This window comes from Coregonus lavaretus (assembly GCF_964263955.1).
Source record: "Coregonus lavaretus genome assembly, chromosome: 27".
In the NCBI taxonomy this organism is placed as follows: Eukaryota; Metazoa; Chordata; class Actinopteri; order Salmoniformes; family Salmonidae; genus Coregonus; species Coregonus lavaretus.
This window is the reverse complement of record NC_140014.1, coordinates 37,685,313-37,973,670: the sequence shown is the minus strand read 5'-3', so window position 1 is coordinate 37,973,670 and position 288,358 is coordinate 37,685,313. Positions and strand designations below refer to the sequence as shown.

The 288,358-nt window shown below is 44.6% G+C and overlaps 7 protein-coding genes and 1 pseudogene across 15 annotated transcripts in view; 2 read left to right on the top strand and 6 right to left on the bottom strand.

Moving 5' to 3' along the window:
• Positions 1–14,889, top strand: part of LOC311103075 (SAM and SH3 domain-containing protein 1-like) — a 90,183-nt gene extending 75,294 nt beyond the window's left edge. Inside the window, exons 9-19 of one of the 2 annotated variants that reach the window (XM_084144603.1) lie at positions 6,539–6,674; positions 8,091–8,375; positions 8,602–8,816; positions 9,254–9,328; positions 9,423–9,569; positions 9,771–9,909; positions 10,283–10,452; positions 10,534–10,740; positions 11,441–11,591; positions 11,682–11,813; positions 13,524–14,889. In XM_084144603.1, coding sequence (XP_084000729.1) covers positions 6,539–6,674; positions 8,091–8,375; positions 8,602–8,816; positions 9,254–9,328; positions 9,423–9,569; positions 9,771–9,909; positions 10,283–10,452; positions 10,534–10,740; positions 11,441–11,591; positions 11,682–11,813; positions 13,524–13,963 — 2,097 coding nt within the window. In that variant the 3' untranslated portion in view covers positions 13,964–14,889. Of the gene's footprint in view, positions 1–6,538; positions 6,675–8,090; positions 8,376–8,601; positions 8,817–9,253; positions 9,329–9,422; positions 9,570–9,770; positions 9,910–10,282; positions 10,453–10,533; positions 10,741–11,440; positions 11,592–11,681; positions 11,814–13,520 lie in introns of both variants that reach the window. The other variant, XM_084144602.1, reaches the window with a different exon arrangement.
• A 95-nt stretch (positions 14,890–14,984) lies between these two features.
• On the bottom strand, positions 14,985–26,652 carry ddo (D-aspartate oxidase). 5 transcript variants are annotated; one of them, XM_084144607.1, is made up of 9 exons: positions 26,472–26,652; positions 25,966–26,028; positions 21,905–21,917; positions 18,951–19,137; positions 16,947–17,055; positions 16,547–16,723; positions 16,209–16,368; positions 15,998–16,096; positions 14,985–15,767 (listed from the first exon to the last, which is right to left on the bottom strand). In XM_084144607.1, the coding sequence occupies exons 4-9, from the start codon at positions 19,120–19,122 to the stop codon at positions 15,465–15,467; spliced, it is 1,020 nt and encodes a 339-aa protein (XP_084000733.1). In that variant the 5' UTR covers positions 19,123–19,137; positions 21,905–21,917; positions 25,966–26,028; positions 26,472–26,652; the 3' UTR covers positions 14,985–15,464. The 5 variants fall into 5 exon arrangements, with proteins under 5 accessions (XP_084000733.1, XP_084000734.1, XP_084000731.1 ...); XM_084144608.1 differs by lacking the exon at positions 26,472–26,652 and adding an exon at positions 26,180–26,452; XM_084144605.1 differs by lacking the exons at positions 21,905–21,917; positions 25,966–26,028 and adding an exon at positions 24,632–24,765.
• Positions 26,653–42,234: 15,582 nt separating this feature from the next.
• LOC311102838 (syntaxin-11-like) lies at positions 42,235–45,467 on the bottom strand. Of its 3 annotated transcripts, none has more exons than XR_014610046.1 (3): positions 45,321–45,433; positions 43,250–44,202; positions 42,235–43,143 (listed from the first exon to the last, which is right to left on the bottom strand). XR_014610046.1 is itself a non-coding variant. In XM_084144282.1 (2 exons), the coding sequence occupies exon 2, from the start codon at positions 44,195–44,197 to the stop codon at positions 43,322–43,324; it is 876 nt and encodes a 291-aa protein (XP_084000408.1). In that variant the 5' UTR covers positions 44,198–44,202; positions 45,321–45,467; the 3' UTR covers positions 42,235–43,321. The 3 variants fall into 3 exon arrangements, 1 of the variants encoding a protein (XP_084000408.1); XR_014610047.1 differs by having other exon boundaries at positions 43,261–44,202; XM_084144282.1 differs by having other exon boundaries at positions 42,235–44,202; positions 45,321–45,467.
• Positions 45,468–46,060: 593 nt separating this feature from the next.
• Positions 46,061–47,494, bottom strand: LOC311102839 (syntaxin-11-like; annotated as a pseudogene). Its single transcript, XR_014615787.1, has 2 exons — positions 47,395–47,494; positions 46,061–46,949 (listed from the first exon to the last, which is right to left on the bottom strand). The product of XR_014615787.1 is annotated as a syntaxin-11-like (transcript).
• Positions 47,495–50,871: 3,377 nt separating this feature from the next.
• Positions 50,872–53,670, bottom strand: LOC311102837 (E3 ubiquitin-protein ligase TRIM39-like). Its single transcript, XM_084144281.1, has 2 exons — positions 53,125–53,670; positions 50,872–52,674 (listed from the first exon to the last, which is right to left on the bottom strand). The coding sequence occupies exon 2, from the start codon at positions 52,670–52,672 to the stop codon at positions 51,023–51,025; it is 1,650 nt and encodes a 549-aa protein (XP_084000407.1). The 5' UTR covers positions 52,673–52,674; positions 53,125–53,670; the 3' UTR covers positions 50,872–51,022.
• A 27,238-nt stretch (positions 53,671–80,908) lies between these two features.
• LOC311102736 (uncharacterized protein) lies at positions 80,909–94,128 on the top strand (the record flags this gene model as incomplete). The annotated part of the gene is made up of 4 exons (XM_084144111.1): positions 80,909–81,025; positions 87,575–87,674; positions 87,938–93,529; positions 93,824–94,128. 4 exons carry the CDS (start codon positions 80,909–80,911, stop codon positions 94,126–94,128), a joined length of 6,114 nt encoding a protein of 2,037 aa, XP_084000237.1.
• A 3,072-nt stretch (positions 94,129–97,200) lies between these two features.
• Positions 97,201–107,536, bottom strand: LOC311102544 (required for meiotic nuclear division protein 1 homolog). The gene is made up of 12 exons (XM_084143916.1): positions 107,369–107,536; positions 106,389–106,882; positions 105,987–106,092; positions 105,794–105,869; positions 105,659–105,698; positions 105,326–105,426; positions 104,999–105,105; positions 104,804–104,868; positions 104,578–104,654; positions 99,110–99,230; positions 98,459–98,575; positions 97,201–98,254 (listed from the first exon to the last, which is right to left on the bottom strand). The coding sequence occupies exons 2-12, from the start codon at positions 106,857–106,859 to the stop codon at positions 98,222–98,224; spliced, it is 1,314 nt and encodes a 437-aa protein (XP_084000042.1). The 5' UTR covers positions 106,860–106,882; positions 107,369–107,536; the 3' UTR covers positions 97,201–98,221.
• Positions 107,537–123,958: 16,422 nt separating this feature from the next.
• Positions 123,959–272,744, bottom strand: LOC311102693 (nesprin-1-like; the record flags this gene model as incomplete). Its single annotated transcript, XM_084144065.1, is given in 156 exon segments — positions 123,959–125,119; positions 126,884–126,954; positions 128,985–129,080; positions 129,331–129,543; positions 131,301–131,429; positions 131,765–131,965; positions 132,271–132,482; positions 138,959–139,085; positions 139,300–139,473; positions 140,786–141,142; positions 141,620–141,811; positions 142,073–142,210; positions 142,580–142,762; positions 143,265–143,415; positions 143,604–143,791; positions 144,432–144,594; positions 144,935–145,101; positions 150,928–151,086; positions 152,540–152,695; positions 153,605–153,730; positions 154,611–154,805; positions 155,499–155,733; positions 156,117–156,211; positions 156,854–157,001; positions 157,302–157,456; positions 157,760–157,906; positions 158,144–158,326; positions 158,622–158,826; positions 159,074–159,207; positions 159,390–159,560; positions 159,886–160,041; positions 160,288–160,443; positions 160,890–161,066; positions 162,792–162,941; positions 164,100–164,282; positions 164,524–164,656; positions 164,835–165,034; positions 165,276–165,407; positions 165,765–165,938; positions 166,226–166,426; positions 166,743–166,862; positions 167,018–167,119; positions 167,447–167,656; positions 167,943–168,098; positions 168,488–168,622; positions 168,823–168,976; positions 169,107–169,207; positions 169,427–169,648; positions 170,018–170,062; positions 170,066–170,077; positions 170,322–170,525; positions 172,041–172,214; positions 172,609–172,803; positions 173,113–173,274; positions 173,450–173,563; positions 175,218–175,343; positions 175,654–175,833; positions 176,052–176,195; positions 177,203–177,385; positions 177,520–177,642; positions 179,604–179,789; positions 180,288–180,425; positions 180,708–180,890; positions 181,005–181,157; positions 181,837–181,992; positions 182,274–182,439; positions 182,718–182,992; positions 183,342–183,560; positions 183,891–184,035; positions 184,642–184,805; positions 185,088–185,261; positions 185,457–187,094; positions 187,226–187,501; positions 187,614–187,863; positions 188,410–188,675; positions 189,430–189,606; positions 190,243–190,368; positions 190,642–190,788; positions 190,912–191,091; positions 191,270–191,437; positions 191,727–191,879; positions 192,094–192,420; positions 192,701–192,871; positions 193,058–193,213; positions 194,288–194,605; positions 194,868–195,032; positions 195,170–195,313; positions 201,247–201,400; positions 201,630–201,802; positions 202,074–202,238; positions 202,571–202,726; positions 203,235–203,378; positions 203,592–203,774; positions 204,008–204,185; positions 204,472–204,608; positions 207,772–208,128; positions 208,450–208,614; positions 210,513–210,734; positions 210,924–211,011; positions 211,245–211,417; positions 211,764–212,205; positions 212,493–212,698; positions 212,915–213,027; positions 213,263–213,470; positions 213,708–213,911; positions 214,167–214,268; positions 214,506–214,688; positions 215,163–215,321; positions 215,530–215,680; positions 224,101–224,280; positions 224,542–224,800; positions 224,890–225,061; positions 225,488–225,691; positions 225,878–226,031; positions 227,186–227,352; positions 227,528–227,651; positions 227,882–228,069; positions 228,867–228,965; positions 229,135–229,231; positions 229,548–229,678; positions 229,940–230,090; positions 230,720–230,880; positions 231,598–231,738; positions 232,199–232,375; positions 232,669–232,836; positions 235,489–235,653; positions 236,490–236,598; positions 236,853–237,061; positions 237,891–238,049; positions 238,320–238,454; positions 238,677–238,841; positions 239,085–239,243; positions 239,843–240,010; positions 240,240–240,383; positions 243,731–243,883; positions 244,173–244,337; positions 244,889–245,091; positions 245,510–245,530; positions 245,640–245,736; positions 245,973–246,141; positions 246,584–246,696; positions 246,926–247,090; positions 249,816–249,953; positions 254,025–254,132; positions 254,318–254,350; positions 254,508–254,528; positions 254,531–254,560; positions 255,721–255,827; positions 256,582–256,778; positions 257,065–257,249; positions 257,683–257,775; positions 258,662–258,682; positions 260,790–260,873; positions 261,236–261,331; positions 270,719–270,780; positions 272,666–272,744. Coding segments are annotated over 156 exon segments (26,646 nt in total). The 3' UTR covers positions 123,959–124,878.
• Positions 272,745–288,358: the final 15,614 nt, after the last annotated feature.

Here is a 288,358-nt window from a genome sequence, read left to right as displayed (position 1 = left end):
CCTCTCCTCCCCCTCTACCTCTAACTGGGTCTCCTCTCCTCCCCCTCTACCTCTAACTGGGTCTCCTCTCCTCCCCATCTACCTCTAACTGGGTCTCCTCTCCTCCCCCTCTAACTGGGTCTCTTCTCCTCTACCTCTAACTGGGTCTCCTCTCCTCTACCTCCAACTGGGTCTCCTCTCCTCTACCTCTAACTGGGTCTCCTCTCCTCTACCTCTAACTGGGTCTCTTCTCCTCTACCTCTAACTGGGTCTCCTCTCCTCTACCTCTAACTGGGTCTCCTCTCCTCTACCTCTAACTGGGTCTCCTCTCCTCCCCCTCTAACTGGGTCTCCTCTCCTCTCCCTCTAACTGGGTCTCCTCTCCTCCCCCTCTAACTGGGTCTCCTCTCCTCCCCCTCTAACTGGGTCTCCTCTCCTCCCCCTCTAACTGGGTCTCCTCTTCTCCCCCTCTACCTCTAACTGGGTCTCCTCTCCTCCCCCTCTACCTCTAACTGGGTCTCCTCTCCTCCCCCTCTACCTCTAACTGGGTCTCCTCTCCTCCCCCTCTACCTCTAACTGGGTCTCCTCGCCTCCCCCTCCCCCTCTAACTGGGTCTCCTCTCCTCCCCCTCTAACTGGGTCTCTTCTCCTCTACCTCTAACTGGGTCTCTTCTCCTCTACCTCTAACTGGGTCTCCTCTCCTCTACCTCTAACTGGGTCTCCTCTCCTCTACCTCTAACTGGGTCTCCTCTCCTCTCCTCTACCTCTAACTGGGTCTCCTCTCCTCCCCCTCTAACTGGGTCTCCTCTCCTCCCCCTCTAACTGGGTCTCCTCTCCTCCCCCTCTAACTGGGTCTGCTCTCCTCTACCTCTAACTGGGTCTCCTCTCCTCTACCTCTAACTGGGTCTCCTCTCCTCTACCTCTAACTGGGTCTCCTCTCCTCCCCCTCTAACTGGGTCTCCTCTCCTCCCCCTCTAACTGGGTCTCCTCTCCTCCCCCTCTAACTGGGTCTCCTCTCCTCCCCCTCTAACTGGGCCTCCTCTCCTCCCCCTCTAACTGGGTCTCCTCTCCTCCCCCTCTAACTGGGTCTCCTCTCCTCCCCCTCTAACTGGGTCTCCTCTCCTCCCCCTCTAACTGGGTCTCCTCTCCTCCCCCTCTACCTCTAACTGGGTCTCCTCTCCTCCCCCTCCCCCTCTAACTGGGTCTCCTCTCCTCCCCCTCTACCTCTAACTGGGTCTCCTCTCCTCCCCCTCCCCCTCTAACTGGGTCTCCTCTCCTCCCCCTCCCCCTCTAACTGGGTCTCCTCTCCTCCCCCTCTAACTGGGTCTCTTCTCCTCTACCTCTAACTGGGTCTCCTCTCCTCCCCCTCTAACTGGGTCTCCTCTCCTCCCCCTCTACCTCTAACTGGGTCTCCTCGCCTCCCCCTCCCCCTCTAACTGGGTCTCCTCTCCTCCCCCTCTAACTGGGTCTCTTCTCCTCTACCTCTAACTGGGTCTCTTCTCCTCTACCTCTAACTGGGTCTCCTCTCCTCCCCCTCTAACTGGGTCTCTTCTCCTCTACCTCTAACTGGGTCTCTTCTCCTCTACCTCTAACTGGGTCTCTTCTCCTCTACCTCTAACTGGGTCTCCTCCCCCTCTACCTCTAACTGGGTCTCCTCTCCTCCCCCTCTACCTCTAACTGGGTCTCCTCTCCTCCCCCTCTACCTCTAACTGGGTCTCCTCTCCTCCCCCTCTACCTCTAACTGGGTCTCCTCTCCTCCCCCTCTACCTCTAACTGGGTCTCCTCTCCTCCCCCTCTACCTCTAACTGGGTCTCCTCTCCTCCCCCTCTACCTCTAACTGGGTCTCCTCTCCTCCCCCTCTACCTCTAACTGGGTCTCCTCTCCTCCCCCTCTACCTCTAACTGGGTCTCCTCTCCTCCCCCTCTACCTCTAACTGGGTCTGCTCTCCTCCCCCTCTAACTGGGTCTCCTCTCCTCTACCTCTAACTGGGTCTCCTCTCCTCCCCCTCTAACTGGGTCTCCTCTCCTCCCCCTCCCCCTCTAACTGGGTCTCCTCTCCTCCCCCTCTAACTGGGTCTCCTCTCCTCCCCCTCTAACTGGGTCTCCTCTCCTCCCCCTCTACCTCTAACTGGGTCTCCTCTCCTCCCCCTCTACCTCTAACTGGGTCTCCTCTCCTCCCCCTCTAACTGGATCTCCTCTCCTCCCCCTCTAACTGGGTCTCCTCTCCTCCCCCTCTAACTGGGTCTCCTCTCCTCCCCCTCTAACTGGATCTCCTCTCCTCCCCCTCTAACTGGGTCTCCTCTCCTCCCCCTCTACCTCTAACTGGGTCTCCTCTTCTCCCCCTCTACCTCTAACTGGGTCTCCTCTCCTCCCCCTCTACCTCTAACTGGGTCTCCTCTCCTCCCCCTCTACCTCTAACTGGGTCTCCTCTCCTCCCCCTCTACCTCTAACTGGGTCTCCTCGCCTCCCCCTCCCCCTCTAACTGGGTCTCCTCTCCTCCCCCTCTAACTGGGTCTCTTCTCCTCTACCTCTAACTGGGTCTCTTCTCCTCTACCTCTAACTGGGTCTCCTCTCCTCCCCCTCTAACTGGGTCTCTTCTCCTCTACCTCTAACTGGGTCTCTTCTCCTCTACCTCTAACTGGGTCTCCTCTCCTCTACCTCTAACTGGGTCTCCTCTCCTCTACCTCTAACTGGGTCTCCTCTCCTCTCCTCTACCTCTAACTGGGTCTCCTCTCCTCTACCTCTAACTGGGTCTCTTCTCCTCTACCTCTAACTGGGTCTCCTCTCCTCTCCTCCCCCTCTAACTGGGTCTCCTCTCCTCCCCCTCTAACTGGGTCTCTTCTCCTCTACCTCTAACTGGGTCTCTTCTCCTCTACCTCTAACTGGGTCTCCTCTCCTCTACCTCTAACTGGGTCTCCTCTCCTCTACCTCTAACTGGGTCTCCTCTCCTCTCCTCTACCTCTAACTGGGTCTCCTCTCCTCTACCTCTAACTGGGTCTCTTCTCCTCTACCTCTAACTGGGTCTCCTCCCCCTCTACCTCTAACTGGGTCTCCTCTCCTCTACCTCTAACTGGGTCTCCTCTCCTCCCCCTCTAACTGGGTCTCCTCTCCTCCCCCTCTACCTCTAACTGGGTCTCCTCTCCTCCCCCTCTACCTCTAACTGGGTCTCCTCTCCTCCCCCTCTACCTCTAACTGGGTCTCTTCTCCTCTACCTCTAACTGGGTCTCTTCTCCTCCCCCTCTACCTCCAACTGGGTCTCCTCTCCTCTACCTCTACCTCTAACTGGGTCTCCTCTCCTCTACCTCTAACTGGGTCTCCTCTCCTCCCCCTCTACCTCTAACTGGGTCTCATCCCCCTCTACCTCTAACTGGATCTCCTCTCCTCCCCCTCTACCTCTAACTGGGTCTCCTCTCCTCCCCCTCTACCTCTAACTGGGTCTCCTCTCCTCCCCCTCTACCTCTAACTGGGTCTCCTCTCCTCCCCCTCTACCTCTAACTGGGTCTCCTCTCCTCCCCATCTACCTCTAACTGGGTCTCCTCTCCTCCCCCTCTAACTGGGTCTCTTCTCCTCTACCTCTAACTGGGTCTCCTCTCCTCTACCTCCAACTGGGTCTCCTCTCCTCTACCTCTAACTGGGTCTCCTCTCCTCTACCTCTAACTGGGTCTCTTCTCCTCTACCTCTAACTGGGTCTCCTCTCCTCTACCTCTAACTGGGTCTCCTCTCCTCTACCTCTAACTGGGTCTCCTCTCCTCCCCCTCTAACTGGGTCTCCTCTCCTCTCCCTCTAACTGGGTCTCCTCTCCTCCCCCTCTAACTGGGTCTCCTCTCCTCCCCCTCTAACTGGGTCTCCTCTCCTCCCCCTCTAACTGGGTCTCCTCTTCTCCCCCTCTACCTCTAACTGGGTCTCCTCTCCTCCCCCTCTACCTCTAACTGGGTCTCCTCTCCTCCCCCTCTACCTCTAACTGGGTCTCCTCTCCTCCCCCTCTACCTCTAACTGGGTCTCCTCGCCTCCCCCTCCCCCTCTAACTGGGTCTCCTCTCCTCCCCCTCTAACTGGGTCTCTTCTCCTCTACCTCTAACTGGGTCTCCTCTCCTCCCCCTCTAACTGGGTCTCTTCTCCTCTACCTCTAACTGGGTCTCTTCTCCTCTACCTCTAACTGGGTCTCCTCTCCTCTACCTCTAACTGGGTCTCCTCTCCTCTCCTCTACCTCTAACTGGGTCTCTTCTCCTCTACCTCTAACTGTGTCTCTTCTCCTCTACCTCTAACTGGGTCTCCTCTCCTCTACCTCTAACTGGGTCTCCTCTCCTCTACCTCTAACTGGGTCTCCTCTCCTCCCCCTCTAACTGGGTCTCCTCTCCTCCCCCTCTAACTGGGTCTCCTCTTCTCCCCCTCTACCTCTAACTGGGTCTCCTCTCCTCCCCCTCTACCTCTAACTGGGTCTCCTCTCCTCCCCCTCTACCTCTAACTGGGTCTCCTCGCCTCCCCCTCCCCCTCTAACTGGGTCTCCTCTCCTCCCCCTCTAACTGGGTCTCCTCTCCTCCCCCTCTAACTGGGTCTCTTCTCCTCTACCTCTAACTGGGTCTCCTCTCCTCTCCTCTACCTCTAACTGGGTCTCTTCTCCTCTACCTCTAACTGGGTCTCTTCTCCTCTACCTCTAACTGGGTCTCTTCTCCTCTACCTCTAACTGGGTCTCTTCTCCTCTACCTCTAACTGGGTCTCCTCTCCTCTACCTCTAACTGGGTCTCCTCTCCTCCCCCTCTAACTGGGTCTCTTCTCCTCTACCTCTAACTGGGTCTCTTCTCCTCTACCTCTAACTGGGTCTCCTCTCCTCCCCCTCTAACTGGGTCTCTTCTCCTCTACCTCTAACTGGGTCTCTTCTCCTCTACCTCTAACTGGGTCTCTTCTCCTCCCCCTCTAACTGGGTCTCCTCTCCTCCCCCTCTAACTGGGTCTCCTCCCCCTCTACCTCTAACTGGGTCTCCTCTCCCTCTACCTCTAACTGGGTCTCCTCTCCTCCCCCTCTACCTCTAACTGGGTCTCCTCTCCTCCCCCTCTACCTCTAACTGGGTCTCCTCTCCTCCCCCTCTACCTCTAACTGGGTCTCCTCTCCTCCCCCTCTACCTCTAACTGGGTCTCCTCTCCTCCCCCTCTACCTCTAACTGGGTCTCCTCTCCTCCCCCTCTACCTCTAACTGGGTCTCCTCTCCTCCCCCTCTACCTCTAACTGGGTCTCCTCTCCTCCCCCTCTACCTCTAACTGGGTCTCCTCTCCTCTCCTCTACCTCTAACTGGGTCTCTTCTCCTCTACCTCTAACTGGGTCTCCTCTCCTCCCCCTCTAACTGGGTCTCTTCTCCTCTACCTCTAACTGGGTCTCTTCTCCTCTACCTCTAACTGGGTCTCTTCTCCTCCCCCTCTAACTGGGTCTCCTCTCCTCCCCCTCTAACTGGGTCTCCTCCCCCTCTACCTCTAACTGGGTCTCCTCTCCCTCTACCTCTAACTGGGTCTCCTCTCCTCCCCCTCTACCTCTAACTGGGTCTCCTCTCCTCCCCCTCTACCTCTAACTGGGTCTCCTCTCCTCCCCCTCTACCTCTAACTGGGTCTCCTCTCCTCTACCTCTACCTCTAACTGGGTCTCTTCTCCTCTACCTCTAACTGGGTCTCTTCTCCTCTACCTCTAACTGGGTCTCCTCTCCTCCCCCTCTACCTCTAACTGGGTCTCCTCTCCTCCCCCTCTACCTCTAACTGGGTCTCCTCTCCTCTACCTCTAACTGGGTCTCTTCTCCTCTACCTCTAACTGGGTCTCTTCTCCTCTACCTCTAACTGGGTCTCTTCTCCTCTACCTCTAACTGGGTCTCCTCTCCTCCCCCTCTACCTCTAACTGGGTCTCCTCTCCTCCCCCTCTACCTCTACCTCTAACTGGGTCTCCTCTCCTCCCCCTCTACCTCTAACTGGGTCTCCTCTCCTCCCCCTCCCCCTCTAACTGGGTCTCCTCTCCTCCCCCTCCCCCTCTAACTGGGTCTCCTCTCCTCCCCCTCTACCTCTAACTGGGTCTCCTCTCCTCCCCCTCTACCTCTAACTGGGTCTCCTCTCCTCCCCCTCTACCTCTAACTGGGTCTCCTCTCCTCTACCTCTAACTGGGTCTCTTCTCCTCTACCTCTAACTGGGTCTCTTCTCCTCTACCTCTAACTGGGTCTCTTCTCCTCTACCTCTAACTGGGTCTCCTCTCCTCCCCCTCTACCTCTAACTGGGTCTCCTCTCCTCCCCCTCTACCTCTACCTCTAACTGGGTCTCCTCTCCTCCCCCTCTACCTCTAACTGGGTCTCCTCTCCTCCCCCTCCCCCTCTAACTGGGTCTCCTCTCCTCCCCCTCCCCCTCTAACTGGGTCTCCTCTCCTCCCCCTCTACCTCTAACTGGGTCTCCTCTCCTCTACCTCTAACTGGGTCTCCTCTCCTCCCCCTCTAACTGGGTCTCCTCTCCTCTAACTGGGTCTCCTCTCCTCCCCCTCTACCTCTAACTGGGTCTCCTCTCCTTCCCCACTGCTAACCTGGTTCGTCTCTCTTCTTCAGCAGTTGTGTGAGCAGTCAGATGGTGAACAGGAGGAGTCTGGGACGTTCAGACGCCTCCATAAGCTGGTCAGCTCAAGTCGCAGGGTGCGCAAGAAGCTCATCAGGATCGACGAGTCCAAGAACCCTGGGTCTGAGGGTGAGACGGGTCACTGCAGTAGTCTTACGACAAGCCCATAGGGTGAAGATTAGGACCATTAGTGCACCAGACGGAATAATGATGATTAAAAATAATTTATTAAACTACAGTGCTATTCATTACATAAAGAATCTCAAAGCGCTTTAAAGCAGCACAAAATAGTCAAGCAATTTAGAAAGATATCATTAATGAGATGTGATTAGGACCATTAGGGCATACAGCGAGGGGAAAAAAGTATTTGATCCCCTGCTGATTTTGTATGTTTGCCCACTGACAAAGAAATGATCAGTCTATCATTTTAATGGTAGGTTTATTTGAACAGTGAGAGACAGAATAAAAATCCAGAAAAACACATGTCAAAAATGTTATAAATTGATTAGGATTTTAATGAGGGAAATAAGTATTTGACCCCTCTGCAAAACATGACTTAGTACTTGGTGGCAAAACCCTTGTTGGCAATCAGAGGTCAGATGTTTCTTGTAGTTGGACACCAGGTTTGCACACATCTCAGGAGGGATTTTGTTCCACTCCTCTTTGCAGATCTTCTCCAAGTCAAAGGTTTCGAGGCTGACGTTTGGCAAGTCTAACCTTCAGCTCCCTCCACATATTTTCTATGGTATTAAGGTCTGGAGACTGGCTAGGCCACTCCAGGACCTTAATGTGCTTCTTCTTGAGCCACTCCTTTGTTGCCTTGGCTGTGTGTTTTGGGTCATTGTCATACCCATCCATGACCCATTTTCAATGCTCTGGCTGAGGGAAGGAGGTTCTCACCCAAGATTTGACGGTACATGGCCCCGTCCATCGTCCCTTTGATGCGGTGAAGTTGTCCTGTCCCCTTAGCAGAAAAAACTCTTTGGTCTTGACGATGGTGGAGAGTTTGGAGATTGATTGATTGCTTCTGTGGACAGGTGTCTTTTATACAGATAACAAGCTGAGATTAGGAGCACTCCCTTTAAGAGTGTGCTCCTAATCTCAGCTCGTTACCTGTATAAAAGACACCTGGGAGCCAGAAATCTTTCTGATTGAGAGGGGGTCAAATACTTATTTCCCTCATTAAAATGCAAATCAATTTATAACATTTTTGACATGTGATTTTTTTGTTGTTATTCTGTCTCTCACTGTTCAAATAAACCTACCATTAAAATTATAGACTGATCATTTCTTTGTCAGTGGGCAAACGTACAAAATCAGCAGGGGATCAAACTTTTTTCCCTCACTGTAGATGTGATGATGCCTTTACGTAGTCTGCAGTCTATTCCAAGCAAACCGTTTTGTTGGTCACTTGTTTGTACAAAAACATGACCTATTACTAATCCAAGTTGAGTTGTCATCCATTACACATCACATTGTCTTGACATTCCCTGATTTCCACAAACCTGTCCTTACTACTCCTGCCACCTCCCCTGTCTCTCCCAGAATCTCTGAGCATGGACGGGCCTATCCTGGGTGATGCCATGTCCTCTCTGCCCCTGTACTCTGGGGTTCAGAAGAAGCAGCCTGGGTCTGGGGGGTGTCACCACGTTGACTCCCTGGCCTCCTCCCTGCACAACCAGCTGACCTACGACCTTCAAGACTCGGACAGCCTGACCACCTCCCCCTCCTCCTCCTCCTTGGACACCTGCAGCAGCGCCACACACACCCACAGCCTGGATACAGTCTCCAGCACCACCCAGCGGCTGTTCAGAGCCTTCAGTAAGACAGGTGAAGCGAGTCACACAATTTTTCTTCAGGAAAATTACCCTTTCTATTAAGACATGGTGTTGCTATGAGAAAATTAAAACAATGCTTTTAATTGCTACTTATATCCCAGTGCTGGCCTTTTTTTTTCATTTTTGATGTGATCTATTTATTTGGGTTTCAAACACACTACATTTGTATAAGCAAGAGGATAAGAGTTGAGCACGTTCTCTCCCTGTACCTAATGTAGCAGGATCCATCCCCAGGAGCTCGAGTCCTGTCTGTAGCCCAGGGAGCCACCCGGACACTGGCCCCAGCGGGGAGGTGAGAGCGGCGGGGGCCGGCGGTAGTGGTTCCTCCCGGTCAGAGATAGAGGTTGGTGGTAGAGGGGATGGACCCAGGATGGCCCGGTCGGTCACGGATGGAGAGATCAGGAGAGTACTCAGCCCACTCAGCTACCATGGCGTGAGTAGTCTTTGGCTGCTTCGGAAATGGCAACCTATTCCCTAAATATAGTGCACTTCCCATAGGGCTCTGGTCAAAAGTAGTGCACTATATAGGGAATAGGGTGCCGTTTGGGACGCAACCTTTGTGTGTGGACTGTGTAGTCTCTATAGCTTTAGTCAGGGTCAGTTTAGCCTGGGTGCCAGTCTGTTTCTGCTCCCTTCCCAACTCCTTATGGAATTGTAATGTTTGGCTCAACAATGACAGCAACTGAGTTAGCATAAGCACAAACAGATCTGGGACCAGGCTAGGAGCGGTTGGATGTTCACTCGGTCCAAAACTATCTTCACAATGAACCACAAAGTCCTATATGCTTGATTAATGAACCTGTCAATATGTCCATCATTTGAAAGTGATATTTATAGGGTAATTTATTGATTTCGTCCTTTGTTTCAAAGAGAACCTGTAGCTTTGGCGGGTTTGATCTGACCAACCGGTCCCTGCACATGGTCAACAGTGACCCTGACCTCACTGTAAGTAGTTTAACATTCATCTGATTCATTGAGGTTTTCAATGCCTTCGTTTCATGTAGGTTTTCTGTCTCCCCACACTGCGTACTAACTTTAGATTCAAGATGGGGATGCCAGTGTGAAAGGCGTAGTCAAGTCTCCACTGACAAACCCTCGAATCTCTTTGGGGAAGAAAGTGAAGTCGGTAAAAGAGACCATGAGAAAACACATCTCCAAGAGATACCACTGCTCTCTCTCTGAGCAGGTATGTCAGACTCCATGCAATTCAATTATCTATGTATGCAAAATGATCCAGTGGTCAAACCGTACTTACTCTCTAGCTAATGTCCCTGGTAGCAATTCATTGGACTTGGTTCATGGTGATGATCAAGAGGTTAAGCTGGAGTAAACATCTAGTAAATATTTAGTAAACATGTATTAACCATGTTCCTATACCCCCCTCCAGTCAAGCCCAGACTGTATTTCCAGTGGGCCCCAGGCCCCTCACAACCTCACAGACACAGACTCACTGGAGAAACCCAAGCTGAACGCTGGAGGGTCAGTGGAGAGCCTGAGGAGCTCCCTCAGCGGACAGAGCTCCATGAGTAAGTACTGTGTGTGTGTAGGGGGGGGGCTATAGGTCTGTGAGTCGGGTTATAAGTCTGTGAGGGGAGGGGGAGGTGTGTGGGGGTATGGGTCTGTTGAGTGGGGGTGTGTGTGTGGGGGTATGGGTCTGTTGAGTGTGTGTGGGGGTATGGGTCTGTTGAGTGGGGGTGTGTGTGTGGGGGTATGGGTCTGTTGAGTGGGGGTGTCTGTGTCCACATTTTTGTCTTATATGTCCTATATTCCAAAGTGAAACTGTTATTTGCAGAACAGAAAACTCTAGCCCCCTACCAACCTTCCATGTTCATTTACCATAGATCTCGATATGGTTTAGAGATCCTTTGAATGGCTCCTCTCATCTCTTGTTGTTTACAGGTGGTCAGACGGTGGGCACCACAGACTCCTCCAACAGCAACAGAGAGAGTGTGAAGTCTGAGGATGGAGAGGAGGATGAGCTTCCCTACAGAGGACCCTTCTGTGGTCGAGCCACGGTGCACACTGACTTCACCCCCAGCCCCTACGACACTGACTCTCTCAAACTGAAGGTAAAATGCACGCATGCATGCACGTACACACACACACATTATCCAAACGAACGAATCACAGTGACTGTTCCTGTTTTGCAGAGAGGTGATGTCATTGACATCATCAGCAAGCCTCCAATGGGGACATGGATGGGCCAGCTGAACAGTAAGGTGGGAACCTTTAAGTTCATCTACGTGGACGTTCTGACTGAGGAGGAAGACAAACCTAAACACACCCGACTGAGGAGGAAGGGAGGGCAGCCCAAACCCACCTCTGTGGAGGAACTCCTGGAGCGCATCAACCTCACAGTAATGACTTTACTAGTACTAGACTAAATCACAGTAATGACTTTACTAGTACTAGACTAAATCACAGTAATGACTTTACTAGTACTAGACTAAATCACAGTAATGACTTTACTAGTACTAGACTAAATCACAGTAATGACTTTACTAGTACTAGACTAAATCATAGTAATTACTTTAGTTGTACTAGACTAACTCATAGCAATGACTTTAGTTGTACTAGACTAACTAGCTATGGCAGGTAGCTTAGTGGTTAAGAGCGTTGTGCCAGTAACCGAAAGGTCACTGGTTCTAATCCCCGAGCTGACTAGGTGAAAAATCTGTCGATGTGCCCTTGAGCAAGGCACTTAACCCTAATTGCTCCTGTAAGTCGCTCTGGATAAGAGCGTCTGCTAAATTACTAAAAATGTAAAAAATGTAAATGTAACTCCTGGAGCGCATCAACCTCACAGTAATGACTTTACTTGTACTAGACTAATTCATAGTAATTACTTTACTTATACTAGACTAACCTATAGTGAAATCATAGTCTAGTATAAGTAAAGTCATCACTATGTATATACAGACGCTCACACTTGAATGCTGTTAATCTTCCTCCTTTTGTGATGTGATATTTATTTTCAAGTTGGAGTTTAAGTTGGCTACGTGACCAAAGCCTACACTGTCACCCCTCTCTCGTTCTCACCTCTCACCCCTCTCCCAGGAGCACCTGCCTACCTTCCTGTTTAACGGCTATGAGGACCTTGACACCTTGAAGCTTCTAGAAGAGGAGGATCTAGATGAGCTCAACATCAGAGACCCTCAACACAGAGCTGTGTTGCTCACCGCCGTGGCGCTAATACAGGAGGATGACGGTTAGTACACACACTGACACACACACGCACACACACACAATTCATGTTGTATGACGGACGTCCCTCTGCTGGGGGTGTTGTATCCTACAGGTAGCAGCGACCTGGACCGTAGCGGCCAGTCAGGGGGTTCTCAGGAGAAGCTGTTACTGGACCGGAGCGGCCTACTGGGGGACTCCCCACGAGACTCTGGCTGTTATGAGAGCAATGACAACCTGGAGAACGGTAACGACAGCCTGACTTGATTCTCCTCTTTCCCATCTTCATCCACTTCTTGCTGCCATGGTTCTTCTCCAACCTCTTCATCCTCTAAGGGCTGCCATGGGCTCCATTCTTCTTCACGCATAGCTTGAGCATTCCAAACCAAACCGAGTTCTTAGGCCCCTGGGAGAGAGAGAGAGAGAGAGAGACTCTTGGCTGTAGCTCGTCACTGCATTGACGCTTATCTTTCATCTTTTTTTATTTCAATGTGACTTTCTTCTGTTTTTCTGCATCGTGGGAGTAAAGGACTCTTACCACCTGACAGTCCTCTTACCATCAACTCTGCTCCATCTGCAGGCATCTATAGTCATCTGGGCCTGTATTCAGTGTCTCCGGATAGGACTGCTGATATTGGATCAGTTTTGCCTCTTTAGATCTGATTTAATAAGATTATATAGACAGCAGGGGGGGGGGGGGGGACCTGATCCTAGATCAGCACTCCTACTCTGAGACACTTTTTAAATACGGCCCTGATCTTCTGGCTCTTTTTTTTCTTTGCAAGAATTCATTTTCCATTCATCCAGAACGGAGGAGAACTGATGAGAGGGTGTCGCTTACTCACTCAGTAACCTGTGTAGAAGAGGAGAGCTAACTCTTACTCACTCAGTAACCTGTGGAGAAGAGGAGAAGAGGAGAGCTAACTCATGCTCCTACACTCACTAACTACAGTATTTCCAGAGACCTGTACAATGTGTTCTGTAGAACTGTTTCTAGGCCTACACAGGAATAGATCTGTCTTTGCATTGGCTGAAAATGGTGACTGCTGTAGTAAAAAAAAAAAAAAAAAAAAAAACTTCAGTACTACTTACATATTTACGGTGGAAGCTTTCTTTATTTGGTAACTAACTTTATTATTGTGGTTATTTGCTTTGGTTTATTCTTTAAAATAACAGTGATGATATTTGAAGGCTGTTGTGAATGTCAACAGCCCTAGTGGAGAGTTTGACAAGGATTTTCCACACCTGTATATTTCAAGATTTTTGCTGTTTGTGTGTTTATTTTTCTAGTTCAGAACCATATAATGTAGCACAATATTTTATGATGTGCCTAAAGACAGACCTGCTTCATGCAAGATTCAGATTTAGTAAATGGTTCAATTATACTTGTTAAAATGGTGGCGCAACATTTTTGTACAATTGTGGGTGCATCAAAATGCATAGCTGTGACTGAAAGAAAATATACAAAAAAGCTGTGTGTTATAGCTGAGGATACCTTAAAATCAGTGTTAAATACAGCTCATGGCAATCTTCCCATAGCACTTCTGATGCTAGGGGTCATACTGGTCTAGATATCTCAGGCTGCGTCCCAAATGGCACCCTATTCCTTATGTAAGTACACTACTTTTGACCAAGACCAATTGTGCACTACATGGAGAATAGGGTGCCATTTGGGACATAAGCACAGTCTTTGAGCCACTGTCATAGTGAGAGCCCGAGGATGGAATAAACTACTCTGTGGTTTACTAGACCGGCCTGTCTGCCTGCTTATTTCACTCACCAGTCATCTACTGCACATCATGCTTTATATTCCAGTCAGCTTTCACGATAAAACAAATACCTTTTTTTTTGCGTCTTTCTGCAGTTCCGTTTTCTGCCATGTATTTCTGTTCCTCTGAAAAGAACATCCTATTAATCAATTAACAATGCCTGTGTTATTACCTGTTTGTTTCAGAAGGGCGGGGCAGAAAGACGTCTTCCATGAGCAGGTCCTCGTCAGGTTTTGAGTCCAGTCACCTCCCTTCACCAGAGAACCCCAGCCTCCCCTTCAACCTCCCCCTGACCCACCCCAGTAAGACCACCCTACAGTCCAGACCAGAGCACCAGTCCTCTACCTTACCATCTCCAATAGTCCCCATGACCAGCTACAACCTTCTGAGGCCAGAGAGGGGCCAGAGCCATCACAGAGACACCCAGCTGCTGAGGAGCTGGAGCTGTGAGGAGCTGGGAGGTAGGCCTACTCCCACAGCTCTGGGGCTGCTGCGGCCTTGCCTCTCCCTGGGGGAGCTCCACTCAGACCTGGGCCTCCACAGCACTGAGCTCCACACCCTGGAAGACCTAGAGCCAGCTCATACAAACATGTCCAAGGCTGGGGTGCAGGGACAGCCTACACAATAGGCTCTACCGCAACTACGAAGACACTCAGAAGGACCCTACCCACCCTCACAGCTACTGCTCACCACACCTTGTAGTGTTCTGTCTTGTATGTTAGTTGAACATGGGAGTTCCCAGGTCAACAGACCTTCCACGCACACACCTCAATATCCCCTCCATCACCGGGATGTAGGTCCAAGCCTTCCCTGTCAAACCCAAACCGATGTGTACCATCACCCCCAGCAATGACAAGTGACTATGATAGTGCCTCTAAACACTTCTCTTTAGAGGATGTATATAGTTATTACAGAAGCAGTAACCCAACCCTGCACCTCAGACTGACCATGCAGACTCTCCTCCCTAGTCTGAAGCCCACAGGACTCAGTCTGCTGTGGGAAGGACATTTACACCTGTCAGGTCAGTCAACCCTGGGATCCCTCCAGGAGGAAAGACTGGAGTCAGAGGAGATAGATCTGACAACAGAGCCCTTCTCTGACAAGATAAATGGGCTCTCACCACATATACAGTACTAGTAAGTAGTACTACGCTCATGTAGGACTAAGAAGTACCAGATGTGTCGAAGGCCACAGGCCCCAGCTGGAGGTTCGACTGAGGTGTGTCAAAGGCCACAGATCCTAGCGTATGGACCGACAACTGACAAAAATAGCTTACTAGATTTCCAATCAAGGTTTCGGATTGTATTTCACCTTTAACCCTGTTTGATTCAAATCAAATCAAATTTGCCACATGCGCCGAATACAACAGGTGTAGACATTACAGTGAAATGCTTACTTACAAGCCCTTAACCAAAAATTCAGTTTTAAGAAAATAAAAAGTGTTAAGTAAAAAATAAAAATAATTAAAGAGCAGCAGTAAAATAAAATAACAGTAGGGAGGCTATATACAGGGGGGTACCGGTACAGAGTCACTAGTATGAACATTGCCAAGCTGTAAGTTATGTTAATACTGGACGTGAAATACTGTGACTGAGGAATACAGAATTTGTTTTATTAAGATTTGAGTGTGATTAAAGCAATAAAAAAAACAAGGTCTTTGATTTTATTTTTCTGCAAAGTTAGAATTGATTAAATCTGAGACATCTGAACATGAAACATCAGACAAAATTTACAACAATCACTTACTGAAATGTCAAGCCCCTGTACCTTTTTAACTATTCTACCGCAGCCATTATCAATTGCTTGTCTGAAATATCCTTCTCCCTGAGGGGTTTTGCCACGTCTAAAAGTACTGTTCAGTAGAATCCATAAGTGCATTAATTCGATGTCTTGGTAGCTTCTATAACATTCAAATGACTAAATTCAAATAACTTTTCACAGTGGAGATTTCATTCATAAAATAATTTGCATCTTATATCAAGTGAGCAAAATCGTATCTCTCGCTTTCATTTAATTCAAGTGCAATGGCAGCAGGTATCACTAATTGTGACCCAAAACGGTGCAGATCAAGTAATTATATCATGAAGATATTCTATCAGGATTTCTATGACCGAGAATCTGCGTAGTGTTCACAGCCTGGCCCTGGGGCGCATCTCATGGAGACACTTCCTGACCAGCCCCAATGCGTCCAGGGCCGTGCCCCAGCTCAGAGTGACCCCCCAGCCCCCATGGCCGTAGTTATGCACCACCGGTACCTGTCGGCTCCCCAGAAGGACCATCTCTCTCTCCACCCGGACATTCTTCCTACTGGGTCTCAGCCCCACAGACACCCCCAGGATCCTGGCCCTGCTCAGGGATGGCTCCAGCCTGCTACAGCGCTCCAGTATGTCCTGGCTGTCCTCTGGGTCCACCTCCAGGCGCCAGTCGTCCACCTGCCTACAGAGCCAATCAGCCACACAAAAAGACAACTATGTCTCTTCTCGAGAGCATACAGACTGAACTTCTAGTGGACAACAGGTATAGAAATGTTGTGTAGTTCTTAGTGGTAGAACCAAGGCATCCCCCTTTCTAAATTATCATTATGTAATGTTGTGTATATTTCAGAGTATTCCTCATGTAAAGAGCATCTCATTTCATGATGAAATTATGTTTTGTAATAAACTTGCCTGGTGCCGCCCACTGTCACGCTGTGCATCCCTGGGTAGATATAGGACAGTCCTTCCCCGTCCCGGATGAAGTGTTGGAGCCAGGGGGCCTGGGTCTTCAAAATAAAATGGAAGTTTACGGTCATGTACACAGCACAATGAAATGCTTATTTACAAGCTCTCCTCTCAGGTAGGTAGGTAGGTATGTATGTATGTATGTATACACACCCTGAGGACCTGCCCCCTGACAGGGTAGACCTGAGAGTCTCCTACTAGAGACTTGGCACCCAGACCGGAGCAGTTGACGATGACGTCATAGCCCTGGCTGCTTAGTTCCTGGAGATCGTTTACTTTCTGCTTCACAACCTGGCCTCCTGCTTTTCTAAACCTGAAACAACGTTGTTTTTTAAAAGTCCGTCATAAAAGATTTGAAAGAAAAAAAGTCATCCATATTTTACTTTGAAGTACATAGAGTAGCCCTTACAGTGTTTTTGATACAGTAGCTGTTAATAGATTAACACATGACTATAGTATAGAAGTAAAACAAGCTAAGACCAAGAATTTACCTCTTCTCCATCCATGGCAGGTAGTAGGAACATTCGCATTTCACCGTGGTGAACGCCTGGCCAAACTTGTGATCGGGAAACCGTTTCAGTTCACGGTCTGTCATGATTCGGAAACCCAGCACAAACGCAGACCAGAATGGCACCTTATCCGCAGGGACCTCCTTGTGTATTTGCCATCTAAAAAAATTATCAATACCAGTTATAACCAAACCACAGTGGTGAGCGTTTTCAACCAGTAGGACTTTCAAATGAATTAATGCATGTCAGAGAACTATTGAACTGGCTGACTCGTTGTGTGCTTCTGAAATGGCACCCTATTCCGTATAGTACACTACTCTTCTGACTGGTCAAAGGTAGTGCACTATATAGCATCCATTCCTTTATGGTTGAGGATCCTTACCCTGAGCTGAGCAGCACCCCAGCCTCTGATGCCTGTTCTGATTGGGCGATAGCCAGCAGGTGATCAATCGTCTCCTTGAACCACCTCTGCTGCCGTTCCAGAGGGATATCTGGGAATGTAGGGAGAGAGAGAGGAATGTCGGGAGTGAGAGAGGAATGGAGGGAGGTTGAGAGGAATGTAGGAATGTAGGGAGAGGAAGGGAGAGAGGAATGAGGGAGGGAGAGAGGAATGTAGGTAGGGAGGGAGAGAGGAATGTAGGGAGAGGGAGGGAGAGAGGAATGTAGGGAGGGGGAGGGAGAGAGGAATGGAGGGAGGGAGGGAGAGAGGAATGTAGGGAGAGGAATGTAGAGAGAGGGAGAGAGGAATGTAGGGAGAGGGAGGGAGAGGTAGGGAAGGAGGGAGAGAGGAATGTAGGGAAGGAGGGAGAGAGGAATGTAGAGAGGGAGGGAGGAAGAGAGGAATGGGGAAGGAGGGAGAGAGGAATGTAGGGAAGGAGGGAGAGAGGAATGTAGGGAGGGAGGAATGAGGGAGAGAGGAATGTGGAGAGAGAGGAATGTAGGGAGAGAGGAATGTAGGGAGGGAGAGAGAGAGAGGGATGTAGGGAGAGAGGAATGTACGCTCTAAAAATTAGGGGTTCAACAAGGGTTCTTCTAAGATCCTCAAAGTTTTTCAAAGAACCTTAGGGTTGCCCCCCTAAAGAAATTGCCCCCAAAAGGTTGTTCCAAGAACCCCATAGGAGGTGGGGTTCATCGAGGAACCTCCTTAGGTTCCCGCAAGAACCCCTACCAACTAACTGCCCAACTGAAACATTTGGATTTGAAAGGACTGCAGGTGCAGGAACTTACCTTAAATTGAGGAGGTCTTTACATTTTTCAGTTAAGGTTTGTCCCTTGTATGATCTAAATGTATATTGTTTTATGATGATACCATCTATCTTTTCATATTTGTGCAAATCTTTCTAAAACAGAAAATGGACACAATTCAATGGATATCAAGCAACAGGTACGAATATGTATGCTATAAGAATATGTTGAAGGATAGCTGTATTGGGTGCAGATGACTGAACTGCTCACTTTTGTGTCTGTCTGCAGGTATACAGACGTGGAGGCATACGAAGGTATGTCAATTGGTATTGGTATGTTATGCAGATCACATGTACCATCCTCCTCCCTTACCTCTACAATGAATATCCCATAGGCCTCTACATTATGGACATGGTATGTGTATGAAAACCATTATCAAAAGTTTTCTTCATTCACGTTTATCACAAAAACCAAGGTATGAATACTGTTGTGTGCATGTTTTGTTAAACATCTGTATAATTACTATTTTTTGGATTCACAGACTTCACCCTCCCTACACCTCTGATGAATATAACAGGAAACCTGTTTGATTACCATACACTTCAAAGTCATTCTGGCTATGGATACGGAGAACATCAACACATTAACATCAACACACCAGAGGATATACCCATTGGACTTCGGGCTCTGCTAGGAGTTTACCTCATATTTTGATTTTTTTATTCTGCTTTGCCACTAAAATAGTGTTTTTTTTGTGTATTATTATTATTTAATAATAAAATAAGAGGGGGGGGTAGTTCAAAAATTAACCCCAAAAGGTTATTCGAGGATCCATTAAAAGGGGTTCTTTAAAGAACCCTTTTAAAGGGTTCTTCGGAGAACCTATAGGGGTTCCCCCACAGTTTCAATTTAAAGAACCCCTAAAGGATCCTCCAGGAACCTTTACTTTTTAGAGTGTAGAGTAAAATTCACATCAACTGGGGATGATATTTTCTGATGAATTTACTTCATGGTAAAATTAATTATTTCATAATTTACTTTAATTAACACAATGCGGTAACACATAGGCCTAGTACAGCTAAGAGCATATATAGTTCCACACCAATTCACATGAAGTGGTCAGAAACCAATAGAAAGTAATGACTGTTAATGAACTTAATAAACTATTAATAAATTGGGTAAAGAGATGCCCATACCTCACCTGGGAACGGTGAGCAAATCAGGATCCCAGCAGCCATGTCGCTGGTGGTGTCTGGGGTAAACCTGTCAGCTATGAGGGTCACAGCGCAGTAGGGGAGGGCCTCAGCGATGCACACAGCCGTGGAGAAGCCCACCACACCTCCACCCACCACCACGACCTTCACACTCCTCATCACAGGATGACTCTGCTGTGAGAAAAACAACATAAGTGAAAGTTGTATTACTTACTTGTACTGCGTTATACTGTGTATACCTTGTTAAAGCACCTGTAGGTGATGCATGAAGGTGAGTATGATCAAATGCAAAATTAATATCAAAACAAATCCTACATGTTTATTTTACATCCCAGCCCCCGTCCCCACAGCTTGCCTTCTGCCTCTTGGTAGGCCATCATTGGAAATAAGAATTTGTTCTTAAATTGACTTGCCTAGTTAAATAAAAGGTTAAATAAAAAAGATATACAGTACCAGTGAAAAGTTTGGACTCACCTGCTCATTCAACGGTTTCTTTATTTTTACTATTTTCTATATTGTAGAATAACAGTGAAGACATCAAAACTATGAAATAACTCATATGGAATCATGTAGTAACCAAAAAAAAGTGTTAAACAAATCAAAATACATTTTAGATTCTTCAAATAGCCACCCTTTGCCTTGATTACATCTTTGCACACTCTTGGCATTCTCTCAACCAGCGTCACCTGGAATGCTTTTCCAACAGTCTTGAAGGAGTTCCCACATATGCTGAGCACTTGTTGGCTGCTTTTCCTTCACTCTGCGGTCAAACTAATCCCAAACCATCTCAATTGGTTTGAGGTAGGGGGATTATGGAGGCCAGGTCATCTGATGCAGCACTCATCACTCTCCTTATTGGTCAAATAGCCCTTACACAGCCTGGAGGTGTGTTGGGTCATTGTCCTATTGAAAAACAAATGATAGTCCCACTAAGCTCAAACCAGATGGGATGGTGTATCGCTGCAGAATACTGTGGTAGCCATGCTGGTTAAGTGTGCCTTGAATTCTAAATAAATCACTGACAGTGTCACCAGCAAAGCACACCACCTCCTCCATGCTTCACGGTGGGAACCACACATGCGGAGATCATCCATTCACTTACTCTGCATCTCACAAAGACACCGCGGTTGGAACCAAAAATATCAAATTTGGGCTCATCAGACTAAAGGACAGATTTCCACCGGTCTAGTGTCCATTGCTCTTGTTTCTTGGCCCAAGCAAGTCACTTCTTATTATTGATGTCCTTTAGTAGTGGTTTCTTTTCAGCAATTCGACCATGAAGGCCTGATTCACAGTCTCCCCTGAACAGTTGATGTTGAAATGTGTCTGTTACTTGAACTCTGTGAAGCATTTATTTGGGCTGCAATTTCTGAGGCTGGTAACTCTAATGAACTTATCCTCTGCAGCAGAGGTAACTCTGGGTCTTCCTTTCCTGTGGTGGTCCTCATGAGAGCCAGTTTCATCATAGCGCTTGATGGTTTTTGCGACTGCACTTGAAGAAACGTTCAAAGTTCTTGAAATGTTCCTGATTGACTGACCTTCATGTCTTAAAGTAATGATGGACTGTCGTTTCTCTTTGCTTATTTGAGCTGTTCTTGCCATAATATGGACTTGGTGTTTTACCAAATAGGGCTATCTTCTGTATACCAACCCTACCTTGCCACAACACAACTGATTGGGTCAAACGCATTAAGAAGGAAAGAAATCCCACAAATTAACTCTTAACAAGGCACACCTGTTAATTGAAACGCATTCCAGGTGACTACCTCATGAAGCTGGTGAGAGAATGCCAAGCATGTGCAAAGCTGTCATCAAGGCAAAGGGTGGCTACTTTGAAGAATCTCAAATATAAAATATATTTAGATTTGTTTAACACTTTTTTGCTTACTACATGATTCCATATGTGTTATTTCATAGTTTTAATGTCTTCACTATTATTATACAATGTAGAAAATAGTAAAAATAAAGAAAAATCCTTGATTGAGTAGGTGTGTCCAAACTTTTGACTGGTAGTGTATATAATAAATAAAATAAATAACACTGGGCTAAAGGTTAAGGATAAGTGGGTTGGTTAATGTCGATTAAACAACAATGACAATGGGCTATTTGTACAAACACTAACCACTCCACTTGACTCAATTAAGTATTCAACGTTCAACCTTTTTCTTAATCAACATTTTCATTTGTTATAATCTGGATTAAACATATCCAACATTGCTTGAGATTTTGAAATTAAATAGAGATAAAGTTGTAAAAAAAATATAGATAATAATCACCCTTACAAAAAAGATTGCAGTTTTGAAACTGCAGTAAAGGTTCAGTAACCAGTCGACTGTGGTATTTTGGATGCAGTATTTGCAGGATACTGCAGTTATACTGCACTTTGACTGCAATATTTTTTCTTAAGGGCATTTACAGATAAAACACTGCTATTTGCCCATATTCTATTATGATGCATAACAGAACTTCTCCAACTATTGTTTGACCTACCTGCAGGCTGTGCGAGGTTAAAATGTATCAAACTAATTTACTACTCTGCATAATGGACAGCCAAATCATTATGTAATTGAATTCCTGCTCCATCGGACTTGTTTGTCTGTGGGATGCACAGATCTAGGATCAACTCCCCCTCCCCCAATCCTAACCTTAACAAATAGCGGGGGAAATGCAAAACAATCCTAACCTTAACAAATAGCGGGGGAAATGCGAAACTGACCCAAGACCAGAGACTAGAGGCAGGAGGGGAAAAGTCCTGAAACGAACCAAAATAAATTATGTGTGCCTTTACGAGTTTGTATCCAGCCAAATATTCATGCGCCATGAAGACCGTGAATATATTTTTTTTTTTTATTGATCCAAAGAATCTGTTAATAACCATGTGTTCAAAGCGTACTGTAGGAGAACTACAAACATAGTTATGACATAGAAAAAGGCTACTAACCTACTACATGTCTCTTTTATTTTATTTTTTATTTAACCTTTATTTAACCAGGTAAACCAGTTGAGAACAAGTTCTCATTTACAACTGTGACCTGGCCAAGATAAAGCAAAGCAGTGCGATAAAAACAACAACACAGAGTTACATATGGGGTAAAACAAAACAAAGTAAAAAATACAACAGAAATACATATAATATACAGTGTGCAAATTTAGCAAGTTATGGAGGTAAGGCAATAAAATAGGCTATAGTGCAAAATAATTACAATTAGTATTAACACTGGAATGATAGATGTGCAAGAGATGACGTGCAAATAGAGATACTGGGGTACAAATGAGCAAAATAAATAACAATATAGGGATGAGGTAGTTGGGCGGGCTAATTTCAGATGGGCTGTGTACAGGTGCAGTGATCGGTAAGGTGCTCTGACAACTGATGCTTAAAGTTAGTGAGGGAGATAAGTGTCTCCAGCTTCAGAGATTTTTGCAATTTGTTCCAGTCATTGGCAGCAGAGAACTGGAAGGAATTGCGGCCAAAGGAGGTGTTGGCTTTGGGGATGACCAGTGAGATATACCCGCTGGAGCGCAGACTACGGGTGGGTGTTGCTATGGTGACCAATGAGCTAAGATAAGGCGGCGATTTGCCTAGCAGTGATTTATAGATGGCCTGGAGCCAGTGGGTTTGGCGACGAATATGTAGTGAGGACCAGCCAACAAGAGCGTACAGGTCACAGTGGTGGGTATTATATGGGGCTTTGGAGACAAAACGGATGGCACTGTGATAGACAACATCCAATTTGCTGAGTAGAGTGTTGGAGGCTATTTTGTAAATGACATCGCCGAAGTCAAGGATCGGTAGGATAGTCAGTTTTACGAGGGCATGTTTGGCAGCATGAGTGAAGGAGGCTTTGTTGCGAAATAGGAAACCGATTCTAGATTTAACTTTGGATTGGAGATTCTTAATGTGAGTCTGGAAGGAGAGTTTACAGTCTAACCAGACACCTAGATATTTGTAGTTGTCCACATACTCTAGGTCAGACCCGTCGAGAGTAGTGATTCTAGTCGGGTGGGCGGGTGCAAGCAGCGTTCGGTTGAAGAGCATGCATTTAGTTTTACTAGTGTTTAAGAGCAGTTGGAGGCTACTGAAGGAGTGTTGTATGGAATTGAAGCTCGTTTGGAGGTTTGTTAACACAGTGTCCAATGAAGGGCCAGATGTATACAAAATGGTGTCGTCTACGTAGAGGTGGATCTGAGAGTCACCAGCAGCAAGAGCGACGTCATTGATATACACAGAGAAAAGAGTCGGCCCAAGAATTGAACCCTGTGGCACCCCCATAGAGACTGCCATAGGTCCAGACAACAGGCCCTCCGATTTGACACATTGAACTCTATCTGAGAAGTAGTTGGTGAACCAGGCGAGGCAGTCATTTGAGAAACCAAGGCTATTTAGTCTGCCAATAAGAATGCGGTGGTTGACAGAGTCGAAAGCCTTGGCCAGGTCAATGAAAACGGCTGCACAGTACTGTCTATTATCGATCGCGGTTATAATATCGTTTAGGACCTTGAGCGTGGCTGAAGTGCACCCATGACCAGCTCGGAAACCGGATTGCATAGCGGAGAAGGTACGGTGGGATTCGAAATGGTCGGTGATCTGTTTGTTGACTTGGCTTTCAAAAACTTTTGAAAGGCAGGGCAGGATGGATATGGGTCTGTAACAGTTTGGATCTAGAGTGTCACCCCCTTTGAAGAGGGGGATGACCGTGGCAGCTTTCCAATCTCTGGGGATCTCAGACGTTACGAAAGAGAGGTTGAACAGGCTAGTAATAGGGGTTGCGACAATTTCGGCAGCTAGTTTTAGAAAGAAAGGGTCCAGATTGTCTAGCCCAGATGATTTGTAGGGGTCCAGATTTTGCAGCTCTTTTAGAACATCAGCTGTCTGGATTTGTGTGAAGGAGAAGCGGGGGGGGCATGGGCAAGTTGCAGCGGAGGGTGCAGAGCTGGTGGCCGGGGTAGTGGTAGCCAGGTGGAAAGCATGGCCAGCCGTAGCAAAATGCTTGTTGAAATTCTCGATTATTGTAGATTTATCGGTGGTGATAGTGTTTCCTAGCCTCAGTGCAGTGGGCAGCTGGGAGGAAGTGCTCTTATTTTCCATGGACTTTACAGTGTCCCAAAACTTTTTGGAGTTAGTGCTACAGGATGCAAATTTCTGTTTGAAAAAGTTAGCCTTTGCTTTCCTAACTGCTTGTGTATATTGGTTCCCAGTGGCGGCTCCTGAAAAAATTCTCAGGGGGGGGCAATTTTTCTGATGATTTAGGTGACCTACACACATTTTAAAAAAGATATGTCCAGCAACAACATGAAGACAGGGGCAGCATATAAGTCAATACCAGAAGCATTTATTGACTGATCTCAAAAGTGTTGGCTTACCAGGGTTGGTGGAGCCCTCAGTTTCATCTTTGCCTCGCAAAGCTAACTCAAACACTCCGCAAAACTTCACACACTGGATTAGCCGGCTGAGGATGTGGCGGTTCTTGCTAATGTCGTAGTAAATATATTTGTTATAGTGAATATGGAATATGATATGTTGAGTAAAATGTTGTGCTAAGATCTATTTAGGTCAGGAGCTGGTTATAAGTTCTGTTCCTATCCAATAACAATGGACAAAAGGGTCCTATCTTGTCAGCCTTGTCAGTTTCAGTTCTCCAGTAAACTTGTGATTATCAACACTAACCTCATCGTTGTGGCGGCGGACAGCTAGCCTGTATCCCTCATCCAGTTGAGTGGGAATGTTCACTCTCCCCAAAGCAGACAATCTCAAACAGCTATCCATGTGGGTCTTTGACAGCTCATGTTTCTTAATCTTTCCTGAAAGATGGTGCATGTCCGTTACACACCAGTCGCTGTCCAAGCGGTGCTGTCTGCCGTGCCGCCTTCAGGGTGAAAGAGTAAGCAGGGGGTAGCAGAAGACTGCATTAGCTACATCGCAGCCTGCTAGCCAGGTTTTTCGTTCGTACCAATTTTTGGAAAATCCTCGGGTGTAGGACTTCCCCCCTTTAGTAGAAACCTGTTGAATTATTAAATTTGGTCTGGGAGGTCCTAATTGTTTCGTTGCCAATTTATCTTCATTTGTTCGCCGACAAAAAGGAACTTCTTTCAAAGACACAATCGAGTTGCACTGAAGCCTAGCCATTTTGATAGAAGTAGTGAATTGATTGACGCTGCTACCCGCTCTTTTCTTAGTTACGTTCATGGTTATATGTTACGTATGACGAAAGCGCGTAAGTGCAAGCCCTCAGAAACCCATAGAGATTGTATTGAAAGCTCTGATATTTGAAAAAAATAGATTTTACATGGGAGTCTATGACAGACTTCTGGGCGATTTTCAACCTGACTGAAATCGCCCCAAAAGGGGGGGGGGGCCATTTGAAGCACGACTTTAGCCTGATTGGACATTTAGTGGCACTGTGGCAGATCAGACGTCTAGATTACAACACTGATAACTACTGTTGCCGTGATATAATTGATTAGAAAAAAAATCCCTTCCTTTTCCCGTTTGGCAGTGTGTCGCCCATATCGCCCTATTGAACACACCGCCCCTGTTGGTTCCTAACTTCCCTGAAAAGTTGCATATCGCGGGGGCTATTTGATGCTAATGCAGTACGCCACAGGATGTTTTTGTGCTGGTCAAGGGCAGTCAAGTCTGAGGAGAACCAGGGGCTATATCTGTTCTTAGTTCTGTATTTTTTGAATGGGGCATGTCTATTTAAGATTGAGAGGAAATTACTTTTAAAGAACAACCAGGCATCCTCTACTGACGGAATGAGATCTATATCCATCCAGGATACCTGGGCCAGGTCAATTAGGAAGGCCTGCTCGCTGAAGTGTTTTTGGGAGCGTTTGACAGTGATGAGGGGTGGTCGTTTGACCGCGGACCCGTTACGGACGCAGGCAATAAGGCAGTGATCGCTGAGATCCTGGTTGAAGACAGCGGAGGTGTATTTAGAGGGTAAGTTAGTCAGGATGATATCTATGAGGGTACCCATGTTTACGGATTTAGGGTTGTACCTTGTAAAAGGTTGTCCAAAATTCTTCTTTCTGTTTACCTTAGAGTGGTACACGTCATATCGCCTATAATAAAGATTCGCCTATAATTAAACTAGAACCTAAACTAAATTTCAAATAATAATGTGAAAGAGTGGACTACAATAAACGAACAGTTGGTTGCTAGATAACACAGATGATAAATAAATGCAGTGGGAAATAGGCAAATTGTACCAACCAGAGTATATAAAGATCAGTGGTTCACTGCTGCGCATGTCTTAGATTTTAAGTGTAAATCATTTATCATCCACAGACACAAACGCGATAGTCCGGCGTCCCATTGACACATGCTGCGTTCACATACTAGTCGGAACTAGGAAACTCGGACATTTCTGACTTGCTAACTGGTTGTAGTTCTACACGTACAGCGAGTAGAACCGGTTAGCAAGCCGAAATGTCCGAGTACCGACTAGCACCTGAATGCGACAATAGCTGGCTCTGAGACCACAATCCGCAGGCCTAACACGCACCTCACCACAATGCCCAACCAACGCGTCTCTGGTACAAGTCCTCTATTCCTTTGAATGTGTTGACAGTTGAAGAAATTGCTTGAGCTGCGCTGAAAATTCGAAAAGTATGAAAGCCAACAGTCCAATATTCTAGAACCCTGCTGTGCGTGTGCGTACACTTTTTGGACTATGATACCCCCAGGCGTCGGCATGCCGGTCGTCAAAAGTTACTACAGCCACAAAGTCACAAACCCCGCCCATTTATACAATTTATCTTCTTAAAATCTGATTTTAAATCTAACCTTAACCACACTGCTAACCTTATGCCTAATCTTAAATTAAGACCATAAAGGTTTTATTGTTTTCATTAATTATTACAATATAGCCAATTTTGACTTTGTGGCAGTAGTAACTGCTAGAAACCCACATGCTTCCCATTTAAAACAGTTCGGAAAAGTTAGTGTATATTTATGAGGACATTTTGTGACGTTTTTGTTCGTTGGTCTTCTGGTACTTTCAACACAACTGGGAACTCGAATAAAAAAAAATCAAACCGGGATCTAGTTTTTTTCCGACTTCCCAGTTGTCTTGAACGCACTAAAATAGGAGATTTCCGAGTTCCCAGTTGTTTTGAACACGGCATTCGGCAAGGTTTTTCTTTCCGCTGTTCATGCACACGAAATTGTTTCCGTGATTGGTCAACAGTAGGGATTCTTCAATTAAGTGTTTGTTGTCATTCAACGTTTTCATGCAATTTTTTTCCGATTGAGAAATACTGCCCCAAGCATCTCAGATGTAAAATTGCGCGACTAAGCTCTTCTCGACAAAAACGTCAAAATGAATGACAGATTATTTTTGGTTTTCTTAGATTAATTCTGACAATTTGAGAAAATATATACTAGCTAAGGCGTCTCAAGATGGACAAACAGTCTGCCGCTTCTCGTTTTTCTTTTAAAGGAGTATGCGAGCACACTCGTTCGGTTCCAGCATGCGGATGGTTTTACCAAAGATTTGTAAAACTAACCCAAGATACACCAGAGCCTGTCGTTTCCAATGGAAGCAAATTAATCATAGTGGGCAGAACGAGCGAGGACGTAGACAGAGCCAAGCACGAGCTAGTGAGTCCTATTGGCGCATTTGAGCATTTATTTACATATTTCCGTTAGGGAACGCCTACTCTGAAGTGCCCTTGCACTCCTTAACAACACCATTTTTTTTTTTACTTTGGCAGAGGGTAAAGTCTAAAAACGCAGTCCACTCTGTTTGTTACAGATTCTAGTTTTGGAAACAGATCAAATGTTCCATCGATGAGAAAATTAGCGGAATGTCGGTCAAACTCCATCTGGCTCCATGTTCTCCACACTGCTGGCCACTGGGCTTCCTCTCATGACCATTTTTGATAGTGGGTGGAAACGCCAACCGGATGCTTCACATTTATACATCAGGTGAAATATCTGGCTCATTGTTCTATCTGTGAACAACCTCCATCTCGCGATAATCTGAACGACGGCGAGAGAAGGGTCGTCACTAGTTACCACAGCCACAAAGTCATAAGGCCCGCGTACTCGACCAATTAGATGAGGGAGTGTGATGACGCTTATAGCGGTTTACGGTTCTCGGGAGGGTCGTCACTAGTTATGTATTGGTCGCGGGTTGCAGGTTTTTGGGCTATATCTAAGTTGCACCGCGGTCGCCATGGCATTTCTCTTAAAAAATATATATTTCACTGACCTGCTGCTGACTGTCAGGCAGTGAGGCAGGCTGTGAGTTGTGGGGAGGGTCGGAGGGGTGTGTGTGTTTGTTGAGAGAGCACTACAGCTATTGGTTGAGTCGCTTGAGCGAGAGGCGAAATGATAAGTTTGCCTCTGTTGGCCATCAAGTTGCCTATTAATGTATATGCCATTGTAGGCTACCATTTGATACGATAAATATATTGAAATGACGATATCACTGGAGTCTTTGCAAATCAATTTGTGCCACTTGTGTAGCCTACCTGGAGCTGGCAAACCAATTTAATAAATAGCCTATAACTTCAGTTTATTGTTGTAGCCTTGTGTTATTATGCAATTATTAATGGACATGTTTAGTTAATTAAATTGGGTATTATCAAAGCGCCATCGCAATTGCCGATCAGTTGTTAGATTGATTGCCAATCAGGCATTATATTGACGGTAACAGTAGTCAGATTAGGCTACAAAAAAAAAAAAACACTGGCTGTTGTTGACAAGCATATTCAGTTCATATACATATTATTAATATTTAATTCAGTGATTGAAATTATGACCCCATCCTCAGTAGCCTATTCCAGCAGGCTATTTGGAAACACAAGCACTTTTTACCTCGAAATCGCTAAATCGTTCAGGTTACATCTTGTCTAGGCTACTGTAGACTATCTGAAATTAGATGTAGGCCTATCAGGGGCTATAGGCTACTTGCCTTTATCCAAGCAAACCACGGTAAAATTGAATTAAAATCATAAACCCCGATTTTTGTCGGTAGCCTATGCCTATTGAAAAGACAAGTCAGTCTCGCAAATGGGCCATTTATAACGGTTTATAGTCTTAACTGTAAGGGTTGGTGTGAAGTGTGACCCAGGTGCGGTGCAGGATAGACAGTAGGCAGTAGGCAGAGATGGTGAAACAAGGATCTTTACTGATGGTCCCGAAGCCAGGATACAAAATAACGGACTATACACGAAAAAGAAATGAGGAGCACATAGGTCTCCAAAAAACAGGCTGACAGCAAACAATACGAAATACTACCTCTGACTGGAAAAACACAATGACACAGGGAGAACACTTCTCGAGTACCTGTAACTCCGTCACGTGATCCGACACTGATACGTACTGCTTGACATCAAGAAACTAGCAGAGAAAACTGAGCAAGGGAACACAGGGAAGTGTGGGCATAAATACACAGGTGAATCAGATAGACACAGGTGACACCAATAGGAAGATGAATATGTCCCGACTGTGAGTGAGGAGGCGGAATGTTGTTATCAGCCCTGGGCCCAGAATGTCCCTCCTGGACACCCAGGACCGCTCCTCCGGCCCATAACCCTCCCAGTCTACCAGAAATTGGAGACACCTCCCCACCAGCCGGCAGCCAAGGATCCGGTCCACAGTAAAAGCCGGCTGCCCTCCAATGAGGCGCAGCGGGGGAACAGGACGAGGAGGGGGAGCCACGGGACAGGTGGCGACAGGCTAGAGGAGGGACATATGGAATGTGGGATGCACCTGCATTGTGGGGGGAGGTTACAGGCGGTAGGTCACTGGGATGACTTGCCGGACCACTCTGAATGCGCGGAGCCTTAGGTACATACATCCTCCCCGATGGACCTCCGCCCGGATCGGGCTCCCGCCATAGCGCTGCTCTGACCAGCCTATCAATTCCCCACGAAACTAGGGCAGCCATCAGGGCGTTGGGGACAATGGGGTCGTCCCTCATGGCCAGCGTCTCAGGCCGGAACAAGGAAAGCCATCGCCTTCGTGTGGGCATGGCGCCCGGCAGGAGATCAATAGGCAGTCATAAGGCCTGTGAGGAGGTAGGCTCTTGGCACGCCTCTTACTAAACCCCTCCCCAAATCCCAATACTCCCGGGGAATGCCTGCCAGGTCTGGGCCAGTGACGGAGTCTGTAGCCGCCGTCCTCCCGGTGGCAACCACCACTAGGGCGGTAGGCGATTCGGAGTGCGGGACCTGGGGAAGAGGTGAGGACTGGTAGGTGGTCTGGGACGGTGGTTTGGGATGATGAGTGGTCGGTGGTGACCGGAACAGGATGGGGGTGGAGCCTCCCTCCAGGATGAGCCGCCCTGTGGACCAGTCTATCCGGGGGTTGTGGGCGACCAGCCAGGGGTGCCCAAGGATGAGGGGACACTCCGGAGAGTCCACAATGAAAAACTGGATATACTCCCATAGCCCCCCACCCCGCCACCCGGACACGCACGGGGACAGTGCGCCGGGTGATGCAGCCCCCGACCCCAACGGCCAGCCGTCCAGGCCCATGACCGGAAACGGCTCAGAGAGAGAGAGAGAGAGAGTAATGGAACTCTCCACGCTTGGGCCAGCCCCTCATCCATCAGGTTTCCCGCGGTCCAAGAATCCACCAGTGTATGCGCCCAACACGCAGCGCGGACCCTCTGAACCCTGACTGGGAGAACAGTCTGGGCGTCTCTGGAGTTGGGGTTACGGTTCTGGCTCGCTAGCACCCCTCCCGATACCAGCGAGCCCTCCCGTTTTCCTGGGGCAGACGCCTCTGCCTCTCCATCCGGGACCAGCGCGCCGCACCCAGCTGCATAGCCTCCTCCTGAGGCGACTCCTCCCTGAATCTACGGAAAGCCTCCGGGCTGATAGGGAGACGCGGAGGCGAGCCTTGCGTCATGCCTCTCTCGTACGCCCTCTCATGACGCCAATTGTCCACCCAGGTCGACGAGGCCGTCCAGTTGCTCAGGCAGCGCCCTGAAGGAGAGTTCGTCCTTCATCCTCTCTGATAGCCCCTGCGAGTACAGGACGACCAGGGCAGCCTCCTCCCTTCCTGCCTCTCGAGCCCGGGTCCGGAACTCCACGGAGTAGTCCGCCACCCAACGGTCACCCTGCCGACAAGCCGTGAGCCGCCTCCCGGCCTCGTGCCCCGACACCACCCGAGAGGTGTCGAAAACTTTGCGTAACTCCCGGGTGAATTGGTGAGTCGGAGCACGCCAGAGTTTGGCTCTCCCACTCCATGGTAGCCCAGGAAAGGGCCAGATCGTCAACAGAGTGATAATGGCCGCCCTGCTCCATCGGGAAGGAGGAGGATTGTAGGCTGAACACCAGGGAACACTAATGGCGAAAACCAAACACTGCATTCTACAGTAAGAACCTCATACCAACGGTCAAGCATGGTGGTGGTAGTGTGATGGTTTGGGGATGCTTTCCGGCCTCAGGACCTGGACGACTTGCCTTAACAGAAGGAACAATGAATTCTGCTCTGTATCAGAGAATTATACAGGAGAATGTCAGGCCATCAGTCTGTGAGCTGAAGCTGAAGCAAAGCTGGGTCATGCAGCAAGACAATGATCCAAAACACACAATCAAGTCTACATGAAAGTGGTTAAAAAGCAACATATTTGAAGTTTTGGAATGGCCTAGTCAAAGTCCAGACCTACTTCCAATTAAGATGTTGTGGCAGGACTTGAAAGGAGCAGTTCATGCTTGAAAACCCACAAATGTTGCTGAGTTAAAGCAGTTCTGCATGCAAGAGTGGGCCAAAATTCCTCCACAGCGATTTGAGAGACTGATCAGCAACTACAGGAAGCATTTGGTTGCAGTCATTGCAGCTAAAGGTTGCACAACCAGTTATTGAGTGTAAGGGGGCAATTACTTTTTCACACAAGGGAATGGGGTATTGCGTAACTTTGTTAATTAAATAAATAAAATAAGCATATTTTTGTTGTTATTTGTAAACTCAGGTTCCCTTTATCTAATATGAGGTTTTGGTTGCAAAAATAGAGAAAATCCGAAAGGGGGCAAATACTTTTTCATGGCACAGTAGCTACATGTGTGCACTGCGTGAATAATTATCATGCACAATCAGTGGCGATTTTAGTATGTAAATCTTGGTGGGGCAAAACTATAACAGTGACAAACGGTGCCCACAAACTGTTAGGGCCTACATAAAGCTGTCCCAACAGCAGAGCTTTCTTTTCAGCACCATGGAGTGAATCCTTACCACCGCTACACCTGGCTATCAGCGGAGCCTTGTCTGGTAGCAAAACAGTTAATTCAGCCTAATTTACTGCCTTTTTAAAAACCATAGCTGATATGGCTGACTTGCTTAAACAAATGTGGTTTCTACTGACAATTGAGATGTACAAACTATGGCATAAGAGGCAATCCCTAATTTCGATGAAGACATTAATGAGCTAGCCAGGACGGACGTAGTCAATATAACTATTTGTTCAGCACTTTTGAAATGTACAGCGACAGAATTCAGAACATGGGCTGTTCTTACAGTGTTCTCCCTGTACACCAAGTCAGAACCGTAGGATAAATAAAGGGGGCATATAAGCAGACAATGAAAGCTCTTACAATATTCAATGATTACATTTCTTTAAAACAGGCTATAGGCTACATGTGCACCACCAAGTAAGAATGCTAGTGCTAAGTTATGAGGGGGAAATTGACCAAATGATTAGGGTGAGGCACATGGGCTCCTAACAGCTTTCTACACAACATACACTTAGTATTACTTTCTTAGCTACAGTATACATATCTCCCTGGCATATTACATAATTTATGCAGCAGCATACAATACATTTTTTAACTCAATTTGCTGTGCTGTGCTCACTTGACAGGAAGATGGCGCGGCGGTCCTTCTTGTGGGCAAATTTTGTCATCAAACTTTGTCATCAAAGTCTGGCATTCTCTGGATTTATGTTGCTTTCAAGACAACTGGGAACTCTGAAAAAAACAAGGTTGAATCATGACGTCAGTGATCTTCAGCTCGGAGTTCTAGAAAGAGACCTGAGTTCCCGACTTGGAATTCCGAGTTGAATGACCGTTCAAAACATATTTTCCCAGTCGGAGCTCGTTTTTTTCAGAGTTCCCAGTTGTCTTGAACTCACTGAAGTCTGAGATTTCCCAGTTCCAAGTTTCCAGTTATTTTGAACGTGGCAGAAGTCATGCTGGATTGACAGCATGGCCAATATATTCAACCTTTTCTGGCCTATGGAATGTGAATGTTTATCCTTTTAAGCTTGGAAAAGAGACCCTTAAACCGATACTTGGACCACACAGCCACGCCACTGAAAAGCAGGCTAGTGATTGCTTTGCAGTGCTTTCAGTTACACACTGATTCCTTCCAAACCACTCTGTTGAATTTGCGATTTCCAACTTGTTGTGTAATGTTTATGTCCAATGGCCGATGAGCACCGATACGTTTTATCTATAATTTCTCGTCATATGACAAGGATTGAAAAGGATTTGCCAGTATATTGTTGACTTGATTCATGATGATGAAGGCTTGCTAGCTAAGATTTTGAAAGTATGATGTTGACATGATCAGCCCAATCAAAGTTACCATAGATATAACGTGATTTGACGTCATTTTATCTGTGGCCAATGACCTTGAGCCTTCTTGGATGGGCACTTCTAATGTAAATATATGGTAGGATGCAAGGGGCTTGAATTTTCTAGCTTTCCCGTAAATTTTGTGGCGAAGTAGTGTGAGTGACAGAACACTAAGCCAATCACGGCCCAACTAGAGAACATTACCAACCCCTTCGCTCCGTATTTTCCGCTGGCTGCCCCACCACCACAGAAAGCTCTGAGCTAGGCTGAAACACCTGCATTTTGGAGCTGCCTTCTTCAAGAAAGCAAAAAAGAGACCGTGTTTGTTTGCGGCTTTATTAACTCAATGATTTTTTTAAATTATTGTTCGCAAACTGATATGTGACACGTATTAATGCCGAAATAACATGCAAAACAGGCAACAACAAAAAATGAATGAGGGGTCGCCACTGTTCACGATTGACAGTGATGATGGCCTATTTTGAAATTAGGTTGCTTGGTGTTTGAGGGTATTAAAAATATAAATTTTTCTTGAGACAATATATGTGGGCATAGACAGACGTTGCAATTGGAGGATGCATTTCATGCATATTCTATAATGATAGGCTATTCAAAATTTGATTGAAGGATTTATGACGTCATAAAAAAAAATGTGAGCACCTAAAAAAAATAGCACTACAACACTTGTTGGCATGGAGCCTAGGGCGGAAGGGAGGAGGACAGTGTGCGGGTCGTTCCAACAAGTAGTGTACCTTTTATTTCACCTAATTAACATTACAAACATGTTTTCTCAACTCAAGATGTTAAATACATTTAATTACTATAGTACGTGCCAGTAAGAGTAGCTGATGCTTTTGCCTCAGCTAATGGGGATCCTAATAAATACCAAATACCAAATAAAGTAACAGAGTTTAAGTTTAATCTTAAATCTGGCCAAAATCTACCAATTTCAAAACTTGACATTTTTGTGAAAATGAACGTTTTACTTGTGGATTTCGAAAATTAAAATCTAAAATCAAGACGTGTCAATTTGTCTACAAGCCATTTTAAAAAACAATGCAGCTATTGGAGTGAACCTATTTTGGTTTAAGACAAGTAACTATGAGTAAGGCAAACATGATAAGCTTGCAAGCTGAGTTTGAATAAGACATCTGATTGCCATTGCCACTTCTTCGCATTTAGAACGTTTGGTTTTATAAATGGCATATTATTATTATTATTATTATTATTATAGCTGACATCGTCTGGCTCACCTATTATTTCAGGCTACAATAAAATGGCTATTTAGAAGATAAAGGGAATAATTCACATGTCAAGTCACATGAAAAGAAATGAATAAACATATTCTGGGGTCTAATAAATGCATTGTTCAGCTTTGTGCGTTTGTTTTACTGTGTCATATATATATTATATATACTGTATATCACCTAATAAAATAACAAGTCAAACTCAATTCCTCTTACATCAGTACACATGAATAAGAATAATTGTATGGTACTGTTTTTAGCGATTTCTTTCAGTCGAGGGGCGTGGCTTGATCTACTGTCCGACCGTGTCATCCAAATGCTGTAGCGAATGTAACTTTCAAGTCGTTGATACATGTTCCGCACATGAACTAGTAGTTAGTGTGACATCAGGAAGATTAAATATTTTATCAAAATGTATGCACTGTACCAGGAGTGGGGTTCGAACCCACGCGGACATACGTCCATTGGATCTTAAGTCCAACGCCTTAACCACTCGGCCATCCTGGTTGGCGTAGTAAGTTGTTAGAATAACACAATAAAGTCTTAGAATAAGACGATATGGATGTTATATTACATAATCTTATTGTCTTGTTTTATGTTCTGTTACTCGCAACAATGTAATAATCCGACGTAACAACAACAATCAAACGGCATCACATGTCTATGCTGCGGCTACTACTGTGATCATCAAAGCAGTAGCTTCTCTGACGTTGCATTATTGTAACAATGTTGCAAGTCAACTGTCAATTTGATTGACCATAATGGTTACGTTGTAGCCTGACATTTATGTTGACAAAAATTATTGACAGACGCAAATAAAACGTTTGACAATGTGTTCTATCAAATTAATACAGTCAATTGTACAGTCATTTGAATGATGCGCTTTGTCTTATTTTCCCTTGAGCTAAAGTAAACATATAAGACATTACACATACAATCCTTTTTTTTTACGTCTACACAGGGCCATTACATATCTATGGGGAAGGGGCAGTGGTTGATTTAGGACTGGGTGATTGTCACAGAGAGATAGGCCTGCCCGACTTGCTGGTGGGGTTATGGAACACAGATGTTAAAAGTTACATGTCACTGCAATCTGCTGAGGATTCTATTACTCTGTTTTTGACTCATTCTGGACACTGTAAAAATAGCAATGGCCTCTTGGATAATATACAGTGCCTTCAGAAAGTATTCATACCCCTTGACTTATTCCACATTTGGTTGTGTTACAGCCCAAATTCAAATTAGATTAAATAGATGTTTTTCTCTCACCCATTTTGCTTTATTGAGTAAGGCAGCTCCAAAATGCAGGTGTTTCAGCCTAGCTCAGTGCTTTCTGTGGTGGTGGGGCAGCCAGCGGAAAATACGGAGCGTAGGTGTTGGTAATGTTCTCTAGTTGCGCCGTGATTGGCTCAGTGTTCTGTCACTCATGGGGACACTATGTCACCGCCAGGCCTAAGAGTAGAGCTCGAAAATTCAAGCCCCTTGGGTGCTGCCATAGAGTTACATTAGAAGTGCCCATCCAAGAAGGCTCAAGGTCATTGGCCACAGATAAAATGACGTCAAATCATGTTATATCTACAGTAGCATTGATTGGACTGATCATGTCAACATCATACTTTCAAAATCTTAGCTAGCAGTCATCATCATGAATCAAGTCGACACTCTACTGGCAAATCCTTTTCAATATGAAGAAAAAGAATGAAGAGAAATTATAGATAAAACGTATCGGTGCTCATCGGCCATTCGACATAAACATTACACAACAAGTTGGAAATCGCAAATTCAACAATGAGTGGTTTGGAAGGAATCGGTGGCTAACTGCAAGCATTGCAAAGCAATCACTAGCCTGCTATTCAGTGTAGTGGCTGTGTGGTCCCAAGTCTGGGATTAAGAGTCTCTTTTCCAAACTTAAAATGATAAACATTCAACATTGGCCATGCTGTCAATGAAGCATGATTTGTGCCGCGCTCAAAACAACAACTCGGAACTGCGAAATCTGACTTCAGTGAGTTCAAGACAACTGGGAACTTGGGAAAAATTAGCTCAGACTGGGAAAATAAGTTTTGAACAGTCATCCAACTTGGAATTGTAAATCTGGAACTCGGGCCTCTTTCTAGAGCTACGACCTGAAGATCACTGACGTCATCATGATTCGACCATGTTTTTTTCTGAGTTCCCAGTTGTGTTGAAAGCACCATAAATCCAGAGAATGCCAGACTTTGATGACAAAATTTACCCACGAAGGACCGCTGCGCCACCTTCCTGTTCAAGTGAGCAGAGCACAACAAGGTGAGTCCAAAAATGTATTGTATGCTGCTACATAAATGATGTAATATGCCAGGGATATATGTATACCGTAGCTAAGAAAGAAATACTAAGTGTATGTTGTGTAGTAAGCTGTTAGTAGCCCATGTGCCTCACCCTAATAATTTGGTCTATTTTCCCCTCTTAATTTTGCCTACTGTTCTGACTTGGTGGTGCACATGTAGCCTATAACCTGTTTTAGAGAAATGTAATCATCAAATATTTTAAGAGCTTTCATTGTCTGCTTACAGTGGCTTGCGAAAGTATTCACCCCCCTTGGCATTTTTCCTATTTTGTTGCCTTAAAACCTGGAATTAAAATGGATTTTTGGGGGGGTTTGTATCATTTGATTTACACAACATGCCTACCACTTTGAAGATGCAAAATATTTTTTATTGTGAAACAAACAAAAAAATACAACAAAAAAAAATGGAAAACTTGAGCGTGCATAACTATTCACCCCCCCCCCCCCCCCAAAGTCAATACTTTGTAGAGCCACCCTTTGCAGCAATTACAGCTGCATGTCTCTTGGGGTATGTCTCTATAAGCTTGGCACATCTAGCCACTGGGATTTTTGCCAATTCTTCAAGGCAAAACTTCTCCAGCTCCTTCAAGTTGGATGGGTTCCGCTGGTGTACAGCAATCTTTAAGTCATACCACAGATTCTCAATTGGATTGAGGTCTGGGCTTTGACTAGGCCATTCCAATACATTTAAATGTTTCCCCCTTAAACCACTCAAGTGTTGCTTTAGCAGTATACTTAGGGTCATTGTCCTGCTGGAAGGTAAACCTCCGTCCCAGTCTCAAATCTCTGGAAGAATGAAATAGGTTTCACTCAAGAATTTCCCTGTATTTATCGCCATCCATCATTCCTTCAATTCTGACCAGTTTCCCAGTCCCTGCCGATGAAAAACATCCCCACAGCATGATGCTGCCACCACCATGCTTCACTGTGGGGATGGTGTTCTCGGGGTGGTGGGAGGTGTTGGTTTTGCGCCAGACATAGCGTTTTCCTTGATTGCCAAAAAGTTCAATTTTAGTCTCATCTGACCAGAGTACCTTCTTTCATATGTTTGGGGAGTCTCCCACATGCCTTTTGGCGAACACCAAACGTGTTTGCTTATTTTTTTCTTTATGCAATGTCTTTTTTCTGGCCACTCTTCTGTAAAGCCCAGCTCTGTGGAGTGTACGGCTTAAAGTGGTCCTATGGACAGATACTCCAATCTCCGCTGTGGAGCTTTGCAGCTCCTTCAGGGTTATCTTTGGTCTCTTTGTTGCCTCTCTGATTAATGCCCTCCTTGCCTGGTCCGTGAGTTTTGGTGGGCGGCCCGCTCTTGGCAGGTTTGTTGTGGTGCCATATTCTTTCAATTTTTTAATAATGGATTTAATGGTGCTCTGTGGGATGTTCAAAGTTTCTGATATTTTCTTATAACCCAACCCTGATCTGTACTTCTCCACAACTTTGTCCCTGACCTGTTTGGAGAGCTCCTTGGTCTTCATGGTGCGGCTTGCTTGGTGGTGCCCCTTGCTTAGTGGTGTTGCAGACTCTGGGGCCTTTCAGAACAGGTGTATATATACTGAGATCATGTGACAGATCATGTGACACTTGCACACAGGTGGACTTTATTTAACTAATAATGTGACTTCTGAAGGTAATTGGTTGCACCAGATCTTATTTAGGGGCTTCATAGCAAAGGGGGTGAATACATATGCACGCACCACTTTTCCGTTATTTATTTTTTGAAATAAGTTATTTTATTCATTTCACTTCACAAATTTGGATTATTTTGTGTATGTCCATTACATGAAATCCAAATAAAAATCCATTTAAATTACAGGATGTAATGCAACAAAATAGGAAAAACGCCAAGGGGGATGAATACTTTGGCAAGGCACTGTATATGTCCCCTTTATTTATCCTACGGTTCTGACTTGGTGTACAGGGAGAACACTGTAAGAACGGCCCATGTTCTGAATTCTGTCGCTGTACATTTCAAAAGTGCTGAACAAATAGTTATATTGACTACATCCGTCCTAGCTCGCTCATTATAATAATAATAATAATAATAATAATAGCTCGCTCATTAATGTCTTAATCAAAATTACGGATTGCCTCTTATCCGCTTGTCGTCCCCTTATAACATAGTTTGTACATCTCAATTGTTTAAGCAAGTCAGCCATATCAGCTATGTTTTTTTAAAAGGCAGTAAATGAGGCTGAATTAACTGTTTTGCTGCCAGACAAGGCTCCGCTGATAGCCAGGTGTAGCAGTGGTAAGGTGTTGGGACTGCTGTTGGGACTCTGCTGTTGGGACAGCTTTATGTAGGCCCTAACAGATTGTGGGCACCGTTTGTCACCGTTATAGTGTAATTAATGTATTGTTTAGTGTTGTGGCATGCATCCCACATATTTTTTGTTGTTGTTGCCCCACCAAGATTTACATGCTAAAATTGCCACTGATAAGGTCCCACAGTTGACAGTGGATGTCAGAGCAGAAACTATACCATGAAGTCCAAGGAACTGTCTGTAGATCTCTGAGATAGAATTGTGATGAGGCATACAGTTGAAGTCAGAAGTTTACATGCACCTTAGCCAAATACATTTAAACTCAGTTTTTCACTATTCTTGACATTTAATCCTACTAAATATTCCCTGTTTTAGGTCAGTTAGGATCACCACTTCATTTTAAGAATGTGAAATGTCAGAATAACAGTAGAGAGAATGATTTATTTCAGCTTTTATTTCTTTCATCACATTCCCAGTGGGTCAGAAGTTTACATACACTCAATTAGTATTTGGTAGCATTGCCTTTAAAATTGTTTAACTTAGGTCAAACGTTTCTGGTGGCCTTCCACAAGCTTCCCACAGCAAGTTGTGTGAATTTTGGCCCATTCCTCCTGACAGAGCTGGTGTAACTGAGTCAGGTTTGTAGGCCTCCTTGCTCACACATGCTTTTTCAGTTCTGCCCACACATTTTCTATAGGATTGAGGTCAGGGCTTTGTGATGGCCACTCCAATACCTTGACTTTGTTGTCCATAAGCCATTTTGCCACAACTTTGGAAGTATGCTTGGGGTCATTGTCCATTTGGAAGACCCATTTGTGACCAAGCTTTATCTTCCTGACTGATGTCTTGAGATGTTGCTTCAATATATCCACATAATTTCCCTTCCTCATGATGCCATCTATTTTGTGAAGTGCACCAGTCCCTCCTGAAGCAAAGCACCCCCACAGTATGATGCTGCCACCCCCGTGCTTCACGGTTGGGATGGTGTTCTTCGGCTTGCAAGCCAACCCCTTTTTCCTCCAAACATAACGATGGTTATTATGGCCAAACAGTTCTATTTTTGTTTCATCAGACCAGAGGACATTTCTCCAAAAAGTACAATATTTGTCCCCATGTGCAGTTGCAAACCGTATTCTGGCTTTTTTATGGCAGTTTTGGAGCAGTGGCTTCTTCCTTGCTGAGCGGCCTTTCAGATTATGTCGATATAGGACTCGTTTTACTGTGGATATAGATACTTTTGTACCTGTTTCCTCCAGCATCTTCACAAGGTCCTTTGCTGTTGTTCTGGGATTGATTTGCACATTTCGCACCAAAGTACGTTCATCTCTAGGAGACAGAACGCGTCTCCTTCCTGAGCGGTATGACGGCTGCATGGTCCCATGGTGTTTATACTTGCGTACTATTGTTTGTACAGATGAACATGGTACCTTCAGGCGTTTGGAAATTGCTCCCAAGGATGAACCAGACTTGTGGAGGTCTACAATTTATTTGGCTGATTTCTTTTGATTTTCCCATGATGTCAAGCAAAGAGGCACTGAGTTTGAAGATAGGCCTTGAAATACATCCACAGGTACACCTCCAATTGACTCAAATGATGTCAATTAGCCTATCAGAAGCTTCTAAAGCTATGACATTTTCTGGAATTTTCCAAGCTGTTTAAAGGCACAGTGAACTTAGTGTATGTAAACTTCTGACCCACTGGAATTGTGACACAGTGAATTATAAGTGAAATAATCTGTCTGTAAACAATTGTTGGAAAAATGACTTGTGTCATGCACAAAGTAGATGTCCTAACCGACTTGCCAAAACTATAGTTTGTTAACAAGTAATTTGTGGAGTGGTTGAAAAATGAGTTTTAATGACTCCAACCTAAGTGTATGTAAACTTCCGACTTCAACTGGATATCTGGGGAAGGGTATAAAACAGTTTCTAGAGTGTTGAAAGGTTCCAAGAGCACATTGGTCTCCATCATTGGGAAAATTAGAAAATATGGTAGGAAGGCATCTCCTGAGAAAAAGGCACATGACAGCACAGCTGGCGTATGCAAAAAGTCACGTAAAAGACTCTGAGATCATAAGGCAAAAGATGCTGTGGTCTGATGAGACAAACATTTTACTCTCTGGCCTGAATGCAAAGCATTATGTCTAGAGAAAACCAGGCACAGCTCATCACCCGTCTAACACCATCCCTACTGTGAAGCATGGTGGTGGCAGCATCATGTTATTGGGATGCTTTTCAGCGGCAGGTACTGGGAGACAGGTGAGGATAGAGGGAACAATGAATAGAGCCAAATACAAATCCTTGATGAGAACCTGCTTCAGAGTGCAAACGACCTTAGACTGGTGAGAAGATTTACGTTCCACAGCACAATGACGCCAAGCATACAGCCAAAGCAACGCTGGAATGGATTCAGAACAATAATGTTAAAGTTCTTGAGAGGCCCAGCCAAAGCCCAGACTTGAATCCCATTAAACATCTTTGGAAAGACGAAGATTGCTGTTCACCACCACTCCCCATGCTTCTACAAAGTATTGACTCAGGGGTGTGAATACATATGTTAACAATATATTTCTGCATTTAATTTTCAATACATTTGCTCAAATTTCTAAAAACATATTTTGACTTTGTCATTATGGGGCAGTGTGTAGATGGCGGGGGGAAACTTTTTTTTTTTTCATCAATTTTGAATTCAGGCTGTAACACAACAAAATGTGGAATAAGTCAGGGGGTATGAATACTTTCTGAAGTCACTGTACATGACAATATAATACAAAATTAGGAGGCATATTCTTGTTTCCTCAACAATGTAAAATACAGTTGAGTCATTTTGAGGTTGCAGTCTGTTGTCTCAAATTCCAAGAAAGGAACTCAAATGTAACAATAATAAAACAAATGTAAAAGGGCCATTTTACAGCATTTATTTTTATATCACAATATCCTCTCATAAAACATTAATAATAACAATTTGTAAAATCCAAAATTCAATACAGCTGAAAGTTATAGGACATGTAAGTGGGAGTAACAAACATTGGAACTGCACTCAATTATTATTTTAACTTAAAGCCTGTAGCGTCATACAGATTGTTTCCTTTTTACAACAGAGAAATTGAACACCCCATATCACACTATTCATTTGCATGTTAGCGTCTGTAGTTTGACATCAAGATACTGGGTCTTTTCTCCTAACACCAGCTAGGCAAGGGCGTTAATATAAACTGTGTCTTCTACAGTGAGAGGAAGCAAAAGCTGCATGACATACAAAATGGCATATTCAAACTGCATAAATCATTTGTTTAAACACACACACACACACACACACACACACACACACACTGAGTGCGTAAAACATTAGGAACACCTTCCTAATATTTAGATGCACCCCTCTTGACTTCAGAACAGCCTTAATTCGTCGGGGCATGGACTCTACAAGGTGTCGAAAGCGTTCCACAGGGATGCTGGCCAATATTGACTCCAATGCTGCCCACAGTTGTGTCAAGTCGGCTGGATGTCCTTTGGGTGAAGGACCATTCTTGATACACGCGTGAAAAACCCAGCAGTGTTGCAGTTCTTGACACACTCAAACCGGTGTGCCTGGCACCTACTACCATACCCTTTTCAAAGGCACTTTAATATTTTGTCTTGCCCATTGTGTAAACAAGTGCAAATTGTTTACATAAACTTTTTCAAGTACATTTTCATGGCCATGAAAACACTTGATAGGAAAAGGTAGCCTACACTTAGAAAAAAAGGTGCCATCTAGAACCTAAAAGGGTTATTCAGCTGTACCCATAGGTAAACCCTTTAAAGAACCCTTTTTGGTTCCAGGTAGAACCCGTTTGGGTTCCATGCAGAACCCTTTTCACAGAGGGTTCTACCTGGAACCAAAAAGGGTTCTCCTATGGGGACAGCCGAAGAACCCTTTGGGAACCCCCTTTTTTCTAAGAGAGTAGGATCTTGACTTGAAATACAACAATAACACTCTGTCGGTCTCACTTGTTGCAGCAAGGGAAACAACAACAGAACATTTTCCTACAGAGGTTCTTCTTCTGGTACTTCACAGCCCTCTTGATCTGAGCCTGGGCCTTGCCCACAAAGTCTGTAGTGGCGACCACGTTGGCCTCTATGTTGTCCACCATGGCCCCCTGTTCCTCCACCAGCAGAGCCATCTGAAAGAACAGCTCATGGATGTCCTTGATCCGACTCTCCAGCTCCACCAGCTCCTTGTGCCGCTTTTCGATCTCCGTGAGCGCCGAGCGTGCCGTCCGCCCGTCTGTCAGGAGGTTGTCGGAGAACACGTTCCACTTCCCTGTCTCGACCATCTCCTCGATCTGCTCGCCTGTCACCTCCTTGCCCATGATCTCTGCCTGGCGCTGGATCCGGGTCTTGCAGTTCTCCCTCTGGCTCATCTCTGCTTGGTTGTACTCAGACATGGCCTCGTGGAAAGCCCCGGTGAGAGAAACATACTGAGAACGCACCAAGCGGACCAGGGCAGAATTGGCCCCATGCTCTTCTTCCAGCTGTTTGTGCTGCACGCCGATTTTCTCCAGCCGTGTGTAGATGCCCTCCCCCCGGGTCTTGATGCCCCTGGCCAGGGTGTTGGAGTCTCGTTTGATGGAGCTGATCCGCCGGACAGAGGTGAGGAATCGGGTGTTCTGCTTGCTCAGCCGCTTCACGTCCATCCGGAGCAGAGCGATCTCCTTCCTCACGGACTGGGCTTCTCTGAAGATGCTGTCCATCCGATCTTCGTTTTCGAACACCACCGACTGCTGCTCCAGCTCTCCCTCATCATCGCTGCCCTGACCCCTTTCGTCCGTGTCTGGAGGAGCGGGGGCCACCCCCTGCAGGTCAAGTAGTCTGTCTCTCATCCTACCTGGAATGGGAGGAAAAGGTTTGAGGGTTACTGTATGTTCATGAGGTCATCTCCTGATCACCATCCTATTTATATTGTAGTGCAGGGTTCTTCAATTCCGGTCCTGGAGGGCCGAAACACCTGTTTTTCATCCTTTCCTTCTAATCAGGGGCTAATTCAGACCTGGGACACCAGGTGAGTGCAATTAACTACCAGGTAGAAATAAAAAACAGAAGTGTTTCGGCCCTTCAGGACCGGAATTGAAGAACCCTGTCGTAATGCAAAATCCTACCCGAGCAGTCCAGTTAATTCTTTATGGTCATACAAGAAACTTCAGCAAAAGTTGATATTTTGTTGCCTCAAAAAGCTAGCTACATAAACTGTAAGTGCAGTATATTTCTGATTCAAACAGAGAAAACATGGACCATTTCTATTGAGGCTATTAACACCATTCTATAAGAGGAAATGAAATGACACCCATTTCCTCCGAGCAGACAGTAAGGATCTCATCCCTAAAACCAATAGAACACTGCCAACATACACTGGGCGGTGATGACGATTCCTATTACACACATCAGTTAGTTATTATTAGATTCCAGGCCAATGACTCACAGGATATCTATACCAAAAGTTACGATTTTCACAACAATTTGATCACTGAAAGACATGGATGATCAAATGTGTGGTGTTTCTTTACCTCCCTTTAACCCTTTACAGGCATTTAATTATAGGCGTAGGTTATGACTAATCAGCTCTCTATAACCTCTTTCATGTTGCTACATGTGTTTTACTGTTACAGTACAACAGAGAATGTAAAATTACTGTATGTAGTTTCTGTAAATGTAAAGTTTATGTCTGTGCCCAAACAGAACAACATGGCAAAAGTGTCTGGCCAAAGCACATGGGGAGGTAGCTTACACACCAATATTGGCGACATTATTTATTGTAACAGAGAGACATTACATGTAAGGAATAATTAACATTGAAATTAAATAAATCAGCCCACAATTTCACTCGCTCACAACAACCCAAACTCAACTCGCTGAGCAAAACGCATCTCATCACAAACGTGCGTACTTCTATGATAACATTACAACAGGCCTGAATCAACGTCAAACTTAATTAGAAAAAAACATTACCTGATATTTGCTCCGTAGACTGCCCAATAAGAACAAAATCATTCAAACAGAACAGACAAACGCTCGGAGAATCATTTCCCCTTTATGCTCCGTGTAGTCTTCTAGCTCTGTCTGCCAGGAACCAGCCCGCTACCTAATTTATGGGGTATATTCATTAGTGCAAACTGTAGCAAACCGTAGCAAACCGTTTCTTATTGGACAAATTCAGGTAGCTCCCTCCCCGTTCCGGCCCGTTTGGTTACGTTTGATTCCTAGTGAATGCACCCCTTGGAGGGAGTTCCCCACCGATGCTCATTCATGGCAACAAGCGGAAGGACATGAACACGTTTTAATATTGAAAACTCTCGAAACATTATTGACGTTTGTCACTTCACCTCGTGGTTGTTTTATGTCACCGGAAACAGCGATTTAATTATTGTTTTTGTACTTTATACCTCTCTTATATAGAGCTTGGTGGAACAAACTGTGCGCTATAGGTAGTGCTTGCACATTTTCAATGAAGGCAGGCTTACTATTTCTACGCACCACAGTGTGATTTCCAGAGCCACTTCCAGTCTCAGAATTATTATGTTTGTTTCCAATAACTGCTTGTACTATGGGTAAATATCTTGAGACAGATCATGAGCTGATTTTTGATGCTTTGGAATGGTTCTGTATGTTGTTTATGTGTACCTGGCCTTATTTGAAGACCTACAGTCCCTCCCAGTCCCATTGCAGACAGTGCAAAACTGTTAAGTGTGCTTTCTTAAATAAATGTATTATTTACGTTCAAATCAAGATACTCAATGTATCACATACACAATGTATCAGATATACAATCATTTGTAACATGGAAAGCAGCCACAGAACAGTTTCTTGATGGGATTGTTCTTGTCATGTCTCTTGGCTTTGTCCAGTTGAACCCTGGCGCCCTCCATAGTTGCCTCTGTCTTTTGTACGTTGGTCTTGGTGTTGTTGAGCACCGCTCCCTGTTCCTCTTTCAGCACAGCCACATTCAGAAACAACTCCTGAACTCCCTGGATCCTCTTTTCCAGGTCCAGCAGCTCTTTGTGTCTATTAGCGATCTGCGTCAGCGCCGTCTGGGCCGTTTTCCCATCAGCCAGGGCATTGAAGATATTCAATATTCATCTGTCTCTTACAGTTCTCCCTGTGCCCCAGCTCCATCTGGTTGTAACTGAACATCACCTCCCTGAAGGCTGTGCTCAGGTTGGTATACTGTGTCCGGGCGAAGCTTACCACGTGGTCACTGCTACCTCGCTGAACCCTGTTTATCCTGTGTAGTCTCTCTAAGAAGGCCTCTCTTCTGGCTTTGATGTCTGCTGCGATGCCGTTTGCGTCCCTGTTCACGGGTGTCGTCCGACAATGTGTTGTTCAAGGCATGGTAGTTCTGGTCCGGGAGCTGGCCATGGTCTTCCTGGATCTGTTGGACCTCCTGTCGGACGTGCTGGGCCTCCTGGAGCATGCTGTTCAGGTCAGGGGTCAGGGGTCAGGGGTCGCTGCTGCCTGGTCAAAGCCCGTATGGGCAGACAGATCGTCCAGGTCCACGTCGGTGAAGGTCTCGTTGGTATAGCATCCTCCTCCTCCGGGCTCATCCAACACATCCTGCAGTTGGCAGAATGTGTCCTTCATCTGGAGAGAGAGAAATAGAGAGTGAGGTGGGAGACAAAGGGAGAGAGAGAGGTGGGAGCCAGAGAGAGTGAAGTGGGAGACAGAGGGAGAGAGAGAGGAGATAGTGAAGTGTGAGTCAGAGGGAGATGGAGAGTGAGGTGGGAGAGAGAGAGGTGGGGGGAGAGAGAGAGAAATAGAGAGTGAGGTGGGAGGGAGAGGGGGAGAGAGAGAGGAGGGAGACAGAGGGAGAGAGTGAGGGAGTGAGAGAGTGAGGTGGAAGACAGACAGAGAGCGAGAGGTGGGAGACAGAGGGAGCAGGAGAGAGAGGTGGTAGACAGAGAGAGCGAGAGAGAGAATAGAGTGAGGTGGGAGACAGAGGGAGAGGGCGAGAGAGAGGAGAGTGAGAGAATTTTTTTACATTTACATTTTAGTCATTTAGCAGAGGCTCTTATCCAGATCGACTTACAGTTAGTGAGTGCATACATTTTTCATACTGGCCCCCCGTGGGAAACGAACCCACAACCCTGGCGTTGCAAGCGCCATGCTCTACCAACTGAGCTACAGGAGGCCTATGAGAGAATGACAGAGTGAGTCACCATACCCAGTGATCTACCCAGTAATCCAGTCTCCTACCTGTGTTGTCCCACCTGCCTTGCTGGTTCCCTCACTGCCCATCTTTCTACATGCTCAGCCTGCTGTCTTGAATCCCATGCCTTGCTGGTGTTTTACCCTGTTTTGCCCTTTCCTGTAACTTTACCTACATATTTACCTACTGATATCTGAGATCTGCAACCAGTTCATCCCTAAAATGTTTTACTTCTCAAAGTCAAATGTAAATGCAAAGATGTGATCATAACGAGAATTTTCTAAAGCATACTTGAGCTTGTCTTACTTACTACAGGCAAAACTGTTGCTTTGATTGAATGAAAGTGATTTACAACATGGCAAATTAACCACAAAATTAACACATTTATACACTCTTTAACACACACTTAACTATTTAACACATTATGAGCATGCAAAGTACTATAAACAAGACATGAGAAGTTATTTGTCAAAGATTATGATCAAATACCGTTCACACAGTAGCCTAATATGTAGAGGAAGGAAAGAGACCACAAGTAATAATTGAATGAAAGCAATGATTATGCTCATGTAACTCTAGGACTCAACATTTGACTTGCTTTGAATAGTCAAAATAATATTCAAAATCTACATACAGTGGGGAGAAGTATATGATACCCTGCCGATTTTGCAGGTTTTCCTACTTACAAAGCATGTAGAGGTCTGTAATTTGTATCATAGGTACACTTCAACTGTGAGAGACGGAATCTAAAACAAAAATCCAGAAAATCACATTGTATGATTTTTAAGTAATTAATTTGCATTTTATTGCATGACATAAGTATTTGATCACCTACCAACCAGTAAGAATTCCGGCTCTCACAGACCTGTTAGTTTTTCTTTAAGAAGCCCTCCTGTTCTCCACTCATTACCTGTATTAACTGCACCTGTTTGAACTCGTTACCTGTATAAAAGACACCTGTCCACACACTCAATCAAACAGACTCCAACCTCTCCACAATGGCCAAGACCAGAGAGCTGTGTAAGGACATCAGGGATACAATTGTAGACCTGCACAAGGCTGGGATGGGCTACAGGACAATAGGCAAGCAGCTTGGTGAGAAGGCAACAACTGTTGGCGCAATTATTAGAAAATGGAAGAAGTTCAAGATGACGGTCAATCACCCTCGGTCTGGGGCTCCATGCAAGATCTCACCTCGTGGGGCATCAATGATCATGAGGAAGGTGAGGGATCAGCCCAGAACTACACGGCAGGACCTGGTCAATGACCTGAAGAGAGCTGGGACCACAGTCTCAAAGAAAACCATTAGTAACACACTACGCCGTCATGGATTAAAATCCTGCAGCGCACGCAAGGTCCTGCTCAAGCCAGCGCATGTCCAGGCCCGTCTGAAGTTTGCCAATGACCATCTGGATGATCCAGAGGAGGAATGGGAGAAGGTCATGTGGTCTGATGAGACAAAAATAGAGCTTTTTGGTCTAAACTCCACTCGCCGTGTTTGGAGGAAGAAGAAGGATGAGTACAACCCCAAGAACACCATCCCAACCGTGAAGCATGGAGGTGGAAACATCATTCTTTGGGGATGCTTTTCTGCAAAGGGGACAGGACGACTGCACCGTATTGAGGGGAGGATGGATGGGGCCATGTATCGCGAGATCTTGGCCAACAACCTCCTTCCCTCAGTAAGAGCATTGAAGATGGGTCGTGGTTGGGTCTTCCAGCATGACAACGACCCGAAACACACAGCCAGGGCAACTAAGGAGTGGCTCCGTAAGAAGCATCTCAAGGTCCTGGAGTGGCCTAGCCAGTCTCCAGATCTGAACCCAATAGAAAATCTTTGGAGGGAGCTGAAAGTCCGTATTGCCCAGCGACAGCCCCGAAACCTGAAGGATGTGGAGAAGGTCTGTGTGGAGGAGTGGGCCAAAATCCCTGCTGCAGTGTGTGCAAACCTGGTCAAGACCTACAGGAAACGAATGTTCTCTGTAATTGCAAACACAGTTTTCTGTACCAAATATTAAGTTCTGCTTTTCTGATGTATCAAATACTTATGTCATGCAATAAAATGCAAATTAGATTATATTTCAACACTCAACATTCCAGTCATGTCACTGTCTCACGTCACATGGTTCCATGGTTTCAGGCCAAGCCTACATGCTGTCTGTAAGCTATGGTTTTGAAAGACGTCTATTACATTATGTTTAGTGGCTTTTATACTTTTTACTGTTAACCTCAGACCTTTAGATTGACTTCAGTCTGCCCGTATCACCCTGATTTCAACCAGGTCTTAATAAACAAAACACTGTTTTATAGCCCTATTCCAGTAGGTCTCCTTCCTCAGGTCAATAGCACTAATAACTCTTCCTGTAATACCACCATGGCAGCTTTCATACTGTTTTCACTCAAATACTAGGCATACAAATGTTTTGTTATAAGTGTTGTGGCAGATAGTTGTTTGGGTAATCATCCCAATGAAGTCTAAGGCCAACTAAGAATCATGAGACAGAGAGTTATCCTTTTATGGATTACTGTACGGGACTTTATAGGTTATCCTAGAGCACAGGAGGTTGGTGGCACCTTAATTGGGGAGAAGGGGCTTCTGGAATGGTATCAAATACATCAAACACATGGTTTCCATGGTTTCCAGGTGGAATGGTATCAAATACATCAAACACATGGTTTCCAGGTGGAATGGTATCAAATACATCAAACACATGGTTTCCATGGTTTCCAGGTGGAATGGTATCAAATACATCAAACACATGGTTTCCAGGTGGAATGGTATCAAATATATCAAACACATGGTTTCCATGGTTTCCATGGTTTCCAGGTGGAATGGTATCAAATACATCAAACACATGGTTTCCATGGTTTCCAGGTGGAATGGTATCAAATACATCAAACACATGGTTTCCATGGTTTCCAGGTGGAATGGTATCAAATACATCAAACACATGGTTTCCATGGTTTCCAGGTGGAATGGTATCAAATACATCAAACACATGGTTTCCATGGTTTCCAGGTGGAATGGTATCAAATACATCAAACACATGGTTTCCATGGTTTCCAGGTGTTTGATGCCGTTCCATTTGTTCCGCTCTAGACATTATTATGAGCCGTCCTCCCCACAGCAGCCTCCAGCGTTCTAGAGGTTGGACGGGTTCAATCCAAGAAGCTTTCATCTTGGTGGCTGCTCATCATTATCAGTAGCACTACACCATCTGAAACTATCTTTGTACGCTGTGTGTTTGAAATGGGATACACCTTAAAGTGAGAGGAGAAATAAAGGGGCTGTAGGAGTAGTCATAAATAACGCAAGAGAAAAAAAAAACTCACAGACTAACAGGTAAAACTTGTTTTGATTGACATTGTAATATGCAGTATTAGGACAAGAGAATCATTCTTCATTATAAAAACTGATCGACTGATACTAACACTAACATTCTCTATCGCAAATATCAACACTAATTAAGGCACATTTAGTGCTTGCTTGAGACTGATTTCCTGTTAACTAAACTCCCTCTGACTTGATGGGAGAGATAATAAGTGGAGCTGAGTTATCACCAGAAGGATCATAGGCTGCAGAGAAGAGTGGATAGAGTCTCTCAGTGAAGGTGCAGCCAGTGAAAGTGTAGATATGAGTCCTGGCCTCCACATTGTAAAAGGAGACCTCACCCTCCTCATAATCCACAAACACCCCCACCCTCTGGGGCTTCTCTCTCAGGGAGAGGGGAACTCCAGACTCTGTGCGAGCTCCATAGTTATTTCCTTCTGACAGACCCACAGTCCAGTATCCATTTACAGGACTCAGTGGATTATCTCCCTTCCTGTTGATGGACTCTCTAGCCACTCCTAAAGCCCAACAAGTCTTCCCTTTCACCTGCACCTCATAGTAGAAACTCCCTGAGGAGAACCCCTCCTTTCCTAAAATACGATGATTGTAATTAAACCTCTCTGGGTTAGCAGGTAGATTATGCCATGTATCAACACCCCAGACTTGTTTCCTGTCCTCAGACAGGTCGAGAATTGGATTTGCTGTATCAGGGTCCAGAGTCACATCCACTGCACACTGCTGCATCCCCTTCCACTTGATTTCAGAAAACTTCTCCATCTCTTTATTCAGTGTCTCCTCCAGCTGAGACACAGCTCTTCTTACAGCCCCCGCGCTCAGACCGCTGTGAAAAATGATCTCAGACCAGTTCTTGGTAGGTGGAACAGTGGTACAGAGGGATGGAGAGCTCTGGAGGAGGTGGTCTTCAATATCTGAGAGCTGCTCCAGCTCAGTGCTTCTTCTCTGTAACTCAGTGATTTCCTTCTCCAGCTCTTCAATGAGCCCTTCAGCCTGTTTCTCAGCTGCTTTCTGCTTCTCCTCAACCACCTCAATAAGCTCAGCCTGGCTTCTCACAATGGAATGCACAAGAGCAGTGAAGACCTGCACACTATCTGCTACCGCTCTCTCTGCATCTCTCTTGTTGAGCTCTACTGCCTGTTTGATCTCCTTAACCTTCTTTAGTCTCTCCTGGATCATTTTATGAACTTTACTGCTAGTCTTCCCCATCTGAGCCTTCCTCTCTCCAATCTCTTCCTCTATAGTGATAATATTGTGGGTCTTGTGGTCTGTCTCAGTGCAGAACTGACACACACACATCTGGTCTCTCCTACAGAACAGCTCCAGGGGTCTATCATGCTTTTTACACACCCGGTCTTCCAGGTTCTCCACAGGGTCGATCAGCTTGTGTTTCTTGAAAGAAGCCACTCTCTGATGAGGCTCCAGGTGAGTCTCACAGTAAGAGGCCAGACACACAAGACAGGACTTCAGGGCCATGTGCTCCCCCTTAGTGCAGATGTCACATGGCACTGCTTCAGGTTTGGAGAGGGTTTGGGTTTGTCCTGGGGTGATAGGTGTGGCTTCAACTGGAGCTAACTTCTTGAGCTGAGCAGCCATTTCAGAAATGAAAGTATTGACAAAGAGATCTGGTCTCTTATCAAATGTATTTTTACACAGTGGACACTGGCACAGGTCAGTGCTTTCCCAGTATCCTCTGATACAGGACTTGCAGTAGTTGTGTCCACATGGGGTGGAGACGGGCTCAGTGAACACATCCAGACAGATAGAGCAGTAGAACTGCTCTTCAGACAGGATAATGCTGGAGGAAGCCATTGCTGGGAACAGACCAAAGATAATTTTTAAACATTTATTTTTATAATTCTATATATTTTTTTTTTTTCAAATAAGTGTCAGTATGAGTTCATGTATTATTTCAAAACGCTGTTTATCAAGCTTTAGGTTTAGAAAAAGTTATCTCCTTTCAACTTGTAACTCTAGGCCAGGGCTCTCCAACCCTGTTCCTGGGGAGCTACAGTCCAAGCTAACCCGATTCAGTTGATCAACCAGCTAATTATTACACTCGGATGTGTAATCTAGGTGTGCTATATTTGGGTTGGCGTGAACACCAGTGCTATACATTTTCACTCCAATCCTTATCTAGCACGCCTAAATTACACACCTGATACTAATAATTAGCTGGTTGATAAACAGAATCGGGTAAGATACAACTGGGGTTGGAACGAAAACCTACAGGAGGGTAGCTCTCCAAGTACAGGGTTACTCACTTCATCCAGTGTTGAATGTTCCTTTTCTTCCACTGATCTGAAAAAGGGTCCCGTGACTGGAGAGTACAGTTAGGTGCAGCTGTGTGAATAGATTATTTCCCGTGCAAAAACGCGATCCTGTTTATAACCAAAGATAATTAAAATAAACTTTAAACTCGGTTTGAAAACTATGTTAGAAAATTCTAAGTGTCCGGTGTGGTTTCACTTTAGCAAAGTCACATTTCTAAACCAATGAGGTTTAACTGAGATACTAGAGAAAGGGGAGGAGTTAGGAATTACATTAGACGTTTAACAGATATACTAGAGAAAGGAGATAGGAATCCCATTGGCAACGAGTGGACAAAAGTCATGCTGCGTCACGTATTCCCTTCTCAAAGTCAGGGTATTAGTCAAGAAACCTGTCTATTTTCCTCGAAAGTACGCAATGTCACGACTCCAAAGCTATACGATATTACATAGAACAAGTTAATTATCTCGCAAAATATTTGTAATGTACTTCTTGTTCACGAAATTCCTACCGTTTGGTTTTCGAGCTAGCGCCCAATTGACTCCTCCTTGTCCCAGAACCATCCAGAATGCATTTCACAGTCCCTTGACTACGCATGGGCAACATACACAATTACATTTACATTTTAGTCATTTAGCAGACGCTCTTATCCAGAGCGACTTACAGGAGCATTTAGGGTTAAGTGCCTTGCTTAAGGGCACATCGACAGATTTTTCACCTAGTCGACCCGGGGATTAGAACCAGCGACCTTTCGGTTACTGGCACAACGCTCTTACCCACTAAGCTACCTGCCACCCTTGAGTTAATACGGTTCCAATGGAGTTTCGCCATCTCTTTTTTTGTTTTGGGATTTTTTTATTTTATTTTTATTAACAACAATAAATCAATACAAAAGGTACACGGGAAACACAAGTATACATAAATAATATTTTTTATTTTATTTTATTTCACCTTTATTTAACCAGGTAAGCCAGTTGAGAACAAGTTCTCATTTACAACTGCGACCTGGCCAAGATAAAGCAAAGCAGTGCGATAAAAACAACACAGAGTTACATATGGGGTAAAAAACATAAAGTCAAAAATACAACAGAAAATATATATACAGTGTGTGCAAATGTAGCAAGTTATGGAGGTAAGGCAATAAATAGGCTATAGTGCAAAATAATTACAATAGTATTAACACTGGAATGCTAGATGTGCAAGAGATTATGTGCAAATAGAGATACTGGGGTGCAAAAGAGCAAAATAAATAACAATATAGGGATGAGGTAGTTGGGTGGGCTAATTTCAGATGGGCTGTGTACAGGTGCAGTGATCGGTAAGGTGCTCTCAACTCTGACAACTGATGCTTAAAGTTAGTGAGGGAGATAAGAGTCTCCAGCTTCAGAGATTTTTGCAATTCGTTCCAGTCATTGGCAGCAGAGAACTGGAAGGAATGGCGGCCAAAGGAGGTGTTGGCTTTGGGAATGACCAGTGAGATATACCTGCTGGAGCGCAGACTACGGGTGGGTGCTGCTATGGTGACCAATGAGCTAAGATAAGGCGGGGATTTGCCTAGCAGTGATTTATAGATGGCCTGGAGCCAGTGGGTTTGACAACGAACATGTAGTGAGGACCAGCCAACAAGAGCGTACAGGTCACAGTGTTGAGTAGCGTATGGGGCTTTGGAGACAAAACGGATGGCACTGTGATAGACTACATCCAATTTGCTGAGTAGAGTGTTGGAGGCTATTTTGTAAATGACATCGCCGAAGTCAAGGATCGGTAGGATAGTCAGTTTTACGAGGGCATGTTTGGCAGCATGAGTGAAGGAGGCTTTGTTGCGAAATAGGAAGCCGATTCTAGATTTAACTTTGGATTGGAGATTCTTTATGTGAGTCTGGAAGGAGAGTTTACAGTCTAACCAGACACCTAGGTATTTGTAGTTGTCCACATACTCTAGGTCAGACCCGTCAAGAGTGGTGATTCTAGTCGGGTGGGCGGGTGCCAGCAGCGTTCGATTGAAAAGCATGCATTTAGTTTTACTAGTGTTTAAGAGCAGTTGGAGGCTACTGAAGTAGTGTTGTATGGCATTGAAGCTCGTTTGGAGGTTTGTTAACACAGTGTCCAATGAAGGGCCAGATGTATACAAAATGGTGTCGTCTGCGTAGAGGTGGATCTGAGAGTCACCAGCAGCAAGAGCGACATCATTGATATACACGGAGAAAAGTGTCGGCCCAAGAATTGAACCCTGTGGCACCCCCATAGAGACTGCCATAGGTCCAGACAACAGGCCCTCCGATTTGACACACTGAACTCTATCTGAGAAGTAGTTGGTGAACCAGGCGAGGCAGTCATTTGAGAAACCAAGGCTATTTAGTCTGCCAATAAGAATGCGGTGGTTGACAGAGTCGAAAGCCTTGGCCAGGTCGATGAAGACGGCTGCACAGTACTGTCTATTATCAATCGCGGTTATAATATAGTTTAGGACCTTGAGCGTGGCTGAAGTGCACCCATGACCAGCTCGGAAACCGGATTGCATAGCGGAGAAGGTACGGTGGTATTCGAAATGGTCGGTGATCTGTTTGTTAACTTGGCTTTCAAATACTTTCGAAAGGCAGGGCAGGATGGATATAGGTCTGTAGCAGTTTGGATCTAGAGTGTCACCCCCTTTGAAGAGGACAGTTGGGCAAAGGACAAGTTGGGCTAGGGGCGGGGCTAGGGGGGTACAATAACACATTCCACAAACACCTTAAGGAACATTCACACATTTATAATTCTAACAGCTTTTTTGTTGGTAGAGTATTTAATTGTCTTAAAATATTGTTACATTTCTTTTTGTAAGGTAAGACGAAGGGGTGTTTTGTTGGTAGATTTACATGTGTGAATATTACATGTGGCCAAAAAAACTAATGAAATGAATTACATAATTTTTTTCTAAATTATTTCTATTGTAGGTAAAGAATCCAAGCAGTACAGTGCCTTGCAAAGTATTCATCCCCCTTCGCATTTTTCCTATTTTGTTGCATTACAACCTGTAATTTAAATTGATTTTTATTTGGATTTCATGTAATGGACATACACAAAATAGTCCAAATTGGTGAAGTGAAATGAAAAAAATAACTTGTTTCAAAATATTCGAAAATATAAATAACGGAAAAGTGGTGTGTGCATATGTATTCACCCCCTTTGCTATGAAGCCCCTAAATACGATCTGGTGCAACCAATTACCTTCAGAAGTCACATAATTAGTTAAATAAAGTCCACCTGTGTGCAATCTAAGTGTCACATGATCTGTCATATGATCTCAGTATATATACCTGTTCTGAAAGGCCCCAGAGTCTGCAACACCACTAAGCAAGCGGCACCATGAAGACCAAGGAGCTCTCCAAACAGGTCAGGGACAAAGTTGTGGAGAAGTACAGATAAGGGTTGGGTTATAAAAAAATATCAGAAACTTTGAACATCCCACAGAGCACCATTAAATCCATTATTAAAAAATTGAAAGAATATGGCACCACAACAAACCTGCCAAGAGAGGGCCACCCACCAAAACTCACGGACCAGGCAAGGAGGGCATTAATCAGAGAGGCAACAAAGAGACCAAAGATAACCCCGAAGGAGCTGCAAAGCTCCACAGCGGAGATTGGAGTATCTGTCCATAGGACCACTTTAAGCCGTACACTCCACAGAGCTGGGCTTTACAGAAGAGTGTATCGTATCTGAAGATTATGCCTTTGTTAAATGTTTTTCATGAAGAAATGGAATGTTGGTTGTGTTAGTATCAAGAGGGAATGTTTTGGGTGTGACGCCACATCCAGCAGACCGGAAGTGTCTTGGAGACTGGGGATTGGCCAGAAGAGGTCAGCTTCGTTGTTTATAAATAGGGGGGTTAAACGAAGAAGAAGTCAGAACGGCCATGGCAATCGGGGGAGCCGTTCTCCGGGTGTCATGTCACCTGTCATTTGTGCTGTAACCTCGTGATTTTAATAAAAGCCTCTAACACGATGCAGCATAAAACGGACTCTTTGTTGACAGCAATAATGGCCACCATTCATCCGATACGACAAGTGGCCAGAAAAAAGCAATTGCTTAAAGAAAAAAATAAGCAAACACGTTTGGTGTTCGCCAAAAGGCATGTGGGAGACTCCCCAAACATTTGGAAGAAGGTACTCTGGTCAGATGAGACTAAAATTGAGCTTTTTGGCAATCAAGGAAAACGCTATGTCTGGCGCAAACCCAACACCTCTCATCACCCAGAGAATGTTTTTCATCGGCAGGGACTGGGAAACTGGTCAGAATTGAAGGCATGGCGCTAAATACAGGGAAATTCTTGAGGGAAACCTGTTTCAGTCTTCCAGAGATTTGAGACTGGGACGGAGGTTCACCTTCCAGCAGGACAATGACCCTAAGCATACTGCTAAAGCAACACTTGAGTGATTTAAAGGGAAACACTTAAATGTCTTGGAATGGCCTGGTCAAAGCCCAGACCTCAATCCAATTGAGAATCTGTGGTATGACTTAAAGATTGCTGTACACCAGCAGAACCCATCCAACTTGAAGGAGTTGGAGCAGTTTTGCCTTGAAGAATGGGCAAAAATCCCAGTGGCTAGATGTGCCAAGCTTATAGAGACATACCCCAAGAGACTTGCAGCTGTAATTGCTGCAAAAGTTGGCTCTTCAAAGTATTGACTTTGGGGGGTGAATAGTTTTGCAAGCTCAAGTTTTCAGTTTTTTTTTCTTATTATTTCTTGTTTGTTTCACAATAAAAATATTTTGCATCTTCAAAGTGGTAGGCGTGTTGTGTAAATCAAATGATACAACCCCCCCCAAAATCCATTTTAATTCCAGGTTGTAAGGCAACAAAATAGGAAAAATGCCAAGGGGGTGAATACTTTCGCAAGCCACATCTCTCCATAATAGGGTAAAATCTTCATAAATATGTTCAATTATAAATCTACTGATGTGTTACAGAGATTCTTTACATGAATACAATGCCCAGAAAGATGCAACACCGTCTCTGGGGGGTCATTAGAAAAGGTGCAATTTGAATTTAAACTTCTTCATATAGTGGTTGGCAGGATAATATTTATGAATAATTTAAAAATAAACGTCCTTAATTTTTTTAATAAGTAGGTATGTGTGAGGCAACATCCAAACTTTTCCCCAACAGATATTATCAATAAAACGATTCCAATAAGGTATAGATAGATACAACATCCTTTTGAAACAAGGCACGTATAGCTAGCTCTATTGTGCTGAATGGACCAAAAGAAAAACAAATATTTCCCTACTGACGAGTCAACAGGGGTAATCGAAGGTAGGTTCTGAGGGTCTTAATACGTTCCTGAATAATAAAGCAACACCTGAGGGAATGGCATCTTAAACAATTGCAAAATCTTTAGGTGTTACAAGGATCTTGTAAAGTGATAAGAATCCCTCATAATTAACTTTCCCATCTCCTCAAAATATTATCTTGGGATAATAAGAACGTTTTAAAGGGGAATGGAAACACTTTAGGAAGTAAATCTAAGCAAAGAGATGTATTCAATCCACTAATACTAAACATGTGCATTTAACATAAAAACATCTCTATATTTAGTATTTTGTTCGTCGACAAGGTTTATTTGAGCTATGGTCAGCGCCATTTTAAATTGCCATAGTAACGACTAACGCAAGGAAGCAGCAAATTGTTTGTGGTATTGAGTTTTCGCGTGGAGAGTGGATCGAAGCGAGTGAGGTTAGGTGCGGACAACGAAGATGGCAACAACAAGTAGTAATTAAAACATGAACTGTATAGCGTCAGGCTGTATGAATTGGCTCCAAAAAAATCCCTCGGTAAGCTGCCATCGGCTGCCCAAGGACCCACAACGTTTGAAGAAGTGGATCCATGTCCTGAAGAGGAAGGAAGTGCCAGCTCGAGCTAGCAGGGTCTGCAGACAGCACTTCGTGGAGACAGACTTCGCGATGAAGGGCACTTTCGATGCGGCAAACGGGAGTTTCCGAATGGAAAGGAGTCATAGCTCATTGGTCACCATAGCAACACCCACCCGTAGTATGCGCTCCAGCAGGTATATCTCACTGGTCATTCCCAAAGCCAACACCTCCTTTGGCCGCCATTCCTTCCAGTTCTCTGCTGCCAATGACTGGAACGAACTGCACAAATCTCTGAAGCTGGAGACTCTTATCTCCCTCACTAACTTTAAGCATCAGTTGTCAGAGCACCTTACCGATCACTGCACCTGTACACAGCCCATCTGAAATTAGCCCACACAACTACCTCATCCCCATATTGTTATTTATTTTTGCTCATTTGCACCCCAGTATCTCTATTTGCACATAATCTCTTGCACATCTATCATTCCAGTGTTAATACTAATTGTAATTATTTTGCACTATGGCCTATTTACTCCATAACTTGCTACATTTGCACACACTGTATATATATTTTCTGTTGTATTTTTGACTTTATGTTTGTTTTACCCCATATGTAACTCTGTGTTGTTGTTTTTATCGCACTGCTTTGCTTTATCTTGGCCAGATCGCAGTTGTAAATGAGAACTTGTTCTCAACTGGCCTACCTGGTTAAATAAAGGTAAAATAAAATAAATAAATAGGCCTACATAGAAGTCCTCTGCTTGCGCCTCCATTTTACATTTAGACGGTTATGGTGTAGGGGTTACCGACCGACCATCCTCAACATTGCTGACTTCGGAGTCCAGCAAAAGCCAGAATGAACGGAGGAGGCGACGCGAGTCAATGGATCCTGAGGTAACGTTAACCGGTCATTAGTCATGACTGTTGTTGGACGAGGCTAGCATTAGACACTGGACAACTTTGTTGCAACTCTAGTTGAAGGTAACTTGCTAACTGCGTCTGAAGTGTTTTGTGTAACACCCCCCAGCAACTAACGTTAGCAAGGAACTCAACTGCAACTAAAATTGCAACACAGTTTCTCCGTGTAGCTCTGTTATAAGGTAGCTTCCACCTCAGATAGTCAAGTACTGTAATACATTTTGTTGACAGATTTTTTTTTGGAATGTTTTGTTAGTTCCACCTCATTTAGCTAGGCTGAAGTTGACATAGCTAAAGTTTGCTGAAAAATAAATGTCCCTGTATTTGCTTTGTGTGTGTGTGTGTGTGTGTGTGTGTGTGTGTGTGTGGCAAAGCATACAAGACAGGTAGCTTGTTAATGCCAACTGATATATTTGGGTTCAGTTGTCTTAACAAAACGTTTGTTTGTTTTCAGGATGACATCTTCATCCCTGAAAAGGTTTTCATCCTGGAGGAGACTGTGCAGGAGGAGGCAGAGGAGGTACATGCAAATCCATGTTAGTTCTAAGGCTATTGTTTATTTCAAGACATAATCTGTCATCCCTGAGGCCATTTTGGATATAAAATGGACAATATACAGTATATGCAGTGATTGTTGAATATAACTATAGCCTAATAGATGCCTTAATTGTTTTCTACCAACAGGAAATAACGGTTAGTACAGCATGCCAAACTGACCCCTGGGTGCCAGAGTGTTCCTGTGCTGCGGTGGAGAAGAGGTCCACCAGGACCATCACTAAAGAGCTCGAGGCCCGGCTAGATTGCGCTCACGACCATCAGTATACAACCGAGTCCTGCCCCTATCCACCACAGATGGGAGAGTGAGATCAGTGAAGACCCTAACTCGCTGTATGAACCTGAGAGCTCAGAATCACAATCATCACAGTGCGAGCCAAGATATACTATCGATCACTTTGGGGGAGCGGGCTGGTGTTCCAAAAATGGAGAAGGAGCAGGCCATTCAACAGTGAATTCAAAGATACACCCATCCATAAAGGGAATCGGATTGGAATTGTTTTTCCACTGATAAAAAACAACAACAGTTTCAACAGATGTGCTACCTTGTCCCGGTCCTACTGTTTCGACTCTCTCTCTCAACCTATGAAAAGCCAGCTGACATTTGCTTCTGAGGTGTTGAACTGTTGCACCCTCTATAACCACTGTGGTTATTATTTTGATGTAAAAAGAGCTTTTGTAAAATACATTTAATTGATTGTTTGCTGTGCTGCATATTCACTAACTGTCAGAGTGATGGGACATTTTTATAGTATCTGTAACATATTTTGGTGTGTATTTAATCTGCATCTTAACTTATTAATGTGGCAATCAGCAGTAGAAACAATAACGTCTCCCAGCTCCTCTTTCAGTAAAAAGCTGAGGGATGGGGCTGGAGAAATGTAACCACTTAAATTCATAGACAGAGCTATAGGTGCAAAGACTGACCAGCCATGATATCAATGTTATAGTTTTAACCATGTTTTGAGGCTATATTGTGTTTGTTGACATTTTATTTGTTTACAAACGTTGAAGCAAAACAGTTTATATTTTGGGTTCTGATGGGGAATGACAGTTGAACTAAGCTCAGGCATTTATCAGTTAGATTCTTCAAGAATCAATGGTTCCATATCATTAATGTATAAGTGCAAAAATGGATGTAGCAACTGCTGATTGCCCCTTTAAAGTATGCTACTGTTGTTTGTCTATTGATCCTGTGCATGAGGCAAAGACTTGCAATCACAAGCCATTCATGTGAATCCTCTTCTTGTTTATAATATGCCATTTAGCAGACGCTTTTATCCAAAGCGACTTACAGTCATGTGTGCATACATTTTTACGTATGGGTGGTCCCGGGGATCGAACCCACTATCTTGGCGTTACAAGCGCCATGCTCTACCAATTGAGCTACAGAGGACCACGTTGTTTCATTGGAACTTGTAGAAACACTTTAATAACCCTGTAATTGACTATGTATTTTTGTAGTCCTGTTTCTATGATCTGTTTCCACTACTATGTACCCAGTTCGCTTTGGATAAAGGCGTCTGCTAAATGGCATATATTATTAAAGTCTCCTTTGACTCTGCCAACTAGCTGCCCAGTGTAGTTACCATTCCTTTCCAATAGATGGCAGCCAAAGCTAGTTGAAGTCACTACTGTGCTGTTCATTGACTATAGCTCAGCATTCAACACCATAGCACCCTCCAAGCTCATCATTAAGCTTAAGGCCCTGGGTCTGAACTCCGCCCTGTGCAACTGGGTCATGTACTTCCTGATGGGCTGCCCCCAGGTGGTGAAGGTAGGAAACAACACCACTTCGCTGATCCTTAACACAGGGGCCCCACAAGGGTGCGTGCTCAGCCCACTCCTGTACTCCCTGTTCACCCATGACTGTGTGGCCACACACGCCTCCAACTCAATCATCAAGTTTGCAGACGACACAACTGTAGTATGCTTGATTACCAACAATGACGAGACAGCCTACAGGGAGTAGGTGAGGGCTCTGGGAGTGTGGTGCCAGGGAAAATAACCTCTCACTCAACGTCAACAAAACAAAGGAGATGATTGTGGACTTCAGGAAACAGTAGAGGGTGCACCCCCCTATCCACATCGACGGGACCGCAGTGGAGAAGGTTGAAAGCTTCAAGTTCCTTGGCGTACACATCACTGACAAACTGAAATGGACCACCCACACAGACAGTGTGGTGAAGAAGGTGCAACAGGGCCTCTTCAACCTCAGGAGGCTAAAGACATGTGGCTTGGCACCTAAAACCCTCACAAATTTTACAGATGCACAATTGAGAGCATCCTGTCAGGCTGGTACCGCCCGGCAACTGTACCGCCCGCAACTGCAAGGCTCTCCAGAGGGTGGTGCGGTCTGCACAACGCATTACTGGGTGCAAACTACCCGATGTCACAGGAAGGCTTAAAAGATCATCAAGGACATCAACCACCCGAGCCACTGCCTGTTCACCCCGCTATCATCCAGAAGGCGAGGTCAGTACAGGTGCATCAAAACTGGGACCGAGAGACTGAAAAACAGCTTCTATCTCAAGGCCATCAGACTGTTAAACAGCCATCACTAGCACATTAGAGGCTGCTGCCTATAGACATAGACTAGAAATCACTGGCCACTTTAAGAAATGGTACACTAGCCACTTTAATAATGTTTACATATCTTGCATTACTCATCTCATATGTATATACTGTATTCTATACTATTCTACTGTATCTTAGTCCATGCCGCTCTGACATCGCTCGTCCTTATATGTATTCTTAATTAATTCCTTAGATTTGTGTGTATTGGGTATATGTTGTGAAATTGTTAGATATGACTTGTTAGATATTACTGCACTGTCGGAGCTAGAAGCACAAGCATTTCGCTACACCCGCAATAACATCTGCTAAACACGTGTATGTGACCAATAACATTTGATTTGATTTGATTTACTCTAGCAACAGGGACACAGGGGTTAGTGCGCGTTGAAAGTAGTTTTGTCTTCTAAGCAAGTTTATCTGGTTACGCTTGAACCTGTTGTTATAGTGGACAAACTAACTAATACTATTTTTACATAAGGCGCAGGCATTAGGTCTTTGTCTTGAAAAAAATTACAACAGGCTAGATTTACTAAATGAACTGGTTTTATTCAAACTCAAACCCTATGTAAATGCCTCTTGCTTCTGGGTATGCACCCCTTATGGCTGAAACGACACACGCAGGGATGACACGCCAGCATGACCTTCTTGATCCAAACCAGTCAGGTTTCAAGACTGGTCATTCAACTGAGACTGCTCTTCTCTGTGTCACGGAGGCTCTCCGCACTGCTAAAGCTAACTCTCTCTCCTCTGCTCTTATCCTTCTAGACCTATCTGCTGCCTTTGATACCGTGAACCATCAGATCCTCCTCTCCACCCTCTCCGAGTTGGGCATCTACGGCGCTGCTGACTCTTGGATTGCGTCCTACCTGACAGGTCGCTCCTACCAGGTGGCGTGGTGAGAATCTGTCTCCGCACCATGTGCTCTCACCACTGGTGTCCCCCAGGGCTCAGTTCTAGGCCCTCTCCTATTCTCTCTATACACCAAGTCACTTGGCTCTGTCATATCCTCACATGGTCTCTCCTATCATTGCTACGCAGACGACACACAATTAATTTTCTCCTTTCCCCGCTCCATGATCTCGCCATCACGGTTGACAACTCCATTGTGTCCTCCTCCCAGAGTGCAAAGAACCTTGGCGTGACCCTGGACAACACCCTGTAGTTCTCCGCTAACATCAAAGCGGTGACCCGATCCTGCAGGTTCATGGTCTACAACATTCGCAGAGTATGACCCTACCTTACACAGAAAGCGGCACAGGTCCTAATCCAGGCACTTGTCATCTCCCGTCTGGATTACTGCAACTCGCTGTTGGCTGGGCTCCCTGCCTGTGCCATTAAACCCCTACAACTTATCCAGAACGCTGCAGCCTGTCTGGTGTTCAACCTTCCCAAGTTCTCTCATGTCACCCCGCTCCTCCGCACACTCCACTGGCTTCCAGTTGAGGCTCGAATCTGCAGGATGCAGGATCGGGTCACCGCTTTGATGTTAGCGGAGAACGACAGGGTGTTGTCCAGGGTCGTGCCAAGGTTCTTTGCACTCTGGGAGGAGGACACAATGGAGTTGTCAACCGTGATGGCGAGATCATGGAGCGGGCAGTCCTTCCCCGGGAGGAAGAGCAGCTCTGTCTTGCAGAGGTTCAGCTTGAGGTGGTGATCCGACATCCACACTGATATGTCTGCCAGACATGCAGAGATGCGATTCGCCACCTGGTTATCAGAAGGGGTTGCTATGCAAACTCTTGCTAGCTTATTAGCATAACAAATGACTAGCTAAACATTTTACGGGCGCGTTCGTAAATTCCCTCTGGCTATCTACTCCGATTTCAGAGCACTCTCGTCTGAGTGTGCCAGAGGGCAGAATATCTGATGAATTTACGAACGCTCAACACCGGTTGAATATGACCGGTGTCAGTAAACATCGGCAAAAAAGCTTAATTAAATTGTTGCCTGCAGTACAGTTAGTCACCAAAGCTCTGGATAACATGAAAACAGCCTAACCAGCTCTGCTAGGGCAAGTAAAATGGTCAGAGTGAGATGTTCTCTCATTTTTGTCTGGAAGTAGCTAGCAAGCTAACCAACTTTAACCAGTTAGCTTGGGTGCTTGACTGCCATTATGAGGTCAGAACGCTCGGCTCAACCCTACTCCTCTGCCAGAACGCCTCACTCTGACCATTTTACTCGCCCTAGCAGAGCTAGTTAGGCTGTTTTCATGTTATCCAGAGCGTTGGTGAATGTAACTGTGCTGCTGTCAACAATTTAATTACGCTTTTTTTTGCCGACGTTTACTGACACCGGCCATATTCAACGGGTGTTGAGCGTTCGTAAATTCATCAGTTATTCTGCTCGAGAGTGCTCTGAAATCGGAGAAGATAGCCAGAATTAACAATGTCCATTGAAACGCACAACGACTATACCACTTAGCTAAGAACGATGTGAATAATCAAGTCAATAAACGTTGGGTAGTTAGTTAGATAGCAGATAGTTAATATACTGCCTGGCAAGTTCAATGTATTAGTAGCCAACTAACGTTAGGTAACTAGCTAACATACTGCTGTAAGGATAGCGTAGTTGACAAATTGCCAGCCAACATAACGTGCAACGTAACTTATTTGAAAAGTCATTACTTTATTACATTGCTCAACAATTTCTTAACATTTGTCATAGTTAGTTAAAGCGATGAATTTGTAGCCACTCTCGTCGGACTTCGGCTGCATATTTTCTGCCATTTTCTTCTAATCTGAAAATGTTGTGAAGCCACGTCCAATTTCTGAAGAATTGCATTATGGGCCCTAAAAATACGGAAATAGTGTCCACTGCATATATACTTCGTATTTTGGCGAATTTAGTACATCCGGGAACTTTTGGCATACTAACTATATACAAACTATGACCAATAAGCATACTATATACTCAATTCACGTCACAAATAGTGAGGTTAGTATGAGTATTCGAACACAGATCTAGCGTTTCCATTCCCCTTTAAGCCCCTCCCTAACCAGTGCTCTTAAAGGAATAGAGTCATGTTTTTACAGATTGGCTCTCCCATTCAAACAAGAACTATTAACAAAATGCGTAAAATAATTGAATAAACATAGGTGGTATGAAATATAAATACAGTCATTTTGAGTGCAACAGTCATTTGAGTATCAATCAAAAAGGTAGGCCTACAGTTACTGTAAAGACCTACACAAACCACAGGAGGTTGGTGGCACCTTCATTGGGGAGGACGAGCTCGTGGTAATGGCTGGAGCAGAATAGGTGGAATGGTATCAAATACATCAAACACATGGTTTCAATGAGTTTGATGCCATTCCATCCGCTCCATTCCAGCCATTATTATGAGCCGTTCTCCCCTCAGCAGCCTCCACCGAAAACAGCTCCCAGTTAATAAAACATTGTTTCTATTTGGTCCTCTTGAACACAATCCTGGACCAACTGAACACAATCCTGGTCCAACTGAACACAATCCTGGTCCAAATGAACACAAATAAACACAGGCATTAGTGAGTAAAGATACTGTCTTACCAAGTACAGTAGGCCTACAGTGTTACCTATTGTTTAGACAATCATACAGTGTAAATATTAGCCTTTGTTCAGTACAGAGACATATTGTGTGAGATCCCAATCTGTGGAATAAACGCTTTCTCTCATGCAAGAGGCCAACACAAGTCTGTTTGATCGAGTACACGCAACTGCTTTTGAAACGTTAAAATCTTAACTATTGTTGATATGTGTAAAGTCATTTGCATGTCATTTGCATTTGTGATACTGTTTGTATGTTTTATGGGCTGGTGCATTATTGCCATGTAGCTCTCTCTCTCTCTTTCTCTCTCAATCTCTCTCTCTCACTCTGACTAAAAGGTATTTGTTTCAAATGTTAACATTTCACCTTAGTTTTATGGCATGAACTGTGATTGTGGGCCAATATTTAGTGAAATCAATAATATGAGGTTAAATTCATAAAAACTGAATGACTATTCTCATTTTATAATAGAATGACTATTCTAATTATATTTATATGATTCAAACCTCATGAATCATTACAGATGTAGGATCTTAATTCGATCACTCTTTTGTTGCTGAGAAACTCGTAGTATATTTGAGTTTTAAAAATGCTTCCAAAAAGTTTGTAATTTCCACGTTGAAATTTCAGACCTGATTTGCCCTAACAAAAAATACATCAACCCCTACAAATATGTCCATTAATTATAATCCATATAATAGATCAAATTTCCTGTTGCTGCAGGAGTATTTTACTGCTTTAGTAAACTGGCTCAAATTAAGATCCTACATCTGTATATTGAGCGACAGCTCTGCTGACAGTCAGTCAGCTGGTCAGTAAAACAGTTCCAAAGGTAAGCTAACAAGGTAGTGAGACAACTAGGCTATGACCGAGCATCTTCAGTCAGCTCATCAACGCATGATGATACAGTCATTTCCAGGCAGCAGATAGAATAGGTCATGCAGCCTTCATTGCTCAGAACGGCTGTTGTTCAAAAAGGTTCAATGTCATCAATGAGTGTCCCATCTGAATTCTGCCACGAGATGGCGATAGAGCTATGAGTGCAAAGACCAGGGCTGCGTTCAGTATGTTTTTACGTTCTGGAATGTTCAATTGAACGGAAACGGTGCTGTACTGAACGACCAGTTGAAAAACAGTAAGGGGTTATGGGTTGGGGAAGGTCTGTCAGCATGGTCATTGCCCTTTAAATACGTCACTCATTGATTCAAGCCACACCTCGCCACACCCACCAAATGGGAGCAAAGGTACGTCACAATCTGTTCAAGAACGTGCAAGAACATTTTGGGGAAACGTATCGTTCAGTATAAACTATTCCGCAACGTAGTAAACATTCAAGCGAACTGGGCTGCGTTCAGTATGTTTTTACGTTCTGGAACGTTCAGTTGAACGTAAACTGTGCTGTACTGAACGACTAGTTGCAAAACGGGGAGGGGTTGGGTTGTGGGTTGGGGAACGCTGTCAGCATGGCCATTGTACTTTAAATACGTCACTCATTGCTTCAAGCCACACCTTGCCACACCCACCAAATGGGAGCAAAGGTCTGTTCAAGAACGTACAAGAACGTTTTGGGAAACGTGTCGTTTAGTACAAACCGTTCCGCAACGTAGCAAACGTTCAAGCGAACTGAATGCACCTCAGGTGACCTAACTTGTGGCCCACAATGACCCTGACTTTAATTAATAAATTACAGTATTTGTTTTGGGAAGACAGATTACCATCGCAACAGTATTTTGTCTATGTAATTATTGGCCTACCAAAAGTGACTGTTCTTAAAGATGCAATATGCAGAAATCGCTCCACCATTTCCTGGTTTACATTTTTTTACAGTTTGCCTAATTTCAGTTTATGTGACAAAACAAGCAATCTACAGTCGTGGTCAAAAGTTTTGAGAATGACACAAATACTAATTTTCACAAAGTCTGCTGCCTCAGTTTTGATGATGGCAATTTGCATGTACTCCAAAATGTCTTGAAGAGTGATCAGATGAATTGCAATTAATTGCAAAGTCCCTCTTTGCCATGAAAATTAACTTAATCCCACCAAAACATTTCCACTGCATTTCAGCCCTGCCACAAAAGGACCAGCTGCCATCATGTCAGTGATTCTCTCATTAACACAGGTGAGAGTGTTGACGAGGACAAGGCTGGAGATCACTCTGTCATGCTGATTGAGTTAGAATAACAGACTGGAAGCTTTAAAAGGAGGGTGGTGCTTGAAATCATTGTTCTTCCTCTATTAACCATGGTTACCTGCAAGGAAACACGTGCCGTCATTTTACATTTACGTCATTTAGCAGACGCTCTTATCCAGAGCGACTTACAGTTAGTGAGTGCATATATATTCATACTGGCCCCCCATGGGAAACGAACCCACAACCCTGGCGTTGCAAGCACCATGCTCTACCAACTGAGCTACACAGGACTGTCATCATTGCTTTGCACAAAAAGGGCTTCACAGGCAAGGATATTGCTGCTAGTAAGATTGCCCTAAATCAACCATTTATCGGATCATCAAGAACTTCAAGGAGAGAGGTTCAATTGTTGTGAAAAAGGCGTCAGGGCGCCCAAGAAAGTCCAGCAAGCGCCAGGACCGTCTCCTAAAGTTGATTCAGCTGCGGGATCGGGGCACCACCAGTGCAGAGCTTGCTCAGGAATAGCAGCAGGCAGGTGTGAGTGCATCTGCACGCACAGTGAGGCGAAGACTTTTGGAGGATGGCCTGGTGTCAAGAAGGGCAGCAAAGAAGCCACTTCTCTCCAGGAAAAACATCAGGGACAGACTGATATTCTGCAAAAGGTACAGGGATTGGACTGCTGAGGACTGGGGTAAAGTCATTTTCTCTGATGAATCCCCTTTCCGATTGTTTGGGGCATCCGGAAAACACGTTGTCCGGAGAAGACAAGGTGAGCGCTACCATCAGTCCTGTGTCATGCCAACATTAAAGCATCCTGAGACCATTCATGTGTGGGGTTGCTTCTCAGCCAAGGGAGTGGGCTCACTCACAATTTTGCCTAAGAACACAGCCATGAATAAAGAATGGTACCAACACATCCTCCGAGAGCAACTTCTCCCAACCATCCAAGAACAGTTTAGTGACGAACAATGCCTTTTCCAGCATGATGGAGCACCTTGCCATAAGGCAAAAGTGATAACTAAGTGGCTCGGGGAACAAAACATCAACATTTTGGGTCCATGGCCAGGAAACTCCCCAGACCTTAATCCAATTGAGAACTTGTGGTCGATCCTCAAGAGGCAGGTGGACAAACAAAAACCCACAAATTCTGACAAACTCCAAGCATTGATTATGCAAGAATGGGATGCCATCAGTCAGGATGTGACCCAGAAGTGAATTGACAGCATGCCAGGGCGGATTGCAGAGGTCTTGAAAAAGAAGAGTCAACACTGCAAATATTGACTCTTTGCATAAACTTAATGTAATTGTCAATAAAAGCCTTTGACACTTATGGAATGCTTGTAATTATACTTCAGTATACCAAATTAACATCTGACAAAAATATCTCATAACACTGAAGCAGTGAACTTTGTGAAGACCAATACTTGTGTCATTCTCAAAACTTTTGACCACGACTGTAGAGTGTAGAGAATCATTGTACCATCTAAACAAAGGTTCCCCAACTGGCAGTGATTTTCTTTGGCCCCCAAGTTTTCACCTTTATTTAACCAGGTAAGCCAGTTGAGAACAAGTTCTCATTTACAACTGCGACCTGGCCAAGATAAAGCAAAGCAGTGCGATAAAAACAACAACAACACAGAGTTACACATGGGATAAACAAAACATACAGTCAATAACACAATAGAAAATCTATATACAGTGTGTGCAAATGTAGTAAGTTATGGAGGTAAGGTAATAAATAGGCCATAGTGCAAAATAATTACAATTTAGTATTAACACTGGAGTGATAGATGTGCAGAAGATGATGTACAAATAGAGATACTGGGGTGCAAATGAGCAAAATAAATAACAATATGGGGATGAGGTAGTTGGGTGGGCTAATTACATTTTTGTCATTTAGCAGACGCTCTTATCCAGAGCGACATACAGTTAGTGAGTGCATACATTATTTAATTTTTTTATAATGTTTTTTTTTCTCCATACTGGCCCCCCATGGGAATCAAACCCACAACCCTGGCGTTGCAAACGCCATGCTCTACCAACTGAGCTACATCCTTGCCGGCCATACCCTCCCCTACCCTACCCTGGATGACGCTGGGCCAATTGTGCGCTGCCCCATGGGTCTCCCGGTCACGGCCGGCTACGACAGAGCCTGGATTCGAACCAGGATCTCTAATGGCACAGCTAGCACTGCAATACAGTGCCTTAGACCACTGCACCACTCGGTTGGGCTGTGTACAGGTGCAGTGATCTGTAAGCTGCTCTGACAACTGATGCTTAAAGTTAGTGAGGGAGATAAGTGTCTCCAGCTTCAGAGATTTTTGCAATTCGTTCCACTCATTTGCAGCAGAGAACTGGAAGGAATGGCGGCCAAAGGAGGTGTTGGCTTTGGGGATGACCAGTGAGATATACAGTGAGGGAAAAAAGTATTTCATCCCCTGCTGATTTTGTACGTTTGCCCACTGACAAAGAAATGATCAGTCTATGGGGATCAGTGAGAGCGCATACTACGGGTGGGTGTTGCTATGGTGACCAATGAGCTAAGATAAGGCTGGGATTGTTTGACGTAAAATACTGTAAGATCACCAGCAAATCAGCTCCAAGTGATTTTAATATGGAAATCTGTTTCAAAGTATTCCCACGCATAATAGAGAAATACACTGTGAATACAAAACATGAAGAACACCTGCTCTTTCCATGACATAGACTGACCAGGTGAATCCAAGTGAAAGCTATGATGCCTTATTGATGTCACTTGCTAAATCCATTTCAAACGATGAAGGGGAGGAGACAGGTTAAAGAAGGATTTTTTAGACAATTGAGACATGGATTGTGTATGTGTGCCATTCAGAGGGTGAATGGGCAAGACAAAATATTTAAGTGCCTTTGAACGGGGTATGGTAGTAGGTGTTGTTCTGAGGGCAAAAGGGTGGGTGCGACGCAATATTAGGAAAGTGTTCCTGCTGATGTTTGGTATATGTATGCAAGGTTTGAAATGATTATGTTTCAGTCAAATATTGAACGGGAAGCATAGAAATAGCGTACATAGAACAGATCTACCTCTTCTTAGACTTGCTTTCAATGAGAATGACAGATCTATAACTCACATTTCTATGGGAATTTGGTCGTGGCCCAAAAAGTTACATAATGCAGCTTTAATGTTAGATTTATTTGGCAAGATTGTTAACATAAACTTCAAACTTCATTACCATTCATTCAATTACCATTAATATAATCATCCACACAATGTGTCCATAGCTCAATAGATAAATGTACCCAAAACACAGAGGTAGTTGTTAAAACGGCCAGCTTCTGTCAGCTGATTCTAACCATCCCTTCTGGTTAGTTCTAGTCAGGAAGCTTAGTCTCCCATTCAGAGGACCTCCACTTTTCTTTGTGTCTTATTGGTCAAGGTCACGCCAAATAATTATCACCACATCTTCTTCAGCCTATCAGTGGCCTTGATTCCCGGGACTTCAGTTTCAGTTAGTCTATGACCTCAGCACGCTGTGTGGTCAGAAACATGCTTTCCCCATCCTGATGAGCACTTCCACATTTTTCCCTCCTGTGGACTGAATCCCTGTATGTCTGATGTTTAATTGTGCGTGCATCTAAATGACCTAATGAAATTAGTTAATGTCAGTCCTCACTGGACATGATTCTCAGTTATCTGAACCATGCAGTGGTCAGATGTGTGTGTGATGTGTGTGTGAATATGGACATCTTCTTCCATTAAACTCCCCTTGACCTGGACGTCCGCCTCATCCTTGTTCTGACTGGACATTCTGGAGTGGCTGCTACCGGCCTTAAGCCTCAAGCCTTAAACCTTATTATATTCATGGTCCTTCGATTCTCTACAACCCTACCCCCTGTTTTTCAGTAGTTTTGTGGATAATGTAAACTGTTCAAACCCCAAAATTGGGTAGTAAACTAAGGTCGGGATTCAATCCGATCGCGCTTTGTCATCAATGCACCTTTTTAAAGACAATGTTTCCCGCGTTCGCGGAGAACGCATCCGAAATACAGTTCACAGTTTCAAAACAACATTTAAAAATCTAAATCACTTTTTCCCCACACTAAAATACATTTTCAACTGTAATTTCAAAACAAAGTTAATCTTGCTATATTTTCCAGGACTATCTTCTCATTGCTGACAATTGATATAAGCAGGTTTGACTGAAACATTCCTAGACCCCATGTAGGTACTCACGGCCCACAGGGCAAAAACTTGTTGAATCAACGTTGTTTCCACATCATTTCAACCCAAAAAATCTATGTGATGATGTGGAATCAACTTGAAAAAATGATAGGATTTGCAAAAGTCATGAATGTAAGGGCATTTCATATTTTTTACCCAACTTTTAACCTAGATCCATTTACATGGTGATTTTTTGTTTTTTATTTCACATTGAATTCACGTCAGTTGACAACTCAACCAAATGTAAATCAAAACTAGATGTTGAACTGACGTCTGTGCACAGTGGGTGATGAGGTGCATCTGCACTGTCACAATATTGCAAGGAGGATAAACTAAACTAATTGCTTGAATCAACTGACATGCAACGCAATACTCTGGTGGTCTGGTCCAAATCAGATGATACTGATGATGTTGTTCCCAAAACGTTATTGATTGATGGAAACTGTGTTCCTGAGTCCTGCACCACGAGTGTTAGATATCCAGTCCCTTTCCCCTGGGATATCAGTCATTTCTTCTCTGGTCATGTGAAATCTGTTACCTGCTGTGTTTCTCAGTGATACTTTCCCCAACCATCTCCTATAGTAAGAAGGTTATTTTGGAATCAATGTTTACTGAGGGGTCCCATGGGCTTGTTTACCATTAGATCATGAGAAATGACTATACTCATTTGTGCTTTTCCATTCAAATAAGGTTGTCTATGTGAGAGATGACTTTACTACAGTACTGAGTACCACTGACCAACGGACACAATTGGCCTGCTGTGCAGTGGTACACATTATGTTGTATTACAGTTTAAATAGTTACATTGTTTCAGCGAGTGAATGTGTCATTTTGTGCCCACAGCCATGATGTGTGGAACCGTGTCCCAGCTGTTGGTTGTCTAGTTGGTGAGATAGACAGTCGATATCACTGTCTCCTTTTCAGGTAATTTTCATCTCTTCTCTGGGTGAATCTCAATTGTATTTTCTTGATTCCTTGTGTCCTCTCTCCTCACATCCTATTCAAAATCCAAGATTCCTCCCGTCTGACCTTCTCCTTCAAGGCCTTTTCAGAAGAAGGTGAGTAGAGAGGACACAAGGAATCAAGGAAACACATGGAAATACAATTGCGATTCGCCCTCTGTATCAGAGGCCACCATCATCCCCCCTCACAAGAGGTCAATAGTTCAGGCTGTAGTTGTACTGCTTTAGCTGCTTTAGGTGGGACAGCCACCTTCCTACTTTCCAGTTTCATGGCTTCCGCTGACCATTATCTGACCTTGAATCATCTCACCCTTGTGATTACAAAATGCAATTTATAGTAAAAAAAAAAATGATTCGATTTACTCTCAGTAAACTGATACAATTATAGATTATAGAACGTATCACTGGTCCTGAGGTGATTTAGCCTATTATTTGCTTACTCTTGTAATGTCATTTCCTTGTCTGATGTACGTACCACTGTCCGTCTGGAGCAGAAGTCTGTTGTGTCAGAAGAGACAATAATCATATTGATATCATCTAAATATTCACAAGTGTCTGTCTTAGGATAATAAAATATATCTTTGGAGATTAGCTGACAGAGAATAGGCCCTCTTCGGACCAGGAGCGAACGCCCAAATCTTGTTCATACAGTACAAACCCTCTACATGTTCATTAATTATCTCCAGCATACAGAGTCCTACATAGCACCTCTACATACTAGCCCGTTTTCTTTTATTGATAAACGTGTTCAGTCATGTTATCCCACGGAAACGTTGACTATGTCCCAAATGGCACCCTATTCCCTATATAGGGCACTAAATTTGATTCAAAAGTAGTGCACTTGAGTAGGGAATAGGTTTGCCATTTGGAACACACAATACAGCTTTAGAGACTTTGGCAGATCTACTTCATGTAGAAAGCAGGAGAGGACATTCAGATTAATTGGATTACAGTAACCGGTCAGTGAGTACAATTACTTGTGGAAGTGAACCACAGCTGGTCGGTCGGTCCAGTAAGAGTTTATGGATGACTCAGTTATAGATGATCATGTTCTGATCATGTGTTTTTATGGATGATGTCACAAACAAAATATTCAAGCTAAGGAAACGGTATGGCCCATAGGCTCTGCCTCCTCCAAGACATAAATATATTAAAGCCAATCACAAATGCTTTTACTAGCTACCACAGTAAAGCGATGAAGCCAAATCACCATCCACTGATGTTGTGAAAGTATGTGCCACCATAATCTTAATCCAAATATGCAACGGATAGATAGATGTGTTTAGGTACTGTATATTGCGGGCCGGGTGGTTTGAGTATTTTTTTAAATTCTAAATTATTTTTTTTTGGGTGGGGGGGGGTAGAAAACGAATTAAATCTACATTTAAAAGACTAAAACCAAATTGAAACTGTGTAGAAATGATAATAGACCTACATTTATACAGTCTCTTCACTCTGTCCAGCTCGCTAGAAATCACCAAAACGAAAGCTAGACAGACAGCATAGAAAATTTAAAAAACGATGGAAAGAGGGCAGTTTCTTGCACGTTTTGATGGTTACAAAATATAACACATTTTCAGTGTGGCCCTCCGGACTTCGGCGAAGACGGAATGCGGCCTGCAGGGCAAAAGGAGTTTGACACCCCTGGGCAAGTTGGTTATAACTCTGTAATCAGTGGGGAAAACATCAGCTGTTTTCAGTTAGCTTTGACCTAGCTATGAGCAAATTAACTAATCCCATTAGCTTAGCATGCGGATTTACAGCACGGCAACACAACAGCAACACCAGTGTGTTTCAGGGACCTTCTATTGAATTAACGTTTAGGTTTGTCATATGTTCAGAGAAATCTCTGCGCTCAACTACTTTCCAAAGGCTTCTGTGCTGCTTTATAAAAGGGTATTTGTTGCTTTTTTTGTTGTTTGTTTTTTGTTGTTGTTGTTGTTGCTTTTGTTAATGAAGCTTCCCATTGTTAGTCAGTGTAATAAAGCCCAATGGCTCAAGAGGAGATGACTACTGCTTTTATGCTGCATTCAACACATGGCTCTTGGTTATAACTTTGTTTCATGGTTATTACATGATTATTACTTCCTTGATTAGCAGCTGTCTAAAAATGGTTTTAGGTTATTGTCGTGCTGAAAGGTGAGTTTGTCTCCCAGTGTCTGTTGGATAGCAGACTGAACCAGGTTTTCCTCTAGGAATTAGCCTGTGCTTAGCTCTATTCTGTTTCTTCTTATCCTAAAAAACTCCCTAGTCCTTGCAGATGACAAGCATACCCATAACATATGAAGAGTGGCACTCAGTGATGTGTTGTGTTGTATTTGCCCCAAACATAACGCTTTGTACTCAGGACATAAAGTCTTTTGCCACATTTTTTTACAGTTTTCTTTAGTGCCTTATTGCAAACAGGATGCATGTTTTGAAATATGTTTATTCTGTACAGGCTTCCTTCTTTTTACTCTGACTTGTAGATTAGTATTGTGGGGTACCTGCCATGTTTTTGATCCATCCTCAGTTTTCTCCTATCACAGCCATTAAACTGTTTTACAAAGTGTGATGAATAACTTCACCATGCTCAAAGGGATATTCAATGTCTGCTTTTTTACCGATCTACCAATATTATATATTATATAATATTTGTATTGTATAATATAGTATTGTGGTAACTACTCATACCACTATTGATAACTACTTTATTGAGAAAAAAATATACTTACTATAACTGTGATACTGTATGTGGTTGTCCCTCCTAGCTATCTTAAGAGCGTCTGCTAAATGACTAAAATGTACACTACCGTTCAAAAGTTTGGGGTCACTTAGACATTTCCTTGTTTTCGAAAGAAAAGCAAATTTTTTGTCCATTAAAATAACATCAAATTGATCAGAAATACAGTGTAGACATTGTTAATGTTGTAAATGGCTATTGTAGCTGGAAACGGCTGATCTTTAATGGAATATCTACATAGGTGTACAGAGGCCCATTATCAGCAACCATCAGTCCTGTGTTCCAATGGCACGTTGTGTTTGCTAATCCAAGTTTATCATTTTAAAAGGCTAATTGATCATTAGAAAACCCTTTTGCAATTATGTTAGCACAGTTGAAAACTGTTGTGTTGATTAAAGAAGCAATAAAACTGGCCTTCTTGAGACTAGTTGAGTATCTGGAGCATCAGCAATTGTGGGTTCGATTACAGGCTCAAAATGGCCAGAAACAAATAACTTTCTTCTGAAAATCGTCGGTCTATTCTTGTTCTGAGAAATGAAGGCTATTCCATGCGAGAAATTGCCAAGAAACTGAAGATCTCGTACAACGCTGTGTACTACTCCCTTCACCGAACAGCGCAAACTGGCTCTAACCAGAATAGAAAGAGGAGTGGGAGGCCCCGGTGCACAACGGAGCAAGAGGACAAATACATTAGAGTGTCTAGGGCCTCACAGGTCCTCAACTAGCAGCTAATTAAATAGTACCCACAAAACACCAGTCTCAACGTCAAGTGTAAGGTTCTGTATTTATTTTCTTAGTTCACCTTGTGTTCTTGAACGTAGCCCTGTTTCTTTGTGTTCTTGAATGTAGCCCTGTCTTTCATTTTTGTTCATTGATTTCACCTGTGTTAGTTACTCACCTGGTCTCATCAGCTCCTTATTTAGTTCAGCTCTTTCTGTTTGTGCCTTGTGAGGTATTGTTCATTTTGACTCTACTAAGCCTTTTCCTAGCTTGTTTGTGAGAACCAGTTTTAGCCTTCAGTCCTAGTTTTGTTTCACCTGCCTGTTCGCCTACCTGTGTATGACCATTGCCTGCCTGTGACCACGATTCCTGCCTTCTGCGAAGGTGCAATAAACACCTGCCGCGCTCTGCGCGTGAATCTACACCTTTTTCTCCCTGAGTATTCATTACAAACAGTGAAGAGGCGACTCCGGGATGCTGACCTTCTAAGCAGAGTTGCAAAGAGAAAGCCATATCTCAGACTGGCCAATATAAATAAAAGATTAAGATGGGCAAAAGAACAGACACTGGACAGAGGAAGATTGGAAAAAAGTGTTATGGACAGACATATCGAAGTTTGAGGTGTTCGGATCACAAAGAAGAACATTTCTGAGACGCAGACCAAATGAAAAGATGCTGGAGGAGTGCTTGATGCCATCTGTCAAGCATGGTGGAGGCAATGTGATGATCTGGGGGTGCTTTGGTGGTGGTAAAGTGGGAGATTTGTACAGGGTAAAAGGGATCTTGAAGAAGGAAGGCTATCACTCCATTTTGCAACACCATGCCATACCCTGTGGACGGTGCTTGATTGGAGCCAATTTCCTCCTATAACAGGACAATGACCCAAAGCAGAGCTCCAAACTATGCAATAACTATTTAGGGAAGAAGCAGTCAGCTGGTATTATGTCTATAATGGAGTGGCCAGCACAGTCACCGGATCTCAACCCAATTGAGCTGTTGTGGGAGCAGCTTGACCGTATGGTACGTAAGAAGTGCCCATCAAGCCAATCCAACTTGTGGGAGGTGGTTCAGGAAGCATGGGGTGAAATCTCTTCTGATTACCTCAACAAATTGACAACTAGAATGCCAAAGGTCTGCAAGGCTGCAAATGGAGGATTCTTTGACGAAAGCAAAGTTTGAAGGACACAATTACTATTTCAATGTCCTATTCATTTTGCTATATTTCCTATTCAAACTCATTTCATGTATGTTTTCATGGAAAACAAGGACATTTCTAAGTGACCCCAAACTTTTGAACGGTAGTGGATGTTGATCCATCCTCAGTTTTCTCCTATCACAGCCATTAAACTCTGTAACTGTTTTAAAGTCACCATTGGCCTCATGGTGAAATCCCTGAGCGGTTTCCTTCCTCTCAGGCAACTGAGTTAGGAAGGACGCCTGTATCTTTGTAATGACTGGGTTTATTGATACACCATCCAAAGTGTAATTAATAACTTCACCATGCTCCAAGGGATATTCAATGTCTGCTTTTTTTTTTTTTTTACCCATATACCAATAGGTGCCCTTCTTTGCGAGACATTGGAAACCCTCCTTGATCTTTGTGGTTGAATCTGTGTATGAAATTAACTGCTCGGCAAGTCAGACTCATGAAAGTTGAATTATCTGAGAAATCCTTTGAAGGCAGGCAACATGAGAGAACCGTTTCAAACTTGTTCTTCTGTGGGGTTGGGTTGTTTACCCTGCATGCTCGTGGTGCTCCGTTCACATGCCCCCGTTTAATCCTCAAATCTCATTATGAAGTTCGTCTCCTCCGTCTCCAGAATAACATTTGACCAGTCAGTTGATTTGGATTACATATATTTTTCAGAGGAGCAAAGTTCTTACTCTTTTTAAAACTCTATGACTGTAGTCCCGTGTAGCTCAGTTGGTAGAGCATGGCGCTTGCAACGCCAGGGTTGTGGGTTCGTTTTCCCACGGGGGGGCCAGTATGAAAAATGTATGCACTCACTAACTGTAAGTCGCTCTGGATAAGAGCGTCTGCTAAAATGACTAAAATGTAATGTAAAATGTGTCCAAATGGCACCCTTTTCCCTATGTAGTGCATCCATAGGGCTCTGGTTAAAAGAAGTGGCCTATAAAGTGAATAGGGTGCCATTGGGAGGCACCAATGTCTTTACACATGGCCCTTTGCTGTTGAAGCTTTGTCCAAGTGCATCATCATGGCTGTGTTAGCTAATGAGCAGAGAGGATTTAAATATGTTCATTTGGGATTAAACTAAAAGGAGAGTATGATCCTAGAACTGTCAGCTTCCCTCGACATTGAAGATAAACCATCCACGGTTTCATGAGGGCAGAAAGAACTGTCAATTTCAACATGGAAATGTAATGGTTTGTTGTCAATTACAGTACTGGTATATATCACACTTTCCATTTCTACGAACAAGCTAGTTTTTCTAAACAATTTATAATTTGTTACGATGAGTTTATGTTCAAGAAAGAAAAAAACACCGATCTGTTTTTAAACCTTTATTTAACTAGGCAAGTCAGTTAAGAACAAATTCTTATTTACAATGAAGGCCTACACCGGCCAAACCCGGACGACGCTGGGCCAATTGTGCACCGCCCTATGGGACTCCCAATCACGGCCGGTTGTGATAAAGTCTGGAATCGAACCAGGGGGTCTGTAGTGACGCCTCAAGCACTGAGATGCAGTGCCTTAGACCGCTGCACCACTCGGGAGCCCCAGGGTATGATCATTGTGCCTCTGTAACTTTCTCACTCATTATTATTCACGATTAATTCATGACTATCCGCAATCATGGTAGCATCACCATTAATGTAGAAGTGTTCAGAAACATATTATATTCTTATTTACAATAAAAGTGACTCCAAAATGACACAAAACATTATTGACCATTCATTTCCATTGGGCACAACATCATCTGAAACACAACCAAAACAAACTGCAAATGCATCCAAGTTTGTAGAGTCAAAAGCTTAATGCAGTCATTGCATGCTAGGAGTATGGGACCAAATATGTTGCCTCATATAAAACATTGGATTTCAAATCCAAAATGCTGGAGTATAGAGCCAAATTAAAAGTTTTAGCTTAACTGTCCAAATAAATACATGGGGAGTGTATGTAGGCCTAGTTTATAATGATTACCTATTTGTATGAATCAGGTTCAGATATTCACCTTAAAAAGGAGCTCTTGATTTGATTTATTTTAGTATTAGTGCCTAACTTAAATGGAAGATAGCTGCGTGCGACTGGCCCTCTCTGCCAGTGCCTGATATGCTTGTTGCAATAGTCATCCCAGGACAGGTTCTCAGTCTCTCCGCACTCATAAGACTTGATGCAGCAAGGCAAGGCGTGCCGTAGTGAGTCGTAGGCTACATGTGATAGCGGGGAGGGTGTTTTTCTAAAATAGTTTGCAGGAGGGCCGGACTGCACCATTTGAAAGCCACAGCGTCAGAGCTATCATACCCAACAGCTTTTGCTGCTGTTTTCATTTTGGGGGATATTCTGTGTCATTGACGTCGGCATCGACTCACACAGGTCAGGACAGGACAGGACAGGACAGGACAGGAGCGGGAGCCGCTACGGTTTTGATCATGGGGGCGAATGAATCTGCGCAGCCGGAGGATAGCAGCAAGCTCCAGGACCGGGACGCAGTGGCGGATGAGGAAAGTGCGAACGATGTCCAGGATGGCGAGCGTACTGATGCCAAGGTAAAAAATAAATTATAGCAGATTGATGTATTAATAACTAACCGAACGGGAAATATATTTCTATATCTACAGCATCAGTGTGTAGCCTTTACATCCCTAAATAGCTACAGTGGAATTTATGGAGTGTTTTAAATGAGTGGACAAAGGAGTGCATAAAGAATCAACACACTGTTACATTAATGATGAATGTTTTTGTTGTTGTTTTTTTGTATTCTTATCAAATGGTAGGCCATTATTAGCCTATTTTAATCAGATAATGTATTTATGTCTCCTGGCATTTAGTGAAAGGCTTCTATCGCTAATTAAACCCACAATAATAAAGAGGAGATGCTTCTCAACTGTCTGAACTGTTATTCTTGTCGGGCTGTAGTGATAAGGCTTGTCATTCAGTTGATTGAAGCGTGAGCCCCAGTGCCAAATACCTAGTTTAACAAAAAACACAACCACTTGCAGTTGATACAGTATCGGTTTTATCTGCTAAGTATACCACTGCATACCAAATTATTATAGGCTATAACCTATATCAAATTAAAAGGGTTACATGGTTCACTATTGGAAACTATCCAACTATTATCTTTCCAGGATACATATTAGCCATATCTATTACTAAAAAGAGAAGACATTTTACAATCATAGATTATACAATATACACTATATATACAAAAGTATGTGGACACCCCGTCAAATTAGTGGATTCGGCTATTTCAGCCACACCTGTTGCTGACAGGTGCATAAAATCGAGCGCACAGCCATGCAATCTCCATAGACAAACATTGGTGGTACACTCTAAAAAGCAAAGGTTCCTGGAGGATCCTTTAGGGGTTCTTCAAATTGAAACTGTGGGGGAACCCCTATAAGTTCTTCAAAGAACCCCTTTTAATGGATCCTTAAATAACCTTTTGAAGAACCTTTAGGGGTTAATTTTTGAACCACCCCCCCTCCCCTATTATTATTATTATTATTAATTAATAATAATATGCATAACAATAACAACAATAACACTATGTTTTAGTTGTCAGTGTTTATTATGATTTTAGTGGCAAAGCAGAATAAAAAAATCAAAATATGAGGTAAACTCCCAGCAGAGCCCCAAGTCCAATGTGTATTTCCTCTGGCGTGTTGATGTTAATGTGTTGATGTTCTCTGTATCCATAGCTAGAATGATTTTGCAGTGTATGGTAATCAAACAGGTTTCCTGTTATATTCATCAGAGGTGTAGGGAGGGTGAAGTCTGTGAATCCAAAAAATAGTAATTATACAGATGTTTAACAAAACATGCACACAACAGTATTCATTCCTTGGTTTTTGTGGTAAATGTGAATGAAAACTTTTGATAATGGTTTTCATACACATACCTTGTCCATAATGTAGAGGCCTATGGGATATTCATTGAAGAGGTAAGGGGGAGGATGGTACATGTGATCTTCATAACATACCAATACCAATTGACATACTTTCGTATGCCTCCACGTCTGTATACCTGCAGACACAGACACAAAAGTGAGCAGTTCATTCATCTGCACCCAATACAGCTAGCCGTCAACATTTTCTTATAGCATACATATTCTTACCTCTTTGTTGATTGATATACACTGAATTATGTCCATTTTCTGTTTTAGAAAGATTTGCACAAATATGAAAAGATAGATGGTATCATCATAAAACAATATAAATGTAGATCATACAAGGGACAAACCTTAGCTTCAATTAAGGAGATGTTAAAACATGTAGTTTAGTGCCTGCACCTGCTGTCCTTTCAAATCCAAATGTTTCAGTTGGGCAGTTAGGTTCCTGCAAGAACCCCCACCAACTAAGGAGGTTCCTCGATGAACCCCACCTCCTATGGGGTTCTTGGAATTTTCAGTGCCAAGAACCCTAAGGTTCTTCAAAGAACTTTAAGGATCTTAGAAGAACCCTTGTTGAACCCCTAATTTTTAGAGTGTAGAATGACCTTACTGTAGAGCTCAGCAACTTTCAACGTGGCACCGTCATAGGATGCCACCTTTACAACAAGTCAGTTTGTCAAATTTCTGCCCTGCTAGAGGTGCCCCGGTCAACTGTAAGTGCCGTTATTGTGAAGTGGGAACATCTAAGAACAACAACGGCTCAGCCGCAAAGTGGTAGGCCACACAAGCTCACAGAACGGGACCGCCGAGTGCTGAAGCGCGTAGTGCGTAAACATTGTCTGTCCTCGGTTGCAACACTCACTACTGAGTTCCAAACTGTCTCTGGAAGCAACGTCAGCACAAGAACTGTTCGTCGGGAGCTTCATGAAATGGGTTACCATGGCCAAGCAGCCGCACACAAGCCTAAGATCACCATGCGCAATGCCAAGCGTCGGCTGGAGTGGTGTAAAGCTCACCGCCATTGGACTCAGTGGAAACGTGTTCTCTGCAGTGATGAATCACGCTTCACCATCTGGCAGTCCGACGGACGAATCTGGGTTTGGCGGATGCCAGGAGAACGCTACCTGCCCCAATGCATAGTGCAAACTGTAAAGTTTGGTGGAGGAGGAATAATGGTCTGGGGCTGTTTTTCATGGTCGGGCTAGGCCCCTTAGTTCCAGTGAAGGGAAATCTTAATGCTACAGCATACAATGACATTCTAGACAATTCTGTCATTCCAACTTTGAGGCAACAGTTTGGGGAAGGCCCTTTCCTGTTTCAGTATGACAATGCCCCTGTGCAAAAAGCGAGGTCCATACAGAAATGGTTTGTCGAGATCGGTGTGGAAGAACTTGACTGGCCTGCACAGAGCCCTGACCTCAACCCCATCGAACACCTTTGGGATTAATTGGAACGCCGACTGTGAGCCAGGCCTAATCGCCCAACATCCGTGCCCGACCTCACTAATGCTCTTGTGGCTGAATGGAAGCAAGTCCCCGCAGCAATGTTCCAACATCTAGTGGAAAGCTTTCCCAGAAGAGTGGAGGCTGTTATAGCAGGGGGAGGGGGAGGGGGAGGGGGGGGGGGGGGGGGGGGGGGGGGACCAACTCCATATTAATGCCCATGATTTTGGAATGAGATGTTCGACGAGCAGGTGTCCACATACCTTTAGTCATGTAGTGTATCTCCATTGTAAAACGTGTTCTCTTTTTGGTCATGGATATGACTAGATACAGTACATGTAGGCTATTCTATTGTTTATTTCTATTGACTTTCTTAATTCCTAGGCTACCTCCAATAACATGGAGTCAATATAATTTTCACAATACATAGGCTATCATAGCCATGGAGATCCTATTAAATACTAGCGATTTGACCCAGTGTATGGCTGTGGATTGCCTGCATGGTTTGAATGGAATGTTGCCATATTGGCAGTTAATTTGAAACACTTATGGAATCATTCCTCTAAAACTGTATGAAGAGCTAGCTAACAAACATACAGTTCAAATTCATTATTTTACACAATATCTTATCACAGCACTGGCAAACCATGGCAAACCATGGTTGACCAACTCCCTGACCAACATGGCTGACCTTTATACCATCATAAGAAGGTTCATGTCCATTCTAATATTCTAATTCCTAATTCTATGACCATAGCTTACTTTTACTTATTTCATTAGGCTACATACAGTATGACTTCAAGTTAATAGGCATGGTGAAAGAGAGGGAAACACATCTACAGCTCTGTAGGGGACCTGACTGTTCATATTCAATCACACATTGTGCCACTGTCCTTTTTGACACTTCTCTGCAAGTCAATGTTTGGCTTTTGATTGTGTGTTGATATGTTTATGCTGCCTCTTAGCCAGGTCTTCCCTGGGATAAATATGTAATCCTCAATGGGACAAACCTGGTAAAGAGTTACACCATCTTCTGTGTCATTTTATTATTTGCACAATCATGGGCCAGTTTTTTACTTTCTACCATATTGTTCCAGTTGTTGGAGACCATATAATAGAATACCAGTGGAAAATGCTACTAGTGGAATGATGACCTTTCATTCTTAGATGTATCTAAGTTAAGCTTGGGTCCCTGAAGGGAGAGAGATAGAATTTCACCTTATCTGCACTCTGTATAGAGCTACATTGTTTATCTACGTACTGTAACAAGACATGATGAACTCCACTGTGGACATGCAGGAAGTCTGTTAGCTGTGTCTTTGGGGACTCAAATTCCTAAATAAATACTTTTGTTACACCTTATAATAACTTTCATGACTAAGCCATTATAAATGATAAATTATAAATGTGTAAATGTGCATGCTTATAAATGCTTAACAAACCTTGACAAATAAAATAATGTTTTTTGTTGTTGTATGTAAACACTGATAAATAGTTAATTCATGCACATTCACGATAAGTTATTACCAAATGTTCTCACCTCTACTCTCTTTTGTTCTGATTTGATGACCAACTTCGATATTCTTTAAGGAATGATACATAAACAACAACAATGGCTTTGTTGCTGATAGAAGATTTTGTCCTAAGAGCATTAAAGTGGGTCTCTCTCTCTGTGTGTGTGTGTGGGAGTGTATGCTGTTTTAGAGGTCCAGGGATGGATAGAATCATGAGTCAGCAGCAGCTATGGTCCAGCCAACTGAGCCAAATGTCTCTATATATAGACAATGTTAGCATCCCAAATGGCACCCTATTCCCTATTTAGTGCACTTCTTTTGACCAAGGCCCATAAGGCTCTGGTCAAAAGTAGTGCACTAAATAGGGAACAGGGTGCCATTTGGGACACAGACTATAGAGGTACTTAGTCTGTAGAATGCTTCACTTTGCTTTACTAAGTGAAGACAGACAGCAAAACAGGGAAAGTAGCTGTGGGTTGTTCAGTCTGTCACTAAAAGTCACAAGATTATGTCACAATGTAAAAGTGATGTCATGAAATGAGGAACCAATGTGCAATGTTTATTTTGCACCTTGTCTCATGCATATTGGTTCAAAAACAGTGTAGCAAGCATCAAACATTACCATATTATAGAAATAAATGAAGACGTGCACCTTGCTGTGTGTTTGTCAGCATTTTCTTTTTACTGCAACGTTATATTTTCTTATTACAATGTTATTCTAATGTTATCGGTCAGCAGGTCAATAAGGTCAAAACAATGCATGAATTGATTGACTGGAACCACAAACAGTGATGCAACATGGCGACAAACATTTAATTGTTTAATATGAGACATACTGACACCCCCCAATGCCCATTTGCTTTCTTCATTGTTGTCTAGCAGTCATAGAATGGCAAGCATCATAAATGTAGGTGTCTCCTCGTAATACATTTCAACACAGCACAGACCTTGCTGTTAATCACCTGTGCCTGTGGTTCCTTTTAGTAACCAAGTTCTCCAAATTTTCCAAGATCACTTGTCTGAGGTTTTCCGGATGCAAAATTATCATAACTTCATAGACATCCTGGTTCCGGAGTTGAAAGCAATAAATAATTTTTGTAGATAACATGCTGTCCCCCCTTTCTCCCAAGGGAAAATATGACTGAAGAAAGTGACTTCTCATACATTTAAGCTATGCAGTGCATTGGGAAGTATTCAGACCCCTTTACTTTTTCCACATTTTGTTATGTTACAGCCTTATTCTAAAATGGATTTAAAAAATAATAATAATCCCCTCATCAATGACCTCCCGAGTGGCGCAGTGGTCTAAGGCACTGCATCGCAGTGCTAGCTGTGCCACTAGAGATCCTGGTTCGAATCCAGGCTCTGTCGTAGCCGGCCGCGAACGGGAGACCCATGGGGCGGCGTGCAATTGGCCCAGCGTCGTCCAGGGTAGGGGAGGGAATGGCCGGCAGGGATGTAGCTCAGTTGATAGAGCATGGCGTTTGCAACGCCAGGGTTGTGGGTTCGATTCCCACAGGGGGTATGAAAAAAGTTGTTATAATAATGTGACTAACTGTAAGTCGCTCTGGATAAGAGCGTCTGCTAAATGACTAAAAATTTAAAAAATGTAAAATCAATCTACAGACAATACCCCATAATGACAGAAGCAAAAACAGTTTAGAAATGTTTGCTAATTTATAAAATAAAAAATTCTGAAATATCACATTTACATAAATATTCAGACCCTTTACTCAGTACTTTGTTGAAGCACCTTTGGCAGCGATTACAGACTTGAGTCTGCTTGGGTATGATGCTACAAGCTTGGCACACCTGTATTTGGGGAGTTTCTCCCATTCTTCTCTGCAAATTCTCTCAAGCTCTGTCAGGTTAGATGGGGAGCGTCGCTGCACAGCTATTTTCAGGTCTCTCCAGAAATGTAAGATCGGGTTCAAGTCCGTGCTCTGGGTGGGCCACTCAAGGACATTCAGGGACTAGTCCTGAAGCCCCTCCTGCGTTGAGCTCAATTTCGAGTCTCATAGCAAAGGGTCTGAATACCTATGTAAATACGGTATCTGTTTTTTTTATTTTTATAAATTAGCTAAAATTTCTAAAAACCAGTTTTCACTTTGTCATTATGGGGTATTGTGCGTAGATTGGAGGGGATTATTATAAGGTAACAAAATGTGGAAAAGGGGAAGGGGTCTGAATACTTTCCGAATGCACTCTATATTAGGTATATTTAAAATGTTCCCTTGTCCCTTGTAGTTACTCCAAAAGAATGGACAGATCTCTGGACTGAGTGAAAAAGCAGAGGACCAGACTGAGGAAGTCAATGGCCTGTGTGAAGACGGAGTCATTGCAGAGAGTGAGTCATCACAGTTTGGAAGAGCGTTAGTTTGTGTGTGTCCGTATGAGAAAGGATTTACTTTTAGTTTCTTGATAAAGAGTTCAGTTGTTTCCTGAAGTTCTTAAAATGTTATGATATTGGTTTACACTTCACATTAAGCTTTTATAGGGGGGCTGTAAAGAGTTTATAAGTAGTTTATAATGATTAGTTATTCAAATGAATCAGGCAATTAGCCCACCATTGAACAGTTTTGAGTAATGCATATTTGTTTGTCATTGCAGTTGTTGAGACAAATTCATCTATCGTTTCTCAGAAAGAGGACATTCCAGAGACTATAGAGACTCTCACAGAGGAGTTACCTCCTCTGGAAAAGGCAGACAGTGACGGGAAGGAATCACCGGATGCAGACGACGAAGCATCAACAAATGAGACTGAAACAGAAGTTAAATTGAATGAAGTCAATGATAGTTTTAAAAAGTTATTCAGTTCAATTGGTTTAAAATTCACATTGAAAAAAGACTCCGTCACAACACCAGAAGTGAGCCCTAAGAAAGAAGAGGGCGAAGCACGTACCCCTGAGGACAGCAAGGAGACAGAGACCACTATAGATAATGCTGAGGAGAATACTGAGCAGAGCACACCGGAGGATCTTACTGATGATACGATAAAAGAATGTGTTGGCGATACACCAGAGCTTGTAGATGATACACTAGAAGCGTATATTGATGAAGCACCGAACAAGGTTGTTGCTGATTCACCAGTGGAACCGGCTGATGATTCTACCTCTCACCCTGTGATGACGGACCTCACATTTGTGGAATTCCTTAATGAAACCACCAAGGAACAGACCACTGAAATGATAGAATCAAAGGAGGAAGTCACACCTGAAGAAGTAGCACAGGCAGAGGGAGAGGCACCAGCAACACCCGTTCCTGTAGTTGAAGAAATGTCTCCATTTAAACGTTTTTTCCTGACAGGAAAAATACACAAGCAGGTCAAGCAAGAACCCAAGAAACAACCCAAGGAGGAACCTAAGGAGGAAGTAATGGAAGAACACAAGGAAGAACCCAAGACAGAACCCAAGGAAGAAGTCAATGAGGAACCCAAGGACGAAGTCAAGGAGGAAGTCACCCCTACTGAAGAGACAGACACACCAGCACCAACCATTGCGGATGTTGAAGAAGAAATTGTATCCCCGATTAAGAAGTTTTTCACCACAGGAATCTTTGCCGGTTTAAAGAAAAATAAAAATATTTTAGGAGAGGAAACGCCCAAAGGTGAGACAGTTGAGAAAGAACAGGAACTGCAAAGCATTGAAAAACTGGAGGATGTAAACACACCAGAGGAAGCTGGACTTGAGCAAGAACAAACGAAAGACGAGATCAGTCCAGATGTTGAGACAATACCGGTCATTGAGGGGAAACAAAATGAGAATGAAGTTCAACTTGAAATTGCGGCCTCAACGTCAGAGATAGTAACAGATTCCCTGACGGCTGAGACATCCAATGTCCCTGAACTGATGAGTAATGTCCCTAAAACTAGTGACAACAGAGAGGATGTTCTTGAAGAGCAGCCAGCTACTGAGGGATTACAGACAATTATCTCAAATGAAGCTGAACTTCTTAGCTTTCAAGAGGAAGCTAAAAGTCAAGGAAGTTCAGTCCAGGATATTCTTGAAGAGCAGTCTCCTTCTTGGGGATGTGTAACAGTTATAACAAATGAAGCTGAAACAAATGAAGCCGAACTTCTTAGCTCTCAAGAGAAAGCGAAAAGCCAGGAAAGTCTTGAAGAACAGTTTCATCCTTGGGGATTCATCACAGTCACAGCGGATGTTCCTGAAGAGGAGTCAGCTCCTGAGGTATTAATGACAGTTACCTCAAATGAAGCTGAAACAAATAAAGCCGAACTTCTTAACTCGCAAGAGAGAGCTAAAAGCCAAGGAAGTCCAGTCCAGGGTATTCTTGAAGAGCAGTCTCCTTCTTTGGGATTCCACACAGTTATCTCAAATGAAGCTGAACTTCTTAGCTCACAAGAGAAAGCTAAAATCCAAGGAAGTCCACTCAGGAAGCTCTTATATGGGGCTGGTTTGAATAAGCTTTCTAGGAAGCGGAGAGGTAGGAAATCAGATGAGTTGACCGGGTCTGGTGAGCATGTTGCTGAGGATTTACTGTCATCCACAGAGTCAGAGGAGTACCAGAGAGGAGAACGTCCTGACTCTCCACCAGAACAATTAGCAGCAGAGCAGGTAAACATGTCTGCGCCGTTAGGGTCAAGCCACGAATCAGATGGTGATGTAACCTCTGACGGTGAAAGGAAAAAGGATGGCACCTGGACTTCTTTCAAAAAACTAATGACGCCCACAAGACGTCCCAAAAGATCTTCTGAGAGTGAGGATGAGTTAGCACTTGTAGGCTCACATGAGGAGCCAAAGCAAAGTGAAGGAGAGCAGGTACTAGAACGTTTCACAGAAGAGCCCAAAAAGAAAGTAGAAATATCTGTTTCTTGGGAGGCCTTCCTATGTGGATCTGCAAAGAGGAGGGGCAGAAAAACGTCTGACTCAGAGGAGGAGGCACCCATGAATGAAGGTGAAACACTAAGTGAACCTGCAAACACTGCAGAGTCTCCACTGGACAGTTCTCAGGAGGGAGGTTATGAACATTTGACCTCTTCCCCTGAGCAAGCTGTAAGTCCCTTAGGGAGTGAAGGGGGGTCAACATGGAAATCCCTTAAAAAGCTGGTCACCTCAAATAGGAAGGCAAAAACCGAGGAGGTCAGCAAAGCTAACTCACCAGAGCAGATGCCATCTGACAGCGAAAGCACCAAAGAGGAGTCTTCATTTTCTCTAAAGAAACTCATCCCTGGACGCAAAAAGCGAAAGCATGGAGGAAAGCAGGAACCAATATCTTCTGACGAGGCAGATAAGGGTGTTGGATCAGATGATGAGGAGGACTCTGAAACGCCAGCAGTGGTCCCCATGTCTGAGTTTGATGCAGAAGAGCTAGGAGAGAAACACATAATATCAACTGAGGCTGTTATAGAAACTCTATTACACATTACAGAAGAAACCCAGCCAGACGTCTCTAGGCTGGTCACCGAATCGGCCATACCCAAAGACACCCTGCCCACTGAAACAGAGAAGGCTCAAGCCAAAGATACTGTGGAGCAGTTGGCCCCATCAACATCCCCCACTGCTACGGAAGACTTTGAGGACCTTACGGAATTCATAAGTAAACATCAGCAACTCAGTGATATACCTGAGGAAGGCTTAATAGAGGAGACCATTGCCACACAAGTGTCCACTGCTGAAGAAGCCACTCGAGATGATACCATAGCTGAGGACCTAATCGAGTTGACATCTGAAGCAGTCACTGCCCCAGAACCTCTAGATGATGAATCAACAGAAATGGTTTCAGCAGTGTCACAGCTGACAGACGAGTCTCCCAAAACATCAGGCAACACAACGCCTGTGCCTTCAGAATACGAGTTGAAAGAGACAGAGGTACTTCTGCATGAGGTTGTTGAAAACATTAGCAGAACTCCAACTCTCTCATCGGTAATTACAAAAGACCCGCACCTGGAAGAAGTTGCAGTTTCAGTTTCTCCACAAATATTACAGACACCAAAGGAGACGGAAACAACAGTTTTGATAGCTCATGAAAAATCAGACGCGGTTGCAATCTGCACAGGTGAAGAGTCGCAACAAATAGATGCTGTTGATGAATGGCCAGTGACTCATGTGGTGGAGTGTTCATTAGAAGTCAGCGAGGTAGTACCCACAGAGTTGGCGCCTGAGGAAACGGAAGAGTCTGGTGCTGCAGGAATCACTACAGATGAGGTACACAAAGCTGAAGATGAATCAATTCCAATCATGCATATACAAATTGAAAAGGACCAACAAATAGAATTGGTAAATGAGTTAGAAGAGGCAAGACCAGTATTTGTAGCCACCATTAATTCAGAAGAGAGTGTAGCTCAGGTTGAAGGAAAGGCTATAGCAGAAGACAGTCCACAGCCTGATACAGAGAGCCTGGAAGTGTCGGTCGCTGACAAACTTATTTTCACACAGCCTCTCACGGAGGTCACTCCTGAAGTAGAAGAAAAAGAGGAATTAATGGATGTTTCAGAGGATTCTGCAGACATGGAGAATGCACCAGTTGCAGAAACAACCACATGTGAGGTTCAAGATGTCACTGATGCAATGCCTGACGTTCTGAAGTTAGAACCATCAGATGTTTTGGAATCTTTGATTGGCATAGTGGCACCTGCAGTAGAATCCCCAGAGAAAATGGATCCTGTGGGTGCTCTAACACCACTTGTAGGCTCTTCTATGGTTCAGACACTAAAGGTAGGGGACATGGTTGTGATGAAGAATGTGCCATCAGCACAGTTTGTTGATGGTCATGCGATCCAAGTACAAGTGACGGATGCAGAGCTAAAGTCAGCTGAAGAAACTGTTGAAAAAGTGCTTGAAGTAAGCTCAACTGATGTCAATGATCACGAGATTCTAGTACAACAGGTGGACGCTGAGATTAAATCAGCTGAAGCAAATGTTGAGACAACCCTTGAGTTGGGCTCAACTGATGATCACGAGATCACAGTACAAGTGGCGGATGCAGAGCTAAAGTCTGCTCTAGTAATTATTGATAATGTGCTTGAAGTGGGCTTAACTGATGTCACTGATCATGAGATCCAAGTACAAGAGATGTATGTAGAGATTGAATCAGCTGAAGCAATTGTTGATGCAGCTTTTGAGGTGGTCTTAACTGAAGTCAAGGGTCATGAGATCCAAGTACAAGTGACGGATGCAAATGCTGAGATGGGGTCAGGTGAAGCGATTCTGGAGGCAGCCCTTGAGGTGGTTTCCTCAACCGATGTTAAGGAAGTTATAAACATTTGTAACAAAATGGAGGACGAAGGAGAGGGTGAGAATGCCATTAAGGAGATTGAGGAGGACGTGTTTGAAGAGGCAAGCAGTATTATAACTCATGAAATCCTCCAACATGTACAGCAGAACTCATCAGAAGATGACCCCAATGTTGTACCACAATCAAGTGAAAAGGCTGAAGTTGAATTAACGAGTGAAGCCAAAGTTTCTAAATCACCAGAGGGTACACCAGTGGTCGCAGTTACAGATGCTCAAGGATGTCCAGGTGTAGCTGCACAGGTGCGAAAGAAAATTAACTTATTTGAAAACTATTCCGAACTTAATACTCAGGCAAATGCGCACGAACCTTCAGACAAAGAAACTGAGCCCTCCATTGCTCTCGAAGTTGATACAGTATGTGAGGATAGAACAACTCCAGAGACATTTGCAGAGTCCACATTCGAGGTTGACAAAGTACCAGAAGACATAGTTACCAATACATTTGCAGAGTCCTGTTTGCAGTCAAATGTGCAAGAAGTTCATGGAACGGAGGCTGAATTTATTATTGCGTCTGAAGTAGATTCAGACTCTACCAGTGGGCATGAGAAAGAACTGGTGGGAATGGTAGTACAATCAGCAAAAGAATCAGTTGAGTCGTTTGAAAAGAGACTATCTATTGAATCCCATGTCCATATCCATCTCCACATTGAACCCAGAGATGCTGGAGTGGTGTCTGCGGGATTGGATTCACCACCACTTGCTATCTGGCCACCTCCAAGTACTACTGAAGTGAACACTGACAGCTTTCTGAAAGAATCAATAGAAAGTGCAAGTACTACTGCAAAAAGTGCAGTGAATACTGACTGTGTTCCAACAGAATCAATGGAAAGTACTCAAGTTTGTGAAGTCGGTCAAATTGAGCAAACAAATGACACTGCACCTCCTGCGGCACTGCATACCCCTCCAGCGCCACTGCATACCCCTCCAGCGCCACTGCATACGACTCCAGCGCCACTGCATACGACTCCAGCGCCACTGCATACCCCTCCAGCGCCACTGCATACCCCTCCAGCGCCACTGCATACGACTCCAGCGCCACTGCATACGACTCCAGCGCCACTGCATACGACTCCAGCGCCACTGCATATGACTCCAGCACCACTGGATTCGACTCCAGCACCACTGCATACGACTCCAGCGCCACTGCATACGACTCCAGCACCACTGCATTCGACTCCAGCACCACTGCATTCGACTCCAGCACCACTGGATTCGACTCCAGCGCCACTGCATTCGACTCCAGCGCCACTGCATACGACTCCAGCACCACTGCATAGCCCAAATGAACTAGTGGTGTGCACCCCAAATCCTGAAGCAGAACAGGTAACGATGAATGCAGTAGAGTCTATCCCACACATAGAGGACGAGATTGACCAAGATGTGTGGCTGGATGCTGAGGAAGATTTTGGCACAGTAAAATCACATGTCTTAGAAGTTCTGAGCAACAAAATGGATGGAGGAGTAGAGGAGACGCTGCAGGTCAGTGAAGAGGTCTTTGATATTGCACTTGAGCCTCAAAGCGTTCTGTCCATAAGTGAAACCAAATAAGACTGCAGCCATTCCAACAAACTGACGTATCATGAACTGGTAAGTCAGTCCTTTTAATTTCTCGTTATATTACTTTGAATTTAAGTACTTGAAGGATTATCCTGAAATAATGTCCTCCTGAATTTGTTTCTCTCCTTGTTGGTTCAACAAGCTAAAGGAGTGCTGGACTACCAAATAACCCCTGAAAGAGAAGGTAGAAGTCCATACACGAATGATGACCCACCACAACGGAGGTAAAGCTGCATCCATCATGACTTCCATTACCAAGCACACTTTTGCATCTGGAGACATTCTTCAGCTCTTTGAAAACATTCATGTTAGTTGCAATGTTATTATATCAGTTCAGTATGTCTGTTAAGTACTTGTACCTCTTTGAATACAATTCTTGTTCCTTTTCATGTCATATTATCAGAAGTTGGAGGTACGATAATGTTTACTATATATTATTTATGTTTGAATTAAGACCATTTTTCCTTCCCTGTTTGTCCTTCCCTTTGCATCAGATACGTTTATTACACACACAGTATCTGAGTTGAGTTTTCTTTACTCATAATCTAATTTGTGGATTGAACAGAAGTCTAACATTTATTTGTATCAACATATAATACACTCACATTACATTCAACACAGGACATATTTACTCCACTGCTCACCAAAAGAATGCAAAGACAAACTGTGATTATATATACTGTACCAGTCCAAAGTTTGGACACAAATATTTTATATTTCAGATTCTTCAAATAGCCACCCTTTGCCTTGATGACAGCTTTGCACACTCTTGGTATTCTCTCAACCAGCTTCACCTGGAATGTTTTTCCAACAGTTTTGAAGGAGTTCCCACATATGCTTAGCACTTGTTGGCTGCTTTTCCTTCACTCTACCGTCCGACTCATCCCAAACCATCTCAATTGGGTTGAGGTTGGGGGATTGTGGAGGCCAAGTCATCTGATGCAGCACTCCATCACTTTCCTTCTTGGTAAAATAGCCCTTACACAGCCTGGAGATGTGTTGGGTCAATGATAGTCCCACTAAGCCCAAACCAGATGGGATGGCGTATCGCTGAAGAATGCTGTGGTAGCCATGCTGGTTAAGTGTGCCTTGAATTCTAAATAAATCACAGACAGTGTCACCAGCAAAGCACCCCCACACCATAACACCTCCTCCTCCATGCTTTACGGTGGGAACTACACATGTGGAGATCATCCTTTCACCCATCTCACAAAGACACGGCTGTTGGAACCAAAAATATCCAATTTGGACTCCAGACCAAAGGACACATTTCAACCGGTCTAATGTCCATTGCTTGTGTTTCTTGGCACAAGCAGGTCTCTTCTTATTATTGGTGTCCTTTTAGTAGTGGTTTCTTTGCAGCAATTCGACCATGAAGGCCTGATTCACACAGTCTCCTCTGAACAGTTGATGTTGAGATGTGTCTGTGACTTGAACTCTGTGAAGCATTTATTTGGGCTGCAATTTCTGAGGCTGGTAACTCTAATGAACTTATCCCCTGCAGCAGAGGTAACTCTGGGTCTTCCATTCCTGTGGTGGTCCTCATGAGAGCCAGTTTCATCATAGCGCTTGATGGTTTTTGCGACTGCACTTGAAGAAACCTTCAAAGTTCTTGAAATGTTCCGTATTGACTGACCTTCATGTCTTAAAGTAATGATGGACTGTCGCTTCTCTTTGCTTATTTGAGCTGTTCTTGCTATAATATGGACTTCTTCTGTATACCCCCCCCCCCCCCCCCCCAACTTTGTCACAAACACAACTGATTGGCTCAAATGCATTAAGAAGGAAAGAAATTCCACAAATTAACTTTTAAGAAGGCACACCTGTTAATTGAAATGCATTCCAGGTGACTACCTCATGAAGCTGGTAGAGAGAATGCCAAGAGTGTGCAAAGCTGTCATCAAGGCAAAAGGTGGCTATTTGAAGAATCTCAAATCTGAAATATATTTTGATTTGATGAACACTTTTTTGGTTACTACATGATTCCATATGTGTTATTTCATAGTTTTGATGTCTTTACTATTATTCTACAATGTAAAAAATTGTAAAAAATAAAGAAAAACCCTTGAATGAGTAGCTATGTCCAAACTTTTGACTGGTAGTGTACAGGTATGTAAATTTGCACATACCGGTAATAGAACATTTGCTCAGAGACTATAATTTTTATCACATTGCATTTGCACAAATTAGATCATTCCTATAAATATTGCCATCGATCTTCGTCATCTCATATAATTATATAGTTGAATTACTATATGCAAAGTTTGCAAACTATGCACTGCAATGGTTAGTTGACACAGACCAAAATACTGATAGAAAATGCTTATTTTATCACAAGTTGCATCTGAAAGACAAAACTATATTTGTGTATTAATTTTTTTGCCTGTGAACATATATCTAAAGCTATTTTGTTAACAAGTCACACATACTGGCTTTGTTTGTCTATAACTACAAATATATTTGGTAAGTTTAATTTCAGATTTAAAACTATAGCAGAACATAGCCTTATAGAATGCTTATGCAATGTGATGATGGCAGCTTGTTTTAACCCCTGTAGAGTTTCAGTGTGTGTGTGTGTGTGTGTGTGTGTGTGTGTGTGTGTGTGTGTGTGTGTGTGTGTGTGTGTGTGTGAGAGAACGTATTGGTGAGTGTGAATGAGAGCAGTGTATGTGTATTGTTTTTCTTTTGACTTCTTGTAACAATTATGTAAACCTGATAACCTTTGTAGAAATTATACATTCCTGTTTATCTTCCATAATGTAATATTAACTAATATCTAAAATGCAAAACATAAAAAGAGTTGCATGGACATTGTTATATTTCAAAGCTGTTCATGAAATAAATGCTAATCTTTTTATTACCACGGTGTTAAAAATTTGCACGACTGTTTTGTCATATAGATATGGGCTGGACCCCGAGCAGTCCTCCGAGCCAGATAAAGATGTTTACATACGGCTTGAAGGACCACTCCGAGCCTCTCAGGGCCTTTCTTACATACGAGTTATGGTTCTGTCACTATGGTTCTACCTATACTAAATAAAGCAAGACATGTACTTACAATATGCAATTAAGTTTACTCCACTTTATTTTATAAATCAAACACACAACACATTTCACACAGGAGATGACAGCTGTCACTACATTTAAGTGCTGTAGATCATCATGGATCACATTGTGAACCTGACTAACATTTGACATTGTAAGACCAGACAATTAGCATCTTCTAATTGACCTGAAGCTTAGGGCTCACTTGGATCATGAGATATTGGATTGGGGTGTTTGAATTATCACACAGTTTGACAGAATGAAGACATAAACAGAAATGTATGTCTCCAAATAAATAAATATGTACAGTGAATCAATACACAATTTTAAGTTTCAACACAAACATATAAAAGCTCCAAACAACATTTATATATCAATGAGTACATTTGGATACATATTTTGAGCAGCATGCTAACAGAAATCCAACAGTCACAAAGTGAGCTAGCGAGACATTTCCTCCCTCGATTGGCTATCATTTACATGTTGTGGCTCAGACACTGGTGATTGGCTTAAACACAAACGTTTCTAATCTTTTTTGCCTCACTCCACCCACCAAAATCATACCTTCTCCAGTGATATCTCAATTCGCTTCAAGTCTCTCTCCTTCCATTGAAAATGAATAACTTCTTGCAAAGCAACACCTCACAACGCCTTTCCCCCGTGTGACCTACTTGTTGTGTGTATGTACTGACATGTATGTGTAACTAATAGATGCACACACACTACATGTTCATGTTTTTCAAGTCTTTTTTTTTTGTTATGTGTCAGTCCCCAGTAAGACTAGCCATTGGCGATGGCTAATGGGGATTCTAATAAATCTAATTTCATCGCATTCCATCGCTGCTAGTGTTAACGAACGGTAAGTCTAACATAGTTGTGCGATTTTCTTATGTTCAGTAAGATACATTCTTTGGGGGTCAAAGCTTAGCCTTCTTTTCAATGTCTTGTTAATTATGATCATAATATACTTACAAAAATAGGTATCTTGTCAGTATTTTTCTTTCCTTAATCTGTATTTTATCGTCACTGATGAAGCTCTTCAGAAAATCACTCTGCCAAGTTCAAACAACACCTGAAGAAACAAAACCAAACGATTAGAGAGACGATAAAACTATCTAAATGATAAGCAAGGCTACATTTTGGTTCTAGTTGTTCATTATAACGCTAGAAACATTATCATCTTAAATCATAATAATAACCATCATCATCATCACCAGAACATAAGCCTTGTAGAGTTAGAGGAAGTGGTGTGTGTGTTGTTGTTAGGTTCTCTGACCTCGATAGTGATGAGGATGACTATCATCCACTCCAGCCTCAAGCTGTGCTTCTCACTCAAGTGGTTCCTCATTAGGTCTGTCAGCTCAGTGCAGTGCTGCAGTTTCTCATTCACTACCTGAAAAACAATATGACAACAGCAACTGTAGGCCCCACCGCTGCAAATGGATTTTCAATGCCACTATAATTGCTTGCATAATGACAAGCATTTTTACAGTTTGCTGCCTATGGCTTAAGTGGAATATATCCCAGAAGAAACAACGTATCAACGTTTTAGTTCAGCATCCTACACGTAATACCGCGTCTGCTTTAAAATCAAATATTATGAAAACAAATGTTATCAAATATGTTCCATAAAACTCATACTAAGGATAAAGAAGACACAACCCATACATAAAATGTTTGCACGCATGATTGTAAATCACTTTGGATAAAAGCATCTGTGTATGGGTGGTCCTCTGTAGCTCAGCTGGTAGAGCACGGCGCTTGTAACGCAAAGGTAGTGGGTTCAATCCCCGGGACCACCCATACACAAAAAATGTATGCACGCATGACTGTAAGTCGCTTTGGATAAAAGCGTCTGCTAAATGGCATATTATTATTATTATTTATTATAAATGGCATATATTATTATTATATTTTAGCCTCCTACCTTGACCCGGCGGTTGATGTTGAGGAACTGACAGGTCTTGTCATAGAGCATCTCCAGGTTCTCTCTGTCCCAGTAGAAGTCTGGCGTGATCAGTAGGTCAGAGCTCAGGTTGATGCAGTGTCTGGAACAACATTACAACGTTACAGATCTAACATAACAAAACAGCCGGTCAGAGCTCAGGTTGACACAGTGTCAGAGAACATTACAACATAAAATGTAATAAAATACAGTGCATTCGGAAAGTATTCAGACGCCTTGACTTTTTCCACATTTTGTTACGTTACAGCCTTATTCAAAAATGTATTAAATAGTTTTCCCCCCTCATCAATCTACACACAATACCCCATAATGACAAACAAAAACAGGTTTGTAGAAATGTTTGCAAATTCATAAAAAATGCAAAACTGAAATATTACATTTACATAAGTATTCAGACCCTTTACTTAGTACTTTGTTGAAGCAATTACAGCTTAGAGTCTTCTTGGGTATGACGCTACAAGCTTGGTACACCTGTATTTGGGGAGTTTCTCCCATTCTTCTCTGCAGATCCTCTCAAGCTCTGTCAGGTTCGGCTGGGGAGCGTCGCTGCACAGCTATTTTCAGGTCTCTCCAGAGATCGGGTTCAAGTCCGGGCTCTGGCAGGGCCACTCAAGGACATTCAGAGACTTGTCTTGGCTGTGTGCTTAGGGTAGTTGTCCTGTTGGAAGGTGAACATTCGCTCTGGAGCAGGTTTTCATCAAGGATCTCGCTGTACTTTGCTCCGTTAATCTTTCCCTCGATCCTGACTAGTCTCCCAGTCCCTGCCGCTGAGAAACATCCCCACAGCATGATGCTGCCACCACCATGCTTCACCGTAGGGATAATGCCAGGTTTCCTACAGACGTGACACTTGGCATTCAGGCCAATGAGTTCGATCTTGGTTTCATCAGACCAGAGAATCTTGTTTTTTATGGTCTGAGAGTCCTTTAGGTGCCTTTTGGCAAACTCCAAGAGGGTTGTCATGTGCCTTTTACTGAGGAGTGGCTTCCGTCTGGCCACTCTACCATAAAGGCCTGATTGGTGGAGTGCTGCAGAGATGGTTGTCCTTCTGGAAGTTTCTCCCATCTCCACAGAGGAAGTCTGGAGTTCTGTCAGAGTGACCATCGGGTTCTTGGTCACCTCCCTGACCACGACCCTTCTCCCCCGATTGCTCAGTTTGGCCGGGTGGCCAGCTCTAGGAAGAGTCTTGGTGGTACCAAACTGGAGGCCACTGTGTTCTTGGGGACCTTCAATGCTGCAGACATTTTTTGGTACCCTTCCCCAGATCTGTGTCTCGACACAATCCTGTCTCGGAGCTCTATGGACAATTCCTTCTACCTCATGTCTTGGTTTTTGCTCTGACATGCACTGTCAACTGTGGGACCTTATATAGACAGGTGTGTGCCTTTCCAAATCATATCCAATCAATTGAATTTACCACAGGTCGACTCCAATCAAGTTGTAGAAACATCTCAAGGATGATCAATGGAAACAGGTTGCACCTGAGCTCAATTGAGTCTCATAGCAAAGGGTCTGAATACTTACGTAAATAAGGTATTTCTGTTTTTTATTTGTAATAACATTTGCAAACATTTCTAAAAATCCTTGTGTGTAGATTAATTAGGATTTTTATTGATTTAATCCATTTTAGAATAAGGTAACAATTGATTAAGTAACGTAACAAAATGTGGAGAAAGGGAAGGGGTCTTACTTTCCAAATGCACTATACATAATATGTTCTGCAAATTATTTCAGTTCGCTCAAACTAATAATGGCGGCGGAGGAGATGGCTGCCGTTTTACAGGCTCCTAACCAATTGTGCTATTATGTGTGTTTTTTCGCGTTATTTGTAACTTATTTTGTACATAATGTTTCTGCCACCGTCTCTTATGACCGAAAAGAGCTTCTGGATATGAGGACAGCAATTACTCACCTCGTACTGGACAAAGATTTTTTCTTGAATGAATTGGACGCGAAGGATTTACTTCAGACACCCGACAAAGCCAAAATCCCCGTAATTCGCAGGAGAAAAAGACGGAGATATCGGGGACGTAGGTCGGGGTGCCTTGTAAGGATCCGACGGTAAGTGGGTAATCTGCCTCTTCCATCAATCCTATTAGCCAACATACAATCATTGGATAACAAAAGTGACTAGCTACGATCACAAATATCCTACCAACGGGACATTAAACACTGTAATATCTTATGTTTCACCGAGTCGTGGCTGAACGACGACATGGATAACATACAGCTAGCGGGCTATACGCTACATCGGCAAGATAGAACAACGGCCTCCGGTAAGACAAAGGGTGGCGGTCTGTGTATATTTGTAAACAACAGCTGGGGCACGAAATCTAATATTAAGGAAATCTCAAGGTTTTGCTCGCCTGAGGTAGAGTATCTCATGATAAGCTGTAGACCACACTATTTACCAAGAGTTTATCTATATTTTTCGTAGCTGTCTATTTACCATCACAAACCGATGCTGGCACTAAGACCACACTCAATGAGCTGTATAATGCCATAAGCAAACAGGAAAACGCTCATCCAGAGGCGGCACTCTTAGTGGCCGGAAACTTACATTTGTTTTACCTAATTTCTACCAGCATGTTAAATGTGCAACCAGAGAGAAAAAAACTCTAGACCACCTATACTCCACACACAGAGACGCGTACAGCTAGCGGGCTATACGCTATACGCTACATCGGCAAGATAGAACAACGGCCTCCGGTAAGACAAGGGGTGGCGGTCTGTGTATATTTGTAAACAACAGCTGGGGCACGAAATCTAATATTAAGGAAATCTCAAGGTTTTGTTCGCCTGAGGTAGAGTATCTCATGATAAGCTGTAGACCACACTATTTACCAAGAGTTTATCTATATTTTTCGTAGCTGTCTATTTACCATCACAAACCGATGCTGGCACTAAGACCACACTCAATGAGCTGTATAATGCCATAAGCAAACAGGAAAACGCTCATCCAGAGGCGGCACTCTTAGTGGCCGGAAACTTACATTTGTTTTACCTAATTTCTACCAGCATGTTAAATGTGCAACCAGAGAGAAAAAAACTATAGACCACCTATACTCCACACACAGAGACGCGTACAAAGCTCTCCCACGCCCTCCATTTGGAAAGTCTGATTCCTGCTTACAAGCAAAAACTAAAGCAGGAAGCACCAGTGACTCGATCAATAAAGAAGTGGTCAGATGACGCAGATTCTAAGCAACAGGACTATTTTGCTAGCACAGACTGGAATATGTTCCGGGATTCTTCTGATGGCATTGAGGAGTACACCACATCAGTCACTGGCTTCATCAATAAGTGCATTGATGACGTTGTCCCCACAGTGACCGTACGTACATACCCCAACCAGAAGCCATGGATTACAGACAACATCCGCACTGAGCTAAAGGGTAGAGCTGCCGCTTTTAAGGAGCGGGACTCTAACCCGGACGCTTATAAGAAATCCTGCTATGCCCTCCGACGAACCATTAAAACAGGCAAAGCGTCAATACATGACTAAGATTGAATCGTACTACACGGGCTCTGACGCTCGTCGGATGTGGCAGGGCTTGCAAACTATTACAGACTACAAAGGGAAGCACAGCCGCAAGCTTCCCAGTGACACGAGCCTACCAGACAAGCTAAATTACTTCTACGCTCGCGTCGAGGCAAGCAACACTGAAGCATGCATGAGAGCATCAGCTGTTCCGTAGCCAATGTGAGTAAGACCTTTAAACAGGTCAACATTCAGACGGATTACCAGGACGGGTACTTCGAGCATGCGCTGACCAACTGGCAAGTGTCTTCACTGACATTTTCAACCTGTCCCTGACCAAGTCTGAAATACCAACATGTTTCAAGCAGACTACCATAGTCCTTGTGCCCAAGAACACTAAGGTAACCTGCCTAAATAACTACCGTCATCACCGACAACGATGAGACAGCCTATAGGGAGGAGGTCAGAGACCTGGCCGTGTGGTGCCAGGACAACAACCTCTTCCTCAATGTGATCAAGACAAAGGAGATGATTGTGGACTACAGGAAAAGAAGGACAGAGCACACCCCCATTCTCATCGACGGGGCTGTAGTGGAGCAGGTTGAGAGCTTCAACTTCCTTGGTGTCCACATCACCAACAAACTAACATGGACCAAACACACCAAGACAGTCGTGAAGAGGGCATGTCAAAGCCTATTCCCCCTAAGGAGACTGAAAAGATTTGGCATGGGTCCTCAGATCCTCAAAAAGTTCTACAGCTGCACCATCGAGAGCATCCTGACTGGTTGCATCACTGCCTGCTATGGCAACTGCTCGGCCTCAGACCGCAAAGCACTACAGAGGGTAGTGCGTATGGCCCAGTACATCACTGGGGCCAAGCTTCCTGCCATCCAGGACCTATATACCAGGCGATGTCAGAGGAAGGCGCTAAAAATTATCAAAGACTCCAGCCACCAAAGTCATAGACTGTTCTCTCTGCTACCGCATGACAAGCGGTACCGGAGCGCCAAGTCTAGGTCCAAAAGACTTCTTAACAGCTTCTACCCCCAGGCCATAAGACTCCTGAACAGCTAATCAAATGGCTACCCGGACTATTTGCATTGTCCCCCCCCACCCCCTCTTTTACGCTGCTGCTACTCTCTGTTTATTATCTATCCATAGTCACTTTAACTCTACCTACATGTACATATTACCTCAATTACCTCGACTAACCGGTGCCCCCGCACATTGACTCTGTACCGGTACCCCCTGTATATAGCCTCACTACTGTTATTTTTACTGCTTTTATTTTTTTACTTATCTATTGTTTACTTAACACTTATTTTTCTTAAAACTGCATTATTGGTTAAGGGCTTGTAAGTATTCGGCGCATGTGACAAATACAATTTGATTTGATTTGAACTGTAATAAAACAAGAGTAGGGCTGACCCCAATTATTCGACTGGTCGATAGGCTGTTGGTCGACCAAGATTTTTATTAGTCGAGCAGTAGCAAATACATATATACAGTACCAGTCAAACGTTTGGACACAACTACTCATTCAATGGTTTTTCTTTATTTTTACTATTTTCTACATTGTAGAATTATAGTGGAGACATCAAAACTATGAAATAACACATATGGAATCATGTAGTAACCAAAAATTTGTTAAACAAATCAAAATATATTTTATATTCTTCAAAGTAGTTCTTGTCATCTTCATCTCTGGCTCCCGAGTCATTTGTGTCTTATTTCATCAAACAGTTAGCTTAAAGCATCAGACAAGCTCAATGCATATATATAGTTGATTTTATTAAAACACATGGGGTGTGTCTATATACTGAAAAATACACGCTTAAACATTTCAACCAATCTATTAGTCGAAAGAACAGATGACTATTGGTCGACCAAGATTTGTTTTAGTCAGGGACAGCCCTAAACAAGAGTAACAGCTTTAAATTAACTTTACCTCAGAGAAAAGAGTTCTCCGATCTTCTGCATAACCTCTGCTCTGGACAGCTTTATTTTCTTCCCAGATTTCAGCATCTGATTGGGAAGTGCAGATAATATAGTCAGTTGGGAGGAACCTCTGTCAAATGATTTTTACAGGGACAAACAATTTGTAATGATGATTATGTGATTATCTACTCATGAGTGTGGAGATCCAAACTGTACAGAGATTATTGGTATCCTACCTCTGGAATTGACTGAATCGACTCCACAAAGTGATCCAAAGCCACCTCCCATATGGCCAGTTTCACTGCAACAAAACCCAGACAGACGGGAGGGCAGTATACGGACTGTGAGGATAAATCACCATAGTACTGTATATACACCTGGACCTTTTAACAGTAATGCTATGTTTCATACATTAACAACGAACAGCTAACCTGACAAAGAAAGGGCATTTGAGAATGCAAATTTATCCAGCACGGCCTCGTCAGGATGTATTTCATTGTTCAGCAGGAAGTTACCGCGTTGTAGCTTTGAGTTTCCCCTGGGTAGAACAAAAGACACTGGTCACTAAAGACAATGATATACAACAAATTGTTCCCAATCCCAGGAGTAAAATAAAATTGTTATTATCATCCAAATGACAACTCAATAATGATAAATGTTAAAGATATATCATATTAAATCATTCTTTTTTTCAGCAATCTACAATATTGAAATTGCAATCATCGGTCTGTAACGACCAACCATATCAGGTGACGTACTCTCCTATAGTGTAGTTGATCTCTTCATTTTCCCAGTGGACCAGAGCTACCTCGTAAGGATGAATCTCATGCCGCTCCAAGATCCTCATCACTTTCTTCATCTGAAAAACAAAGCAGTTTAATAGCAAGAAATTGCATTATTGATCTGTAACTGACAATATCTGCAGCTCCCTCTACAAATTACCTGCTTAGACTACCTGGTTCAAGGGAACCGAACATTCCCCTAACAGTGATTTTTAAGTGAGTGTAACATTATATTTTTGTTATTATCAGAACTAGAACTACTACACTATTGTGACTTCGTATGTGCAATAGGATCAGAATCCTTCTTACAGTTTTCTCTTCAACATTCCAAAAGACCACTGATCCCTCCCTAGAAGGGAAAAAAGGCTTAATTAATATTCAAAACAAAACAATAAGCTGTGTAAGAGACATAACCAATAACATATAGAAAAAAAGAGGACATACCTGAAGAAGAACATTGTTGCATTGTCACTGGGTTTTTGGGCGTTGTCAGTGCATATTACGAGTGCATTTGAGGCATCTGAAATCAAAATATATTATAATCAAAATGTGTATTTTGTTACATTGCACAGCCGTGAAAAGAGTAAGCAATTAGCCTACAGTATCCATGACGTAAAGTAAAAAGGTGTTGGCCTACCTCTTGGTAAATCTACTTCGTAGAAGCCTTGGGCTATGAGGTCATGGCAGAGTGTTGGCAAATGGTACTGGTCCGCTGTTGCAAAGGCAATGCACTGCATCATATCCTATGGGGACAGATAGAACATTGATGCAAAAACATTGTTAATGACATATTAACCCCACATGATCAAGAATCACAATTGGGTCATATCAGATGTTAAGATAGGGCTTAAGTCTCTATGCTCTGATGTGTGTGTCTGTATTGTTCCTGTATGTACCACATCCAATTTCCTCTCTATTCATCAATAAAACCTATTCCATTCATTAATTCATTCATCTGTCCATTTAGCCCACCATTCATTCATTTGTTCATTTATTAAGCATCTCCCAGTCCTTTAATCTGATTGATCGACGGCTTCACCTTGTCCTCCTTTGGGGTCGGCTGATTGGTTCTGGATGGTTGTTTGGTCCTGGGGCCTTTAGGAAGTTTCTTCCCACTTCCAAGCACGGTCACTGGTTTCATCACTGATTTAATAGGAGCCGTTGAATAGAGCCTTCTCTGTATACTGACACCCCAATGTCTGGTGGAGGTGGGCTGACCAGCGACAGCTGATACTGACAGAACACCGGTGTTAAAATGTTGTGACGCATACAAAACATCTCGCTCCCCGTCTCGTCTGACAGTCCAGCCATGCTGTTGGACGTGTGTGTTTGAGTGACAGGTCAAATTATGAACAGAGTCTGAGGTGGTCCAGGGAGCTAGTCGAGTTCTAGGTGGACTCACATGCGGCTGGATAGGGTCCGACAGATTGACAGAAGTGAACCTATAGGCACATGTCCTACTCCCCAAAGGCTTCTGGATCCTCAGTCGGCACAACAGTGTCCTGAACATGTTATCTGCGTATATGGATTGGACTACACACAGGAATCCAAAGAGAAGAGAAAACATAAGCATACTGTATTAACTAGCTAAATCAATAAATTATAAAATGTTGAATAATCATGGAAACAACATATCTATGGGGTGTATTCTATTCAAGAGGATCCAATGTTAAATCCTTAACACATAGAAATGCATTTTGGCAATGGACTGTACATTAACGTTTTAGCTATATGCATTAATTTCTTGTATCAGGAAGATTGACCTTGGTTGCATGGCATTGAATGGCAATAGCTTGCAATAGCTAAGTAGCTAGCTAGATTACAATAAACGTTCCGGACATTATGGTCATTGGTCACTAGAATGTAGCCGTTCATGATGGTCACAATAAAGCACGAGAGGGATATATGCCACATCAAAGCGTCCATGAAGAAAGGCTCGTGCAATAGCACTTGCAAGGTAACTAGCTAGCTTCAAATCAATGAGAGATATAGCTAGCTAGCTTAAAGAAAATAACTCACCAAATCAGGCTTCTCAAACAAGAAGATGTTCCAATTCTTGTCATGTTAAAAATAACTACAGTATCTACATTGAGTCACATCTAACTCGGTGTGAAACGTGCATTTTGCATGTAGCCTTCTTGTGCATAAAGTTTCATTTGAACAGCTACTGCGTTTCCAGGTTGCAGTGACGCATATTTGGTCATAGTCAATCGGGGATCTTGAACAACAGCACGCCCTATGGTGAAATGAGACAATGTTTTCTGTTGCCTGGAGACTCCTGGAAACAGCACTGTATATACAGTGGGGAGAACAAGTATTTGATACACTGCCGATTCTGCAGGTTTTCCTACTTACAAAGCATGTAGAGGTCTGTAATTTTGATCTTAGGTACGCTTCAACTGTGAGAGACGGAATCTAAAACAAAAATCCAGAAAATCACATTGTATGATTTTTAAGTAATTAATTTACATTTTATTGCATGACATAAGTATTTGATACATCAGAAAAGCAGAACTTAATATTTGGTACAGAAACCTTTGTTTGCAATTACAGAGATCATACGTTTCCTGTAGGTCTTGACCAGGTTTGCACACACTGCAGCAGGGATTTTGGCCCACTCCTCCATACAGACCTTCTCCAGATCCTTCAGGTTTTGGGGCTGTCGCTGGGCAATACGGACTTTCAGCTCCCTCCAAAGATTTTCTATTGGGTTCAGGTCTGGAGACTGGCTAGGCCACTCCAGGACCTTGAGATGCTTCTTACGGAGCCACTCCTTAGTTGCACTGGCTGTGTGTTTCTGGTCGTTGTCATGCTGGAAGACCCAGCCACGACCCATCTTCAATGCTCTTACTGAGGGAAGGAGGTTGTTGGCCAAGATCTCGCGATACATGGCCCCATCCATCCTCCCCTCAATACGGTGCAGTCGTCCGGTCCCCTTTGCAGAAAAGCATCCCCAAAGAATGATGTTTCCACCTCCATGCTTCACGGTTGGGATGGTGTTCTTGGCGTTGTACTCATCCTTCTTTTTCCTCCAAACACGGCGAGTGGAGTTTAGACCAAAAAGCTATATTTTTGTCTCATCAGACCACATGACCTTCTCCCATTCCTCCTCTGGATCATCCAGATGGTCATTGGCAAACTTCAGATGGGCCTGGACATGCGCTGGCTTGAGCAGGGGGACCTTGCATGCCCCGCAGGATTTTAATCCATGATGGCGTGGTGTGTTACTAATGGTTTTCTTTGAGACTGTGGTCCCAGCTCTCTTCAGGTCATTGACCAGGTCCTGCCGTGTAGTTCTGGGCTGATCCCTCACCTTCCTCATGATCATTGATGCCCCACGAGGTGAGATCTTGCATGGAGCCCCAGACCGAGGGTGATTGACCGTCATCTTGAACTTCTTCCATTTTCTAATAATTGCGCCAACAGTTGTTACCTTCTCACCAAGCTGCTTGCCTATTGTCCTGTAGCCCATCCCAGCCTTGTGCAGGTCTACAATTTTATCCCTGATGTCCTTACACAGCTCTCTGGTCTTGGCCATTGTGGAGAGGTTGGAGTCTGTTTGATTGAGTGTGTGGACAGGTGTCTTTTATACAGGTAATGAGTTCAAACAGGTGCAGTTAATACATGCAATGAGTGGAGAACAGGAGGGCTTCTTAAATAAAAACTAACAGGTCTGTGAGAGCCGGAATTCTTACTGGTTGGTAGGTGATCAAATACTTATGTCATGCAATAAAATGCAAATTAATTACTTAAAAATCATACAATGTGATTTTCTGGATTTTTGTTTTAGATTCCGTCTCTCACAGTTGAAGTGTACCTATGATACAAATTACAGACCTCTACATGCTTTGTAAGTAGGAAAACCTGCAAAATTGGCAGTGTATCAAATACTTGTTCTCCCCCAGTATATAGCAAGCACTTGGTTGAAACCCCAACCAAGAACTCTCACCTATTCCATTCTATTCATAAGGCGACCTAACCCACAGAAAGATAATGGAAAGTATTGACACAGCAACAGAAGGCAGACAACTGGATAAGGTAAAATACCTGACCTTATTCTACATGTCATGTAAGCATGTCTTTTTTTAAAATTTTATTAACAACAAATCAATACAAAAAGTACATGGGGAACACAAGTAGATATTAAGAATATACAAAGGACATTTGGGCTTGGGGTACAATATGACATTACACAAGGAAGTTAAGGAACATTCACACATTTATAATTCTAACAGCTTTTTTGTTGGTAGAGTATTTAATTGTCTTAAAATATTGTTACATTTCTTTTTGCAAGGTAAGAAAATCTGGTGTTTTGTTTGTAAATTAACATTTGTGAATATGACATTTGGCCAAAAGAATAATGAAATTAATTACATAAAATTATTTAGACTTATTTCTATCGTAAGTAAAGAATCCAAGCAGTACATCTTTCCATAATAGTGTAAAATCTTCATAAATGTGTTAAATTATAAATCTACTGATGTCTTGCCACAGATTCCTTACATGAATACAATGCCAAAAAAGATGAAACACTGTTTCTGGGTGATCATTACAAAAGGTACAATTTGAATTTATGTTTGTTTTTTACTTCTTCATATAGTGGTTGACAGGATCATATTTATGAATAATCTTTAAAGAAACGTCCTTAATTTGTTTAATAATTAAGTATGTGACACGTTCCTGAATAATAAAGCAACACCTGAGGGAATGGCATCTAAAACAATTGCAAAATCTTTAGGTGTTACAGGGATCTTGTAAAGTGATAAGAATTCCTTATAATTAAGTAAAAGACCCTCTGCATTTACAAGTTGTCTCACCAATAGGATATTATTTCGGAACCAATATTTTAAAAACAAATAAGTACTTTTGTACAATATGACCCGATTATTCCATATATAATATCTGTGTGGAGAAAAACGATGCTTATAAATTAAGGACCATGACAAGAAAACCTGCCGATGAAAAGCAGAGAGTTTCACTGGAACTTTGTCAATATTATAATTACAAACCAACATGAAGTTAAGGCCTCCAACAGTAGAGAAGACACGATGAGGAATAAAGTTCCACAGAGAAGTGGGTCTTCTTAGGAATTGTTTTATCCAATTGATCTTAAAAAGTATTATTTAAGGTAGTAAAGTCCAGAGAATTCAGCCCACCATACTCATAAGTGTTCATTACAACCGTTTTCCTAATGTGTAATGGGTACGGTTTCTCCACAGAAAGTTGAAAAGCATCTCTTTGCTTATTTTACCATCAAGATGTAAAGATAGAGCAGTGCATGTTAGTCTGGAGATACCCTCTGCCTTGGTTATTAGGGCACTTCCAACCCTGCCGTTGTCCTAGGGTCAAAATGACCCGCCACTGTGTTGAACCAACTTTATTTAATTTTTATATTTTTTGGGGGATCATTTGTGAGAAGGAGGCAGTGATACTTTAAAGAAAGGTCATTTTGACCCTAGGACAACGGGAGGGTTAAAGATAAATCCCGCTGTAGCCATTGATTTAGCGTCTTTTTTTTATTTTATTTTTTAATAAGAGGGTTAAAATGTAGTAAGCCTCTAGACTTCTGATCCTTAGTAATGGTTATGCCTAAATATGTAAGCTCTTCTTTCACTGGAATACCATAATATGTAGGGTGTCACACAATCTTTGACAGCCATGAGTTCACATTTATTACTGTTAAGACATAGACCAGATGCTTTGGAAAAGGATTCTATCACATTGATCGATATGGGAATCTGACTAGCGTCTTTCAGAAAAAGTGTAGTATCGTCAGCCAGCTGGCTTATAATAATGTCTTTACCAGCTATGGAAATACATTGTACAGGACTATTATTTAAAGAATGTGTAAGAAGTTGGGTGATTAATAAAAACAGATACGGTGAGATAGGACAACCTTGCCTAATTCCTCTCTTTAACTCAAATCTAGGAGAGGTGCCATGTTTCAGTTTGATAGAGCTGTTACCATTCGTATAGAGTCTTAACAGCCTTACAGAAAAAATCCCCAAAGCCACATTTCTCAAGAGAGTGGAAGAGGAACTGATGCTCCACTGTGTCAAATGCTTTATAAAAATCAAAAAATAATATGAAGCTATCCTCGGTTATTAGGTCTGAGTAGTCAAGTACGTCTAATACTAGTCTGGTATTGTTAGCAATATGTCTGTCCCTCATGAAGCCAGACATCCAGGACTTCTTTAATTATTAAGTAGTAAGGATAATATCTTATAGTCATTATTAAGAAGACAAATTGGACGGCAGTTATCGATGAGCAGCACTTCTTTTTTAGGCTTAGGTATCAGTGTTATTAACCCCTGACTCATTGTAGGAGGGAGAACATTGTTTTTAATACTCTCTAAAAAGACTTCAGAAAATAACTTGTATAATTCTGCCGTAATTCCATCAATACCTGGGGATTTATTGTTCTTTAGATGTCTGATAGACTCGATAATCTCTTCAACTATGATGGGTTCATCACACTGTTTAGATTCTGTATCACTGATAGAGTGAACATTATTTAGTGAGTCAAAAAACATCTCTGTGGATTCCTGAGAGTATATAGAGCTATACCATTTCCTGTAAGAATTGCTACAGTAGTTAGCGATTCATTTTTTGGTCATCTGTAATAACACCATCAACGTTTAAATTATGGATAGTGTTATTTGTAGAGTGACATTTCTCAAGTCTAAAGAAATAGGATGAATTCTGTTCTCCTTCCTCAAGTCATGTTTTCCTAGATCTAATAAAGTCTCCTTCTGCTTTTAATCTGTTTATAATATCCAGTTTATTTAGTAACTCAGTCAGTTCCATCTTCTCCTCTCCCAAGAGGCTGACATGGAAGTATGTTTGTTCCACTCAGGGACAGTTAGAGATTTACAGGGGTGGGGGGCTGGTCCAAAATAGGGGAGGGTTGTCCAAGTTTTATTTTTTTGCTTTGGGGAGGGTTGTGTGTTTTTTTATTGGGCACAGGGGAGGTCAGTGTGTTTTTTCCCAGATTTACGTTCACCATTTTGCAGGTTTTACTATATAATGTCTTCCATATAGCCACATTTCCTCATCTGCTTGCATGCACCTCCCCTATCAAGGTGTTTTGGTACTTCCCTTATGCACTACGCTTTTCCGCCTGCTTACTATACCAAAGGTCAATATAGTCTACCAGTCAACTGTCTATCCTGCCCTCTATACATAGGGACAATAGTGGTAGGTGGATCGTTTGTCCAGATCTGTAATAGGTTAACTAGCAATCATACCATACATAAAATCATTCAAATCTGCACCCATTTTCAATATAAATCCACAAGATAGAGGAACAGCTGATAGGCAGCAGAGAGGCCAAGTGCGTCATTGTGCATGAAAGAACAGTGAAGACATGCAGCTCAAAAATCTCCTCTATTGATCTTGTTTAGGGACAATACAATTATCCTACCTAGACTATAGTAGCCTACAACACCACAATGCAATGAATAATTGCATTATTGTTTTCAAGTGAGTAAACTGCAGTGAAAATGTCATCAGAATAATGGCACAAAAGCCCTGTTATTTTAATGTTTAATTCCATTCAATTGGGCGGCGCACAATTGGCCCAGCGTTGTCCAGGGTAGGGGAGGGAATGGCCGGCAGGGATGTAGCTCAGTTGATAGAGCATGGCGTTTGCAACGCCAGGGTTGTGGGTTCGATTCCCACGGGGGGGCAGTATAAAAAAATATGTATTTACTAACTGTAAGTCGCTCTGGATAAGAGCGTCTGCTAAATGACTTAAATGTAAATGTAATTCATTCCATTTGGATTAGTTGTGGGTCTACTCTCGACAGATTCTAGAAAGGCACAGTAGCAGGCCAGTCTGGCTGTATTTCTACTTCTGATACTGATGCTCTGTCTGTTGCCGATCATCATTCTCCCAAGTCGTTCTATGTAGTGTAGCCACATAGGCCTATGCTCCCAGTAGGCCCAGTTATTCAGGAAAGCCTAACACACGTTCTGCCTCCTTTCTGATCCGAGCAGCTATTCCTCGACCTAGAACCTAACCAATATATACTAAATATTTGTCATTTAACTTTTAAAATGTATTACCTTTTATATGTGGCATAAACACAACCAGTCACAATGTTTTAATCTGATTAGGCTACTTCAAAGGTCTTCTGTAGGCTATCTGCGCAAGTTCATCCACTCCACTCTAATGTAATTCCAGCATCCAAACTGCGCAACGGCCATTTATTAACGGAAAGAGACATCTGTTACAAAACACAAAAAAGTTTAATGACATTCTGAGATTGTCAAAGCAAGCCTTTTATACTGAGTAGGGAGGGATGTATTTTCAGTTTTTCATGATTGACATACTCTACTTGATTGTGATGTTGAAAACACAAACCATGATGGTAAGCACTCGAAGTCGGTAATCAGTAGGCAGTTATGAGTTGCTTATTCATTGTGTTTGGTGCATTGGCACAGAAAACTGTTGGGTGGAAAATTGGTTGCATATTATTTTATATTATTATAAATACACCATCATACATTTTTAAAATCAGATTTCCCCCCAGCTGATCACTGTCTGCACCCGGCTTTGATCGTAGTGTAATAAGACAGGGAGGGAGAGTGAACTCATCCGTGGTGGTCGGCCAACCCTCAACTTTTTTGCTCGTTTGCCCTGCGTGGCATCGTGTTTATAAACACAAGGTTGCTACAGTTATTGTTATTTATGATGGTAATAATACTTTTTTGACATAACATAAGACAATAGAACATAATATCCCTACGATCACAAAATACGTTTAAAATACTCTTCTTTTTAAAAATGTTTTGTGCTCAATATGATAACACAACATAACACAACATATTTAACTCGTTCCCCAACCTTGTGCATGCCCTGCTTAATGTGCCCCCAGGTGGAGCCCTGCCCTGAGAGGACCAGGCTGAGGATGAGGGTCTCTGTGTTGGTGGAGAGTGTGAGGTCCTACGAGGTTAAGCTAGCAGAGAGACGGTGATGAGACTGGTGACAGAAGTAGCCCGGGAGAGGAGGAACGCTGCAGGCAGTGCAGAGGCTCTGGATCTGATCAGACTGGTATAGGCATCCATATGTGCACCCTTTTAAAGGCCCAAGTGCAGTCAAAAACATGATTTTCCTGTGTTTTAGATATTGCTTCCACACTATGAGGATGGAATAATTCTGTGAAATTGTGAAAAATATGATAATGCCCTTTTAGTGTAAGAGCTGTTTGAAAAGGCCACCTGAAATGTCAGCCTGTCGTGTTGGGATGGAGTTTTGGCCTGCCTGGTGACATCACCAGGTGGTAAATAAGTTAATATACCAATAAGAAAGAGAGTTCAAAACCTCTCTGCCAATAACAGCTAGTTTTCAGTTTTTTCCTCCCCGCTCAGATCACAACCAGACAATCCTAGCAAAATTATTTATTTAGAAATTGCTCTTTGCTACAAAGCTACTTTCAAAATAATCACAGTAAGGTACTTAATTGTTACCCAGAAATGATTTGACATTGAGATAAAAACGACTGCATTGGAACTTTAAAACACAAACCCTTTCACATTGTGCTGATCCAACTTGTACTGTGCTGGCTCAGATACACTATATATGCAAAAGTATGTGGACACACCTTCAAATTAGTGGATTCGGCTATTTCAGCCACACCTGTTGCTGACAGGTGTATAAAATCGAGCAAACAGCCATGCAATCTCCATAGTAGAATGGCCTTACTGAAGAGTTCAGTGACTTTCAACATGGCACCGTCATTGGATGCCACCTTTCCAACAAGTCAGTTCTCACATTTCTGCCCTGCTAGAGCTGCCCCGGTCAACAGTAAGTGCTGTTATTGTGAAGGGGAAACATCTAGGAGCAACAACGGCTCAGCCGCGAAGTGGTAGGCCACACAAGCTCACAGAACGGGACCACTGAGTGCTGAAGCACGTAGCGTGTAAAAATTGTCTGTCCTCGGTTGCAACACTCACTACCGAGTTCCAAACTGCCTCTGGAAGCAACGTCAGCACAAGAACTGTTAGTCGGGAGCTTCATGAAATGGGTATCCATGGCCGAGCAGCCGCACACAAGCCTAAGATCACCATGCGCAATGCCAAGCGTCGGCTGGAGTGGTGTAAAGCTCGCCACCATTGGACTCTGGAGCAGTGGAAACGTGTTCTCTGGAGTGATGAATCACGCTTCACCATCTGGCAGTCCAACGGACAAATCTGGGTTTGGCGGATGCCAGGAGAATGCTACCTGCCCCAATGCATAGTGCAAACTGTAAAGTTTGGTGGAGGAGGAATAATGTTCTTCCAACTTTGTGGCAACAGTTTAGGGAAGGCCCTTTCCTGTTTCAGCATGACAATGCCCCCGTGCACAAAGCGAGGTCCATACAGAAATGGTTTGTCGGGATCGGTGTGGAAGAACTTGACTGGCCTGCACAGAGCCCTGACCTCAACCCCATCGAACACCTTTGGGATGAATTGGAACGCTGACTGCGAGCCAGCCCTAATCGCCCAACATCAGTGCCCGACCTCACTGATGCTCTTGTGGCTGAATGGATGCAAGTCCCCACAGTAATGTTCCAACATCTAGTGGAAAGCCTTCCCAGAAGAGTGGAGGCTGTCATAGCAGCAAAGAAGGGACCAACTCCATATTAATGCCCATGATTTTGGAATGAGATGTTCATTGTGTGTGGAGCAGATGTCCACATACGTTTGATCACGTAGTGTATATATTTTCCAGCGCAGTATGGCTTGGAATTGGCTCAGTAGGGTACTACTGTCATCTGTAATCTGTGTTGTGTGTATAAGAATCAATTAATGTTTTAAATCATCACACATGGATTATGCACATTAAATAGTTATCTATTTGCGTTTGTATTAAGATGTTTCCTTGTGGAAATGTGTCTTCCAGGAGTTAGACTGTGCCTTGCTGGCCAAGAAGAGCACACAAATGGAGAACCAGAGCCTAGTAGAGAAGCAGGAGACATGGTGCCTGGAGAGGCAGATCCAGGAGCTGGAAGGGAAGCTCCAGAACAGCCAGGGGGAGAACCAGGCTTCACATGTAGGATTGCAATATTCCACATTATTCCCCCAGAAATCCTGTTGGAAAGATACCAGAAACTTTCCCAAAATTCCCATTTGGAGGATTCCCTCTTTAGTTATTCCCTCCTGATTCCGAGAGTCCTTCAACCGGGTTTTCTAGAAAACCTGGCAATTTTGGGAACATTTCCTGAATTCTGTGACCCTATTCATAGGGGAGACTGCGCGCCCTCCTGGGGGAGATAGGGGACCTTCTACAGCCAGATCTCTCAATGCCCACTGAGGAGAAAATACAGACACTCAGGGACCTCTGCACCAGGCAGGAGAGCATGATAGCGGTAGGTAGGGTTTTATTCTCTCACTGTGTTTTTTCTGTTCTTATGCTACTACATTGTTAATACATTGTGTGACAGTTTCCATTAAAGATTATATTCTATTAATAGATAATCAATCAGGATTTTAAATCCTGGAGGTACAATGTTTGAACGATGGCCTATAATGGATGCAGTGTTTGTACTATACAGTGGATGCACATTACAATATGATATGATATACTTTACATGGAAATTAACTTTGTGACATCAGCATACAAACACAACACACTATAATACATGCAGGACGGAAAACTGGAAAGCTAGTAGACAAAACACATTGCAATAAGCTTGAGCACATACATTCTTTATCAGCTTTTATGTTGTATCCTCCGATATCTCCTGTCAGACCATGAAGGAGATGGAGAGGAGGCTGTCCCAGGTCAGTGAGGAGGTGTCCAGTCAATGCTGCTCCTGTGCTATATGTTGGCGTAGGAATAAAGCAGGGGATCAGCGTACGATGTGTACAGGCTTTCCTTAATACCAAAGGTACAGGTCCATTAGCAGCCTCTTACTAAAGTGGCACAGGCACATTTACTGCAAATGCATTTTGATGTTACTGGAATAGCAGAGATATTACTGCCTGGGCCTGTATTCACAAAGTGTCCCAGAGTGCTGAACTGGGATCAGCTCCCTGGCGTATCCGTTATGACCACCCTTGCGTAAAATGTATGCACACGTGACTGTTAGTCTCTTACTGGAAGGGACGGCTTTGGTGGAGAGTAAGACCTTGGTACATAACCTACAGAGAAAGCTAAATGAAACTTGTAGCTACTGTAACTAGCTACTACTTAAGCGCTGTAATATGTATATACAGTATTACACTTTGTTATTATTGTCTCATTCTGTCAATCTAGTTCATATCATTACTGTTCATCTCCTAGTACTGTATCATTGTATGCTTAAACTGATAAACACCTGTTTACCGTTTACCATGTCGTCTGCAGTTACAGCTCCAGAAGGAGACGTTGGAGAGTAAAGAGATCCACATGGAGCTGTTGAGGAGGAAGGTGTCTGAGCTAGTGGAGGAGAGCAGGAGGAGCCGCTCAGCCCTGGCCGTGGAGCCTGACCACGCCCATGTCACCGCTAGGAAGGAAGGTGTCTGAGCTAATGGAGGAGAGCAGGAGGAGACGCTCAGCCCTGGCCGTGGAGCCTGACCACGCCCATGTCACCGCTAGGAAGGAAGGTGTCTGAGCTAGTGGAGGAGAGCAGGAGGAGCCGCTCAGCCCTGGCCGTGGAGCCTGACCACGCCCATGTCACCGCTAGGAAGGAAGGTGTCTGAGCTAGTGGAGGAGAGCAGGAGGAGACGCTCAGCCCTGGCCGTGGAGCCTGACCACGCCCATGTCACCGCTAGGAAGGAAGGTGTCTGAGCTAGTGGAGGAGAGCAGGAGGAGACGCTCAGCCCTGGCCGTGGAGCCTGACCACGCCCATGTCACCGCTAGGAAGGAAGGTGTCTGAGCTAGTGGAGGAGAGCAGGAGGAGACGCTCAGCCCTGGCCGTGGAGCCTGACCACGCCCATGTCACCGCTAGGAAGGAAGGTGTCTGAGCTAGAGGAGGAGAGCAGGAGGAGCCGCTCAGCCCTGGCCGTGGAGCCTGACCACGCCCATGTCACCGCTAGGAAGGAAGATGTCTGAGCTAGTGGAGGAGAGCAGGAGGAGACGCTCAGCCCTGGCCGTGGAGCCTGACCACGCCCATGTCACCGCTAGGAAGGAAGGTGTCTGAGCTAGTGGAGGAGAGCAGGAGGAGACGCTCAGCCCTGGCCGTGGAGCCTGACCACGCCCATGTCACCGCTAGGAAGGAAGGTGTCTGAGCTAGTGGAGGAGAGCAGGAGGAGACGCTCAGCCCTGGCCGTGGAGCCTGACCACGCCCATGTCACCGCTAGGAAGGAAGGTGTCTGAGCTAGAGGAGGAGAGCAGGAGGAGACGCTCAGCCCTGGCCGTGGAGCCTGACCACGCCCATGTCACCGCTAGGAAGGAAGATGTCTGAGCTAGTGGAGGAGAGCAGGAGGAGACGCTCAGCCCTGGCCGTGGAGCCTGACCACGCCCATGTCACCGCTAGGAAGGAAGGTGTCTGAGCTAGTGGAGGAGAGCAGGAGGAGACGCTCAGCCCTGGCCGTGGAGCCTGACCACGCCCATGTCACCGCTAGGAAGGATGGTGTCTGAGCTAGAGGACGAGAGCAGGAGGAGCCGCTCAGCCCTGGCCGTGGAGCCTGACCACGCCCATGTCACCGCTAGGAAGGAAGGTGTCTGAGCTAGAGGAGGAGAGCAGGAGGAGACGCTCAGCCCTGGCCGTGGAGCCTGACCACGCCCATGTCACCGCTAGGAAGGAAGGTGTCTGAGCTAGTGGAGGAGAGCAGGAGGAGACGCTCAGCCCTGGCCGTGGAGCCTGACCACGCCCATGTCACCGCTAGGAAGGAAGGTGTCTGAGCTAGTGGAGGAGAGCAGGAGGAGCCACTCAGCCCTGGCCGTGGAGCCTGACCACGCCCATGTCACCACTAGGAAGGAAGGTGTCTGAGCTAGTGGAGGAGAGCAGGAGGAGCCGCTCAGCCCTGGCCGTGGAGCCTGACCACGCCCATGTCACCGCTAGGAAGGAAGGTGTCTGAGCTAGAGGAGGAGAGCAGGAGGAGCCGCTCAGCCCTGGCCGTGGAGCCTGACCACGCCCATGTCACCGCTAGGAAGGAAGGTGTCTGAGCTAGAGGAGGAGAGCAGGAGGAGCCGCTCAGCCCTGGCCGTGGAGCCTGACCACGCCCATGTCACCGCTAGGAAGGAAGGTGTCTGAGCTAGTGGAGGAGAGCAGGAGGAGCCGCTCAGCCCTGGCCGTGGAGCCTGACCACGCCCATGTCACCGCTAGGAAGGAAGGTGTCTGAGCTAGTGGAGGAGAGCAGGAGGAGACGCTCAGCCCTGGCCGTGGAGCCTGACCACGCCCATGTCACCGCTAGGAAGCTACAGGTAGCCTTGAGGTTGGAGAGGTGGGGTGATAGCCAGAAGGTTGCTGGTTCAAGCCCCGGGCTGGGAGCAAAAAAGTGGGAACTGAATCAGCAACCGGAGGGCTGCTGGTCTGTGATCCCAGGTACCATCTCCTGCCATTGTGGCCTTGAGCAAGGCACGTAACCAACAGCGGGTTGAGATAGGCAGAAGACCAATTGTATTTTACTCACAAAATAGACGTGAAGTATCTATTGTGTTGTATCTAAAGAATATATTATATTCTATCTAAAGTATCTGTTATATTCTATTTTATTCTACAGAAGAAGGTGGAGCGACTGCAGGGGGAATTGGGTCCCAGCAAGGTCTCATTTACATTTACATTTTAGTCATTTAGCAGACGCTCTTATCCAGAGCGACTTACAGGAGCAATTAGGGTTAAGGGCCTTGCTCAAGGGCACAGACAGATTTTTCACCTAGTCGGCTTGGGGATTAGAACCAGAGACCTTTCGGTTACTGGCACAACGCTCTTAACCACTAAGCTACCTGCCGCCCCCCCGTCTCCATCACAGAGCTCAAGGCCCAGTTGTCACACACCAATGAGCTGAAGGTAGAGGGCAGGACGGCTACAGCCCACACATCCTCTAGAGGCAGAGTCATATAACTTCAACTACCTACTCTTCTCGGTCTTCGTCCTCCAACTGCCTGTGAAATACCTGTACAAGACTCTAAATTGAGCATTGTATTATATGTAAACTGTGATAATAGTTTACTGACAGTATAATTTCTACCTCTGTATAACATTGTTATAACTTACCATTGGTTGCAATGTTCTGTTTTTGTGAAGTAATATGATGAAACAAAAAAAGGGCATTCCTGTGGAATTTGGAATGCTGTATCTAAGCTCAAAGTCCTGGAGCGGAGCCAGATCATTGGGGAGCAGAGTAAGAGTCTGGAGGAGATGGAGAAGGGCAAGGACCAGGTGGAGGAGAGGCTGACTACATCCAGGACAGATCTACAGAGCCAGGAGCACCAGGCCAGGGAGGCTCAGCAGCAGCAGCACACCACCCTCAGACAGACTGGCCCAGCTCACTGACAGGGAGAGAGAGGTGGGGGGATGGATGGATACATAGTCGTATTATCACGCACAGGCCTGCATGCACACACACATGCCAGCTCACACACGAATGGATGCACTTTTATAGTTTCAATATGTCCAAATTGTATTTTTAAAAAAAATCCTAATTGAGCATTGTATAAATATTGTACAGTGGGAAAAAAAAGTATTTAGTCAGCCACCAATTGTGCAAGTTCTCCCACTTAAAAAGATGAGAGAGGCCTGTAATTTTCATCATAGGTACACGTCAACTATGACAGACAAATGGAGAATTTTTTTCTCCAGAAAATCACATTGTAGGATTTTTTATGAATTTATTTGCAAATGATGGTGGAAAATAAGTATTTGGTCACCTACAAACAAGCAAGATTTCTGGCTCTCACATACCTGTAACTTCTTCTTTAAGAGGCTCCTCTGTCCTCCACTCGTTACCTGTATTAATGGCACCTGTTTGAACTTGTTATCAGTATAAAAGACACCTGTCCACAACCTCAAACAGTCATACTCCAAACTCCACTATGGCCAAGACCAAAGAGCTGTCAAAGGACACCAGAAACAAAATTGTAGACCTGCACCAGGCTGTGAAGACTGAATCTGCAATAGGTAAGCAGCTTGGTTTGAAGAAATCAACTGTGGGAGCAATTATTAGGAAATGGAAGACATACAAGACCACTGATAATCTCCCTCGATCTGGGGCTCCACGCAAGATCTCACCCCGTGGGGTCAAAATGATCACAAGAACGGTGAGCAAAAATCCCAGAACCACACGGGGGGACCTAGTGAATGACCTGCAGAGAGCTGGGACCAAAGTAACAAAGCCTACCATCAGTAACACACTACGCCGCCAGGGACTCAAATCCTGCAGTGCCAGATGTGTCCCCCTGCTTAAGCCAGTACATGTCCAGGCCCGTCTGAAGTTTGCTAGAGTGCATTTGGATGATCCAGAAGAGGATTGGGAGAATGTCATATGGTCAGATGAAACCAAAATACAACTTTTTGGTAAAAACTCAACTCGTCGTGTTTGGAGGACAAAGAATGCTGAGTTGCATCCAAAGAACACCATACCTACTGTGAAGCATGGGGGTGGAAACATCATGCTTTGGGGCTGTTTTTCTACAAAGGGACCAGGACGACTGATCCGTGTAAAGGAAAGAATGAATGGGGCCATGTATCGTGAGATTTTGAGTGAAAACCTCCTTCCATCAGCAAGGGCATTGAAGATGAAACGTGGCTGGGTCTTTCAGCATGACAATGATCCCAAACACACCGCCCGGGCAACGAAGGAGTGGCTTCGTAAGAAGCATTTCAAGGTCCTGGAGTGGCCTAGCCAGTCTCCAGATCTCAACCCCATAGAAAATCTTTGGAGGGAGTTGAAAGTCCGTGTTGCCCAGCGACAGCCCCAAAACATCACTGCTCTAGAGGAGATCTGCATGGAGGAATGGGCCAAAATACCAGCAACAGTGTGTGAAAACCTTGTGAAGACTTACAGAAAACGTTTGATCTGTGTCATTGCCAACAAAGGGTATATAACAAAGTATTGAGAAACTTTTGTTATTGACCAAATACTTATTTTCCACCATAATTTGCAAATAAATTCATGAAAAATCCTACAATGTGATTTTCTGGGAAAAAAAATCTCATTTTGTCTGTCATAGTTGACGTGTACCTATGATGAAAATTACAGGCCTCTCTCATCTTTTTAAGTGGGAGAACTTGCACAATTGGTGGCTGACTAAATACTTTTTTCCCCACTGTACATCCACAGGTACACCTCCAATTGACTCAAATGATGTCAATTAGCCTATTAGAAGCTTCTAAAGCCGACATCATTTTCTGGAATTTTCCAAGCTGTTTAAAGGCACAGTCAACTTAGTGTATGTAAACTTCTGACCCACTGGAATTGTGATACAGTGAATTATAAGTGAAATAATCTGTCTGTAAACAATTGTTGGAAAAATTACTTGTGTCATGCACAAAGTAGATGTCCTAACCGACTTGCCAAAACTATAGTTTGTTAACAAGAAATTTGTGGAGTGGTTGAAAAACCAGTTTTAATGACTCCAACCTAAGTGTATGTAAACTTCTGACTTCAACTGTAAGTCACTCACCACCTTCCGGAGACACTTGAAACCCCACCTCTTTAAGGAATACCTGGGATAGGATAAAGTAATCCTTCTACCCCCCTTACCCCACCCCCCCAAATAAAATAAAAAATATTGTGGTTATCCCACTGGCTATAAGGTGAATGCACCAATTTGTAAGTCGCTCTGGATAAGAGCGTCTGCTAAATGACGTAAATGTAAATGTAATTGTCAGTAAAAATACTTTAAAGTTCTGTTTACGTATTTTTTTTGGGGGGGGTATCTGTACTTTTACTTTACTTACTATTTATATTTTTGACAACTTTTACTCCACTACATTCCTAAAGAAAATAATGTACTTTTTACTCCATATATTTTCCCTGACACCCAAAAGTACTCGTTACATTTCGAATGCTTAGCAGGACAGGAAAATGGTCCAATTCACACACATGAAGAGAACATCCCTGGTCATCCCTACTGCCTCTTATCTGGCAGACTCACTAAACACAAATGCTTCGTTTGTAAATTATGTCTGAGTGTTGGGGTGTGCCCCTGGCTGTCTGTAAATTAAAAAATAAAAATATTGTGCAGTCTGGTTTGCTTAATATAAGGAATGTAAAATGATTTATACTTTTACTTTTGATACTTAAGAATATTTAAAACCAAATACTTTTAGACTTTTACTCAAGTAGTATTTTACTGGGTGACTTTTACTTTTACTTGAGTCATTTTCTATTAAGGTATCTTTACTTTTACTCAAGTATGACAATTGGGTACTTTTCCCACCACTGAAGATCAGCACTATAGCGTGATTGAAATAGGTAATTTCCGATTGAGCCGACAAAATGCAGCGTTAACCGTGAATGCAGTCTCCGCTATAGCACTCAATCAGAGGACTCTGCTCAAGACAGGCACCTGAATGAAATGAATTATTTATTTAAATTCTCAAAATGAAATGAATCAATGAGAGGTATCATATGGTTTTTTCCCCCATTGAAATTGTGATTTGAATTGAGTTTATGAAGTATGCAAAGTAAGATCCAAAGATAGAAATGTTGCTGCCTACAGAGATAAATTATGTTGAATAAAAGACAGAATCAAAATGACAATTTGGCATTCAATATTTGTGATTTAGGGTCAGATATACATTATAGATATACATTTATATTATGTACAGAATATGTTAAGTAATCCTGGACTGTTATACAATAATACCAAACACAGAGCCATAGAAAATATACAGTCGTTTTATAATTCGTTATACTTTTGATTAATAGTTAGTCGGTAGAATCCATATTTTCAGTTAGAAAAATAACAATGTGTGTTCAGTACATTATTTCCATACAGAACGTGATTTTTCAAGGTTTCTTATGCTTTTAACAGTTTATAGCAAATAACTCTTCATTATTGTCTTTGTTTTACATACACATTCAACACACAATTCAGACTAAATAGATTATTACACCCAGTTATAATTCAGATTAAAAATCTAATATTCATCACGGACACAGCCATAAGTAAAAGCAAAGATTATAACCGCATGCCAAAACACATGTAAAAATATTATTGCAATATAAGTAATCTTAAAATGTTATTTTACAAGTGTTCAATTGTTACAACAGGCAAATTCACAGGGTATATGCTCTGCATTGAACTAGGTGAGAAATGGCAACACATGGCATGTGTTGTACCTTAACAGTTCCGGTATCCAGTTGATTTCCACTGACTGCAGTCAGAAACATTTTTGGTTCTTACATTTGCTGCTACAAGGACGCTTCTTCGTCTAAACATACAGCACGACAGAAAACTAAAAGATGACGAGTGAAAAGCTAAGTTAAGAGAGCTGCTGTAATTCATCCATACAGTACAAAGATGATATCAGTTTAAGGTTTGGCTTCCTATGTTGCTTGCTTATGCAAAAACCCCAACAGTCCTCCTCAGGTTCATCTCCATACCAGGGCCAGGCTGGCATTTGTAATCTCGCTCGGCACCCAGAACCAAATGTTTGGTCTGTCATGTAAGACTATACAGGAGGGGGCCCGTTGGTGTATTGTAGCATAGGGTTGAAGGAACGGGCAAAGTTATTGGACTGGCTGCAGTTGAAATTCCCCACATACATTGGCACCAGACAGACCACGCCCACCAGCAGCAGGAGGAGGAGCAACTGGAGGGGCACCGCCACCCATAGGACGCGGTACAGGAAATGCGACGATGAAGTCCCCTCTGCCTCAGAACGGGAGGAAGCGGACCCAGCGACGGGAAACCTGATAGGATACGACACGGAGGGCACACAACAACAACACCAAGCCAAGCAGATTTAGGTTATGACACCTACTGTAGAGCTAAGGACATGCATCCAGACCATCCATCCAACTATCCATTTTGTCATTGGATTCAACAGAATCAAATGTTTCCTTTGTAGTTTACAAGACAGAAATTCTCCCAAATTATCTTGAGGAACTATGATAGTTCATGCTCTACAATTATAATGATGAACTGTGTATTGACACAAACATGATGAAATTACCAGTTTATATTGGTAATCAACACAGCGACAGTCATTTGAATGACACTTGACAAACATTGACAAACATTTTCAAGAAATCCTTTCTAAACCCATAAAACAAATACAGGGTGTTGAGCACAGGAGGTTGGTGGCACCTTAATTGGGGAGGACGAGCTCGTGGTAATGGTTGGAGCGGAATTGGTGGAATGGTATCAAATACATAGTTTCCAGGTGTTTGATACCATTCCATTTGCTCCGTTCCAGCCATTATTATGAGCCGTTCTCCCCTCAGCAGCCTCCACTGGTGTTGAGCTGACATTCCTTTAAAAAGGATGCAAGGTGTTAGGCTGGGCGACAAAATGCATGCTCCCAGTTGCAGCTGAATATTTTAGATAGTCCTCCAAGACCTCTCTGTGAGGAGTTTATATCCTGTTAAATACAAAAGCATGCCAAGACAGGAGCATAGCAGCATAGAGCAGTCGGTTTTAAAGTGGGTAGCTAGGTGAAGCTCTATGTAGCATTAGTCAGAAGCAGAACCATCTTAATATACCCTAATCTGATTGGGCTGCTGTCAAACTGAGAAGACAGACTATATCTATTAATATGCTAAATAACATATTTGTACTATTCACTATGAACTCATTTCTCAGGTAAGGGATGAACACTACAGTACCACAACAACAGTGTTCTGATTTACAACACTTCACCTGCTGTTTCTCTGGCATAGCTGACAATGGGGCCTATTTTGAATTAGCTTACACCAAAGGGAATCCTAAAAATTATAAATCATGGTATGCATAGCTAGATGACGATGATGTCCGTTTTACCCTCAGGTCTGTCTGTCTAGACTCTAGACTGTGATCAAAGTGCCCCCTAACATTCCACACATGGAGACCTGATAGGGGAGACCCACAGATGGCTGGTTGAGGGGAGTGATGGGGAGATGGTGGAGAGGTAGACTTGTATGTTGTTCATTGCAGACGCTTGCTGGCTTGGCAATTCAAGAGAACAACTGTGTGTGTTCCCTAGCAGTAGAGAAGGAGTGGTAGAGCTCTAGTTACCAAGAGGTATTAGAGAAAGTGTTTACAGTATGTTAAGCACCCAAGGTGCATTCTGGGTAGCGTAGTTAATCAAGCAGCCGAGGACATTGGCAACGAAGAGGCCTATATATTTTGTTATTGCAGAACTGTAGTGTAAAGGATGTGTGGGATATAACCACATTTTCTGTCCAACCCTATAGCCTCTACATAGTGTCTAGAATGGTAGAAGATGATGGAATTCATTTTTCATTAACCTTTTATGAACCTTTGGAAGTAAAAATCAGCATTCAGGGTTTTCTATTATTTCTTTTACAATACAGTTGTTGCAATGTACTGTATGTGTTGTCAGTGCAGTGCAGCACAATGTACTGTATGTGTTGTCAGTGCAGTGCAGCACAATGGACTGAGGTTCCAGAACAGGTATAACATGTTCCATGAGTTCTATTATATTCTGGGTGTTCTAGAAACCAGGAGAAATGTACCTGTGTGATCTGTGTGGACTGCTCACAGAGGGTCCAGAGGTCTGCTGTGACAGACTACATTTGCCCCGTTGCTGTTTGCAATGAACAGGGGGGTAAAAGAAAGAGAGTATGTTTCAGTCCAGGCAAATAAAGAACAAAGCTACCGATGAAAATAAAATATCCCAAATGAAAGAATTGAAGAGCAGCAACAAATCAAATATGTGAAGGAAGGTGACAAGAGAAAACAAGGAAACTAGCTTTTTCAAAGTGTACAGCTACTTTGAACCGCTACAGCTGGATGGCCATGCTGTTATTTGGAACAAAGGGAATTCTTACGCTGCTGAAGCACAACTTGTATGCTATGATATTATGCATGATTTGCTATGTGGAAGACAGACGTAACAAATGTAAGATATACATGTACTGAATCTTAAAATCATTGAGATCAATCACTGGGATTGACGTGAAGAAAAGTAATTACTTCAGAAAAAAAATTAAATAAATTGTTTTTGCCTTCAATAGAATTGAATTGATGAAAACCAAGTGGGATTAAATGTTCTACTTTGTGTTTCCAGCAGTATCAGAGCCAGTATTCCATGAGCACTAAACTACAGGGACCTAAAACTACAGGGACCTAAAACTACAGGGACCTAAAACTACAGGACTCTAAAACTACAGGGACCTAAAACTACAGGACTCTAAAACTACAGGACTCTAAAACTACAGGGACCTAAAACTACAGGACTCTAAAACTACAGGGACCTAAAACTACAGGGACCTAAAACTACAGGGACCTAAAACTACAGGGACCTAAAACTACAGGGACCTAAAACTACAGGGACCTAAAACTACAGGACTCTAAAACTACAGGGACCTAAAACTACAGGGACCTAAAACTACAGGGACCTAAAACTACAGGGACCTAAAACTACAGGGACCTAAAACTACAGGACTCTAAAACTACAGGGACCTAAAACTACAGGGACCTAAAACTACAGGGACCTAAAACTACAGGGACCTAAAACTACAGGGACCTAAAACTACAGGACTCTAAAACTACAGGGACCTAAAACTACAGGACTCTAAAACTACAGGGACCTAAAACTACAGGACTCTAAAACTACAGGGACCTAAAACTACAGGACTCTAAAACTACAGGGACCTACAACTACAGGACTCTAAAACTACAGGGACCTAAAACTACAGGGACCTAAAACTACAGGACTCTAAAACTACAGGACTCTAAAACTACAGGGACCTAAAACTACAGGACTCTAAAACTGCAGGGACCTAAAACTACAGGGACCTAAAACTGCAGGGACCTAAAACTACATGATACTAAAACTATAGGGACCTAAAACTACAGGACTCTAAAACTATAGGGACCTAAAACTACAGGGACCTAAAACTGCAGGGACCTAAAACTACATGATACTAAAACTATAGGGACCTAAAACTACAGGACTCTAAAACTATAGGGACCTAAAACTACAGGACTCTAAAACTACAGGACTCTAAAACTACAGGACTCTAAAACTATAGGGACCTAAAACTACAGGACTCTAAAACTACAGGACTCTAAAACTACAGGACTCTAAAACTATAGGGACCTAAAACTACAGGACTCTAAAACTACAGGACTCTAAAACTACAGGACTCTAAAACTACAGGACTCTAAAACTACAGGACTCTAAAGAATAGAAGAACAAGACGGGACACAGTCGGTCAGGAGATAGCAGAGGTAGATGTTGAAGTTTAGGGGGAAAGTAAATCAAGATGAGAAGATACAACATTTTTAATAGGGGGTATAATGATGTCTCCAATGCTCTGGTGGGTTTGTCTCTGGGAGAGGATATAACATGAAAGGATAAAGGTGTGGAAAAAGGGTCAGAGTTTGGTGGGGAAAGTATATACATGTAGGAAGGTGTACAGATAAGAGATGAGAAGGAGAGGTCCTGGCATGGTGGGAGGGAGTGAATCCGCATGGCCTTAAACTGGAGCGAACTGGGCGTTGCATTCGGGGGCACAAGTGATGCACTGTCAGTCTTAGGGAGGAAGTACCAAACACCTTCCTTCTGGTACGGCACCATGTAACCATGTCAGGAAGATTACTATATGTTACCGATCGACTGCGACTCTGCGTGCTCCTGCCCGACACCGGGCTTATGGAACCAGAGGTGGTGTCCAGCTCATCAGCTGACGACCACGTAGACAGATCCTGAGATGAGAGAGAGGAGAGAGGAGAGAGAGACAAGAGGGAGGGAGAAAGAGAGGAATAGAGGGGGGAGTGAGAAAGAGGCACACGCAGAGGGAGGGAGGGAGACCAAGCATGAAATGGTGTTAGATACAGTAGAGAAACGCTACAAACTTTTCTCCTGTACTATTTATTATTGTGTAATTTGTGTACTGCATGGAGATACATTAAATTGTTATATTTAATTGTACAGTAAAAGTGCTGCTGTTCTAACCTGTTGGCTGCTGGAGATGTCCAGAATCTTCTCCAGCTCTCTGAGGTCTCTGGTCACCTCCTTGAAGAGCAGTTTGCGGCGGTTCCCGATGACATGAACCTTCTCCTTGGCCTCCAGACAGTCGCTGCCCTCGCTGTTGACCAGCAGCTGCAGGGACATGTCCTGCAGGGACAACACCTTTCTCTGGGTGTCCAGCAGTTCACAGCGGATTTGCTGTGAAGGGAGTGAGGGAGGTTGGATCACCATTTTATACTGCATTTTCAAATTTGAGATCCCCATGCTTAACTTAAGTCTCCAGTTGACATCGATCAATGATTTATATAAAAGTCAGATTTGTGTGCGCTTTTCTTAACCCCGAATCAGCCCTCACAGAATATGGTTTGATATATTAACATGACTAAAACACCGAATATGGTTTGATATATTAACATGACTAAAACACAGAATATGGTTTGATATATTAACATGAATAAAACCACAACGAAAAACTAACAAATATATGAAAATGTATGCACTCACTACTGTAAATCGCTCTGGATAAGAGCGTCTGCTAAATGACTAAAATGTAAATGTAATGACTAAACACAGAATATGGTTTGATATAACATGACTAAAACACAGAATTTGGTTTGTTATACAACAGGTGGGTCTAATCCTGAATGCTGATTGGTTAAAACCGCATTCCAGCCGGTGTCTATTCCACAAGTTACCACCGGCTAAATCTATGATGTTAAAATGCCTATTTACTCTGTTCCATCTGACTGTAGAATCCACTGTCTCATCAGCCCAGCCAGGCACTTTATAAACTTGATCTCCACATTTCTTTTAGACTAACATTTAGTTTTTAACAGCAGAGATTTGTATAAACATTGCTGTCGGTCTCTCTGACATTTATAACATTGTTTCAATATTCAAATTCGATCTCCAGCTGTCCCATAGTAATGAACGTGTTGGGAGTCGGGACGAGACAGACAGGCAGGCAGCGTTTCTCAGCCAGTTGAAATCATGAATCAGCTGGCATCATTTTTATGGATATATTCAAAGAAATGTAAATTGAAAAAAGTGAAAAACGAAACGCAGCTAGTTTGCAGTGTGTTAGCTGTGTTGTTGGCTAGCTCCTCTGAACAACAGTGTCCTGATGAGTGAGCACATTTTCTATGCCAGGCGAAATCACACCTCATTAGCTCATTGTTATGGATGTAACCAAATAAACAGTTGTGTAAAGTACTTAAATAAAATTACTTTAAGTACTACTTAAGTCGTTTTTTGGGGTATCTGTACTTTACTATTTATATTTTTGACAACTTTTACTTTTACTCCACTACATTCCTAAAGAAAATAATGTACTTTTTACTCCATACATTTTCCCTGACACCTAAAAGTATTAGTTACATTTAGAATGCTCAAGCAGGACAGAATTATGGCACCTATCAATATAACGCGTTGTCATCCCTACTGCCTCTGATCTGGTGGACTCACGAAACACAAATACTGTGTTTGTAAATTATGTCTGAGTGTTGGAGTGTGCCCCTGTCTGTCCGTAATTAAAAATAATAAGAAAATCATGCCGTCTGGTTTGCTTAATATAAGGAATTTGATGTATAGCATTTACTTTTACTTTGTACTTTTACTCAAGTATGACAACTGAGTACTTTTTCTACCACTGTACTTAAGTACATTTAAAACCAGATACTTTTAGACTTTCACATTTACTTGAGTCATTTTCTGTTAAGGTATCTTTTTTTTTTACTCAAGTATGACAATTGGGTACTTTTTCCACCACTGCAAATATATGTCACTAGAAAACAGCTTTAAAAAATGTATAAAAGTGATAATGCCCAAGAAGCCGGTGTTTGGAGGACATATTGACTTCATCTCGGGCCTAACAACACCCGTGCCAATATATCCTCCAAACACTGTCTTCTCTGGCATTATCACTTAAATATAACATGACTAAAACGCTTCTGTACCAGGAGTGTTTTGTGGTGCTCATGGAGGGTGTTGCTGTCCTGGATGGGGTCGATGGGAACAATCTCGTTCCTCCTGCGGTCAATGTTCTCCAGCCATAGTAGCAGGCCGTGACTCATCTCATGGAAGTCCTACAGGAGAGGAGATGTGAATACAAATGCACGCTACTCACCTTCTACCAAAAGTCATGACTTCTACCAAAAGTAACATATTTAATATGTCTAACTAATTATAAACCTTGATCTTTATATCCAGGTCATTGAAACACTAATTCATTGTATCCTGTCTCAGTTGTCCAACATGCAAACATGGTTTGTCCTGTTTTGGATTTTTTTGTAAGTGAACAGTAAGTAGCCTGGTCCCAGAGCTGTTTGTGCTGTCTTGCCAACTCCTCAACAGCCATTGAAGTTGGCAAGACAGCACTGATCTGGGACCAGGCTAGGTGGATAGATAGTTGGACACCTACGTGACACTGCATAAGGGCGTTCTGTAGCACTGCCCTCCACTCCCCCAGAGAGGTGCCCAGTCTGTCCCAGCGGTTGTTCATCTCTTTCAGCCTGGCCTGCAGGTCCTGGGACTCCTCTGTGGCAGACTGGACAAACTCTGCACTGCACAGGTTGATGGACAGCACAATGGCCTTACGCTTGTCAATAGCCTTCTGCAGCTCCTATAGATAGACAATATGAAAAGAGATGATTTGAGAGTGTGTCATATCAGCATAGAGTATTTTTTAAATACCCATTTCTGGTTGTAAAACTTTCCCAAAGATCCCAGGTTTTTCAGATATCCCAGTTGGAGGATTCCCGGAACAGGAGGGAATAACCAGGGAGGGAATCATACAACTGGGATTCATCTAACCGTGATATCTGAAAACCCCCAGAACTTTGGGAAAGCCTTACAAACCTCGCAAGCGTTGTAATCCCAGTGAGGACGCTGAACTCAGAAGGCAAAAAGCCAAAGTTCAAAGATCACCTTGAGTTTTTTGATATGCAGCTCGATGGTCTGGATGTCAGTGCTGAGGTCCAGCCTCCGTTGCTGCTCTAGCTCCTCCCCTGCCTGCTCCAGCCACGCCCACACAGCGTTGAGGTCAGAGTTGAACTGCTGCCACTGCTGAAGGTTCTGCTTCAGACGCATCTCTTTACTGAGGGCCTGGGCCTGCAGCAACTCCCAACGTTCTATCACACCTACAGTACAGAGAGAGAGGGCGAGAGAGAGAGAGAGAGAGAGAGAGAGAGAGAGAGACAGAGAGAGAGAGAGAGATTATTATATTATAGCTGTACTATATCTATCCATCTCTTTACTGAGGGCCTGGGCCTGCAGCAACTCACACCTACAGTACAGGGGGGAAGAAAGGGGAAGAAAGGGGAATTATATAATTTATTTGGTAATGGGACATTTACATAGTTATCTATAATATCTATCTAGCTATCTATCTTTTTAGTGAGGGGCCTGAGCCTGCAGTAACTATCACACCTACAGTACAGTACAGCAAAGGAGGAAGAAAAGAAAGGGTATCACATTATTCATTTGGTAACGGGATATATGATATATAATGGGATATATAATGGGATATAATGGGATATATGATACATAATGGGATATATGATACATAATGGGATATATGATACATAATGGGATATATGGGATATATGATACATAATGGGATATATGATACATAATGGGATATATTATACATAATGTGATATATGATACATAATGTGATATATGATACATAATGTGATATATGATATATCATGGGATATATTATACAAATCAAATCAAATTTTATTGGCCACATGCGCCGAATACAACAGGTGTAGACATTACAGTGAAATGCTTACTTACAGCCCTTAACCAACAGTGCATTTATTTTCAATAAAAAAGTAAAATGAAACAACAACAAAAAAAGTGTTGAGAAAAAAAGAGCAGAAGTAAAATAAAATAACAGTAGGGAGGCTATATATACAGGGGGGTACCGGTGCAGAGTCAATGTGCGGGGGTACCGGCTAGTTGAGGTAGTTGAAGTAATATGTACATGTGGGTAGAGTTAAAGTGACTATGCATAAATAATTAACAGAGTAGCAGCAGCGTAAAAAGATGGGGTGGGGGGTGGGGTGGGGGGGCAGTGCAAATAGTCTGGGTAGCCATGATTAGCTGTTCAGGAGTCTTATGGCTTGGGGGTAGAAGCTGTCATACATAATGGGATATATGATATATAATGGGATATATAATACATAATGGGATATATAATGGGATATAATGGGATATATGATATATAATGGGATATATGATACATAATGGGATATATAATGGGATATATGATACATAATGTGATATATGATACATAATGTGATATATGATATATAATGGGATATATGATATATAATGGGATATAAGACACATAATGGGATATATGATACATAACGGGATATATGATACATAATGGGATATATAATGAGATATAATGGGATATTTGATACATAATGGGATATATGATATATAATGTGATATTTAATATATAATGGGATATATGACATATAATGGGATATATGGAATATATAATGGGATATATGGGATATATGATATATAGTGAGGGAAAAAAGTATTTGATCCCCTGCTGATTTTGTAAGTTTGCCCACTGACAAAGACATGATCAGTCTATAAATGTAATGGTAGGTTTATTTGAACAGTGAGAGACAGAATAACAACAAAAAAATCCAGAAAAACACATGTCAAAAATGTTATGAATTAATTTGCATTTTAATGAGGGAAATAAGTATTTGACACCTCTGCAAATCATGACTTAGTACTTGATGGCAAAACCGTTGTTGGCAATCACAGAGGTCAGACGTTTCTTGTAGTTGGCCACCAGGTTTGCACACATCTCAGGAGGGATTTTGTTCCACTCCTCTGTGCAGATCTTCTCCAAGTCATTAAGGTTTCGAGGCTGACGTTTGGCAACTAAAACCTTCAACTCCCTACACAGATTTTCTATGGGATTAAGGTCTGGAGACTGGCTAGGCCAATCCAGGACCTTAATGTGCTTCTTCTTGAGCCACTCCTTTGTTGCCTTGGCCGTGTGTTTTGGGTCATTGTCATGCTGGAATACCCATCCACGACCCATTTTCAATGCCCTGGCTGAGGGAAGGAGGTTCTCACCCAAGATTTGACGACACATGGCCCCGTCCATTGTCCCTTTGATGCGGTGAAGTTGTCCTGTCCCCTTAGCAGAAAAACACCCCCAAAGCATAATGTTTCCACCTCCATGTTTGACGGTGGGGATGGTGTTCTTGGGGTCATAGGCAGCATTCCTTGTCCTCCAAACACGGCGAGTTGAGTTGATGCCAAAGAGCTCGATTTTGGTCTCATCTGACCACAACACTTTCACCCAGTTCTCCTCTGAATCGTTCAGATGTTCATTGGCAAACTTCAGACAGATCTGTATACGTGCTTTCCTGAGCTGGGGGACCTTGCGGGCGCTGCAGGATTTCAGTCCTTCACGGCGTAGTGTGTTACCAATTGTTTTCTTGGTGTCTATGGTCCCAGTGCCTTGAGATCATTGACAAGATCCACCCGTGTAGTTCTGGGCTGATTCCTCACCGTTCTCATGATCATTGCAACTCCATGAGGTGAGATCTTGCATGGAGCCCCAGGCCGAGGGAGATTGACAGTTCTTTTGTGTTTCTTCCATTTGCAAATAATCGCACCAACTGTTGTCACCTTCTCACCAAGCTGCTTGGCGATGGTCTTGTAGCCCATTCCAGCCATGTGTAGGTCTACAATCTTGTCCCTGACATCCTTGGAGAGCTTTTTGGTCTTGGCCATGGTGGAGAGTTTGGAATCTGATTGACTGATTGCTTCGTTGGACAGGTGTCTTTTATACAGGTAACAAGCTGAGATTAGGAGCACTCCCTTTAGAGTGTGCTCCTAAACTCAGCTCGTTACCTGTATAAAAGACACCTGGGAGCCATAAATCTTTCTGATTGAGAGGGGGTCAAATACTTATTTCCCTCATTAAAATGCAAATCAATTTATAAAATTTTTGACATGCGTTTTTCTGGATTTATTTGTTGTTATTCTGTCTCTCACTGTTCAAATAAATTTACAATTAAAATGATACACTGATCATGTCTTTGTCAGTGGGCAAACGTACAAAATCAGCAGGGGATCAAATACTTTTTTCCCTCACTGTATAATGGGATATATGGGATATATGATATATAATGGGATATATGGGATACATGATATATAATGGGATATATGGGATACATGATATATAAGGGATATATGAAGTATAATGGGATATATGGGATGTATAATGGGATATATGATATATAATGGGATATATGGGATATAATGGGATATATATCCCGAGTGGCGCAGCGGTCTAAGGTACTGCATCTCAGTGCTTGAGGCGTTACTACAGACCCCTGGTTTAATTCCAGGCTGTATCACAACCGGCCGTGATTGGGAGTCCCATAGGGCGGCGCACAATTGGCCTAGCGTCGTCTGGGTTTGGCCGGAGTAGGCCGTCATTGTAAATAAGAATTTGTTCTTAGCTGACTTGCCTAGTTAAATAAAGGTAAAATAAAAAAATATATATAATGGGATATATATTTTATATAATGGGATATATGGGATGTATAATGGGATATATGATGTATAATGGGATATATGATATATAATGGGATATAATGATATATAATGGGATATATGGGATATATAATGGGATATATGATATATTTCCCACGGGGGGCCAGTATCAAAATGTATGCACTCACTAACTGTAAGTCGCTCTAGATAAGAGCGTCTGCTAAATAATGTAAATAATGGGATATATGATATATAATGGGATATATGATATATAATGGGATATATGGGATATATGATATATAATGGGATATAATGGGATATATAATATATAATGGGATATATGACATATAATGGGATATATGGGATATATAATATAGAAGATATATAATTTGTAAGTCGCTCTGGATAACAGCGTCTGCTAAATGACGAAAATGTAAAATGTAAATAATGGGATGTATCATATATAATGGGATATATGATATATAATGGGATATATGATATATAATATGATATAGAATGGGATGTATCATATTTAATGGGATATATGATATATAATGGGATATATGATATATAATATGATATATAATGGGATGTATCATATTTAATGGGATATATGATATATAATGGGATATACCCTACCGTTCAAAAGTTTGGGGTCACTTAGAAATGTCATTGTTTTCGAAAGAAAAGCAAATTTTTTGTCCATTGAAATAACATCACATTGATCAGAAATACAGTGTAGACATTGTTAATGTTGTAAATTGCTATTGTAGCTTGAAACGGCTGATTTGTAATGGATTATCTACATAGGCGTACAGAGGCCCATTATCAGCAACCATCAGTCCTGTGTTCCAATGGCACATTATGTTTGCTAATCCAAGTTTATCATTTTAAAAGTTTATCATTTGCAATGAAAAAGCCATATCTCAGACTGGCCAATAAAAATAAAAGATTAAGATGGGCAGTCTGAGATATGGCTTTTTCTTTGCAACTCTGCCTAGAAGGTCAGCATCCCGAAGTCGCCTCTTCACTGTTGACGTTGAGACTGGTGTTTTGCGGGTACTATTTAATGAAGCTACCAGTTGAGGACCTGTGAGGTGCCTGTTTCTCAAACTAGACACACTAATGTATTTGTCCTCTTGCTCAGTTGTGCACCGGGGCCTCCCACTCCTCTTTCTATTCTGGTTAGAGCCAGTTTGCGCTGTTCTGTGAAGGGAGTAGTACACAGCGTTGTACGAGATCTTCAGTTTCTTGGCAATTTCTCGCATTGAATAGCCTTCATTTCTCAGAACAAGAATAGACTGACGAGTTTCAGAAGAAAGTTATTTGTTTCTGGCCATTTTGAGCCTGTAATCGAACCCACAATTGCTGATGCTCCAGATACTCAACTAGTCTCAAGAAGGCCAGTTTTATTGCTTCTTTAATCAGCACAACAGTTTTCAGCTTTGCTAACATAATTGCAAAAAGGTTTTCTAATGATCAATTAGCCTTTTAAAATGATAAACTTGGATTAGCAAACACAACGTGCCATTGGAACACAGGACTGATGGTTGCTGATAATGGGCCTCTGTACGCCTATGTAGATATTCCATTAAAAATCAGCCGTTTCCAGCTACAATAGCCATGTACAACATTAACAATGTCTACACTGTATTTCTGATCAATTTGATGTTATTTTAATGGACAAAAAAAAATTGCTTTTCTTTCGAAAACAAGGACATTTCTAAGTGACCCCAAACTTTTGAACGGTAGTGTATGTACAGTTTATCTATTAGTCCTGTCTACGACTGATTATACTGTATATTCAGGCATTTGAGGTGAGATACAACTTACAGCCCAGTACAGTACAGCCCAGTACAGCCCGGTACAGTTCAGTGCAGTCCAGTGCAGTGTAGTACAGTCTAGTACAGTCCAGTGCAGTCCAGTGCAGTCTAGTACAGTCTAGTACAGTCCAGTGCAGTCCAGTATAGTCCAGTCCAGTCCAGTACAGTCCAGCACAGTCCAAAAAAATGTGTCTGCCTTAAAAGCTGCTGACTTTGTACTTACTTACTTCTCTGCTTGAGTCTTCTGGAGAAAAGACAACCCAGAAAACACACAACCGCCACACAATGTTGTCTCATCGTGGACTACAAGCTGTGGGCATTAATGTACCATTGCTACTTTACATCTTAAGACCTGTCCGCCTCTGACTATCTTAAGACCTGTCCGCCTCTGACTATCTTAAGACCTGTCCGCCTCTGACTATCTTAAGACCTGTCCGCCTCTGACTATCTTAAGACCTCTCCGCCTCTGACTATCTTAAGACCTCTCCGCCTCTGACTATCTTAAGACCTCTCCGCCTCTGACTATCTTAAGACCTGTCCGCCTCTGACTATCTTAAGACCTCTCCGCCTCTGACTATCTTAAGACCTGTCCGCCTCTGACTATCTTAAGACCTGTCCGCCTCTGACTATCTTAAGACCTGTCCGCCTCTGACTATCTTAAGACCTCTCCGCCTCTGACTATCTTAAGACCTGTCCGCCTCTGACTATCTTAAGACCTGTCCGCCTCTGACTATCTTAAGACCTGTCCGCCTCTGACTATCTTAAGACCTCTCCGCCTCTGACTATCTTAAGACCTGTCCGCCTCTGACTATCTTAAGACCTCTCCGCCTCTGACTATCTTAAGACCTGTCCGCCTCTGACTATCTTAAGACCTCTCCGCCTCTGACTATCTTAAGACCTCTCCGCCTCTGACTATCTTAAGACCTGTCCGCCTCTGACTATCTTAAGACCTCTCCGCCTCTGACTATCTTAAGACCTCTCCGCCTCTGACTATCTTAAGACCTCTCCGCCTCTGACTATCTTAAGACCTCTCCGCCTCTGACTATCTTAAGACCTCTCCGCCTCTGACTATCTTAAGACCTGTCCGCCTCTGACTATCTTAAGACCTGTCCGCCTCTGACTATCTTAAGACCTCTCTGCCTCTGACTATCTTAAGACCTCTCCGCCTCTGACTATCTTAAGACCTCTCCGCCTCTGACTATCTTAAGCCTGATTAATATCAACACCTGATGGCCAAACTTTACCTGTTGTTTGTGATTCATCATCAATGGGGTCAGCGAGTCCTGAGGCCTTGTCCCCCTCCCCCTTCAGTTCGTAGCCAACCCTCTTCACCGTGTCTATACTGTTACGACACTCTCCCAGCAGACGCATCTAAACAGCAGGACAGGACAGGACAGGACAGGACAGGACAGGACAGGACAGGACAGGACAGGCAACAGATGGAAAGCATGTCATTGAGACGCTCACATCAAGTAATCACACCGTAGAAACTTCTTAGGTAAAGGCACAATGTTTCCTAAAGACCTTCTATTAAGACATACCCCAACAGAACGGTGATAAGGATCTCATATCAGACAGTACTCACATATCCCATGTATGATGTGTCCAGCTCTGGCCCGGTGGGGGTTCTGCTGCGGATGATGTTCTCTGTCTGTTGCAGGTGTAACCGGCTGGTGTCCAGAACCCTGTCCAACTGGAGGATGTGGGTGTCCAGGGTACCTCCCTCTCCTGAAGATGGGAAGATTGGATGGACACCCAAGTGGAATACAGTTAGATAAGGGCTTTGATTTTATGTTCATGGGCCAGTTTCTTAGACCTAGATTAAGCCTACTCCTGTGAGATTTAAAACCACTTTCAATGTAGATTATTCAGGAGTTTAATCTGTCTTAATCTGTGTCTGAAAGAACGGACCTAAATGTTTTCTTCAAACAGACATAGAAATCCAAAACGTTGTGAGATACCATTAATTGTGAGTGTGGTATCATTAGTACCTGACAGTAGTGGAGCAGGGATGAGGGGTGTGGTATCATTAGTACCTAACAGTAGTGGAGCAGGGATGAGGGATGTGGTATCATTAGTACCTAACAGTAGTGGAGCAGGGATGAGGGATGTGGTATCATTAGTACCTAACAGTAGTGGAGCAGGGATGAGGGGTGTGGTATCATTAGTACCTGACAGTAGTGGAGCAGGGATGAGGGGTGTGGTATCATTAGTACCTGACAGTAGTGGAGCAGGGATGAGGGATGTGGTATCATTAGTACCTAACAGTAGTGGAGCAGGGATGAGGGGTGTGGTATCATTAGTACCTGACAGTAGTGGAGCAGGGATGAGGGGTGTGGTATCATTAGTACCTGACAGTAGTGGAGCAGGGATGAGGGGTGTGGTATCATTAGTACCTAACAGTAGTGGAGCAGGGATGAGGGGTGTGGTATCATTAGTACCTGACAGTAGTGGAGCAGGGATGAGGGGTGTGGTATCATTAGTACCTGACAGTAGTGGAGCAGGGATGAGGGGTGTGGTATCATTAGTACCTGACAGTAGTGGAGCAGGGATGAGGGGTGTGGTATCATTAGTACCTAACAGTAGTGGAGCAGGGATGAGGGGTGTGGTATCATTAGTACCTGACAGTAGTGGAGCAGGGATGAGGGGTGTGGTATCATTAGTACCTAACAGTAGTGGAGCAGGGATGAGGGGTGTGGTATCATTAGTACCTAACAGTAGTGGAGCAGGGATGATGGGTGTGGTATCATTAGTACCTGACAGTAGTGGAGCAGGGATGATGGGTGTGGTATCATTAGTACCTGACAGTAGTGGAGCAGGGATGAGGGGTGTGGTATCATTAGTACCTAACAGTAGTGGAGCAGGGATGAGGGGTGTGGTATCATTAGTACCTGACAGTAGTGGAGCAGGGATGAGGGATGTGGTATCATTAGTACCTAACAGTAGTGGAGCAGGGATGAGGGGTGTGGTATCATTAGTACCTGACAGTAGTGGAGCAGGGATGAGGGGTGTGGTATCATTAGTACCTGACAGTAGTGGAGCAGGGATGAGGGGTGTGGTATCATTAGTACCTGACAGTAGTGGAGCAGGGATGAGGGGTGTAGACTAGACTGACCTGACAGAGCGGAAGCTGATCCCTGGTAGCTCCTCTCCTCTCCGTGCTCCTCATGCTCAAAGGCCAGGCCCAGGGCCCTGCTCTCCAGACCCCGGCTCAGGTCGTAGTTATGGTCCCACTCCAGGGGGATGGAGTCCACACTGGCTGGGGTGTCCCTGCCGGAGCACTCAGCCCCAGTACGCAGGTGGGCAGTCAGAGGGGAACTTTGGCAGTCTCCAAGACTCTCACTCCAGGGAATGCTGGACAGGTCTCCAGGTTCATCCAGTTCAATCTCCCGGTCCGAGAATGACACATCGTACTCTTCTCCTGTCAGCTGGAAGAGGAGGGATGGGAGGTTAAGATACAGCTATGAGACAGTCAACAAAGATACGGACAGATTACAGGCATCAAGACATGGTATAATCTTCCTAGAACATCTGGTAGAATGGTAACTCTATCCTTTTGAAAATAAATATAAATGAAAGGGTGCTACAAGTCAACAGTCACGCAGCATCAAAATGAACAGAACAAGGGCTCCGTAGACGTCATCCCTGGGCTCAGCATAAAAATGAACAGAACAAGGGCTCAGTAGACATCATCCCTGGACTCAGCATCAAAATGAACAGAACAAGGGCTCAGTAGACATCATCCCTGGACTCAGCATCAAAATGAACAGAACCAGGGCTCAGTAGACATCATCCCTGGACTCAGCATCAAAATGAACAGAACCAGGGCTCAGTAGACGTCATCCTTGGGCTCAGCATCAAAATGAACAGAACAAGGGCTCAGTAGACGTCATCCTTGGGCTTACCGGTAGTCGGATGAGCTTCTTATAGTAGTGTTCCACGCGTCCGAACACCTCCTGGTAGTATCTCCGCAGCTCCTCCAGCTCCTCCTCTATAACAGCAGCGTCCAGAGGCTCACTCTTCTCTAGCAGCACCTCTCCCTGGTGGAAGATGTGCTCGACCTTCCCCGTGGTCAGAGAGATCTCCTGCTGGAACGCCTGGTAATAAAAAACAAGAGGGGCAGAGGCCAGACTGAATACAGAGTGTATTAGGAATAGAGTGGTTAGGATACAGTTGAGCCATAGTAGGAGTTTGTATAGTTTTGCTACCCGGTTCCATAGCAGTCAGAAATAGTGATAATGTGACTATTTCAATGATAACTGACAGAAGTCATAGTATAGTTGAGTTATTGAAGAGTGGAAAAAATGTGTAGGATATCGAGAGAACAATAATCGCTTGTGTAAAGAGGCCATCCTTACCCGGAGCTGTTTGATCTTGGCCTGGATGTCATACTCTGAGAAGTGCTCTATGTTGGTGAGCTGCAGGTCCATCTCAGTGAGCCACACCACGATGCTGTCTCTGGCTGTCTCAAACTCCTCACGCTGACTGATAAAGTGCTGGAATAATCATATAAAGAGATGCTTTAGATTACACATCTCTTGCAGCAAAAAAAACACATTTTCTTTGAACTGGAACTTCGTGCAGACACTCCCCATGATTCTGCCGACTAGAACCAATGAAATGACTTCCTTGCTGGCATAATTTCTTTCCGTGGGCAGTACGGACCCTCAGGAGTGTAGAATCGCACTGGGCACAGACATCAATTCAACGTCTATTCCACGTTGGTTCAACGTAATTTCATTGAAATGACGTGGAAACAATGTTGATTCAGCCAGTGTGTGCCCAGTTGGATTGGACTATATACACAATACTTTATGTTGTGTTACAGTTGCTCAACGAGGCCTACTCTGGACGTGACGCTGTACCTTGAGCCTGCGGAGGATGGAGGCCACCCTCTTCTGCAGGTTGTCCCAGCGCTGGTTCACGTCGTGGGACATTTCCCGGAGGCGACAGGAGGAGTCTGTGCGGTTCTCCCTGGCCAGACGGCGGTATTGCTTGTTGATCATCTCCAGCTGGGTCAGGCTCTCATGGACCTGACGCTGAAACACCTGGAACACACACAAATATAACCAACACATTTAGTATCAAAAAGAGAAAAGTTGGTTGATCATTTCATTGATCATTTCATTGATCATTTCATTGATCAATTTATTGCTCAGGGACGAGTTATGAGTTTTGTCCATATACAGTGGACATAAAGCCATTCCTGTGTTGTGTTGGCTGTGCACCTGAGCTCAATTTCGAGTCTCATAGCAAAGGGTCTAAATACTTATATAAATAAGGTATTTCTGTTTATTTTTTATTTTTAATACATTTGCAAAATATTCTAAAAACCAGTTTTCGCTTTGTCATTATGGGGTATTGTGTGTAGATTGATGAGGGGAAAAATGAATGTAATCCCTTTTAGAATAAGGCTGTAACGTAACAAAATGTGGAAAAAGTCAAGGGGTCTGAATACTTTCCGAATGCACTGTATGTACTGTATATGAGAGGAGAATATAGTGGTTATATCCAAGTAGGACTAGGTGGTCTGTAGTAGCATATCTGTACCTCAAACGTCTTGAGTTCTTCTTTGGCCACCGTGTACAGTACTTCTGAAGAGTTGGGTAGAGCAGCGGTCTTCTCTGAGGTCACTAGCCACTCCTCAAAACGCATAAAGTCCTCTAAGAACTTCTGCCATAAACTCCATGTCTCTTCAATCCTTACAAATTAAAAACGATATGGACAGTTTAAGTTGTGGTGACAGCCTATATCACAAGTATATGTTTTCCAATATGCTTACCAAACCTAGAATTACATTACTGCACTTGTTGATAGTCTTGAAAGTAAAAAGTCTGACTACTTTAGAAAACGACTGTGCCTAAATCCTAAATGTAGCATGTCTCTTACGTGAGCCTCCTCTCCATGGACAGGGCACAGATGCTCCTCCAGCGGCGGTCCAGGCTCCTGGTGGCCTGCTGGATGGATTCACACTCTGTTTCCGTGGCACAGGCGTCACAGTCGTGTAACAGCACCTCACACAGGTTCAACGCAGACGCCACGCCTGTGCTGTGCTTCTCTATGTCACGCTGAAGCTCCTGGGTGGACGGAGATAAAAGATGGAAGGATGTTATCTTACGTTACGTTACAGAAAGAGGATCTTGATCTTAAATCTTTTCAGAATCAAGAAGCCTACTAAGACTTTTCTGTAAGCCTGTCTGCTAGGAACTAAACAGGGATCAATAAAGTATCAAGATAAACAACCATTATTGATTATGTAGCTTTATCAATAGCTATACCAGGGGGTGTACACTACAGTGTGTTTTCAAAGAACCCACAGCTCACTGATGAGGTAGCATGGTGGTCCCAGGTCTGTTTGTGCCGTCTTACCAACTCCTACAGATGTAGGATCTTCATTTGATCACTCTTTTGTTGCTAAGAATTTTCCTGCACAGCAGGAAATGCGAATGTGTTGTGTATTCAAGGTTTAAAAAGGCTTTTAAAGTTTGTAATTTACACTTTAAAATGTCAGACTTGATTTGCCCTAACGAAAAATGTATCAACCCCTACAAATGATGTTCATTAATTTCAATCCACATAATAATTCACATTTCCTGTTGCTGCAGGATTATTTTCCTGCTGAAGAAAACTGGCTCAAATGAAGATCCTATATGATCGTTGCACTGACAATGATGAGACAACCTAAACAGACCAACAGGCTACTGACACAGTATTTACCTGCTGCAGGTCCAGCTGCCGCTGTATCTCCTGGGAGTCACAGGTGTCGTATACGATGGGTCTGGACAGCTCAGTCTCTATGTGGGTCAGCCAGGACCGCAGACTACTCATGTTCTTATCCAGCTGCTGCACTGCCACCAGAGTCTCCCTCAGCTTCTTCACTCTGTCAGTGGGATACATAATGATTGTTTTAGAAAAACATACATAACACAGTAGATTCCTAGTGATAAAGCACCTAAAGACAATTAACAAACAATTAATAACGTCATTAAATCGCTTCTTTCCACTCATTGTTTTTACTTTATTTAACCAGGAAGTCACATTGAGGTCAGATTGTGCCAAGTACTGTACACTGAGACAGCCAGGGTGTTTCAGACAGCCAAGAAAAAGGTTGCATCAAAGCAAACATTAATGCCAATGGACTTTGGGAAACAAGTGTGTGTACAGTATATCCATGTACTTCCTGTCCCACACACACAGCCGTAGTATATCCATATCATTACCTGGCTCCGATGAGGTCCAGCAGGTGTTGCCAACGCTCGCCCACCTTGCTGAGTTTGTGTTCTATCTCAGATGCCTTGGTCTCATGGCTGGCCCTGGCCAGTCTCTCCCCCAGCTGGTGCAGCTGCTGCTTGTTCTCCTGAGCCACCGCTATCTCCTCATAGTAGTCCTGAGACAGGAGGGATAGATACACATTTAGAGCGGTTTGAGTACAGCGGAAACACAGTAGTCAGACCCGGGTAAACGGTGTAAAACTAATATTTAGAATGAAATACTATTGAAAGAGCGATCAACTGCTACAACAAATTATAACACAAGCCTGTATTCCTAGAGTCGAGTAGATCAGAGTAGAGTAAAGTATAACAGAGTAGAGAAGATTAGAGTAGAGTATAACAGAGTAGAGTATAACAGAGTAGAGTATAACATAATATAATATTTGACAGTATAACAGTAGAGCATAACAGAGTAGATTAGAGTAGAGTAGAGTATAACCGTAGAGTATAACAGAGTAGAGTAGATCAGAGTAAAGTGAAGTATAACAGAGTAGAGTAGAGTATAACAGAGTAGAGTATAACATAATATAATATTTGACAGTATAACAGTAGAGCATAACAGAGTAGAGTAGATTAGAGTAGAGTAGAGTATAACCGTAGAGTATAACAGAGTAGAGTAGATCAGAGTAAAGTGAAGTATAACAGAGTAGAGTAGAGTATAGTATAACAGAGTAGAGTAGTTTTGAGTAGAGTATAACAGAGTAGAGTAGAGTATAACAGAGTAGAGTAGATTAGAGTATAGCAGAGTAGAGTAGAGTATAACAAAGTAGAGTATAACAAAGTAGAGTAGAGTATAACAGAGTAGAGTCGAGCAGAGTATAACAAAGTAGAGTAGATTCGAGTAGAGTATAACAGAGTAGAGTAGATTAGAGTATAGCAGAGTAGAGTATAACAGAGTAGAGTATAACATAGTAGGGTAGAGTATAACAGAGTAGAGTGGAGTATAATAGAGTAGAGTATAATATAGTAGAGTAGATCAGAGTAAAGTAGAGTATAACAGAGAAGAGTAGAGTATAGTAGAGTATAACAGAGTAGAGTATAACAGAGTAGAGTAGATAATAACAGAGTAGAGTAGAGTATAACAGAGTAGAGTATAACATAGTAGGGTAGAGCATAACAGAGTAGAGTATAACAGAGTAGAGTGGAGTAGAATAGAGTAGAGTATAATATAGTAGAGTAGATCAGAGTAAAGTAGAGTAGAGTATAACAGAGAAGAGTAGAGTATACAGAGTATAGTAGAGTATAACAGAGTAGAGTGGAGTATAACAGAGTAGAGTGGAGTATAACAGAGTAGAGTGGAGTATAACAGAGTATAGTGGAGTATAACAGAATATAGTAGATTAGAGTATAACAGAGTAGAGTATAACAGAGTAGAGTATAACATAATATAATATTTGACAGTATAACAGTAGAGCATAACAGAGTAGAGTAGATTAGAGTAGAGTAGAGTAGAGTATAACCGTAGAGTAGAGTATAACAGAGTAGAGTATAACAGAGTAGAGTAGTTTTGAGTAGAGTATAGCAGAGTATAGTATAACAGTACGAAATCGTGCCTCATTAGCTCATTGTTATGGATGTATCCAAATGAATATCACTAGAAAACTGCTTTAAAAAATACAAAATCGGCAACTTTGCTGTTATTTTGGCTGCACTGTTTGCATTAGCCTTAGTTGGCTAGCTAGCAAGCAAGGGATAAGAACGTTGCCAGCCAGTATGGCAATGGAACATTTAGAACGAACGACTGGGTCGTGTCCATAGATACAGAACAAAAAGACTGAACGACTGGGTCGTGTCTCTAGCAACCGAACCGATAGAACGAACAACCAGCCGGCTTGGGTAGCAACCCTAGATTTGTGTCGGGGCTATAACTTGTGGAAGGATGAAATAGTATTTTTTATGAAAATATGTCAATCATTATTTGAATATGTTGGTAAACCATTGTATAAAAGTGATAATGCCCTTGAAGCTGTTGTTTGGAGGATATATTGACACGGTTTGCCGGCCCTGGACTTCGTCTAGGTCTAACAACACCTGTGACAACATATCCTCCAAACACTGGCTTCTCAGGCATTATCACTTAAGTAGAGTATAGCATAACAGAGTAAAGTAGATCAGAGTAGAGTATAACAGAGTAGAGTAGATTATAACAGAGTAGAGTAGATTATAACAGAGAAGATTATAACAGAGTAGAGTATAACAGAGTAGAGTATATTATAACAGAGTAGATTATAACAGAGTAGAGTATAACAGAGTAGAGTAGATTATAACAGAGTAGAGTAGATTATAACAGAGTAGAGTATAACAGAGTAAAGTAGATTATAACAGAGTAGAGTATAACAGAGTAGATTATAACAGAGTAGAGTAGATTATAACAGAATAGAGTATAACAGAGTAAAGTATAACAGAGTAGAGTATAACATAGTAGAGTAGATTATAACATAGTAGAGTATAACAGAGTAGAGTAGATTATAACAGAGTAGAGTAGATTATAACAGAGTAGAGTATAACAGAGTAAAGTAGATTATAACAGAGTAGAGTATAACAGAGTAGAGTATAACAGAGTAGAGTAGATTATAACAGAGTAGAGTATAACAGAGTAAAGTATAACAGAGTAGAGTATAACAGAGTAGAGTAGATTTTAACATAGTAGAGTATAACAGAGTAGAGTAGATTATAACATAGTAGAGTAGATTATAACAGAGTAGAGTATAACAGAGTAAAGTAGATTATAACAGAGTAGAGTATAACAGAGTAGATTATAACAGAGTAGAGTATAACAGAGTAGAGTATAACAGAGTAGATTAGAGTATAACAGAGTAGAGTAGATTATAACAGAGTAGAGTATAACAGAGTAGAGTAGATTATAACAGAGTAGAGTAGATTATAACAGAGTAGAGTATAACAGAGTAACGTAGATTATAACAGAGTAGATTATAACAGAGTAGAGTATAACAGAGTAGAGTAGATTATAACAGAGTAGAGTATAACAGAGTAGAGTAGATTATAACAGAGTAGAGTATAACAGAGTAAAGTAGATTATAACAGAGTAGAGTATAACAGAGTAAAGTAGATTATAACAGAGTAGAGTATAACAGAGTAGAGTATAACAGAGTAGAGTAGATTATAACAGAGTAGAGTATAACAGAGTAAAGTATAACAGAGTAGAGTATAACAGAGTAGAGTAGATTTTAACATAGTAGAGTATAACAGAGTAGAGTAGATTATAATATAGTAGAGTAGATTATAACAGAGTAGAGTATAACAGAGTAAAGTAGATTATAACAGAGTAGATTATAACAGAGTAGAGTATAACAGAGTAGAGTAGATTATAACAGAGTAGAGTATAACAGAGTAGATTATAACAGAGTAGAGTAGATTATAACAGAGTAGAGTATAACAGAGTATATTAGAGTATAACAGAGTAGAGTAGATTATAACAGAGTAGAGTATAACAGAGTAGAGTAGATTATAACAGAGTAGAGTATAACAGAGTAGAGTAGATTATAACAAAGTAGAGTATAACAGAGTAGAGTATAACAGAGTACAGTATAACATAGTAGAGTAGATTAGAGTATAACAGAGTAGAGTAGATTATAACAGAGTAGAGTATAACAGAGTAGAGTAGATTATAGTATAACAGAGTAGAGTATAACAGAGTAGAGTAGATTAGAGTAGAGTATAACAGAGTAGAGTATAAAATAGTACAGTATAATGTTTTTCCTATTTTGTTGCCTTACAATCTGGAATTAAAATGGATATCTTTGGGGGGTTGTATCATTTACACAACATGCCTACCACTTTGAAGATGCAAAATATTTTTTATTGTGAAACAAACAAGAAATAAGACAAAAAAACAGAAAACTTGAGCGTGCATAACTATTCACCCCCCCAAAGTCAATATTTTTTAGAGACACCTTTTGCAGCAATTACAGCTGCAAGTCTCGGGTATGTCTCTATAAGCTTGGCACATCTAGCCACTGGGATTTCTGGTCATTCTTCAAGGCAAAACTGCTCCAGCTCCTTCAAGTTGGATGGGTTCCGCTGGTGTACAGCAATCTTTAAGTCATACCACAGATTCTCAATTGGATTGAGATCTGGGCTTTGACCAGGCCATTCCAAGACATTTAAATGTTTCCCCTTAAACCACTCGATTGTTGCTTTAGCAGTATGCTTAGGGTCATTGTCCTGCTGGAAGGTGAACCTCTGTCCCAGTCTCAAATCTCTGGAAGACTGAAACAGGTTTCCCTCAAGAAGTTCCCTGTATTTAGCGCCATCCATCATTCCTTCAATTCTGACCAGTTTCCCAGTCCCTGCCGATGAAAAACATCCCCACAGCATGATGCTGCCACCACCATGCTTCACTGTGGGGATGGTGTTCTTGGGGTGATGAGAGGTGTTGGGTTTGCGCCAGACATAGCGTTTTCCTTGATGGCCAAAATGCTCAATTTTAGTCTCATCTGACCAGAGTACATTCTTCCATATGTTTGGGGAGTCTCTCACATGCCTTTTGGCGAACACCAAACGTGTTTGCTTATTTATTTCTTTAAGCAATGTCTTTTTTCTGGCCACTCTTCCATGAAGCCCAGCTCTGTGGAGTGTACGGCTTAAAGTGGTCCTATGGACAGATACTCCAATCTCCGCTGTGGAGCTTTGCATCTCCTTCAGGGTTATCTTCGGTCTCTTTGTTGCCTCTCTGATTAATGCCCTCCTTGCCTGGTCCGTGAGTTTTGGTGGGCGACCCTCTCTTGGCAGGTTTGTTGTGGTGCCATATTCTTTCCATTTTTTAATAATGGATTTAATGGTGCTCTGTGGGATGTTCAAAGTTTCTGATATTTTTTTATAACCCAACCCTGATCTGTACTTCTCCACAATTTTGTCCCTGACCTGTTTGGAGAGCTCCTTGGTCTTCATGGTGCCGCTTGCTTGGTGGTGCCCCTTGCTTAGTGGTGTTGCAGACTCTGGGGCCTTTCAGAACAGGTGTATATAAACTGAGATCATGTGACAGATCATGTGACACTTAGATTGCACACAAGTGGACTTCATTTAACAAATTATGTGACTTCTGAAGGTAATTGGTTGCACCAGATCTTATTTAGGGGCTTCATAGCAAAGGGAGTGAATACATATGCACGCACCACTTTTCCGTTCTTTATTCTTTAGAATTTTTTGAAACAAGTTCTTTTTTTCATTTCATTTCACCAATTTTGACTATTTTGTGTATGTCCATTACATGAAATAAAAAATAAAAATCAATTTAAATTACAGGTTGTAATGCAACAAAATAGGAAAAACGCCAAGGGGGATGAATACTTTTGCAAGGCACTGTAACAGAGCAGAGTATAACAGAGTAGAGTAGATCAGATCAGAGTCGAGAAGAGTAGAGTAGAAGAGAGTAGAGTAGAGTACAGTAGAGTACAGTAGATCAGAGAAGAGAAGAGTAGAGTAGAGTACAGTAGAGTACAGTAGATCAGAGAAGAGAAGAGTAGAGTAGAGTACAGTAGAGTACAGTAGATCAGAGAAGAGAAGAGTAGAGTAGAGTACAGTAGAGTACAGTAGATCAGAGAAGAGAAGAGTAGAGTAGAGTACAGTAGATCAGAGAAGAGAAGAGTAGAGTAGAGTACAGTAGAGTACAGTAGATCAGAGAAGAGAAGAGTAGAGTAGAGTACAGTAGAGTACAGTAGATCAGAGAAGAGAAGAGTAGAGTAGAGTACAGTAGAGTACAGTAGATCAGAGAAGAGAAGAGTAGAGTAGAGTACAGTAGAGTACAGTAGATCAGAGAAGAGAAGAGTAGAGTAGAGTAGAGTAGAGTACAGTAGAGTACAGTAGATCAGAGAAGAGAAGAGTAGAGTACAGTAGTACAGTTCAATGGTATATCTGTCTAAAACTAAAACATGAATGAAAAGTTATGCATACTGTAGGTTAAAGTTTCTGTTGGTGTTTACCTTGCGTAGCTTCTCGATCATCTCCTCGATTCTGACATCTCCATTCTGGGAGACCTTGCTCTCCATGTGGGTAAGCCAATCACAGATCTCCTTGTTCTTCTCCTTAAACACAGCCCACTCATTCAGCTTCTCACCCACCTGCTGCTGCCGTAGGGATAGCTATGGAGAGAGAGAGACAGCAAGACAGATACATGGAAACTCACACGTTGTAAATACATATACTAATTTATAAGTAATTCACCATGGTAATGATAATTGTTAGCTGCACAGAGAAATAAATGAACATTTCCCCATAAAAAATAAACAACTACCGGTACTAGGTAATATGCATAGGTTTAGCAGAACAGCAATGAACAGGTACTGCAGCAGTAGATGTGTAGAGGTGTTACTTGATGTAATAGATCTAGGACCTAGCAGTGTTTCCTGTCACTATCTGGTATCTTGTCAACATACTCATACAACACTGGATGTCGCTTGAAGGGGGGACACTTCCTGTACTGTTTTGCATTGAGGTTTCTCTCTACCTCAGACGTAGTTGCACTATGCCCGTTTCTAAATTTGTATACGGTCCAGTGCAGAGCTAACCTGGAAGCCAGATCTGTTTCTGCTCTCTAGCCAACTCCTTATGGAATCGTCATGCAGAACAATGACAATGGAGTAGGCAAAAGCACAAACAGATCTGGAAACAGGCTAGTGTAGAGCTACCAGCAACTTAACATCACCAGAAAGATGTTTCACACAGGCGTTCAAGAAGACCGCAGAACCACTATTCAATAATATTGACCATGGTCCGACTGATGCAGATTTCTCTGGGACGGCAGGTAGCCTCGTGGTTAAGAGCGTTGGGCCATTAACCGAAAGGTCGCTGGTTTGAATCCCCGAGGCAAATAGGTGAAAAATCTGTTGATGTGCCCTTGAGCAATGCACTTAACCCTAATTGCTCTTATAAGTTGCTCTGGATAAATGACAAAAATTCTCAAATGTCGTCAGTGCAAGCCTGAAAGATTTAAACCTGTTCCTACTGTATGTAGTGGAGCATTGGGATCACATGTCATTACAACGGAAAATGACTGCTCTAGTCTCTCTTGCCAGACTGATTACACTCCACCTACAGATGCTGTATCTTAATTTGATCATCCTGTTGTTGCAGGAATTTTCCTGCACATCAAGAAATGCAAACTTGTAGTGTATTCAAGGTTTAAAAAGGCTTCTAAAGTTTGTAATTTCCACTTGAAAATGTCAGACTTGATTGTATAAACCCCTATAAAAAAAATTCCATTAATTATAAACCACATAACAATATACATTTCCTGTTGATACAGGATTATTGTCCTGTTGTGTGAAAATCGGCTCAAATTAAGATACAGGATCTGTATTGTGTCAGAGACTGCTTCTCCTCACAGCAACATATATTTATTTGTATGTATGTTTGTTGGATATAGAAAAATAGACGTGAAAGGTAGGAGAGAGAGCGCTGAAAGAGCAGTGGGCTGGATTCAAACCATGCTGCCATGTAGGTAGCAGTACACTGTACACTTGCTCCAGAGGCAGCGTCTTAGACCGCTAGACCCCCCCAGGCCACACAGCAACATATTCAACAGCCCTACAGTACCTGGTGACATATCTCCTCCCACTGGCAGTGCAGCAGCTCGATGCGTTCCTGCAGAACAGACAGGTCCTCAGCACTGATGTAGCTAGACAGGGACTCCCTCAGCACCGTCAGTTGGGCTAGGTCTTCTGTCCAGCCGTCAAACGTGTTCTCCAAGTCCTGGTCACGGGAGAAGGGAATGTTATCAGCTACTTTAAAACACCCAACAGTTCATAGAAAAACATAATTAGAGGCCTAATCTCACCTACAGAGCATTTTTTCTGGACTTTTTGCAATCCTGTATTCAGTATCAAACATTACTTCAACAACACACCGCTTCTCATCACGATCGGCCGTGTGATTTTAAAAGGTTTCCTTTATGCTTCTTTCACATGTTTTTCTTGAGTATATTGAACATTTAAATATGGTCTTCGCATTTCCATGGACAGTTATGTTCAGACAAACTCTCGTTGATTTACAGTGGGATTATTCTTAGCCATGATGACCTTAGCAGAGGCAGTACACCTTGGTTTGGAGGCATATTTAACTGATGTAATTAATGACAAACTCAATTGGCACCTTTATGGGTCTGATCTTATTACATTACGAGATTCCTTCAACATTCCTTCAACATTCCCCACTGATGCCAGGAGCTGTTTACTGGTCTTCACTCTGCAGTACTGAGCATGTAATCAACATAACAGGTAGGTCATTGGAGTGACAGGTCCGCTGTGATCAGCAGATTAAGTGTACATTCTTTTGTCGACATTCTGTCTGTGTATTCTGCTTATTGTAAGACGATGTCAGCACCACTTCACCAGTTCAAATTCATGGCACATGTAAATGTACTTGGCGGATAAAGGTGATTCTGATTCTGAGTGAAGGAAAAACATGGTGCTATTCTCTTGTCAATTTTGTAAATTGTGTGCATGCAGGGCTCCCTTGCGAAAGAGACCTTGGTCTCATGGGACTCCCTGTTAAAATAAAGGCAAAATAAATACAAATAAAATGTCCTATGTTAGATAGTATATGTGTCACTTCAGTATGTCTCCATGAGCTGTATTGAGCAGGTTACATATCTAACGTTACCTTGCATCGCATCTGTTCAGCCTGCAAGTCCTCGTGGTGATCAGGGAGGGGCTGAGAGAACTGCCGTTTAAACGCCTTCAGCTTCTCCAGAGAACCCTCGATGCCTTTCTCACATCTCTCCCAGTCCTGTAGATGACATACAGACACAATGTGTCACCACTGTGTTTACAATTAAGTATCAATAAATAAATAAATAAATCAAAGGAACAGCTAAAGGTGTGTTTAAAGGAACAGCTAAAGTTGTGTTTAAAGGAAGAGCTAAAGTTGTGTTTAAAGGCACAGCTAAAGGTGTGTTTAAAGGAACATCTAAAGGTGTGTTTAAAGGAACAGCTAAAGGTGTGTTTAAAGGAACAGCTAAAGGTGTGTTTAAAGGAACAGCTAAAGGTGTGTTTAAAGGAACAGCTAAAGGTGTGTTTAAAGGAACATCTAAAGGTGTGTTTAAAGGAACAGCTAAAGGTGTGTTTAAAGGAACATCTAAAGGTGTGTTTAAAGGAACAGCTAAAGGTGTGTTTAAAGGAACATCTAAAGGTGTGTTTAAAGGAACAGCTAAAGGTGTGTTTAAAGGAACAGCTAAAGGTGTGTTTAAAGGAACAGCCAAAGGTGTGTTTAAAGCTGCAATATGTAACTTTTTGGGGCGACCCGACAACATTCACATAGAAATGTGAGTTAAAGATCTGTTATTCTCATTGAAAGCAAGTCTAAGAAGCGGTAGATCTGTTCTATGTGCGCTATTTCTATGCTTCCCGTTTTTGCGTCTTTTACTTTCGGTTTTGCACACCAGCTTCAAACAGCTGAAAATACAATATTTTTGGTTATTGCAAATATATTTCACAGATGTTTACAATGATTCTCTACACTATATATTGCTTGTTTTGTCACATAAACTGAAATTAGGCAAACGATTAGAATCTTTGCAACCAGGAAATGGCGGAGTGATTTCTGCATATTGAACCTTTAAAGGTAGAGCTAAAGGTATGTTTAAAGGGTACAGTTTGGTGCAGTGTACCTTCATCAGGTTGGCCAGCTCACGTCTCTGTTCCTCCAGGCAGATGGTGGCATGTCTCCAGCGGTCCTGGATGTCTGTGAGCTCTCCCTGCAGAGACACCTCTGCCCTGCTGTCTGCAGATAGGAGCAGCTGCTTCCCAGCTTCCACCGTCAGGATGTAGCTACCCTGCTGTCGCTGTAGGACTTTCTCCTTTATCTGGGATAACAGGGGATACAGGAAAGTCAGGACATAGCATTAACACTGACCCTAACCATCCACCGTCAGGATGTAAGAGCCCTGCTGTCACTGTAGGACCTTCTCTTTCAGCTGGAGGAATACAGAGACACAGGACAGTTAGAACGTAACCCTAACTCAGTGATATTTAATTGTTTTCAGCAGGGACCCCATTTCTTTTTGCCAGAATTTCTGGCGACACCACCCCAGCCGAAATTACATTTACCGACTTTGAATATCACTGCCCTAACCCATAATCCTCCACTGTTAGGATGCAGCTGCTCTGCTGCCGCTACAGAACCTTTTCCTTCGAGTGGGATCATAGAGACATAGGAATATCAGGATAGTTAGAACATAACCCTGACCCTAACTCTAACCCTTATCAATGGCTCTATGGGGATAGCAAACAATAAACGTGATAGGTGTCAGCCCTGCCTTGTTCCTCTGTACAGTTGAAAGGGTGAGGATATAGCCTTTTGGGGATAAGTACAATACTGTTATCCATCAAATATGTCTCCATCTCAAAAGTCTTATTTGTGCAGGGTGAAAAAAGGTAGTCCCATTCGACACAGTCGTCGGAGAGAGTGAGTTTTGGTATAAACAGTTTAATATCACCAAGAAGAAGGTAGCTAGCTAGGGTCAAGAGGTCATCAGAGTTAGTTGGGCCTAAAGTACCTGAACTGCATCCAGCATGGATCTGGCCTGCTGCAGAGGTACGGGCGCCCCAGCCTGTAGGGCCTCGGCGGGATGGGAGACCTCCACCAGCCATTTCCTCAGCTTCTCTGCCATATCCCTGTAACGTTGCCACTGGCGGATCAGGCTGTCGATGATACCCCGCCTCTGCTGGGCGCGACGCACCACGCCCTGCCACTGGTTACTCAACAGTGCCAACTTCAGGTTGAATTCATCTCTGCAGGAGAGAGAGAGGGCATTTACAGTAAGATAAGGACTGGATTAGATGGATATCCTGTACACCAGATTTCCCTTAACTCGGTCCTGGGGCCCCCACTGGGTGCACGGTTTGTTTTTTGCCCTAGCACTACACAGCGGATAATCCACTCATCATTAAGCTTTGATTATATGAAGCACAGCTGTGTCGTGCTGCTGCTGCTGTAGAGAAGTCATAGAAATCAGACAAGAATGACCACGTTTCTACCGAGGATCTCACCTACAGCTTTGTGAATGATGAGAGACAAGTGTACGTCAAGTTAAGTCAAGTTTCTTTTTTTTTTTTAAGTGCATCATATGGGTATCATGATATGTGTATCAACACACTGAGGCAGTGAACTGTACCTGTCATCCACCTGTCCCTGCGCCAGCATCCTCTGGCCATCACTGATTATGGAGTGGAGGATCTGCTGACGGCTGAACATCTCAGCCTGAAATAGCTGCGGAGACAACGCATTCAGGTTTCAGATCAGGGTAAGAGCATCTTGGGAAGTGACATTACAGTAATTATTGCACTACAGCAGTCATGATGACTCTATGGAATCCAGACGTCTCAAATCCCAGCACGCAAAGCTGGTTGAAATTATGTCATTAACCTTTGACTGCAGTGGGCTAAATCAGGGTCACACAGAGTGTTTCTTGGTAGTTTTAAACAAATCTACTTTAAAACAAAAGTATACACCTCACACACATGGTTATGGGCTTTAAAAAAAAGACACCTGTACCATGTCAGATATAGAGTTGAAATGTATTCCATTTTGAGTTTGCATCCAAATACTGCACTTTATATGCAGCACAGAAGACTGAAATATAACAAAACCGTTTGACATAGAATAACAGGATTATCAGTGTTTGATAAAAAATATGTTTATTAATTATGTAATTATGAAAAATATTAATAACATTCCACCCATGGGGCCACTAGAGGGAGATTTGGTCATTTGACTGCAGGAAAGGGCTACAACCACATCACAACCAGAACTGGTTCAGAACTAGTTGTAATCTGGGATGATGTCATAACAACAGGTTTTTCCCGCTGGGTTCACTACTGGGTTGTTTCCAGCGGGACATCCTCCACCTACCTCGTGTGCTCTCTGCTGCTCCATCAGACTCTGGCAATTCCCAGAGATCTCCACGGCCAGCTTCTCCTCCGTCTGTACCAGGAACTCCATCCACGTCTCACACTTCTCCAGGAACGTCTGCTGCTGCAGCAAGAACGACTGCAATTTGCTGAGGAGAGACCAACAACCCAAAATATCAGACCCAAAAACCTTCAGTCATTGAAATAACTCTGGGATTCAGAGTTGAGATAAGGGGTGCAATTTCAGACTTTTTGCTTAAATCATTAATTGACGTCGATGGGAGACTTGTGCGAAATTCTAGTTAAGCACACAGATCTCAAGTCAGAATACCTGCCCAATGTCATCAAATGATTTACTGAGCCAACCTTAATCTCTTTGAAAAACCTTAAGTCTTTGAAGTTATTTCATGTGGTCAAAGTTTTTCATGAACTTCAGTTTTCGGCCTTACCTGAACCTCTCAGTGGTTTGGGCATTGGCTGCAGACCAGCTCCGGTTAAGGTTCTGCATGCGTTTGATCTCAATGTCGTTGAGAGGAAGCCGGTAGCCCAGCTCGTTGAGACGCTCCAGGTCAGGAGCCATGCTACTGAATCTCAAGATCTGTCTCTGTAGGGGGAACAGGACAGAACAGCAGTGTCTGAGTAACATCAACACTTCCTTAAGATAATGCCTCTTTCTCAATTTTCTAAAAATCCATCCTCTCCTTGTTTCCTTTGCCTCATTGCGCTGATATGAAAGAACAGACCATGTAAAAGCTAATGAGCTTCCACCATTTTGTTTTCACCTGTCTATGCAGATGAGGAGAGGAGAGGAGACAAGGAAAGGAATTGAGAAATCAGTCATATAATGTTTTGTGGCTAGATACTGTAGATCCCAGTGATTTTAATTTTTTATATTTTTGTGACTTACCTTGAGTTCCTCCATGCGGTCCTGGATGATGGCCAGGTCAGAAGAACTGTTGGGATCCTGGACCTTCAGAGCCTCCTCTGCCTCCACCATCCAGCGACCCAAGAAACCCAGCTGCTCACTGAAGGTCTCATAGTCCTGGACTCCCGTCTGGAGGAGAACAAGAGATGTATTTATTCAATATATCCCATTGAGATATAAATCTATTTTTCAACGGATCCCTGGCCAAAAGGCATGAACCAATGGCCAATGAAGCAACTGAAAAGTACATTCTTTAGAAGATCTCAGTAGCATGAGGTTACAGTAATGTCTCAATGTCTTTGGGATCATGGAGTAAGCAGCTGGTAAAATATATCAGGTAAATCTGGTCCCATATTTCCCCTGTACCTGTAGTGTAGTGAGCTGTCTGCTGAGGGCTTGCTCCACAGTGGCCAGGCGCTGTGTCAGAGAGAGGTGGTCTGACTGGACAGTGGACGCTGCGGAGGTGTCCACCTGTTGCTTCAGCTGATCTCCCAGCTCCTGGAGAACCTGTAGAGATGCCTTCACTGGAGCCTGGGCACGAAGCAACTCCTGGAGAAAAACCACCATACACCAACACACATGAGTGTAACAGAACACAAATCATCTATTATCACAAAGTAATATGACCAAATGTCATTTACTTTTCTGACAAGGATCACTGTTGACCGAAAGCTTAGCGCATTAAACCCTGAAACTTAAATCTGATTCAAGTGTTCCAACACTTCCATAGTAGGCCATATAAGCAAAAAGGCCTTAATGGGAGAATACAGTATATAGCTCAGCGCTGGATCCAGTGCGTGTGTAAAAAAGGGGTCAATCCAACACGGTCCCTGTTCCTACTCACGCTGCAGTCTTGGATCCAGGTGGAGACCTCCTCGTCTGTGATGTCCTTGCTGCAGGCAGTCTCCAGGAGTTGGTCAGCCTGCTCTTCTTGTAGCTGGACACTGGAGCTGCTCTTTACATACAGCTCTTTGTAGTGCTGCCACAGCTGTAGCAGGACTTTACTGCTCCTCAGACGCTCGGAGATCTCCTCCAGAAGACTGCTCCACCTGGACACAACGTACATTGGTGATCCACATCTTGGATCATGGATCAATAACATCTTATTGTTGTTGGATCAACTGATCATGGACGAGGCTGCTCCACCTGAGCACAACACAGGTGTTTTGGAACGATGCTCACATGACCTTGCCTGAGACCTGAAGACTTAAAAGTCATGGTTCTCACCCATTCATGGATTGTTGGAAGATATGCCCCCCATTGTGGTCTTAAAATGATTCAAATAAACAAACAAACCTAGCGTTGACGTCCTTCAGGGTATTGTTGAGGGTGTCGGACACAGACGGGTGGCACTCCTTCAGCAGCTGGTGTGTCACAGAGCCAAACTTCCTCAGACTGCCCTCCTGCTTCTCCAGTTCCTCCTGTAGGCTCTACACAACACAAGTCACAAACACATTAGCCCAAATTTCTCCCGAAGTGTGGACTCCTCCACTACCCCTCAAAGATGTAGAAGTGTTGGGCTACTGTGTACGTTTAACGAGCCATGAAACAAAACAGGGTGGACAAAAACACATTTGTAAAAGCTTATGATGACTGTTCGTCCTGGTTTTACCTGGAGACTCTCCACCTGTAGCTGCACAGCCTCCAGGGAGCCGGTGAAGAGGCGGAAACGGGACACAGAGTACCGCCCCTCCATCAGGTAGCCGTTAATCTCCTCTGAGGACAGCTTGTAAAGACTCCACTGGTCCAGCACTGACACAAGGCTGATCTTCAGCTGGCCGATCTGGAGTGGAGCAAGAGGCGGAGTAGAACAACAGGGTTTACACTTAAAAAGTAGGACCTTACTTCATTTTGCAGTTGTGTTTAGTGCTATTCTGCAACAGGGGATCATCATAGTGAGTGAAGGGTAGTTATAATGGGGCAGTTGCTGAGTGTGCGGTTCTAGGTGAGTATGGGGTACTTATAGTGGGCTACATCTGTGATTATCACACCTCTCATACAACTCACAGACCAATCATACATTATTTACACTCCGTATATAGAGAGATGAATAGAGGATGAGAGATATAAAGAGCGAAATGAACGGTGGATAAGATAGCTCCGCCTACCAGGTGGTCCAGGTTAGCCCAGGTGTGATTGACAGCTTGGAGCGTCTCCATGACGACAGCGCAGGCCTCGTCGGTCTTGTTCTGGATGAGGGCACAGGCCTGCTCTTCCACCCGCTCCACCTCACCCTCCTTCTCCTTCACCTTCTCCTCCATCTCCTGCAGAAGCAGTGGAAAGAGAGAGCAGTGAGAGTCAGAGACCCTTATTTAGTAGTTAAACTACTATCAGGGAGCAGAGAGCAGCTACAATCAAGTACAATCAACATGATAAAGATCAAGATTCTTAATTTTAGAAAATGCACAACCAAATTGAAACCCAAAGACATAATATACTGTACATGTGCAAAAACAAGATAAGATTTATCTAATAAATCAATACAAAGTGTGGACAGCTAATGTTCCTACCTGGCAGTCTTTGAGCGCATTCTGTACGGAGGTTAGATCCTCTATCCTGGGTTTCCTCTTCAGCCTCTCCTCCTGAGCGAGCAGCCAGGTCTTCAGGCCCTGTATGTTGTTCTCATAGTTCAACCAGGCCTCCAGCAGAGACTCCAGGAACTGGACCTGACCACACAACACAGCACAGAGTCACATAATGTACTGAGACAATGGAATAATCCCTGAAACACATAACAGGCTTTGTTTGATCATAAGGCCTTGTCTGTCTCTAGCTGTCCAGAGCGCATGAGAGATTTAGTTCTGGGTACCAAGATTACATCATCAATTATATAATACAACGAAAGCTGATGAACTCTACATTGACATGATTCAAAGAGCCACACAGTGGCTTTAATATGCTTTAATATGACATATTTTTTTTTGTTATGATTGTTGTGTAAACGCCAGGGGTTTAAGTTTAACAATACTTTGGAATACCCATAATGCATCATGTATGTTTATTCTCTCTTTTATGTGTGATCTTGCTGGATAACTAATTTCCCTCTCTAACAAATAAAGTTGAAAGTAGACATTTTAAGTTGAGGTTGAAAGTGGTTTGTTTTCTCTCTCACCCTCTCTGTGATGAGTCCCTGTAGTAACTGCCAGCGTCGGTTCATGACTCCCAGCCTCTCTGCAAAGTCTGTCTTGTCGCTGCGCTTGCTCTCCACATCCTGACCACTGACCTGGAGCACAGACTGGTTCACAAAGTCCACCGTCAGCTGCTTACAGCTCACATCAACTCTGAAGCCCTGGGGAGGGGGGGGGAGAGAGAGAGAGAGAGAGAGAGAGAGAGAGAGAGAGAGAGAGAGAGAGAGAGAGAGAGAGAGAGAGAGAGAGAGAGAGAGAGAGAGAGAGAGAGAGAGAGAGAGAGAGAGAGAGAGAGAGAGAGAGAGAGAGAGAGAGAGAGAGAGAGAGAGAGAGAGAGAGAGAGAGAGAGAGAGAGACCGGGGAGGAGGAGAAGAAGGATCATGTAAAGGAGAAGAATATGATTACTTTATTGTCCAACAGACATTTGTAGTCTGCTTTATCTATTAGATTGAGTATAAAGAGCTAAATGAATGGCAGAGTCATTCATTATTTACAATGGCTTGTGAGAATGTAAAATAGGTACTCTATTTAGCCAGAAAACACTTGAAATATATATGGAATATTGTAGTCTCAGCCCAGCTAGCACATAACGTTCTGAGAACCATATGTTTCTTAGAGCTTGGTGAGAGCGTGGTTGTCCTATGGTTATTCTGCATACAACCTTCCCACAACGTTCTGGGAAAGGTGCAGGATAGTTGCTTGGCTTTGGAACATTCTCAGCACATTTAAGGAACTTGACAAAAAAAAACGTAATTTTCTTGGCAATTCATGGTTACATATAATACATTCATTGGAAATGTTCTAGGAACGTTCCCCAACTGGTTTGACATTGGGAATGTTCTCAAATAGTGCAAGAATGTTAAGAAACAGCGTTCTTCTGTGGGAATTTTAGCACTTCAGCATAACGTTTCCTACAGGTTTCCTCGTGATTCTATTTAAGTTCATGTTCTCAGAACGTTCAGAGAACATTAAGAAACAACGTTCTTCAGTGACAATTTCAGTAAGTTTTCTGCAGGTTTCCTCATGGTCCTATTTAAAGTCATGTTTTCAGAACATTAAGAAAACTTTCCATAAAAACCACAAGAAAACATTAGTAACGTTCAAAGAATGTTATTTGAAAACATACGTTCCGTTTTCAGCATCAACAAAACTCTCTAGCCTCTATCTTGTTAAGTGTGTTCAGGTGTGTTGGCCGCGCCCACTAATTGGCCACACCTGATCTTAATGAGTGCTTGTTTCCTTTGAAATGGGGTCTGTTTGAATAGACTAAAATGAACAGCGTTGTATGAGTAAAAACACATAGCACACCAGCTCCATCCTTGGTTAGAGAACAAAAGATCATAGGTTTGAATCTCACTGACGCCATGCCAAATAAAAAAAGAAATGTGTTTGCATGATTAATGCAGAAGCAAATTAATTTCCATGTGTGCTTGGAGTTCAAAACTGTTAACCTAAGCTAGCAGTGTTATTAAAAGTCTAATTGAAACATTCAGTGAAAGTTTTAAGGAAGTTATTCAAAAACCTCCAAATAACCTTAAAATGTTGTTCAAAAACATTCACAACATTTAGAGAATGTTCTCAGAATGCTATTTAATTACCTTAAAATAACCTATAATTTCCGTTCTCAAACATTAATAAACCCTTCTAGGAAAACTTTCAGGGAACCATAGTAAAACGTTCTCAGAACCTCCCTGCAACCTAAAAATGTACGCTCCCAGAACAGGCAAAATTATCACTTCCATTCTCAGAACGTAAAAAAAAACGTTCTGTTTTACCGGTAAGGAAACTTATGGCTTCGTTCTCAGAATCAATGAGAAACCAAAACGGTACGTTCCCACAACTTCCAAGGCACCAAATGTGCTAGCTGTGAGTTTTCTGTTCCTTACCTTGTATTTCTGTAGATAGTCCTGGATGACAATCGACCCCACTGCTCCTTTCAGGTTCCTCTCGTCCTCTCCAATCACATTCTCCATCAGAGACATCCAGTTGACCAGCTCAGAGATGGCATGCCTAGTGGCCAACTTCTCCATTTGTAACTGAGGAAAAGAAACCGGCCAATACATTACCAAAAGTATGTGGACACCTGCTCGTCAAACATCTCATTCCAAAATCATGTGCATTAATATGGAGTTGGACCCCCATTTTGCTGCTATAACAGCCTCCACTCTTCTGGGAAGGCTTTCCACTAGATGTTGGAACATTGCTGCAGGGACTTGCTTCCATTCAGCCACAAGAGCATTAGTGAGGTCGGCACGGATGTTGGGCGATTAGGCTTGGCTCACAGTCGGCTTTCCAATTCATCCCAAAGGTGTTCGATGGGGTTGAGGTCAGTGCTCTGTGCAGGCCAGTTAAGTCCTTCCACACCGATCTCGACAAACCATTTCTGTATGGACCTCGCTTTGTGCACAGGGGCATTGTCATGCTGAAACAGGAAAGGGCCTTCCCCAAACTGTTGCCACAAAGTTGGAAGCACAGAATCGTCTAAAATTTAATTGTATGCTGTAGCGTTAAGATTTCCCTTCACTGGAACTAAGGGGCCTAGCCCGAACCATGAATAACAGCCCCAGTTCATTATTCCTCCTCCACCTAACTTTACAGTTGGCACTATGCATTGGGGCAGGTAGCGTTCTCCTGGCATCCGCCAAACCCAGATTCGTCAGTCGGACTGCCAGATGGTGAAACGTGATTCATCACTCCAGAGAACGCGTTTCTACTGCTCCAGAGTCTAATGGCGGCAAGCTTTACACCACTCCAGCCGACGCTTGGCATTGCGCATGGTGATCTTAGGCTTGTGTGCGGCTGCTCAGCCATGGAAACCCATTTCATGAAGCTCCCAGCTAATAGTTATTGTGCTGACGTTGCTTCCAGAGGTTCTGTGAGCTTGTGTGGCCTACCACTTCGCGGCTGAGCCGTTGTTGATCCTAGACGTTTCCACTTCACAATAACAGCACTTACAGTTGACCGGGGCAGCTCTAGCAGGGCAGAAATTTGACGAACTGACTAGCTGGAAAGGTGGCATCCTATGACGGTGCCAAGTTGAAAGTCACTGAGCTGCCAATGTTTGTCTATGGAGATTGCATGGCTGTGTGCTCGATTTTATACACCTGTCAGCAACGGGTGTGGATGCGTGTGAGCAGCTTCCTCCACTGGGTGCATGTGTGTGTGTGTGTGTGTAAATAAGCCTGTGTTAGTACCTGGTGTAGCTTCTCCTGCACCCCTGGGATGAGTGCGAGTAGTTGGGTCCACTCTGAGTCTACGCGGGCCAGGTCAGAACGCAGGGATGCAGTGCCAACCCTCTTCAGCCTCAGTAGCTGGTTGCCCTCAGTCAGCACAGAGCTCTTCAGAGATGAACGCGTCTCCACCTCTTTACAGAAGTCCTGTGAACAGAGAATAGTATAACGGTCAGTTTCACATTGAATATCAGGCTGTGTATACAGCTGGTTCCAGATGACAGTTTTCAAACCCCTTATGACTAAACTTAACCCTTACCCTAACCCCCCCTAACCCTAACCCTACCCTTAACCCTTATCCTCTAACTTTAACCATTTGATCCAGATCTATTAGTCGAATATCCACTTCCTCTAAGGTATCACCTACTCTTTTGACATGTTGACTCACCAGGAAGGCAGAGAGATGGTCCCTGGGGGTCTCCAGCTCCTGTGGAACTACGGCTGCCTGAGTGTTCCAGAAGTCCAGACGTTCTAGAGCAGACTGCAGCCAGCCATTCAGCTCTGATAACTCCTTCTGGTACCTGGAGATCACATGGAGTGGGTGATTATCAAATCCCCCAAGATATCCACATTACATACAGTACAGACCTGGGTTCAACGAGTAGCTGAAGTATCAGAAAGAAAACAAATACTATTTGAGGCATGTCTACATCACATCCAGTACACCCTAAACAATGTCCCTTGGGGTTCAGCCCTGACCTGGTCCAATGTTTGAGGATGGCCTCTAGTCTCTGCAGCTCCTTGTTGACCTTGGTAGTGTTGCTGAGCCAGTGTTCCCCTAGCACCGTGAGCTGGTTGTCCAGGCCAGGACAGCACACAGACAGCAGCAACAGTCTCTTCCCCTCCTCCAGCACCTGGCTCAGCTTGTGCTGGTGCTCCGTCAGTCTGCCCTTCAGACTCTATGGAGAGAAGGAGGTCAACCAAGATGGGGGACATAAACTACATCAATCAAATTAAATGGTGTTATCACATTATTGTACAGTACTCTTTCTGGTATTTATTAGGAAAATCGTGATTAAGATGACGACGCCACTGTAAATTATGTCAACTCAAACGTTACACACAGTATATATAAGTGCCATTGTCTTTCTGTAATAACTGCATAACGTTGTATAACATGATGATAGTGTCCTACTCTACCTGATAGAGTGTGCTCCTCTCCGTGAGGCTCTCCTCTGTCTCCTCCACCAGGCCCACTGTGGGGATGCTACCCTCCACTGCCTCCAGCTGCCTACACAGAGCCTGGTAGTCCTGCACCAGACGGCTCCAAGTCTGAAAACACACGCATAGAGGCAAGTAGAAGTATAACTCATGAAAAAAGAACAATTCAGCTATACTTGGGACATTTACCGTACTGTGCTGGCCTGGATATTGTCCTTTCCAGCATGGTTACAGCAACTCTGGCAGATGCATAACCAGGCCAGCACAGTAGTGTGAAAAGGGTATTCGACTGATTTAAGTATGATAGCAGTTTGTTTTATTGTCGTCTCTGAACTCCAGTATGTAATACACCTCCACTCCTCTCCGGTGGGCCTTTTTGAGGTACTACACACTACATACTACAAATTACATACTACAACAACTACTACACTACATATAGTACTACTACTACTACTACTACTCCCCTACCTCCAGTATGTACTCCAGCTCCACCCCTCTCCCGTGAGCCTGTTTGAGGACTCCCTGGGCCTGGGTCAGTCTCTCCTCCAGAGCCTGCTTCTCTCTGGGAACCACCAGGCCACTGATCTTCCTGAAGAACGTCTCCGTCAGGATCATGTGGGACTCCAGACCCTGGAAGAACTCCTGGGGAGAGAGAAAAACACTCTTGATCAATACTGCAATGAACATGACGTTAAAAAGGATCTCCCAAGGGAGCCAGCTTTCCTGGAGCAGCGGTTACGGTCGTTGCCTTTGGTCATGGTGACCCGAGTTTGAGCTGCGCTCAGGGACTTTGCACTGTTCACCCAGCATTGTTATAATACTGTAGTCTTGAATTGCTTTTTGAATTATAGTAAAATACTTTGATGTATTTTATTAATTGTATTATAAATATTACTGTAAATCTACTTCTATGGAAGGTCGAAGTCTACCTTGTGTTTGTCCAGGAGAATCTGAACTTCCTCCACAGAGCTGGCGATGACCCTCTGGTCGCCGGCCATCTTGTCTTGAGCGGTGTCCACCAGGTCAGCCAAGTCCTGTAGAGCCCTCTCATACTGCCCCTTCAGAGCCATGTTCTGGTTCAGGCAACTACGCCGCGAGCCCACCGTCATCACCAACTCCTCATAGGCATCCTGTTGAAGAAGAAGAAGAAGAAGAAGAAGAAGAAGAAGAAGAAGAAGAAGAAGAAGAAGAAGAAGAAGAAGAAGAAGAAGAAGAAGAAGAAGAAGAAGAAGAAGAAGAAGAAGAAGAAGAAGAAGAAGAAGAAGAAGAAGAAGAAGAAGAAGAAGAAGAAGAAGAAGAAGAAGAAGAAGGAGGAGACATACAGATATAATATGATTAATCAATGTTTACGCAGTGTTTGTGTAAACATACATTGGTGAATAATTTTGTGTCTGTGTGTCTGTCTCTGTGTGTTTGTGTGTCTGTCTGTAAGGAGAGGTCAGGTACCTGTAGCTTGAGCATCTCATTGGTGGACATCTGTTCTGCCTGTACCTCTGTTCCTCTGGTTTTCAGCTGGGTGATCCTCTGCTCAAACTCTCTCAAACCCTCCTCAGCCTCCGCTATGACCTTCCAGACAAAACCAATACTGGTTAGCATCTTAGAAAATGTATTTTTGTTATCTTTTATAAGAGCAGGAAGAACTTAAAGAGAGGAAGTTAAAGCATGCAATTATAATGCATTTTAAGACTTGTCATGAGCATGTATACCCCCTTATGTCTCACCTCGAGCTGTTTGGATCCTGGTCTGTCCATGGCTCCCGCCAACGTCTGAAGGATCTGGCACTTGGTGTCGTTTAAATCAGCAAGGAGAAGCTGTGACTCCGTCTGCATAAACCAATACAAGATAAACTCAATGCATTGCTACAGAGTTACGTAAGATAATAATATAACACTTATTGACAGTTTCCCGGACCCAGCTTAAGGCCATTCCTGGATTTAAAACCATTTTCAACAAGCAAGCTTTTTAGTCCAAGAATAGGCTTGATCTGAGTCCAGAAACTGGCTCAAACGGAGACAAGTACACCACATGTACTGTAGCCTAACCTGTTAGTCTGTGGCTAAGTTCCTTCATAATAGTATAATGAATAGAGAGACAAGTACACCACACGTACATATACAGTATCCTAACCATGGACTATGATCCTAACCTACCTGGTAGGCAGTGAGTTCCTGCATCCTGGTCCTCATGTGTTCACAGCGTCTCCCCAGGGCAGAGTCCAGAGCCTGCAGCCTCTCTATCAGACAGTCCAGTGTGTTCTCTAACAGGGCTTGGTCCTCCGCACACAGCCCTGTAGGTTGGCCTAGGAGACCCCGACTGTGGCTCACCTCCCCAGTCACCTCACTGACATCCTTCCCTAAGGCCTGGAGGAAACAGAGACGGCAGAGTCACCAAACATGCATGGCACAAGGTGAAACACTGGAATGGAGGAAGACTTGGAAGGAGTCTATATTTGCCCCCTACCCTTTCCCCTTGGCCCAATAGGGAAGCTCCACCACTACCCTGCTTATATCTATACAGATCCTTTAGATCTGAACATCTCAAAGTGCTAGGATGATTAGGGACCGGCTGGCTGTTTCTAAAGACCATAATCACATTCTGAGATGACATGATACTGAGAGAGTAGACGGTGTGTTGCAGTGGGTCTACCTCCTGGTGTTGTAGCTGTGTCTCAGCCTTCTCTGTCAGCAGCACAGGACCAGAGAAGAGGGTGTTCTCCACACCATCCACCCAGGAGGAGGTAGCTGACACGGCCTGGTGGAGATGCTGCTCCATGGGGATCACCTGGTCCTCAGAGGCCCCAGTCTTCCACAGAGATACCAGGGTTGGGGTCAATTCAATTTCAATACAGTCAGTTCAAGAAGTAAACTGAAATTCCCATTTCAATTCAGTCAATTCAGGAAGTATTGACTGAGTTGAAATGGAATTGGCCCCATCCCTGATAGATACAGTGCAAAGCTGAACTGTATATTTCCATATATAAACATAATTCAACCACAGAAAACAAGGACAACATACAATACAATAACAGTGAGGGATGTTATAGTGTTGTTATTACATTTACATCATTTAGCAGATGCTCTTATCCAGAGCGACTTACAAATTGGTGCATTCAACTTATGATAGCCAGTGGGACAACCACTTTCTATTTTATTTATTATTATTATTATATATATATTTTTTTAATAACCTACCTGACAAGACATCTCCTCCATCGTCTGGCTGAAACCATCATATAATGTCTTCAGTGAAGATTTATCCTCTGTTTTACCCATCTGCCCTTTAAACAGGGTCCCAGTGGTGGTGACTCTGGCAGTTCTGGAGTAAACCTGGAACAGAGTATGGCCACGGTCACCGCCAGACATCCCAGTACAGTACCTCAGAGGATATGAGCTCATAATGATTTATAAAAGTACTTGCTACAGCTCAGTGGGCAAATCTGGTTGAACTAACGTAATTACAACCAGAACTGCCTTTCAACCAGTGTTTCCTGCTGGAAGTAGGTGTTGATGGACGGTGGGGTCAGTACCGGTTGCTTGTGGTCTTGTTCCAGGGTTTTCCGTAGGAGCTGGAGCTTGGTGCTCAGTTCTTTCCTCAGGCTCTCCCACCTCTGTCTCATCTGGTCCTGGGCAGCCCGGGTCTCTCGCTCCAGCAGTATCTCCGGAGAGAAGGGCTCCGTCATACTGCACACCAAAAACATATATAATATCAAATAACGTAAAAACATGATACACTACAGAAGATAAGGTGTTGGAAATTCAACAGAATCTCCACGTCAGACCCTTGTGTTGCTGTTCTCTCAGATGTCCATACCTGACACTGCTGGCTGAGGCCTGCTTTATCAGGATCTCCTCTCCTCTACTGGCAACAGACTGTAACAGCTTCTTCTGTTCAGCTAGCTGCTCCTCCAGCTCCTAAACAACAACAACAACAACAACACACACGTGATTAGTCTGCTCACAGCGATGACTTCTCTTTGAATTTGTGATTGAATGAATGAATGAATGAATGGATGGATGAATGAATGAATGAATGAATGAATGAATGAACAAACTAACAAACAAACAGGATCTTTCAGACACTGACATGGCATCGGTACTGTGATTATGTGTGAGAAAGAAAGACTTCCCTACCCTCTGTCTCTGGAGGCTGTCCTGGTGGTGTTGTGAGTGTGTGGTGTGGGCCTGGACCAGGCTGTCCTGGTGGTGTTGTGAGTGTGTGGTGTGGGCCTGGACCAGGCTGTCCTGGTGGTGTTGTGAGTGTGTGGTGTGGGCCTGGACCAGGCAGTCCTGCACACTGGGCCCCTGAGACAGACTGGAGTCAGACACACTCTCCTCCTGGTCCTGCAGAGAGCCCTGGAACCCGACATAGGCAGAGAGAGGGTTACTAATGGAAACGGTCGTGAGCAAAAAGACAACAGATATGGTTATTCATGTAAGGATTTGTCTGATTCATACCTTGACGACAAGACCGACCAAACATCAAGGCTGGTTAAGATTAGAAGTCATTTGATTTAGATCAAACTCTCATTATTTTAATTTGTTAACCTCAAACAAGAGAGCAAGACACATAATTCAAGCAAATTTGTTTGCAATCCAGTTCACCCAATCACATCCCTGCAAACATTAGCCACAGTGAAAGACCAGAAGGGGACAAACAGGCACCATGCCAAAGGCTCAGAGGAGAAATAAGACATTAGAAGAGGCTCAGAACAGAGACATCACATGTACATGCTTCCTCATTGACACTTTCATCTCATGGAAAGCATCCTATGCTAGAGTGGCCTGCAGGACAAACAAAGTGAAGGCACTAGACATTAGATGGTTAGCACTTAGGATATTGACCTCATGAAGATCCTTTTAGGGATTGAAATTTGAACTATCCTAATAAAGGTATGTGTTTAGAGTTTTTGCAAAAATCCTCCATTGACATCAATACATGGTTTACTCTTAAACTTAAACACATGCATCTCATGGAGAGCACTGTAGTAGTGAGAGTTACAGGTATCCAGAAAAACGCCTGACTCACCTGGATGTTGATGTGTTTGTCCTGCAGCATCCTCTGCAGCTCCAGCAGACTTCCCTTCAGCGTCCGCAGCTTCCTGGCCAGCTGCTCTGTGTCCTCCCTCGTGTCCATCCGCGTCTCCTGCCTTCCCTCCAGCAGCAGGCTCTCACTGCGCATGGTCAGCTCCGACAGGGCCACCACCTTCTGCTCTATCTCCTGCAGCATGTTCTGGAGCAGGAGGAAGAGAGAGGGCCAGCTCAAACATGGTGCTGCCTTCCAGGTGGACCCTTCAGTCAATCAGGCCCCCAGGCAGCCAGTTAACCATGCCCCCGGGCAGCCAGTTAACCATGCCCCCAGGCAGCCAGTTAACCATGCCCCCGGGCAGCCAGTTAACCAGGCCCCCAGGCAGCCAGTTAACCAGGCCCCCAGGCAGCCAGTTAACCATGCCCCCAGGCAGCCAGTTAACCAGGCCCCCAGGCAGCCAGTTAACCATGCCCCCGGGCAGCCAGTTAACCAGGCCCCCAGGCAGCCAGTTAACCATGCCCCCAGGCAGCCAGTTAACCAGGCCCCCAGGCAGCCAGTTAACCATGCCCCCAGGCAGCCAGTTAACCATGCCCCCAGGCAGCCAGTTAACCAGGCCCCCAGGCAGTCAGTTAACCAGGCCCCCAGGCAGTCAGTTAACCAGGCCCCCAGGCAGCCAGTTAACCAGGCCCCCAGGCAGCCAGTTAACCATGCCCCCGGGCAGCCAGTTAACCATGCCCCAGGCAGCCAGTTAACCATGCCCCCAGGCAGCCAGTTAACCAGGCCCCCAGGCAGCCAGTTAACCATGCCCACAGGCAGCCAGTTAACCAGGCCCCCGGGCAGTCAGTTAACCAGGCCCCCAGACAGCCAGTTAACCATGCCCCCAGGCAGCCAGTTAACCAGGCCCCCAGACAGCCAGTTAACCAGGCCCCCGGGCAGCCAGTTAACCAGGCCCCCAGGCAGTCAGTTAACCATGCCCCCGGGCAGCCAGTTAACCATGCCCCCAGGCAGCCAGTTAACCATGCCCCCAGGCAGTCAGTTAACCATGCCCCCAGGCAGCCAGTTAACCAGGCCCCCAGGCAGCCAGTTAACCATGCCCCCGGGCAGCCAGTTAACCAGGCCCCCGGGCAGCCAGTTAACCATGCCCCCAGGCAGCCAGTTAACCAGGCCCCCGGGCAGCCAGTTAACCAGGCCCCCAGGCAGCCAGTTAACCATGCCCCCAGGCAGCCAGTTAACCATGCCCCCGGGCAGCCAGTTAACCAGGCCCCCAGACAGCCAGTTAACCAGGCCCCCAGGCAGGCAGTTAACCATGCCCCCAGGCAGCCAGTTAACCATGCCCCCAGGCAGGCAGTTAACCATGCCCCCGGGCAGCCAGTTAACCATGCCCCCGGGCAGCCAGTTAACCATGCCCCCAGGCAGCCAGTTAACCATGCCCCCAGGCAGCCAGTTAACCAGGCCCCCAGGCAGGCAGTTAACTGGACCCACAGGCCCAGGGTCTGTATAGACCCCTTCAGCAGCAGCAACAGGTCTCTCTAGGTACTGCCCTGCTAACTCATGTGAATCACTGAGGAACTGTTAAACAAAGGGACTCTGTTTGTGTGTGTGTGTGTGTGTGTGTGTGTGTGTGTGTGTGTGTGTGTGTGTGTGTGTGTGTGTGTGCGTGTGCATGTGTGTGTCTGTGCATATTTGCGTGTGTGCCAGTAGGGGGCGCTCTGTTCTGACCTGACAGTCTATGAGCTGCTCCTCCATGTCCTCGTCCTCAGCGCTGGAATGGAGGAAGGAAGTTAGGGCTTCGCGGGTGCTGAGCAGCCATTGGTCCATCTGGTCAGCTTGGTTGAGGTAGCGTTGTAAGGCCTGCTCCTGAAGCTGCTCCTCTAGACGGTCACTCACACGCTCCTGGACAGACCAGGGCAGCACAGGACAAGACATCACATGAAATATGCTAGACACAGCAAGTTGTTATGCTCACAAAGCTCTTGACTCCTCAATTTACATACTTTTAATGGCCATCTCAACTTAAACACTCAAATCTTCAAAACATTTACATTACATTACATTTTCGTCATTTAGCAGACGCTCTTATCCAGAGCGACTTCAAACCTACTGCTTGATTATCAAATGTTGTCACATGCGCTGAATACAACCTTACCGTGAATTGCAAAAATATGCTAAATAAACTAAAGGAAAAATAGTAACATAATAAAATATCAATAGAAATCGGAGGAAGTGTCAGTGCCCCCATCTGCCACAAATATAGAAGAGAGAGCAAAGGTACATGGAGCTTGACTACCTCCAGTAGCTGTCGTTTCCCTGAGGCCTTCATATGTATGGTAGCCATCCTCTCGGCCAGGACAGTGAAGGTGGACTGCATGGCTAGCTGGTCGGCCGTGTCCGAGTCCACAGCATCAGAACCCAGGTCGTCTGAGAAGCTGGTCTGCAGCTTGTCCATCTTCTCCTGCAGCCCCTGAACCTCCTCCACCATGGCCTGGTGGAGGGAATAACAGTGTTTAGTTAGGATGGGAAGGCTGTGCTGAGCACTAAGCATTGATCAGGGTTGGAACCATAATATTACATTGTAGTTGACGAATACTGAAAACTTAGGGTCATGAGCATACCGAGAGGTCACAGGGTCATGAGCATACCGAGAGGTCACAGGGTCATGAGCATACCGAGAGGTCACAGGGTCATGAGCATACCGAGAGGTCACAGGAATTATGCCTCAAGTGGAAATTGGTATCTTGAGCATAGCGAAATGTTATGTTTTCTGTCTCAAGCGATACTGATACTCCCTTACCTGATGGGCTTCCATATGACTATCTGAGCTCTGGTCAGCCTCCAGTGGCTTGTTGAGTTTGGCCTCGATGGCCTCCATCTTAGAGGAGATAGACTGCAGAGAACCCTGGTAGCGCTGCTGCTTCTCCAGCGCATCACACAGAGACCTCTGCTTCTCACTGATCTGGACAGGAGAAGACATAGCAGTAGCCAGACATGGGCCAAAAATAGTTGTACCTCACAGTTGATTTGTAAAAATTGTCCAAATAGTTGAAAAAGTCAAACATTAAATGCTGTGTTAAGCAAGTGAGGATAGGACATAGGTAGCAGCATAAGTTAGGTCTATATGAATTGCGTACCACATTCTTCAGGGTCTCACAGGAGCGTTGAAGGTCATCCAGGTTGGCCTCAGATTCAAACGACGGGTCATATAGCTCCTGCACGGGAGCTCTGGGGAGGGCGGCTCGTGCCAGCTGAAAGAAGACAACACAAGTGAGCATAGTAAACAACACAGATAGAGGGGTTGATGTGTAAGCCTACCCAGAGAGGCAGCACAGTGTTACTTGGTGTATATTGTAGAATAATAGTGAAGACATCAAACTATGAAATAATGTAGTAACCAAAAAAGTAACACATATGAAATCATGTAGTAACCAAAAAAGTGCTAAACAAATCAAAATATATTTGATATTTGATATTCTTCCAATAGCCACCCTTTGCCTTGATGACAGCTTTGCACACTCTTGGCATTCTCTCAACCTGCTTCAGTCACCTGGAATGCATTTCAATTAACAGGTGTGCCTTCTTAAAAGTTAATTTGTGGAATTTCTTTCCTTCTTAATGCGTTTGAGCCAATCAGTTGTGTTGTGACAAGGTAGGGTGGTATAGAGAAGATAGCCCTATTTGGTAAAAGACCAAGTCCATATTATGGCAAGAACAACATTAGACCGGTGTAAATTTGTCCTTTGGTCTGGAGTCCAAATTTGAGATTTTTGGTTCCAACCGCCGTGTCTTTGTGAGACGCAGAGTAGGTGAACGGATGATCTCCGCATGTGTGGTTCCCACCGTGAAGCATGGAGGAGGAAGTGTGATGGTGCTTTGCTGGTGACACTGTCTGTGATTTATTTAGAATTCAAGGCACACTTAACCAGCATGGCTACCACAGCATTCTGCAGCAATACGCCATCCAATCTGGTTTGGGCTTAGTGGGACTATCATTTATTTTTCAACAGGACAATGACCCAAAACACACCTCCAGGCTGTGTAAGGGCTATTTTACCAAGAAGGAGAGTGATGGAGTGCTGCATCAGATGATCTGGCCTCCACAATCACCCGACCTTAACCCAATTGAGATGGTTTGGGATGAGTCGGACCGCAGAGTGAAGGAAAAGCAGCCAACAAGTGCTCAGCATATGTGGGAACTCCTTCAAGACTGTTGGAAAAGCATTCCAGGTGAAGCTGGTTGAGAGAATGCCAAGAGTGTGCAAAGCTGTCATCAAGGCAAAGGGTGGCTCTTTGAAGAATCTCAAATATAAAATATATTTTGATTTGTTTAACACTTTTTTGGATACTACATGATTCCATATGTGTTATTTCATAGTTTTGATGTCTTCACTATTATTCTACAATGTAGAAAATAGTAAAAATAAAGAAAAACCCTTGAATGAATAGGTGTTCTAAAACTTTCACCGGTAGTGTATGTGGGCAGGTACTTAGTGGAGAAGTACAGTAGCTATGAGTTAATCAGTGCTAATGCAATGCATTTAATTCAGGATGACAGGGTATGGAGATTCCTTTCATCCCTCATGGTCTGCAGGTAGAGTAGAGTGGAGAGAGAGAGAGAGAGAGAGAGAGAGAGAGAGAGAGAGAGAGAGAGAGAGAGAGAGAGAGAGAGAGAGAGAGAGAGAGAGAGAGAGAGAGAGAGAGAGAGAGAGAGAGAGAGAGAGAGAGAGAGAGAGAGAGAGAGAGAGAGAGAGAGAGAGAGAGAGAGAGAGAGAGAGAGAGAGAGAGAGAGAGAGAGAGAGAGAGAGAGAGAGAGAGGGAGAGAGAGAGAGAGAGAGAGAGAGGAGAGAGAGAGAGAGAGGAGAGAGAGAGAGCGAGATAGAGAGAGAGCTCAGTAGGTGATACCTGGGTGTAAGTGCTGGGAGAGGGGGAGCGACAGACAAGAGGAGAGGAGACCTCACTGCTGGTACCCTCCTCCCCAGACTCCTCGGTGACAGGAGACAGGAGGGTGTGACAGCGGCCAGCCGTCATCTGACACACCACAGGACAGTTAGAGAGGACAGACACACAAAGAGCATCCTCGTTTTAGAGACAGTCCATCACCAACAGTTAAGATGGTTTGAGTTAGTTAATCAATCAGATAATTCATGCAGAACTCAGTAAGACTATTACATACAGTAGTTTTTCTGACAGACAGCATGCTAGCTGTGAGATTCGAGATTTGAAGAAGGGTCGCAGGATTAACAGTGGTGATTTGTGTGAGTTAGTTAATTACCGGTAATCAGAAAATACATGCAGTAAAAAACACATCATTAGTAAAGCAGGGGAGTTGGCCAGTCACCATAAGAACAGACGGTTTGTCTGTGTCTCCATCCAGGTCCTCCTCGGTAAGCCCCGCCCCCTCCGTGTCACTCACGGTGAGCAGCATGGTGGCGTGTTTGGCCTTCACAGCCAGCATCTTACACTTTGAGTTCAGACTGGCTATCTCCTCCTGGTAACCCTTGATTTTCTGTGCCAGCTCCTGTTAGTAGCATCCCGATCACAGTCAATGGTTATGGTGACAACAGGGGAGCTAAGCATCCATATATAGGCATACACTTTTACAAAGTTGTATTTTTATTTTTACATTTGTTTTGAATACCTACCTATCAGCACCAGCACCAGGATCTAGAAATTTTCACTTCCTTTATACATGCATCATATTTTATTTTCTTCCACTGTCAATGTGGTGTACTGTACCTCATGGTGTAGGATCTGAGCCTGCAGTTCCTGGATGTTGCTGGTGGGAATGGGTCGGTCCTGGATGACCCTGTGTGCCTCCTCTATCAGCCCCTGGAGGTGCCTCACCTCCTGCTCATACTGCTCATACTGCACAACAGCCTCCTACAGGAAATCAAGGAACGTTAATACTGGTGCACAAAACTGGTGCACAATGTAGGATGTTAACTGTTCTTGGCTTGTGATGAAGATTTTTTAGTGAACTATTGAATAACCAAAGTTAAATCACAGATGTGACAAATATATAGTGAGGATTCTCTGTTGCTAGGCAAGAACTTGAATGGTTCCTTTCACTGGGCTTGTGAATGTGTGAAATGGGGATCTGACCTAGGGTCGAATTGCTCGCTCTTACCTAATCCATGGCTGTCCTACCTTATCAGAGACTGAAACCAGACTGTTGCCTAATGCATATTTTCTCAAACAAAGTGCGGTGCCAGAGTTGAACAGAGTTTAGACTAGTCATGAGTAATTACAGCATGACGGGAGGGAAGAAGAGGAGTGTGTTTGTGTACGTTTGAGAGATTGAGTGTGGACCTGTCATGTCCAACAATCAATCTTCAGGTCAAGCCAGGGTGAGCCGGGGTTTAAAACTGAACATTGTTGTTTTTGCATGACAAGGGTGTGATTGATTGTAAAAATATTGTTCCTAAACTGAATGACAGTCAAATTTAGCCCTATCATTGTCTAAGAAAGTGGGCGGAGAGGTAGAGAGCGGGAAACTGAAGATAATGGTAGGAGAACCTAAGAGGGAGGGGCTTTGAGCTGGGATGTGTGTGAATGGGACTATATAGACGGAGAGCGGAGAGGAAGAGGGGAGCTACTCTGCAGACCAGCTCGGCTTTGTTGAATTGTAATAAAGTCAATCTTGATTCTACAAAAACTCTGGAAGAACTTTGATTTTAAATAAAGTATAGTGATTCTTTTCCACAACACTTGCAGGTGTGGCCAACTGGATTCGAACCCTGGTCTTCTGTGTGCCTCAAGACTGTGTTCATCCGTTGAGCTAAAACCTAGGCATTAGCTCGGGGAACTAACACAAGTCTTCCGTCACAGGCAGTCTTATTCATTATGCGATTTCTCATCTGTTACACAATGTGCTGCTGCCTCTCTACCTGTAGAATGTTGCACTGCTGTATTGCTACATGCTGCAGCTGGCTGGCCTCCTGCTGTAGGCCCAGTGCCGTGCGACAGATAGCCAGGCCAGGCATCACCTCCTCTGGGACACGCAGTGCGCTCTGACACAGCTGCACCGCCTGCACCTGCTGCTTGAAGTCCTCCATCTCCGACAGCAGACGCTAGGAGAACAGACAGGAGGAAACTTTACATTCTACCGTCAAGTCTTAAGTAAGTGTGAGCCATAGGTAGGAGAAGTAAGAAGAAGAAGAATCCTGTGTTATTCTCTGGTTAAGGTAGAATTTAAGTTAGCTACCTGTCTCTGGGCCAGTTGTTCTTTGAGACTCTGTCGGGCAAGTTCAGGAGAGGTCAGTGTAGCTTGGACCTGTTCCAGAGCCACTTGTAGGGCCTTCACCTCGTACTCCAGAGGCTCCATACTCTGAGGGGACGACACAGGACACACACAGTTTATTTTTGGAACCCAGAAACAAATCTTGTGAGTGCTAGCTGGCTGGCTAATCAATTCATGTTAACCGTCTGTCAATAGGACTACACCAGTGGAGGCTCCTCAGAGAAGGAAGGGGAGGACCATCCTCCTCAGTGAATTTCATAAAAATTAAAATAGTAAAAAATTAAAAAAGTTATCCTTTTTAGATAAAACTATACAAAATATATTCACATCACCAAATAATTTATTAAAACACACTGTTTTGCAATGAAGGTCTACAGTAGCCTCAACAGCACTCTGTACGGTAGCACCATGGTGTAGCCAGAGGACAGCTAGCTTCCGTCCTCCTCTGGGTACATTGACTTCAATGCGAAACCTAGGAGGCTCATGGTTCTCAACCCTTCTCCAATGAATTACACAGTAATTAGGACAAAATGTGGTGAGTAGTTGACTCAAAGAGTCAAATTAATTTCTTCCAAAATGAAGGAGAAGCAAGAGAGAGAGAGTTCAGATTTTTTTTCACTTACTTAGCTAGCAAATGCAGCTAGCTAGTTTAGCCTACTGAAACACCCTGCTCAAACAGAGGGATGCATTGTTAGCTAGCTGGCTATGACTATCCAACACAACACTGGAACTCTTCCAAATCAAGGTAAGCTTTTGGTTTTACTAATTTATTGCCACCGGGGCTCGCCGGTGTAACTGCTAAACTGCTAACTGACTATACATTGTAAAGTTACTGCATGATTGTAGTAACGAGTGGCGCAGTGGTCTAAGGCACTGCATCGCAGTGCTAGCTGTGCTACTAGAGATCCTGGATCGAATCCAGGCTCTGTTGTAGCCGGCCGCGACCGGGAGACCCATGGGGCAGCGCACAATTGGCCCAGCGTTGTCTAGGGTAGGGGAGGGAATGGCCAGCAGCGGATGTAGCTCAGTTCGTAGAGCATGGCGTTTGCAATGCCAGGGTTGTGGGTTCGATTCCCACGGGGAGTATGAAAAAAAAAAAAAATAATGTATGCACTAACTGTAAGTTGCTCTGGATAAGAGCGTCTGCTAAATGACTAAAATGTTAATGTTTACTAATGCATTAGTTATATTAGCTAATATGGTGACAACGATGTAGGCTGTGTGTAGCAGTTCTGATTTGGCTTGGAACGTTTTTTTCACCTTGTCACATACAGCTGATGTGTTGTGCATTGAAGTCCACAAACGAAGGGAAACGGTGAGAGGAGGAGAGCACATAAATGCGAGAAGGAATACAACGTGGCTGCTATGAATGTGAACTGGGTTTACGCGTGACCACGGGTGTATTCATTCCGCCGATTCTGTTGAATTTTTTTTTTCTTAAACGGAAGCAAACGGAACGAAACGGGGATAAACATACCTGAATTTGTCCAATAGAAACTTTCGTTTGCAACTGTTGGACTAATGATCACACCCTAGATCAGCTAGATGCAGGCAAGAGTGTACAAGGCGGTATTGAATGTGTCCCTGTCTGTCTACATGTCACTGTCTGTCACCTCAACCTTGTGCACCTACAGTAAATTGTAATCTTTCATTCATATTCTAGGTTGTAGCAACCTCATGATGAGTATAGGGAAAATTTGAGTATCGTGTAGTAGCCTAAACCTATCGATGTTAAATTGAACTGGGTGAATGGAATATGAATGACAGTCATCCAATATGCTGTAATAGAAATAAGTAAAATGTCCTCCCTCATCTTAAATGGCACTGACCGCCACTGGACTACACACAGGTCAATCAATCAAATACATTTATGTTTTTATGCATAGGTGAGAATAACACTGAGATGCTAAAAGCTATTTTACACATTGTGCATAATTTTGTCAACGACCGTCTCTGAGACAGAGTCTAACAACAATGCAACAGTAAAATCCGGTGCTAGGCTAAATACTAGGCCAGTGCACACTGTATGTCTGAGTCTGAGTCAGTACCTTGGCTGCGTCCTGAAGGCTCTGCAGTCGTGTCCCGATGGTCTGCTGTAGCTCCTCGGTGTGGCGGCTCAGCTCACACACCTGCTGGGACATGTTCTCCGTCTGCAGCTCCTCAGACAGCAGATCCACCTTCTCTCCCATGGCCTGCAGGTCCCCATGGAGCTCCCGGGACTCACGCAGCACAGACTGATGATGGGATGAGGAGGAAGGACAACAATGAATGGAGGAAGAGGACACTGTCTATGAAAAAGAGTGCCTCCCGGTGATGGATGAACCCTGAGAGGTGCCGGTTAAAGAGAAAACAACCAACATCCTGGATCCCCGGTTAGAGGGATAATGATAGGAGACAGGGTAACACATATTTATTGCCACACACACACACACACAAACACCACCACACACACACACAAACACACAAACACCACCACACACACACAAACACCACCACACACACACAAACACCACCACACACACACAAACACCACCATACACACACACAAACACCACCACACACACACACACACAAACACACAAACAACACCACAAACACACACACACACCCCACCAGTATTGCTGCAGAGGGTACAGTGGACGTGAACAGTGAGAGGGTTTAATCCAGTCTGTATTAGTATTTTCATCCAGCAGCTCTCCATCATGTCTTTATTCATGTCAGTTTCCACCCACCTCGCCCATCCTTATCTGTTCCTGCAGATGACAGGAGGAGTTCCAGATGATGTTGGCCCTCACCAGGCCCTTGGCTTTCTCCGACCACCTCACTATGGAGTCCAGCATCTCATTGTACTCCTCTAGATGGGTCCCGGCCTGGAGGGGAGAGATAACAAGAGAGGCAATGAGGAACCAGGGAACAGGCGGCAGGGAAATTGTGACACTGACAATGAGATGTTATGGTATTATTAGGATTAAAAGTAAAATGGCCCCATGTAAAAACTCTGGGCTGGGCAACACAGTACATTGATGCCACTTCTTCCGTGTAACAACAAAAACAACAACAATAACAACAACAGTAACAGTGTAACAACAACTAGACTTCCCATGTATTTTGTGTTTTTCCCCAACCTTTTCTTGATACAATTGGTTCCAAACCTTTTTGAGCCAGATGGTCCTACACTCGGCCAGTCTGGCAGTGTGGTGATGGATGTCTCCTAACTTGACAATGGCATCACTCAGCTGTTTGGCCAAGATGGGGTTCCGTCTGCCGAACTCCTGGACCGCAGCATCCAGCTCTGACAGAGTCCGATGACAGCTCTCCAGGTCATCACAAAGACACTGAGGAGAGCAGAGGAGAGAAATTCTGAGTTAAATAAACTGACCAAGATAACAGCTCTGTATGTTCATTCACTTTTGTATGTAGAGGGAAAACAACACATATTAAGAGCTCACCTTGGTCTCGTCTTTAGCGTGATGGACATCGGTGGCTTTGTCACTGAGTCTGGTGGAGATAGCTTTCATCTTCTCCGACACGTCATGGATCCTGGAACTGATGTCCTCCTTGATCTCTCTCGTCTTCTGGATCTCTCTCTCTTTGGATAGAACCTTGGGAAATTCAGAAGAGGAGGGAAATGAACCCTGTTGTAATGTACATTAGAAAAAGATAGTTGGCATAGTGGGATGGTTTCATGGACACAGATTAAGCCTAATCTATTTGAATGGAGATTCTCCATTGGCATGCTTTTTAGTCCATGACTATGCTTAAAATGGCCCACGGACAAATTAAAAAAATATTAATAAAAAATAAAACAAAATGGTTTTTTTGAGGGGGGGAACTCAATCGGGGTCTCAACTTACTGTTGAGAGTTAGAATAATAGAATACACGAAGTGCAATTTCGAAATTTGGTTGTGCATCAGCAGTCAATCAATCATTTTTGGGGGGATTGGTAAATTAGTCTAGCGGCCAGCTATCTAAACTTGTAGTAAGAATGGTTGAATTACTGACCGGGGTGGGGCCCATTGATCATAAGTTATCATATTAAAACTACAATCATTTGCCTCCACCCTATGGCAAAATGTGTAGAATTGCAGGAAATTAGCTGTAAAACGGCAACATTTTCTCTAAGCCCCATGGCAAAACGTGTAGAATTGCAGGGGGGGGGTATGGATGTGGGTACGCAGACCCACGAGCCACTGCGGCACCTCATGATGAGTTCTGTTTTTTTGTGGCCCCTACCGCCATCAAAGTTGCCCATCCCTGACCTAGATAGTCCAGTACAGTACCTGGTCCTCGATGGCCCCCAGTGCTAGGAACACCTCAGCCAGCTGCATGGAGATCTCTGAGGGCAGGATGGTGTACAGGTCCAGATACTTGCTCTGCTGCTGCTCAGCTATCTTATCCACATGCTGACGGTAGCCAATCACATCACCGTGCACCACCTGTACATTACATAAGAGAAACATGGTCATGTGCCAATACTCGAAAAACAAGCAACTCATATAACAATTATTTAATTCACGCCATAGCTAGCATTGATCCCAGCCTGAGACTACGCCATAGCATACAATACTACTGGAAACAACAGTTGAGTAAATGTATTATGGAATTTTGGCAATGAACTAGTTATTTTTGTGACAGAGTCATGTATAGTCAATATAATATATTGTGTTAGATGGTGTTAACTCTGTCTCTAGTTCCATAGGGTTCTCCAGCCGCTTACCTCCAGCTCCTGCAGCAGAACATCTATATCTGGGGTGGGGTTGAGGAGCAGCTCCCTGGTCTCCTGGATCCAGGCTTTGACCACACTCAGATTCTTCTCTACCTCCTCCCTGTCCCTCAGCTCCACCCCAGCCTGGGTACGCTTGGTCTGCGTCTGCTGCAGCAGACTGGTGGAGGAGAGAAATAAAATCACTATTATCAGTATTCAAGACCGAAGGCGATGGAAAACTTTAGCCCTATGTTCCTCCTGGAATGAAGAGGATTAAAGTAAGTAAGACTAAGCATTCAGGTCCTTCTGATAGGCCTATTGAGTTGGTTACAACATAAACAACAGATCGTATTCTAGCCTCAAAAGCAACGTCTAGAACTGACGTTTTGAAGGCTAATCTAATTTGTGGGTGACCAACTGATCCATGCAAAAAAAACTATATTGATCAGTCAATACCTTTCCAGGTGGTCTTGTACTGCTCTAATCTCCTTGAGACTGGGTAGTTGGTCCTGTCCGGAGGTGGGTGATGGTGGGGGGACCTCCACGTCATGGAGCAGGCTGAGGGAGTACTGACGCAGCAGGGTGAGGGAGGACAGCTCTCTCTCTACGTCCTGGATCAGCAGCTCATGCTGGTCCAACACAGACTGTAGGGTAGCCTTGGAGGCCTTCTCCACAACACAGTCTATAATACGGCTCTGTAGATCCTCCGCCATGCTCCTCAGCTTCACCATCTGAAATGAACGAAGACAGGCACATGTAAATGCTGTGCTGTACCTATTCAGCCTGGTTCCAGATGTGCTTATATAGCAAACGTCTATGGTAGTTGTTATACCAGACATAAGCTGTAAGCACTAACAGGTGGATCAGGCTAGGATCTGTATTGTCAGGGTATAAGGGGAACAGATACACAATACAGTATATGCTATTAGTATACTGTTTAGTTCACACTATTGTCTTCTCTACAGTTTATTTGTATAGGCTACAGAGTGAAATGGTACTATTTGAAGTTGTACTCTAAGAACTGCTTGCCGTTGTTTTGCTAACTCATCTTCTCATGTTTAATGTTTACCGCTACAGTACCTTCTCTCTGAAGGACCTCCACTCCTGGGCCGTGTCCTCCAGTACCCTCTCCTGCCCTCGTGCCACGCTGCGTAGCCGGGTCCAGCGCTGCCACACCGTGGTCATGGAGCGGCTGATGGTGGCCTTGCTGGCATCACTCCCCACCAGCTCCAGCTGTGACGTCTGCTCCTCCAGCCCTGTCAGCTTCTCCTGGAACCCATTCACCATCGACACCAGGGACTGGCAGGGAGGAAGGAGAGGAGGGAATACACACACAAGTCAATGTAAATGCACATATTAACAGTGTTCATTACCCACTGGGCACAGACATCAATTCAACGTTTATTCCATGTTGGTTCAATGTAGTTTCATTGAAATGACGTGGAAACAACGTTGATTCAACCAGTGTGTACCCAGAGGATAAGGTCTTAACAAATCAAGTTCTCTCTGGAAAATGTTTACTTTTTTGTGCTTTGATGACTAAAGATTCATGCCATAAGTTTGCTTATTACTTGGCCATTAGCGAAGTAAGCAAGAATGTAAAAGTCAAAACAGAAGACAATCTTTTACCCTGTGACTCCTGAGTTTCTCCTCGGCCTCCAGAAAGGTGGCAGCCTTTGCGGTGGAAAACTCAGTCAGCTTCTGCTCTGCCTCGTTCATCAGTTCAATCACCGTGTGCCTCGCCTCCTGGTAGGACTTCCACTGGGCCACACAGCTAGGGACAACATAGGACAGTCAATGAAATTACATTCAGTTCAGTTCAATTCAAAATTCAATTCAATTCAAACGTTATTGTCCCAGTAGGAAAACGCATGGTGCAGCCAAGTATTTATAGAAGATACAACATACAGATGTAGGATCTTAATTTCATCACTCTTTTGTTGCTGAGAATATTCCTACACCGCAGGAAATGCAGATGAGCTTCATGACTTACATAAATGCACCGAAAACCCGCACTAACCCACAGTTATATTAACAGTATTTAACTTTTTTCATGTAGCCTAATTTTGGACAGCTAATAGCCTAATAGCCCGATCAAGCAACATTATGGACTAAACTTTCAAATCCTGTTGCTGCAGGATTATTTTTGCTGCAACAATACTGGCCAAATTAAGATCCAACATCTGTATGATGCACTACATTGTGTTGGAGGGGGTCATGTGTTGAAGGGGATATAATGTCTGAGTTTCAATTGAGGAAGAATGTCATGATGATGACGATCACATTAAGACAATCCAATCACACTTGGTCTTGAGTTACCCATCTCTGCACCAACGTCTCTCTCACTGTATTCAAAACTTTTAAACCCTTAATTCTGTACATGATCAGGACGTCCTGGTGACACTGCAGCTGATCCCGGACTTCCACTCCTCTCTTCTGAGCAGACTCCACATTCAGTCTGAGCTGTTCCTTGGCTGTGGGGTTAACCAGGTTCTCCAGCTGGGGGGGCAAAGCCTCCAACTCCTGCAGGTGGTCCAGGAACTCCTGCTCCCAGGAAAAAGGGAGAGAAAGAGTTCAACTCTTATCCTCTTGGGTAAATAAATGAAAGGGTGCTTGAAGCTAGCCTGAGTGTCAGTCTGTTTTTACTTATCATGCCAACTCCATGTCACTCATTGTCATACCGAAATGGATCTGGCAAGAGCACCAACAGATCGGAGACCAGGCTAGCTTGCAACCAGCAACCCATCACATCAAACAAAGGCAAAAAAGGCCAACATTCATAAGATGCAATTCATTGAAGCTTTGTTTTAATTTTCTTATAGCCACCTGCTCTGAGGCCATTATGTCCTCCTGCTGGCGGAGACACTCTTCGTAGTTCTCTACGTCCACCCCCAGACTGGCCAGCTGTAGGAAGGCCACCGCGTCCTCCAGCCACTCACACGCAGACTGCATCCGGAAGTGGTACTTCTGACACAACGCCAAGGCCTGCTCCAGGGTGATCTGGAGAACAGACAGGGGAATCGAGAGGGTGAAGGTGTGAAGCCAACAACACCAATACAGAATGGTTTGCAAAATTCCATAAACTTTCCCAAAGTTCCCAGATGGAATTCTCCAACCGGGATTTCTGAAAAACCCGGAAAGAACCCTACTCCTTTAAATGGTAATATATATTGAGACAGTATGAGATATTGTTACCTGTTTGGAGCTCATGGCTTGCTGTACATCAGCCTGTAGTTTGGTCATCTCCTCCAGGCTCAGGTCAACGTGGGCTGGGACCAGTTCGTTGGCGCTGGTGTACTTCTGTTTCTCCCTACTGCTCAGGGCCGCCACGATCCTCAGTCTAGACTGAACCTCCTCCTGCATAATCTGCTGTTTCCTGATCTCCTCCTGGACCTTTTCTACCCTCACATCCACCACCACCACAGCACAGCCCAGCTCATCCCTGATATGCTGCAGCCAGTCCACCGTCCTCTTCACCTCCGTCTCAAAGTCTTTACTCTGGACAAACCTATTCTCACACTCCACTATCAGCTCCCCCACGGCGGACTGCAGAGACTGCAGCTCCTCCTGCCACAGGACCACCTGTTCCCTGGAGGCCTCGTGGGAAGCCTGGTCCAGTTGAGGAGCCAAGTTATCCATCTGCTCCATGAGTCTGGAGAGGTGAGAGCTGGCGCTCTGGAGACTCCCGGCCAGGGCATGGTAATTCTTCAGCCTCTCCTCCGCCGACTGGGTCTCCGCGTTGACCTTGACCAGCTGTTCTTTGGTAGCCTTAAGCTCAGAGTCCACCTGCATGGCCATGGCTTTGTGGTCCTCGAAGGACTCCAGTGTGTCGTCGAGATGCTCCACCCGCTGTTCGATGAGCCTCTTGAGCCCATTGTAAAGGCTCACCAGCTGGGTCATCTCTTCAGGTCTCCAGGGTTGACCGGTGCTGCGAAAGCCTTCTTTCTTCTGGTTCAGTTCACTGACAGCCAGACCAAGGTTGACCAGATCCACCTGAAGAGCTTTGTAGTCGCTCTGTAAATTCACAACCTCCTCTGTCTGCAGACCAACAGGCTGCATCCCTAAGTTATGGAACTGCTCCTCAAGCTCTTTCAATGCTTTATGAGTCACGTCTATGAAGGAGGCATACTCTTTTCTGGCTAGGATGGCCTGCTCGATCTTCTCCTGTTTCTCTTTGGCCAGAGCCAGTAAGCTGTTGTATTGCTGTGGGAGGGCATTGAGTTTCTCATCCAAGTAACAGTGGTCCACTTCATTCAGCGTGGGAAGGATCTCCTGACCAGTTCTCTGGACGATCAGTAGGAGGTTTTCATATTCCATTGCCTGCTCTACTATCTGCTGGTACTTCAACAGCTGCACGTTCAGCTCCAAGTCGCCATTCATGAGGTTGATCTCAGGGAAGGTCACTATGTCTGCTTGTTTCAGCCACTGACACGTCTTCTCCAGGTCTGCCTTGAAGTACTTCCTGGAGACAAGCACCTTCTCCAGTTCTTGGAGCCTCTGGACACATTTCTGCAGGGCCTTTTCAAAGATGTTCTGCAGCTCCTGCAGCTTGGTGAGTATCTCCACCTTCTCGTCCTGTGTGGCGTCCTTCATCAGGTCTCTGCCCTGAGACCACAGGGAGGTCAGCTCGCTCTGGTAGGCCTTCAGGCTGCTCTGGATGTTCCTGCAGGCCCTAACCTGCTTGGCCAGGTCGTCAGGTAGCAGGGCGATGTACTCCTCCGCCTGGGCCTTTTTCTCATTCTGCTGGACCCAGGTGATGGACTGGTTGACGGCCTGCAAGAACTGGGTCCTCTCAGTGAAGGCCTTGCTGAGGTGCTTCCTGCGTTGAGCCACCTTTATTTCATTTGCACAAAAAAATTTTTTTTAATTATTTATAACATGGGTTACAGTGTAAACATAAGGTATATAGGCATGTGCAGGAGAGGTGAGAAAACCAAATGGTTTTTAATAAAACCTTCTCCCACCTTCACGCTGAGTGACTCCACCTCGGCCTGGGTGTCTGAGATGAGCTGCTGCAGGCACTGGTGCTCGTTGAGCCCCAGGTGAGCCAGGACGCGGTCAGCATCGCTCATGGCCTGGGCCAGAAGCAGCTGCTTGGCCTCCAGTTCGCTGCAAATGCTGAGGTGGTCGAAGAGGAAGCTTTGGGCCAGCTCTGGAGGAGGACTCATCTTCATGGCTTCAGAAAGGCCCGGCTGTTGCTCCTCGGCCCACTCCCTGGCCTCCCTCAGACGGGCCTCCACCTGAATAGAATAGAATAGAGTAAAATATATATATTTTTTGTCCATTGATTAGAACTGAAATGTGTCTTCTGCCTTTTACAACACACACACACACGCACACGCACACGCACACCTTGGCCATGGCCTCCAGGGTCAGCACAGAGTCCTGTATCTTCCTGTCGATGAGGCTCTGCAGCTGAGCCCAGCGCTGCTCAAAATGGCTGATCTGTTCCTTCACGAGCTCCTTGTCGTCCAGGTTCAGGTGGTGGGTTACTTTCTGCCTTTGGTCCTTCAGGTCCTCTAGAGTTCCCTTCTGGTCTTCGACAGCTACGGCGAGTTTCTTCAGCGCCTCCAAGTGCTCAGTTGAACTTTCAGCATCAGTCCTAGGGAGGATATGAAAATATTAAATTACTGGATATTATGATGACTATTTTTCTAAGTTAACACACATTCTAGTGATAATAGAGTGATTAGAAGAAGTTCAGTTCTACTGTTGAAAGGGAATGTTTGAGAGACATTGTCATGGTTTTTAGAATGTTGGTACAGCTCCCAAACTCTTAAGTCATGTTACCACTGTCATGGCAACTATGATTATTCAGCTATTGATCTCACACAGAGTCAATCTTCTATTTACATAAACAGAGTGCTCTGGAGTCTGGTCCCACATCAATAGACTTTTGCAATGAAAGGGACTGCTCATTCACTAGCAATCCACATCGCAACAAGACCTCCTGGAGTCAGGCCAAACACAACTAAAGAAATTCAACGTTTTTGCTTTTTTGTGATGTTGTCAATACATGATGTATGAACTTTAATAGTGCATTGTGATATTATTGTGGGTGTAATCAGAGCAAAGTTAGTGCAATAGACCTCTGGTTCTCATTCTATAGTAACTCAGTGATATGTTTCAGATAGATAGATGACCCCACCTGGCCAGGTTATCCCACTCCTTGGACACTTGCTCAAACAGTGCCTCCATGGCTGTGATGCAGTCGTGGTACTCCTGGGTCCTCTGCAGGTCCTCCTGTCTCTGGCCCTGCAGCCTGTTAGCCTGGTGACACAGCCCCAGCCAGGCATGACTCAGATGCCCTATCTCCCCATGCGCCGAGCTGTCCTGGACCCCAGTCAGACGACTCACACTCTCTGTCATCCTGGACAGGGTGGCTTGTTTACTCTGCAGCTGTTGGCTAAACTCCTGTTGGTGAGAGAGAGATTCATTGGATTTGAGCAATGTGCATATTTGATCTCATGCTGTGTTAATGGTTTGTATATGAGCAAACTGCTAATCGGTGAAACTGATATAGACTATTACACACTTTTGAATCTAGATTTTTCATCTAGATTCAATGTGGAGGGATCAAAGTGAAATCTTCTTAGGGACCCAGTAAAAATGGAAGTGTGACAGTGCTCCCTAAAAATATATATATTTTAGTCTGCACACCGCAGTTATGTTCCTATGTGGTTAATTGGTGACGTTTCGACCACTTGGGTCTGTCATCAGGTCTCTACCTTGTCCTGGGTGAGCATGTTGTGGGAATGACCCTGCTCCCTACTTTAGCCTGGGTGAGCAGGTTGTGAGATTGACCCTGCTTCCTACCTTGGCCTGGGTGAGCATGTTGTGGGATTGACCCTGCTCCCTACCTTGGCCTGGGTGAGCATGTTGTGGGATTGACCCTGCTCCCTACCTTAGCCTGGGTGAGCAGGTTGTGGGATTGACCCTGCTTCCTACCTTGGCCTGGGTGAGCATGTTGTGGGATTGACCCTGCTCCCTACCTTAGCCTGGGTGAGCATGTTGTGGGATTGACCCTGCTTCCTACCTTGGCCTGGGTGAGCATGTTGTGGGATTGACCCTGCTCCCTACCTTAGCCTGGGTGAGCAGGTTGTGGGATTGACCCTGCTCCCTACCTTGTCCTGGGTGAGCATGTTGTGGGATTGACCCTGCTCCCTACCTTGGCCTGGGTGAGCATGTTGAGGGCGATCTTGGTGTCGAGCTCGGCTGGTCTTCTGGAGAGGCTGAGATGCTGCTGCTCCATGTCCTGGAACAGACCAGACATCTCCTGCTTCTGCTCCTTTATCTCTCTCCAGCCCTCCCACAGCTCCTGGGAGCTCGACATCCTCTCCTCGATCTGTACAGTACAACATCAAGTACACAGCAGAGCGCAGAACAACAGAGAGGTCAACCTATGCACATTCTTAGAAAAAAGGGTTCCAAAAGGGTTCTTCAGCTGTCCCCATAGGACAGCTGAAAGGGTTCTACTTGGAACCAAAAGTGTTCTACCTGGAACCAAAAAGGATTAATCAAAGGGTTCTCCTATGGGGACAGCCGAAGAAACCTTTTAGGCTCTAGATAGCAACTTTTTTCTAGGATTGAACATAGGCTTGTTTTGTGGTACGTCTTTATGTATATCAGTTTTATTCCTTTGCTGGATGTTGTATGCCTACTTATAAGCCTGGTCCCAGCCAGATCTGTTTGTGCTTTTGCCTACTCCATTGTCATTGTCAAGTCAGACTTCATGTTCTGCATTACATTTCCATAAGGAGTTGGCAAGAACACAGAAACAGACTGGCATCCAGGCTGATAGGCCTACATATTTGCCCTGAACTCTAATGACGTGAAATGTAATGCTATTTTTATTGTGAGAACTTGTGAGAGTAAGATGTATGTATTTATTACATATGCCAAATACTTTAAACTGAAAAATATGGGGAAAACCCTGTTATCAATACTGTAGGGATAATGTGATGACCAGAAGTGAACGCACCGTGTGTTTGACCTGCTGGACCTCCGCAGCTGTGACCCTCACAGCATCATCAGACAGGTCACGCACAGAACACACCAGGTCCAGATACATACTGGCCTGCTCCTGTAGAGCCCTGTAGTGCTTCACCTGTACAGGTAACACGGGAATATACAGACAAATGTCATCAGCTTGATAAAACATTTTCATTTGTTAATTTCCTTTATTTATATTAATTAACCAGGTTGTCCAATTGAGGTCAGAAGCAGAGCTTTCTATTTGACTTGATGAAGGAATTCAGAATGGTGATGAAATTCCAGAACTCCAACGCATAACAGTTGTCATGGAAACAGCATTACTGTGTCATTTGATTCTCATTCTCTGCCTATAAAAGAGCAAAGGGATAACCAGTCAGTCAGTCACCTGTTTGAGGGCCTCCTGCAGGCCAAAGGGAGGTGGACAGTGCAGCTGTAGCTCCTCATGGACAGTGGAGAGCCAGGTCTGGCACTGCTGCAAAGTGTCCTGGTGACTGACATGCTTCTGCAGCTCTCTGTCCAGACTCTGGTAAACCTGATGAAGACGCAGACACACCAAGACAGGTGAGGAGATGGGGCAGGTTAGTGGGAGATGCAAACGATAAGAGAGTAGAGTAGAACAGAGCAGAGCAGTGTAGCGTGTCACTATAGTACTCACACGCTGTGCGGTGCTGCAGATGGCTGAGTAGCTGTCTCTGGTGCCCTGATGGTGAGCCTGGACCTGCTGGCTGGTCTTAGCCTGCACCTGGTCCGTTGAACAGCTGGACACCAGCTCATCTCCTTTCTCCTTCAGACTGGTCAGGCGCTCCTCAAAACTAGCTATTTCCTCCATGATTGCCTGAGAAATGTGACATACAAAGAGTTAGGATTAGAAAAAGTAGTAGACAACAATTACATTTTAGAATGTTGGTTTTGAACTTCAGAAGCATAATTCCATTGTCATGGCAATTATTACATAATTTCATACTGATTGATTCTCATACGGTTCCATTCCATAACATCAGTCAGTCACCCACCTTGTGGCGGGCCAGTTGTTGAGTGGCCGTCTCCATATTACAGGTCTGGATGGAGTCTGAGGTTACCAACCTACTGGACATCTGTAGGAGCCACTTCTCCACCTCCTGGAGATCACAGTTGTAGCACTCATGCTCCTTCACCCACTCCACCAGACTCTGGACCTGGCTCTGCAAACAAGTTCAAAACACTTTCTCTCATAGACAACTACAGTAGACGTCTCCACAGCTACACCAATCAGGTAAGATGATTACAGATGATGGAAGCTCTCTAAAAATGTAGTAGATGATCACTGCATGTGTACTGTAAGTGTGAGCAATTATAAGACGTTATGTTTAATGGTATTTTTTCAGAGCGCCTTTAGCTCTTCTAGCTAGAAGTGTATGTAGAATAAATGGTAGCGCATGGATCCAATGAGTCCAAAGCGCAGCATTACAACTTTCAACGCAGGACACCTACCTTGGCTGCCGTGCAGAGGTCCTGGTAGTCAGTCTGCAGCCTGTTCATGTTGTCTCTGATGGTGGGGTCACAGACCGTATCCAGCAGTGCCCCTCCTTTCTCAACCACAGACCTCACTGCTGACTCGTGGGATTGCACTGTCTGCTGGATTGTCTACGTGAGGGAGAAAATGTTCTTTAAATGTCAACAAATCATTCAGCTGTTGTTGAAAAGTATTATTTATACCGCAGCACAACTAAATAAACAGACAGACAGACAGACAGATAGACAGATAGATATTGATCGGGAAGTTGAGGTTATCTACAGTAAACACAGCAGCATGTGAGCTACCAAGCGAGATTAGCATGACATCAGCTAGCCTATGTACCTTGTATTTGGCTAACTGAGCCTTCTTCTGGTAGAGCTCAGCTTTGAGCTCGATGGGTGAGCTTAACAAAGCCTTGGTCTCAGCGAGCCACTGTGCCTGAGCCTTGTACTTGTCCAGGAAGTCTTTGGAGAGGGAGATGCATTTCTCTAGGGAGCTGTGTTCGGTGCGTATCCCAGCCATCAGGCCCTCGAGCTGGGATCTACGAGCGTATACCTCCTCCCTCAGCTGGTCAGCTTCTGGTTCCTCCAGGAAGGCCACGGCCCGCTCTGTCTTCTCACGCATCGTCTTCAGGAAGCTGTGGCCCTGCTCCATGTCACCCTGAAGAGCCTGGAGGACAGACACACAGGGAGTAAACAGAAACAGTTATGCCTGTGACCATAACCTTCTCTGAGGATGAAACAAAGCAAAGAGAATTTGAGCCTTGCGAGTGTCACTGTGATGCTAAAGCACACTAGGTCCGCACTATTTCAAAAGAGCCTTACTTTTGCGACGTTACCAGTTGTTGTCTACCAACTAAGCTGCTTGAGGCATGGCATCCATTTAGCTGAAGCTCCGACTGTAGTCTCTTTCTCTCCAGACTCAGCGTAAGAAGAGACTGTTACATTACCTCCAGTTTCTTCATCTTCCTCTCCATGGTAAGACGGTCTACTACATTGATGCTGATGGCCATGGTGCTGAAGTTGTTCTGGGCCGAGCTCAGCCAATCAGAGAAGGTACTGAACACACTCTGGGCCTCCTCGATACAACACACCTCCACCTGCAGCTGCTTGATGCTCTCCTGCAGTACATCAACAAATAGCCCAAGAGAAAAGAGAGATAGAAATGGAGATCCTGCACTGTGGTAGCAAACTGGGATGTGTAAATTGCTCCCAGGTGTGTGTGTGTGTGTGTGTGCATGCCTGTGTTTGTGTGTGTGTGCATGCTTGTGTGTTCCTGCCTGTATGCGTAACTGAGCAGGTCGTACCAGTAGGTGCAGTAGCAGGGCATGGTAGCGGGCGGTGAGCTGGGTAGCTCTGGTGCTGACCCGGCTGCTGATGTGGGTCTCATCTATGATCTGCTGGGCTAGAACACTCAGATCCTCCACCTCTTCCTGGTACACTAGCACCTCCTCCTGCCAACTCTGTACACACACATAGAGAGAGAGAGAGAGAGAGAGAGAGAGAGAGAGAGAGAGAGAGAGAGAGAGAGAGAGAAAAATAAACATAATTTAAGCCCTGTTTCCATTGGCACTTTGAAGTCAACCCAGGTTGGGCTGGCCTTGGTGGGCTGGCTCAAATTGTGTTTCCACTGCCTCCAGAAATTAGAAATGATGTCATGTTGCTAGGTAGCCAATATGTGACTGCAGCTGGCTTCCCTAATGTTGCTAGCTAGCTAGCTAGCTAGCAAGATGTTGAATAATTTAATTCACCCTCACCATGCTGTAACTAACGTTACCCCATACTCCTGTCAGTACCAGCCAGGCTCAGAGCCATGTATTTAGCTTGCTGACTTTAGCTAGCTAGCTAAATGGTTAGCGTCATCATTAGCATAACTAGCTAGCTAGCTTAATTTCTACCTTGCTTGCCATGGCATTGGCTATTAGCTAGCTAGCTAACCAAGCAAACCAGACGCCATGTTTGATATGATATAGCTAGCTAGCTAGCTTTCAATACGACCTGCTAGCTCAGGTTAGCTAGCTAGCTAACTTGTTTCAACTCTGATTTGCTAGCTAATGTCAGGTAGCTAGCATTTGAGGGCTGACTGTTCTCATAAAAGTTAATTGTGTAGTGCAAAAATGATCCAGCTATGGAGGTAATTCATGTAATGTCTGACTACTGCATTACTGCTTGTCCATGTGCTAGCGCACAGCAACAAGCCCAGACGATTTAGCTAAACGTTGTGTCAACATCCAGCAGTGATCAGCTGGTGGTTGCATAGTAACGGCGTCACCAGCCCGAATTCTAATCGAGCTGGCACCAGTTGTGAAACAGGGCTGCGCTGGCCCGGGTTTCCCTCGACCCAGCTCAAATTTGAGAATTGCATTCCAGCCAGCTCAAGTTTGGCCCTAATTTGCCCTAATTTTAAGTGCCAGTGGAAACGGGGCTTTATTGAAACACCAGCACCTCCTATTGGAAGACCAGCTCAAAGAGACATACAAACACTGGACATCATGTACTGAAACACAGGCGCTGCAGAAGACGAAGGAGATGCTGACCTTTATCAGTTGGAGTTGAGCGTCCTTGGTGGCACGGTCTGACCGGCGATGACTCCTCAGCTGACCTTTGCTCTCCATGCTATTCAGCCAGCTATCCAGACGCTGAAACTTTTGCTCCATCTGGCGGAGCTTGGCCAGGGCACTGTTGAGCTGGGCCCTGGTGTCTCCCAGCTTCCCCTGGTACAGATTCCAGTCCTGCTGCAAGGTCTCCAGGACCCGGTCCTCGATTTGTGGGACACCCCAGGGCATAACCTGGTCTCTACTGTCCAGCAGGGTGTTCAGCAGGGTCTGGCCCTCCGTGCACTGGACTTGCAGCTCCTGCAAATGAATGCAGGGAGGCAGCTGTCATTGTTATTCAGACTGGACATTATGAAACATTACTGGACATTCCAACGCCGTTATACATCTCGTGCCGACAGGCAAAGCTAGGCAATTTTTCCCATGCTGAATAACATACGTTTAGATAACAATTTGGAAATATGGTCCATTATATTCAATACATCAGAGCATGGGATAAATGGGAAAAGCCACTCTTCTTTGGTTCTTGTATGTGGAGGCAGCAGTATGTTCTTGTTATGACCTGTAGTTTCTGAAGCGTCTCCTCCAGAGTGTCCACATCCCCCTCTAGCTGTGTGTAGCATCCCAGCTTCTCCTGCTCCTGCTCCAGCCACGCCTCAAACACATGTAGGCCTCTCTGGTACTCCTGGTGGGCCTGCACCAGCTCTTCCGCCTTCCCCACCGCACTCTGGAAACACAAGAACAAGGATGTGCATTATAGACATGTAACTACTACAAAAATATGAAATGCTAACATGAGACTCACTGCAAGTGATACTAACACAAGAGAAGGAGATGGATGCTTCACTGCTGTACTGTATATACCTTGGTGTTGTCCTTGACAGTGTTGTATCGTTCCTGCAGGTCCTGGAGCTCTAGCTGGGTGACGTAGTGTTCGGCCATGTTGGCTCCCTTCATGGTGATGGTGTCCAGTAGACTGCTGTGGCTAAGCACCTCCTCGTAGAGAAGCTGAAACAGACACAACATGGATCAGGGCTAATGTGAATGTTTCTACTGTATTTAAACCACAGCATGACACAGGGTTAGGTTCGTTTTTTATCAAAGCAAACGTGTATTACATTGGCATTTGGTGACTTTAATAAGGCAGAGGCACCCTCCTATTGTATTTTGCATTGTATTACGTCATCCTGAGTGGCGCAGTGGTCTAAGGCACTGCATCGCAGTGCTAGCTGTGCCACTAGAGATCCTGGTTCGAATCCAGGCTCTGTCATAGCCGGCCGTGACCGGGAGACCCATGGGGCGGCGCACAATTGGTCCAGGGTAGGGGAAGGAATGGCCGGCAGGGATGTAGCTCAGTTGGTAGAGCATGGCATTTGCAACGCCAGGGTTGTGGGTTTGATTCCAGTATAAAAAATAAAAATGTATGTACTCACTAACTGTAAGTCGCTCTGGATAAGAGCGTCTGCTAAATGACTAAAATGTATTGTATTATGTATTGATACGTGTTTGGGATACGACTGTGATTTGTGGTTGTCTTTCCTGGCTATCTTAAGATGAATGCACTAGCTGTGGTTAGTTCTGGATGGGAGCGTCTATTAAATTACTAAATTGTAAAGTAAATGTAGTGCTATGTATTTTATTTGTTGTGTTGTTTCCTGTTTGGACCCCAGGAAGAGTAGCCGCTTCCTCAGCAGCAGCTAATTGGGGATCCTAATAAATAAATAAAATACTAAAACATCACAGTACAGCTGAAAAATATATGGCAAATAGAAATCCAATATGGATGGTGTTAAGAGACCCATGGGGCGGCGCAAAATTGGCCCAGCGTCGTCCAGGGTAGGGGAGGGAATGGCCGGCAGGGATGTAGCTCAGTTGGTAGAGCATGGCGTTTGCAACGCCAGGGTTGTGGGTTCGTTTCCCACGGGGGGCCAGTATGAAAAATATAAAAATAATGTATGCACTCACTAACTGTAAGTTGCTCTGGATAAGAGCGTCTGCTAAGTGACTAAAATGTAAAATGTAAATTTAAGAGATAGATGGGAGGTGTTGAATGGAGCTGAAGGATGGGACTAATAGCAACAACTAATAACAACAATATAACAAATGTAAAGCATACTGTGTCTGTCACGCCCTGGCTCTGGGGACTCTGAAATGTTGAGCCAGGGTGTGTAGTTTCTGTGTTATATTTTCTATGTTGATGTTCTAGATCGTTTAGATCTATGTTGGCCAGGGTGGTTCCCAATCAGAGGCAGCTGTATCTCGTTGTCTCTGATTGGGGACCATACTTAGGCAGCCTGTTTGGCACTAGTCGGTGTGGGATCTTGTTCCGTTAAGGTTTGTTTTGTGTAACCTAGGACTTCACGTATCGTTTGTTTGTTGTTTTGTCGTGAGTTAAGTACTTAATAAAATGTACGCTTATCACGCTGCGCCTTGGTCCGTATCTTCCGTGAACGATCGTGACAGAAGATCCCACCAAAAGAGGACCAAGCAGCGGGTCCAGGAACAGACAGCCTGGACCTGGGAGGAGATCCTGGACGGGAAGGGATCCTGGACTTGGGAGGAGATTCAGGCCGGAATGGATCGCCGTCCTTGGGAGGAGACTGTGGAGGCGCGCTATAGAGAGGAGCAGCGGCAACGCAGAGGGTACCGGCCAAGGAGGAAGCCCGAGAGACAGCCCCAATAAAAAAAATTTGGGGGGCTAAAAGGGTGGTTGGCGGAGCCTAGGGTTAGAGCAGAGCCAACTCCCCGTACTCAGGCTAGGAAGCGTGTGACTGGGCAGGCTCCGTGTTATGCGGAGCCACGTACTGTGCCGCGAGTGTTCCGGCACAGTCCTGTACGTCCTGTGCTAGCACCACGCACGTGTCGTGCAAAGATGGGCATTCAGCCAGGACGGGGTGTGCCGGCTCAACGCTCGTGGTCTCCAGTACGCCTCCTCGGTCCCGTATATCCTGCGCCAGTGCCACATGCTGTAGCGCCAGTACGAGTGCACAGCCCCGTACGTCCTGTGCTGATGCCTCACACGTATTGTGTGGAAGTAGGCATTCAGCCAGGACGGGTTGTGTCAGCTCTCCGCTCCAGACCTCCAGTCCGCCTCCACAGTCCGGCCCGGCCCGTTCCGGCTCCCCGCACCAAGCCAGTGGTGCGTGTTCCCAGTCCAGCCCGGCCTGGTCCTGCTCCCCGCACCGGTCCGGCCTGTTCCTGCCCCTCGCACCAAGCCAGTGGTGCGCGTCGCCAGCCCGGTCCGGCCTGTTCCTGCCCCTCGCACCAAGCCAGTGGTGCGCGTCGCCAGCCCGGTCCGGCCTGTTCCTGCTCCCCGCACCAAGCCAGTGGTGCGCGTCGCCAGCCCGGTCCGGCCTGTTCCTGCCCCTCGCACCAAGCCAGTGGTGCGCGTCGCCAGCCCGGTCCGGCCTGTTCCTGCCCCTCGCACCAAGCCAGTGGTGCGCGTCGCCAGCCCGGTCCGGCCTGTTCCTGCTCCCCGCACCAAGCCAGTGGTGCGCGTCGCCAGCCCGGTCCGGCCTGTTCCTGCCCCTCGCACCAAGCCAGTGGTGCGCGTCGCCAGCCCGGTCCGGCCTGTTCCTGCCCCTCGCACCAAGCCAGTGGTGCGCGTCGCCAGCCCGGTCCGGCCTGTTCCTGCCCCTCGCACCAAGCCAGTGGTGTGCGTCGCCAGCCCGGTCCGGCCTGTTCCTGCCCCTCGCACCAAGCCAGTGGTGCGCGGCGCCAGCCCGGTCCGGCCCGTTCCTGCTCCCCGCACCCAGCCAGTGGTGCGCGTCGTCAGCCCGGTCCGGCCGTTCCTGCTCCCCGCACCAAGCCAGTGGTGCGTGTGTCCAGTCCGGCACGGCCCGTGCCTGTTCCACCGGTGCCTGGTCCGGCACCGGTCAGCTGCTCCACTCCGGAGCCAGAGCAATCCGCTCCACCGGGTTCCGGTCCAACTCCAGTCAGCGGATCCACTCCGGAGCCAGAGCAATCCGCTCCACCAGTGTCCAGTCCAGCTCCGGCCAGCGGCTCCAGTCCGGAGCCTGTACGGTTTGATCCACCGTCGTCGGGTCCAGCTCCAGTCAGCGGTGCCAGACCAGATCAGGGGCGCAACGGGGAGGTGGAGAGAAAGTGGTGGTCACGCCCGGAGCCGGATCCGCCTCCGAGGCGGAATGCCCACCCGGCCCCTACCCTGTTGTGTTTGTGTGGCGCGGTCGCAGTCCGTGCCTTTGGGGGGGGGGGTACTGTCACGCCCTGGCTCTGGGGACTCTGAAATGTTGAGCCAGGGTGTGTAGTTTCTGTGTTATATTTTCTATGTTGATGTTCTAGATCGTTTAGATCTATGTTGGCCAGGGTGGTTCCCAATCAGAGGCAGCTGTATCTCGTTGTCTCTGATTGGGGACCATACTTAGGCAGCCTGTTTGGCACTAGTCAGTGTGGGATCTTGTTCCGTTAAGGTTTGTTTTGTGTAACCTATGACTTCACGTATCGTTTGTTTGTTGTTTTGTCGTGAGTTAAGTACTTAATAAAATGTATGTTTATCATGCTGTGCCTTGGTCCGTATCTTCCGTGAACGATCGTGACAGTGTCCATAATAAGTATATAGGGTATAGGTTGAGAGCTTTTGTGAAAGCACAGTTAGAAAAATATGGCATATAGAAGCAAACCAGATGGACATGAAAATGATCGGAGGAAGTTCAGGAGTAAAAACAAACAAAATATAATTATTGGAGAATTTGACTGTGTCCATAAAATGTTTATAGTATGTATGGGCTGGAAGTAGAGGCCTAAGCGTTGTTGTTCACTAGTTTACTCCAATTGGGGAAGGGGTGGTGGGGTTGGAAAGTAATGAAGGGAAATATAATTTTAATAAGGATATGTGTGTGTATGGATGTATGTATGTATGTATGTATGTATGTATATATATGTGTGTGTGTATGTGTGTATATGTATATATGTGTATATGTATATGTGTATATATACACTGCTCAAAGAAATAAAGGGAACACTAAAATAACACATCCTAGATCTGAATGAATGAAATAATCTTATTAAATACTTTTTTCTTTACATAGTTGAATGTGCTGACAACAAAATCACACAAAAATTATCAATGGAAATCAAATTTATCAACCCATGGAGGTCTGGATTTGGAGTCACCCTCAAAATTAAAGTGGAAAACCACACTACAGGCTGATCCAACTTTGATGTAATGTCCTTAAAACAAGTCAAAATGAGGCTCAGTAGTGTGTGTGGCCTCCACGTGCCTGTATGACCTCCCTACAACGCCTGGGCATGCTCCTGATGAGGTGGCGGATGGTCTCCTGAGGGATCTCCTCCCAGACCTGGACTAAAGCATCCGCCAACTCCTGGACAGTCTGTGGTGCAACGTGGCGTTGGTGGATGGAGCGAGACATGATGTCCTAGATGTGCTCAATTGGATTCAGGTCTGGGGAACGGGCGGGCCAGTCCATAGCATCAATGCCTTCCTCTTGCAGGAACTGCTGACACACTCCAGCCACATGAGGTCTAGCATTGTCTTGCATTAGGAGGAACCCAGGGCCAACCGCACCAGCATATGGTCTCACAAGGGGTCTGAGGATCTCATCTCAGTACCTAATGGCAGTCAGGCTACCTCTGGCAAGCACATGGAGGGCTGTGCGGCCCCCCAAAGAAATGCCACCCCACACCATGACTGACCCACCGCCAAACCGGTCATGCTGGAGGCAGGCAGCAGAATGTTCTCCACGGCGTCTCCAGACTCTGTCACGTCTGTCGCATGTGCTCAGTGTGAACCTGCTTTCATCTGTGAAGAGCACAGGGCGCCAGTGGCGAATTTGCCAATCTTGGTGTTCTCTGGCAAATGCCAAACGTCCTGCATGGTGTTGGGCTGTAAGCACAACCCCCACCTGTGGACGTCGGGCCCTCACACCACCCTCATGGAGTCTGTTTCTGACCGTTTGAGCAGACACATGCACATTTGTGGCCTGCTGGAGGTCATTTTGCAGGGCTCTGGCAGTGCTCCTCCTGCTCCTCCTTGCACAAAGGCGGAGGTAGCAGTCCTGCTGCTGGGTTGTTGCCCTCCTACGGCCTCCTCCACGTCTCCTGATGTACTGGCCTGTCTCCTGGTAGCGCCTCCATGCTCTGGACACTACGCTGACAGACACAGCAAACCTTCTTGCCACAGCTCGCATTGATGTGCCATCCTGGATGAGCTGCACTACCTGAGCCACTTGTGTGGGTTGTAGACTCCATCTCATGCTACCACTAGAGTGAAAGCACCGCCAGCATTCAAAAGTGACCAAAACATCAGCCAGGAAGCATAGGAACTGAGAAGTGGTCTGTGGTCACCACCTGCAAAACCAGTCCTTTATTGGGGGTGTCTTGCTAATTGCCTATAATTTCCACCTGTTGTCTATTCCATTTGCACAACAGCATGTGAAATTTATTGTCAATCAGTGTTGCTTCCTAAGTGGACAGTTTGATTGACTTGGAGTTACATTGTGTTGTTTAAGTGTTCCCTTTATTTTTTTGAGCAGTGTATATATATATATATATATTTGCGAGAGAAAAAACATATGGGTGATTGGAAGTGATGCAGACAATTACATTGATGGAAGTTACAATCTAACTGAAATATTAAAGCTGATCTACTCCCTAAAATAAAAATTTTAAATACTAAATACCCGGAAAGAATGTCCTCTTTCACCGTTATTAAAGCTGAAACAACCATGGCATGAGACAGGGTTAGGGTAACATCTCTTGATAAAACAAAATATGTTTGAGAAGCACTTTGTGACCAATCATTACCAATGTCACTTTATCAAAATGTTTCACAAGGCAGAGGCATATGACAGGGATGTCCTCTTTCACCATTATTATTTGCACCGGCACCAGACATTATGCAACTCAATATTAGGAAGGTGTTCCTAATGTTTTCTATACTCAGTGTAGATGACCGTGGGTACCTTGGCTTTGCCCAGGTTGGCAGTTTTGTCTCTCATCTCAGAGCATTGTTTGTCTGTTGGGTCCAGGCTCTCCTCAACACGCTCCACCCAGCCCACAAACTGACGCACGTCCTCCTGGTAGCTGGTCCACTGGGAGAGGGCTCCCTCCAACTGGCTGTGAGGGAATACAGTGTAGAACACATAAATATATCACACAGTTAGCTGATCGCCACTAAAGGCACTTGTACACTGACTCAACATTGACCAACATTCTTAAGTTGCCAGTTGTGTTTAGAATGTTCATAGTAAAAACAAATATTCAATTTGATCAGATGTTATCATAACCCAGTAAGTATTCTACTAAGGCATTCTAATCTTTCAGGACATGAGAAAGATAAGCTAACCTTTTGCATTGGATGGATGCCGAAAGCAGGGCGTCCCAGGAGCCTTTGAGGTCCTGGATGTGCTTGCGGACTACTGGTATACCCTCTACTGAGGTGTTCCTCTGGACAGACTCTCCCCTGGTGACCAGCATCTTCAGCTGGATCTCCTTCTCCTGACGTGCCGTCAGCAACGCCTGAGACACATCAAGAGTCAATACATGTATTACAAAATGAGTTCAGGCATCTGGAAGGCAGTAGCAATGCTAACTTAGCTACCCGTAACATACTGGAGATTTGAAACTGTACTCTGTAATCCAAGTCCGAGTTTAGTTTAGTTTAGTTGATTTTAGCTAGTAAAAACTTAGCTTAGTTTAGTTTACTTAGTTTAGTTTAGTTTACTTAGTTTAGTTTAGCTTAGCTTAGTTTATCTTAGCTTGATGTAGGTCAGAGGTGGTCGTACTGTACCTCCAGCTTGATCATTCTGCTGTCCAGGACATTTTTGTCTGCTGTGGGAGTGCAGTAGGTCTGCAGCATGTGGCTGGTGTCGGCCACCCAGTTCTGCAGCTCCTTCAGCCCCTGGGAGAACAGCTGGTGCTCAGTGACGATACGGTCGATACGGGAACTCTTCTCCTATAGAACCACAAAGCATAGCACATGTCATAGGTCGGTCTCTGTGTGTTCATTCATGTGCACACTCATGACAAATTCAACTTAAAGTGAACCTGGGGTTTGTGTATGCAAATGCCAAAGGGCTAAAATTCAGTATGGAAGAAAAGAAGAGCAGTAGTAATTTTGTAAGTTTACGCTCTTGGTTACAGTATTTCATTTTTCAGCTATAAAATTGGAAATTCATTGATTATATACGTAATTTTTACCAGAGAGGTGACTCCAGACAAACCCAGTCTAGTTTCTCCTGCCTGCCCTCTTGCAGGTGGACAGGCGGGCAGGCAGACGTTAGTTACCTTGGTCAGGTTGGTTAGAGCTAGGTACTGAGCAGAGAGCTGCGAGACACGGTGGACAAAGCCCTTTCTGGCCGCGTGTCCGTCCCACAGTAGCTGGGCCTTCTCTTTGAGCCTGATCAGCTGAACCTCTTGAGAGGCTAACTCCTCGAGCACAGACTGCAAGGGCACAAGCAGGTTATCACAGAGACAGAGGCATGCAAGCCAACACACAGAGACAGTTAGCCAAGTTAACATAGACACTTAGAGACCAGGGTTATAATGACATGGAAGAAGAAGCAGATTTGGTCAATGTTATGAACATGAAATACTGTCAAGACATGGCAATCGAATGAAGGTGAATGAACACAGCAGACAAAGATGTTTGATACAAGCATTTGAAAACATTGAACAGGGCTGTCAAGTGTCAACCCTTTAAACAGTTACTATTTACTCCGCATTGAACACACATACAGCAGAAGCATTTGAAAATAGATAGGTAGATAGCAGGGAAGAAATGAGCAGTAAGCAGTTATGATAAGCTTTGGCAGTGCGATGCAGAACTCCATCAGTGATTCGCTGTGACTAAGCTGAAATGGTGAGCTTCTATAACGGTGGTGCTGGAGCCTGGTGGGATGATGGGACAGTTATGAGGATAGCTCTTCATGATTTGACAGGCCACGTATACCTGCAGCTTGTGCAACTCCTGCTTTTTGGCTGTGAGGTCATGGAGTCGTGTGCTGCTCTCCTGTACAGCAACCTCTGACCCGTTCAGCCACTCCTGAAGAGGCTCCACACTCGCCTCAAAGTCCTTCATCTGAGACTGGAGGTTCTGAAACATAGGAGTGAAACACACACACCTTCTGATACACAATTCAAAACAGAGGTTTCAGCACCACACAAATTGATAAAATGGCAAAATGCTTGCTCTCAAGACACACTAAAGTACAATGAGTGTGAGATTATTTTATTTTATACAAACTGAATAGATGACATATTCTCACCCGAAAGGATTTACACGCTGTGCTGTACATAAATTGATTACCTGTAGGGCAGTCTCCCTCTGGTGCAGGTTGGACATCAGAGTCTTCCAGTCTTCTCTGGCACTGCTCATTTTGGCCTGGACAGCGTCTACTCTGTCCTTGGCAGCGATACTGACCACCAGCTCACCACTTAGCACCACACCATTCAGTTTGGAGTGGCCCTGCTCCCTGTCACTCAGGAACTCCTTGGGGGTGGAGACAGAATGGCCAAGAGATACGATGCATTCTTTAAAACAGAATGTCCACTGCAATCAAATGTGCTTGCGAGGCCAAATGTGCTTAAGGACAAAATATTTCCTAGACAAAGATTAGAAGTGCTTTTACTAGAGAATCTCCATTGAAGAACTCATGGAGGTCATCAATTGAACCTGATGGACTAGGCTTGATTTGTGTCCAGGGAAACTTGGCCTTAGTGTACCTGTATCTTCTGCAGGCTGGAGGAGGCCTCGCTGAGGTTCTGAGGCACATCAAAACACTTGGCTGTGTTGATTTTGGCATTGACCAGCCACTGCTGGAACTCTCGGAAAGCAGCACGGAACCGCTGCTCCAGAAGCTTCTCTTTGCTTTGGCATTCTCTGGAGGCCTGCAGGCTCAGCCTAGGAGGGAGAAGAGAGGAACAAATAATAGGACTTGTACACAGCACCTACCGGGTGGTATTCTGACATGAGATCTGATTCTGCATACTTCACTTACATTTTGGCTCTCATTGACATAAGTAAATAATTTACACATTTACTGATCTCAACTTGGAATCGGGCCCATAGCGTATGTAATGGCTTTTCTACAGAATAGCATGATATACACATTCCAAAAACTATTTAAACAAATTATTTGAATGTCAGGTATAGTAAGACCCCTCCATCATGCTGCTGAATGACTTACCTGTTGTACTCCTTGATAAGGGAGGACACTCTCTCTGACTGAGTACCCAGGTCCTTGGAGAACCGCAACAGACCGTTGAGCTGGGACTTCAGTCTGTCTGTCATGGGCTCCACTTGGACTAGACCCTCCAGAGTGTCCTGGGTGACACACACACACAATGAGAATATGCTTTAGAGGAGAGGGAATGGAGAATTGTGAATGTACCCCCGAAGATATGGTGATTTTGGCATTTCTAACTTTCACTTTGAAAAGTCAACAGTCATCATAAGTATTACGGATCAAAGCCTTCCTTTAATGTTACATTTCGTTTTGGCATTGCAGCAATACTAAAAGGACCAGTCCAATCAAAAATGTGATTTTCCATTGTCTTATATACACTGAGTGTACAAAACATTAAGGACACCTGTTCTTTCCATGGCATAGACAGGCCAGGTGAGTCCAGGTGAAATCTATGATCCCTTATTGATGTCTCTTGTTAAATCCACTTCAATCAGTATATATGAAGGGGAGGAGACAGGTTAAAGAAGGATTTTTAAGCCTTGAGACAATTGAGACATGGATTGTGGATGTGTGCCATTCAGAGGGTGAATAGGCAAGACAAAATATTGAAGTGCCTTTGAACGGGTATGGTAGTAGGTACCAGGCGCACCGGTTTGTGTCAAGAACTGCAACGCTGCTGGGTTTTTCACGTTCAACCGTTTCCTGTGTGTATCAAGAATGGTCCACCACCCAAAGGACATCCAGACAACTTGACACAACTATGTGAAGCATTGGAGTCAATATGGGCCAGCATCCCTGTGGAACGCTTTCGACACCTTGTAGAGTCAAAGCCCCGATGAATTTAGGTTATTCTGAGGGCAAAAGGGGGGACCGCAACTCAATATTAGGAAGGTGTCCTTAATGTTCTGTATACTCAGTGTATATTTTCACATTATGAGATTGGAATAACACTGTGAAATTGTGAAAACGAAGTCCGGAGGGCTGCACTGAAAATTGGTTATACTGTATTTGCAAAAAAAATACTCTATCCATAGTTTTTGGAATTTACTCCCTGACGGTCTAGTGATTATTAGCGAGCTGGACAGTCAAGAACCTGTATGAATACAGCGCCTTCAGAAAGGATTCACACCCCTTGACTTTTTCCACATTTTGTAGTGTTACAGCCTGAATTTAAAATGGATTCAATTGATATTTTGGGTCACTGGCCTACACACAATATCCCATAATGTCTAAGTGGAATTATGTTTTTAGAATTTCTTACAAATGAATTAAAAATGAAACGCTGAAATGTCTTGAGTATTCAACCCCTTTTTAATGGCAAGCCTAAATAAGTTCAGGAGTAAAAATGTGCTTAACAAGTCACACAATAAGTTGCATGGACTCACTCTGTTTACAATAATAGTGTTTAACATGATTTGTAATGACTACCTCATGTCTGTACCCACACATACAATAATCTGTAAAAGTCCCTCAGTCGAGCAGTGAATTTCAAACACAGATTCAACCACAAAGACCAGGGAGGTTTTCCAATGCCTCGCAAAGAAGGGCACCTATCGATAGATGGGTAAAAATGTAAAAAGCAGACGTTGAATATCCCTTTGAGCATGGTGAAATTATTAATTACACTTTGGATGGTGTATCAATACACGCAGTCACTACAAAGATACAGGTGTCCTTCCTAACTCAGTTGCCGGAGAGGAAGGAAACCGCTCAGGGATTTCACTATGAGGCCAACGGTGACTTAAAAACAGTTACAGTATAATGGCTGTTATTGGAGAAAACTGAGGATGGTTCAACAACATTGTAGTTATTCCACAATACTAACCTAAATGACAGAATGAAAAGAACGAAGCATGAACAGAATACAAATATTCAACAAAAATGCATCCTGTTTGCAACAAGGCACTAAAGCAGAACGGCAAAAAATATGGCAAAGAAATGTACTTTATGTCCTGAATACAAAGTGTTATGTTTGGGGCAAATCCAACACAACACATCACTGAGTACCACTCTTCATATTTTCAAGCATGGTGGTGACTGCATCATGTTATGGGTATGCTTGTCATCGGCCTGGACTAGGGAGTTTTTTAGGATAAAAAACGGAATAGAGCTAAGCACACCAAAATCCTAGAGGAAAACCTGTTTCAGTCTGCTTTCCAACAGACACTGGTAGACAAATTCACTTTTCAGCAGGACAATAACCTAAAACACAAGGCCAAATATACACTGGAGTTGCTTACCAAGACAACATTGAATGTTCCTGAGTGGCCTAGTTACAATTTTGTCTTAAATCGGCTTGAAAATCTATGGCAAGACTTGAAAATGGCTGTCTACAACCAACTTGAGAGAGCTTGAAGAATTTGCAAATCATGTGCAAATATTGTACAATCCAGGTGTGCAAAGCTCATAAGCCCCGTTTCCATTGGCACTTAGAAGTCAACCTGGGTTGGGCTGGCCTTGGTGGACTGGCTCGAATTGCGTTTCCACTGCCTCCAGAAATGAGAAATGATGGGCTGACTGTTCTCATAAAAGTTTATTGTGCAAAAATGAATGAAGGATACGGTGGTAATTCGTGTCAGGTCTGACTACTGCAGTATTACTTGTCCATGCGCTAGCTAACAGCAACAAGCCCAGACGAGCTAGCTAAACATGGCACCAGCATCCAGCAGTGATCAGCTGGTGGTTGCATAGTAACGGTGTCACCAGCCTGCATTCTAATCGAGCTGGCACCAGTTGTGAAACTGGGCTGCGCTGGCCCGGGTTTCCCTTGACCCAGCTTGAATTTGAGAATTCCATTCAAGCCAGCTAGAATTTGGCCCTAATTTTAAGTGCCAGTGGAAACGGGGCTTAAGAGACAGACTCACCGCTGTAATCGCTGCTAAAAGTGATTCTAACACGTATTGAGTCAGGGGTGTGAATACCTATGTAAATGTTTGTTTAAAAATATAAAATAAAAATATGTATTTAATTTTCAATACATTTGCAAAAATGTCTGAAAACATGTTTTCACTTTGTCATTATGGGGTATTGTGTGTAGATCAATTTAATCAATTTTGAATTCAGGCATTAACACAACAAAATGTGGAATAAGTCAAGGGGTATGAATAGTTCCTTACGGCATTTTTTTTTTGTTGTCATTTAAAGTATATTGAGTTTGTTTCCTCACCCAATTTTTTTTAATCAAACCCCCCACAGGCCAGATTGGACCCCCTCGCGGGATGGATCCGTATGATTTCATATTGAGATAAAAAGGCAGCATTGAACCTTTAAACAGTAAGAACACCTACAAATTAGCTTTACCTTTGCGATCTGCCAGCCCTGCACAGTCTCCTCCCCACTGTTTTTACCCTCTGCCTGAGAGAGCCTGTGTCTCCACTCCTGTAGCTGACTGCTAAACTCCTGCAGGTCCATCTCCAGCTGAGCAGCCAAGCAGTTAAACTCCTGTTCAGAACTGGCGATCTGAGAGAGAGCAGTCTCCAGGCCTGCCCTGTTCTGCAGTGCCCTGCGCTCCCACTGCTCCCAGGCAGACATCAGGGCTGCCTCCTCCCTCTCCACTGCCTCGGAGCCCCCGGAGCCTGTGTGGTCCCTCGTTGCAGCCCCACAACGCTGCACCCGGCTCAGACACTCTCGGCCACGCTGCCTGGAGTCTATCAGCTCCTGGAGTTGAACATGGAACATGGAATATGGAACAGGAAACATTCAACTGATACTGTTACTGTTACTGCGGACTACGTCAACTGTTGTTAGCTAACTGGCTACGACTGTTATTAGCTAACTGACTACTCTCCATTCGTCATTCTGATGTCCTATACAGGCTAAACACAGACAAGAGAGTACATTTATCTTCTTATTTTCTCATCTATAATGATTACTTTTAAAACGTAGCATTGGACTCAACTATAATAAGCTTCCCTACGATGTGTCAACAAGAGGGTGATGGACATTAAGATACTGTATGTGATGCTTGAACATCCTCACCTGAACTTTGGCGAGCTTCCTCTTTACAGAGGTGGAGTCTCCTGAAAGGTCCGACCAGCGCTGGAGCTCCTCCTTGGCAGAGGCCAGCCAATCATTGAAGTCCCTCACAGCTTCCAGGTAGTGCTCATGCTCTGTCACAATGTTCTCCATGGCCTGAACCTTACCCTGGGGGATGGACAGCATACAGATACTGGGTTAGGCTGTTTGCCCATAGAGTACACTGTGAACAAGGACTGTAAGGATATTTTCTAGATGCATTAACAAAGTCTGTTTCAACAACCAAACTAGATGGATTACGGCTAATAACACAAACAGAACATGGTTTCTACAAAACCATTATCGTCAGACTTAGACTTAATGTTCTTATGCAAAGGAGAGACGCATGTACAGTTGAAGTTGGAAGTTTACATACACTTAGGTTGGAGTCATTAAAACTTGTTTTTCAACCACTCCACAAATGTCTTGTTAACAAACTATAGTTTTGGCAAGTCGGTTAGGACATCTACTTTGTGCATGACACAAGTAATTCTTCCAACAATTGTTTACAGACAGATTATTTAACTTATAATTCACTGTATCACAATTCCAGTGGGTCAGAAGTTTACATACACTAAGTTGACTGTGACTTTAAACAGCTTGGAAAATTCCAGAAAATGATGTCATGGCTTTAGAAAGTTCTGATAGGCTAATTGACATAATTTGAGTCAATTGGAGGTGTACCTGTGGATGTATTTCAAGGCCTACCTTCAAACTCAGTGCCTCTTTGCTTGACATCATAGGAAAATCAAAATAAATCAGCCAAGACCTCAGAAAAAATATTGTAGACCTCCACAAGTCTGGTTCATCCTTGGGAGCAATTTCCAAATGCCTGAAGGTACCATGTTCATCTGTACAAACAATAGTACGCAAGTATAAACACCATGGGACCACACAGCCGTCATACCGCTCAGGAAGGAGACGCGTTCTGTCTCCTAGAGATTAACGTACTTTGGTGCGAAAAGTGCAAATCAATCCCAGAACAACAGCAAAGGACCTTGTGAAGATGCTGGAGGAAACAGGTACAAAAGTATCTATATCCACAGTAAAATGAGTCCTATATCGACATAACCTGAAAGGCCGCTCAGCAAGGAAGAAGCCACTGCTCCAAAACCACCATAAAAAAGCCAGACTACGGTTTGCAACTGCACATGGGGACAAAGATCGTACTTTTTGGAGAAATGTCCTCTGGTCTGATGAAACAAAAATAGAACTGTTTGGCCATAATGACCATTGTTATGTTTGGAGGAAAAAGGGGAAGGCTTGCAAGCCGAAGAAACCATCCCAACCGTGAAGCACGGGGGTGGCAGCATCATGCTGTGGGGGTGCTTTGCTGCAGGAGGGATTGGTGCACTTCACAAAATAGATGGCATCATGAGGAAGGAAAAGTATGTGGATATATTGAAGCAACATCTCAAGACATCAGTCAGGAAGTTAAAGCTTGGTCGCAAATGGGTCTTCCAAATGGACAATGACCCCAAGCATACTTCCAAAGTTGTGGCAAATGGCTTAAGGACAACAAAGTCAAGGTATTGGAGTGGCCATCACAAAGACCTGACCTCAATCCTATAGAACATTTGTGGGCAGAACTGAAAAAGCGTGTGCGAGCAAGGAAGCGTACAAACCTGACTCAGTTACACCAGCTCTGTCAGGAGGAATGGGCCAAAATTCACCCAACTTATTGTGGGAAGCTTGTAGAAGGCTACCCGAAACACTTGACCCAAGTTAAACAATTTAAAGGCAACGCTACCAAAGACTAATAGAGTGTATGTACACTTCTGACCCACTGGGAATGTGATGAAAGAAATAAAAGCTGAAATAAATCATTCTCTCTATAATTATTCTGACATTTCACATTCTTAAAATAAAGTAGTGATCCTAACTGACCTAAGACAGGGAATTTTTTACTAGGATTAAATGTCAGGAATTGTGAGAAACTGAGTTTAAATGTATTTGGCTAAGGTGAATGTAAACTTCCGACTTCAACTGTATTTAACTGTCATCCTCTAGGAGCAGGGCTTGATTACCTTGACGACAGCGGTAATGTCAGCGAAGTGTGCATTGAGTTCCATTCTCTGCTCTGGTCCAAAGGCCTGGTCACCTGTCTTCTCATGCAGCTCTGCAGCCTTCTCTGTCAGCCTGGCCAGTGGTGCTGCATGGGCCTCCACGTCAGCCTGGAGGGCTCTGAGACGCTCCAGGAGAAAGGCCTTCTCCTTCAGGCCTGGTTGTTGGGCCAGGGCCAGACCCACCTACATTTACATATACATTTTAGTCATCTAGCGAATGTTCTTATCCAGAGCGACTTACAATCAGTGCATTCAAATAAGGAAGGTAAAACCACCATATATCACAATCAATCAAGTGAAACCTTCAAAATAGCCCATATATGCTAAATCAGTGTTAGTAAGAAAAGTCTAGTGCGTTCAGCTGAATCTCACCTCCTGCTCCACAGACTCCATCCACTGCTGCAGCTGCCCCTTACTCTCCTGGTAGCTACTCCACTGGGCTACCGTCCATTCCAGACGACTGAGGGAGGATACACACGTAGAGATTAAACATAAACAGAGGAGATAGATAGATAGATAGATAGATAGATAGATAGATAGATAGATAGATAGATAGATAGATAGATAGATAGATAGATAGATAGATAGATAGATAGATAGATAGATAGATAGATAGATAGATAGATAGATAGATAGATAGATAGATAGATAGATAGATAGATCTTGAAAATACAACAGTATATAAATTAGTACCTATGACAGCTCATGGAGGTCATGAGCATGTTGGCCCAGGCGTCCTTCAGGTTCTGTAGCTGGGAGCAGATGGCCTCCTGTCCCTCCACACTGTTGTGCTTCAGAACCAGCTCGCCCTTCCCTACCGTCATGTTCAGCTTCACCTCGCCCTCACCCTTCATCAGCAGGATGTCCTGGAACACACAGGAAGGAAGATCAAAACAAATCAAATCAAACTTTATTTTAGTTTATTCGAAGACTTGTTCATCAACCATGGACAACATTTGCTCATTGAAACATTGACCTTCAAGCATCCATATTGCAAAAGACCAAAGTAAGGTGTCTATCTTCGGGCCAATCTGAAATGGCACTCTACTCCCTATATAGGGCATTACTTTGGTCCAGAGTCAATGATGGTCATTTTGTCAAACCTGTACAAGAAATGTTATTTTCCAGTTGATATGACTTTCCAACCCTGCACCCAAATACTTTTATTCAAGGACTATTGAGTTGAGCACACCAATTCTTGATTCTACTGACCTGTACGAGCCCCAGTCTCTTCTCCAGCATCTCCTTGTTCCCCAGAGTACTGTTGAGGGTCCCCAGTCGTTCCTTCATCCCGTTTAACCAGGACCAGGTGCTTTGCAGGGTCTCCTTAAAGCTATCCTGTTCCTGTAGGTTTACCTGGCAGCACCTCAGCCTCTCCCTCACCCTCCGCAGCAGAGCCTGGTGCTGAGACTGCAGGCCTGCAGCCACCCGAGTCTCACAACCGTCGCCCCGTCCACCTTCATTCAAGACCTGTGACTCCTGACACAGTCGCTCAAACGAGTCCATCTCTTTGAGCACTTCCTGGTGGTATTCCTCCACCCGGTCCAGTGTTGCCTTCTCAGGACCCCTGTGTTTCTCCTCAGGCAGCGCTGAGGTCAGCCTCTGCTCCATGTGTTCCAGCCACTGCCTCAGCCTCTTCAGATGCCCCTCAAACCTGACAGACAGAGATATTATATCACCATGTCACAGTCTGGGACTCATACACATCTATGACTGTATTCCTGAGGCCCACTCCTGGGCTCCAAGGGTGCATCTCAATATTATAAAGCTCAAAATTCAAAATTATCTTAGTCTCCCCCCTCCCCCCATCTGTACTGATGTGAAAGATCTGGATAGCAAAGAGCAACACCTGGATAGGCCTGGATAAGTGAAGATGAAAGAAAGGAGAGGAGGAGAGGAAGTCTCTTTTTATTATTGAGATCCATCCCAAGTATATTTTACCCGTTGAGTTGTGCAGTGCTGTCCACCAGGGCCTGCTGGTTGAGTCTACACTGCTCAACGTAGAGGTCCCAGTCCTGCTGGATGGAGGAGAGGTGCTGCTGCACCTGGCCAGCGCTGGCCTTAGGGAGGTGGAGCAGGAGCTTCTCCCCTTCCTCACACACCTGAGTCAGACACACCTCCCCATCCTCCACACGCTCCAGTGCCCCCTAAAGGATAGGAGGTCACATGTCAAGGGCAACACTTAAATAACATTAAATCCTGGACAAAAAAAGCAGACTCAATGGAAAACATCCATTTAAATAGTTTTTAGTCCAGGACTAGACTTAATCTGCGTCCAAGAAACCGACCCTAAGCGATTGAGGATTAATAGTATATTTGAGGGTTCTAGTTTGTATGGGTTCTATGCTATGTTTGTACTGTACCTTTAGCTTCTGGAGTTTGCGCTCCACAATGCTAGTGTCTCCTGATAGGTCAGAACACTCCTTCACTACCTCCCTCTCCCCAGACAGCCAGCTGTGGAACTCCCGAACCAGGTCTACAGAACAAGAGAGACAGATATCATCATCATCTTATTAATTATATATCGTCACTGTCATGGTCTCGGAGTAGTGTAGAATAGACTAGACTACTAGCCCAAATTAGACTACCATAGAACAAATAAAGAATAAAAGACAACCGAATAGTGTACAATAAACTTGTCTTGAAGGTATTAACACCTACACCCCTATTATATCCTGTTACAACCCCTCTTAGGAACCAGCCATCCCCACCGTTGAAGTGTTTTTGCAGGCCTAGTTGCAGGGAGGCCAGGGTCCTGGAAGATAGCTGGTTGACAGACTCATAGCCCTTGATGAGGTCAGTGAGGGCACTACCCAGGCCAGCCAGCTCCTCACAGGGGTACTTCCGACACAGAGTGTTCAGGCTCTCCCTGGTGGAATCTATGCTGCCTTGCTGGTTCTGAAGGTCCTTCTGGATGTCCTGTCATGCAATTCACACACATAAGAATTCAACACATACAGCAATAATAATATACAGAATAACACGTGTGAGCTCTCAGAACAAGAACTTAGTATAGTCGGGAAGAGGGAAAAGGCCTTGTTCAGAAAAGAGTGAGGTGGAATGCCATGGTGGATGCCCTATGCTCCCAAGAGGGCCAAGAGGACTAAGTCAAGTAAGTTCTCAGGTAAAACCTGTTTCAATTCAATGTCTAGCTACCTTGACTCTGCAGATGTCCTCTGGGTCAGAGCCAATCGGTGAGCTCGTCAGGGACTGCTCTGTGCTCTTCAGCCAATCAGACATCTGGGTAATGTAGTCCTCTAACTGCTTCCTCTGGGAGCTGAAGTCCCTGAGGTTTCCCCAGGCCTGCTCACACAGCTTCTGCACCTGGCTCAGCTTTTTCCTCAGGTCTGCCTCCAGCACCTGACATAAAACACACAGAATATTGATTAGCTCCTTCCGAAGTTGTATGGGGCAAACCAACAGAGGAGGAGTTAACCTAAATGTTTTAGCACTATCGTTCATCCATTGCCTACGGATGGATTTAAGATTATATTAGTTCTACAAAGGTTTTGGGAAACTCACACTGTGTCAGTTAGTTAAAAAGTTGCCCTCAATTTATATAACTTCAAAGAAGAATTTCCCAAACTATAGATATAAACCAATCGTGTGCGGTACCTGTAGTTTGGCGGGAGTCTCCTGGCTACAGCTGTGTTGCTTCAGTTCTGACACTTTCCCTTGCAGGGTCACAAGCTGGTGCTCTTTCTTCCCCATCTCCAACTGGATAGAGAGAGAGGGAGGGCAAAGAGAGACAACTAGATTTCTAGTTTAATACAGAGATTGAGCACTTTGCGATTTGGCAGCTGTAGGATTGGAACGTCTGAAATTGAATTAAGTCAAACAAATTGAACACAGCAGGTAACAGACCCCGTTTTAGTTCCTCTCCTGTTCCCTTAAATAAAAGTAGTAAGGAATATCTTATTTATGTGACTGTGTGACTCCATCCATGCATCCTACCTGTAACGCAGAGAGTCTGGTCTCCATTCTCTGGCTGTCAATTAGGTTATTCAGGCTTTCACTGAGTTCCATCATTGAGCTGTTGGTCCAGCCATCGATCTCCTCACTGATCTGCTGCACGTCATCCCACAACGCCAGGCTCTGGCTCAGATGCTCAATGTTGTCTTCAATCCTCTCGGACACCTGGAATGTAAAGGGACAAAATCAACCTCTTTAAATTCACAAAACTGTTCGGGCAAAATAAATCACGGGAGACCAAGATCGGTAATAACAGAGATGGACAAACTAAAATACTCATGGATGGAACTTAAGAAACTGTCCCAAAACAGAGAATGGTGGATGACCTATGCTCCTCACCGAGTAAAAGGGCTGGTTTCCCAGGCCCAGATTAGGCCTACTCCTGGACAAAAGAGTATGCTTAAGGGAAAGTGCTTTTTAGTCCAGGACTAGGCTTCTGGGAAACTGGCTCAAAGGGTTTAAGTCAAGTCAAGCTGCTCCAGCATAAGCTACTCTTTCTGGGGTCCATTCTTCCTGATGACCTATGGTCCGTACGGTCAGAGTAAAAGGGTCAAGTCAAGTCTGGTCTTTTGCACTCCAATGGCACTATCACTGTTTTTTATTCAATTGTGTGTGTCCTCATCGTCCATGTAGACTTACTTGGAGCCACTGGTCCACTAGAGCCTCCATGTCTGTCCTCATCAGCTGAACCTCACAGTCTGGGATCTTCTTCAGATCACTCAGCAGCAGTTTCCCTTTACTGGAGAACTGGTCCAGCTCACTCCGCTTGGCTGACATCTCCGCCTTCACTGCTTCATGCTATTTAAGTAGAGATGAGAAAACAGTGAGAAAGAAGAGCAACAAAAACTTTTATTTTGAAGTGATTACTTTTATTAAGTTCAATGTATAATCATAGCAGCAGTGATACGATAATAGCTATTAACTGTGTACTAATGTAAACCTTTTGCATTACAAAGTTGTATATACAGGTTTATATGAGAACTGAGATGAGCGTCATTATCCTAACCTTAGACAGCGCTCTCTTGGTCTCCTCGTGGTCCTTTAGAGCCGAGCCGATGTCAGCCCCAGCCTCAGTGTTCTCCATGATGGTGGCTATGGATGTCCTCAGGTTCTGATATTCTCTCATCAGCTCCACCAGAACACTGCACTGCTCCTGCCTGACAACACACATACATCTCTTGAAATTACTAAATTGTGGGGGGAAATTGTACTCACGGATGCGGATTGTTGAAGTGTTCATATACTCCCTTGAATGAGCTACAGTACGTCAGATAAAATATAAATGGTATTGGTCGTGTACACAGTTTAGCAGGTGTTATAGCGGTGCAGCGAAATGAACGGCGGGATGAATCCAATTAACAACCCAATGTCACACCCTGGCTCTGGGGACTCTAATATGTTGAGCCAGGGTGTGTAGAGTCTATGTGTTTTGTTCCTATGTTCTCATTCTAGTCTATTGTGTTTCTATGTTGGCCAGTGTGGTTCTCAATCAGAGGCAACGTGAATCAGCTGTTGCTTGTTGTCTCTGATTGAGAACCATACTTAAGCAGCCAGTTTTCCCACAGTGTTTGTGGGATCTTGTTCCGTGTTGGTTTATGTGTGTTAACCAAGGACTTCACGTTATCGTTTGTTGTTTTGTTCGAGTTTATTAATAAATAAGTATGTTTGCAAAGAACGCTGCGCGTTGGTCCTCCTCCTTCAACGATCGTGACAGAAGATCCCACCAAAACAGGACCAAGCAGCGTGTCCAGGAGCAAGCGCCGGGTAATGAGCTGGAGAGGTTGGCGATGGCCAATGGTGGTCCTGGGAGGACATGCTCGCGGGAAAAGGGCCATGGGCTAAAGTTAAGGCCCTGGCGAGAGAGGAGCAACGGAGTCAACAGTGTCGTGGTCGGACGGATGAGAGGCAACCCCAAAACATTTTTAGGGGGGGGGGGGCACACGGCATGGGCGATGGGGCAGCAGGAGGCAGCTACAGGGCGTATTGGGAGGTTAGGAGAGGAGGCCACCAGGTTAAGGGGGCTATTGGTAAGGAGAGAGCAGGAGTTAGTGGGTCAGAGGGAGGAGCTACTGGATGCTAGAAGGGAGAAGGAGAGAGTAGAGGCAAGGCGAGAGGAACTGAGTAGGCAGCTGAGGGAGCGGATGTTATGTGGGCAGCTTGTCTCTCCCTTTTCTGTTTCCCTTCCTCCTTGTTTTGTCCCCTCTTTTTCTGTTGTATGTGTGTTTGTCCCCTTTATGTGGGTGTGTCTGGAGTGGAGCAGGGGGCGTGCTCAGGATCTGCCTCTCCTGTGCAGCTGCGGGTTGTTTCCAGTGATTCCTGCCTACGCAGCTGCATCCTATTCTCTCATCAACCTGCACTACTTATTCCTGGGCATGGCTCTCCACCGGCGCCAGATCGTTGTTCTTACCAGAGCGGTAACTTGGCTCACCAGTAAAGTTATTTTGTCTTTGTCTTCAGCCTGGCTCTCCACTCTCCTTAACCTGTCGTTTGTTTTGTCTTCAGTTCAGCCATACCTCCCAACCTGCCTGCCTTCCTGCCTGTCGGTCTGCCTGCCTGCCTGCCTGCCTGCCTGCCTGCCTCAGCCTCTCCTTCCTCCGGAGCCGACTAGCCCACTCTGTTCCTTTACTCCAGTTGTTTTTGGACTAAGACAATTTGAACTTTTATTAAAACATTTTTGTTTCTTCCACTCCCTTTGTCGTGTTGGTTTCTCTGAGTGCTGGGTTGAACCATAGCCATAACAGAACGATCTGGCCATGGACCCAACAGAGAAACAGCACGGGGCAAACAAAGACAGCTTCCAACAAGCTATCCAGGCTCAAGGAACGTTGCTAGGACAGCATGACCAGTTGATTCGGACTCTTGTGGAAGATAATCATCAACTGCTGAACCAGGTGACTCAGTTAACTACACACGTCTCTAAATTGTCTGTTATCAGTTCTCCATCTCTCTCTGACCCCCAGTTTGATGCACCCCAAGTTGTTTCCTCGGACACTAGGCAGGCTTCGTTCCGTCGGGAACCCCCTGTCACGTCGCCTGAACCGTTCAATGGAGAATTGGACAAGTGCCGGGGATTTTTGCTTCAGTGTGACTTGATTTTTCGGCAGAGACCACTGTCGTTTTCTACTGATTCATCTAAGGTACATTATGTTCTGGGGCTGTTAAGAGGGAAAGCTCTGGTTTGGGCTGAGGCTGTGTGCTCAGATCAAACTTTGACTGGATTGACTTTTGCTGATTTCTCTGCTAAATTGAAGACTGTTTTTGACCATCCTGACCATGTGGGTAATTCCTCCAAGATACTTTTTAATTTGAGGCAGGGTTCTAACAGTGTGGCAGAGTACTCTATTGAGTTCTGGACGTTGGCAGCGGACTCCAAGTGGAACAATGTGGCACTTCAAGGAGCATTTCTAAACGGTTTGAATGAAGCCATTAAGGATGAACTGGCTGCTCGTGATGAGCCACATGATTTACATTCTCTCGTTTCCCTGTCCATCAAGCTAGACAATCGGTTGCGGGAGAGGCGTCGGGAGAGAGGCGATCGGCCACATCTAGGAGGACGAGTTCCCCAGCCTTCAACCACTCGAGTCTCGCCTCTCCGGAGTCGGCAGCTTCTTGTTCCTGATTCCATCCCGAGCACAGAGGAGGAACCTATGCAAGTGGGTCGAGCTCGACTACCTCCAGCTGAGCGGCAACGGCGCCTCCAGGCGGGTGAGTGCCTGTACTGTGGAGACGCCACACACATTCTGGCTACATGCCCTAAGCGGCCAAAAGACAAGGCTCGCTCGTAACGGTGGGTCTACTTGCGAGCCCAGAGTTAGATCCTGAACCCATCATTCCCCGATTACAAGTACCTGTAACCTTACGTTTCCAGAGTCATTCCCTGCCACTCTCAGCTCTCATAGACTCAGGTGCAGAAGATAACTTTATTAGCCACCAGTTCGTTACACAAGCTCGTATCCCCATGGAGCCACTACCTACCCCCATCCGGGTCACAGCCCTTGATGGGCGCCTCCTCGCGGAGATAACTCATCAAACCACCCCCGTTTCCCTAGTGATTTCTGGCAATCATTGTGAAAGCATTCAGCTAAGAGTTATGTCTGGCTCAGCTACCTCCCTAATCCTTGGCTTCCCCTGGTTGGCTCTTCACAACCCACAAATTGATTGGACACGTCACACCATTCTCAGTTGGAGCACTAACTGCCATTCCGAGTGCCTGAGGTCAGCGGTTCCCCCCACTAAGTGTAACCCAACTCCTCCCTCAGCTCCTCTTGATCTGTCATCTGTCCCCAAAGAATACCATGACTTAGCGGAGGTTTTCAGTAAGGACAAGGCTCTGTCTCTACCACCACATAGGCCTTATGATTGCCCTATTGAACTGCTTCCTGGTGCTCCCTTGCCCTCTAGTCGGTTATACAATCTGTCCCGACCGGAAAGAGAGGCAATGGAGCAGTACATTGGTGATTCTCTGGTCTCGGGCATAATCCGTCCCTCGTCGTCTCCTTTGGGTGCAGGTTTCTTTTTCGTGGAAAAGAAGGACAAGTCGTTACGCCCCTGTATCGATTTCAGGGGTTTAAACAACATAACTGTTAAAAACAAGTATCCCCTTCCACTCATCAACTCAGCTTTTGAACCTCTGCATGGCGCCACAGTGTTTTCCAAGCTCGACCTCAGGAATGCTTATCACCTTGTCCGAATCCGAAAGGGAGATGAGTGGAAAACCGCTTTCAACACTCCACTGGGACATTTTGAGTATTTGGTCATGCCCTTTGGGCTTTCAAATGCCCCTGCGGTTTTCCAAGCCATGGTGAACGATGTTCTTAGGGATTTTTTGAACCGTTTTGTCTTTGTATACCTGGATGATATTCTTGTTTTTTCCAAGTCACCCGAGGAGCATGAGTCACACGTCCGTCAAGTCCTTCAGCGGCTCTTGGAGAACAAGCTGTACGTCAAAGCAGAGAAGTGTGAGTTCCACAAACAGTCTACATCGTTCCTTGGATACATAATTGAGAGCGGGCAGGTGAAGGCGGACCCCGAGAAGATCCGGGCAGTGACGGAATGGCCCACACCCACCACCCGTAAGCAACTTCAACGATTTTTGGGCTTTGCTAACTTCTACCGTAGATTCATTAAGGGTTTTAGTAGAGTGGTGGCACCCCTTACAAGACTCACATCTCCTAAAGTCCCTTTTCGGTGGTCCCCTGAGGCGGAGCAGGCGGTAGGGGTTTTGAAGGAACTGTTTTCCACCTCCCCCGTGTTGATACACCCCAATACCTCTCTGCAGTTTGTTGTGGAGGTGGACGCGTCGGACTCAGGTGTGGGAGCTGTCCTCTCCCAGCGCTCCCCCACTGACCAAAGGCTTCACCCCTGTGCTTTTTTCTCCAAGAAATTGTCACCCACAGAACGGAATTACGACGTTGGAAACCGGGAACTGCTGGCGGTCAAGCTTGCACTGGAAGAATGGCGGCACTGGCTGGATGGAGCTGAATTGCCGTTTGTGGTCTGGACTGACCACAAAAACTTGGCTTACATCCAAGCCACTAAGAGACTCAACTCACGCCAAGCCAGATGGGCCCTGTTTTTTAGTAGGTTTAACTTTATTCTTACATACAGACCGGGGTCAAGAAATGTTAAACCAGATGCTTTGTCCCGCCAGTTTGCTGACCCTTCGGAGACCAGCGAGCCTGAGGCAGTCCTGCCTTCCTCATGCGTCGTGGCGGCTGTTCAGTGGGAGATCGAGTCTCTTGTGAAGACTGCACTTGCCACGGACCCGGGACCGGGTGATGGACCTCCCAACCTACTCTTTGTTCCCGAGACGGTCCGGTCTCAGGTGTTGCAGTGGATTCACACCTCCCGTTTTGCTGGTCACCCTGGGATGAGACGCACGTTGACGCTGCTTAGGAGACATTTTTGGTGGCCTTCAATGGAAACTGACGTTCGGGCTTTTGTGGCAGCCTGTTCCACCTGTGCTCGGGGCAAAGCCTCCCATCAGTCCCCTTCGGGGCTGCTGCTTCCCCTCCCAGTTCCCAGCCGTCCCTGGTCCCACATTGCCATGGATTTTGTCACCGGCCTACCCAAGTCTGAAGGTAATGATACTATACTTACCATTGTGGACAGATTCTCTAAATCTGTCCACTATATAGCATTACCAAAATTACCGTCTGCCAGTGAGACAGCGGACCTCCTAGTCCAACATGTATTCCGTCCCCATGGAATACCTGTGGACATCGTATCTGATAGAGGCCCACAGTTTACTTCCCGTGTTTGGAAGGGTTTCTGTTCTGCTTTGGGTGCTTCCGTTAGTCTGTCCTCAGGGTTTCATCCCCAGACCAACGGTCAAACAGAAAGAGCCAATCAAAACCTTGAAGCAACCCTTCGTTGTGTGGCTGCTCAACATCCATCATCCTGGGCTAAACATCTGCCCTGGATAGAGTACGCCCACAACTCCCTCACCGCCTCTGCCACCGGTCTTTCACCCTTCGAGGTTACCATGGGTTATCAACCCCCTCTGTTTCCTGCTCAGGAGAAGGAATTGGCTGTTCCTTCGGTTCAGGAGAACCTCCGCCGCTGCCAGAGAGTGTGGAGCGACGCTCGGGAAGCATTGCTTCGGACCACCGACAGGAACAAGACAACAGCGGATAGGAGCAGGACTCCCGCACCTGTGTTTCATCCTGGTCAAGAGGTTTGGCTGTCATCTAAGAACGTACCTCTTCGTACCAAATCACGCAAGCTGTCTCCTCGGTACCTGGGTCCGTTTGTGGTGGAGTCCATCATTAACCCCGCTGCGGTTCGTTTGAAGTTGCCTTCAGCCATGAAGATACACCCTACCTTCCACGTCTCCCAACTGAAACCTGTGTCCTCCAGCCTTTTGTGTCCGCCGGCTGATCCACCTCCACCTGTTCGCCTCATTGACGACCATCCGGCCTACACCGTCAGTAGGCTCCTGGACTCTCGGAGGCGGGGTAGGGGTCTCCAATACCTAGTCGATTGGGAAGGTTATGGACCAGAGGAGAGGTCTTGGGTCCCTAAGCGTTTTGTGTTGGATCCTCAGCTGATCACGGACTTCCATCACGACAACCCTGACAGGCCTGGTGGGTCGCCAGGTGGCGACCATTGAGGGGGGGGTACTGTTATGTGGGCAGCTTGTCTCTCCCTTTTCTGTTTCCCTTCCTCCTTGTTTTGTCCCCTCTTTTTCTGTTGTATGTGTGTTTGTCCCCTTTATGTGGGTGTGTCTGGAGTGGAGCAGGGGGCGTGCTCAGGATCTGCCTCTCCTGTGCAGCTGCGGGTTGTTTCCAGTGATTCCTGCCTACGCAGCTGCATCCTATTCTCTCATCAACCTGCACTACTTATTCCTGGGCATGGCTCTCCACCGGCGCCAGATCGTTGTTCTTACCAGAGCGGTAACTTGGCTCACCAGTAAAGTTATTTTGTCTTTGTCTTCAGCCTGGCTCTCCACTCTCCTTAACCTGTCGTTTGTTTTGTCTTCAGTTCAGCCATACCTCCCAACCTGCCTGCCTTCCTGCCTGTCGGTCTGCCTGCCTGCCTGCCTGCCTGCCTGCCTGCCTGCCTCAGCCTCTCCTTCCTCCGGAGCCGACTAGCCCACTCTGTTCCTTTACTCCAGTTGTTTTTGGACTAAGACAATTTGAACTTTTATTAAAACATTTTTGTTTCTTCCACTCCCTTTGTCGTGTTGGTTTCTCTGAGTGCTGGGTTGAACCATAGCCATAACAGCGGAGGGTTATGAAGAAACCCAGTCCCGCTCCTCACACCAAGCAAGTGGTGTGTGTCACCAGTCCGGTCCGGCCCATTCCTGCTCCCCGCACTAAGTTAGTAGTGCGTGTTCCCAGTCCGGCCCGACCCGTTCCTGCTCCCCGCACTAAGTTAGTAGTGCGTGTTCCCAGTCCGGCCCGACCCGTTCCTGCTCCCCGCACTAAGTTAGTAGTGCGTGTTCCCAGTCCGGCCCGACCCGTTCCTGCTCCCCGCACTAAGTTAGTAGTGCGTGTTCCCAGTCCGGCCCGACCCGTTCCTGCTCCCCGCACTAAGTTAGTAGTGCGTGTTCCCAGTCCGGCCCGGCCTGTTCCTGCCCCTCGCACCAAGCCTACGGTGCGCGTCGCCAGCCCGGCCCGGCCTGTTCCTGCCCCTCGCACCAAGCCTACGGTGCGCGTCGCCAGCCCGGCCCGGCCTGTTCCTGCCCCTCGCACCAAGCCTACGGTGCGCGTCGCCAGCCCGGCCCGGCCTGTTCCTGCCCCTCGCACCAAGCCTACGGTGCGCGTCGCCAGCCCGGCCCGGCCTGTTCCTGCCCCTCGCACCAAGCCTACGGTGCGCGTCGCCAGCCCGGCCCGGCCTGTTCCTGCCTCTCGCACCAAGCCTACGGTGCGCGTCGCCAGCCCGGCCCGGCCTGTTCCTGCCCCTCGCACCAAGCCTACGGTGCGCGTCGCCAGCCCGGCTCGGCCTGTTCCTGCCCCTCGCACCAAGCCTACGGTGCGCGTCGTCAGCCCGGTCCGGCCCATTCCTGCTCCCCGCACCAAGCCAGGGGTGCGCATCGTCAGCCCGGTCCGGCCTGTTCCTGCTCCACGCACCAAGCCAGGGGTGCGCGTCGTCAGCCCGGTCCGGCCTGTTCCTGCTCCACGCACCAAGCCAGGGGTGCGCGTCGTCAGCCCGGTCCGGCCCGTTCCTGCTCCACGCACCAAGCCTGTGGTGTGCGTCGTCAGTCCGGCACAACCCGTGCCTGGGTCACCGGTACCTGGTCAGGTACCGGTCAGCAGCTCCACATCGGAGCCCAAGCAATCCGCTCCACCGATGTCCAGTCCAAGTCCAGCCAGCGGGGCTAGACCGGACCAGGGGCGCTACGGGGGGATTGTTGAGGGGTGGTGGTCATGCCCGGAGCCGGATCCGCCTCCGAGGAGGAATGCCCACCCAGCCCTTCCCTGTTCGGTTTGTGTTGGCGCGGTCGCAGTCTGCGCCTTTTGGGGGGGGGGTACTGTCACACCCTGGCTCTGGGGACTCTAATATGTTGAGCCAGGGTGTGTAGAGTCTATGTGTTTTGTTCCTATGTTCTCATTCTAGTCTATTGTGTTTCTATGTTGGCCAGTGTGGTTCTCAATCAGAGGCAACGTGAATCAGCTGTTGCTTGTTGTCTCTGATTGAGAACCATACTTAAGCAGCCAGTTTTCCCACAGTGTTTGTGGGATCTTGTTCCGTGTTGGTTTATGTGTGTTAACCAAGGACTTCACGTTATCGTTTGTTGTTTTGTTCGAGTTTATTAATAAATAAGTATGTTTGCAAAGAACGCTGCGCGTTGGTCCTCCTCCTTCGACGATCGTGACACCCAAATAGCACTGTAGCAGTATCAAAATACAATCTATACATAGGTACACCGGGGAAATTTACACAAGATATACTAAGGATGATATGTACAGCAGTAGATATACTACAGTGAGCTATGTTGAGAATACAGTATATATATAAATATCCACACAAGTTTGCTGCCATTTACATGTGTGTGATGAGTTTAGAGTGTGATATAAACAACTATACAAGATAATTTGGTCTCCAACATTTGATGCTGAAGACAGAGCCCTACCTGTCAGTTATGAGTCTCTTGGTATCCTCCCAGGTGGTTTCCAAGAGGCTGATCTCCCTGAGAACCTCCCCAGCCAGCTCTACATCTCTCTGGGCTAGTTGCTGTCCCCTGTCCCTGAGCCACTGCTCCTCGTGTTGGTGAGACTGGAGCTCATCCTCCAGCTGGTTAAAGAACCGCAGCCTGGACACCATAGAAGAAAATATTGAGTTACAGCCAACTATTCACAATGCATACATTCGAACCAGAGATAATGTGAAAATGGAACTCATGATTGAAAACACCAAGCAGACTGGCCCGAATCCTAACTTGAGATCTGCTTGGATAACTTTCCCACAGTTTTCCCTCAAGTCTTCCATTGACATCAATGCATGAATTACGCAATCACAAGCTTTCCAAATCAGGATTCTGCCCTTCGTGACACTATCATTAGAGTGTAGCTACCTCTGCTGCAGGGCGAGTGGGCTGGGTTCTCGCATGCTCTGGTGGTCCGCCTTCTCCTCGATGTCCTCCACACTCTTCAGCAGCTGTTCCTTTCTCTGTCTGAAGGAGCTCCACAGCGCTCCCAGGGCCTCTGCCTCGCTCTGCTTGGTCCCAAGCAGATTCCTCACTGTGTCCAGCTCCCCGCTGAGACCATCAGCCAGCACCCGACACGACGTCCGGGACCCAGACCCGTCCACACCGCTCACCACGTGGAGGTGGCCTTCAATCAAATCAAATCAAACTTTATTTGTAAAGCACATTTCATAGCAAGGTAGCGACACAATGTGCAATAGATAACAATAGAAATACCTTTACAGAGGCTGCTGTCCAGGCCGGCTGCCAGGGTCTCCAGTCTGCTGATGCCTGGGACGATGGCCTCCAGTTCTCTCTGTAGTTCGTCCACCCGACCATGGTCCCAGCTCCCTGAACTCTCCACCGTCTGCCTCAGGCCTTGTAGTACCCCTACAGCTGCACCGTGGGTCTGTAGGGGGAGGAGCCATAACACAAGCCTTTTGTTTGGGCTCTGACATGTTATGCAATTTAACCACTTTTTTTAATGACTTTCCCAAACATTTCACCCTAATCTTTAAATCCTTACCTTAACCCTAATCCTCAAAACTCTGAGCGTTTATTTGAGAGAGTTTTAGCAACATCCAGCTATTCGAAAATGGTCATGAAAATGGTCTGGTTAATTTGTAGGGCGCATGTGTCAAACTCATTCCACGGAGGGCCAACTGTCTGCAGGTTTTCGCTCCTCTCTTGTACTTGATTGATGAATTAAGATCACTAATTAGTAAAGAACTCCCCTCACCTGGTTGTCTAGGTCTTAATTGAAAGGAAAAACCTGCAGACACTAGGCCTGCCATGGAATGAGTTTGACACCCCTGTTGTAGGCCCTTGTTCTTACCTCCAGGAAGGCCTCCAGCTTCCCCAGGCAGTCCAGCCGGAGCTCAGCCAGCTGCTGGGCCTCCAGGTAGGGCTGTAGGCAGCTGACCTGTCTCCCCTGGAGGAGCTGAGCATCCTGTGGTTCACACGAGGCACACAGCCCCTCTGTCTGGAGCTCCAGGCTCTCCCTCACACCACTCTGCTTCTGAAGAGCCGCTAGTGTTTCCTACAGCAGACCATACAGGATACAGAGGAAGAGGAGGAGAAGGAGCAGGGAGAGGAAGAGGAGGGGGATGAAGAGGAAGAAGAAGAAAAATAAGAAGGAAATATCACATACACTTATTACAGATTTCTTACAGTAGAACAGTCAGACCAAAAGAAACATGATTGACCAGTTGACCATGGTTCGTACCTTGACTTGGGCGACAGCAGGCTGCAGGTCAGTGGTGTTGACCAGGGAGGTTGAGTGGAGGGTGGAGAGGAGGGTCTCAGACCACTGAAAGAACTTCAACAAGGCCTGGTCAAACTGCTCCACTTGGGTCAGGTGGCTCTGGAGCTCCTGGATTCTGTACAGTATACAAATAACAGGAAAATCAATCAACACATACAGTGCCATGAAAAATGGTTTGCCCCCTTTCCAAAAAGTTATACTTTTGACTCATCTGTCAATAGAACATTCTTCCAAGAGTCTTGATGATCATCCAGGTGCTTTTTGGCAAACTTGAGTCAACTTTTTGGACGAAAACCAAACACTGCATTCCACAGTAAGAACCTCATACCAACAGTCAAGCATGGTGGTGGTAGTGTGATGGTTTGGGGATGCTTTGCTGCCTTAGGACCTGGACGACTTGCCTTAATAGAAGGAACCATGAATTCTGCTCTGTATCAGAGAATTCTACAGGAGAATGTCACGCCATCCGTCGTGAGCTGAAGCTGAAGCGCAGCTGGGTCATACAGCAAGACAATGATCCAAAACACACAATCAAGTCTACATGAAAATGGTTAAAAAACTACAGATTTGAAGTTTTGGAATGGCCTAGTCAAAGTCCAGACCTACTCCCAATTGAGATGTTGTGGCAGGACTGGCTAGGAGCAGTTAATGCTTGAAAACCCACAAATGTTGCTGAGTTAAAGCAGTTCTGCATGCAAGAGTGGGCCAAAATTCCTCCACAGTGATTTGAGAGACTGATCAGCAACTACAGGAAGCATTTGGTTGCAGTCATTGCAGCTTAAGGTTACACAACCAGCTATTGAGTGTAAGGGGGCTATTACTTTTTCACACAGGGGAATTGGGTGTTGCATAACTTTGTTAAATAAATACATAAAATAAGTATACATTTTTTGTTGTTATTAGTAAACTCAGGTTCCCTTTATCTAATATTAGGTTTTGGTTGAAGATCTGATAACATTCCATATAAAACATATGCAAACATTTAGAAAATCAGAAAGGGGGCAAATACATCTGTACATCTACAATGCTGTGTGCTGTGCAGTACCAGTAAGACATAATCAAGTTGGAAATGTGATGTGACCAAACCAACTTGATGCACAGGAACCATTTGCCAACAATGAGGGTCAGTCTGGAATGAGGTCAGTGAGCTCTGGTCAAAAGTAGTGCACTACATAGTATAGGGAATAGGGTGCAATTTTTGGACACAGCCTGATTGAATCAATGTGTTACCGCTGAACCGAGCGACAAACACACCATCTGCAGCCTGACCTGTGAGGGATGAGTTGATTCTGGGAGCTCCATCTCTTCTTCAGCTGCTCCAGGTCATCACTGAGCTGCCTTGCCTTCTCCTCTGGGGCGGTGGGGTACAGGGATGTCCCTGAGGCCACCAGGCCAGCATGGAGGGGCTCCAGCGACACCACCTCAGACTGCAAGTCCTACAGAAGACAAGCTTTGGTTGAGCATCTATGCCAGCAAGCCTTTTTACAAAAACACTTTCAATGGAGAATCTTCAGGCTTAATCTGTGTCTCAGAAACGGGCCCTAATTGCATATGGAAGTTCTGAAGGATCAGTCCTGGAACATGGATTGAAAATGGATGCATTTACAGTACCTGCAGGTCCTGCAGCTCTTTCTGTAGCTTGGTTTTATCTGCAGGCAGGCGATGGCTCTCAGGTTTGGATGTAGACTCACAGCTCTCCAAGCAGGATACAAAGCTAGAACGATCCTTCTCATACCTGAAACAAAATATCCACGTTTTAGAACAAGACGGGCACTTCAAAAATGTAAAAAAAAAAAAATGTTTTACATCAATATTTCCCAGCTAAAGGTCCGGTTTCCCGGATCCATATTAAGCCTAGTCCGGGACGTTCCATGGAGGTTCTTTAGATGCTTTAGTCCAAGACTAAGCTTAATGTGTGTCCGGGAAACTGGACCAAAATGTCTCCCTCCAGCTCAGCCGTCCTACTTTTGCCATAGAGACAGCACTTTCTCCAGTGTGTTCTGTTTTTCTTTGGCCTGCCATAGGCTCTGGTCGTAGCTGGTCTGTAGAGCTGCCACTGCCCTCTCAGCCTGCTCCCTGTCACTGAGTCTACGTGCCCCAGCAGACAGGGGCAACAAGGCTGCCTTCAGCCTCTCTAAGCTCTGGGACACATCCTGGGGGATAAACCACAGAATGAAATAGAATATTTGACTAATACAACACTATATACAGGGTTGGGTAGGTTACTTTCTAAATGTTATCCGTTACAGTTACTAGTTACCTGTCCAAAATTGTAATCAGTAACGTTACTTTTGGATTACTTTCCCCTTAAGAGGCATTAGAAGAAGACTAAAAGGATCCATGAACATATTTGGTGACATCATAGTGGTCTCTGATTGGTGGTCATCATTTGGTGTGCCATCATAGTGGTCTTTGATTGGTGGTCATCATTTGGTGACGTCATAGAGGTCTTGGACTTGTGGTCAGACTTGCTCAGGTGGAACAAGCTTAAACTTGCGCCTTTTTCAATGTTGAATTTAAAAGTAATCCAAGAAGTAATCTTCCAGTTTTTCTAAATGAAATGTAACCTGATGACAATATTTTTGCTGGTAACGTAACTGATTACAGGTAAAGTTTTTTTGTAATCAGATGACATGTAACCGATGACATGTAATCAGTTACTCCCCAACCCTGACTATTTATTATATACTGTATAGCTCTATAAAGACAACACTATTGAACAAACAGCAAGACAATATCGTCAGTCAAATGGCAGAACCTCATAAGTGGCAGTGTGCCATGGTGATGTTGTAAATGTACAACCTTAAAGCTTAAAATGTGTATCTCCAAGAACAGGAAACAGGAAACAGTAGAGTTTCATTGTGGCCTTATGTCTTAAGTAGCCTAAATAAGTAATTAAATAAGTAGTTGTCAATATATCATAATGACGAAACCAGAGTGAAAGACATACCATGTGGTTCTGGAGACATCTGTAGGTCTCTGACGAGGAGGTACAGGAAGTGACAGGGTGGTCCAGATTCTTATGGAGATCACCAAGTGTTGTTTTGGCCTTTAAATAACATAATTCAGACAATCATTGACTTTGACATTCACCATTTCCTCTAACACGTTTAAGGGTTATTTTCCTTGGTTCTAGTGGAGACGTATAGCTAGTGGTAATTCTAGTGGTGACGTCTCGTTCTCCCGAGAGTAACCAAAACTCGTTCTTTTAGTCGTACCTCTTCCAGGCTGGCGTTGAAGTGGTGCTGTGTGGAGGAGCTCTCCTGCAGCTGTCCTTCTAGCTGCTCGACACTCTCCCTGAGCTCCTCCCAGTATCTGCAGATCAAAAGATAACACTCAGCAACTTTTGGCAGCACAGAGTAAAAGGGCCTTGCGTAGATAAAACACACAGGAACTGGATTCTCCAGAACAAGATCTCAATATATAGTATTATGACTAACTTTAACATACAGTATATAATGCAAGTAATTATTAACCCTGCAGACATGTTTTCTTGTTAAAACCTTCATCATTTACATTACATCAACATTTCTGTCATTTAGCAGACGCTCTTATCCAGAGAAATGTACATTGACATTTATACAGTCAGAGCATTCAACTAAGGTAGGTAAAAACATCCACACATCAGTACCTGCCGATCTGGGTGAGCCGAGCCTTGATGCGGGCTGCCTCCCCAGAGGAGATGAACTGGGCCAGGGCCTGGGAGTGTGCCTCTAGCTGGGATAACACCTCCGCCTTGTCCCCCAGCTCCGCAGCCACCGCCTGGGAGGAGAGCGGAGGATAGAGATTGTTACCTAATGCTACAGTTTTTTTTTGTCAGATAATTTAACAGAGTTTTAATGCTTTAAAGGTTCAATGTTTGAGTCATTCAAGTTAAGCTATGAATGATCCGTTGGAATGAGCTACCTTTCACTGATTTGAGTCAATGATGGAAAATCTTCTAAACCATCAACATGTTGAGCATACTGTCTAGGGAAAATGTGCTAAAACATACAAAGGAAATGCAGAGGTCGCTTAAAGCACCTTTACTGTGTTGATCTGTTGTTCCAGTGGAGCAGCAGAACTCTTCAGAGCGTCCAGCTCTTTCTCTTTCTCAGAGATCCACGAGGAGAAGGCCTCAAACTCCGTCCCGAACCGATCCCACTGATTCTTCATCCCATCAAGAGCCTTGGCGCTAGAAAAGAGTGCGACTAATTTAGCTTAACATAAAACTGGGTAGGTGAACAACACAACACAGAGTATCAGGTCCTCCCTCTCCATGTAATATTATTTATTATGATCTAAAAGGCAAAACTGATCCTAGATCAACACTCCTAATCTGAGACCTTTTATGAATACAGGCCCAGATTAGAATCTCGACTAGGAGGAAGAGGAGGAGGAGGAGATGGAGCAGGAAAACGAGGAGGAGGAGGGGGAGGAGGAGGAGGAGGAGGAGCAGGAGGGAAGGAGGAGGAGGGAAGGAGGAGGAGGGGGAGGAGGAGGAGGAGGGGGAGGGGCAGGAGGAGGAGGAGGAGGAGGGGGAGGAACAGGAAGAGAAGGGGGAGGGGGAGGAGCAGGAAGAGGAGGTGGGGGAGGCGGAGGAGCAGGGGGATGAGGAGGAGGGGGAGGAGTAGGAGGATTAGGAAGAGGAGGTTGAGGATGGGGGAGGAGCAGGACGAGGAGGAGAAGGAGGGGGAGGAGCAGGAGGAGGAGGAGGGGGAGGAGCAGGAGGAGGAGGAGGGGGAGGAGCAGGAAGAGAAGAAGGGGGAGGGGGAGGAGTAGGTGGAGGAGGAGGGGGAGGGGGAGAGGAGGTGTTGCATTTACTCTTTCTTGAGGCCAGCCTCCACTTCGTCCAGTTGATCACTGAGGGAGCGGGCTTGCTCCTGTAGCAAGGTGGTGTTCTTTGGGCCAAGCTGGATCTCTGCTGCTTTCCTCAACAGGGTGTTCACCATGCAGGCTTCTGCTTCACTTTGCTTTAAAAGGACCTGTTATGACAACGGAGAATGTGAGAGTCAGAATGTGACTGACACTTTCTGATATGACTAAGTTTAATTATTCTTGAAAGGTTTTAAAATCTTAATTTCACATCTTAACATCTAGCCTGAATAGCCAACCTTTAAGGTAAAGACATGATAAGGGGCCTAAATCACACAGATATACACTAGATGGGACCAGTGTTACCAACCATTTTTCAGTGAGAATCACTATTGACTCCTTGATTTGTTGCTAGAAGTCCCTAGATTACGTTTTGCCGTTGCCACGACAACACCACAGCACCAATTTGCCTCGCTGTGGCACAGCTGCGGTCCCCGGCGTAGCGTTTTCGCCCCCTTCTCCCGCCACACACCCCCTCCCCTTGTGGTTCTCTGCCTGTGTGTGCACCATTACTGTGACTTCTGTTGCACAGACAGCTTCTCCCACTCTCATTTGTGGCAGTGGGAAAAGTCACTAAATGCTATCAAAACCATAGAAATCTGCGATGTCAAAACTCCCCAAAGGCAGCCTAAAAAATTGCTAAATTTGGTGCTAGACTCTTTTACCAATAAAAGTCGTTGGAAGGGTCTGGAAACTCACCACATAGAGACAAAGTCACTAAATTGGCAACACTGGATGGGATTCCAACAGCCCTGCTAACTGTCAACTATCATTAAAAAGTGTCTACCGTCACACTAACATGTTCACTAAATTGACCTCTCACTCACCCTGGCCTGGTCCAGTTCAGTAGCCAGGCTCTCTGGGCTGCTAAAGTTCAGGTCTCTGTCCATGACAGAACGGGCCCTGTTAACAAACTCCTGCACTGCCCTCTGCTGGTTGTCAAACTCCTGCCACGCAGACAGGGTAACCTGGGGGACAAATGTGGACATTCAATACACAGATTAACACCCTGACACCTGAGGGACAAACAAAGATAATTTATACACAGATAATAAACACATGTACAGATGGACAAACGGGGACATTGATTACACAGATAATACACAGATTAACACATGGGGAAATTCAGTACACAGATCAACACCTTGATATGGTCTGCACTGTTACATCTTCAATAGATGGGTCAGATTTGTAACCCACACTACAAAGACCACAACAAAAGACAGCATCTAATGGGATGATTTCCCTGACACATATTAAGCCTAGACCTGGACTAAGAACCATTTTAAATAGAGAATCTAATTTAACATGCATTTTAGTCCAGGACTGGGTTGAATCTGTGTCTAGGAAACTGACCCTAAGGCACTGGAACACTGTGCAGGAGGATATCCAATAACCCCAGAAGGTACAGTTGGTGAGAGCGCTCACCTCTAACTCCTGCTCCTGTGAGTCCATGGTGTGGTCCATCTTGCTGAGTGTTGCCTCCAGACTCTGTAGGTCCTGCTGTAAGGTCTCCCCCAGCCCCTCCTCAGCCTGTAGCTGATGGCCCCTGGAGATCTGCTGCTGTACATCCTTCCTCTTCATACGCAGACGCTTCAGCTGTTGCTGCAGACAGGAGAGAGGAGACAATCAAAACGTCATATACTGTGTTACTTTTTGAAAAAGGATGCATCGACTATTCATTATGACACATTTAGATTTTTTTCAACAACCACAAAAAGCATAATTTTCTTTAATGAATTTAATATAAAGCTCCAACTGCCGGGGAAACGTTTGTTGCCTCAAGTCAATTATTTAACATTGCAGAAACCTTTGAAAATAGTTCAATCTAATCAGATGCAATGTGTGGCCTGTTTTCCATCTATCAGTCATTGGTGCTCAACTCCAGTCCGACTTACCTGGTGAACCTGGAGCAGTTGCTGGGCTTCCCTGACGGTCTCAGAGTCCAGTATCCTGGTCACCTCCAGGTGTACCTCCTGCTGACCCTGCACCAGCTCATCCAGCGTACCACGCACCTCCTCCCTGAACTGCACACAGTCCCCCACTGCCAGCACCACCTTCTCAGACTGGGAGACAAGAACACAGAGGGAAAAAATGATATTTAGCAATTCTCAAAAACAATACAGAAAAAAAAAAAGAAATGCTGTCACCACCTCACTTTCAAACCAAGGTAGATGAACACTGGAACCAACTGAATATGAAAACTGTTCATGAACTCTTGGTAGGACAAATTATTGCTTGGTGACTTAAACTGGGATATGCTTAACTGGGATATGCTTAACTGGGATATGCTCAACACCCCAGCCGTCCTACAATCTAAACTAGATGCCCTCAATCTCACACAAATTATCAAGGAACATACCAGGTACAACCCTAAATTCGTAAACATGGGCACCCTCATAGATATCATCCTGACTAATTTACCCTCTAAATACACCTCCGCTTTCTTCAACCAGGATCTCAGCGATCACTGCCTCATGGCCTGCGTTCGTAATGGGTCCGCGGTCAAACGACCACCCCTCATCACTGTCAAACGCTCCCTAAAACCCTTCAGCGAGCAGGCCTTTCTAATTGACCTGGCCCGGGTATCCTGGATGGATATTGACCTCATTCCATCAGTAGAGGATGCAGTAGAGGACATTGCTTTCCTCTCCATCTTAAATAAGCATGCCCCATTCAAAAGATTCAGAACTAAGAACAGATATAGCCACTGGTTCACCCCAGACTTGACTGCCCTTGATCAGCACAAAAACATCCTGTGGCGTACTGCATTAGCATCGAACAGCCCCCGCGATATGCAACTTTTCAGGGAAGTCAGGAACCAATATACACAATCAGTTAGGAAAGCAAAGGCTAGCTTTTTCAAACAGAAATGTGCATCCTGTAGCACTAACTCCAAAAAGTTTTGGGACACTGTGAAGTCCATGGAGAATAAGAGCAACTCCTCCCAGCTACCCACTGCACTGAGGCTAGGAAACACTGTCACCACCGATAAATCTACGATAATATGCTCTCTCTCTCTCTCTCTCTCTCTCTCTCTCTCTCTCTCTCTCTCTGTATATTTATTCACTAACTGTAAGTCGCTCTGGATAAGAGCGTCTGCTAAATGACTAAAATGTAAATATGTAAATGTAATCGAGAATTTCAATAAGATTTTCTATTGTGTTATTGACTGTACGTTTTGTTTATTCCATATGTAACTCTGTGTTTGTAGTTTTTATCGCACTGCTTTGCTTTATCTTGGCCAGGTCGCAGTTGTAAATGAGAACTTGTTCTCAACTGGCTTACCTGGTTAAATAATTTTAAAAATTTCAAAAATCTGTATTTTATTGTTAAAACTAACGAGTTTACAGTGAATGGCTTTTTCAGACTGGAAGACAACACAGTGGAAAATGATACAGCCTCACTCAGTGATAAGACATACAGTTGAAGTCTGAAGTTTACATACACTTAGATTGGAGTCATTAAAACTGGTTTTTCAACCACTCCACACATTTCTTGTTAACAAACTATAGTTTGAGTTGATGCCAAAGAGCTCGATTTTGGTCTCATCTGACCACAACACTTTCACCCAGTTCTCCTCTGAATCATTCAGATGTTCATTGGCAAACTTCAGACGGGCCTGTATATGTGCTTTCTTGAGCAAGGGGACCTTGCTGCAGGATTTCAGGATTTCAGTCCTTCGCGACGTAGTGTGTTACCAAATGTTTTCTTGGTGAATATGGTCCCAGCTGCCTTGTGATCATTGACAAGATCCTCCCGTGTAGTTCTGGGCTGATTCCTCACCGTTCTCATGATCATTGCAACTCCACGAGGTGAGATCTTGCATGGAGCCCCAGGCCGAGGGAGATTGACAGTTATTTTGTGTTTCTTCCATTTGCGAATAATCGCAACAACTGTTGTCACCTTCTCACCAAGCTGCTTGCCGATGGTCTTGTAGCCCATTCCAGCCTTGTGTAGGTCTACAATCTTGTCCCTGACATCCTTGGAGAGCTCTTTGGTCTTGGCCATGGTGGAGAGTTTGGAATCTGATTGATTGATTGCTTCTGTGGACAGGTGTCTTTTATACAGGTAACAAGCTGAGATTAGGAGCACTCCCTTTTAAGAGTGTGCTCCTATTCTCAGCTCGTTACCTGTATAAAAGACACCTGGGAGCCAGAAATCTTTCTGATTGAGAGGGGGTCAAATACTTATTTCCCTCATTAAAATGCAAATCAATTTATAACATTTTTGACATGCGTTTTTCTGGATTATTTTGTTGTTATTCTGTCTGTCACTGTTCAAATAAACCTACCATTAAAATTATAGACTGATCATTTATTTGTCAGTGGGCAAACGTACAAATACTTTTTTCCCTCACTGTATATAAACTTCCGACTTCAACTGTACGATCCGAACCAAACAATAACCTGAAGAGAGTGGACTGACAATCCAACCACAGAGGGAGTGTGGCATTGTGGGTACAAGAGAGCAGAAACAGACTGGCACCCAGGGTAGCCATCTATTGCTGTGGTTCTTCTGACTGTGTGTCCTGGTGAGCAAGTAAGGATGACAGTATGCTTCAGTGCTCGCTAGCTTATTTGAACCACTGGAAGCTTTTATCATCTTGATTGATCATATGTTGATTGAAAATTGCTCTGCTCTCAACCCTCCCCACACAACACACAAATATATTTGGGAGGAGCACAGTGTCATCTGCAGTCCCAGTCTTTCCTTACCTCAGTGAGATAGGAGAGGAGGCCCTTGAAGTTGGTGGAAAGTTTATTGAGGGCCCCAGCCTGCCTCTGGGCATCCGTCTCGGAGCAGATCTCTATCAGCACAGCTAGACGGGACTTCAGCCAGCCGAGGTTCCCCTCCTGCATCTCTACATCGTTCCTCAGCTCCTGGAGAGGGGAGAGTGGGAAGTGGCATATGTTATCAAGCTTACTTATGCCTGTGATTGCCTCAAATCCATGTTGTATGTACTGAAGCCAACTCTATCGTTGCCATGCACCATAAAGTAAGAGCTGCGGGTTAACAAGGTGCAGACCGATGGACCATAAACTCTATATTGCTCCCAGTGATTTATTGGAGAACCATTACATGTATGCTGTATGGCGACGATCGCTGCTTTCAGCACATACAGTATGGATACGAGGCTAGGTCAATGATAGCTGCCTTCAGCACATACAGTATGGATACGAGGCTAGGTCAATGATAGCTGCCTTCAGGACATACAGTATGGATACGAGGCTAGGTCAATGATAGCTGCCTTCAGCACATACAGTATGGATACGAGGCTAGGTCAATGATAGCTGCCTTCAGCATATACAGTATGGATACGAGGCTAGGTCAATGATAGCTGCCTTCAGCACATACAGTATGGATACGAGGCTAGGTCAATGATAGCTGCCTTCAGCACATACAGTATGGATACGAGGATAGGTCAATGATAGATGCCTTCAGCACATACAGTTTGGATACGAGGCTAGGTCAATGATAGATGCCTTCAGCACATACAGTATGGATACGAGGCTAGGTCAATGATATATGCCTTCAGCACATACAGTATGGATACGAGGATAGGTCAATGATAGCTGCCTTCAGCACATACAGTATGGATACGAGGCTAGGTCAATGATAGCTGCCTTCAGCACATACAGTTTGGATACGAGGTTAGGTCTGTGAAATATCTGCCTTGTCTAACACACAGAGGATGAGGGATTCCCTTAATACGTACGGTGATGGTGGCCTTGACCTGTCCGTGCTTGCTGGGGTCGTTGGCTCTGTTCCTGAGCAGTCTGAGTTGGCTCTCTTTAGACGACAGCCAGGCTGACAACTCGGAGAACCTGGGATGAACATGGGCAAAGTATGATCATGCTGTATAGCCATCTGATATTTCAGTTTTCATTAGGTTCTAAAGGATTGGTGATTAGTCATTAGTCAGCGCATCAATGTGGATAGTGAGAAGAAAATGTCCTTGGGCTTGAACCAAAAACAAAATGTTATAAAAAACAAAATTATATGTTAAGTTATGTTAACAATGATACAAATAATGATCGTGACAGTCTTAAATCAGTATCATTTGGTGAGGCCTTGTTACCTGGTGTTAAACTCCTTCCACTTATCAGGGTGCTGCATCAGATTGTGATGGGTGCTGTCTATCTCCTCCCAGAGTTCAGAGTGGGCCTTCTTAGAGCTCTCCAGGGTCTGGTGGGCTGGGTCGCTGTCCGGAAGCTTCTGACACAGTTCCTCCATCAGCTGTAGTCTCTTCTCACATAGAGAATGAGGACCCTTCTCCCTGAAGAAGCCCTGCAGGACGGTAAAGGTAAATCGTTCATGTGACAAACTCTCTCACAGGGAGACATCAAGTGAATTGGCAATTATCTAACAATAACTAATTTCATGAAATGCTTTTCTGAAATATGCACTGTGGATCAGCACTGTGACTGTCATAGTACCAGGCTAGGGGTCCCCACACATTCACTGCCTGATATGGGCTAGATCAAGTGATCATGGCAAAGTAAACTCAGTTGCACCAAGGAAGACCATAGCCATCACTCCTATTAGATCAGGATAGAGACCACAGCCATCACTCCTATTAGATCAGGATAGAGACCACAGCCATCACTCCTATTAGATCAGGATAGAGACCACAGCCATCACTCCTACTAGATCAGGATAGAGACCACAGCCATCACTCCTACTAGATCAGGATAGAGATCACAGCCATCACTCCTATTAGATCAGGATAGAGACCACAGCCATCACTCCTATTAGATCAGGATAGAGACCACAGCCATCACTCCTATTAGATCAGGATAGAGACCACAGCCATCACTCCTATTAGATCAGGATAGAGACCACAGCCATCACTCCTACTAGATCAGGATAGAGACCACAGCCATCACTCCTATTAGATCAGGATAGAGACCACAGCCATCACTCCTACTAGATCAGGATAGAGATCACAGCCATCACTCCTATTAGATCAGGATAGAGACCACAGCCATCACTCCTATTAGATCAGGATGGAGACCACAGCCATCACTCCTACTAGATCAGGATAGAGACCACAGCCATCACTCCTATTAGATCAGGATAGAGATCACAGCCATCAACTTGACACAGCTAGTCTCACCCTGTGCTCCTTGATCAGCCTCTCACTCCCCATGCCAGCCAGGTGTGTGTTCTCTCTGGTCAGCTCTGACTGACACTCCTGCAGGGAGACCATCAGCTTGCTCCTCTCCACCTCTACCTTCAGGTGCAGCAGGTGGTAGGGGGCCTCTGTCTGGACATCCTGAGAGAGGGGGAGGGAGGGAGTTAGGAACTCTTTCAGTCTCACTCTTAACCTGAAAATATGATATTACTATACGATACAAACAAGATGTCATATGACTATTCAGGACCAACAAAGTGCACAAGACATTGAAGGGGAATGCGATAAGAATACGTCTTAGAATTGTGAAAATATAATATTTCTACATTTGCAGGCATTGAATGATTATGATAGCTAGTACATTTATGATAGATTATGATAGCTAGTACTTTCTGTCAACATGGCACTAACCTTCCAGTGTTTGTGCAGTTTCCTGACTGTCTCCTGCAGACTCTGCTGCTGGTCCTTAGGCACCATGTCTGTCAGCTCATCACAGGCCTTCAGGAACGCATCGAGGACCTGCTGGTCCAGCTGCCCAAAGAACTCCTGCAAACATTGACAGAGATGTCACACTGAGATTGTCAAAATGTCCATATGATCCTACACCTCCTCCCCTTGTGTTTCTCTACTGAATCCCCAGTCCAGACTAGCCTTGTCCAGATCTGGTTTGTGCTATACAGCCAAGTCCTATGGTCATTGTCAGATCTGGTTTGTGCAGATAAAGTCTAAAACCACGGTCCTAGCCATGAGGCAAGCTCTTGTTCTTACGGTGTGTTTTTTTAGCAGGTCTTCTGGGTTGCCTCGCTCATTTAGAGAGGCCTGAGCGACTTTCAGCACCGTCTCCAGCTCGACACGGGACTCATCAAACCTCTTCATTAAGCTGCTGTTGGCCTCCACATGATTCCTCCACTCAGTGGACTCCTTGATCATTGCCTGTGATACACAAACACAGACTTATCATCACCCAAACTCACAACTGTCCTTCACACAAGTTATATTGAGTTGATGTGAACTGAACATGCGCTATAGGGGCAGCTACGTCATTAAGATCCTGTCTTCTTAACATTATTATCCTCTATCAAAGCCCCATGATTGATTGGTTGATTGATTGATTGATGTTCCCTCCTATCAAACGGTTACACACAACCCATTAAGTGTTGTGTTGTAGTACTGTACCTGTGAGGAGGCCTGGAGGTCGGCGGCTCTCTTCTGCAGCAGGGCCATGTCCAGGTGCTGTAGGGTCTTACTGCTGTCAAGCGTTCTCTGGACGCTCTGATGGTTATTCTCTATCACCGTCAGACACTTCTTACAGCTCTGGGTGAAGGTCACCAGCTCCTGGAGAAAGAGGAGGCAGTGAAGTGTGAAGAGACATTGTGTTACTAATACTCAGTGGGGCGGCAGGTAACATATCGTTAGGCATAGCGGTTAAGACCATTGGGCCAGTAACCGAAAGGATGACTAAAATGTTTGACTTGGACTGAAATAGGTTCTGGTACTCATTTTGGGTGCCGGTACTGTTTATATTTAGGAGCAGGATCTCCACAATACTTTTGAGCTAATATTCTATAAGAGGCATGTGAGCTCAAGCAGTAGAACATTTGAGGTGCCGGTACTCAGCTCCGGTGAGCTCCTGCCCAAGTCAAGCACTGCTAATAATGACATAATGGGTTAACTAAGCAGCATTCAATTAAAACATCACCTCACAGTAACTAACTGTAGGTGCTTCATGTATAAAATGTATCTACAATAGAACAAGTCTGTCTAATATTGTAGTATGAAAGGCAAGTTACAGTAACTCAACCAAATCCAAATCCTAACCATCCTCGATGCAGTTTCCTCTCTCATTGCATTCAACCCCTGACCAACCTGTGTTTAGTTGAATACACTGATTGTACAAGTCGCTCTGGCTAAGAATGTGTAATGTAATGTGTCACCTGGCATTTCTGTTTGAAATCCCCGGGGGCCTCTGAGTCCCTGGCGCAGGTGATGCAACTGGCCTTCTCCAGGGCCTGGTAGAACCCTGTGATGTTCTTCTCCATCTCCTCCAGAGGAGGCAGCAGGGACTGGGCATCCCGCAGCAGCGGCAGACACCGCTCCTTTATCTGACGGGAGGAAGACAGGGGGGAGGAGGACATGGGGGGGGGGGGGAGGTTAATGCCATCTGGAGAGGAACGGCTGATGCTCAGCCATACTAAAGATGGCTGATGGGAAAGACAATGTGATGACGTGGAAAACTGATAGGATTTGCAAAAAGTCATCAACGTATGGGCAGGCCCAACTTTTAACCTAAGAATTCAAACAGGAACAAGTGAGACGGAGATGGATGGTCACCTTGCTCATCTCGTCCTTGATAGAAGCCATGACGGCCAGCATGGTAGAGACCTCCTCCGCGGGAGTGTCTTTGATCAGCAGCTGGGCGGTGCGGCTGGCTGTCTTACAGGCTGCCTCCATGGCCGGGACCTTGTGCTTGATGTCCTGGAAGGATATAGTGGAGATAGATCAAACATTGGTACTCTTTTCCTTAATTTTACCAAGGCCCATATTCAAATCAAATCAAATTGTATTTGTCACATGCAGCGAATACAACAGGTGTAGACCTTACAGTGAAATGCTTACTTACGAGCCCTTAACCAACAATGCAGTTATAAGAAAAACAAGAGTTAAGTAAAAAGTGGATAAATAAAACAATTATAATTAAAGAGCAGCAATAAAATAACAGTAGTGAGGCTATATACAGGGTGTACCGGTACAGAGTCAATGTGCGGGGGCACAGGTTAGTCGAGGTAATTTAGGTAATATGTACATGTAGGTAGAGTTAAAGTGACTATGCATAGATAATAAACAGAGAGTAGCAGCAGCGTAAAAGAGGGGGTGGGGGGCAATGCAAATAGTCGAGGTAGCCATTTGATTAGCTGTTCAGGAGTCTTATGGCTTGGGGGTAGAAGCTGTTAAGAAGCCTTTTGGACCTAGACTTGGCGCTCCGGTACTGCTTTCCGTGCGGTAGCAGAGAGAACAGTCTATGAGTAGAGTCGTAGAAGATTTTTAGGGCCTTACTCTGATACCGCCTGGTATAGAGGTCCTGGATGGCAGGAAGCTTGGCCCCAGTGATGTACTGGGCCGTATGCACTACCCTCTGTAGTGCTTTGCGGTCGGAGGCTGAGCAGTTGCCATACCAGGTAGTGATGCAACCAGTCAGGATGCTCTCGATGATGCAGCTGTATAACTTTTTGAGGATCTGATGACCTATGCCAAATCTTTTCAGTTTCCTGAGGGGGAATAGGCGTTGTCGTGCCCTCTTCACGACTGTCTTGGTGTGTTTGGACCATGATAGTTTGTTGGTGATGTGGACACCAAGGAACTTGAAGCTCTCAACCTGCTCCACTGCAGCCCCGTCGATGAGAATGGGGTCGTGCTCGGTCCTCTTTTTCCTGTAGTCCACAATCATCTCCTTTTTCTTAATCACGTTGAGGGAGAGGTTGTTATCCTGGCACCACATGGCCAGGTCTCTGACCTCCTCCCTATAGGCTGTCTGATCATTGTCGGTGATCAGGCCTACCACTGTTGTGTCGTCGGCAAACTTAATGATGGTGTTGGAGTCGTGCCTGGCCATGCAGTCATGGGTGAACAGGGAGTACAGGAGGGGACTGAGCACGCACCCCTGAGGGGCCCCCGTGTTGAGGATCAGCGTGGCAGATGTGTTGTTACCTACCCTTACCACCTAGGGGTGGCCCGTCAGGAAGTCCAGGATCCAGTTGCAGAGGGAGGTGTTTAGTCCCAGGGTATTTAGCTTAGTGATGAGCTTTGAGGGCACTATGGTGTTGAACGCTGAGCTGTAGTCAATGAATAGCATTCTCACATAGGTGTTCCTTTTGTCCAGGTGGGAAAGGGCAGTGTGGAGTGCAATAGAGACGGCATCATCTGTGGATCTGTTGGGGCGGTATGCAAATTGGAGTGGGTCTAGGGTTTCTGGGATAACGGTGTTGATGTGAGTCATGACCAGCCTTTCAAAGTACTTCATGGCTACAGATGTGAGTGCTACGGATCGGTAGTCATTTAGGCAGGTTAGCTTAGTGTTCTTGGGCACAGGGACTATGGTCTGCTTGAAACATGTTGATATTACAGACTCAGTCAGGGACACTGAAAGTGTCAGTGAAGACACTTGCCAGTTGGTCAGCGCATGCTCGGAGTACACGCCCTGGTAATCCGTCTGGCCCTGCGGCCTTGTGAATGTTGACCTGTTTAAAGGTCTTACTCACATCGGCTACGGAGAGCGTGATCACACAGTCGTCCGGAACAGCTGATGATCTCATGCATGCTTCAGTGTTGCTTGCCTCGAAGCGAGCATAGAAGTAATTTAGCTCGTCTGGTAGGCTCGTGTCGCTGGGCAGCTCGCGGCTGTGCTTCCCTTTGTAGTCTGTAATAGTTTGCAAGCCCTGCCACATCCGACGAGCGTCGGAGCCGGTGTAGTACAATTCAATCTTTTTGCTTGTAATCAGGAGGATAGAGTTATGGTCAGATTTGACAAATGGAGGGCGAGGGAGCGCTTTGTACGCATCTCTGTGTGTGGAGTAAAGGTGGTCTATAGTTTTTTTCCCTCTGGTTGCACATTTAACATGCTGGTAGAAATTAGGTTAAACGGATTTAAGTTTCCCTGCATTAAAGTCCCCGGCCACTAGGAGCGCCGCCTCTGGATTAGCGTTTTCCTGTTTGCTTATGGCCTTATACAGCTCATTGAGTGCGGTCTTAATGCCAGCAAAAGGGTTTGTGGTGGTAAATAGACAGCTACAAAAAATATAGATGAAAATAAATACTGTGGTCTGCAGCTTATCATGAGATACTCTACCTCAGGCGAGCAAACCTCGAGACTTCCTTAATATTAGATTTCGTGCACCAGCTGTTGCTTACAAATATACACAGACCACCATCCCTTGTCTTACCGGAGGCAGCTGTTCTATCTTGCCGATGCAGTGTATATCCCGCCAGCTGTATGAATGTTCAACCACGACTCGGTGAAACATAAGATATTACAGTTTTTAATGTCCCGTTGGTAGGATATCCGTGATCGTAGTTCGTCTATTTTGTTATCCAATGATTGTACGTTGCCTAAAGGACTGATGGCCCCATGTAGCTCAGTTGGTAGAGCATGGCGTTTGTAACGCCAGGGTTGTGGGTTCGATTCCCACAGGGGGCCAGTATGAAAAAATAAATGTATGCACTCACTAACTGTAAGTCACTCTGGATAAGAGCGTCTGCTAAATGACTAAAATGTAGAGGCAGATTACCCACTCGCCGTCGGATCCTTACAAGACACCCCGACCTACGTCTCCGTCTCTTTCTCATGCAAATGATGGGGATTTGGGCCTTGTCGGGTGTCTGAAGAAAATCCTTCGCGTCCGACTCGTTAAAGAAAAAATCTTTGTCCTGTACGAGGTGAGTAATCGCTGTCCTGATATCCAGAAGCTCTTTTTGGTCATAAGAGACGGTGGCAGAAACATTATGTACAAAATAAGTTACAAATAACGCGAAGAAACACACACAATAGCACAATTGGTTAGGAGCCCGTAAAACGGCAGCCATCTCCTCCGGCGCCATTCTGTCATTCATAAAGCGTCTCAGAGTAGCTGCTTATCTAGGATCAGTTTTGCGCTTTTAGATCGGAATTAGTCAAATTACAGGGAGGACCTGATCCTAAAGCAGCAACCCCATTCTGATATGCTTTGTGAATATGTGATTGATAGACATTGTAACACTGTGAGCCAAGCTGAAAACTTTACAGAGAGTTCATTCAAGTTTGATAGAAAAGCATTCTGTACATTCTGTACCTCAACATGTTGAACGAATGTCCTGACATTCAGGAAGGACACTTGGACAGGGGCAGTCATCTTGTCGTTGGTTGCATCCATGAAGGTTTTGAGAGTAGCGATACAGTCCTGATAGTCCTGCTTCCACTTGTCCACCTCGTCTGCTCTAGCATACTGCCATGGAAACAGAGGAGCAGGGAATAAAATGATGACACCCATCAAGGTTTTCTTTATGATTTGAGCTTTCAATGTGAGCTGTGCTTATAAAGTGATGCCAAGATATTTTATGACACCCGTGTTTCACAGCCTAAGAATAGTATGTAGTGGTTAGCCCTGAGACATGGCTGTAGGCTTCTATGGTATCAAGGAGTCCACGGCCATGTTTCAGGGTCAATCCAGTGGGATGCTTCTTAATAATCATAATCTAGGTGTGCAGAAAATAGGAGATTTTAAACTCATTTACGTGTTTGACTTTAACAAACAGCTCCCTCCACCTCCCGTTGAGAAGGAGCAGCTGCTGCTTCAAGTCTCTGGAGACGGTCTCGTCGCACGTCTCAATCAGGAAGTTTCCTGCATCGTTCATGTCCAGGTGCTGCTGGATCCAGTGAGGAAGGTTCCGGAAGAAGTCCTAGGTGGGAGAAGAAAGAGAGAAACTCTACACAAACTCTACACAATTAATTGCAACAGTTGTAAGCATAGAAGGGGCCAACAGTCAGCTTTGATGACGCAGTGGGTGTCTACACAGTAAGAATAAGTATGTGGGCACAGCGCTTCACAGGTAATGATGTCCCAAAGAGCACATGGCTACTTCGCTTATTCAAGCCTGCCCAGAAACATTCATCCAATAAGAAGAAGGGAATGGGAGGTGAAAATGTAAGCTGAGAGTATCTTTATTCCATCTTTTTAAAATGTCAGTTAAGAACAAATTCTTATTTACAATGACAGCCTACACCGGCCAAACCTGGACCAATTGTGCGCCGCCCTGCGGGACTCCCAATCACGGCCGGTTGTGATACAGCCTGGAATCGAACCAGGGGGTCTGTAGTGACGCCTCAAGCACTGAGATGCAGTGCCTAAGACCGCTGCGCCACTCGGGAGCCCATAATGGCCAAAACATCAGCTGTTGACATGGAATAAAGATATGTTTTTGCCTCCCGATACGTTTAGCCTCATGCTCACCCGTTTGTCATTCTCTGACTGGTTGAGCATCTGCTCTGCGTCCTCCAGCCAGGCCTGCAGTCTGGCCACCGTACTACTGTACTTCTCCCAGTTAGAGATGACCTCCTCCAGCATGCTACGGACGCTACGCACCTCCACCGACAGGTTCCTCCACTGGGCCGACGCATCCGACAGGAACTTACCCACACCCTCCACTTCCTCAGCTGGAAGGAAACATCATGGAATCAGTTCTCTCCTCAACATGACATATACTTTTTTTGTGGTTTACTGGGTCACCTCCTAAATTACTCAAGATCTTATTAAAAGAGCCCAGTATAGTGAAGTTTCGAGTCCCTTGAATACGTGAGTCAAGACAATAAGGAATTTTAATTTGCAGTGTTTCACATTCAAAGACCTACCGTGAGTATTGTTACTGTATCATGCAAAGAGTTATTGTCTTACAGGTAATTATCTTTGTGGAGGAATATAGAGTAGTTAGTAAACAGACAGGCACCGTGATGTTATATCAGATTTATTGGATTTTTAGGCAGACCAGTGAACTACTAGCGCACAGTCAATCGAAGGCTAGTGTAAACACCATGTTACCTATTGTTCATCTGTACCAAATGAATCTAGACTTACCTTTCTTACAGATCTTAATGCCTAGAATATCAAATCAACAGTTATTTCTGTATGTGTGCCCTCTCTGACAGACAACACAATCAATCAAATTACATCTGAGATAAAACATGGAAAATAAAAACAATCTTACCTGAACCATCAGACTTGACATAGACATCTGCAGATTGCCTGAGTGCCTTAAACGTTGTCTCATACTGTTCAAAGAACTTGTGTCCCTCGATGAAGGACTGTTGGGAATGATGGTGAGGTTAGCATGGAATTTTCATGAGGATAGAATTGGAACAATATCCATCGAAATGTTATGGGCAGAAACTTAGCTTGGTGGTCCTAGATCTGTTTGTGCTGTTTTGCCAACTCCTATGGTCATTGACATGCCAAACATTAGGTTGGCTAAACAGCACAAACAGATCTGGACCACCGGGCTACCACAAACCAGTAACAACGAATGAAAAGGTCAACTCACAATGTAGCTCTGCAGCAGTAGTTCCACAGAGTCACGGCGGCCATATTTGATGATCCAGGATTTGAGCTTAGACTCAGCCAGGATGAGAAACGCCATCAGACGGTACTTGAGCTCCCAGAATTCCAGTTTGATCAAGTGGGAATAAGATGATGTGGACACGTAATTGAATCTGTTGTGAAAGGGTAGAAGATCAATCAATATTCTGATCAAACTGATCAATATCCATCTTATTTAAAGGGATACTTCGGGATTTTGGCAATGAAGTCAGATGAACATATGGATACCATTTTTATGTCTCTGCAACCAGTATGAAGGAAGATGGAGTTAGTTTCGCGAGCCAATTCTAACTAGCATTAGCGCATGCTAGCAGTTACCATAGACTTCCAGTCATTGCGCTAACGCTAGTTAGCAACTTCCTTAAAACTGCACGCAGAGACATAAAAATGGTATATGCGAATTCATGTCATATTGATCCCAGATCTGTTTGTGCTGTCTTGTCAACTCATGTTTGTCATGACAATGACTATAGGAGTTGGCTTACTGGTACCAGGCTAAAATTGTCCAGACATTAGCGTAAACACTGATATAAAGTTGACTGAAGGAGGACTGACCGTTCGGCCAAGTCTTGGAGCTGTTCGGGGGGGACAGGGACCCCGTTCACTGATCTGTCTCTATGGATCTGCTGGAACGTCTGTTTGTGGGACTCCATGTTCTTCAGGACCTCCTACAACACACAAATGCACATATCCACAGTCAGACACATGCAAAAAATACCGTAGTTAACAATGTGAGTTCTCATTTAGACTATGGTGCAACATCAAAAATATAATTGTGAGTTTGTCGTCTTTTTTTATGTGACCAACAAAACCAATTGTAGGATTTGCAGTACTTTCTAACTAGGCCTACCCAAGGATAGTTTTACACCCATATGGATTACTGGATCTGCTGAATACCTTGTGCTGCTCCAGCTTCTTGTGGATCACATCGGCCGTCTCTTCATGGGCTTGTTGGATGGGAATCTCCTCTCTCAGGGCGATCTCAGCTCGATGCAGCCAGGCTCCGATCACCCCCAGGGGGCCAGGCAACGATTTATCCAGATGGATGTGCCAGTCCAGGAGCTAGTATAGGAATATATTACATATCCTAAGTCTTAGAGCAGGTGCTTGGATATCAAAACAATTTCAGAAATTTTTTGTAAAAAAGAGACCACACTGTTCAAAAAGCAGATGGTGATCAAAAAGCTTTCCAAAATGTTCTCAAGCTTCCACTCCAGATCACAGTGGTGTTCTGCTCTCAAACTAATTATTACAGAGTAGTCTATCAACTGAACAAACCCACTCTGTTCCGCTCTCTCCAAAACTCTCCTCCCCTCTTAATGACCGCTCATTCAAAGGCCTGCACCTCACTGAACACTCATTCAGTTTATTATGAAAGCTACAGTTCTGGGGTCCCATTCTGCCTTGCAAGGGCAAGTATTAGTCTAACTAATAAACATACAGCAAATTACACGTCTGCAGGACAAAAATTTCAATTTCCTATTGACAGGTTATTGTCTATTTATAATGCTCTCTTAGGGCCTGTTTCCCAGACAGAGATAAAGCCTAGTCCTGGACTAAAAAGCTAATTCAATGGAGATTCTGCATACAGTATGCTTTTTAATCCAGAACTACAATAGGTTTAATCCAGAACTACAGTAGGATTAATCCAGAACTACAGTAGGATTAATCCAGAACTACAGTAGGATTAATCCAGAACTACAGTAGGATTAATCCAGAGCTACAGTAGGATTAATCCAGAACTACAGTAGGATTAATCCAGAACTACAGTAGGATTAATCCAGAACTACAGTAGGATTAATCCAGAACTACAGTAGGATTAATCCAGAACTACAGTAGGATTAATCCAGAGCTACAGTAGGATTAATCCAGAACTACAGTAGGATTAATCCAGAACTACAGTAGGATTAATCCAGAACTACAGTAGGATTAATCCAGAACTACAGTAGGATTAATCTGTGTCCGTGAAACCCTCTGTCACGCCCTGGCTCTGGGGACTATGTTATGTTGAGCCAGGGTGTGTAAGTCTATGTTTAATTTTCTATGTTGGTCTGAGTGACTCCCAATCAGAGGCAACGAGTGTCAGCTGGGTGTCTCTGATTGGGAGCCATATTTAACTGTTTGTCTTGCACTTTGTGTTTTGTGGTTTCTTGTTCCTTTTGGTTTGTGTATCAAAGGACTTCACGTTTCGTTCTTTGTTTTGATCGTGTGATCTAGTCATTAAATATAAATATGTTCACCCGCAACGCTGCGCCTTGGTCCTCTCTGTTCGACGATCGTGACAGAAGAAACCACCTTAACCAGACCAAGCAGCGTGTTCAGGAGCCATCGCTGGCAGATCTCCGTGGCAACCTCGACTGGATCAAGCAGCGTGACGAGGAGAGAGGATGGACGTGGGAGGAGATGATTGCGAGTCTGGCAAGAGGGAGGAGAGACCCCCAGGAAATTTTTAGGGGGGTGCTCACGACGTCGGGCCAGCAGGTGTACGGGTTAGAGCGGTGCAAAGCGTTGGCAGAGAAGGCCGCCAGGTTAGGGGGGCCACTGGGCACAGAGGAGAGGGAAAGTGTGGAGGCACGGCGAGAGGTACTGGGGTGTGTTACCAGTCCGGTCCGGCCCGTTCCTGATCCCTGCGTGGAGCCAGTGGTGTGTGTCCCCAGTACGGTCCGGCCTGTTCCTGCCATTCCCACCAAGTCAGTGGTGCGCGTCGTCAGCCCAGCCCGGCCTGTTCCTGCCATTCCCACCAAGTCAGTGGTGCGCGTCGTCAGCCCGGCCCGGCCTGTTCCTGCCATTCCCACCAAGTCAGTGGTGCGCGTCGTCAGCCCAGCCCGGCCTGTTCCTGCCATTCCCACCAAGTCAGTGGTGTGCGTCGACAGCCCAGCCCGGCCTGTCCCTGCTCCACGCACAAAGCCTACGGTGTGCGTCGACAGCCCAGCCCGGCCCGTTCCTGCTCTCCGCACCAAGTCTGTGGTGCGCGTCGCCAGCCCAGTCCGGCCCATCCAAGCTTCCCGCACCAAGCCAGTTGTGTGCGTCGTCAGTCCGGCACGGCCCGTTCCTGCTCTCCGCACCAAGTCTGTGGTGCGCGTCGCCAGCCCAGTCCGGCCCATCCAAGCTTCCCGCACCAAGCCAGTGGTGTGCGTCGTCAGCCCGGTCCGGCTCATTCCTGCTCCCCGCACCAAGTCAGGGGTGCGCTTCGTCAGCCCGGTCCGGCCCGTTCCTCCTCCACGCATCAAGCCAGGGGTGTGCGTCGTCAGTCCAGCACAACCCGTGCCTGGGTCATGTCCGGAGCCGGATCCGCCGCCGAGGCGGAGTGCCCACCCGGTCCCTCCCCTGTTGTGGTTGTTTGGCGCGGCCGGAGTCCGCGCCTTTGGGGGGGGGTACTGTCACGCCCTGGCTCTGGGGACTATGTTATGTTGAGCCAGGGTGTGTAAGTCTATGTTTAATTTTCTATGTTGGTCTGAGTGACTCCCAATCAGAGGCAACGAGTGTCAGCTGGGTGTCTCTGATTGGGAGCCATATTTAACTGTTTGTCTTGCACTTTGTGTTTTGTGGTTTCTTGTTCCTTTTGGTTTGTGTATCAAAGGACTTCACGTTTCGTTCTTTGTTTTGATCGTGTGATCTAGTCATTAAATATAAATATGTTCACCCGCAACGCTGCGCCTTGGTCCTCTCTGTTCGACGATCGTGACACCCTCCCTTTGAGTCCGGCCCATAGATGATGTGTTACTGTACCCTGTTTGAGATCAGGCTAGTTATGCAGGGGTCCACAGACAGTAATACACTGACTCACCCTGATAGAGACATGTTCCCACGCCTGTTTGACCAGGGCCTGGTCTACAGACAACTTCCCATCCTTGTGTACCGGCTGCAACAGCGGCTCTGTCTCCTTCTTCTTCATCTCATACTGCACACGGTAACTCTTGAAGCCCTGGAGCAAAGTAGAACAATTAGTATTAGAGGTGTTACAACCAATGTTCCCTCAAAAAAATTTCAGCACTGAGCAAATTTCAGGTCTGCTGAGCGCAAACTTCAACATTGTTAAAGTTCCGTGCAACTTCCAGCGTGCATTTACTGTGAACACTGAGGCTGTACCCGCTTTAAATTACAGTTTTAACAGTGGCCAAGTACGCTACTGTGGCTATTTGATAATAATTTAGGTCTACCAGAGTGGCCTACCATCAAAAACAATGGAGAAAATACATCCCATAACAGCTGTTCTATCATTCAGCCTACAGTAGCAGTCAATGTGTGGTGTTCAGTGTATGCCTACATTCCATGAGACTTTTGAAAAACATGCAGGGCTTGACATTAACATTGACATTATCCACTTTTCCTTCAGACAAGGAGGTGACTAAAAATGTTGTTGTGTTGTTATGCAAGAAACCACTTTACAAAATAAAATGCATTATTATTCCCATACCATTTTTACAGAGAATCAGACAAATTATGCTACCCTCTGCCTATTGGCTACTTCGCTTATTCAAGCCTGTCTCAAAATTCAACACTGCCCCTTTATGACAAAAAAAAGCTCTTTACCTGACTCGCTTTTCAAACAGCTTAGAGAGAACATTGGTTTCAACCCAAGAACCTTCAAATCAAGTAGTATACAAATAGTATACAGTGCATTCGGAAAGTATTCAGACCCCTTCCCTTTTTCCACATGTTGTTACGTTACAGCCTTAATCTAAAATTGATTCAATATATTTTTTTCCTCATTAATCTACACACAATACCCCATATTGACAAAGCGAAAACAGTTTTTTCGAACCTTTTTGCACATTTGTGACTCGTTTTAGGAAACTAGGGGTATGTTTTGGCAGAAATGCCTTCTGGAACGTGAACGTTCATGTGCCTTAATAACAAACTTGTATACCATCTATAAATACGAATAAAATGGTTAAATTACGAGCCTAGTTGGTTTAGCCACAGAAAAAGACAGCAACCTTCCCGCTAGCCATGATTGGCTGAGATAATGAGTGGGCTGGACATGCCGAGAGATGAGTTCGGATTGGTCTGCCATATAGTACGCTTCTGTCTATTTGAGCTGGTCAGTATGTGTAGGTAATCCTGTCTAACGCGGCTTTAAAAAATATATATTGCTTAGTAGAACGGCATAATTGTTGCTCTCCACTATCTGTAGGACCAAGTTTTGAAATCAGTGGCCTTAGAGTATGATAGCTAAGGTGAGGGAGAAAACACCTGTCTCCGGATTACATCTTCAAACTAAGGGCAACCATGGCATCCGTGACAGGGAGAAGCGTCCAACCATGATGTAAACGGGTAAGATAGTCTAGCTAGCTACATTTAGACATTAGATATTACACGTTTCTAATTTTGACAGAAAGTCGTTTTCATTACAAGTTAAAGTGTACTGGTAGCTAGCTAGCTAACGTTAGCTGGCTGGCTCGCTAGCTAACGTTACATGTATGATCTTATTATTTGTATCTCAGAGCCATTTGCTTTGCTAGTTATAGCCTAATGTTAGCTAGCTAACATTGAACCTGGTTGGTTAGCTACCTGCAGATTCATGCAGGGTAGTAACATCTTGAGTTGGGATTATGGTTCATAGCTAGCTAGCTAGCTAGATACATGTTTTAACAAAAGACTCCACTATGCAAGTAACCATTTCAATAGAATGTTCATGATGTCAATGCAACAACTGTTGATAGAAGTAGCAGGTAAATTCACTCTAGCTATCTACTCCCGATTTCAGAGCACTCTCGTCTGAGTGTGCCAGAGTGCAGAATAACTTATTAATTTACGAACGCTCAACACCTGTTGAATATGGCCGGTGTCAGTTAAAGTTGGCAATTAAATTGTTGCCAGCAGCACAGTTGCAGTCACCAACTCTCTGGATGACATAAAAACAGCCTAACCAGCTTTGCTAGAGCGAATAAAATGGTCAGAGTGAGCTGTTCTCTCATTTGTGTCTGGAAGTAGCTAGCAAGCTAGCCAACGTTAGCTTGGGTGCTTGACTGCTCTTGTTAGGACAGAACGCTTGGATCAACCCTACTCCTCGGCCAGAGCGTCCAGCGTGCGCTCTGAACGCTCCGAGAGCGAAATGCTCTGAATTTACGAACGGACAATCTGACAACGCTCTGAGTTTACGGGCGGGGCTATAGCTTAAGAGGGTGTGAATGATGCTGAATGGGTGTAGACAAAGAAGAGCTCTCCAGTGGGTGTACCAAAACATTCAAAGGCCATTTGCTCAAAAGTGAGGTTACAAGTTGATCAACTTTCAAAGCAGAATTACTTTCCCATTGTTCCTCAACTGTAGCGTATGATATACAATTTTCTAGCTCTGAGTCTCTACTTTTATCCAGTGTAAAAAACACAATTTCAAATTGTGCTACACAAGACCGAATCGAGCACTAAATAAGAAATACCTTATTTACATAAGTATTCAGATCCTTTGCTATGAGACTCGAAAATGAGCTCAGGTGCATCCTGTTTCCATTGATCATCCTTGAGATGTTTCTACAACTTGATTGGAGTCCACCTGTGGTAAATTCAATTGATTTAACATGATTTGGAAAGGCACACACCTGTCTATATAAGGTCCCACAGTTGATAGTGCATGTCAGAGCAAAAACCAAGCCATGAGGTTGAAGGAATTGTCATTAGAGCTCCGAGACAGGATTGTGTCAAGGCACAGATCTGGGGAAGGGTACCAAAAAAATTCTGCAGCATTGAAGGTCCCCAAGAACACAGTGATCTCCATTATTCTTAAATGGAAGAAGTTTGGAACCACCAAGACTCTTCCAATAGCTGGCCGCCCGGCAAAACGGAGTAATCGGGGGAGAAGGACCCTGGTCAGGGAGGTGACCAAGAACCCGATTGTCACTCTGACAGAGCTCCAGAGTTCCTCTGTGGAGATGGGAGAACCTTCCAGAAGGAGGACAACCATCTCTGCAGCACTCCACCAATCAGGCCTTTATGGTAGAGTGGCCAGACGGAAGCCACTCCTCAGTAAAAGGCACATTACAGCCCGCTTGGGGGGACCCTCAGACCATGAGAAACAAGATTCTCTGGTCTGATGAAACCAAGATTGAACTCTTTGGCCTGAATGCCAATCATCACGTCCGGAGGAAACCTGGCACCATCCCTACGGTGAAGCATGGTGGTGGCAGCATCATGCTGTGGGGATGTTTTTCAGTGGCAGGGACTGGGAGACTAGTCAGGATCGAGGGAAAGATGAACAAAGCAAATTACAGAGAAATCCTTGATGAAAACCTACTCCATAGCGCTCAGGACCTCAGACTGGGGCGAAGGTTCACTTTCCAACAGGACAACGACCCTAAGCACACAGCCAAGACAACGCAGTGGTGGCTCGGGACAAGTCTCTGAATGTCCTTGAGTGGCCCAGCCAGAGCATGGACTTGAACCTGATCGAACATCTCTGGAGAGACCTGAAAATAGCTGTGCACCGACGCTACCTATCCAACATGACAGAGCTTGAGAGGATCTGCAGAGAAGAATGGGAGAAACTCCCCAAATACAGGTGTGCCAAGCTTGTAGCATCATACCCAAGAAGACTCGAGACTGTAATCGCTGCCAAAGGTGCTTCAACAAAGTACTGAGTAAAGGGTCTGAATACTTATGTAAATGTAATATTTCCGTTTTGTATTTTTTATAAATGTGCAGACATTTCTAAAAACCTGTTTTCACTTTGTCATTATGGGGTATTGTGTGTAGATTGATGAGGGGGAAAAAACAATTGAATCAATTTTAGAATAAGGCTGTAATGCAACAAAATGTGGAAAAAGTCAAGGGGTCTGAATACTTTCCGAATGCACTGCATACTGTATGTATAACACATGAAATGTAGGGTAAAGACATGGGGATACAATAAATTCAGGAAAGATAATTGAGAAAGAGTCATGGTGTTTATGGAGCGCTGTCTCCTCCCTCTTCATCCCCTGGTGACCTGGTACTTAATCTGTCGTAATATTAGACAGCTACATGTAGTTTGAGATTTGGTTATGGGTTCTAAGATCACCTGGTACTTGTCGGTGAGGTTGCCCTCTGCCCCCTGCCCCTGCAGCATGTCTCTCTCCAACTGGTCCAGCCACACCTTCAGCTCCCTCAGAACCTTACGTTCTTCTCTCTGTAACACATAATATTCAGGTTATACAATGCATCATCATTCATCCTCTCTCAACCCCAACAGAGTTCCCAACAAACAATATAATGTGAAACTACTCCATCCAAACCCCTTCCAAATAAAATTCCAATACCACTGCAAGTAACATTCACAGAGAAAGTCAGAGGAGTCTCTAAGGTCAAACATACCTCAAGCATTTGCTCTATATCTTGAGGACCATACTATCCAGGAAAGCAAGCCACACGAAGAGATGCAAACAAACAAACCAACAGCACAGAAAGGCATTAGTGGCAGAGAGAGATAGAGAGAGAGCAAAATAAAACGGTACACTGCAGGCAGACACTATACTACACAGCACCATGGAATGGATGGATTTACCTGTAGGTTTGGGATAGAGAGAGTGCAAAAGTTGGAATGTAGCGAAAAAGCAGCTTCAAATGCAACAGGAAAGATAACATAGACAGAGAGATGGAGTGATGGAGCAATGGAGTGAGTGGCATGATAGAGAGATGGAGTGATGGAGTGAGTGGCATGATAGTGAGATGGAGTGATGGAGTGAGTGGCATGATAGAGAGATGGAGTGATGGAGTGAGTGGCATGATAGAGAGATGGAGTGATGGAGTGAGTGGCATGATAGAGAGATGGAGTGATGGAGTGAGTGGCATGATAGAGAGATGGAGTGATGGAGTGAGTGGCATGATAGAGAGATGGAGTGATGGAGTGAGTGGCATGATAGAGAGATGGAGTGATGGAGTGAGTGGCATGATAGAGAGATGGAGTGATGGAATGAGTGGCATGATAGAGAGATGGAGTGATGGAGTGAGTATATGACAGAGATGGAGAGTGTATGACAGAGATGGAGAGATGGAGAGAGTGTATGACAGAGATGGAGAGAGTATGACAGAGAGATGGAGAGATGGAGAGAGTGTTTGACAGAGATGGAGAGAGAATGACAGAGAGATGGAGAGATGGAGAGAGTGTATGACAGAGATATGGAGAGATGGAGAGAGTGTATGACAGAGATATGGAGAGAGTGTATGACAGAGATGGAGAGAGTATGACAGAGAGATGGAGAGATGGAGAGAGTGTATGACAGAGATGGAGAGATGGAGAGAGTATGACAGAGAGATGGAGAGATGGAGAGAGTGTATGACAGAGATATGTAAAGATGGAGAGAGTGTATGACAGAGATATGGAGAGATGGAGAGAGTGTATGACATAACACACAATGAGGAAAGTAAGATGATTGATGAGTTCATGCAATGATAAAAAATCAAAAGAATCATAAGAGCTGAAAACACAAATACAATAACAGATAAAAGTTCATAAAGCATTACATCACTGATGGTGCCATTGTTAGTTAGCCTATTGATGTTGAATATACTGTAGCTAGTAGGTAAAGTACAACAATCATACCGAAAACACAAATACAATAGCAGATACAATAATACAGTAGCAGATACAAGAATACAAACGCAGATACAAGAATACAAAAGCAGATTAAAGTACATAAAGCATTACAACACAACACTGAGTTTGCCAATGCCAATAAAGTCCTTGACTCAGGCCTTCAGTGAATATAGTTAGGTACCTCTTCTTGTCCATCTGTCTCAGAGTGGTGGGGGTTGGGGTATTGCTTGAGGAACTGAGCAACATACGTCATGATGGACTTCTCATCCGGTTTATCTACATCCACATCTGTAGAGGAAGAAAGAGAGAGTCTGGTGACATTAGTAGCAATAGTAACTAAACACTGTCATCAGGGCTTCCCATCCATCCAGCCAGAAAATGACAGTCAATTAAGTACCACTAGTAGCAATAGCAACTAAACACTGTCATCAGGGCTATCCATCCAGCCAGAAAACTACAGTTATATCAAATTAGTACCATGTCTGTATGCTCCATCAGAATAGTATTTCACTTGTTGTAATTCCCAAATGATGCATGAGTTACACACAGGCATACATGACAGGGCAGGGATAATACTCCTGACATACAGTCTAATATCACACAGTCAATTACAGGACACACATTGGTACCCTGAAGGAGGATACATTTAGAGTTTCCTCTGACTGACTGACATCTAATTATAAATGTCGGCTCTCATCTCCATCGCTGACCTGATAATTGCGAAGGGCCATGATAAAAACAGAGAGGTTTTTTCTGCAGAGCTGCTTTTTGCATCCTGATCTCCAGACGTATCAACAACACATTGATGGAACCCATAAAAAAAACACACCGTGCAATCTTCATTAAAACTAGAAGTGCATTTCATAACGTTTTGTTGGAATTACACAGTTCTTGCATTATGGATCAAAGACAGAGAGATGTTCAGATGCTTTGTTGCTGCCCTACGCACCAACCAGAGCAATGGAGATGAGTGAAGGAGTGTGTGCTTATTTTATCAAAACAATTTCTTTTTTATTATAAATAGATCGGTAGAGGTAGGAACCTTCTGGGTCCAGCAGGCGTGGTATGCCCAGCTCATTCTCGGCCAATGAGAAGGCTTCCTCCAGGTTCTCGCGGTTGCTCCTCCTCCTCACCACCTCCATGTCCACCAGGTCTGGGCGGATGGCATGGACCACAGAGTGGAACGCCACCCCGCTACGCCAACTGGCACCAAAGTCCTTTACCTCGATGCCCTGATGACTTGGGACAAACATAATTATACTTTACAGTGGGGCACAGACAGTTTGGGTTCCCATGCTCTTGGATGACAATATGGTGGTGGTCAGTCAAGAGTATGCATGCGCGCACACACACACACACACACACACACACACACACACACACACACACACAGGCAAATAAATCCACCACCCCAGCAGGCAAAGCTGGTTGACAAAATGATGTTGAACTGGTTGTAATTGGGTTGTAATCGTTTTAACCAGTTTTGTCCGCTGGGGCAATAGTTAGAGGGGCATAATGTACATACTTGGCGGCGGTGCACTGCACCCATCTGAGCAGGGCTTTCTTGGCGTTGCCCTGGAACTTCTTGGGTACCACCTCCCTCTTCATAGCGGGACTGCCTGTCTCTGAGTTACTGGCCATGCTGTCCACTGAGGAGGTACTGCTGGACAGGGCCTCCAGGGCTAGCAGGTTACTGGTCAACTCCTCGATCTGACAGAGGGTCAGGAATTAGAGCAAACATGCTGTGAATGACCATGGCAACATCAAACAAAATATATGTAGACCAGATTGGATTAGAAACGTTTATTAAAGTGTCACTCCTCAATATAACAACATTTGGCAACCAGAAGACTACTCATTGAGAGTTGTGAGACACTCCAAACAATTGTAGACAGTCAGTCATATTACAATCTGTAAGACTGTGTGTAAACTGACCACACTAGAACCTAAAAGGGTTCTTTGGCTGTCCCCATAGGAGAACCCTTTGAAGAACCCTTTTTGGTTCCAGGTAGAACCCTTTTAGGTTCCATGTAGGACCCTTTTCACAGAGGGTTCTACATGGAACTCAAAATAGTTCTACCTACAACCAAAAAGGGTTCTACTTGGACCCCAATAGTGTTCTCCTGCAGATACAACATATTACCTGGAAGTAGAGGATGACAGTCCATATCAACCCCAGGACAATGGATGGTCGTCCGTCCGCTATGTCAGTGGCATGGATGTTGACTAGCTTGATCTGTTAGGAAATTAAATCCACATTTAACTGCAATTCACAACTTGTCATAAAATGAACTTTCTGGGAAATGCAGATATTTATACATGTGTACATTCTGAATGAATCTTTAACAAATAAAGGCATATGATGACTGAGTGGTGCCACTGCCATAATAATGAAGATTTGATGTTTTTCTTTCACAAAATCATCTCTCTTATAAATCAAATCAAATCAAAGTTGATTGGTCCCGTACACAGTTTAGCAGATGTTATAGCGGGTGCAGCGAAATGCTTGTGTTACTAGCTCCTAAAAGTGCAGTAAAATGTCAAACAAGTACACAAATAATAGATAATAAAAAACTAGAAACAAGAAATCAAGAATGTCAGAACGAATCCAATTAACAACGCAAATAACATCATGACATTAGGCAGTTATAGAGCGGAAGCATGTGACACAGAAACAGCTAAGCTCAACTGAGGAAAAAAAAAAATTCAAGACGTACCGTACTCAATTTAGCAGGACAGTAACAATAAAGCCAATGTAGTGAATATCATTATAACAAACTTTGGCTCGGCATTGAACTAGTTTACATAAAAAATATTTTACAGAAGTTGTCAGCATATTTTCTATCCTCTTTTTGTGGATTTTGTTGATTATTTAACTACTATTTCACAAAGTATGGAAGAAGGAGAAGTCAGGAAAGATTTGAGTCCAAAGTTTGAGTCAAAATACATACAAAATGCATGAAAGTCTGAAAGCACCTGGTTGATGGCACTACAATAGTCAAGATGCACTAGGAGGACAAGAATGGCTCAACCAAAGAATAGCTAGGAATACACACCGTGCATCAAACAAGAGGAATGCATACAGTATATGAACACAGTGTGTTTTACAGGCAGCCACTGACCGGGGATCCTCGGTACACAGACTGAGGTCAGAGGTCAGGCATGGTGAGAGAAGGTTACAATAAGAGATATGCCTCAGAGAAATAAAGACAGAGAGGATGTACCATCCATAGGGCCTTGCATAGATACATCTCTTCATACAGAGCCTTCGTTTATCTACAGTCCCGTGAAAAAGTATATGCCCCTTTCTGATTTTCTCTGTTTTTTCATATTTTTGATACTGAATGTTATCAGATCTTCAACCAAAACCTAATATTAGATCAAGGGAACCTGAGTTTGGTTTTCGCCAGACATAATGGGACCCATCTCGTCCAAAAAAGGTGACTTAAGTTTGTCAAAAAGCACCTGGAAGCAACTGGATGATCATCAAGACTTGGAAGAATGTTCTATGGACAGATGAGTCAAAAGTATAACTTTTTGGACGAGATGGGTCCCATTATGCCTGGCGAAAACCAAACACTGCACTCCACAGTAAGAACCTTATACCAACGGTCAAGCCTGGTGGTGGTAGTGTGATGGTTTGGGGATGCTTTCCGGCCTTAGGACCTGGACGACTTGCCTTAATAGAAGGAACTATGAATTCTGCTCTGTATCAGAGAATTCTACAGGAGAATGTTAGGCCATCAGTCTGTGAGCTGAAGCTGAAGCGCAGATAGGTCATGCAGAAAGACAACGATCCAAAACACACAATCAAGTCGAAATGAAAATGGCTAAAAAGCAACACATTTGAAGTTTTGGTCAAAGTCCACACCTAATCCCAATTGAGATGTTGTGGCAGGACTTGAAATGAGCATTTCATGCTTGAAAACCCACAAATGTTGCTGAGTTAAAGCAGTTCTGCATGCAAGAGTGGGCCACAATTCCCCCACAGTGATGTGAGAGACTGATCAACAACTACAGGAAGCATTTGGTTGCAGTCATTGCAGCTAAAGGTGTCACAACCAGTTATTTTTCACACAGGGGAATTGGGTGTTGCGTAACTTGTTAATTACATAAATAAAGTAAGTATTTTTTTGTTGTTATTTGTCAAATGTGACCTACTTGTTGTGTGTATGTACTGACATGTATGTGTAACTGAGAGCTTCAAGTTCCTTGGTGTCCACGTCACCAACAAACTAACATGGTCCAAGCACACCAAGACAGTCGTGAAGAGGGCATGTCAAAGCCTATTCCCCCTAAGGAGACTGAAAAGATTTGGCATGGCTCCTCAGATCCTTAAAAGGTTCTACAGCTGCACAATCGAGAGCATCCTGACTGGTTGCATCACTGCCTGGTATGGCAACTGCTCGGCCTCCGACCGCAAGGCACTACAGAGGGTAGTGCGTACGGCCCAGTACATCACTGGGGCCAAGCTTCCTGCCATTCAGGACCTCTATACCAGGCGATGTCAGAGGAAGGCCCTAAAAATGGTCAAAGACTCCAGCCACCCTAGTCATAGACTGTTCTCTCTGCTACCGCACGGCAAGCGGTAACGGAGTGCCAAGTCTAGATCCAAGAGGCTTCTAAACAGCTTCTACCCCCAAGCCATAAGACTCCTGAACATCTAATCAAATGGCTACCCAGACTATTTTTTGGGGGTATTCTTTCTTAAAACTGCATTGTCGGTTAAGGGCTTGTAAGTAAGCTTTTCACTGTAAGGTCTACACCTGTTGTACTCGGCGCATGTGACAAATACAATTTGTACTCGTTCATGTTTTTAAATGTATGTAAATTGTAAAGTATTTTGTCTGTAATGTCTTTTTCACTATATGTCAGACCCCAGTAAGACTAGCTGCCGCCATTGGCATCGGCTAATGGGGATCCTAATAAATCAAAACTTCATCCCTTCATCTAATATTAGGTTTTGGCTGTAGATCTGATAACATTCAGTATCAGAAATATGCAAGAATAGAGAAAATCAGAAAGGGTGCAAATACTTTTTTCACGGCACTGTATTTTTGTTCCTAAACACTGTCAAACAATAGTTCATTTTCAAACTGCTAGCATTAAATAGAGAAACTTCTTTTCACAAGCCTTGGCCTAAAGTTATTAGTGACATTGCTAAGGAGCCCGTTGGTTTATACGTTAAACTCAAGCTATGACAAAATACTTCAGAAAACGACTTAGTTGTCACTCTAAGGACGTGCTTACCTTCCTGCCTTCGAGGAACCTGAGGGCGGCGCCGATGTTGGACACCCAGTGGATCCTCTTCAGCTGGCGGCCCTGCTCACACGGCTGGGGAGAGAGGAGGGAGGGTTCAAGTGAAGGTCAAGTGTCTTTCCCAGATGTAATACTGTAAGTACAATGTAAATCTTTACTAACCAGAGCACTCACATTAAAAACAGCAAGAAAGTTCAAGACAAAAACATACTGTATACAACAACCAGCAATGTAAGAAGGTAGCACTGAGTGACGAATAGGTCTGTACAACACACAACTACAGCGTGATTACTGGCTGTGAATTCTTAATTCCTTTATTCATAAATTTTTATAATCCTCCCTTTACACTATAGTGTGGTAATTAAATGTAACTGCATTCTGTAGCATGAATAGAAGAATCCAGTGGCCAGGCTGTTTATATTAAGAGCAGTGCTTACCAGTCTCTGTCCAGACAGCACCTCCAATAGAGCTAACAGTTTCACCCCATCTTTGATGTCCTCGAAAAGGTCGGTGACCTCTAGAGGTGGTTTACACTAGGAAAGAGAAGAGCCAACGTTTTAATTCAACAGAGAAACAAATAAAATACTTAGACATTGAACATTGTTTGAACATGACAATTGGTATACTGTTACAAATCATAGACCTACTGTAGTTTAATAAAGGCTAATTATCTCTCAATATGTAAATCCTATAAACACAAGACATTAATTCTCCCCCAGTCCTTGTGTTGAGGAGAAAAGAGAACAGATAGCTAGCTAGCTACAGGCTGGGGTCCAGACCGAACAGCTTGTTGGATAGCTACAGACAGAGCTATAGAGAGAACAGAAAGAGCTCCCCTGCAGCTCTAAAGATGGTGCCTGTGACTCAGAGCCTCTGAGGTGCGTTGGTGCCCGTTCCTGAGGCGGTGGGATTCAGAGCTAAAGCAGAGCATGGGTCCATTTAACCCTAGCTGGGCATAGTCGTTTCATGTAACATACTGTATCCAACTATAAATGAATTATCGGAGCTGAGTGAATTCTGACTGACTGATGACAATCAACTTTATGAAACACAGAGTTTGAAAAAATCGGACTGGAAAACAAAGTCTTAATTAATTAAGCTCGGCCCTTTGTAGGAATTGTATTGGCAGGCTGAGCTGTTTGTTTCACAACGCGACACATAGCATGACAGGACGACAGTATGCAGTTGGCTGTGACTGTGTGGGGCACAACAGGCAGGCACGCACGCATGCACGTGTGGAAATGAAGGTCTCCACTGTTTCTTTGTGCTTTTTTCTTTGCTTCAGAGACAGAATCCAATGAAACAATTGTAGATGACGATATTGCTCCGTGACCACCAGTATCCTAACCACAACAAGATCCACTAAAATATATAGATTACATTCAACTATTTGACTGGTAACATGAACCAGACATTTCTAGAATGTCATTCTACTTATATGAGGTAAACCATCAAGCCCATCCTGGGTTTAAGTGACAAACAAAGTCACATGTCAAGCCCCCTCCTCACTGTCAAAACACACACGTCCACACGCACACACACACACACACACGTCCACACGCACACACACACACACACACACGTCCACACGCACACACACACACACGTGCACACACACGTCCACACGCACACACACACACACGTCCACACGCACACACACACACGTGCACACACACGTGCACACGCACACACACGTGCACATGCACACACACGTGCACACACACACGTGCACACGCACACACACACACGTGCACACACACGTCCACACGCACACACACACACACGTCCACACGCACACACACACGTGCACACACACGTCCACACGCACACACACGTGCACACACACACACACACACACACGTGCACACACACGTGCACACGCACACACACACTCCAACTTATCACGCACGCACAAACATGCACACAGTCATAAAACAGTAAATCAGTGGAAAAGTTATTGGTAATGTGAGAGGAAATGGACACAATGGGAAACGCGTGACTGCAGAGTGAAAGTTCAAACTGAAAGAGGCAGCACTTTCCATCATAAATCCATCCTCGCTAATGTCATGGGAAACATATTACATTTTGTTCCATTCAGAATCAATTTTGAAAATGGGATCTTTCAGGCACCCACCACGGGATCTATTTTAATCCATTCAGAATGGCTTTGCTTATCGGACGAGAAAGGTTTAGATGAGATTAGATAAACTGATTGACAGATGATCTGATAAGAATTTAGATTTGAATCCCTCATACAGTAGCAGTAGGATAGTGGGGGGGGTGGGGGGGTGGGGGGGGGGGGCTGGTGTAGATGACTGAACTGGAGAGAGAGGCCTCTCATGACTTGGCTTATTCAGACAGACAGACAGACAGACAGACAGACAGACAGACAGACAGACAGACAGATAGACAGACAGATAGATAGATAGATAGATAGATAGATAGATAGATAGATAGATAGATAGATAGATAGATAGATAGATAGATAGATAGATAGATAGATAGATAGATAGATAGATAGATAGATAGATAGATAGATAGATAGATAGATAGATAGATAGATAGATAGATAGATAGAGGGGGAGAGAGAGAGAGAGAGAGAGAGAGAGAGAGAGAGAGAGAGAGAGAGAGAGAAAGAGATAGAGAGAGAGAAAGAGAGAGCGAGAGAGAGAGAGAGAAAGAGAGAGAGAAAGAGAGAGAGGGAGAGAGAGAGGGAGAGAGAGAGAGAGAGAGAAAGAGAGAGAGAAAGAGAGAGAGGGAGAGAGAGAGAGAGAGAGAGAGGGGAGAAGTGTGTGTATAGCATGAATAATGAGGAATAGGCCTCCGTGGTGACTTAATGGCCAGCCACATTACTTCCAAAGTTTTGAATCCACGCTTTGAACTGCTGCCTCGTGGGCAGATCTGACAGAACAAAATACCAATCTCTGACCAAGCAGCAGGCCAATGTGCTGTGTCACCTAAAGCTTCTGAGCCAGCAAAACCTGGCTGCTTAAAATACAGCAAGAAAACATGGTACGGCCTCAACACTTTCTATTAAGCCCATAATCTGTAACGATTTATGAACACAGTCATGACGATGATGATTAGGGCTGACCCCATTTAGTCGACTGGTCGATTGTTTGGTCAATAGGCTGTTGAGCAGTCTAAAATATATACAGTACCTGTCAAAAGTTTGGACACACCTACTCATTCATGGGTTTTTCTTAATTTTTACTATTTTCTACATTGTAGAATAGTAGTGAAGACATCAACACTATGAAATAACACATATGAAATCATGTAGTAACCAAAAAAGTGTTAAACAATCAAAATATATTTTATATTTGAGTTTCTTCAAAGTAGCCACCCTTTGCCTTGATGACAGCTTTGCACACTCTTGACATTCTCTCAACCAGCTTCATGAGGTAGTCACCTGGAATGCATTTCAACTAACAGGTGTGCCTTCTTAAAAGTTAATTTGTGGAATTTCTTTCCTTCTTAATGTGTTTGAGCCAATCAGTTGTGTTGTGGCAAGGTAGGGTTGGTATACAGAAGATAGCCCTATTTGGTAAAAGACCAAGTCCATATTATGGCAAGAACAGCTCAAATAAGCAAAGAGAAACGACAGTCCATCATTACTTTAAGAGATGAAGGTCAGTCAATCTGGAAAATGTCAAAAACTTTGAACGTTTCTTCAAGTTCAGTCGCAAAAACCATCAAGCGCTATGATAAAACTGGCTCTCATGAGGACCGGCACAGGAAAGGAAGACCCAGAGTTACCTCTGCTGCAGAGGATAAGTTCATTCGTGTTACCAGCCTCAGAAATTGCAGCCCAAATAAATGCTTCACAGAGTTCAAGTAACAGACACATCTCAACATCAACTGTTCAGAGGAAACTGTGTGAATCAGGCCTTCATGGTCGAATTGCTGCAAAAAAAACAATACTAAAGAACACCAATAATAAGAAGAGACTTGCTTGGGCCAAGAAACACAAGCAATGGACATTAGACCGGTGGAAATCTGTCCTTTGGTCTGATTTTTGATTCCAAACGCTGTGTCTTTGTGAGACGCAGTGTAGGTGAACGGATGATCTCCGCATGTGTGGTTCCCACCGTGAAGCATGGAGGAAGAGGTGTGATGGTGTGGGGGTGCTTTGCTGTTGACACTGTCTGTGATTTATTTAGAATTCAAGGCACACTTAACCATTATGGCTACCACAGCATTCTGCAGCAATACGCCATCCCATCTGGTTTGAGCTTATTGGGACTATCATTTGTTTTTCAACAGGACAATGACCCAACACACCTCCAGGCTGTGTAAAGCATTCCTCATGATGGTTGAGAGAATGCCAAGAGTGTGCAAAGCTGTCATCAAGGCAAAGGGTGGCTACTTTGAAGAATCTCAAATATAAAATATATTTAGATTTTTTTTAACACTTCTTTGGTTACTACATGATCCCATATGTGTTATTTCATAGTTTTGATGTCTTCACTATTATTCTACAAGGTAGAAAATAGTAAAAATAAAGAAAAACCCCTGAATGAATAGGTGTGTCCAAACTTTTCACTGGTACTGTATATATTGTTTTATGGCACATGAGACACCTGTCTGATTGATGCCTGTCTCAGTGGACTAATCCATTGCCGTGGGGGAGGCACACCAGTATCACCAGTGGTACATTTACCCTTAATTCTCTAAGTTTGGTTACCGTAATTTCTGTTAATGCATTCAATATATTATTATTAGTATTTTACTGTTCTCATTATCGGAGTGGACACGTTGCTTGCAGAGCACACGACCTAGGTTACACTTGTGAGGAACAAGTTTTGGTTTATTTCATTCCATTTAGTAGTTGTCAATTTATTCATTGTGTTTTGTTTGGAGCACTCCTGTCAATGTTGAGTAAGGACACGCACCTGATTATACATAGAAGTAGGTCTATAGGCTACCTGGCTTGTGCTCAAATGTCGGCCTATAAATGTGCCCATTTGGGGATCTGATAGTATTTCTGATTGCCTTAACTCACCACCACTGTGGAGCTTCTCAAAGTATTTTTTTCTTCACCTCAAACAGCAAGTAAACAAAGTCTGTTTTTACATCCATTGAGAATGACAATAGTTCCTCAACGTAGCCTATTTGAAAAATCTTTCCAGCTCTCTTTCGATAACCACTCAGTGTGAAGGGGGGGGAAGAAATGTCATGCTCTGATCCTGGTGGAAATGTCATAAAATAGGCCTACCTGATTACTTATGATCCCTTGCCTAAACACTACAGCTATGTCTGTCCAGAGCTCACTGGAGCTGGAAACTCTGAGGGCCCAGAATATTTTATACAATGTTTGCTAGCAAGAGCTTCAGATCAGACCCAAGTTAATAGTTGATACAATGTTTCCAGTTCCTTGCCAACAGGATATTTATTTTCATTAGGGTGCAGTATGTTCTACCTGCAGGCTGCAATGTTTTTATTTGTTGGCTTTATTTATGGAGGCTATTTTTACATCGTTGGCAATAGAAGTTACTTTTAGAATTTTGATTAACCACATGAAAATGATTTTGAGATACAAAGACTTTATTATAAATGAAATGAAACTCTTCCACGAAAATGTGCATATATTAAAAATCATAACTGGCATGCAGATCGGTAGAAATGGTAAGATAAATTGGCACTCCAAATGGAAAAGGTTCTGGTGTAGCCTATCAGGAGCGTAATAATAATAATAATAATAAGCCATTTAGCAGACGCTTTTATCCAAAGCGACTTACAGTCATGTGCGCATACATTTTTTACGTATGGGTGGTCCCGGGGATCGAACCCACTACCCTGGCATTACAAGCGCCATGCTCTACCAGCTGAGCTACAGAGGACCACAGTACAGCAGGAGTGTAACAGCAGGAGTGTAACAGCAGGAGTGTAACAGCAGGAGTGTAACAGCAGGAGGGTAACAGCAGGAGTGTAACAGCAGGAGTGTAACAGCAGGAGTGTAACAGCAGGAGTGTAACAGCAGGAGTGTAACAGCAGGAGTGTAACAGCAGGAGGGTAACAGCAGGAGTGTAACAGCAGGAGTGTAACAGCAGCAGTGTAACAGCAGGAGTGTAACAGCAGGAGTGTAACAGCAGGAGTGTAACAGCAGGAGCGTAACAGCAGGAGTGTAACAGCAGGAGCGTAACAGCAGGAGTGTAACAGCAGGAGCGTAACAGCAGGAGTGTAACAGCAGGAGTGTAACAGCAGGAGTGTAACAGCAGGAGTGTAACAGCAGGAGCGTAACAGCAGGAGTGTAACAGCAGGAGCGTAACAGCAGGAGTGTAACAGCAGGAGCGTAACAGCAGGAGCGTAACAGCAGGAGTGTAACAGCAGGAGTGTAACAGCAGGAGTGTAACAGCAGGAGCGTAACAGCAGGAGTGTAACAGCAGGAGTGTAACAGCAGGAGTGTAACAGCAGGAGTGTAACAGCAGGAGTGTAACAGCAGGAGCGTAACAGCAGGAGTGTAACAGCAGGAGTGTAACAGCAGGAGTGTAACAGCAGGAGTGTAACAGCAGGAGTGTAACAGCAGGAGTGTAACAGCAGGAGTGTAACAGCAGGAGTGTAACAGCAGGAGCGTAACAGCAGGAGTGTAACAGCAGGAGTGTAACAGCAGGAGTGTAAAAGCAGGAGCGTAACAGCAGGAGTGTAACAGCAGGAGTGTAACAGCAGGAGTGTAACAGCAGGAGTGTAACAGCAGGAGTGTAACAGCAGGAGCGTAACAGCAGGAGTGTAACAGCAGGAGTGTAACAGCAGGAGTGTAACAGCAGGAGTGTAACAGCAGAATCTGCCAGCAGCAGCAGCGGGAGGATGAGGCTCGGGAACAGCTCATGTTCTCCATCTGCACCGTGTTGCTGCACACCATGGACACACACACACACACAGACACACACACACACAGACACACACACACACACACACACACACACACACACACACACACACACACACACACACACACACACACACACACACACACAGACACACACAGACACACACAGACACACACACACACACACACACAGACACATACACACACACACACACACACACACACACACAGACACACACACAGACACACAGACACACAGACACACAGACACACAGACACACACACACACACAGACACACACACACAGACACACACACACATACACACACACAGACACACACACAGAGAAACACACACACACAGACACACAGACACACAGACACACACACACACACACACAGACACACACACACACACACACAGCTCCAATCTACAGGTAATATTTATGTAATTCTGTCCATTTATGTAGTTCTGTCCTTGAGCTGTTGTCTATTAATGTTCTGTCATGTTTCATGTTTTGTGTGGACCCCAGGAAGGGTAGCTGCTGCTATCGCAATAAAATACCAAATACCATCTTCTCTAAAATGGCCTGGTGAGCTCCACTACAACAGAGTGACAGAGATAGTTCTACCTCTTGGCAGAGACCTTACTATTCCTTTCTCCTCATCTTGACTGTTCGGATCACATTGACTCAGTAAGACATACTGCAGGCCCACCGTGGCCTACTCAGAAACTGAGCAACTCAGGGATCTCTGCCCTGAGTCATATTTACTAGTGTCTCTCTCTGTCTGACTCTCCTCTGGTTCCAATGTTGTTTTGACAACCCAACATGGTGTTGTGACAACCCACTGTTTCCAATGTTGTTGTGACAACACAAGATACTCATTTTCAGCACAGTTGTCACTATTAAAATAACTCTACAGGACTGATACTGAATTCTACAAACAACTCAGTAACTAGTGTCACACAATCCAAGCATCCAGATAATTAAAAATGTTACGAGCCTATCATGACCTCAATCAAACTGTAGTTTCCATATGTAAATAAGGTACATAAAACCTCTGACATTGATTCTAACAGCTTCAATGTAATGGAGACCTTATTTACAGTCTATCTTTATTTATCTAATGTGGTTCTATTGCACTATGAGGTGCCTCTCAGAATCATTATGATTGGATGACAACTCTCATCTCACGGTCCAATCTCAGTTCACGCATGAAGGGTCATGAAATACCACTGTCCAGAGAGAGGCTATAAGACTGGCCCGGTCACAGACATTACAGCCTGATTACATACAGTGCTATGAAAAAGTATTTGCCCCCTTTCTAATTTTCTCTACTTTTGCATATTTGTGATACTGAATGTTATCAGATCTTCAACCAAAACCTAATATTAGATAAAGGGAACATAAGTTAATAAATAACACAACAATTACATATTTATTTAATTTATTTCATAAACAAAGTTATGCAACACCCAATTCCCCTGTGTGAAAAATGTATTGCCCCCTTACACTCAATAACTGGTTGTGCCACCTTTAGCTGCAATGACTCCAACCAAATGCTTCCTGTAGTTGTTGATCAGTCTCTCACGTCGCTGTGGAGGAATTTTGGCCCACTCTTCCATGCAGAACTGCTTTAACTCAGTGACGTGTGGGTTTTCAAGCATGAACTGCTCGTTCAAGTCCTGCCACAACATCTCAATTGGGATTAGGTCTGGACTTTGACTAGGCCATTTCAAAACTTCCAATTTGTTGCTTTTTAGCAATTGTCATGTAGACTTGATTGTGTGTTTTGGATCATTGTCTTGCTGCATGACCCAGCTGCGCTTCAGCTTCAGCTCGAAGACGGATGGCCTGACATTCTCCTGTAGAATTCTCTGATACAGAGCAGAATTCATGGTTCCTTCTATTAAGGCAAGTCGTCCAGGTCCTGAGGCAGCAAAGCATCCCCAAACCATCACACCACCACCACCATGCTTGACCTTTGGTATGATGTTCTTACTGTGGAATGCAGTGTTTGGTTTTCGCCAGGCATAATGGGACCCATCTCGTCCAAAAAGTTGACTCAAGTTTGCCAAAAAGCACCTGGATGATCATCAAGACTCTTGGAAGAACGTTCTATGGACAGATGATTCAAAAGTATAACTGGCAAAAACCAAACTCTGCATTCCACAATAAGAACATCATACCAAAGGTCAAGCATGGTGGTGGTGGTGTGATGGTTTGGGGATGCTTTGCTGCCTCAGGACCTGGACGACTTGCCTTAATAGAAGGAACCATGAATTCTGCTCTGTATCAGAGAATTCTACAGGAGAATGTCAGACCATCCATCTGTGAGCTGAAGCTGAAGCGCAGCTGGGTCATGCAGCAAGACAATGATCCAAAACACACAATCAAGTCTACATGAAAATTGCTAAAAAGCAACAAATTGGAAGTTTTGGAATGGCCTAGTCAAAGTCCAGACCTAATCCCAACTGAGATGTTGTGGCAGGACTTGAAACGAGCAGTTCATGCTTGAAAACCCACACTTCACTGAGTTAAAGCAGCTCTGCATGGAAGAGTGGGCCAAAATTCCTCCACAGCAACGTGAGAGACTGATCAACAACTACAGGAAGCATTTGGTTGGAGTCATTGCAGCTAAAGGTGGCACAACCAGTTATAGAGTGTAAGGGGGCAATTACTTTTTCACACAGGGGAATTGGGTGTTGCATAACTCTGTTTACGAAATAAATATGTAATTGTTGTGTTATTTGTTCACTTATGTTCCCTTTATCTAATATTAGGTTTTGGTTGAAGATCTGACAACATTCAGTATCACAAATATGCAAAAGTAGAGAAAATTAGAAAGAGGGCAAATACTTTTTCATAGCACTGTAGAACAGGATAATATTCAGGATAGCAATATTATCATAGTGATAAAATTGTTGTATCTCAGTGACTATACCGTTGTAATAACATTATCGCATAAGCTCAGCTCCTATATGGAAATGGAAGCTGTGGGTGTCATAATAGCCCACCATAGACTACACATGTCTTATCAAGTGTTGTGAGAGAAGCACAAGGAGAAAAATAAAAGTCATACCCTCTTACCTTTGTCAAGTGGGAATTGATCCATTTTGTAAAAGTCCTCTTCTGTACTGCTTCTTGCTCATCTGTAAGAAAAGTGGTACAGAACATTATCATGATGTCACAGAACATTGTCATGACGTCACAGAACATTGTCATGACGTCACAGAACATTGTCATGACGTCACAGAACATTGTCATGACATCACAGAACATTGTCATGATGTCACAGAATATTGTCATGATGTCACAGAACATTGTCATGATGTCACAGAACATTGTCAAGACACTGCTTAGTCTGCTTACACCCATTGCTGCCTCCACTATTTCATACTACAGTATATTCTCTATTCCCAATGCTTCATGTAGCCTGTTAAAGTAAGTGCATTCACAAACCGTGTGAATATTTCATTGAGTAGTGAGTAGTGTCCATCCTTTTTACAATAGCAGACCTCTGATCTCCCCAGCCCCAAACCTCTGATCTCCCCAGCCCCAGACGTCTGACCTCCCCAGCCCCAGACCTCTGATCTCCCCAGCCCCAGGCGTCTGACCTCCCCAGCCCCAGACCTCTGATCTCCCCAGCCCCAGACCTCTGATCTCCCCAGCCCGAGACCTCACTCCCCAGCCCCAGACCTCACTTTATCAAAGGTAGGCAGGGTTATGGGACAGAGGAAGAGAGAAAGAGATGAATGGAGGAAGAGAGGAAGGGAAGAAGAGAGGAAGGGAGGAAAAGATGCAGTGGAGCATTCTGCAACACAACTATACTCTGACTGGACAAAACTTTAGGAACACCTGCTCTTTCCATGACATAGACTAACCAGGTGAATCCAGGTGAAAGCTATGATCCCTTATTGATGTCACCGGTTAAATCCACTTCAATCGGTGTAGATGAAGTGGAGGAGACAGGTTCAAGAATTGCAACACTGCTGGGTTTTTCACGTTCAACCGTTTCCCGTGTGTATCAAGAATGGTCCACCACCCAAAGGACATCCAGCCAACTTGACACAACTGTGGGAAGCATTGGAGTCAACATGGGCCAGCATCCCTGTGGAACAGTTTCAACACCTTGTAGAGTCCATGCCCCTTCGAATTGAGGCTGTTCTGAGGGCAAAAGGGGGTGCAACTCAATATTAGGAAGGTGTTCTTAATGTTTTGGACACTCAGTGTAGTTCAAGACCTAACAGATCAAGAACGGGACGTGTGGAGAAACCTAATGACCAGAGATGCACTCAAACTTCACAATAATACTGTCATTTCTCTTATAAGCAATAGAAATCGACAGGAGCTTCCTTCCTTCCTTCCTTCCTTCCTTCCTTCCTTCCTTCCTTCCTTCCTTCCTTCCTTCCTTCCTTCCTTCCTTCCTTCCTTCCTTCCTTCCTTCCTTCCTTCCTTCCTTCCTTCCTTCACAATGAGGTCATAAGTAGATCTGAGTACGACCAGAGGAGATTTCTATTCTTGCAGACTCACTGCTCAGTGCACAATCCACCAATTAGGACATGCGTGGCCTTTCAGGTCACCCCCACTAACCCCTTTATGGAGGGGGGATAATATATGCAGACAGACTCTGTGTCTGATGCATAATGCCTTTCTGTTTTCGCACAAAACAAAACATCTGATTGTGTGGATCCTACTTCTGTCGGTGACATAGATAGATACAGTGACATGTGACATAGATAGAGTGACATGTACGCCGGTAGGTTGAACAATACTGGACACACACAGTGGCCATTTTTAAACATTCGCACTTGAAATATACTCACTGTTCACTTGCTGCAGGAGAACAGGGCCAGGCTAACACACTATCATGCATCTGGCTCATGCGTCTAGTTCACCTACATATAAGCCACAATCCAAGCCACATTCCTTGTTATTTTTCTATCGGCACTAACTAAATCCTCCACTAAGGATGAGAGGATGGGGATGCAGTGAGAGACGATGATCTATATAAAACGCTGCTGCCGGCCTACTTACCACGGAGATACTGAAAGAATCCCGTCACCAAGTTAAGAGAAGAGGTCTTTTTGACAGCTACATCCTTATAGTGAGCCATTCTCCACTCACAGGCTCATCACCTCCCTCCCTATGTCCTTCACATTGTGAGCTTGTTGTGAGCCTCTGTCTGTCTGTCTGTCTGTCTGTCTGACAGTCTGTCTGTCTGTCTGTCTGTCTGGGCTGCCTCAGCCTGGTTGGTCGCTTGTTTCCCAGTGTCAACATAGAGCTGAGCTGCTGGAGGTTAGCTGCCTGCCAGCTGCAGGAATGCAGCCTCAATCCCTTCCTACTCCCTTGACACACACACACCGACCACACACACACACCAGTGCAGGCAGTGGAAACCCCTCTAATAGAGACAGATATTTACAATATTTCCCATCATCCCATCCTTCCCTCCTCTTCCTGTTATTCTCCCATGATCCAGAGGACAGGAGCCATGTGTGTGTTGTGTGATGCAATGTGTGATGTCATGTGTGATGTGTGCACAGCCCAGCCCCTGCTACACTGCTAGCCTCCCTGCCTCCTAGTAGCCCCGCCTCCCTGCCTCCCAGTAGCTCCGCCTCCCTCTAGCAGCAGCATCGTCCCAGACGGAGGGATCAGCCTGGAGCACTGCTCAACCAATCAGCATGAGGGAGGCAGTGATGTCACAGGCTGCCTTGGCTGCATTACCCCCTATTTAAGCAGGGAGGGAGGGTGTGTGTATGTGTGTGTAGTGGGAGGATGTGTAGTGTGTGTGTGTGTGTGTGTGTGTGTGTGTGTGTGTGTGTGTGTGTGTGTGTGTGTGTGTGTGTGTGTGTGTGTGTGTGTGTGTGTGTGTGTGTGTGTGTGTGTGTGTGTGTGTGTGTGTGTGTGTGTGTGTGTGCATGCAGGAGGGTGTGTGAGTGCGTGCAGGAGGGTGTGTGTGTGTGTGTGTGTGTGTGTAGTGGGAGGGTGTGTGTGTGTGTGTGTGTGTGTGTGTACTGTATGTGTGTGCTTGTGCGTGCTTGTGAGTATGTGTGTGTGTGTTTGTGTGGGTGTGTTTGTCTAAAGTCTTCTAAGATTGAATTTGATTATTTCCCTCCAACAAAGACCAGAACATGCTACAATACCCCAGCATGGTTCAACAGAATACTATCAACAACATGCTACAATACCCCAGCATGGTTCAACAGAATAGTATCAACAACATGCAACAATACCCCAGCATGGTTCAACATAATAGTATCAACAACATGCTACAATACCCCAGCATGGTTCAACAGAATACTATCAACAACATGCTACAATACCCCAGCATGGGACAACAGAATAGTATCAACAACATGCAACAATACCCCAGCATGGTCCAACAGAATAGTATCAACAACATGCTACAATACCCCAGCATGGTTCAACAGAATACTATCAACAACATGCTACAATACCCCAGCATGGTTCAACAGAATAGTATCAACAACATGCAACAATACCCCAGCATGGTCCAACAGAATAGTATCAACAACATGCTACAATACCCCAGCATGGTTCAACAGAATACTATCAACAACATGCTACAATACCCCAGCATGGTCCAACAGAATAGTATCAACAACATGCTACAATACCCCAGCATTTTTCAACAGAATACTATCAACAACATGCTACAATACCCCAGCATGGTTCAACAGAATACTATCAACAACATGCTACAATACCCCAGCATGGTTCAACAGAATAGTATCAACAACATGCAACAATACCCCAGCATGGTCCAACAGAATAGTATCAACAACATGCTACAATACCCCAGCATGGTTCAACAGAATACTATCAACAACATGCTACAATACCCCAGCATGGTTCAACAGAATAGTATCAACAACATGCTACAATACCCCAGCATGGTTCAACAGAATAGTATCAACAACATGCTACAATACCCCAGCATGGTTCAACAGAATAGTATCAACAACATGCTACAATACCCCCAGCATGGTTCAACAGAATAGTATCAACAACATGCTACAATACCCCAGCATGGTTCAACAGAATAGTATCAACAACATTCTACAATACCCCAGCATGGTTCAACAGAATAGTATCAACAACATGCTACAATACCCCAGCATGGTTCAACAGAATAGTATCAACAACATGCTACAATACCCCCAGCATGGTTCAACAGAATAGTATCAACAACATGCTACAATACCCCAGCATGGTTCAACAGAATAGTATCAACAACATGCTACAATACCCCAGCATGGTTCAACAGAATAGTATCAACAACATGCTACAATACCCCCAGCATGGTTCAACAGAATAGTATCAACAACATGCTACAATATCCCCAGCATGGTTCAACAGAATAGTATCAACAACATGCTACAATACCCCAGCATGGTTCAACAGAATAGTATCAACAACATGCTACAATACCCCAGCATGGTTCAACAGAATAGTATCAACAACATGCTACAATACCCCAGCATGGTTCAACAGAATAGTATCAACAACATGCTACAATACCCCAGCATGGTTCAACAGAATAGTATCAACAACATGCTACAATACCCCCAGCATGGTTCAACAGAATAGTATCAACAACATGCTACAATACCCCAGCATGGTTCAACAGAATAGTATCAACAACATGCTACAATACCCCAGCATGGTTCAACAGAATAGTATCAACAACATGCTACAATACCCCAGCATGGTTCAACAGAATAGTATCAACAACATGCTACAATACCCCAGCATGGTTCAACAGAATAAACCTCTAAATGAATGTCACGCCCTGACCTTTAAATGCCTGTTGTTTCTCATTGGTTTGGTCAGGGTGTGAATTTCTATGTGTAAATCTATGTGGTGTATTTCTATGTTGGCCGGGTGTGGTTCCCAATCAGAGGCAGCTGTCGATCGTTGTCTCTGATTGGGGATCATACTTAGGTAGCCATTTTGCCTACCTATGTTGTGGGATCTTGACTCTTGTTTGGCTTGTTTGTGTGTAGCCATTGTGAGCTTCACGTTACGTTGCTTTTGTTGTTTTGTCGTGTGTGAACTTAGTGAATAAACATGTATGCATTCCACGCTGCACCTTGGTCCAATCCTGTACTCAACGAACGTGACAATGAATTGTCTCTGTTGTAAACCTCTAAATGAATTGTCTCTGTTGTGAACCTCTAAATGAATTGTCTCTGTTGTGAACCTCTAAATGAATTGTTTCTGTTGTAAACCTCTAAATGAGTGTACATTGGGAGTCCTCTGCTTTTTGGTCATATCGACTGTTTTGATTGCTGTCTGATCATATTTTATTATCAAGTCACGGATCACAAGTTCAGACTAATAATTTATTATCAAACTTTCACATTATCTAATATTCTTGTGATCCATTACATTACATTGTGATCCAGCAGTACTGACTCCACAATGACTTTCCCTAAGAGAACAATAAAGTTTGAATTGATTGAATATAGTAGAGGTATTTGATAGCTAAGGATACTGAAAAGATTTGGCATGGGTCCTCAGATCCTCAAAAGGTTCTACAGCTGCACCATCGAGAGCATCCTGACAGGTTGCATCACTGCCTGGTATGGCAACTGCTCGGCCTCCGACCGTAAGGCACTACAGAGGGTAGTGCTTACGGCCCAGTACATCACTGGGGCCAAGCTTCCTGCCATCCAGGACCTCTATACCAGGCGGTGTCAGAGGAAGGCCCTAAAAATTGCCAAAGACTCCAGCCACCCTAGTCATAGACTGTTCTCTCTGCTCCCGCACGGCAAGCAGTACCGAAGCGCCAAGTTTAGGTCCAAGAGGCTTCTAAACAGCTTCTACCCCCAAGCCATTAGACTCCTGAACATCTAATCAAATGGCTACCCAGACTATTTGCATTGCCCTTTTTACGCTGCTGCTGCTCTCTGTTTATTATCTATGCATAGTCACTTTAATAACTCTACCTACATGTACATATTACCTCAATTACCTGGACTAACCGGTGCCCCCACACATTGACTCGGTACCGGTATCCCCTGTATATAGCCTCATTATTACCTCGACTAACCGGTGCCCCCACACATTGACTCGGTACCGGTACCCCCTGTATATAGCCTCATTATTACCTGGACTAACCGGTGCCCCCACACATTGACTCGGTACCGGTACCCCCTGTATATAGCCTCATTATTACCTGGACTAACCGGTGCCCCCACACATTGACTCGGTACCGGTACCCCCTGTATATAGCCTCATTATTACCTGGACTAACCGGTGCCCCCACACATTGACTCGGTACCGGTACCCCCTGTATATAGCCTCGCTATTGTTTTTATTACTGCTGCTCTTTAATGATTTGTTACTTTTATTTAGTATTATTTGATATTGTTTATTTTTTAATTTTTTTTGGTATTCTTTCTTAAATCTGCATTGTTGGTTAAGGGCTTGTAAGTAAGCATTTCACTGTAAGGTCTACACCCGTTGTATTCGGCGCATGTGACAAATAAAATTTGATTCGATTCGATTTTAACTTGTCTTTATACAGTGGCTTCACAATACTATGGACTGTGTGCCTTACAAAGCTTAAAGGCTATAGATTGGATGGAACACGTAAGTGTCTGTATTAAAACACCCTCAAGACACTGCTAAAATACTGTTAGGAAAACGATTAACTGGCCATCTAATATTGTTGCACTCGCTAAATCTAGGGGTCTTAGTCGTAGTTAACTGTTCTGTAACCTGATTTAAGATGTGCATCTATGTGAGAAATCAGCGTATGCGCCTAGGTGCCACTTTGTAACACAACAAAACGTGGAAAAAGTCAAGGGGTGTAAATACTTTCTGATGACACTGTACGTACCCAGCAGACAGATACCTTACCTTAAGTCCAGGGCCAGCTCCGTCTTGACCTCTTGGTCAGCCAGTCCGAGGATTATTATTTGTTCAATTGGTGACTAAATAAATATGTACAAAAAGGAAAAATGCAAAAAGGCATGCTCAAACAAAAGGCCTCATGGCCACCAAACAAAACCCGTAGCCTGCCAGCTGTGACTCTGACTGACGATCCCCTTAATTGTCAGCACCTGATGTGCTTATCAACCAGGCTCAACACCTGGACAAGGTCGCTGCTGCCCCCTGGGGGAATGGAGTGTGAAAGTGGTAGTGGGATGTAGTGTGCTGTCTAGTGGTTATCCCACTGGCTATAGGGTGAATGCACCAATTTGTAAGTCGCTCTGGATAAGAGCGTCTGCTAAATGACGTAAATGTGCCCTTGAGCAAGGCACTTAACCCTAATTGCTCCTGTAAGTCGCTCTGGATAAGAGCGTCTGCTAAATGACTAAAATGTAAAATGTAGACTACCTAAACTATTCCATAACTATACTTACAGTAATCCATCCTAAATGGTTAACAATGTAATTCCAATGTGAGTCCAAATCAACTAACATAACTTGCTCATCCTACGAGTTAGCAAGACAGCACAACTATATCTGGTACCAGGCTAGTACAACAGCCCTTTCCTGAATAAAACAATAGCATTTATATCATCTAGTATTTGATAGCTTGTCATATCCAGCACAGAAAGCCCTTTATTATTTCAGGACCACAGCAGCTATTCTTCTAAAAGCCTTTTCTTACAAGCTATTAATACACTGGAGCGTGTCATCATACCACCACTACTGTACTGGACCCTGTTAGTCAGGCAGTAAAAAAAAAAATATGGTTTTATTATTTCAAAAAGGTAAAAGGACAGATATAGCTAAAGTATGTTGCTGGTATTGAGGGGGGGGGGGGGAAACCTCATACAGTCTCCCTGAATACACAGTGCACTCATCTAGTGTATTCAGGAGCTGTCCTGCCCTGAACTCAGAGAGGAAGGAGTTGTTATGATACAGTATTGTCTCCTTTCAGGGGAATCAATAGGGTTATACTGTATAGGCCTATTCTAAACCATGACTACATTTACTGGGTATACCAGGACTCTCCAGTGCTACCATTCTGGTCGCATGTGATCCTACATATTTTGCTGTGCTACCTGGAATTCTATTTGGGAGCACTAGTGCCCCTAGAAAACAAATCACCCAGATAATAATTGTTGTAATGAATACTTCGCTGTGTTGTAGCCTCTGAGTGCCACAGAGAATACACTGAGTGCAGATTCATGACCATCATGCACAAATACTACAGGGAAAACAGCTTGTTTTTGCTCAAACTGTTCAAATGTTGTGACTCATATTACCGGCGCACCGGTTTCTTCCTTTCTATTGCGTATTGGCGAGACCGCATGTCACGTGCCGTTCAAAAACTACTCACGAGATGCTTACCTTGTTCAGTCATGTTACAGCATCAACTAGCTAGCTAACAACCTGGTAACACGGATGGAAGTTATCATACTCTGTGTGGTGACTAACAGCAAACATTTGGTGGCAGAGAAAGAAAAGGAAAGGGAGAGCTTCTTCAGGAGATCCAATCTAAGCTACACTGAACAAAAATATAAACGCAACATGCAACAATTTCAAAGATTTTACTGAGTTACAGTTCATATAAGGAAATCAGTCAATTGAAATAAATTCATTAGGAACTAATCTATGGATTTCACATGACTGACAATACAGACATAATTCTGTTGGTCACAGATACCTTAAAAAAAAAAGGTAGGGGCGTGGATCAGAAAACCAGTCAGTATCTGGTGTGAACACCATTTGTCTCATGCAGCGTGACACATCTCTTTCACATAGAGTTGATCAGGCTGTTGATTGTGGCCTATGGAATGTTTGTCCCACTCCTCTTCAATGGCTGTGCAACGTTTCTGGATATTGGTGGGAACTAGAACACACTGTCGTGCACGTCGATCCAGAGCATCCCAAACATGCTCAATGGGTGACATGGCTGGTGAGTATGCAGGCTATGGAAGAACTGGGAAATTTTAAGGAATTGTATACAGATCCTTGCGACATGGGGCTGTGCATTATCATTCTGAAACATGAGGTGATGGCGGCGGATTAATGGCATGACAATGGGCATCAGGATCTTGTCACGGTATCTCTGTGCATTCAAATTGCCATCCTCGAAGCGGGGAGTTAAGCTTGGCTTCTTCTTTATATGTGTAGAGTAAAGCTTAAACCATGCATTTAGATTGTAGGTAGGTATTGTAGTTAGGTATTGTAGGTAGCTTATGCAAGTAGTTATTGTAGGTAGTTATTGTAGGTAAGTATTGTAGTGTATTCGATTGAGCCCGATGAAGCACGAGGCTAGCTAGCTAACCCACTACCTGGACCATTAAAGCTAGCTAGCTAGCGGGTAGCAACACTGCAGCCACTGCTAGCTGGCCAACTATACCAGCTAGCAGTACTGTAGCAACTAAATACATTTCAACGGAACGATTTGATTAGTGTAAAGTTAGCTAGCTACATACAGTGGGGAGAACAAGTATTTGATACACTGCCGATTTTGCAGGTTTTCCTACTTACAAAGCATGTAGAGGTCTGTAATTTTTATCATAGGTACACTTCAACTGTGAGAGACGGAATCTAAAACAAAAATCCAGAAAATCACATTGTATGATTTTTAAGTAATTAATTTGCATTTTATTGCATGACATAAGTATTTGATACATCAGAAAAGCAGAACTTAATATTTGGTACAGAAACCTTTGTTTGCAATTACAGAGATCATACGTTTCCTGTAGGTCTTGACCAGGTTTGCACACACTGCAGCAGGGATTTTGGCCCACTCCTCCATACAGACCTTCTCCAGATCCTTCAGGTTTCGGGGCTGTCGCTGGGCAATACGGAATTTCAGCTCCCTCCAAAGATGTTCTATTAGGTTCAGGTCTGGAGACTGGCTAGGCCACTCCAGGACCTTGAGATGCTTCTTACGGAGCCACTCCTTAGTTGCCCTGGCTGTATGTTTCGGGTCGTTGTCATGCTGGAAGACCCAGCCACGACCCATCTTCAATGCTCTTACTGAGGGAAGGAGGTTGTTGGCCAAGATCTCGCGATACAGGGCCCCATCCATCCTCCCCTCAATACGGTGCAGTCGTCCTGTCCCCTTTGCAGAAAAGCATCCCCAAAGAATGATGTTTCCACCTCCATGCTTCACGGTTGGGATGGTGTTCTTGGGGTTGTACTCATCCTTCTTCTTCCTCCAAACACGGCGAGTGGAGTTTAGACCAAAAAGCTATATTTTTCTCTCATCAGACCACATGACCTTCTCCCATTCCTCCTCTGGATCATCCAGATGGTCATTGGCAAACTTCAGACGGGCCTGGACATGCGCTGGCTTGAGCAGGGGGACCTTGCGTGCGCTGCAGGATTTTAATCCATGACGGCGTAGTGTGTTACTAATGGTTTTCTTTGAAGTTGGAAGAGTTGTATTTGAGTGTTTCAGTGAAAGGTTAGTGAGGGAGGCCTCGTTTCCCCAGATATTTAGTTAATTTCATTCCGATCTCCTTTGCATTAGTGTAGCCTTTTCTGTAGCCTGTCAACTATGTGTCTGTCTATCCCTGTTCTCTCCTCTCCGCACAGGCCATACACACGCCTCACACCGCGTGGCTGCTGCCTCTCTAACCTGGTGGTCCCTGCACGCACGACCCATGTGGAGTTCCAGGTCTCCGGCAGCCTCTGGAACTGCTGTTCTGCGGCCAACAAGGCAGAGTTCATCTCAGCCTATGCTACCCTCCAGTCCCTCGACTTCTTGGCACTGACGGAAACATGGATTACCACAGAAAACACTGCTACTCCTACTGCTCTCTCCTCGTCTGACCATGTGTTCTCGCATACCCCGAGAGCATCTGGTCAGCGGGGCGGTGGCACAGGAATCCTCATCTCTCCCAAGTGGACATTCTCTCTTTCTCCCCTGACCCATCTGTCTATCTCCTCATTTGAATTCCATGCTGTCACAGTCACTAGCCCATTCAAGCTTAACATCCTTATCATTTATCGCCCTCCAGGTTCCCTTGGAGACAGGGGCGGTGTGTTCAATAGGGCGATATGGGCGACGCACTGCCAAACGGGAAAAGGAAGGGATTTTTTTTCTAATCAATTATATCACGGCAACAGTAGTTATCAGTGTTGTAATCTAGACGTCTGATCTGCCACAGTGCCACTAAATGTCCAATCAGGCTAAAGTCGTGCTTCAAATGCCCCCCCCCCCCCTTTTGGGGCGATTTCAGTCAGGTTGAAAATCGCCCAGAAGTCTGTCATAGACTCCCATGTAAAATCTATTTTTTTCAAATATCAGAGCTTTCAATACAATCTCTATGGGTTTCTGAGGGCTTGCACTTACGCGCTTTCGTCATACGTAACGTAACCATGAACGTAACTAAGAAAAGAGCGGGTAGCCTCATCAATCAATTCACTACTACTGTAAAAATGGCTAGGCTTCAGTGCAACTCGATTGTGTCTTTGAAAGAAGTTCCTTTTTGTCGGCGAACAAATGAAGATAAATTGGCAACGAAACAATTAGGACCTCCCAGACCAAATTTAATAATTCAACAGGTTTCTACTAAAGGGGGGAAGTCCTACACCCGAGGATTTTCCAAAAATTGGTACGAACGAAAAACCTGGCTAGCAGGCTGCGATGTAGCTAATGCAGTCTTCTGCTACCCCCTGCTTACTCTTTCACCCTGAAGGCGGCACGGCAGACAGCACCGCTTGGACAGCGACTGGTGTGTAACGGACATGCACCATCTTTCAGGAAAGATTAAGAAACATGAGCTGTCAAAGACCCACATGGATAGCTGTTTGAGATTGTCTGCTTTGGGGAGAGTGAACATTCCCACTCAACTGGATGAGGGATACAGGCTAGCTGTCCGCCGCCACAACGATGAGGTTAGTGTTGATAATCACAAGTTTACTGGAGAACTGAAACTGACAAGGCTGACAAGATAGGACCCTTTTGTCCATTGTTATTGGATAGGAACAGAACTTATAACCAGCTCCTGACCTAAATAGATCTTAGCACAACATTTTACTCAACATATCATATTCCATATTCACTATAACAAATATATTTACTACGACATTAGCAAGAACCGCCACATCCTCAGCCGGCTAATCCAGTGTGTGAAGTTTTGCGGAGTGTTTGAGTTAGCTTTGCGAGGCAAAGATGAAACTGAGGGCTCCACCAACCCTGGTAAGCCAACACTTTTGAGATCAGTCAATAAATGCTTCTGGTATTGACTTATATGCTGCCCCTGTCTTCATGTTGTTGCTGGACATATCTTTTTTAAAATGTGTGTAGGTCACCTAAATCATCAGAAAAATTGCCCCCCCTGAGAATTTTTTCAGGAGCCGCCACTGCTTGGAGAGTTCATCAATGAGCTTGACGCCTTGATAAGTTCCTTTCCTGAGGATGGCTCACCCCTCACAGTTCTGGGTGACTTTAACCTCCCTACGTGTACCTTTGACTCATTTCTCTCTGCCTCCTTCTTTCCACTCCTCTCCTATTTTGACCTCACCCTCTCACCGTCTCCCCCTACTCACAAGGCAGGCAATACGCTTGACCTCATCTTTACTAGATGCTGTTCTTCTACTAATCTCACTGCAACTCCCCTCCAAGTCTCCGACCACTACTTTGTATCCTTTTCTCTCTCGCTCTCCTCCAACACTACTCACTCTGCCCCTACTCAGATGGTAACGCGCCGTCGCGACCTTCGCTCTCTCTCTCCCGCTACTCTCTCCTCTTCCATCCTATCATCTCTTCCCTCTGCTCAATCCTTCTCTCTCCAATCTCCTGATTCTGCCTCCTCAACCCTCCTCTCCTCCCTTTCTGCATCTTTTGACTCTCTATGTCCCCTATCCTCCCGGCCGGCTCGGTCCTCCACTCCTGCTCCGTGGCTTGACGACTCATTGCGAGCTCACAGAACAGGGCTCCGGGCAGCCGAGCGGAAATGGAGGAAAACTAGACTCCCTGCCTACCTGTCATCTTTTCACTCCCTCCTCTCTACATTTTCTTCCTCCGTTTCTGCTGCTAAAGCCACTTTCTACCACTCTAAATGTCAAGCCTCTGCCTCTAACCCTAGGAAGCTCTTTGCCACCTTCTCCTCCCTGCTGAATCCTCCTCCTCCTCCCCCTCCCTCCTCCCTCTCTGTGGATGACTTCGTCAACCATTTTGAAAAGAAGGTTGACGACATCCGATCCTCATTTATTAAGTCAAATCACACTGCTGGTCCTGCTCACACTGCCCTACCCTATGCTTTGACTTCTTTCTCCCCTCTCTCTCCAGATGAAGTCTTGCGACTTGTGACGGCCGGCCGCCCAACAACCTGCCCGCTTGACCCTATCCCCTCCTCTCTTCTCCAGACCATTTCCGTAGACCTTCTCCCTTACCTCACCTCGCTCATCAACTCATCCTTGACCACTGGCTATGTTCCTTCCGTCTTCAAGAGAGCAAGAGTTGCACCCTTTCTCAAAAAACCTACACTCGATCCCTCCAATGTCAACAACTACAGACCAGTATCCCTTCTTTCTTTTCTCTCCAAAACTCTTGAGCGTGCCGTCTTTAGCCAACTCTCTTGTTATCTCTCTCAGAATGACCTTCTTGATCCAAACCAGTCAGGTTTCAAGACTGGTCATTCAACTGAGACTGCTCTTCTCTGTGTCACGGAGGCTCTCCGCACTGCTAAAGCTAACTCTCTCTCCTCTGCTCTCATCCTTCTAGACCTATCTGCTGCCTTTGATACTGTGAACCATCATATCCTCCTCTCCACCCTCTCCGAGTTGGGCATCTCCGGCGCGGCTCACTCTTGGATTGCGTCCTACCTCACAGGTCGCTCCTACCAGGTGGCGTGGCGAGAATCTGTCTCTGCACCACGTGCTCTCACCACTGGTGTCCCCCAGGGCTCAGTTCTAGGCCCTCTCCTATTCTCTCTATACACCAAGTCACTTGGCTCTGTCATATCCTCACATGGTCTCTCCTATCATTGCTACGCAGACGACACACAATTAATATTCTCCTTTCCCCAGGTGGCGAATCGCATCTCTGCATGTCTGGCAGACATATCAGTGGGGATGACGGATCACCACCTCAAGCTGAACCTCGGCAAGACGGAGCTGCTCTTCTTCCCGGGGAAGGACTGCCCGCTCCATGATCTCGCCATCACGGTTGACAACTCCGTTGTGTCCTCCTCCCAGAGTGCAAAGAACCTTGGCGTGACCCTGGACAATACCCTGTCATTCTCCGCTAACATCAAAGCGGTGACCCGATCCTGTAGGTTCATGCTCTACAACATTCACAGAGTACGACCCTACCTTACACAGGAAGCGGCACAGGTCCTAATCCAGGCACTTGTCATCTCCCGTCTGGATTACTGCAACTCGCTGTTGGCTGGGCTCCCTGCCTGTGCCATTAAACCCCTACAACTCATCCAGAACGCTGCAGCCCGTCTGGTTTTCAACCTTCCCAAGTTCTCTCACGTCACCCCGCTCCTCCGCACACTCCACTGGCTTCCAGTTGAAGCCCGCATCTGCTACAAGACCATGGTGCTTGCCTACGGAGCTGTGAAGGGAACGGCACCTCCGTACAGATATCACTAACACCTGGCCTTGTTCTCTCCAGTTAATATCTCTTAGATGATTCATTCAATTTAGTTTGACATACGGCAGGTAAGTACTACAATAGAGATGTAGCCTAAGTGGGCATTGAAGAGGATAGACCCAGGAACAAACACAACCACCAAGTGTACCATCAACCCCAGAGCAGAAGTAAGCTACATGAGTTCTTAAAGTGATCTAAGAGCATGATGATCCCTTTGGCAAGGAGTGTACTGTAGTGTACTGCCCTACAAAGGCAAAACGCAGTAACTACGAATTTGGTCAAGAATCTTTGATCTGTTGTCACCCTACTAGAATCTGAAGTCAAATGTCTACTGTTTGCTGATGATCTGGTGCTTCTGTCACCAATCCAAGGAGGGCCTACAGCTGCACCTAGATCTTCTGCACAGATTCTGTCAGACCTGGGCCCTGACAGTAAATCTCAGTAAGGCAAAAATAATGGTGTTCCAAAAAAGGTCCAGTTGTCAGGACCACAAATACAAATTCCATCTAGACACCGTTGCCCTAGAGCACACAAAAAACTATACATACCTCAGCCTAAACATCAGCGCCACAGGTAACATTCACAAAGTTGTGAACAATCTGAGAGACAAGGCAAGAAGGGCCTTCTATGCCATTAAAAGGAACATAAAATTTGACATACCAATTAGGATCTAGCTAAAAATACTTGAATCAGTTATAGAACCCATTGCCCTTTATGGTTGTGAGGTCTGGGGTCCGCTCACCAACCAAGAAAAACCACAGTGTGCCATCACAGCAGCAAGATTTGTGACCTGTTGCCACAAGAAAAGGGCAACCAGTGAAGAACAAACACCATTGTAAATACAACCCATACTTATGTTTATTTATTTTCCCATTTGTACTTTAACTATTTGCACATTGTTACAACACTGTATATATACATAATATGACATTTGAAATGTCTTTATTCTTTTGGAACTTCTGAGTGTAATGTTTACTGTTAATATTTATTGTTTATTTCACTTTGGTTTACTATCTACTTCACTTGTTTGGCAATGTTAACATACGTTTCCCATGCCAATAAAGCCTTTAAATTGAAAATTGAATTGAGAGAGAGACAGAGAGGGGGGGGGGGGGGGGGGGGAGAAACAGAGACAGAGAGAGAGAGAGACAGAGAGAGAGGGGAGTGGATGCTCCCAGACAGTGTCAGCAGCAGCTGCCAGAAGGTGCACTCAGGGCACAGATCACAGACTCTATGATCTACAGCTAACAGCTTACAGACTGATGTAATCTGATGGCTAGAGACAGATAATAATCACCACTCTCTTACAGCTACAGAGGAGACGTGAGCCTACGTATCCTGCCTATAGCCTGCAAAACTTTCCTCATAAATGAACATTAATGCAACAGAAGACAGGCCTGTTCAGAAAAGGCAACTGAGTTCTAATATATATGACATACACATGTCAGTGCCACTTCACACATCCTCAGAGCAAACTGCATACGTGTTTGTGCTAAGCTGATTGTGAGGGACAAGAATGAGGTCTGGTGGGTTCTCTCTCTATGCCTATCACTGTGCTTCCTGTGAAGGAGGGTAGTGATCACACGCGACATGCCCACCACAAACCGTTCACTGGCAGTGTTTCTTCACATCCTCCTCAGACCAGACACACCATCACCAGCTATAAAAGCAGAAACAACAATGTCTCAGTCAGTCGAGTCATTCTGAAACCGAGAGCATCTGGGCCGGGTCGTTCTGGTCTAGTCATGCACACCATTCTCCATTCCCGTCTCTCCTGGCAGTAAAAGTCAGTGATAACATGAGAGCATCTGAGGAGACTGGGTGTCACCTTCACCCTCCTTATAAAGCGGAGGATCTGTTGGCCTGGGTGGATTCTATGGTGCTCTAGTCTAACCTAACGCAATGGTTCTGCTAAATGTTAGGATTAAATTAAATGGGAAGCACTATGAAGGTTCAATTTCAATACTAATTAATTAACCACCCACAAACGTGTTTCGGACGAAGGTAGGCATCCTCTCTCAGTGTGTAAATGGTACACAGAGTCTCAATGTCTGAGGCCAAATGTTTCCCAAGGGCAAGTGACAGAGAATTTATGTTGACACGGGAAGCACTAATTAATTACCAAGACTGAAGCTGGGCAGACTATAGGATAAATCCTGGTATAACTTCACATGGTGCTGTAGGCTACTATACCTGCTTGTAGTCCAACAGCCCCGTGGCCAGCCAACAAAATGTCTGTCGGTGAAAGACTAGGATTACGGAAATCATCATCAAGATGAGACCATTCGGTCCGTTAGTTTCAGGTTTCAAGTTCAAGTTTTATTTCGTCACAAGCCCTACCCAACAGTGCAGTATTCGATATAAAAAAGTATAGATAATAATACAATAAAATAAATTAAAATATAAGAAATAAGAGAGGAAGCTATAGACACTACAGGGTAAATGTACTATGTGCAGGGATACTGGAGTATTGAGGTAGATATGTACAGTGAGGGAAAAAAGTATTTGATCCCCTGCTGATTTTGCATGTTTGCCCACTGACAAAGAAATTATCAGTCTATAATTTTGTCCCACTCCTCTTTGCAGATCTTCTCCAAGTCATTAAGGTTTCGAGGCTGACGTTTGGCAACTCGAACCTTCAGCTCCCTCCACAGATTTTCTACGGGATTAAGGTCTGGAGACTGGCTAGGCCACTCCAGGACCTTAATGTGCTTCTTCTTGAGCTACTCCTTTGTTGCCTTGGCCGTTTGTTTTGGGTCATTGTCATGCTGGAATACCCATCCACGACCCATTTTCAATGCCCTGGCTGAGGGAAGGAGGTTCTCACCCAAGATTTGACAGTACATGGCCCCGTCCATCGTCCCTTTGATGCGGTGAAGTTGTCGTGTCCCCTTAGCAGAAAAACACCCCCAAAGCATAATGTTTCCACCTCCATGTTTGACGGTGGGGATGGTGTTCTTGGGGTCATAGGCAGCATTCCTTGTCCTCCAAACACGGCGAGTTGAGTTGATGCCAAAGAGCTCGATTTTGGTCTCATCTGACCACAACACTTTCACCCAGTTCTCCTCTGAATCATTCAGATGTTCATTGGCAAACTTCAGACGGCCCTGTATATGTGCCTTCTTGAGCAGGGGGATCTTGCGGGCACTGCAGGATTTCAGTCCTTCACTGTGTAGTGTGTTA

Bases quoted from the DNA above. Each gene is read 5' to 3' on its own strand.
- ddo (XM_084144605.1), bottom strand. From the start codon at position 24,730: ATGGATAGCTGTTTGAGATTGTCTGCTTTGGGGAGAGTGAACATTCCC. The intron at 19,138-24,631 runs GTTAGTGTTGAT...TTTTTCTCACAG, and splicing joins TCCGCCGCCACAACGATGAG to CAGAGTCATCCTGTGATGAG. The intron at 16,724-16,946 runs GTAAGGATCCTC...TAATTTTTTTAG, and splicing joins GGGGTGCTGCTCAGCTCAGG to ATGGCAAATACACAAGGAGG.
- LOC311102838 (XM_084144282.1), bottom strand. From the start codon at position 44,197: ATGAGAGACAGACTACTTGACCTGCAGGGGGTGGCCCCCGCTCCTCCA.
- LOC311102837 (XM_084144281.1), bottom strand. From the start codon at position 52,672: ATGGCTTCCTCCAGCATTATCCTGTCTGAAGAGCAGTTCTACTGCTCT.
- LOC311102544 (XM_084143916.1), bottom strand. From the start codon at position 106,859: ATGTTCAGGACACTGTTGTGCCGACTGAGGATCCAGAAGCCTTTGGGG. The intron at 105,699-105,793 runs GTATGTCCTCTT...TTTCCCTTCTAG, and splicing joins GCAACAATGTTCTTCTTCAG to GGAGGGATCAGTGGTCTTTT. The intron at 98,576-99,109 runs GTAGGAGGCTAA...ATTGTTTTTCAG, and splicing joins ACATCAACCGCCGGGTCAAG to GTAGTGAATGAGAAACTGCA.